This window comes from Pipistrellus hanaki (assembly GCF_964339955.1).
Source record: "Pipistrellus hanaki genome assembly, chromosome: 1".
In the NCBI taxonomy this organism is placed as follows: domain Eukaryota; kingdom Metazoa; phylum Chordata; class Mammalia; order Chiroptera; family Vespertilionidae; genus Pipistrellus; species Pipistrellus hanaki.
The window spans coordinates 118260155-118503947 of NC_140503.1; the positions used below are offsets into that span (position 1 = coordinate 118260155).

Genomic DNA, 243793 nt, shown 5'->3' on the forward strand with positions numbered 1-243793 from the left:
AGAAATGTCAATGTTCATCTTAGTGTAGGAGTACCGAGTAGAGTGTATGTTCATAATTTGGATGGTAGAAACAAAGCTTATTAATGGAAGCTAAAGCTAAAGGGTCAGACTTAATGCAAAGGTAATCAAATGGATAATAAGTATTATAGACTTATACAAAACTGGGGGGAAAAAACACAAAGTTTTTCAGGAGAGTTGCCGATAATATGAAACAAAGGCAGACAAAACTAAAAACAAGGACCACTTTGCCATCCTCTAAAATAGTAATATACATTTTCAAAGCAAGGTTGTTTCAACTTGCTGCAGTTTTCAGATTTACAACCTAATAAGAAGCATTAGAGCTTGCTTTCTGTCTTTGGGAAAGTTCCCCAAGTTAACAAGTTGCAAGTGCATTTAAAAATTACTGAAGTGGTCATTAAGAAACACTCCTGTGGATGATGACTTTCAACAAAGCAAACACACCAGGGAGGACTCTTTGCATAGTCAGTCAGAAGAACAAGGGCTCTGAAGGAGACCTAAGTCACAACCACACTCCGCAGGGAATTTTCAACACAGCCCTCACCATAGAAGACAGTGAGTTAGAAGGCTAACGTGGCTGGTCTGTTGTCAGAAAATTATCAAATTAGCCAGATGGAGATGGTAATTAGTACATTACATAAGACTCGGTTACAATATGTGGATTTAAGTTGGTCTCAAATTCTTACTAGTATGGATATGATATTAGATATTTGCTTGAGTGTTTGGTCCTTTGACCTTGCAAGTCCTCCAAGCTACAGTAGTCCCCCTTCACCCAAGGTTTCCCTTTCTGCAGTTGCACTTATCTGAACATATTAAAGAGGAAATTCCAGAATCAACACATTAAGTTTTAAATCACACACCATTCTGGGTAGCACCATGGCATCTCATACCAACCTGCTCTGACCCACCAGGACATGAATCATCCCTTTGTCCAGAATATCCATGCTGTACACACTCGCTGCTCATTAATCACTCAGCAGCGTCTGTCTCAGTTATCAGATTAACGGTCCTGCTACCCCAGCGCTGGTGTTCGAGTAACCCTGAAAGTAGCCTAACACTATTATGTCACAAGGCCAACATCATTCGCCTCGCTTCATCTCATCATGTAGGCATTGCATTGTCTCACATCATCACAAGGAGAGAACAGTATAATAAGATAGTTTGAGAGCGAGAGAGAGACCACATTCCCATAAATTTTACTACAGCACTAGAGGTCCCTGTGTACGAAATTCGTGCAAGGGAGGAGTCTCTCAGCCCGGCCTGTGCCCTCTCGCAGTCCAGGACCCTGCAGGGGATGTTTACCTGCTGGCTTAGGCCCACTCCCAGTGAGGACCAGGCCTAAGTTGGCAGTCGGACATCCCTCTCACAGTTCAGGACCCCCTCACTCCTCACAGCTCCTTAGTACTGCTGCGTAAGTAGGAGAAGCTCCCGCCACTGGCACTACTCTTGCCAGCTATGAGCCCAGCTTTTGGCTGAGCGGCCCTCCCCCTGTAGGAGCACACTGACTACCAAGGGGCAGCTCCTGCATTGAGCATCTGTCCCCTGGTGGTCAGTGAGTATCATAGCAACTGGTCGTTCTGGTTGTTCCACCATTAATAGTTGCTTAGGCTTTTATTATATAGACTAGAGGCCCAGTACAAAAAATTCATGCACTGGGGGTGTCCCTCATCCCAGCCTACACCCTCTCCAATCAGGGACTCCTTGGTGGATGTCCAACTGCCCATTTAGGGATCAGGCCTAAACCTGCATTTGGACATCCCTCTCACAATCTGGGGCTGCTGGCTCCTAACCACTCCCACTGGCCTGCCTGCCAGCCTGATTGCTCCTAACCACTTCTGCCTGTCAGCCTTATCACCTCCTAACTGCTTCCCTGCTGGACGGATTGCCCCCAACTGCCCTCCTCTGCTGGCCTGATCACCCCCCCCACTCTCAACTGTCTTCCCATTCTGGCCTGGTCACATCACAGCAGCAGCCAGGAACCACACCCCGGCAGGGCTGAAGGAACTCGGGGGAAGCCGCCAGGCCCTGCCTCCTGGCATGGCTGCAGGAACACCAGCAGCAGACTCCTATAGCAGCCCCTGGGCCTCCCAACCTCCCCACCTGCGGGCCGCAGGAACTGTGGCATCAGGCATGAGGAGCAGCCAGCCCCATCCCCGCTGTGTGCCATCGTGTGAAGGCATAACAGCGTGAGGGTGAGGGCTAATTTGCATATTACCTCTTTATTATATAGGATATTGTTATAATTATTGTTTTGTGATGAGTTATTGTGGTTAATTTTTTACTGTGCTTAATATATCAACATTATCATATGTGTGTATGTATAGGAAAAAACATAGTATATATAGAGTTTGCTACTATCTATAGTTTCAGACATCCACTGGGGGTCTGGGAATGTATTCCATGCAGACTACTGGGTGGACTATAGTGTGGTCATGATAACTCAGTAATACAAGGTAGATCGGGGAATCCTAAAAACTAAAAGCAGCCACCATTAGACTATTGTGAACTTTCAAGCAGAAATATATGATGGGAACACAGCTGAGAAGCTGTGCAACAGACTGATCTGCTGGGTAGGCAGTGATAAGGACTGTAATAGTCTTAACGTTTTGTCTGATTTGTTTTGTATTAAATATTTGAATCATCATGTGTCTAACAGGAGATGTTACAGAAAGCCACCAACAGAGCCAGACCCTGGCAAGAGCAGCCAATATTTCAGAATCTGGCTCTAGGAATAATTTAGCTGGAGTAGGCATGAACAAACAGCACTCCTGTGTGAGTGTAATCCCAGTGCAACTCACCTTCAAATATGAGGAATATGTCCTGTGAATAAATATTATTTCCTTTGGGGTTTTGTATGTGGGCAGGCATATCAGCTTTTCCATAATACATGCAATCTCTCAGGAATAGTCTTAAACTATGTAAAATTAGATAGAATTTGAAGCCATAATACTAAAAATAAGTTGTGGGGATAGTTTAGATTTGTAATAGGGTGGGGAGGAGGGGGTGGGACGACAATTAACCAGGTGTAGGTAGTTGTAATGTTCAATATAAGTCATTGTATACATTAATGTTTCCCATTGAACATAGTTGTAACAATTTATAAGTTAATTAATTATTCTATTTTTGGCTCAGGGAAGTGGAAAAAAGTAAACTTGGTCCCACTTAGATCAATCATGTTTTTTTTTTTTTTTTTTGGTTGTTGTTTGTTTTTGTATTTTTTTTTTTAATTTCCTTTCCCCAATATAGCTCCAGATATAAGTGATCCTCCTTTCACTCATCAATACCAGCAAGGTTCTATGTTTTCACTCGGGCACTTCTAACACTCACAACAGACAGGAAGCCTCTGAGTGTGAGCCACTGCACAGATGGCAATCATTCTGGGGGTTTTCACCTTTTATCTGCTGCTGCTACCTTGTTTGGACCATTCTAGCAACCCAGCAATTTCACAGGGGCCGGGAAAGCATTGTTTGTTTTATTAGCAATGGCTGTGAATTTTTGCTAAGTTTTCATGAAAGAAATGGCTGTTAGAGGGTTACCTTTCTATTATCCAATAGCTGTATTTATATTTATAATCTATCTATCTATCTATCTATCTATCTATCTATCTATCTATCTATCTTTCTCTGAGATTTCATTTACATTTTATCTTAAGTATTTGTTTGTTTTTGTGGGTAGGCAGAAGGTCTTAATAGCCAGATAATGAGAGCCAGATATGGACAATCCATGATGGTTTTTCTTTGTTGAAGGCCGCAGAAATGATGTTGGCATTCCAGGGCACATGAGCATTTGTTCTAGAATTACACAGACCACTGATTGGCCCCCTTTGCCCGTCTCACCCAGGACTGAGAGTGGCATCCATATGGTTTTTTTTAAGAGGCCTTGAACAGAAAAGAGGAAAAAAATAGGAACTAATTAAAAGGAGTTTTAGAAGTATGATGTTTCTCAGAGAAAATCATGCATCAGGTCTAAATTACATAATTCCCCCCCCCCCCCGAAATTCAGAACAAGCAGAGAAAGCCCTAATCTGGTGATTTATCTACTATTTGACTGACTTCGTTAGAATGAATTTTCTAGATAACTCACTTCTATTACCTTCTCATTAATGTGTTCAATTTTTTAGTTAAACTTAATTTAATTTAAAACACGCAAGAAGAGAAGTGGATTTGCTGTCCATTTCCTCTTCCTGCAGTCCCTCCCATCTCTAAAGGATCTCACTCATGACATTTAAACCATCTTTCTTCAGCCCCTGATCTGAGCGTGTCACACTCTGTCTAGAAACAATACCTTTCCCATTGTCCACATGAACAGAAAGTACAATCACATAAACATGGGATGCCAGGTGTTGCTACAACTTGCTACAAGGCCTCTTTAACTTCCCAGCCTTAATTTTCACAAATGATCACCTATTTACTCCATTGTCCTGTTATTAATGAACCATGCCTGAAATGGCATAGTCATAGTCATGTCCCATTTTCCTCTTGCCTACCCTCTACCCTTTCAACCTACCCTTTTCCTCTCTTCTCTCCTAATCTCCATACATAACCCTCTTTCAAAGACCCATGCTGAAGCTATCTTCTTCATCCCTCCTCCCCAGGGCTCCCTCCCTCCTCCTGCTGCATCTTCTCAAACACAAGGCGTTCCACTTCTCTGACAGTCCTCACCTTCCTCGGCTTTGTCAGAGGCCCTTGTCCTTCTGCCCATTATTGAGAGGAATACCTGCTCTTTTCATCTGTGGCCTCCCACCGCCTCTCTCCCACTCAGAGGTACTAAAGACATGTTTACTAGGAGCTAAATACAAGTTTCTTGATTGAATTGTTGAATTGGGAATAAACAGCATCATTAAAAACAAACAAACAAAAAAAAAAACAACTCTAAAAGGTATACAACATCTAGATGTAGTGAACAAGCCTGGGTTGGAAGATAGAGATTTCCAAGGACTAAACACTCTTTATGCTGCCTAAAATGTTAGGTGAAGACCAGATTAGCATAGATTTCTCATAAAAGAAGTAAAGATGAGAACAGAGGAAGACCCTGTATAAGAGACAGAGTTTGAAATGTATTAGGGACTTAGATGTTATGCTTAGTATGTGCTTACTATGCAGGAAGGGATGCCTGGAGACTCGATATTTAGGATCAGTTCCAATGGTTTGAAAATATTATTAGACTTGTCTAACCTCTGCCTTTTCTAAATGTGTATGGTGGAGAGCAGAAATTTCCTGTGATTACTGAAGGGGAATGTGAGTTCTTCAGAGACTGTGCCCAAGAAGATGGCCACGTAAACAGACTACACCCGTGGTTGGCAAACTGTGGCTCAAGAGCCACATACGGCTCTTTGGCCCCTTGAGTGTGACTCTTCCACAAAATACCACGGCCTGGGCGAGTCTGTTTTGATGAAGTGATGTTAGAAGAAGTTTAAGTTTTAAAAATTTGTCTCTCAAAAGAAATTTCAATAGTTGTACTATTGATATTTGGCTCTGTTGACTAATGAGTTTGCCGACCACTGGCCTACACCATATGCCACAATGGATCTCCAATGGATCTCAGAGGGCATTGTTCCTCCATTTCTTTAAGGTTTGAGGAAAAGTATTCTCTATATCTATTTTTTTCTAAAGTACAGAATGATTATATTAATTCTTTTAAACTTCCCCTCTTCCCAAATAAGTGGTTGAAGTTTTTTACAAGAAAGAAAAAAAAAAGACATACAAAATAGTTTCCTTTAAAATAAAAATAAGAGAACTAGATTTTTGACTGAAAGAAAGCCTGGAGACAAGGGTAAAAGAACTGTGGCAGAAATGTTCCATCAAGGATGGGAGCTGCCATATAGAAAATAAAGTGCTTTTTTGTTCCCCAACAGCCAAGGATACTTTATCTCATATCAGCAGCTAGGTATCTGGCACAGAGCTCCTAAACCATTGGAATTTCCTAAGTGATGGGAGCAATATAGATAGAAAAGGGAGAAAGGAAGGAAGGAAGGAAGGAAGGAAGGAAGGAAGGAAGGAAGGAAGGAAGGAAGGAAGAAAGAAAGAAAGAAAGAAAGAAAGAAAGAAAGAAAGAAAGAAAGAAAGAAAGAAAGAGACAGACATGTCACCCTGGCTGATTTGGCTCAATTGGTTGAGCAAAGTCCCACACACTCAGAGGAGGGAGGTTAGATTCCTGGTCAGGCCACATGCTTGAGTTGGAGGCTTGATCCCCAGTAGGGGGGCGTGCAAGGAGGCAGCCTATAGATCTATGTTGCTTTCTCACATCAATGTCTCTCTCTCCCTCTCCATTCCTCTCTCTATCTAAAATCAATGAAAATATATAAAAAATACAAACACATACTTAAAAAAAGGAAGAAAGAAACATGCTAGTCTTTCAGGAGAAAGAATTTCCCCTATCACAGAATTCTAAGAAGAGCTTATCATGTGAGGGGTATTAACCAATGTCATGGCTAAGAGTCAAAGGCAACTTTAAGAAAATTAAGAAAATTTCCCCAATGAGGAGCTAAAGTGACCCAAATCTAATTCAGCTTACAAATGAGTACACCTTGAAATTCATTAAAGAAAGTAGGTGTATTGGATAAGAGGCAAGCACTACTCCTAGAAAATACACAATGAGCAAGAACAAAAGGAATGAGATAAAACACACACACACACACACACACACACACACACAAAAAAAAAAAAAAAAAAAAAAACACAGAGAGTAGAGTTTAAACCAGAAGAGGTGATAACTGACTTTCAAGTCAAAATCAGAAGTTCAGTAATTGGTATCACTGGAGAGACCAAGCTCAGCAAAAACAGATGCAAATAAATTCCACGTTTCTGCTGCTTTTTAGTATGTAATTTTCAGTCCAATGTGACTAGCTACAGACAAAGAAAGTAAAACCATTTGGTAGATTTGTTTCCAAGTCAAAATCCTACTACATTTTGACCAGTGAATCACTATAGATATAAAAGTATTACTGCTGGTATTATAAAAACATAATCTTGAACAACTAGGAAGTTAACTATAATAAGTCACACATAAATCTCCAATTTTGAAAATAGAAAGTGATTGTATATACTAATTAATAATAATATTCACAAATACCAGAAACTACTCCTATATATTAAAAAAAATAACAACTATCTGTGCCCCTGTGAATTGCAAGCACTGATTTACTTACTATAAATATAAAAATCACTTTTCTCCCTTCACATTTAATTGGTTACTTGTAAGTAAGAGTATTTATTTCAACTCCAGTAACTCCTTCATTTAGCCTATAGTAGGTCATTGGATATTGACTCACAATCTCTAAAATATAGACAAGTATGTGCGTGGTGAAAGAATCCAGTACTCATAGACAATCAATAAATTTTCTGAAGATCTTAAGCATTCAGTAGAGAATAAATTTTAATGATTTTTCAACTCATTTTAGATCTGCACACCAATGTAGCAAGAAATATGGTGCAATGCAAATGAACTTGAAGTGGTTTCAGAGGATGGTAATACATCCCTGTGATGGGTACATTAACACTGGGGACCAGAAACCATTCAAAAGCTAACACTCTCCCACCAGCAAAAAATAAAAGGCAAACTGCTTTTACAAAGTGACCAACAGGACATAATACAAAAGTGGAAAAATGAATACTCCTTCAGGACACAAAAGGGAATGGAGCCAGGGAGATAAAAATGCAAGAATAAATATAGGGGGTTTAAACTAGGAAAGGAGATTCTGAAGGAGAGAAAAATGACTTGCTGATGTTCTTCCTCTGCGGGCTTCTGCATACCAGCTTTCTTAGAATAACTCAAGTTTTGAGTAGGGCAGACATTGAAGCTTGTAGTTTAAATTTCATCATGGTCACAGAAAGACTTCGGAGCAATGTGAGCATATCGAAAGAATTGGAATCCCTTTGAAACAACAATTACAATATTTATAGGGTGCTATTGAAAATAAGCAATAAGGAGGAATGTGAGGATGCCAGAAAATTCACCATACAGGTGCCTGGCTTTCCTTTGACCAACTCAGACTTTATTGATACCCTAGGCCAGTGCTCTGGTGGCATGATAAATCGTGGTCCTTCACAGTCGTCAGAGCTTGAGGAATGTGTGTGTGAATGGATAGCTGGGAGTGGGGCCATTCCAAATTAAAAGCTCCATTGTTTTACTGATCTGAAGATTCATTTTTGCTGCCATATACTCAGTATACTCCCCCTAGTATTGTTTCCTGATTATTAATTGTGGAATCATTCGTGATTTAATTTTTAACCACAAATGAAATTATTTTAATGATCCATTTGTGTACCATTTTCTTAATTTATAGTAGGAGAGAATTCTGCACTGAGTTCTCTGCAATGGAATGGCCTCTTCATGGCAGAGAGCATACCTTAAAGGGCCCTAAGCCTGAGTGGCCGTGAGCTGCAATCACAGAGCCCGGTGTTGCAGAATGGCTGGGCTCTCTGCACACTGACTTAAATAAGATGCACAAAATTTCATTTGGAAAACTTTTGGGGGAAACTATTCATGAAAGTGGAAATTTATAGGATTTTTCTCACTGACATAAATTGTGGGGTTCGGCAAGATGTCATTATAGCTGACCTTGGCAATAAGAACTCCTTAAAGCAAATGAGACTGGACCTTAGGTTTAAGGACTATTTACTCCTTTGTTTTGTGTAGTTTTTTTTTTTTTCATAGTAATCATAGAGCATCTGCCTGCAGACTGAAATGTCACAGGTTTGATTCCAGTCAAGGGCATGTACTTTGGTTGCGGGCACGTCCCCGATAGGTGTTGTGCAAGAGGCAGCTGATCGATGTTTCTTTCTCATCGATGTTTCTAATTCTCTATCCCACTCTCTTCCTCTCTGTAAAAGATAATAACATATATTTAAAAAATCAAAATATTTATTAATGTTGTGAGGTTAAAGGGCAAAGAATCGAATGAAACCAGCCTCCTGGTTTCATTCTGAAATGATTCTGTTCTGCATAGACAAATTTCTATTAAGGGGCTAGATAGATTTTTAACAAAACACACCTTATCCTTTTTTAACATCTCCCATAGTATCTGTACAAGCACCTGGGCTCCAAACAAATCCTCAATGTTTGTCAAAATAAGTAAAGGGAACAATCAAGTTTGCTGCTTCCGCACTACTGGATGGAAAGATCAAAGTATATGCAATGCTTAATGTGCAATGATATGTCTGGATAACAGATACACTGTAATCCAGAGCAGTGGACTCTGACTGAAATGGCAACCCCACCCACAATGACTCCTTTTTCTCTGGATCTTTGTGAAGACACTGGGGAGACATCCTATGGTCATTTTATCCTCTTGGACCCTAATGCCATCTCTGTACCTTTGTCTCAAACGGGCCAGATTCTTTTTCGTGCTGTAGGTGGATATGTAGAATAGAAAGGTGTGAAAATTCAGGACTCCACATAGGAAAGTCCCAGAAAAGCCAGCATCCTTGGAATTGCTCATGGTTCTTTCAACTGTCCTTCTGATCATGTTGAGATATTTTATATCCCCAACAAGGCCCAGCTCAACCTTGCTACATCCACCTCCCCCATGCTTTTTAAACTTATTCTATCTAGAGTGGGTTTATGTTGCTACTGCTGAGAAAACCTCAATCAGTACAACCTGGTTGGAGCTTTAAGCTCTCTCCTATACCAGCCCTGTCCAGAGGAACTTTCTATGATGATGGAAATGCCCTGTCCTCGTGCTGCCCAATAAGGCAGCCACAAGTCTCATGTAGTGCTGAGACTTGAAATGTGGCAGGTGCAAAAGAGAAATTGATTTTTTAGTATCATTTAATTTTATTAAGTTAGATTTAAACAACTACAAGTGACCGGTGGCTATGTATTGCATAGGGTGGTATGATGAGGATGTCCAGAGCTCTTTTACTCTATCAAGGGCAGAACAAAGATAATGGAAGCAACAGATGCAATGAGGTCACACATTAACGGTGAGCAAAACCTGAGAACTAGATGATCAAGGAAGGTTCCTGGAACTCTCTGGCATGCTCTGGCATCAGAACAGAATGGTATAGTAGTTTCCTAGGTGCCATAACGAACTCCCACAGACTGGTGGCTCAAATGACAGAAATTTATCTCCTCATAGTTCCGAGGCTGGAAGTCCAAGATAAGGTAATAAGGTGTTGGCAATGCTGGTTGTTCTGAAGTCTCTCTCCTCGGTTTATGCATGGCTGTCCTCTCCCGGGGTCTTCACAGGGTCTTCCCTCCATGTGTGCCTGTGTCCTAATCTCCTCTTCTTATAAGGATGCCAGTCACTTTGGATTAGGCCCACCCATATGGCTTCATTTTCTCTTACCTCTTTCAATTACTTCTTTAAAGGTCCTGTCTCCAAATACAGTCACATTCGGAGGTACTTGGGGTTAAGGCTGCAACATATGGATTTTGGGAGGGAACATCATTCAGCCCATATCTAGTGGTCGTGATGTGGACATGGCTGAGAAGCAGAAGAACAAAGAAAATTCTAATCGTTAGCTGAGCCAGGAACTTGCCATCTCCTGAGACTGGACACCTGCTCAGCATTTGCAACTCAAGTTTGGTTTTCTGCATTTTCAATGAAGCAACAGATGAATTACAGACATGGGCATAGCTCTCCTCTGGGTTACCATTTTCAAGGAGTTTAATGAGCCCCCCGTATTTCATGTTAGTGGATTCTTCCTTTAAAATTATCTCTAATTTTGAATCTTTCTTCCTGAAATTGCTATCTACAACAGGTCAGTTTGACCACATACTGGGATCCTCATAATAGCTTCATGCATGATCTCCTGGCCTTAAACCTGTCCCTGTCCCCATTCATTCTATATTCATTGTCATTCATTTTTCTTCCCAAGAGACCATGTTCCACTATTCCTCCCATTTCCTGGAATCTTCAAAGGATTCTCAGCCCAATTGTCTCAAGATAAATCCCCACATCTTAATTTCACACTAAGTGTATTTATCACCCCCCTACACACTGCTTATGACTTTAATTTCTATTACTACTGAATAAAGATCCTCTGACCACCTAGGTTATTTCCTCACCTTCTGCTCATATATCTTTCACCCTTTCCCAGGACCAGGTCCTTGCTTATGTTACCCCATTAGGGATATCTTCAAAGGCTCTAGCTCTTATGGAACATACTATTCATTAAAAGAAAACTTTCATTCAAACTTTACTTCCTCAGAAATGTCTTCCCTGAACATTCTATCTAAATACTGTTCCATTTGCCATTGAAATCCTATTACCCCGCTTTTTGTTGTTGTTTGTTTTATTGTGCTTTGTGATGCTGTTAAGGGTTGACTTTTCTCCTATATGAAGAGTGGGTCTTTGGAGATATAAGCGCAAATGAGGTCATGAGGGTGGGTCCTAATCCACTGTGACTGGTGACCTCATAGGAAGAGATGAGGACACAGACACACAGAGGGAAGACCAGTGAGGACAGAGAGAAGATGGCCATCTACAAACCAAGGAGAGAAGCCGGAACAAACTCTCCCCTCGGGGCTCTCAGAAGAAAACAACCCTCTCACACTTGATCTCAGACTTGCAGCCTCCAAAACTGTGAGAAAATAATTTGTTTCTGTTATTGAAGCCACCCAGCCCATGGTGCTATAATGGCAGCCCCAGCAAACTAACACCAGTGTATATATTACTATTGACTTGGTTTGGTCTCTTCCCCCCACTGAACAGTCAAGTAAATAAGGGCAGAAACTTAATTTTGCTCCCCTCTATCTCCATATCTACAGTAGTGCTTGGCATATAGTTGCTGTTCAGTAAATGGAGTTTGGGATATCATTCCACATGCCTGGCCCCAATTTGGGGGTTTAGCAAAGGGTGTCCATTTGTCTGCCGATAGAAACTACATCCCCAACCAAGCCTTAATGGGTAACAAATGCTGTACTTCGGTTTCTGTTTGCTTTATATTGTTTCCCAGTTGGTTTAGAACTTGGGCCAGGAGGAATGCCAGTAATCAGTGCCCTTGCTCCCAAACATTCTGCAGCATCTTGCAAATGGCAGGTACCCAATGAATACCCCAAACTACCCTGTTTGCATATTTCCTGACAATTTCCACACATGTGTATTTTGATTCCCAGCTTCTAGAGGGTAGATATTGTCCTCAGTGCTCACCTTTCTGCCCTCTTGTAGTAGCAGTTAATTAAATCCTTAATTATTGAAAGACCAGTATATGCATTCACGGGAGCCCTGGGGGAATATTAGCTCTGCTCCCAAAGAGTCCCCTTCCCCGAGAGTTTTCTCACTTCCCTACACCTCATCTCTCGTCCACAGTATACAGAGCACAGAAGTGAAATAGGAGAGTTTTTACTTTGAGTCTCTCTCTGTCCCATTCCCCCTGGCCACAGACACTGGACCAGAAATGGTCACTGTGCCAGTAAGATGACTTTTCCCAGGAACTTGGATTGAGACCAAGAGGTTCATCATGGCCTCTTCTGGCTGCATGACTTAATTTTTATATTCTCATACAATGGAAGGAGGGCAGTGGATGCCCACTGTAAGTACAGGGAAGAGAAGGCAATTCACAGAGAAAGCAAAGGAGTACATAGTCAGGCAGAGAGCAGCATGACAGGAGCCATGAGAGCTTGCCAGGCGTTTCCTGGAGCCACTTCTATTTCTGCCCATCATTTCCACCAGACACCCCTCTGCTCTGTCATCAGTCCCCCCATCTTTGCTTCAGTTTGTGTGAGTTTGTTTCTGTTGTTTATAAAAACAAAACAAAATACACCCACAAAGATAAACCAAAAAAGGACAACAACAAAAAAACCCAAAAAAACTATTAACTCACTCACCCTGTGATACATAATTTTTTTAAAATATGGGTCATTTCTTTCTGAAAACGAGGCAAGAAAATCCTTGCCCCCCTCCCCTACCTCTCAAACCACACATTACAGCCATGTCCTTTGAGGTAACGGAGGAGCATTGGCAAGCATCGGCCAATGTCAGGATTGGACGGCATTTCTTTGCAATTCTTTCCAAATAGGATGAAGTACACCTGTGCTCCCAGATCTACCAGGAGCACTCAATGTTTTTAAATCTATCTTTTCCTAAATTGCCTCATAAGTTTTCACCATTCTCAGGCTCACCTTTCTCAACAACACCAGCTGAGATCAACTCAGGTGGTTGCCCTGACAGTTCCAAATCTGAAATGCTAAACAAAGATCTTTATAGGAAGAAAGTCATTTGTCTTCCCTCCCTTATGTTTACAGCTACACCGTTCAAGAGAAAATGGCCGGGGAGGTGGGTGAGGGGATCCTTGTGTACAAAGTTAAATCCAGGTGGACTGAAAGAACCAATTGTGGGAATCGTCTTCAAGGATTCCCACCCATCTTCATTTGTATCCTATTGATAACCAATTAGGAGGTTGTTGCAATAGATCAGGGCAGATGGCAGCCTAGACCCGGTCTCAGAGGAAATGGTGATAAGTGGTCCGTAAGGGCTCAGTGAGCAAAGAAACAGGGGCCAGGGAAGGAAGTCGATCATAGGCCCAGAAACAAAGCATACCCAGCAATGAGGAGTTCTAGGAAGAAAATAAAAGCGGGTGATGGGACAAGGCCCTGAGTGCTTCCGTAGGTTAAGGGAGCAGGGAGCCAGGACCTCTCTGAGGAAGTAAAATGTAAGCTGCGGCCTGGAAACTCTGGGGAAGAAAAAAGAATTCAGGTTGAGGAAACATCTAGCAAAAGACCCCACCTTATGAACAAGCCTTACATGGTGGTGAGCCAGAAGGGTGGCTGGGCCAGAGTGAAGCGAGGGGAGAACAGGTCAGGAAGGGGAAGGGGACCACTTCTCCAGGTCCCTGGTAATGAAACATCTCTGGTGATTCAAGGGGTCATTTTTCTTCCTGTTTATACAGGATTTGTCCTTTTTTGAAAGAAAACCAATACCCTTTATTTTTTAGAATAGGTTTGGGTATCCAGAAAACAGAGTGGAAAGTACCGAGTTCCTATATAGCCTCTTTGCCTTCCACACAGTTTTCCCTATTATCAATGTCTTTGCTTTAGTGTGAGGTATTTGTTACAAAAGATGGATCAATATTGGTCTATGATTATTAAAGTCCATAGTTTATATTAGGGTTCACTCTTTCATTAAAGGAGCCTTTACATAGACAGGGGAATGGAATGGTTGTGGTCTGATGTACAATTTTGGAAGACTCAGGTTCACAAGCTACTGTTATTGAATTGTTTCTCCTCCCAAAATTGATATGTCAAAGCCCCAACCCCAAGTACCTCAGAATGTGGCTGAGTTTGGATATAGAAATTTTGCAAAGATAAGTAAGGTAAAATGAAGTCTTTGGGCATGGGCCCCCATCCAATATAACTAGTGTCCTTCTCAGAAGTCATTAGGACACAGACACACATACAGGGAAGACCCCGTGAGGATACAGGAAAGCTGGTCATCTACAAGCCAAGGAGAGAGGCCTCAGAAGAACCAATCCTGCCAACACCTTGATCTTGGACTTCTAGCCTCCAGAGAATAAATGTCTATTGCTTAAGCCCTCCCAGTCTACGGTACTTTGTTATGGAAGACATAGCAAACTAATATGGCTATGAAGATGTGCTATTTAAAAACCTGTTTAATTTCACTCAAGATTTAAAATTAGAGGGCTCCCTTTTTGGCTATTACTGACCCTGCACAGGGTAGCACTGGAGGTCACACTGTGGGACACCCTGAGTTAGAATGGAAGCTTTGGGAAGGAGGGGACTTCATTCTTGTCGCTGCTATAACCTCAGTCCCTGAAGTTGTGCTTGTAATTCAATATTTGATAAATAAATGAAATAGGCATGTGGCTTTACACCGTTCCATGTACACAAATCTTACTCCAGGTTCTTACTCCATGTTCCCTTTCCAAAATTCGCTGCCACTTGACCTCAGTTAAAGGAAAGCATGACCTTATAGCTTTCTCTTATCTTTTATAAACAAGTCACAGGGAATGGGCATCCACACCATCCCAAATCTGTCCTGTGTTCATGCCCACATCTTCCATGGGATTGAAAAATTCCACATGCTTCCCAGTGTTTTCTTTTAATCTAATATTTAACAATTATAGTTTCTTCGGTTACATATATATAAACACCTAAACAAAAGGAACAGTCATAAGAAAATAGATGTCAGATTTTTCTCATCACTCTGTCCAGGGAAGTCTCCCGGGCACTGGTTCTCTAGGTGGTGTGCACCAGATCCGGCCTTCCCTGGAGAACTCTTTCATCACCTCAGAGTGCAAGTGTGGCAGAAATACTCTAGTCCTAGAGACTGAATGTAAAAGGCACTGAGTGAGAAAGGAAAGTGGCTATCTTTATTTTTCATAGGTGTAAGAGAACATTTGTGAGCTATTCAAGAATGACAAGAATGGATAATTAGGTATAACAATAATTTCCATGGATTAATTGAGGCTTTTATAGTAGCCCATCATAGTCATATCTAAAGGCTCCAGGGTCATTCTTAAAGAAGAAACAGAGGCTCACTTCACAACTAAAGAAAAGGGTATGTATCATAATCATATACATGGGCTGAAGCAACATCAAGGAGTAAGGTATCTTTAAGGACGGGCTTGATTTTCTTGCGTCTGTATTTCCTGTGAAGTATTCCTTCTTGTTTCCCTGACTTTCTGTGTGTGTGGGCACAGCTCTCCTCTCGGTCCTATTGGTCATTCCTTTATGTAATCTCGGATTCTAGAGGAACCTTGTCTTCTTTGCTTAGTTCATTGATATAGTTAACTCTGGGAGGAGTCCTTTGTATGAGGCCATGTCAGCTCATTGCATGGACTAAAGGCCTGGCTACCCAGGGCCATGTCACAAGGCTCGACAGGCTGTGCACAGTGACTCCAGGGCTACCGTGGGCCACTTGCACACACTGGTCCCGTCTGAGCCCACTCTCTTGGAAGAAATAGTTGGAGTTTCTGGGATATGACAGGCATGTCTGGGACACCTTGCTTTTGCATCCCATTCATTTGACTCTCAGTTGCACTTAAGTTCACAGTCTGAAATGGCACATATGGGTTGGAAATAAGCTTTAGATAACAATGAAGACCTCTATTAGTTATTTTCCTATCTATTAACTTGATTTAACTTACTTTGCAAATTATAGTTCATTTGCACATATTAGTAAGAAAGTATATGCAAAACCCAGTCTTGTGTAAAAACTTCAAATATATCTTAAGTTGAATGCAACATCTTGATAGCAATTTTTTAACATATATCGTCACTGGTAAACAAAAGCCAGATAGCAAATATTAAATGTTATAGTAAATACATGGTGAAAACAGTGTCAGGCAAATGGTGTTTAAAAAACTTACAAGGAAGAGTGAGGTCTCTATTTCTCTCACCACATAAGCAAGAGCACGGTGTTGGCTTGAGGGACTTGGAGAAAATGGAAAGTTCCCAGCAACAGCCAGTGTAACTGCCCACCACAGCCTCTGGCCTGAAGAAGGACACACCTTCATTACAGCTACTTTACTACACCTGCCCCGGTCCCTGGCCTCACCTGAAGGGAGGCAAGGAGGAAAAAGTTTACCTCCTGAAAAACAAGTTCTGAAGGTCCCAAAGGTCCTCTCAAAGAACCCAATTCATTTCCCAGCAGCCACCCACACACCCAAGGGCTACGTGGAGCCCAGTGTGAAAGGACAGTCATTGCACAAGCTGAAGCATTGGGATTAGAAAAACCATAGGGACATTTAGTCATTAGAAACACATTGAGCTGGTACTTTATAGATTATGTATATCTTATATAAAATGTGCTTGATGATGGGAAAGAAAAGAGGTGCCAAATCTGAGAAATGGCCACTTCCACCAAATGTGTGAACAGAAAGAAAAGTCGATTTGTTCCCCACTGTCTGCAGAATTCCTGCTTTAGCGGGGATATGGCAGTCCTGTTTCCTTTCCACTTCCACTTGGCAGCTCCACAGGCGATCTTCTTTCCAGGAATGAGGGAGATGGTGAGAGGTAAAGTGGGAGTTTTCCAGCCATTTGGTTGACACCCTGCTTTTGAAAATAGGTTATGTCACTTCACAGTTCCTGAGAGAAAAAGAAAGACAGAAATCAAGTGCTTTATTTTTTTCAAAATGGATAACAATAACAAGCAGTTGCTTTACATTTTATCTTGATCTTTGATAGCTAAATTTTGATCTTTGATGTCGAGTTTTATTTTTTTTAAACACCCGATATAAACTAAGAGTCATGTTTCTGCCGCCTCCTTTCTTTCCTGTTCAACCTGGATCCCTCTGCAAGCATTTTTCTATGCCCTTGGCTTGGGTGACAACATGTGCCAGCTAGGGGCTTTGTCCACACTCCCTGGTTCTCAAGAGCTTTGATGGTAGACTGCATCTTCCAGCATCAGAGTTGAGCTAAGGGAAAGGATTGTTGATGTAAAAATTAAGCTCCCTCTGCCGGCTGTGGGCTCCCTCTGCAGAAACAAATGCCTGAATATTCATTTAGAGGCTGGATTCTCCCATCCTCCTGCCCAGCCATAAGGCCTTTTTCACAATGGCGGTGAGGAGGGTCAATGTACCTGAGACTTTGGACAGCCAGACAGGCAAATGCTGGAGTGGATCCAGCTGAGGATGCTCTCTGAGGTTTTACGTGCACAACCTGGGATTCTGGACAGAGTTAATTGATAAGGTTTATAACTGAAAGGGACAGATGGCAGACCTACCCTGAAATAGCTTCTCTGGAAGAGCAACACATGGTAGATTGCATTAATTGTAATAATCGCTTTTCATGCTTTGATAGAAACTGGCAAAGACCTTCAAAGATCTTCTAATCATGGCAAATTAGCACGGGTCCCCTCAGCAGTGACAGAGCTGCAGTGCCTTGGCTCTGGCTTTTGCTAAGAGGCTGAGGGATCGTAGAGCCTGGGAAGCACTAGCTCGGGAAGAGGTGGCTGGGAAGCCCTGGATGTTCACAAGCTAGAGGAGGACCTTGCCACATCTGGGGCCAGAGGGAGATAAGATGTAGATATAGATATAGATATAGATATAGATATAGATATAGATATAGATATAGATACAGATACAGATACAGATACAGATACAGATATAGATATAGATATAGATATAGATATAGATATAGATATAGATAGATATAGATATAGATATAGACACAGACATAGACATAGACATATAGATTGATTTCAGAGAGGAAGCGAGGAGTATTAAACCGTGATTGGAATTGAACTATGGCTTCCTGGTTCATAGGTCAATGGTGATGATATAAGCTGACTTTCCTCTTATTTAATGATTGGGTCTTTGGAAATATAAGCTCAAATGAGGTCATGAGAGTGGGTCCTAATTCACTGTGACTGGTGACCTCATAGGAAGAGATGAGGACACAGACACACAGAGGGAAGACCAGTGAGGACAGAGAAAAGATGGCCATCTACAAGCCAAGGAGAGAGGCCAGAACAAACTCTCCCCTTGGGGCTCTCAGAAGAAAACAACTCTCTCACACCTTCATCTCAATCACTGAGCCAGTGGGCGGGTGAAGGTATTTCTTGCAAGTACATATGGGTTCATTAAATAGCCATGGGGATCAGGATTTCCAGAAGCTCCTCTCTCAGCGCACACTGCAGGCGAAGATCATGTTGGTGTCAGGTCCTTCCTTTCCACTCAAAGGAATATGGGAGGGTGCCTTCCTATAACATTGCTCTCTTTTTCTTCTGTGTGTTTTTGTTTAATTAACCATGTAACTGGAGGATAATTTCTACTATTTCACAAAAACTTTCCTATCTGTCCTTTTCTTTCTTCTATGAAGACTTCCTTGTCCTGTATTTACTGTCCCTCCTTTAAGTGTGTTGAGTCAAACATCTTCTTTGGGCATGGAATTATTCTACAACATTGGTAGCTTCCCATTATTTTAATCTCTCAGGAATATCCATGTCTTTTTCTCTTCATTCACCCTGTCAAGTGCCAGAAAGCTTCATGGAGAACGCACTGGATTCCAGGCCCTCTCACAGCAAGGAGCATGTGAATGGCACCTGGGATACCAAGATTCTTTATAGCTGACATATTTCTCCATTATTTGAAGCACTTTTGTAATATCTCATTTAATTCTCAAAGCAACCCTGTGAGGTTATTATTATCACCCTTGTTTTCCCAATTAGAAACTCGAGACCCAGACAGATGAAGCAATTTTCTCAAGGTCACACAGATCACAGGAGGCAGAGCTACAGCTGGAAACGAGGCGGTCTGCCTCCAGAGCCCCTGTTCTTCAAGGTTTGTATCTTGAAGAGCTAAGGCTGATGATGTGTGTGGGCAAAATAGTAACTAAGCAAACAGTTTCAGCCCAAGATGTCAAAGACCCTATTATACATATACAGATTGGGGGAGGGGTAAAAAAAGTTTTCCCATCAAGGGCCAGATAATGAATATTTAGGCTTTGTGGGTCACAATGTTCCTGTGGCAACTACTCAGCTCCATCTTAGGAGCAAGAATAGCCATAGGCAATATGTAAACAGATGAGGTGTCTGTATTCCAATAGAACTTTAATGATTAGAACAGGGGATGGGCTGGGTCTGACCAACAGGACTATAGTTTGCTTACCTCCATGCTCTGTATTAGGCGATAACAAGAAATTGAGCATCAGTTAAGAGGTAGCTGTTTGAATTAAGCCTTGACTATAAGGCATCAGAAAAGGAGAAAGATGTTCTGGGTAGACAGAAACATGTTTGAAAACTGGGACATCTGATAGAAATGGATATTTGGAAACATGTGAAATTGTGAGTGACAAGAGATGCATAAGACAAAGGCAGAAAATGGGTTTGGAAAGGAGGATTTGTTAACAGTTTACTGTGAAATGTCTGCTTTCAACGTGTGGAGATATATATATATATATATATATATATATATATATATATATATATATATATAATAGTTTTGTAGGCTTGTTTTCCTGCACAAACAACTTGTTTGTCTTCCCCTGATACAACTTTGATATTTTTCTCTTAATTTCTAGCATGGAAAATGTCTCCATGTGCTATTTTATCAGTAAAACAGGGAGAAGAAAAATCATAGTGTGTCTACCATCTACACATGGATAAACATGGTCAAAGAAACATGGTATTTCAGAGATGCCAGACTGTAGCATTCTAAGAGATACTCAGGTAAAGATGAGGACAAATTTTTGTCTTTTGTGAAACCCCATGGGTGTAATTTCGCCATTAGTCAAGATGGATGTTTCAATGCCGAGACATGAGAAATCTCTGAAACACCAGCGGCATTACAAGAATGCTGCAGGGAAACAACATTGATTCCATTCTTTTTCTTGGGCTGTAAGTCAACTCAAGTTGCTTATGACAGCTTGCTGATGAAACATGATTTATAATGTTCACAGACACATGTCCAAGCTATTAACTTTATTAAAAATGACTGCATAGGTCTGAAAGCTACTGAATATTGTGTTGGATTCCAGTTTCTAAAATCAAATGATCTTCCTGGGAGTATATGTGGGACAGCTTCTCAGAACAGTTTGAGTCTCTCTATGGGAGAAAGGAATGGGGCTGAAAAATAAATCAGCTTTCTTCAAAACAAGGGTATGTCTTTTCTTGATTTTAAGATTCTCCATCTGAAAAAAATTAAGTTATGTTTTTGTTTTTTATAACTGAGACATCAAGTTAATTAGATGATATTCCTAAGTCAGGTGCCAGACAAAGGTACAAGTTTTCTCAAAAAGAAAATCTAAAGGTATAATGGATTCTTAAGCCCTTACCCACATCTAAGGAATAAACAGGTATAAATATGAGCTATTAGGTTACATTGAGCCCTATTTCTCCACACCCACCCAAGGGAGCTGGGTGGAGAGACTGTACCCTGTACTTCCAACTTACTGGGGTCCACCAGGAACTCCACAGTTAGAATGACATGGTGGGCTTAGTAGGCTGGCTGGTTCCTAACTCCCATCCTAAAGGGTGGAGAGCAGGCCAGCTCCTCTAAGAAGGATGGTTTAGGTGGGCCTGTCTATGAAAGTTTATCAGAGTAAAAGGATTTGCTAGTGTCACTTGTAGACTGGAGCTGGGTCATGTGGTAGAGAGCTGAGCAGCAACAGTCTGAATGAAGTCTAAGATGGCCACACAGCAGATGAAGGGGCATTGGTTGAAAGAGGATGAGGGTGAATCCAGTTTCACACAGGTTGAGGAAACCCTAGGGAAAGAGAGATTCATTTTCCTGCATTCAGGGAACTGTAGGTGAGACAGCCATGAAGATGTCACCAAAGAACAGAAGCATGCACAAGAGAAAGCACTCAACATCTGCCAGGCTAGAGATCATTTAACAGTCCCATCCCATCTTCCACCCTCACTATGAAACCCACCCTCCTCTCTGCTCCAATGGTGGGGGTGTTAGAATCTCCACTTAGCAGCAGCGGGGAGGAGGAGGAGAAGAGCAAAGTAAGGAAACAGAGCAGAAACTAATCACACCACCTTCCCAGACGACAGCATCTGGACTCCAGATGGAAGGAGGAAAAGCATCAACTTTGATCATCTTTAAAGTATTGACTCTTCCACACAACTGGACATTCACACCACTAACTGACTCAGTGTCTTATGGCCTAAGAATGATCAGAGAGGTGATGGGTCTGCTACCATCTTCATCAAAGGTAAACAATTAAGGATCCTCACTAATGGTATTTCAGCAAACGGGAAATAAAGTTGCTTTGATAATGCATTTGTACTAGTCCTGAATCTAGTTGCCCCCACACCCATGTTTTGCCTCATCTGCTGTCTTCAGTATCGCAGAGCTGTGGTAGCAGAATTTGGACTGGCCTCCAAATCTCCAACTGCTGGAATATACACTCATGGGGAAGGACTTGTGAAAATGATGGGATAGTTACTCCTTGATTAGGTTGTGTTGTATAAGACTCTGACTTAGCAGACTGGAGAGGGGGAATTTCCTGCTGGCTTAAAAGAAGAAAGCTGCCATGGTGTGAGAGAGCCTAATTGCTAGGACATGAGCACCACCTCCAGGAACTTCTCAAGATTGCACAGCCAACCAGAAAACAGTCCTACAACCAAAAGAAGTTTAATCCTGTGGACAGCCTGCATGAGTGTGGAGGAGGACCAGAGTCTTATATAAGACCACAACCTTAGCCAACACCTTGATTTCAACATGTGTGACTCTAAGTAAAAGACCTTCCTAACCCATGTCTGAACTCTGATCCAGGAAAAGTATTAAATAATAAATATGTGTTCTTATTTTTAAATAGAATTTCTCTCTTTTAAAAAAATATATTTTTTTATTGATTTCCAAGAGGAAGAGAAAGATAGAAACATCAATGATGAGAGAGAATCATTGATTGGCTGCCTCCTGCATGACCTGTACTGGGGATCAAGCTCTCAACTTGAGGATGTGTCCTGACCGGAAACAAACCGTGACTTCCTGGTTCATAGATCAATGCTCAACCACTGAGCCACACCAGCTGGGAGATACGTGTGGTTTTAAGCATCTAAGTTTGTGATATCCAGTTATACAGGTATAGAAAACTAATACTGGAGAGTTAATTCTGGAATCTGCTTTCCAGGCTCCTGTGTAAGCTGGGCTCTATCGGGGTTCAATCAGTAAGAGGTATTGTATGAAATGGAGGTGTTAGGAGAAAACAGGATATTTTCCCTGCTTCGCTGATGCAAATAGCTTTTGGGAAAATCACTGTGTTCCCATGGTGGTACCAGCTGCCATGAGGTGAGAACTGTCCTCCACTGCCTCTCCTCTTGTTCCCCCTTCTAGGGGTTGGAGATATCAAAAACTGCTATAGTCCTTATGGAGAAGGGAAGCAGACAAGTAAGGGAGGGGGGGATAGAGAAGAAGTGCATCACACTTCACCTTGCCTGCAGTCTCCAGTGATTCCACCTCTTCTCACTGTCCTTGCTCCACGATGTTGGCAATTTTAGGCTCACCTTACTGCCCCACCTTTAGCTTCTCGCTTGTTCTATACTTGAGTAACCCAATCCCATTAAAGCCCCTATAAAAAACAAACAAACAAACAAAAAAACTCTACTGCTTTCTGATTCCTGATTAGACCCTGACTGATAAAATATTCCATGAGTCATATGTGTCCATATGTCTATCTATCATCTATCTATCATCTATCTATCTATCTATCTATCTATCTATCTATCTATCTATCTATCTATCTGAAAATTTTAAGTAAAAGAATCAACCAAGCAGACTCAGTGGATGGACTATCACCACTCCTAGAATGCTTTCAGGTTGGTAATAAACTTCTAAAAGAACACTGCTGTTTGCATTTAGCAAAACAACATGTTGAAGGCTTTCATAAATAGATCTTTGAGTTAATTAGAAAGCCCATCTAATCTGTGGAATCACCAATCTTTGGGTGTCCTTAGCCTTCCCTACTAGAAACTGAGTCTAGAAAGGGAGTCTGAAGAAACTTCTGCCCCCTCCTTCTTCCCTGTCATCTTCTCATGTCTTCAATATTGACTTGTATCACTGGCCTAAATCCACAAAGTCCAGAATTAGCAAGTATCAGAAGCAAATATATACAAGGTATTCCAGTTTTTTAACAACATATTTTATCTATAGTAAAATGAGACATTTCAGAATCCTACTTATTTGATCATGCTGGCAAATTCCCCTAAATAGAAACACTTCCTCAAAAAGGTGAATTCCAGACTGTTATAAAATTTCAAATTTCTTTACCCCTTTATGACATGCTAGATATGACTAAAATTTACAAAAAGAAAATGTTCAGAGGAAGAGACACTCAGATGCAAAGTCTCAGTAAACCAACAGAAGTGTCAGTGCTGTACCACTCTTTTATTTAACATGAGTTATGCATTAAAAGCCAGTCCACAGCCTGGACTGTGGATGGGTGTCCATACAGCTCTCAGTGTCTCACAGAGGTAAAGCTGTTTGTGAATGCTGACCTAATTATTAGACTTTCCAATCCCATCAATAGCCCAATGAAAGCATTAGGCAGACAAAAGGAAAGAACTATTCAATGTGATCCAACTCCTAGTGGAAGATCAGTACAATCAACTCCTCATATGAAAGTTTGCCAGGGAGAAGTATTACCACTATGGTGTCAATCAGCCTCTGCCAGGTCCCCCGTGGGCCATGAGAGAGCAGCCCCTACAGGAGATGTTTGTTTATAATCAACAGGCAATACAGAGCATTTGCCCTCTGACCTTTGATTTTGAACTCACAATGATGCTATGGACAGAAACAAATGACAAGAATGGATTTAAACATGAGCAGGTTGATTCTACAGCATGTTTTTTTTTTTTTTTTACTTTTGATGTATTCTTGTATCTGTAGGCAATCCATGGCTGCAAATGATAAATGAATTTAGTTCTGACATGAAACTGGTTGATATTTTCATTTACATTAATGAGTAAGAGGAAAATGAAACAACAAAGAAGACATATGTTGGATTTTCACTCATTTATCAATGACATGAGTAACTTCTCTGCTGAATCAGGTAATAATTTTAAATACTAGAATCCCACTTCATTTTTGTGCTACTCAATATATTAGCTACAAATATGACACAATTTTAAATTTCATTTGCATAGTAAACATTTTATCCATCAATTAATCTTTTGAAATAGTAATTAACATTAATTGAGCAGTTATTATAAGCCAGAAAGTATTCTAAAAACTTCATAGATATTAAAACATTGATTTTTCATAATAACATTATGAACTTGGTGCTATTATTATTTCAATTTTAGAGATGAAGAGATTGAATGATAGACCCCTTGCATGGCTCAGGGGTTGAGCATCGACTTAAGAACCAGGAGGTCAGAGTTCAATTCCTAGTCAGGGTGCATGCCTGGTTTGGGAGCTCAATTTCCAATCAGGGGCATGCAGGAGACAGTCATTTAATGATTCAATCTTTTCTTCTCCTTTCCTCTCTGAAATCAATAAAAATACATTAAAAATAAAGAAATTGAGTGACAAAGGGGTTTCCTGGTCCACCTACCCACAGTTCAATTCCCACAATGCTTTCTCAAACTTTTCTCTTTAATATTCTTTACTTAATCTTAAATCCAGATAATAAAACAACCTCAGATGTGTGTGCTTGCCAATTTCTCTGGTGTAAATCTTAATGTAATCCTCAAATGTTAATCACTAAGCTAGAAGCTCAATGAAGGCAATGAAGAGCCTGCTGACTTAATGTTGCACATCAGAAATTAGTACAGCTCATGGCACATGCATGGTAGATGCTCAAAATACACTTAGAGGATGAATAAGTCCTCTCTATCTTCCCTATTCTTAAATAAATAGAAAAGAGAAGTTCCTAACCTTTCAGTCATTTCTTTATTAAAATTCCTTGTTTTAGAGTTTTTTGTTATGGTTTGTTCCCAATTTGTTATTGAGATAAGGTAAGTCCAACAGAGGCCTAAGGCTGCCTTCCAACACTTTCCCCTTCCTCGGTCAAGAACAGGGATGGTTGAAGGAAAAAAGTGAATCAGAAAATCCAAATTACATGTCTGCTCCTTAGTTCACCATAAATTCCTGGTTGAACGTGGGTGATGAGAAAGGGATTACTAATCCCTCTAAACTTGTCTTCTTCCTCTTCATATTTATATCATTTACAGATTTTTCTCTCCCTTTGCCATCCTTATTCTGGTCCTAAGTGAATGCTTCCTCCATCAGATCTTTCCTTAAATATCACTTTGCTGTAATATAGGCCTTCCTTGGCCACCAACAGTCCTTATCTCAAATCACCATGATCTCTACCATTTTTAAAATGTTCTCTAAAACTTTCTACATATTATATATAAATTATTTCTATAAAATTTATGTATTTTTCTCTAAAATATTCCATTTGGCTTAAAAAATATAAGCCATATATACATATAAGCATGCTTATATGTTCATTTGCTGCCTCCTCTGCCATCCGCCCTTCCTCCCCCAATGTAAGCTATATGAGCTATGTGAGGGTAGGGATTTTTTTGAGGGGAGAGGTGAGTCTATTCCACTTACAGTTATATCTCTAGCTCCTCAAACAATAAATACTTGTCAGAAAATGAGCAAATGATTCAAGTACCTATTTTGAGCCATATATTGTGCTAGGAATGTGTAATTATCATAAAACAGACATGATTTTTAGCTTTAAAATTGATATAATCTAGGAAAGACATTAAACAAAAAATATACAACTAATTAATTAATTATAATTCTGTTCAGTTGGAAGGAAAAGTACAGGGGTATTAGCTTTAAAGTCATGGAAGACACTGATTTTTAGGCTGAGTGGTAAGTGGACACAAAAATGATCAAGAACAATGGCAACAGAGCTATAGTCAGGCATGCAGGGAGCACAGGAGCTCTTTCAGAACACGGTCGCTTGCTGACAAGATCCAGCCAGTCGTAAGTGAATAAAATTAAACCTTTAGGAATAAAGCAGATATGGTGAAGAGCTTGCTGTAAGCATTGAATCTATTTAGATAAAGAACTAAGGATAAATATAGTGGCAATTATGGTTATAGACCACATTGAACATGTTATAAACCTTGACAATATAAAAACAGTAAGATAACCATAAAAATAGGAAGGAAAGGGGGAAATTGTAGGAGGACGTGTGAGTTCTAATTTCATCATTGTTGTAGCAAGGAGTTAGCAGATCATGTTAAAATCAAAATATGTAGTTAAAATTTTATAATGGGTTGTTTATTTTCTTGAGGATTGAGAGGTCTGTCTATATTCTGGACACAAATTCTTTATCAGATACATGATTTGCAAATAGCTAGTCCAAGTCTATAGCTTGTCTTTTTATACTTTCAACAATTTCTTTTTACATTTTGATGAAGTCCAATTCATCACTGTAGTAGCTTCAAGTTGTAAACAACCCGAATAACCATCAACAGGGTGTGAAAAATAAATTGTTGCATATACATACAATGGAATACTATCTTCCTTTTGAATAAAAGAGTAATATGCAAATTGACCATGATTCCAACACACAAGATGGCTGCCCCATGTGGTCAAAGATTGCTGCCCCCATGTGGACAAAGGATGGCCGCCACAAGATGGCCAGCATTGGAGGACAGTTGGGAGGGACCAGGCCTGCAAGGGAGGGCAATTGGGGGTGATCAAGCCTGCAGGGGAAGGCAGTTAGGGGTGACCAGGCCAGCAGAGGAGGAAAGTTAGGAGAAAACAGGCTGGCAGGAGAGCAGTTAGGCATTAATCAGGTTGGCAAGGGAACAGTTAGGCATCAATCAGGCTGGCAAGGGATTGGTTAGGGGTGATCAAGCTGTCAGGAAGAAGCAATTAGGGGCAATCAGGAAGCCAGGCAGGTGAGCAGTTGGGAGCCAGCAGTCCTGGATTGTGAAAAAGATATCCCAGATTGGAGAGGGTGCAGGCTGGGCTGAGGGACACACAACCCCATGCATGAATTTTGTGCACCGGGCCTCTAGTTATATATAAAAGCCTAGGCCATCAGAATGACTGAACAATCGAAATGACTGGAATAACCAGTCACTATGATGTGCACTGACTGCCAGGGGGCAGATGCTCAACACAAGAGCTGCCCCCTGGTGGTCAGTGTGCTCCCACAGTCAACCTCCCTCAGCCAGCCAACTTCCCGTGGTTCCTTACCCTAGCTGGCAGGGCCCTGGGCTGGGATGGTGAACTGGGGGTGGGTGGTAGAGAACATGGCTCCTTTCCAGGGGGGTCGAGAGCTGGCTCCCTTCTGGGGCCAGTGGCCAACCACTTGTGGTCCATTCCCCTCCAGCTGGCAGGCCCTGATCGGCCCGGCCCCAATCAGCTTGATCACTGGCCAGGCCTAGGGATGCCATCTGTGCACGAATTTCATGCAGGGAGCCTCTAGTGTAGCAATAAAAAGGAATGAATCACTGATGTATACACCAATACAGAGAAATCACAAAATAATTATGCTGAGTGAAAAATGTCAGGCAAACCCAGCTGGTGTGGCTCAGTGGTTGAACATCAATCCATGAACAAAAAGGTTCATGGTAAGGGCACATGCCCAAACTGAGGGCTGGATCCCTGGTGGGGGTTGTGCTGGAAGCAACTGATTAATGATTCTTTCTTATCAATGTTTCTATCTCTCCCTTTCTCTCTAAAATCAATAAAAAATATATTTAAAAAGAAAAGAAAGAAAAATGCCAGGCAAAGAAGAGTACATACTGCATGATTCCATCTATATAAACTCTAGAAAATTCAAACTTATCTGTGATAAAAAGCACATCCATTTGATGGGGCAAGGTTGGCAGGGAGGGGTGAAAGAGAGGATTTGCAAAGGGGCATGAAGAAACTTCTGTGGATGAAGGTATGTTTACTATCTTGAGTGTCATAATTTCGTGGGTGTGTATACATGCAAACCTTACCAAATCAGACATTATTGTATAATTAGTACAGTTTGTATACCATGGTACATTTTACGTGTAGCTAACTGCATGCCAATTATATTTTAATAAGTGTTTATAAAACAGAATGGTTCTATTAATAACTTGAGTTTTTATTAACTTTAGAAGAATTTTCTAAGAAGTAATGTTACTTATGATTAAGTTCAAATAAATGTAAAACTTTTAACTTAAAAGAAAAGAAAGATATATATATCCCGATACAAGAAATTTATGCATGGGAAGAGGGGTCTCCTCGGCCCAGCCTGCACCCTCTCTAATTCGGGACACCCCTCTCACAATCCTGGACTGCTGGCTCCTAATTGCTCACCTGCTTGCCTGCCTGATCGCCCCTAACTGACCACCCCCCCCCGCCCCCCGCCCTGTCAGCCTGGTTACCTCTAAGTACCTCCTGCTGCCAGCCAGGTCATCCCCATTCCTGCCAGCCTTTTCACTCTTAACTGCCCCCGCCCCTAGCTGGCCTGGTCACCCCTTACTGCCCCCATGCTGGCCTGATCACCCCACACAGCCTGTTGTTTTTCAGTCATTTGGTCGTCCCTCACTAACCCCCCTGCTGGCCTGGTCATAGGCAGCCATCTTGTGAGGGTGTGATGGACAATTTGCATATTACCTCTTTATTATATAGGATATATATATATATATAAAATAAATTATATATATATATATATATTGAACAACTACCCTGTATTGGCTGGGTTTATTTCAAGCATGCATGGTTTTCAATAAATAAACCTAGTTATTATGTTATTATGAAGAAAAAGGAGGGTGAGGAGAGGGATAGGAGGAGGGTCATCTGGACGGGAACGAAGAGGGTTTGACGCAAGGAGAGGCCTACAGGGAACAGCCTGCAGTAGGAGGGGCTTGGAGTGAAAACAAACACACACACAACTAACCAAATAAATAAGTGCATAGGTACAAACACCACACACACACACACACACACACACACACACACACACACACATTCTCTCTCCCTGGAATATGAGGGAGTAGCCAGAGATGAGGTGAGGACAGAGAGAGATTCTAATTATGTGGGACCTTGCAGGTTGTTCATTAGGATTGAGGACTTTATCCAAGTTTGAAAAGGGAAATATTATAAGATTTGTATGATACAAAGATACGCCTTTAAAAAAGTACCTAGATGACTGCGGTTGTACAGAGGCTTAATAATAGTGAAACAATTATTTCTAATGGAGTTAATTTTTAAAAAAAAATTAGGGCTTGCTCCTGAAATGAGGTGAATTTGTTCAGTATTACTTGACTCACCCATGCAGCCAGCACTTCCGCCATAGCTGGCATGTAGCTCTGGAGGGGAGTATGGTCTTCGCATTTGGTTCTACCACAATCAGGAGGGTATATAGACAAATGGGTGTTCTCCTGCTCACTGTGAAATCAGGGTTTGCTTAGCTCTGAAAAGTGAGTTCTGCCAGGTCTATCCATGTCTCAAAGGCTGAGATCCTTTGTTAAGTCTCTGAGGCATGAGCAGACTGGCATATCTCAGGGGAAGAGAGGGAAGGGGAGATGAGAAGAAAAAAACAAGAAAGACATACACTTATATGCATAGCCCATGGACATAGACAATAGAGTAGTGAAGGCCTAAGTGAGGGTAGAGGCTGGGTGGAGGGGGGGAAATTGGGAACATCTGTCACACTATCAATTATAAAAATATATATTTTTAAAATATATTGTATTGATTTTGTACAGAGAGGAAGGGAGAGAGATAGAGAGTTAGAAACATCAATGAGAGAGAGTCATCGATCAGCTGCCTCTTGCACACCCCCTACTGGGGATATGCCCGCAACCAAGGTACATGCCCTTGACCGGAATTGAATCCGGGTCCCTTCAGTCCCCAAGCCAATGCTCTATCCATTGAGCCAAACCGGTTTTGGCTTTTTTTTTTTTTTTTTTTAATATATATTTTATTGATTTTGTACAGAGAGGAAGGGAGAGAGATAGTTAGAAACATCAATGAGAGAGATATTTTTAAAAAGTGAGTTTTTCACTTAAGACTGGCAGAGAGAGAAAGGGAGGGAGGGAGAAGAGAGGAAGAAAGAAAGGGAGACAGAAGGAACAGCAAAACTAAGCATAGTTGAATGAAGCACACAATGGCGCTGAGAACAGAAATGAAAGAAAGAAAGAAAAAGAAAAAAAAAGGAAAGAAGGAAGGGATTGAGGGTAGGAAAAGAAAAGAAACAAAATAAAATGAGGCCGAAACCAGTTTGGCTCAGTGGATAGAGCGTTGGCCTGCGGACTGAAGGGTCCAGGGGATTCTGGTCAAGGGCATGTACCTTGGTTGCGGGCACATCTCCAGTAGGGGGCGTGCAAGAGGCAGCTGATCGATGACTCTTTCTCATCAATGTTTCTAATTCTCTATCTCTCTCCCTTCCTCTCTGTAAAAAAAAATCAATAAAATATATTTTAAAAAAATAAATAAAAATGAGAAGAATCAGTACCAGCAGAAGTGGTTGATCCCTTCAGGCCCTCGCCTTGCTGTAATTATTTAGCTCAATGGGTTTGGGCATCAAGCGAGTCACCCTAAAGGGCTTGGCTTAGAATCGTCACTGTGACCAATTAGCTGTCCTGCATTCCCTGATTTCTCAGCCACTCCCATCACCTCGGGTCAGGTACTCCAGCTGTCAGTTTGTCACCCTGAAATAATTTTCCCATAAAATGGGAGCATAGGTCTTATTTCTACCTCACAAGGCTGATTTTAAAAATCTGTATAGGTAATTTACTTGCAGGAAGCCAGAATGTTAACATTTAAAACAGAATTCTCAATTCAGAGGTAATGATTTTGCTTTTCTTAGTTTGTAAATAAACAAAGATTCACTAAGGGTCTACTTTTGTGTTCAAAGAGCTCTATTCAAAGTTCAAAGTTGTGGAGGAGACACGAAGCAGGTATTAAAAAGAGTCCCTTTACATCAAAATTCCCAACTTCTGGTCTTCAAGTGACCACGTGAAAACAATAAAAAGGCCCCATTGACCCTTTCTAGCCACCCCACTCCCCCACCCCAAGCTTTCACCACACTGTTGTCTGTGTCCATGGGTCTGTATATCTATGCATACAAGTTCTTTGGTTAATCTCTTGCCACCCAAAAAAGGGGACATGCATAATACTTTCAACAATAAATATTTGAAAGAAAGAAAGAAAGAAAGAAAGAAAGAAAGAAAGAAAGAAAGAAAGAAAGAAAGGGCAATAAGTCAATTGGAGAAAATATTATTTAGAGGGTCCTCAAATAATATAATTTCATTCAGTATCATTTTGTTTTAACATTGATGAGATGCAGTAGGAATTTAATTCTTATTTATGTCAATTAGCTTATAGTAAAATTGGTTTTATTATGTGTTGTTTTACTTCAAGTCACAGAACCTATCAATGATATTATGTGAGGACTGAAAGTATATATACTAGAGGCCCGGTACACAAAATTTGTGCACTCAGGGGAGAGGGTTCCTCAGCCTGACCTGCACCCTCTCACAGCCTGGGAGCCCTCGAGGGATATCCAACTGATGGCTTAGGCCCACTCTCTGGCGAGTGAGCCTCAGCCGACAGTCAGACATCCTTAGTGCTGCCATAGAGGCAGAAGAGGCTCCTGCCACCACCGCTGCACTTGCCAGCCATGAGCCCAACTTCTGGCTGAGCAGCACTCTCCCTAAGGGAGTGTTATGACCACCAGGGAGCAGCTCCTGCCATTGAGTGGGATTGGGCTGAAACTGGCTCTCCAACATCCCCTGAGAGGTCCCGGATTGTGAGAGGGTGCAGGCCAGGCCGAGGGACCCCACCAGTGCACAGTTGGGTTCTGGGAGGGACACGGGAGGTTGGCCAGCTGGAGAGGGACCATGAGAGAGCTCCAGGGTGTGTCTGGCCTGTCTCACTCAATCCTAATTGGCTGGACCCCAGCAGCAAGCTAACCTACTGGTCGGAGTATTTTCTCCCTGGTGGTCAGTGCATGTTATAGTGATTGGTCAACTATCTTCCCCTTGGTGGTTAGTACACATCATAGTGAATGGTTGAGTGGCCTTAGCATATAATTAGCATATTAAGCTTTGATTGGTAGAACAGATGACGGGACTACTGGACACTTAGCATATTATGCTTTTATTATATAAGATATAGTCATGTGCCACTTAACAATGGGGATACATACATTCTAAGAAATGTGTCATTATGTGATTTTTGTCATTGTGTGAACATCATAGAGTGACTTACAGACCCCTAGATGGAATAGCCTACTACACACTGAGGCCATATCATATAGCCTAGTGATCCTAGGCTACAGACCTGTGCTTCATGTAACTATACAAAACAATACAAGATTAAATCAAGCACAAGAAAAAGTGAGGTAACCAGGAGACACAGTAAACAGGAGATGTGTAATGTTGCTGCTGTTTCAGCATACTATGTTATAGAAAACTTATTTTTATAAGTAGAAAGGGTACACTTTAAAATAATAATAACATGTATAGTAAATACATAAGCTATTAACATAGGTTGTCATTATAATCAAGTATTACATATTATCATTACCAAGTATTATGTAGGGTACATATTTACATGTGCTACATTTTTATGCACCTGGCAGCAAGGGCTTGCTTACACCAGCATCTCCACACACACGTGAGTAATCAATCAGCTATAGCGTTGCAACAGATTTGGGTTATTGGCCAGGAGCTGGGTTCTTCTCATGGACGCAAAAAGATTTTAATGTCAACAAAAATGAAAAGTAAAGCAAAATGTGGTTTATTGAAGATATACTCCAAATGAGGAGTAGGGGAGAGAGAGAGAGAGAGAGAGAGAGAGAGAGAGAGAGAGAGAGAGAGAGAGAGGGAGAGAATATGAATGGCTGGCTGCTTTAGCTCACTGAGAAGTTAGAAAAAAGGGGGCTTTGTAGACAGGTTTAGGGGGTGAGCCCAGAAAGAGTTGCCACTGCCCATTGCTCCCCTGATTACAGTCTCTGGGGGGATATGTGTCTGTGGGGGAATGGCATACTCCTTAGACTCGAATGCACCCTGTGTCCTTTGTCCTGAGTATATTTCTCTCTCTCTCTCTCTCTCTCTCTCTCTCTCTCTCTCTCTCTCTCTCTCTCTCTCTCTCTCTCTCATAAAAAATACATTTTTTTTATTGGTTTCAGAGTGGAAGGAAGAGGGAGAGATAGAAACATCAATGATGAGAATCATTGATCAGCTGCCTCCTGCACGTCCCATACTGGGTATCAGGGCTGCAACCCAGGCACATGCCCTGACCAGAAATCAAACCTTGACCTCCTGGTTCATAGGTCAACACTCAACCACTAAGTCACACCAGCCTGGCTATTTATCTCTCTTTTGCAAGTGGAGATCTTAGGGGAGGTATCAGGGGAAGGTCTCAATAGAATATTCATCAGCTTTCCAGGTGTGCTCTTTCAGGTTGTGGTCTCCACTGATGAGTTAGTGCCAGGGCAGGGACTCATTAGTCGATGTAGCTGGTCCTGAGGCAGCCATGGTGTCATCTGTTTGGTTTTGGTGCTTTTCTGGGCCTGGAGATGAATACAACTGAAGCCTGGATGTTATCTTTAGGGAAGAAAAGGTCTGGGGCGTCTAAACTGCCTGATCTGCGATATGAAAGATTAGGAGTCCAAACCAAGGACCAGTGTTGCTGGCTTGTTCCAAACCTGCTCGCTGTCAGTCTATTGGCTGCTGGGCCACCCACACAGAGGCAGTCTAAGGCAGTGTTGGTCTGACCCCTGTTCGGGACCCCAGGGAAGGCCCCACCCCAGCCACTCAGGTCTAACTTCCTACCTAACAATGTTATATATAGCTATGATGTCACTAGGCAATAACACTTTTTTATTATTGATTAAGGTATTATACATGTGTCCTTATCCACCCATTGCCCCCCACCCCACTCCCAATCATGCCCTCACCCCCCCCTGGCGTCTATGTCCATTAGTTATATGCATGCATACAAGTCTTTGGTTAACCTCTAGCCTTTACCCCTACCTTCCACTACCTTCCCTCTGAGGTTTGAACATCTGATTGATGATTCTCTGTCTCTGGATCTGTTTTTGTTAATAAGTTTATGTTGTTCATTATAATCTGCAAATAAAACATTTTTAGCTCTATTATAATCTTGTGAGATCACTGTTTTATATAGTCTGTCATTGACAGAAACATTGTTATGAGGTGCAAGACTTTATCATCTATCTATCCATCCATCCATCCATCCAATTAAGAAATATACCTAGAAAATATAAAGAACTTTTACAACTACATAACAAGATGAACAACCCAATTGTATAACACTAGATAAAGAGATGAAGGAACACCTTACCAGAGAAGACCTGTGCATGGCTAACAAGCATATGAAATGATGCTCAACATCAGCCATCATCATCCACTTAGATATCACTCACCCCATTAGAATGACCAAAATTAAAAAGATGTGACAATACCAAGTGTTGGCAAATATAGGGAATAACTGGTGGTGGGGATATAAAATTGTTCAACCTCTTTCAAAAACAGTTGGAAAGTTTCTTATAAATATACACTTACCACGTGCCTTACCGTACTACTAATGCATATTTACCCAAGAGAAATACACTGAGTGGCCAGATTATTATGATCTCTGAACACATAATAATCTGGCCACTCAGTGTATATCCTATATAATAAAAGGCTAATATGCAAATTGTCTCCTTGACAAGGAGCTCGACCAGCAGGCAGGCCTGCCAACCGCCCATGTCCCCTCCCCTTGGCCAGGCTGGCTGGATCCACCCATGCACGAATTCATGCACCAGGCCTCTAATATATATATATATATATATATATATATATATATATATATATATATATATATATATTGAGTGGCCAGGTTATTTTATTATGCATTCAGAGATCATAATAATCTGACCACTCAGTGTAAAAACATATATTCACAGAAAGACTAACGCATGCATGCATAAAGCAGTTTCATTTATGGAAGCCAAAAAGAGGAAACAAACTAAATGACCATCATCAAGTGCATGAATACACACATGCACTATCTTCACATACTGCAGAACTAACAAGCCAAAAAAAAAGGAGGTGGGGGATAAACTACTGATACATGCAACAAGGTAGATGGATTTCAAAAGCATTATGCTGCATGAAAGAAGTCAGACACAATATACCATAATGCATAAGATTCATTTTACATAAAACTCTAGAAATGACAAAATAACAATTGTGACAGAAAATAGTTTAGCGAGTGCCTATGTTGGAGGAGGGGGGGTTGACTAGGAAAAGACAAAAAAGAAAAGAGGACTTTTGGGGAGATGAAAAGGTCCCATATACCTTGATTGTGGTGGTGATTACATTTGTGTATAAATTTGTCAAAATGTATTGAAATGCATGCTTTAAATTGGTACATTTTATTGTTTATAACATATACCTCAATAAAACTGATTTAACTTACAAAAATGAAAGAATTCTTACACCAAAATCTTGCAGTCTAAGAAGAATTGTATCCTTAGGGCACTTTATTCCAAATTACATCAGCTTGAGGACAGGGAGAGTTTTTTAGTTAGGGGAATCTTGAAGCCTGTTCTAATATTAACATACTTTCTATATTAATGTTACCATCAATCACATCTCAATCTATAAAGTGACAAAGATTCTAAGTAAATCAAGTAGCATATCAACTCCTTCACCTGACATCTTGACTATCCTTTATAATGTCATCTGCCTTCAAACAAATCAAATTTTGTCCTAAGAGATACTATTCATAATATTTGTGCCATCAGTTTTACATTTATCGTGCACACTGGCTAACATCGAGGTTCTTTAAGTTTAAGAGACTTAAGTGACATTTGAAAAATATCTGAGATAAAAAATATAGTAGATGAATAGTTTCCTTAATCGGTATAATCTCCAAGAAACTGATTATCACAGTTTATAACTGATTCCTGAGAATATTTTTAAAGTCTTGGAGTACTGTTGAAATAAATGTATTACAAATGATCATTTATATTATAAAAAGATAATTAATAATAAAAAGCAGCTTTTTTTTTATGTCCCTTCTACTCAAATTATTTCCAAGTACCATCATCGATTCCTTTGCGGAATTTCTTGCCATTACTTTTCATGACAAGTTTGAGCTCTGGGTGCTCTGGGGGAGCAAGAATTGTGCTACTTGCAGAGTGTTTGGTTACAGCACGTCAGTCACCCACGGAAGACCACATTTCCTTATAGAATGTTCCTTGCATGGTTTATCCTAAAGGTGCTGACTCTCACTCTATCAACCAACATGTGATGCAAAGGTCCCCGTTGGCCCCAGGATCCGGCAGGTTGCAGCGCCAAGAATACAGGTCTTTCTTTCCCCTTTGTTTTTATTTGCAGCTGTTAAGGAAACCGAAGGATAGGGATGACTTGAGATTCTTCTAGAGCCAACCACCAGCAACACCCTCTCTGAGGTGGGAAACAGGGTTGCTGGTCTGGCATCTCCACTGGATCGTATTCATTAACAGGCTTCATGCTTGCTTGAGCCACATCCATCACTTCCCTAAAAGGAACCAAGTGCCTTCTGTTTGCAGAAATGGCCTCAAAATGGTGAGACAGGTTTTGTAGGTAGCCATGAATTTCTTCTATATAATTGCAACTTGTACAAAGAAACTGAATTCACAAACATAAAAACAAAACAAAAAACACCAGGTATGAAAAGTTTCCAATCCTATTAATTTCTCATTTAGACATTCCCTCCTAAAGCACATATGGGACATAGGCTGAGAAGAGAGGATTATGCCTCTGAGGAGTTCATTTTATATTTTCAGATATCATCATTATCTAGAAGGATTTAGTTATTGCCAAATTAAGCTTGAGCTGTATCAGGTATTGCACAAAGATGTGGTCCCTGGCTACTAGACTCTTACTTTACAAACAGGTAAAGTATTTACAGACCGAATCAAAACTTCTAAACAGTGCAGAAATAGGAAATGTGCACATTGTATACAAGTTGAGAGCATTGAGGAAGAGAATTGTATTGGGTAGAGAATTCTGTAATCATATCAGATGGCACCAAAAGCAAAGGAAGACACCCCCTTCCCCCCTCCTAGCCCAGTGAATCATGGGATCATGCCCATGATCTTCAGAAAAGCAGTTCAATTCATGGAGTTTTCATCTCTCCATCTGTTAAATGATACTATCTGTTTAAGGACAGTATCATTCTATTTGCTTATTCAACAAACTGATTGACTTTTACCTCCGCATGTTGACCCCTGAGAGTAGATCTTCAAACATAAAAATAAAAGCATTATAACCCTTACCTTCAGAAGCAGTTGGTAAAATGACATGTAATGGGAGAAAACTGTATAGTTAGGATGCTCTTGACTACATGTAACAAAAGGTCTAAAAAGTTGTGCCTTAAATAATAAAAATATTATCTCACATAAAAAGTCTCAAGATAGAAGGTTTTAGGATCGGTTAATTCCATGGCCCAGTTTCATCATGAAGGACCCAGGTGCTTTCTGTCTTTCCCCTCTGACACCCTCAGAACACTGGCTTCAGTCTACTGACTTGCCCATATTCACCTGCACAAATGGCGGCCACAGCTCCGGGCAGCACATCCCAAGGCAACTGAGATAGAGACTTTGAGGACTAAGTACATAAAGCATAGGTCCTGGTATATAGCGATTTCTTTCTTTTTTAAAATACATTTTATTTATTTTTTACAGAGAGGAAGATAAAGTGATAGAGAGTTAGGAACACCAATGAGAGAGAATTATCGATCAGCTGCCTCTTGCAAACCCCCTACTGGGGATGTGCTCACAACATGCCCTTGACCGGAATCGAACCTGGGACCTTTCAGTCTGCAGGCCGACGCTCTATCCACTGAGCCAGACCGGTTTAGGCATATATAGTGATTCCTTGATGGATGTTAGCTTTTATTATTTTTGGTAATATGTTATACTATTTTGCTCCACAGAAAACTGCTTATATTAGTCTGCTACCATAACAAAGTATCATAGATGAGGTGGCTTAAATAAACAGAACTTGCTGTATCATGGTTCTGGAGGATAAAGTTTGAAATCATATGTTAGCAGGATTGGTTCCTTAGGAAGGCAGGCTCTGCTCTAACCTGTCTACTTGGTTTGTAGACATCCATCCTTTCATTGAATATTTTCACATTGTCCTCTTTGTTCATGTGCCTTTCTCTTCAATGGCATTCTTTGCATAGACACCAGTCATATGGGACTAGGGGCACATCCTATTGCAGTATAACCTCATCTTAAAGAACTATACCTTCAGGGACTGTATTTCCAAATAAGTTTACATTTGGAGGTATTGGAGGAAGTCAGAACTTCAACATATGAATATGGGGGGAAAGAAATTCAACCCATCAATGTGCATAAGTCCAGGTGTCTTTATCTACTAATACTTTTAAAAAGATCTTTCCTTTTAAGAGAGAGAAAATAAGTAAGAAATGAGCCAACTGTTGAGAGGACTAGATCTCCCTTCTAAGTAGCAAACTCCTTTTATCTTACTATGGGTGACTTTAAGATCCACTAGGAGGTGAAAGCCACTGTGGGAAAGTGTGCGTATACCTGGCTCTTGAGGCCCGGTGCATGAAATTCGTGCACTCAGGAGGGAAGCAGGGAGTCCCTCAGCCTGGCCTGTGCCTTCTCACAGTCCAGGAGCCCTGCAATCAATTGCCCTAAAGAGGTAGGCCCTGCCAAAACCGGTTTGGCTCAGTGGATAGAGTATCGGCTGTGGACTGAAAGGTCCCAGGTTCAATTCCAGTCAAGGTCCTTGGTTGTAAGCACATCCCCAGTGGGGGGTGTGCAAGGAGGCAGCTGACCAATGATTCTCTCTCATCAATGTTTCTGGCTCTCTCTCTCCCTTCCTATCTGTAAAAAGTCAAATATATATATATATATATATATATTTTTTTTTTAAAGGGGTAGGCCCTATCCACCCAGCTGGGACTCTGCAATGGATCGCCCCCTCCCCAGAGGAAAGCCCCACCCTGCACCCTCTCAAAATCTGGGACCCCTCAGGAGATGTCTGACTGCCAGTTTAGGCCTGATCAGTCCTAAACCGGCAGTCAGACATCCCTCTCACAATCTGGGACCACTGGCCCCTAATTGCTCACCTGTCTGCCTGATCACCCCTAACCACTCACCTGCCTGCCTAATTGCCCCTAACTGCCTTTACCTGCCTGATTACCCCTAACCACTTACCTGCATGCCTGATCACCTTTAACAACTTGCCTGCATGCTTGATCGCCCCCAACCACTCGCTGGGGGGCAGCTAGCTCAGGTGAGGGGCTGTGATAGTTTTGGTCTCTCGTCATTCTGGTGGTTCTGCCATTTTGGTCACTGGGCTTTTATTATATAGGATTATATTGTCTTCCCTGGTTTCATTCCTTTACTCTGTTCTCCTTCAACGGCATCTCACTTATTTCCTTGTCCTTTTTAAGAAAAGAAAAGAAATCCCATTATAATAATTTGCATTTCTTCCCAACATGGGGGAGAAAACCAATGACCAAGAGCCTGTGAAAGTGCTATTTGTTGCCCCCTTGTTTCCTGCTGTCCCTGGAATGTGGTTACGTAGACCACAGAGTAAACAAAGCGTAATATTTGTTACAGCTTACACATTCTCCCAGGTGCAGGGAGTTTGTAAGTTATTAAACGTTCAGCGAGCGCTCTCAGCTGCTTGTGGGGAACACCAAGGCCCTCGGCACCTGCTCTCACCTAGGGCCGTGGTTCATTTATGGAAACAGGTGGAAGACGAGAGGGGACTAATCGGGCCTCTCCATCCTGCTCCACGGCAGGGCATCAGTCTCATTCGTTATGCCAACCTGAGCAACAGTCTGGTCTCAGCACCCTCACCCCCTCCGCTCCTGCTCGTGCCCACCTCCCTCTTCCTTCGTCATTCTTTTCCACCAGATCTACTAGCTTTGGGGAACCAGAGCTTTAAATGCTGTACATTTGAACCATCCAAGCCAGGGTGCACCCGGGCACCCGGGCACATTCTCTGCACCCCCGCTGGACGGAGAACCTGGTGCTTGTCTTGCTGATGAAAATGATCAGGTTTGATAATTGCGATTACTCACAAATGCTTTATTCACGGTTAGCTGTACAGTTTTTAACTCCAAACTTAGCTTTCAGAAAACCAAATTAAATACTTTTCCTTTTTTTTTTTTTTAATGCTTGCCATTAATATTTTTAAAGAAGAAATGAACAAAGTTTTAGCATCTCCAACAGTGTGTTCCATGAGTTTCCTGGTGGGAGGTGATAAAGGCATTTTTTTAACTGACTAAAAATGGTTAGCCACAACACCATGGAAAATATCTCAGAATGTTTTAAAATGAAAAATCTCTGTGACATGGAAATAGCAGTTTAGAGGGGGGTCCAGCGGTGGCTGGCAGCTGTGAATGGCTGGTTTTAGTCTCCCCTGGGCCTCCTTCATGATTTCCACACCAATTTCCATCTACTTCAAAAAAGCAAGCCTCCTGAGGCACAGAAGGGAAAAGTATGGGACCATTTATTATTTTGGACACAGATACTTCCGACTGAGGGAGGACATTAAAATGTTTCAAGAAACACAGCCTTTGAAATACAGCAATAGATTCACATCTATTATAGACTCTTCCGTAATACGAACCCTCCACCAGCACAGAACCCTTTTGTGACTGGGACGCTTCAGATCCCAGCCCCTGGGCACCTTTATAAACAGTGGAATTTCGCCACAGCCTTTGCTGATCTTAACAACTGCTTGCCCCACACACAGATCTAAGCCAAAATTATGGTTGACAACATCATTCTATAAACGTCTACATTTTAAACTTTTCTGTGGAAAAGAGGTTGGAAGAATATTGCTTTGCTATGTATTCCTGAAAGACAATTAATGCTACACTTGTAAAGAGCTTTGTGTCCCTTAACAGGAGGGTTTCAGTTGATATAGATGGAAATGAACCAGTGATTTAGGCTAATTAGCATGTTGAAAATAGAGGTATGATGAAGGATACTTAGTTATTATTGTTACTTCAAATAATGCTGAATAAAGATGTGAATCTCATCATTCCAGTTGCTAATGGTGAATTGTTTTATTGTGGATTTTTCATGACCATCTTTCTGCTATGCTTCTGTTTCTCCTTAATGTTATTGTACTACATTCTAGGCTTTGTTGCTCAAGGGTTTTCACTGGAACAAACTTCTAGATGCTCATTTATTCTGGTCACCCCTGATTTTTTCTTTACTCAAGCTCCTCCTTACTTAGGGGGAGCTGCTTAGGGCTTGTTGTAATTTCTTGGAGGAGACAGGGTGCAAAGGGCTGGAAGAGAGAGAGAAAACATAGGGGTAAAGCTACAATAAGATGCTTCTGTGAATGTCAACCAGGTTTAATGTGAAAGCCATCTTGGAACAATGAAAACGAGCAACAACCGGAGGTATGCAAAGCTAATATTTAGCACTAATGCATGATGCTGGGATTATTGAAATTTAGGTGAAACAACTTACACATTTCCAGGCACACATTATGGTCCAGGTAAAATGAGCGTTTTCATTAAAAAGAAGAGATGGTCTTCTACCTCTGTTACTTTTGAGGGAAATCTAGTCCCAACTTGAACAGATTGGCCCAAAGAGACCTGTGGATGGTATATGTCTCTGGTAAGTTAGGTTAGATGGATGTTTACTCAAATAGTTTTCCGTTTCAGGCAGTTTTCAAAATGTATATGAAACCACCAGTCTCATTCTACTATACCTTGGCTGTATTTAGATCTTTCTGTAAATTTTTTTTTCCCCCTAACAAAATGATCATTTTTGAAAGCGTGTTGCTCTATTTTGCTCAGATAACTAATGAAGAGGGTTTGTTTTTGCTTTTGGGGGTTGGGATCCCCACCCCCCAAACAAATCTCTGGGGTTATACATATAAATACCTCGTTATGTTCTATTCCAGGCAAAAGGCTTCGCCATGTGGCCTTCCAGGAAGCTGTACTTGGATCCGAGTAGATCCAGGTTTGGCTCATGTGTGCTGGTGGGGCTAAGGGTTTTGCTCCAGGGCAAAATGCTTCCCATGTTCTCAGGCCACAGATGCTGTTGACCTTTGGTAACTCCAAGCACTCCTGGATCATCAGAGCCTCTAAGTAACTCAACTCCTCAGAAAAGAGAGAAGAGGCAGGCGTTACTCTCACTTTTCAGGTGCACAAGTGTGGGGATTACAGTGTTAGCATACCTTCTGTTGCTTTTCTTCTCCTCTTCCCCTTTAGCATTTTTTAAACGATCTCCAAATTATATCTGGACATCCTGATTCTTGTCTTGATTTTGCTGCTAGTTGACCTTGATCTTCTTGAATTTCTGGGATCACCTGACTTCTCTGGGCATCAAGGTTCTCATATGTCCAATGCAGGGGTTTGGGTAAGATGATCTCCAAAACTGTGCCTGCACGAATCTCCAGGGTTCTCTTACATCCTGTTTTCATGCTATGATCTATTTTTTTTAAGGGGTTGGGGGTTATAGGTAAGATGGCAATATTTTCTTTCCCAAACCTTTGATTAAACTAAATTAGCTGAATAGGAAACTGGTATCTCTCTACTCCAGATATAACAGATTAAGTGGCTAACTATATGCAAGAAAGCATTTTTTGGAAGGAAAACATGAAAAATATAAATATGCTAAGAACTGTTTTATATTGCAGACATATGATTTCTATAAAGTTGGTGTTCTCTGTTCTCCTGCAGTGATAAATCATAAAGAAAAAAAAAATCAATGAGCTGCTTGCTAGGAGGGTTGTGGTAGTGTCCTTGAAGAGTAAAATAGCAAAATAAAAGTTATAACAGAAATATCATTAATTGATCCAGTGTGATGATTTGGTGCCTCGTCTTGTTCTGGCTTCATTACACAGCCCTGCGCTGATGACAGGTTGTTAAATGATGGTGCAATGGGGAACTTGTGCTAATTGATCTTCTCGGAGAAATAAAGTTTATTAGCGCCTTTGAAAGTTAGTCATCAAAACAACCAGATTAAATGCCATCTTCTGAGTTTTTCGTTTCCTAGAGAAACTTTCTCAGAATGGACACACCAAGACTGTTGGCCATTTTGCGAAAGCTGGTGAAATAAATACTGGTTTTGTTCACTTTGGAATCCACATAGCGAAGTGGCCTGACCAAGCTCACTGCCCAGATGCTGCTAAAGCAGTCTGTTTACTTGTTCTCTCTTCCCCAAAGAAGAATATGTGTGGAATATGTGCTGAGGAGTTGAGTTACTTAGAGGCTCTGATGATCCATGGTCTTTTAAATGTCTATATCAGATCACATACGTCTAATTCAAATCCTTCAATGGATTCCATCTGAGCTTTTATGAAATCCAGACTCCACAGATGGCTTATAGAGCCAAGTGTTTACTGCTGTGGTTCCAGTCCTGGGACCATGCAAGGCTTTGTCATGTGTTGGATGGATGATAACCTTGTGGGATCTGGTCCCTGCTAACCTCTCCTGCCCCTCTTTACTCATCTCTAGCCACTCTGGTCTATTCTAATAGTTTGGGAAATGCCCCCAATTCCTGATCTGCTCAAGGCTTCAGCCTGAACTCCATTTCCCTTCTTCCTTCAGACAAAACACCACTCTCTCAGGCTTGCAGCGAGGCCCTTATCTTTTGTCCCTTATATTATTCTTTCTTGTAGCACCCAATTCTTCTGACAGAGGTTTGTGAAATTTGTAATTATATAATTATTCGTGTGACTATTAATGCATAGATGGTTTTTTCCATTAGACTAGACCCGTGACTTTCAACTCGTGTTTTGAGAGAATTTTTAAAACATGCAATACCTGACTATTTAGTCAGGGGCACTGGTCTCTTTTCCCTTAGATTGTCAAGACAAAAATGGCAATAGGCAACACAACAATCACTGTCTGGTGTGAAAAATTGAAATTATACCTATTTTTTTGCCAAGTCTGCAAAAAACGTATTTTTTGGTGTCTTCAGAATTTTAGTGATTAGTTTATGTGTGCTATGAGATGAAAAAGGTTGAAAATCGCTGGACTAGACTATAAAATTCCCTGGGACAGGGACTGTATCTGCTTTATTTAAAACTGCATACTCTGTAATTAGTATAGTGTCCTTATATACTGCATGCTCAACAGATATTTTAGAGAAGCCATTGGCATTCTAAAATTAAATATATTTATTTATTCTAAATATTTAATCCATGTAGATACTTTCTAAAAAGGGCAGACAGTGAAAAATGTGTCCCCGATTTGCATCCCCAGAGGCAACCTCTGCTTCATTACTATGTGTCCTGCCAGAGATGCTGTGAAAATTAGCACATATTCCACACATACCCAAAAGTGTTCTCTGGTGAATGAGTTAATGAATCACCTCTATTAGCACAAAGCCATTGTGAAAGTTTTCCAGAGGAGCACAAAACTGTATAAATCAAGTCCTAGCTGGGCAACAAAGAAAAAAATAATTTGGCAGCACAGAAAAGCCCCTTTTCATATTGATTCTTATTGTCTTTGTTTACAGTTCTGGGCTGGAAAATAAGCATGAATACAGACTGTCAAACAACACCTATAAAGAAATGAGAATTCTTTAATGAGGTAACCAAAAAGGTCTCTTTCCTCAAAAGAGATAATTCCATTTTTAGACATTTCTGCAGGCAGAGAAGCTACCTGATGAAACAGGAATCACTCGGGTTCTTAATTGGGGAACTGGGTGCACAGCCGGGAATGGGATGCATCTCCCGAAGGCAATCCTGGGGTCCCAGTCCAGGCTCACATGCAGGAGCCTAGAAAGTGGACCACACCTCCTCTGGGTCAGCCCTCAGCACAGTGAAAAGCGCAGTTGCCCTGCTTGCTTTGGCTTCCATCTGATGAGAGGGGCAATCAAGGTTGTCCTCTTCCAGGGAGCAGCCATGTCAGTTCTGTGCTGGTTCTAGTGCCTGCATTCCTTTAGTGGCTTAAACTAACAGACATATGTTATCTCACAGTTCCGTAGGTGAGAGGCCCAGAACCAAGTTGTCAGCAGGGCCGTGCTTCCTCTGAAGGCTTCCTTGCCTTTTCCAACTTTGATGTTGCTGGCAATCCTTGCACCTGTATCACTCCAGCTTCTGCCTCTGGTCACCTGGCCATGTTTCCCAAGTATGCCCCCACCCCGTGTCATCACATGACCTTTAGGGACAACAGTTATTGGATCTAGCCCATCTTATCCAGTATGTCCTCATCTTAACTGATGTATCTGCAAAGACCCTATTTCCAAATAAGGTCACATTCTGAAGATCCAGGGGGACATAAATCTTTGAAGGGACACTATTCAACCGAGCCTAGTACCAAAGGCAGGCAACCTGTGACCAAGACAAGCCAAAGCCAGGGCCCCTCTGAACGCCTCCACTAACACAGATGGCTCCTCCGACTGCAGCTTCCTCCCAGCCCTTGGGACCCCAGACATCTTCACGGCTTTCACGCACCTGCAATTCAAACCACCTCTCTCAACTGTTTACTTTTATTTTTATTTTTTTTATATATTTTATTGATTTTGTATAGAGAGGAAGAGAGAGAGATAGTTAGAAACATCGATGAAAGAGAGTCATCGATCAGCTGTCTCTTGCACACCCCCTACTGGGGATATGCCCACAACCAAGGTACACGCCCTTGACCGGAATCGAACCCGGGACCCTTCAGTCCCCAAGCCGATGCTCTATCCATTGAGCCAAACTGGTCCCGGCACAACTGTTTACTTTTAGATTAAGAGTGGTTTCTATTGCCTTTCACCGAAACCCTCTCCATTGCTGATGCTAACCACACAACCACCACAAAGCTGCAGCCCACACAAGTTTAAATTGGTTAGACAATCTGGATCCCAGACAGCGCCTCTGGGCAGGGCCTTCTGTAATGGGAGCCTCTGTCTTATGGCTGCAGAGTGATTGAAGAAGTGGCTGCACAGTGACAAATACAGCAGCCCACACAGCCAGCAAGACCGGCAGGCCGCCTGGCGTGGCAGGGATATTTTGGATGGTGCTCAGGGGGAGTTATGAATGGATGGACTGTCTCCTGCTTTTCTCCTGGGCAGGAACCAGCCAGGTATGCTGACCACAACTTTTCACAGAAAATGCCAACTTCAGAGCATGCAGGGTGGAAGCATCAAGAACCGGTGACTCGAGACGGACCAGACTGGTTCTGTGAATGTGGAGACTGGGATGCTCTCTGGTGTGGGAGAACATAAAAAACAACCCAAGAGATATTAATGCTGGTGAGGATGTGGAATTTAACTAAAAAGATGATAGATTGAAAAACAAAAGACAATAAAGAAAAAAACTAAACAAGATACAAAAAAATGCTCATAGATTAAAGATAAAATGTCTACACCTAAGATAACATACAGATTCAATCCAATTAATTTCTAAAATACCAATATCATTCTTTTTAGATTTAGACCAAATCCGAAAATTTATATAGACCACCAAAGGCCTAGGGTAGCCAAAGAAATATTGAGGAAGAATAAAGTTGAAGGTAGCACGCTCCCTAATATCAAACTACACTACAAAGCTAGAGTAATAATAGAGTATGGTATGGTACTGGCATATAAACACACACACACACACACACACACATGCACGCACATGCGAATGAAATAAAGAACCCAGAAATAAAGCCACTCTATGTCAATTTGTCTATGACAAAGGAGGTAAAGATACACCATGGAGTAAAGATGGTCTCTTCAATTTGTGTTGGCAAAACTAGACAAGTACACAAGAAATGAAATTGGACCACTTTCTTACACAAAAATATACCAAAAAAAAAAAAAAATGGGTAAGAGACTTAAATTAAGACCCAAAACCATAAACTACCATCCAAAAACATAGGCCGTAAATTCTTCGACATTGATCTTAGTAATATCTTTTTGGATATATCTCCTTGGGCAAGAGAAACAAAAGAAAAAAATAAACAAATAGGACTACATCAAACTAAAAAAAATTGTATAGCAAAGGAATCCATCAACAAAATGAAAGATAACCTACTGAATGGGAGAAGATATTTGCAAATGATACATCTGATAAAAGGTTAACATACAAAATACATAAGAAACTCATACAGGTTAACACCAAAATAATCTGATTATAAATGGACAGAGGACCTGAATAGACATTTCTCTAAAGAGGACATATAGATGGCTAATAGACCTATATAAAAGGTGCTCAAGCCGAAACCGGTTTGGCTCAGTGGATAGAACGTTGGCCTGTAGACTGAAGGGTCCTAGGTTCGATTCCGGTCAAGGGCACGTATCTTGGTTGTGGGCATATCCCCAGTAGGGGGTGTGCAGGAGGCAGCTGATTGCTGTTTCTCTCTTATCAGTGTTTCTATATCTCTCCCTTCCTCTCTGTAAAAAATCAATAAAATACATTAAAAAAAAAGATGCTCAACTTCACTAATCATCATGGAAATGCAAACTGGAACCATAATGAGCTATCAAATTACACCTATCAGAATGGTTATCATCAATAAATCAAATAAAAAGTGCTGACAAGGAACAAGAAGAGATAAACCGAAGAACTTATACACTTATATTTATAGCCCATGGATACAGACAATAGGTTAGTGAAGACCTGAGGGGATGAGTATGGGCTGGGAGGAGGAGGGGCAAATTGGAAATTTCTGTAATACTGTCAACAATAAAAAATATATATTAAAAAAAAAAAGACTGACAAGGATGTGAAGGGAATCTTCATACACTGTTGGTGGGATTGTAAACTCGTACAGCCTCTATGGAAAGCAGTATGAAGGATTCTCAAAAATTTAAAAATACAGCTACTATACAATCTACTAATTCCACTTTTGAGCATTTATCTAAAGAAAACAAAAACACTAATTAAAAAAAATATTGTATCATTCCACTTGAAAGTCAAATCTAAAAATAAATTAACAAAATAAGTGAATAAACAAAACTAAACAGACCCACAGAACGTGCTGATTGATGGATGCCAAGGGGGAGGGAATTTTAAAGAAATAGTCACACCCCTATGTTCCATTCCTTTATTCTTCCCAGTTATCAAAACTAATATTTCCAAATAGAAATGTCCCACCTTTTTCCAGAAAAAAGTTTTGCTACTTATTGCCAAATTGCTACCATTTATCTGGAAATTTCTATTCCCAATAGCAATGTATAAAAATGTTTATCTCATGTTAGTCCTCTATCAATACTATCTTTAAAATGACTGCATATATTCCATTGTTACACATTGTTTGATTTAGCTTTATTTATTTTTTTTATTACTAGTGAGTCTGGGCTTTTTTTGCACATTTTTTGGAGTTATATATATTACCCATATTTCTACCTAGAGTGTTCATGCTTTAAAAAAATTATTCATAAGAGTATACTGATATTTTTGTTAAACATCATATTAAACTAAGTATCATATATTTTATTTTGTTTTGTTGTTAATTTAATTTTAGATGTCTTTCCAATCAACAAGTGAAGCACCGTTCTTCCTCTTACAATTTCATGAGCTAAAAAATCAATTTAAAAAATTAGGCTGAGGCAAAGACTGCACCTAGAAAAATTACATCAACCGGACTCTCAAACAGGTGGTGGCAACTGGGGACTGCTCTTCCCACAGCCAATGTTCCACCAGGGACTGATCCAGAAATAAGATCTTGATTGGCGGCCTCCCTCATTCATACATTTCCTAAGTAACAGGATTTTTTGTTGTATTTTGAGTTTGGCTTTTTACATGTTCCAGTGGTCCTGGCCTTGGGGATTCCACTGCGAAAAGTGATGGTGCTGGTGTAGATCCACAGCCATTCTGGAGTACGTTACATCTTCACACACCTTTTGTTTCCAGGCATTCCGGTGTTGGCAGCCCTCTTAAGCACAAAAATGCTGCTGGGATATATTTTCACTTACACATGTGTTACTGTTGATAAGAACAAAGCTGCCTGTCACAGCTGTTAGACAATCAGTGCTGGGTGACTCTGCGAGTGCAGTTTCTACCCGGGTGTGGGGTAGAGTGTGTGCATTTACACTTCTCTGGCATCACTAAATCCCCTTTGATATGAGTGGATTTTCTGCAGTGACAAGAAACATACTTGAGCTTTTTTCTCTCTCCGTTTCACAGCTCTTAACTGCCAGCCATGGGGAGAAGTCACCATTTGTCACCATTTCTTTAGCTAAGAAATGCTCCTTTCCAAAATCCTTTGGCAGAATCTCCCCGAGATCTGTTTTTCTGCTTCTTCCTAAATTAGCAACAGTCAAAAACAAAACAACTGACAAGTCAATGTGAGAAGAAACTAGCTCTAATTTTGTATTTTTTTCATGGAAAGTTTCAGAATTTATTAGCTATAACCAATAAAAGTGGACGAGAAAATTTGCAGTAAAAAGTAAAAAATGTGTATATACTAAGAGCAGATTGTTCTTTATTCAAGAAAAAACACAGGATACAAATTCAAGATTTTATTAAAATCATTTGTAAGTTAACATAATATCTCAGTGGTGAAGGAACATTTTTAATAACGCAAAAGAATGAGTTATGTGAATAAACAGAGAGTGAACTGTGTTAATTGTGACATTAAATGATTACATGATTTAATTATTCTTTGGATAACAAGCAGCTTTGTGAACACCTATTCAAGGAACTGAGACGTGTGCCTGCTCTGGAATTCGCAGTTGAATTAGTGCTTTCTTTCCCACCTTTGGTAATTTTAAGAAAAAAAAAAAATGGAAATGGTTTTAAGAACTTACAAAAATCTACCACCTACCACCTACCAAAAGAAATTAAAAGGTAAGGTGGTAAACGTTAGGAAGAAAAATGTCAACCCCTCGCAACCCCCATGCAGCTAAAAACCCACATATAACTTTTGTTGTTGTTAATCCTCACCTGAAGATATTAATTTTAGAGAGAGTGGAAGGGAAGCGGAGAGACACAGAGAGAGAGAGAAACATCAGTGTCAGAGAGACACACTGATTGGTTGCCTCCCGCACACACCCCAACCAGGGCTGGGGATCGAACCTGCAACAAAGGTTGCAGGAATCGAACCCAGGACCCTTCAGTCTGCAGGCTGATGCTCTATCTACTGAGCCAAAATGGCTAGAACCACATATAACTTTTGACTCCCCAAAAACTTAATACTAATAGCCTACTTTTGACCAGAAACCTTACCAATAACATAAACAGTTTAACAAATATTCCATATGTTATATGTATTACATACTGTATTGTTATAATAAAGTTAGAGAAAAAGTCTCTTAAGAAAAACCATAAGAAGAAATATATTTATAGTATTTATTGAAGAAATTCCATGAATAAGTGGACCCATTCAGTTCAAACCAGTGTTGTTCAGGGGTTAACTGTATTTGCTTGTGGGACAGAGCAAGAGAGAACAGAAGCAATAACGAAAAAAGAGACCAGAAGTCCAAAGTCCAGGCCACGCGAACCCCTTACTTATTCTTGGCCGTCAGGGGTTTCCGGCTGATCTTTTTCGATTTGTCATTATTTTTCTTCGGTGGTTCTGGATTTGCCTGCATGTGTCTGCCGTAGAGACTGTAAAGAGAGAGAGAAACAGTGAGCTCTCCCTTCCTAACACAAGACATGCTTGTACCGGTAGAGCTTTAAACAACAGATTCCTCTCCAGGAATGCTCACTAAGTCAAAAACAAACAAACAAACAAAAAAACCCAAAAGATCAACTGCTTTTCTCTGGGTCATACACTGTATTTAAGAATTAAAAATTCCATTTCTCTCTCTCTCTCTCTCTCTCTCTCTCTCTCTCTCTCTCTCTCTCTCTCACACACACACACACACACACACACACACACTCACAGATAACACTCCAGGAGGTCCAGTTCTGGAATTTCACAGTCATTGGGCGGGGTGCAAAAACACTGAAGGAAGAGAGACAGGGCTGTGAGAACTGATAATGCTTAGCCCAGACATCCCAGAGAGAAGCTCCAAGGGCTGTAAGTGTTTAAGTAGACAATGACAAAAATTGGGTAGAACAGGAGAGACAGAGTATCCATTTAGTGAAGTGAGCATCCTGCCTGGCCCAAAAGCTCGGGGGCTGGATAATGTGACAGAGAGCAATGGTGTCCGAGCCCGCGCTGGCTGCTCAGGCCTGATGGATAGTGCTGTGGTGGCGACCACACATCAGTGTCGCGTTAATAAGTACCGCTGATTAAATGTTGACAGAGAACCCTGCAATTACAGCGATGGCATCCGTCGCAGAGCAAGCTAGCTCTGAGGCTGAGAGGATTGAAATGAACAGCAGATAGTAATTAATCGATAATTTATGAGTAATTCTGATTAAATTGAATTAATAGCCACCCTAAAATAAATACAGCCCAACCTCAATTCTCCTTACTGATATAACTGTGTCCCCAGGAGCCCGGCAGGTGCCCAGTGTCTATGGGAAAGATACTGCCTGACTCTGCTTGTTGCAACTGACTTGTGCCAACCGAGGAGGGCTGGCGCACAGTCTGCCCTCCATATTCAAGTTCTCCCTGGTTCTAAGGCCCACTCAAGGAAGCGACTCCCTCCCTGGCGCTCACATTTCACCAGCGACAGTGCAGCACTACCTGGCATGTACAATGACACTGGTGGGCCAGCTGAGGGGTGGACCTGGCACAACTGACCCAGTGCTTGGGGAAAGCTGGACATTAGGGTTTTGATAGGTGATCCTGTATTCTGCCTTTTCAGAAGCTTCCAAGCATCTTCTTAAAAGTGGTCTAAAGACCAATAGTGATCTGAAGACAGGTCTCTGCTCCAGGAGCTCAGAACCTGGATATGGCTGGGGACAGACCAGAGGCTGGAGCTCGTACACCCAGCCAGGTGCAGCAGAGGGCCATCTGTTGGGTAAAAGAGGTACCACATGTCCTGGACAGGTAACATTTGAGCCTGCAAATTAGCGTTCAACTTCTGTAAGTGCTTAGACTTTTTGCTAAATCTAGTGGAGAGGCCCAGACCTACCCAGGCCAACAGGGGGCCACCCTGTGCTTCTATAGGAAAAACTCCTCCTTCCTCAAGAGGCTCTGCTACCAAGAAAAAGATCCTTAAACCCATGTTTGCCCCTCTCCCTCATACTTTACAAATGCCCTGGTTTCCCTGAAGTCTACATCATGGACACCAGGGACCACTGGTTTAGGCGAAGGGGCAAGTCCAGCCAGTTCAGCTTTACTGGCATGGCCACCTCAACCCTAGGGATGTCCTTGTCCCAATCCCTGGAACCTATGATTGCCACCTTACTGGCAAAAGGGATTCTGCAGAGGTGATTAAATAAAGATCTTAAGATAGGAATATTATCCTGCATTACTGGGGCGGGGAGGACCTACGCCCCACCCCCCACCCCCTTCTCTCATTCCTCCTAGATCCCTCCCAGGTGCATCTAACAGGGAGAGGAAACTCTGAGCCAAAGTAGACTTGTTGATCATAGTCCTTGATCACACGCTCTCTGAAGCATTCTTATGGACGATCAGCCTGACCTCCCCAAGCTCAGGGGCTTTGTGCCCAGTGTGATGTGCCAGGAGGGAGGCCTCTGGTCTCTAGTCTCCTCTCATTGGGCACAAAGCAGAGATCTGAGTCTACTCAGTGCATTCACATGGCCCCAGATTCGTTGCTTTTCCAGCTTTCTTATAGCTTCATGTAGCTCTCCTCTACTGAGTCCTTATCCCCATAAGGGAAAAAAGGATACATGTTCTTACTCACAGACAACATCAAACTTTAAAAGTTATAAAAATCTGCATGAATGCAATGCCATGGTACCTCACCTGGAAATGCAGGAGCACTAAGGCGCTAGAAAGTGGTAATGACAAAAAAGAGGCGGGAGGAAGAAGCAAGATTTGCTGAGGCCTGCTGTACCATGTCCTCCCTGGAGGCCTGAAGCTTCCCAGAAGGGATGGGGGTTACCTGGACCCTGACAGCGGTCATCTAGCAAAGTCATTTCAGAAGAGGGTGCAAAAGCTCTCGGGACTCAGCAAGGCTCCTCTTATTAGAGAGGAACTGGAATATTTCAAAGTTTCCATTTCCGCCTTTTTCTATGCAGACCCCACTTTGTGTCTGAACTTCCTGGGGCTGCACACTATGAAGAGCCAGATGCACAGCAGTGCTGAACCGGATGTATTTAAATCTGTGCTGTGTCACCCCCTGGTTGTTGACTCTGGTCAAATGATCAGCATCTCTCACTCTCCCCATGCCTTGGTTTCTCCATTTGTAAAAACCAAATGATGTGGTTTTCCTTGCAGGGTGTCACCATGACAAGCCTATTGCAAGGGGCCAGCAAATGCCTGTTGAAAAATAGGGCCCACATGGGGTTATAGTCAGAGAGATTAAATACAGATAATTATATGATTACTTTACTTCTTTAGGGATTTTTCCTCTGGAGGAAAAAAATAACAAGGTGTTTTCAATCAACACAAACCCCCAAGCATCTCTGGAAGAAAGGTCTTAATCCCCTTTGAAGCAAGCAACTATGGCAGAGCTAAATGCAGCGCCCCACTTCCTGGGTGAGTCACCGCAGAGCTGGCATGACACTGCCCTCCCTTCTCTGTGTGATCCTTTCACTCCCCCAGCTCTGTGGGCAGATGCAAGTCACCGCTTTACTAAGCGGCCAGTCCCACGTGGAGACGTCACTGTGGCAGAGCAGCAAGGACAAGTGTCTCAGGATCCAGAGCGTCAGACTCCATTCTTGGCCCTACCAGTGATTAGTCATGGGGCCTCCATTTGAGAAGTGCGGTAGTCAGAATAATGGCCCCCAAATGTCCACCTTTTAGTCCCTGAAGCTTGTGAATATATTACATTGCAAAAGAGACTTTGCAGAGGTGATGAAGTTAAGGACCTGGAGCTGGAAAAATTAACCTGGATTTTCCAGGTGGGCCCAAGGGAATGGCAAGAGTCCTAGAGGGAGGCAGGAGGGTCAAGGTTAGAGAGATATTTGAGCCTGTGACCTTCCTGGTTTTGAGGATGAAGGAAGGGGCCCCTACCAATGAATGCAGGTGGCTTCCAGAAGCTAGAAAGGGAAGAAAATGTTTTCTCCCCTAGAGCCTCCAGAGGAAGCAACATTGTGGACCCCTTGATTTCAGACTCTGACCTCTAGAACTATAAGATGATACATTTGTTTTCAGATGCCACGTTCATGGTCACTTGTTTCAGCAGCAATAGGGAACTCATACACAGGGCAGCCTACCAGGAAGATGCTGCTTAATTTAAGCAGAAAAAAAATAGAAAAAGTCTGGGGTAGCACTGAAAAGAAGGGAAAGTGAAAAACTACTTTCAGAAAAGACTCAAAGTGTACCCAAAGGAATGATGGGGACTGTTTCTACCAGGAGAAGGGGACTAGGCTGGCAAACTGTCCCCTCTTCACTGTGTTTAGACTGGATGGTCCCGGCCCCCTCCACTCTCTGAAGCTAACATGCCCAGCTCGTGTTTTGAATGTATCTGGGATTAATTTATAGAGGGTCATGGAGGGTCACTGAGCAATGACAGAGAGGTCATTGCCCTGGAAGAAGGTTTACTATGGGCAGTTCCTGACAGGAGGGGGATACATCACACCATGCAGGCCACGTGGGGAAGTACGAGGGTGGGCCAGGAGACGGAAGGAGTGTAGCAGAGAGCAGGGCCTGGAGAGGAGTGGGTGAGGCAGAGCAGGCAGGTTGGGGAGAGTCTGGAGCTGGACAGTTGGGATAGTGTCAGTGTCTCTGGGCCACAGGGCTGGTCTACTTGTCCAGTGCAGGGAGGAGGGAAGTGTTCTCTTGGTCTGTGAGCGTTAGATAAAGGGGGGGGGGGGAGGGGGGAGCTAGGGGTACGGTCTGTGGAGTGGTTGGTTTGTATGTGGAAGGCACTTTCAGGCATACTGCCCCTAGGAATTACCTAGCCCTGGGAAAGGCAGCCTCTCCCTAGCCAGCAAGACCTCCATATGTCAAAGCTTCCTAAAATATAGAAAAGACACAGTTAATAGAGCCCAGAGCCTATGGGGTGGATTTCTGTCCTCCTGACTACCCATACCCTCCCTCTTGTGAAGTACGTTTCCCCTTAGGGCCTTGGTGACTACAGGTGCTGGACCTGCTCCACCTCCTCCCCCTGGGAAATGCCAACCATCCTGAGACCCTGGCACAAGGCCCTTCCCAGACCAGCACAACCCCTCCGCACTCTGCTCAGGTGGACTGCCCCGCCTGCCCTGAGGATCTCCGGAGACAGGCCCAGCCTTCGCTTACCTCTCCTCCCGAAACCCTGTCTGGCTCTGAACCAAGAGACTAACTTGCCACAGTCTGATGTTCTCATTTGCAAAACGAGGATAAAAATTTGCAGCTATCTCACAAAGCTTCGGAGAAGATTAACTCAGACATGGACAAGGTCTTATCTATTCAGGCACATAACAGGTGTTCCAGGTTGCTACACCACTTTAACCTCTCATGAAGGCCCATGACTCAGGCCAAGATGGCCAGTTCCTTCCACTCCTCAGCCGCTGCCTCATGCACAGAGCACAGACAGGCATGCTGTTTGCTCTGCCATCTATCCCTTCTCAGTGGGGATTCTGGTGGGCAATGAAATCGGCCATGCCAACTTGAGAATGTTGGCAAAGGGAGCCTGGCTCAAGGTCACTAATAGGGCAGCCACTGTCAGTGGGCAAAGTCTTTAACCAAGAAAATGAAGGGAACCTATGGCACAGAGTCCTAGAAAATCTCTCCCCTGAAATCTGAGGTTTCTAGATGATCAGTGAGAGATGATAGAGGAGAAAAAAAAAACCCAAAAAAGAACAATCTAAAACAACAGGAAAGGGTCCATTTCACTTCGGGGCCCGATGAACAGGCTCCTGTGGCTGAAGAGAATACGGAAGGCAAGATGTGTGTGTGCATGCCCTTGCGGTGGGTCATGAGCGAGCCAATACCACTAGGCCCCGAGGGCTCTCCATTTGTCCCTTTGGGAATGGGCCCTGCCCTGAGCAGTCACCCCAAGACTCCTTGCCACTAGAGGAATCATCCTGAAATGATTCAGGGACTGCTGGGGTCACCAGCCTGACCCCTCCTGAGGCATCCTGTGCCAGCAGCCTGCACACTGGCCACTTTAAGCTCCATGCAGCTGAACACTCTGCCTGTGTACATCTAAGTCTGCTCAGTAGGACATTCCAGCATGCCAAAATCAGAATACGTTTTACAAAGAATTAGCATATTAAGCAGGACTGTAAGCATGCTTTTCTATTATTGATAGGTACATTTTATTTACTACATGTATCTTCATTTTTAGAAAAAAATCTGTATGTCTTATCATTTCTCTTACAGACCCTCAATCCCTTCTTGGCTGTAGCAGTAAGGACCAGCATGGACCACCCCATTCCTTCTTCAAAATTGCCTCCTTGGTTACAATGCACTATCCTGGCTGCACTTCTTTGATTTTTGGGTTTCCTCATTTATATCTTTTTGTGTTCTCTTCCCTGGAACAACCATCTAATTTTATAGCTTCAACTATTATTTCTGAGCAGCAGCCCTCTGAGTCACCGCCACCTTCAACCCCTGCTGTGCCTTGTTTCCCACCTGGACACGTTGCTCTAAAACGCAAACAAAGCACAGAATAGGTCTCTTCCCCGACTCCTAGTCTGTCCCTCTATGTCTCCAGATCTTCAGGGTCAAAACTGCAGTCACTGAAGTCATTTTGACAACTGCTTCTTTTTCCTGTCACCACATGAGTCAAGTCTGACCGCCACTTCCTCTACAAAAGACATTCGTAGCCTGGGACCAGGAAAGTATCTGAAACTCCAAGCAAAGCTGAATTTTTCAGCAGAAGGGGAACATTTCATTAGCTTCTCAAAAGATTCATAACTCAGTTGATTTAGTTGCTTTATGGTGGATATTGATATTTTCATCACCAAATGATCTTATCCATTCTTTTCCTCTATGGCAGGGGTCCTCAAACTTTTTAAAGTGGGGGCCAGATCACGGTCCCTCAGAGAGCTGGAGGGCCGGTCTATATGAACTACTAATCCCTACTGTAACACCTTGGCTGCGCTCACTGCCCAAAAAACCTGGCGGGCAGGATCAGACTCCCCTGGGGGCTGCATGTGGCCCGCGGGCCGTAGTTTGAAGACCCCTGCTCTATGGCATAGAGTCTATGCTAATCCAGACCCTTATCACATGGCCATTAGATTATTATAATGGATCTCATTTTTGTCTCCCTTATGCTGTACCATTCCCTCCTCTAATGTGTCCTACACACAAGTGACCGAATAATCTCTCCTTGATTTATTCATGAAAATCAGCAGCCCCTGCCCATGGGATCAAGTACCCAGCCTGGTATATAGCATACAGTCGCCACAGAACATGCCATATCACACTTAACTTACCCAACCTCACCTCTGTTCACTAACACACCTGAGTAGAGTAAGGCTGGTCTGGAGGCAGGCAGTGTGGAGTACAGGAGAGAGGGACTGAGTGCGAGTTCCGCCAGGCATTAGTTGAGTAACCTAGGCTTGCATCTCTTTCCAGAATATCTATTATGCTAGCTGGCAAATGTGAGTACCTGCATGCCTGCTTTTCAGGTGTATCTGACCATCAGCCTTGCTTCAGTTCACTGAAGTGCTGTGAAAAATACAAAAGTGCTGAATCACCCCGAGGCCTGGGACTGGCCTTCCTGCCGCCTGCACTTTTGGTCCATTTTTGCTGATCTGCGTCACTATTTCTTGGAATGCCTGTCTGAGTCCTTTCTGTAATTCAGATCTCATTCATATTTTTAGGCATTCTACAGCCTCCGCCACTTCCCTGTACCTTCGATTTCTGTGGGATTTATCAGGTTTTCACCATTAAGTCCTTGATGATCCATAAAGTGATTCCAGCTCCTGGCTTGTTATTTCGAAGTATCAGAAGAGTTTATTTCGAAGTATCAGGGACACATTAAAATGTGGCTACTGTTTGTTCAACATTCACTGTCACAGCAATCCAACGAAGTGGAGGCTTTATTGCCTTCATTTTTCAAATGAGGAACCCGAGGTTTAGTAAGTTTAGGCCCTGATCAAACCCAGGCAATCACTCCCAAAGATCAAACTCTTGATTCACCAAATTATCTTGTTTCCCAACTTTGTGGATTTCTGTTTTGTCTTCCTAATAGGCTGTCCACTTTCATGAAAACTGACTTCACTGCTACTGGATTCTGTATACTCAGGGACTGCTAGAAGCACATGTGTGCTAGGTAAATATTGTGTTCCAGGATGCCAGGTATGTGAGAGGTACAATATGCTGTTCTTAAGTCATGTGCTCAAATCATCGGCCTCCCTCATGTTGTTTTAGGAGTTTCCATGGAAAGTCCTTACACAGATCAGGGAAAGAACCAATTTAAAAGTCTGAGTGTATGGCCAGTGACAATGATGAAGAGAAATAATTTTGTTTATAGTCTGTAATCTTATGGTAGGGTGCTAAATTTAGAATCTCCACAAATAAATCTGTGGACAGAGTGGGAAGCTGAGATTATTAATAAGCATTTGGAATAACTTTATTCCATCTAGAAGCTTTGAGGGGCTGGTGACATAAACTGCTGAGTCTTAAAGAAAAAAAATTAACAGCATATTCTCATGAGAAGTCTCATTAATTCAAAAAGCAATGGTTTTTGGAGACCAAACCAAGTGAGGTTCCATGTAATTCACTAACAGTAATATGTGTCTTTCACATTCACATTATAACCAACACACAGTATAAAAAAAAGTATAACCATACGTTTGTCAATGGCATCCACATAAATAGCCACACACACACACACACACACACACACACACACACACACAACCGCTTGTTTGGAACAGATGTTAACCTACACAAAAAGATAAAATATAAAGCAGATTTTAAAATATGCCGTATATTCTAGACTCGCTCTCTGCCCCCATGAAGGACAGAAACAAGGATTCTGGCAGACCAAAACTAACAATCTCATGCACAAAAGATGCTCATTAAACTTCATCATCCTGTCTACTTTAATGACGCTTTCACTTAATAAAAATTCCCTGAGCAGTTGCAAGGATATTAGGCAAGGTCTTTGGTTATGTATCAGAGGTCTGAGCTGTCACCAGCATGCATGCAGTTCAGAGGTATAGTCCCTGGGGAAGGAGCAAATACAGCTTTCACAGAATACATGCAGAGAAAAATCAATAACTGCAACTTGCTTCCCTGCTTAAGCGTTTAAGAAAATAGGTAATCCTTTTAAATTAAACTGCAAAATGCGAAATGTTGCAATTTCCAGAATAAACTAAAAGGAAAAAAAGAACAAGTCTAATGGATTGTTTAAGTTCCCAAGTAAGTTACTTCCTTAATAGATTTTATATCTGAAGGTTAAATAATATTATTTATAAAAAGAATTACTAAGTAATCGAGTACTTGCAACTGTAAATATTTTTATTAAAAGATCCAACCGCATATGTTTCTATGTGTTTATAATACACAGATATACAAACCTATTCATAAATATGAGAAAGAAAAACAATTTTATATTTGCATACATCCTTCAAAATGATTCCTAAAACAAAATAAAAAACCCTACTACTTTAAAATTCACTAACTTAAATCTGTCCTCCAAAAGCTAAATAATAATTACCTAATAGGTCCTTAAATGTGGATAGCTGATGTCCATATCACATAACCCACTTTAAATTTCACATTCTACCAATACATACTTGGCTGGAGAGATCACAACAGTCAGGGCAAGTATGAGGCACTACTCAAAATTTCAATATATTAATTTATTCTTTTTATTTTTTATTTATTGTGACAGTATTGCAGATGTCCCCATTTCCCCCCCCCTTTCTTGCCCTCCATCCAGCCCCCACCCTACCACAGGCCTTCACCTACTGTCTGTGTCCATGGTTATGAATTTATGCATATTGCACATAACTTCATTGGTTAATCTCCTCCCACATCCCCCCACGCCCTTTCCCTCTGACATCTGCCAGATTTTTTCCATGCATCTATGCCTCTGGACCTATTCTGTTCATCAGTTTATTTTGTTTATTAGATTCCACATATAAGTGAGATTGTGTGATATTTGTCTTTCTCTCACTGGCTTATTTTGCTTAATATAATGATCTCCTGATCTATCTATGCTGTTGAAAGGGTAAGACCTCTTTCTTTTTCACAGTCATATACTTTTTATTGTGTAAATGTACCAGGGCTTTTTATCCACTCATCTGCTGATGGGCACTTGGGCTGCTTCCAGATCTTAGTTATTGTAAAATAACACTGCTCTGAACATAGGGGTGCATACATTCTTTCTGACTGGCGTTTCAAGATTCTTAGGTTATATTCTCAGAAGAAGGATCATTGGGTCAAAAGGCAGTTCCATTTTTAATTTTTTGAGGAAACACCATATCACTTTCCACAGTGATTGCCCCAATCTACATTCCCACCAGCACTGTACTAGGGTACCCTTTTCTCCACATCCTTGCCATTAGTTATTATTTGTAGATTTATTAACCGTAGCCATTCTGACAGATATAAGGTAATGACTCATTATGGTTTTAATTTGTATATCTAAGATGAACAGTGATTTTGAACAATTTTTCATATGCTATTGGCCATAAGTATGTCCACTTCGAAGAAGTGTCTATTCAGATCTTTTGCCCATATTGTAATTGGAGTGTTTGTTTTCCTAGTGTTGAGTTGTATGAGTTCTTTGTATGTTATGGAAATTAACCCTTTATTAGATGTATCATTGGCCAATATGTTCTTCCATATATTGGGTTTCCTTTTTATTTTGATAATGGTTTCCTTTGCTATGCAGATCATTTTAGTTTGATGTAGTCCCATTTGTTTATTCTTTTCCTTGTTTCTCTTGCCCTAGCAGATGTATCAGTGAAAATCCTGCTACATGAGATGTCTGAGATTGTACTGCCTGTGTTTGCTTCTAGGATTTTTATGGTTTCATGACTTACATTTAAGTCTTTTATCCATTTTGAGTTTATTCTTGTGTATGCTATAAGTTGATGGTCTGGTTTCAACTTTTTGCATATATCTGTCCAATTTTACCATTATTATTTGTTGAAGAAACTGTCTTTACTACACTGTATGTTCTTGCCTCCTTTGTAAAATATTGACCATAATGGTGTGGGCCAATTTCTGGGTTCTCTGTTCTGTTCCACTGATCTATATATACCTGTTCTTATGCTATTACCAGGCTGTTTTGATTACAATGGTATTGTAGTATAGTTTGACATTTGGTATTGAGATTCCTCCAACTTTGTTCTTCTTTCTCAAGATTTCTGTGTCTATTCAGGCATTTTTGGCTCCATATAAACTTTTGGAATATTTGTCCTAAATCTGTGAAGTATGCCATTGGTATTTTAATAGGAAATGCATTGAATATATAGATTGCTTTGGGTAGTATGGACATTTTAATGATGTTAATTTTTCTAATCCATGAACATGCTATATGCTTCCACTTGTTTGTATCCTCCTGTTTCCTTTTTCAATGTCCTATAGGTTTCTAAGTGCAGGTCTTTTACCTCCTTGGCTAAGCTTATTAACAGGTATCTTATCATTTTTGTTGCAAGGGTAAATTGAATTTTTTTTAGTTTCTCTTTCTGAGAATTCATTATCGTTATATAAAAATGCCACCAATTTCCAGATGCTAATTTTGTATCCCACTACATTGCTAAATTCATTTATTAAATCTAGCAAGTTTTTAGTGGAATCTTTAAGGTTTTTCTCTGCACAATATTATGTCATCAGTAAATAATGACAAGTTTATTCCTTCTTTCCAATTCATATGCCTTTTTTCTTCTTGTCTAATCGCTGTGGCTAAGACTTCCAGTATGAGGTTGAACAAGAGTGGTGAATGTGACCATCCCTGTCTTGTTCCTGATCTTAAGGGGAACACTTGTAGTTTTTGCCCATTGATTATGATGTTGGCCATAGGTTTGTCATATATGGCCTTTATTACATTCAGGTATGGTCCCTATTCTCACTTTGCTGAGTTTTCATCATAATTGGATGCTGGATTTTATTGAATGCTTTTTCTGTCTATTGATATGATCATGTGATTTTTATCCTTTATTTTGTTTATGTGATGTATCATGATTATTGATTTGCAAATATCAAATCAACATGGCATCCCAGGAATAAATCCCATTTGGTTGTAGTGTATGGTCATTTTAATGTTTTGCTGGATCCAATTTGCTAATATAATGTTCATCAGGGATATTGGCCTGTAATTCTCTTTCTTTGTAGTGTCTTTATCTAGTTTTGGAATTAGGACAATGCAGGCCTCATAAAAAGAGGTTGGAAGTCTTCCCCCTTTTTGAATTTTTTGCAATAATTTGAGGACAGGTTATTAGTTTTTCTTTAAATGTTTGGTTAAATTTTGCTGTGAAGCCCTCTGTATTAGCACTTTTGTTTACTGGGAGATTCTTTAATTATTATTACATTAATTTCATTATTTGTTAATAGCTTATTCAGGTTTTCTGATTCTTCCTGATTGAGTTTTGAAATATTGTTTGTTTCTAGGAATTTGTCCATTCTATCCAGCTTGTACAGCTTGTTGGAATATAGTTGTTCATAATACTTTTTTTCACAATTCTTACGTGACGTCAGTTTTTACTTCACTGCTTTCACTTCTGATTTTATTTGGGTCCTTTCTCTGTTTCTTGACGAGTCTGGGTAAATGTTCATCAATCTTATTTATCTTTTCAAAGAACCAGTTCTTGGTTTCATTGATCTTTTGTATTGTTTTTTAGTCTCTAGGCCATTCATTTCCACTCTGATCTTTATTATTTCCTTCCTTCTACTTACTATGGATTTTCTTGTCATTCTCTTTCTTTTTTAATTTTTATTGTTTTTGGAGAGGAAGGGAGAGAGAATAATTAATCAGCTGCCACCTGAACAGTCCCCACTGGGAATCGAGCCCGCAATCTGGACATGTGTTCCTGTCTGAGAATCAAACTGGGACCTCCTGGGTTATAGGTTGATGCTCAACCACTGAGCCATGCTGGCCAGGCTCTTTCTAATTCTTTTAGATGTAGAGTTAGATTGTTTATTTGAGATTTTTCTTGTTTCTCTACGTAGGCCTGTAATGTTATGAACTTCCCTTTCAGGAATACTTTTGTTTCATGGATTTTGGTTTGTTATATGTTCATTTTCAATTGTTTTCTGGAAGTTTTTGATTTCTTCCTTGATCTCATTGGAAATCCATTTATTATTTAATAACATGTTATTTAGCCTCCATGTGTTTGAATGTTTTTTGTTGTAGTTGATTTCTAGTTTCATGTCATTGAGATACAAGAAGATGCTTGATGTGATTTCAATCTCCTTGACTTGCCCTAACATATAGTCTATCTTTGAGAATGTTCTATATGCACTTGAGGAGAATGTATATTCTGCTCCTCTGGGATGAAAATGTACTGTAAATATCAATTAAATCCAGCTGATCTAGTGTGTCATTTAGGGTCACTGTTTGCTTACTGATTTCCGCCCCCGCCCTCAAGACATATCGAGTGATGTCGGTGGGATGCAATGTCCCCTACTATGAGTGTAATGCTATCAATTTTCCACTTAAAGTCTCCCAAGAGTTTATAAAATGTATTTCTGCATCCAATACGAATTTCTAAGAGAGGTCTTTTTTTTTTTTTTTTTTTTTGCCCACATTATCTATCTTTAACAATATACATTTCCTTCACACAGTAGTCACAATAGTAGTCACAATATAATTATTTTGTTTATGTGATTGTTTCTTGTATCACAAGAGAGTAGGAACTTTGCCTGCCTTATTTAGTATCCTTTGTGACTGCTATGCCATAGGCACACAATAAATATGTGTTGACTGAATGGATGACTATATGATGTATTGGAAATATCCAACTATATGAGTGTCAGATAGTCCCTCTGAAATAGGGACTATCTTAATCATTTTGTTTCCCCAGTACCTGCCACACACTAGCCCACCTAATAAATATTTACTGGTAAATCGAGAGACTATCTTAGCCAAGGAACCTTTCCCAATATCCCAGTTCCCTGCTCATCAGCTGATTATATATCTCTTTCACATTTACAGCTGTCTACTGAAAGAATGTGTGCCATGCAGGCCAAGGGGCTGCTCTAGTCTGGTTCCTATATCAGTTTCTGAAGTTTTTTTTTGTTTTTTTTTTTGTTTTTTTTTTTCCCCAGTTACTGCAGGGCTCTGACTCTGAAAGGCTAAAGGTAGGATTGAGAATGGAGTAAATGCATCTTGGCACCATTTAGTGAGGCACTGGGAGCCCTGTCAGTCATCCTCTCATAGAGGTTCTCTTTCACAGCACTGTGACCAGGGTTCCCATTACATTCCTTTAAGGTACAATGGGCTTTTGTTAAGTGTTCATCATATCTGCTATTAGTAAGAACTAGCTGAAGATAGTAATTGCTTATAACAGAGAATTACGTTAAAATGAACATCATAAAACCAGTGGGTGTTTTCTTTTCCTTTGGACAAGTTAAAAATCAGAACCAATTTTTATTATGGATATATGAGTCTTTCTGGTCACACATGGTTCCTTCATGAATGGCTCCAGGTTGTTCACAACCTCTAACATTTTTAAGCTAGTGATCACAATAGCAAAACTCTCGCAGCACTGACTATACTGTAGCATTTCCACATGAAGGCTCTGTGGAGTTTTCTATATGTTAATGCATTTAAACCTTACACAATGTCACATGAATCAAAGGAATCCTGTGGGGTGCATATTTGTCCTGTGGCTCTAGATATAAATGATGTCACAAATATAGAGTTAGTGTCACTGAGCTAGAAATGACCTTGACTAAACAGAGAAGGCTCTTCCTTTTCTTTTCTTTCCTTTTCTTTTGCAGATAAGGACAAATGGTAAAATATAGAGGTGTTACTCCTCCTCGTCTTCCTCCTGTGTGTGGCTAACAATTTAGACTCTGTTCCTGGGACCGGCCATAGTTCCCTCATAGTCTCTCTCAGTCCAGGGGACCTGATGATTTGACCATAGCAGGTGACTCATGGGTTAGGTTAGTGGGAAGTTAAACATCTCTTTAAGTACAAACCTACAAGTTCCGGAGTGCAGGGCAAATAACATGAATGAAGCTCTTTGGAATTAATCCACAATCTGTATTTCCCTAGTCAGAAAATGGGGCATGTAGCCTTATGCAGGTGGTAACCCTCTAGTACGCATACCTCCATTTGCCCTCACACACTGACTGGGTGCTGTATCAGACTGCACCCACTTTGACAGAGCATCAACCTGGTCAGGGCTGGGCATCTGAGTGGAACTGGAAGACTTTACATACAAAAATTATACAACACTATGTTTATCAGCTCATTTAACCTTAAACAAAATCATGTTAACTGAAATCTTCAGGGCTCACATCTCTAAGGTTCTTTGTATGCTCGGTCAGATTATGGCGTGATGACTGAGATTTTAGACAGAACTGTGTCATTTGCCCCTCCCCCTTCTCCACTGGTTTTCTATGAGGTGAGTCACATTTCACGCACAAGCAGAGGAAAGAGATTTAAAAAATAAAATAAACTTAGTAAACAAAACCAAGAAAGCATCTGTCTACCTACAGATGGACTTCTCTGGTGCTCTGACCCTGTGAATGTCAGGAAGAAGCAGCTACAGGTAAAATCCATGCATGACCTCTTATCATTTTCTGGCAAAGCAAACTCCCTCATGTAAGTTGGGCTCTCTCTCTGAAGTGCCCGAACCCCACACCTGGGATGAAGTTGATTTGTGCCATGCCTCCATTCCTGATTCTAATCATTGAACTACTGGCCAATGGTAAGCAGAGGCTGGCAGAATGGGAGGAATGAGGTTCTCATGGGCAAAGTGGTATTTGGCAACAAGCCAACAGTTGTCAAAAGAATCATGGAGAAGACATCTGTGAGAGCTCAAGTCTTTGGATCCCATCCTTCCTTTAGTTCCACTTTCATGTTTTTTAATTTTGTGGAAAAATATATTCCAAAAGGAATTAAGGATTAAAAAAATACTTTTAACCCTGATTCATTCAGCAAATGTTTAGCTATGCCATCCATTTCCGCCTAGTTAACAATATTCTAGAAGAGTCAGCAGTAAATCAGGGTGAGGATCCTGGGAATGCATCAAGTGGAGGGTCTGTCTCTTTCTCAAGACTCAAGCCTTAGTTATTTGATACCTCCCAGAGACCTTGTCAACTCAGAGCACAACTGTAGCTGTGGGTGGGGAGAGAAGAGCTAAAGCTTGTCACAACAGACATTTTCATCCAAGAATCTCAAGTGTTTCATCTAGGAATCTCACCCACAAAACACTCCTGGAAGGTGTGAGAGCACATAAATACAGATGGTGAGAGTCAGGTGAAAGTCAGAGCATGAGGTGGAGGTGCCAGAGGACCAGAGGACCCATGGAATGCTGCCTGGGCCTGCCCCTTGGTATGGTTTCCAGTCCATCCAGTGGGTGTGGTCATGAGGTGGCTGACACAACAACGCCTGGGTGAAAAGTCACAGAGGAAACGCATGCACAGTAATTCCTTCTAATAGTAACAAACCATGTTGTGCAATAATGGACTCAAGCTCACCTATTATTCTCATGGAAAATATTCTCCCTGAATGGCTATTAATAACCATGAAGATCTCTGCCTAACATATTTCCCAGCAAATAGTAAAACAAGCCCTCTTATTGGTGAGCAATTCCTGCTATATTGAATATTTACAGCAAGTTAATTTCCTCCTCATAAATATTTCAAGTTATTTTTTGAAATCTTATTTTAATACACATTAATAGTACTTCTAATTTGTGAAAACACAGTCCACATTTTCACATATTTATACAATAGCTCTGTCCAAAATATGAGATCTATACATATAGCTTTACATTTTACAGTAGCCACATTTAAAAAGTAAAAAGGGACAGATAAAATGAACTTGAATAATATATTTTATTTAACCAAGTATATCAAAATATGATCATTTCAACCTATAATCAATATAAACAATTAATTATCAATTGTATCCTCAATTTAAAGATAAATGATTTGTCAAGTATGTCATATACATGTAATGATATTTTGGTACTAAGTATCTTTGAAATCTAGTAAGTATTTTACTCTTAAGGCTCATCCCAATCAGATAAGTAGAATTCAGGAGCCACAAGCCTTCACGGTCACCGTTCTGCACAACACAGACCGAGAACATGGGAGTCTGGTGGCATCGAGTCACCTTCTTGTACTTTTTGAAAGCTGAGGGATGTTTTTTGGCACACAGTTACTTTATATATATATATATATATATATATATATATATATATATATATATGTGTGTGTGTGTGTGTGTGTGTGTGTGTAAAATTGATTTTTTTACAGAGAGGAAGAGAGAGGGATAGAAAGTTAAAAACATCAATGAGAGAGAAACATCGATCAGCTGCCTCTTGCACACCCCTTACTAGGGATGTGCCAGCAGCCAAGATACATGCCCTTGATTGGAATCGAACCCAGGACCCTTCAGTCCACAGGCCAACATTCTATCCATTGAGCCAAACTGGTTTTGGCGGCACATGGTTACTTTTAGTGCCTTAGGGAAAGGAAGGATGAATATATATATCACATAATTTTTTAAAAAAGTAATCTTACTTATCTGAGGTCCTTCCAATATCTTTAATTGTTTATAATAGTTCTGAGTATGAACCTGGGAAGGTCTTTAGGCCAATACAAATGAATCCTAAAGCCCATGAACGCTGCTTGGTTGGAGGAAAGTATAGTCAGTCCCTCTCTTTCCCCAAAGCAAGAAAACATAAAAATACCCACAAAAGCCAAAAATGCTCAGCTTGACATTGGCCAGAGCATACAATCCAGAGGCTTATGCTAGGAGGGATCCAAGAAGCATCAGCTATAAGCTGAGCACATTAATAAGATTTGCCATTTCTCAGGCAAGCCAGACACTGTCACTCAGCTCTGCTCCTTCTGAAAAGGCAAATCCTAAATCTGGACTCTGGGTACTACACCCTCTCCTGCTCCATCCCCTGTCCATCTCCAACTGAAAGGTCAGAGTATGAGTGCTGGGATGCAGGGAGATCTATAGAATCTCACTGCAGGTGGACACAGGCTTTTAATATATATATTAATTTCAGAGATAGAAACATCGATGGTGAGAGAGAATCATTGATTGGCTGCCTCCTGCAACCTGGGTATGTGCCCTTGACGGGAATCGAATCTGGGACCCTTCAGTCTGCAGGCTGATGTTCTATCCACTGAGCCAAACTGGCTAGGGTAGCCACGAGGCTTTTACAAAGGAGAGAACAAGGTGCGCAGAAGAGATAGGGGACATATACTAAGCCTGTTGGCTATACTGAGGTAACATTATTTTTAAATTCCCCATTCCTTCTCAAGATATTCCCCCCCCCCCATAAAACTCAGAAATATGAAACTGAAAACTAAAGAAAGGGAAGACCCAAAGACCCATTCACTGTTGAACTCCCATAATGCCTTCATTATTCTTCTGACAAATGCTGACCTGTTCCCAAATGCCACTGCTCCTTTCCCTGCAACAACACAGCCCCTCACCCATTAGCCTCATCGGGGTCCCCTGTGCTTGCATCTCCCCCATCACTGAAGGCCTCCGCCCTCACCTGTGGCTAATATTACTGGCGGGGGGCCTCTCTTCTGAAGGCCATTTGCAGAGCTGACTTACAAATTGCCCACGGAGAGCCAGGCTTGTCTGAACACTGGCTGTGCAGCCTGGGCTCCTCTAAGCCTCAGTTTTTCAACCTGTGAAACAGGTATAATAATGAGGCCTACATTGCTTACAGTTGGGAGGACTGAATGAGGAAATCAGGTAAAGAACTCAGCACTGTGTCTAGCCACACATTAAACATAAACTTTCTTTTTCATTACAACCACTGTTAAGAGAGGTCAAATCATTCAGCCATTTTGCAGTATCTCACCTGAAATTGAGAGAGACAGACAGAGAGAGAGAGAGAGAACGAACGAACATAAATCTCTATGTGGAATGTCTGGCAGACTGCTGGAGAGACCTTGTTTGGAGTTCATCTATGATAATTTGCACCTGAGTAAACCTGGTGAACTAAACCTCTCTGAGCATACTTTTTCATCTATATAATGGGACTGTTAGTAATAGTACATACTTCACAGAGTCATTAGCAGGATGAAATCATATAAATGACAGTTTCTTTCCAAAGAGATATTTTTTAAATGCTGCAACATGTATACTTGAGAAAAACAAACAAACAAACAAACAAAAATGGTAGAGAACATAAGATGGATATAAAACTTGGATATAAAGCTATCAACAAGTTTAATCACTTTCTGCATCTAGTTGACCACTTCGTAAAGTATGTAAAAATGTCTGATCACTGGTTGTATGCCTAAACCAATATCATACTGAATGTCAACTATAATTGCAAAATAATTTTGAAAATGTTTGGTCACTGTCTGAGCCTGGTCTTCATATCACATGCTGGTCAATGCCCACAAGGACCACGCAGTCCCTGGGGAAGCAGGGCCAGCCTTGGCTCTGTCCAGGGTTCTGAATGGGCGGCTCACTAGTACTAATTGAACAAACGATTAAGGGCACTGAGTGCATCTTCCATCCTCCTCTTGCTTCAGCTCTCCCATTCTCAGGCTAAGCTGTTCCCGAATCTATTCAGATGGGAACCACATTACGTAAGAGTCAATAATCTTTATGGTAACTCTGCAGTGAGTGTCATTTGTTGTAATGAACACTGATCATAAGTTAAGCCCCTAGCTACTCTCTCTGTTATTTTTCATTATACTGTTGCTTGCTCTGTTATATTTCAGGAGTACTGAGGGAATTCAACCAACTATGTTCACTAGTCAGCTCTTCGTTGCTCAGATTAGATTCTGTAAGATGCAACGGAGCAATTTGCAAACACACTGAATCTTAAGGAAATGCGTCAGAGCTGGTTATATGTTCTCTGCCAATGCCAGTGGGCACCCTCCTCCCCCCAGGTTCTTTGTCCTCTTAATTTGCTGTTTTCCTCTTTATGTATCTTCCCCTCATTTCACAGTATGGCTCTCCAGCCCCAACTCCGAGAGAGTATTAACAATGTGTTTCTGGTTATTTTTCCCTCAGTAATGACTCTTTGTCCAATTCGACACCCAAGCTGTGTTTCCAAAATCATCCTCTCACACAGCTCTCACTTGCAAACGCCACTCTGCTTACATTACAGTCAGTCCCTCTCCAGCTGCTCTGAAGGGCGCTAACTCCAAAAGGCACACCAGTGAGGGAAAGCTGGAACTTTCCCAATTTTTAAAAACCCAATGTGAAAAATTCATTTTGCATGTTGCATATTAAGCTGAGTGAAATGTCCATATGCTCCACGCACTTGGAATTACTTATAAGTAGGCTGTGAGTCCCTGGAGAGACCACATCACTGCTCCGCCTCAGGCCACCCGCACAAAGGCACGGAGACCAACGTTAGACTCTCACTGGGCCTGAGGTTTCAGTCCACACCCACCAGATACTGGGCAGTGCTCCTTTTCATTAAAGCCATGAGCTCTGGTCCTGTTTGCCATGGAGCTGGAGAATAATTTTAAATAGTGAGAATAAAAAAATGATACCTGCAGACGCCAAAAGTCTGGGCTTATCACCCTGGGTGTCTTTTTAGTGGGTACATGGCTAGGAATGCTCCCTTTTCAGGGAAATCTAGCTCGATGAGCTGAAGTCTATTCAGATAGGCATGCTGCAGTAATGCCACATTCTGTTACTGTACGTTTCTTCTGAGACACATCAGAGAAAAGCTGAGAAGAAACTGTTATTAAAATGCCTACAGCTCTTTAGAAACAACATTTTAAAACTTTTCCCAGTCAGGACACAATGCTTTGGTGAATGCAGAAGAATATCCAACTATGGGTGTGAGGACCGCATGTACTGGTATGCAAACACATATAAAACAACCTCACACCAGGTGATAGTTCTTGGAAACTGAGTGGTTATGGGGAGGGTAGGCATAGAATCAAGTCCAGAAAAAGAAAAAAAAAGAAAAAAAAAGGAGTTCCAACTATGGCTAAGAGTTCCTTTAAAGTTGAGATGAGCTGTATGCACCCTCCCATTACAATAGGGACAAGATTAATAAACCATGTCCTCATGTACTCAAGGGAAATAATCCTGCTGAGCAATTATTTTTAAAAATATATTTTTATTGATTTCAGAGAGGAAGGGAGGAGAGAGAAATAGAAACATCAATGATGAGAGAATCATTCATCAGCTGCCTCCTGCACGCCCCTTACTGGGGGATCGAGCCCACAAGCCAGGCATGTGAACCTGGCCAGAATTGAACCTGGGACCCTTCAGTCTGCAGTCTGACACTATCCACTGGGCCAAACTGGCTAAGGCAATTATTTAACCAAAATCTCAATTTCTATTTAGATGTAACACATGGAAACAGTCAATAAGCAAAAAGCATTACAAATTTTTAGCAGATATTAAATGAAGAAACTGATAGCATTTAACAAGAACTATACACACCTAAAAGAAAGCTCCCTAAAATGGAACTGACTTACCCCATATTCAGAAGAAATCACTGTGGGATATACCACCATATAGAGCCACAGAGGTGGGGACTGTTACACGGTCTGAGACTCACCTTACATATGAAATGGGCTTTCTCCCTATCACTAACACAATGGTTATGAGGACTAAAGGTAAGATACTTAGCAAATCTTGAAAACAAAGTTCATGATTGTTACCCAAACACTCCACTTAAAGCACATGTGTCAATAATGAAGTATTAAGAAATTAAAAATGAATGGAAAGACATTGAGGGAAGAAGTTTTTAAAAAAAGTATCATGTGCAATAACACCCATGCAGTTTTTAAAACATGTACAGTAGGTCCTTGGGTTCTGCCGGAGATCCGTTCCTACAGCACAATGTAATGTGATTTCGCCATAAGTTGAACCCACCTACAGAAGCACTTACGTAACTCACATGGAGCACGTAGACAGCAATGAAGTGAAACAGTAAAAACAATTTAAAAGAAAGATAACTATTCCTGACCTTTACTTGTAGTAAATAAATAATAAAAAAAAAATAAAGCACATATGTACAGACATTAAAATAATGGAACTTTTATATATATATATATATATATATATATATATATATATATAAACTAGTAGCCCAGTGCACAAAATTCCTGCACGGGGAGGAGTGGGGTGTCCCTCAGCCCGGTCTGCACCCTCTCCAATCTGGGACCCCTTGGGGGCAGTCGGACATTCCTCTCACAATCCAGGACTGCTGGTTCCTAACTGCTCACCTGACTGCCTGCCTGTCTGATAGCCCTAACTACTCTGCCTGCCGGCCTGCTCACCCCAACTGCCCGTCCTTGCTGGCCTGATTGCCCCCAACTGCCCCCCTCCTGGCCTGATCGCCCCTAACTGCCTATGCCTCAGCCCCTCCTACATGGCTTTGTCTGGAAGGACATCCGGAAGGTCTCCCGGTCTAATTAGCATATTACCCTTTTACTAGTATAGATGGGAGATGGCAACGTAATCACAAAATGACGTACATCGAGTCCAATGCAACCCGAGGACTGCCTGTATTATGAATCCTGCAGGACAACAAGTGTCTATTTGGCTGACATAACAGAGCATGCCATGTGTGCACTTCAGTCTCATCAATTTGATGACAACATGGCCTACAATCACTACCCCTCTATGATAGCAACATGAGCAATGGCTGTCACTAGGAGTGAACAAAACTTGCCCTGTCTTTCAGGAGGTAAGGCTTAGTCTCACCCCAGAGGAAACAAACAGCACTGGCCTATCTGGATCAGTAGTTAGATCACTGGGTCTCAGGTTGATTCCTGGTCAACGGCATGCACTGAGGGTGCAGGTTCAATTCCTGGCCCTGTCATGGCTCATGTGGTAGGCAATCGATCCATGTGTCACATGTTAATGTCCATCTCTGTCTCTATCTCTGTCTCTGTCTCTCTCCCGCTCCTTTCTACTCTTTTTAGAAATCAATGGGAAAAATATCCTTGGGTGAGGATTAACGAAACAAAATAAAAAAACGAACCACCCAAGACAGAGGGAGCAGACCCACTGCCCCTTCCATCATTGCATATTATTTTGGCTGGGCACCGCATCGAAATACCTCGAGTTTCTTTTTGTCAATAAAAGGTAGCTGGCCAGAGAGAAAGCAAAAATTAAATCAACTGTGAAAGAATGCTGACCCCAGACATATGGACACATGAACATTTGTACATGTGCAGAAAATACATATTTCTTAGCTAGAATCATAAGAAAAGGAAACTTTGGCAGTAATTTTAACTATATCTTCCTTTGTTTTTAACTTAAAAATTTCATTTTTTAAAGAAATAAAACATACTTCAACCCATTTAGAAAGTCAGATGCCTTCTGCCTTTCACTATTATCTTGGTAAATTTCTTTCAATTTACATCTAAAGTATTTTTTAAGCAGTAATTACTATAGTTTATCATTTTATAATAGGTTTATGATTTTAAACAAAAGTCCAGCATCGGTATTTATCACATAATCATAAACAAAATTACTGAATTTTGTTTATGATTATGTGATACCTGTGAATCCATGCTGTATTTCATCATTAATGTAAACATTTCTCTGTTGGGGAGACATAGTTTCCAGTATTCCCCTTTAATAGGAAAGTAACTTCGGCACTGTGGCTTTGGGCAAGCCACTTAACCTATCTAAGCTTAGTTTTTTCACAGGAAATAAAAAACGACCTCTGTAAAAGTAAAAAAGACAATACATTTACAGTAGTATCTCACGAGAATGCAGGCCTTCATTGATGTAAAAAGTTAATAAAGTCATTTGTCATTGAATTTTCTTAAAATGAAGCATATCTGCACATAAGCTAGAAAAACGCCTAGTGAATGGACTTCATTCACCAAGAAGTCCTTTGGGAACCGACAAATGGTGGGCAGGGGCAGCTCACCTCAATAGAGAAGTGTGCCCAAGGCATTCTCAGGAGAGAGAGGCCACGGCCATTTCCATTTTCCTATAACAGGGGAGCTACACGCATAGTCACCAGAATGCTATAAAACAAGGTCTCCGAAGCTGCAGTGTATTTTAAATATACACACATACTAAAGCACAACCACCACAGTAGTAAAAGTAACATAATGACTTATGTGTTACTCAGTGGCTGTCAACCAGGCAGATCTGCCCTCCACCAGGGGTCAGCTGGCAATGTGTAGACACACCTGTGGCTGTCACACTGGGGGCGTGCTACAGGCCAAGGATGCTGCTAAACATCCTACGGACACACAGGACAGTCTCCAACAAAGAACTGTCTGCTCCAAAAGGTCAACAGTGCCGAGGCTGAAACATCCTGGAGTAAACAAAACTAGCAAGTGAAATTAAACTTGAATATTAAAGCAAGGGATAAATGGCTGCGTCCCTCACCCCACCCAGCCCCCTTTGATATACCATCCCCCTCAGCATGTTTCTCAGAGATGTTCAGTGAGATCAGTGATGCAAGCTTTACATTTTGATTTCTTGTGTGTATTTTTCTCAGTAGCAGTATAGTTCCTTTTAAAAATTAATTTAAGAATGTGAATTGATTTCAGGAAAAACATTAAACCTTATAACACAGGGCTATGTGGACATGGCAACATCGCTCTCCACAAACAGTGTTTCTGTACTTATTTTGTTTTCTGTATAGATCCTGCTCATATGCAGCTATTTTAACAGATCCAATAGGAGGAAGAAGGTGACACGAAGTTAGTGAAATTCTCCAAGTTAAAAAATAAAGAGAAAAGCAGAGGTCCACTAGTTCTAAGGCTGCTTCTCCTGGGAAGGAAACTGTCTGTTATAACAAGATTTCAGAGCCACAGAATGAGGGCCGCAATCCAAGCAAGGCAGCTGATCCGGACTTCACCAAAGCAGCAGCAGGTAGGGTTCCAGAAAACCCTCAGTGAGAACTGTTTTATTTGGGGAAAAAGCTTGTTCTGGATGTGGGGGTTTAGTGAAAATGGCTGTTTATAAACTAAGGATAGAGGCTGTCCACACACACACACACACACACACACACACACACACCATGCAACCTGGAGGAAAATTAGCACTAGCAGAACAGATGGGAGAAGAAGGAGGTCAGCAAGCAGTTTACAGAGAGGCGCACGTTAAACTGCTCCCTAAGCTGAGTCCGAGTCTACAGAGAACACACGTGTGAATAAGCACGGCTGGGCTCGCACTTAGGGGGTCTTGACCTGCAGCTCTCCTAGGCCACCTGAAGGAAAGCTGCCCCGAGAGTGTGAGGGAGCGTGGAGGGCTGCAGATTTCTGGGGTCAGGACCCCTGCAGGAGACCCACAGACTCACTCCCAGATACAGCTCAGCTATCTGAGCTTCTGAGGATGTAAGGAAGAGAGAATTACAAATTTCAGAGGGAGGGAAAGGGGGTTAATTGGGAAATTTATATGCACATATGCCTAGCCTATGGACACAGACTTGGGTGAAGAGGCTCGGGAGGGGCGGGGATGGGTTGGAGAGTTTCAGTGGGGGAAAAAAAAAAAAAAGACATCTGCAATACTTTCAACAATAAAGATAAATTAAAAAAAATAAATGTGTACATATTAGATTAAAAAGTAAAAGAGAGAATTACAATTTGAGTTGGAAATAAACAAAAAAACAAATCCTGCTAAAATTTACGCTCGCCAGGCAAAGTCAAAAGTAAGTATATTACAACTTCATCTTCAGATAATCCATCTTCAATTGCTAGGGGTTCAAGAAACTAGAATTCGATGGACATTAACATATCAATGTCAAGAGACTTAGAACACAGGGATGTGGACAGAGAGATTGAAGTGCTTCATATAAAGCCCCTCCTTCTAAGACCTGAGAGTCCCCCACCCTCCAGCTCAGGGGGCTAAATAAATCCCTGCAGGAGGCCACATTGGAGGATTAAAAAAAAAATCACATTTTAAATGCGTTCAGATTATTTTGAATCAATTTATACATACATTAACCTGTCTCAAAAAGCAAAAACTTCTCACTTTCCTATGCTTATCCATTTTATTCTTTTCTATGCTCTTGGAGTTATTTGCAGCTACTGGATCAATGTACCAGATATAGAATAAATGGATGTATGTACCACTATTCCCAACTCCACGCCCAATGCCATCATATTGGCAGCTTGAGATTGGCCATGGTAGGAAACTGGGAAACACTACAAATCATGGGTTTCATATATGGTATTGCTAAACATCTAGACTAAAGAAAGTGGTTGAAAATGTGCTAATAATGCAGATGGAATTTAAAAGTATATTAGTACATAGCCACTGCACTGTGTCCAGCATGACAACATTTTGGAAATATTGCCATATTGGAAAGTACGTGTGTGGAGGCATGAACAGCACAACAGAACCATCACCCAGCAGCTGGGAAGAGGCTGGGCTCTGAAGAGCTGGGGCGAGTCCCAGTACTGCCCATTCCTTCCCTTCCTGGCCCTCTGGCTTGCTCCCTTTCCATCCACCTCTGGGGGCTGCCCAGGGCTCATTATCCATTGAAAATCTTGTTCCTCTCTCTTCGCAGCCCATTCTAGACATCCCCACTATTTCATCCCACAATCTTTATTCCTTCTTTTGAACTCCAACTTTCCAGTCTGTTGGGTGGCCCTCAGCCTTTGTGCACCCACCACACTCGTGTTACAGACCTTCCCATGACCGGCAGCCCCTGCGACCCTGGCAGAGAGAGGGCTCCCGTGAAGTGTGAGAGCTCCCTCCCACTGCACCGCCACGCTCCTTAGCCAGCCCCTATGACACAGCCGGCTGACACCTCTCTGTCCTGAAGCACTGCTCTGCTGGTGCACACTCCTCTGAAGGCAGAGACTGTACCTTATAAATCTCTGTCCGCATGGCTTGGGCCCACAGACAGAGTATACTTAATAGATTACTGCTCCCGGGCTGATTGATTAAAAGAGGCTCAGAATTACTCCCTTCAAAGGTTCCTAAGAAGAAATATACCGCAGAACTGAAGGATACAGCTGGCTTCCTAATTAATATTAGTCACTTGGCAATTCTTAATTAAGAACTTTAAAATAAAGACCCACCTTTCTCCCATGCCAAGTGGATATCACCTTCATTAGTATTTAGGAGCAATAACCACTACTTCATTTTGATGACCCTCTCTGTGCGCTGCCAGATGGGAACATTAGTTGCACCGTATTTATTAATAAACAAAGACAAGTGGAGGAGCTTGGGGAAATCCAGGCAGAACCAGTCACTGTTCTCCTTCACTATAAGCCTTCCACACATGCTGAAGGAAGCCTTCTCTTGCCTGCTTCCCGGAGGATAGGAACCAGGTTCGAGCAGGAAGCAGGCTTCCTCTCTCACTGTCCACCTGTGAAGAGCTCTGCCCCCTGGGTCTGGGGTGTCCCCCACCAGGGCCGCCGCCTGTCTACTCTCACAATGCCTGGTGATACAGGCAGAGAAATACACCACTGCTCAATATTAATAAACCTAATATTGCATTTTCCAGGTCTGCCTGTCTGGGCCTATGAGCTCTTGGGATAGGTGGAGTTGGAAATTTTAAACTGGAAAAGATCTCAAGGCAGAAGTTACTGCCCTTCCAAGGTGGTCAGCGCTGGTAAGGGCAGAGGCCCAGTGTGCTCTGATGGAGGCGGCGGCACTTCCCTGGCTCTGCATGTGAGCAGCACTGATACACTGGAGACGTTTCCTTCTTCAAAGATAGGAAAAACGGAATGACAATGACATTTTAAAAACAATGTCACGTGGAACGCAATCTGTTTCGGGACTGCAGCGGGCTGACAAAAACGTTGATTACAAAAAAGGGTCTGAGAGGTCTGAGACATTGCCCCTCCTCACAGGGCTGCTGCTAAGGCTGAATGATTGAGGTGACTGAAGCCGGAGTACTGAGCACAGTGCCTTGCATGCAACGACTGCTCAGGGAATGTTACTATTAAAATCATTTGTCTCACCAGTGACCACCCTTGCATTGCTTGACTAACCACTGGCAAAAAAGTGAAGCTCAGGTGGTTGGGCATCAACCCATGAACCAGGAGGTCATGGTTCGATTCCCAGTCAGGGTGGCACGTGCAGGAGGCAGCCGATCAGTGATTCCCTCTCATCATTGATGTTTCTCTCTTTCTCCTGCTCCCTTCCTTTTAGAAATCAATAAAGATACATTTAAAAAATGAAGCTCACTTTCTGGTTCTCCAGATACCCCCTCCCTGGGTCAGACAGCGATGCGGAAGGACATTCTTCCCATGCGTGGGAGGGAGACAGACAACGCGTGCAGGACGCTCAGGAGGAGGGGAGGTGTTCCCAATAGCTCTGACACGCACAGAGGACTTCATTAGCCTGTCTATCACAAACCACTTAAGAGGCATATTTATTGACAGGAGCCTGCCAATCGATTAAACATCTCAATATCTGAAGCGGACTTCACATTAATTAGCAGTTTGGAGGACATGCGCCTCGGCGCTGGGAGGGAGCGCTCTGGGAACCCTGGCCACGCTGGGGTAACATATCCGTAACATATCCGTACGTCACAGGGGCAAAGAGTCTGTAATGCTCTTCCTCCGCATCAGAGCACGTGTTTTAACACACTTACATTCGCACAGTTCACAACAGATTTGATTTACACTATAATCCATTCATGTTATGTACACAATTCTTAGTTTTTTCAATGCAAACCTAAAAACGTCACTGAACACATAATTTACCTTCTCTAAATAAGCTAAGCTTCAATTTTGACTTGTAGGTTAGAATAAACTGATTGCAAGAAATCTTATATATTTTCTTCTATGTTATAATATAAAATGTTGTGTATGAGACAGGTAGGAAAGGCATTTGGGGCTGCATGCTGTGCATTTCCTTTTAACAACAAATATGGTAGTTATTTCATACGACACGTATGATTTTTCACTCTGGAGTTGTTTTATAGGAAATGTAAATTTTTAGGGGAGAAAAAAACCCCCACCCAAAACAAAAGGGGCTAGAAATCCTGCAGTGAGCTTAAAATGAGAGCCTTAAGTTTTTTATAACTAAGTTTTCATCTTCTCTTTCTATTAATTCTTACTTTTCATTAATTAGACTTTATTTTTTGAACTTACAAACATACTAGAATGATTCTTTCCAAAAGAATAAAGAATATTTCTTCCTCAACTATGTAAAAAGGCCCATGGAAATGGATTTTTATCTGACAGCTTTTCTTGTGCTTAGGCCACCACTCTTCCTGGCTGCCCTGCTCTCCACACCTTCACCCTTGGTCACAGTGCCACTAGCACTGCGATCGCAAGCAGTGGTGTGTTTCTCTGCCTTCAGCACAGGGCTCTCTTGGGACCTGCTAGACAGGAAGAGCTCCCCAACCCCTGCACATGGAGGGAACCTGTGCACGTGCGAAGTCTAATCTGGTGGCCCTGAGGAGTTACTGGGTGATACCAATGCCGCTGGTTCAAGAGACTACACTTAAGTATCGTGCTGCCAGAGGATTAATTACTAGAGGCCCGGTGCACAAAATTTTTGCATGAGGAGATCCCCTCAGCCCAGCCTGCCTCCTCTCCAATCTAGGACCCATGGGGGGTGGGGGGGGGGACGACACATCCCTCCCACAATCTGGGACTCACATACCTGCCTGCCTGATTGCACCTAACTGCGCCCCCTGCTGGCCTGGTCACTCCCAATTGCCTCCCCCCTCACCAGTCTGGTCACTCCCAACTGCCCCCTCTCCTGTGTCTGCAGACCTGGTAGCCCCATGCAGCCTGCTGCTAGTTGTTTGGTCACCCCTCACTAACTCACCTGCCAGCCTTGTTGCCCTACACAGCCTGTTCAGTTGTTTTGGATGCGATGGTTGCTTAGCCTTTTATATATATAGATTTTAATTAATGAAGTTTATCACTAGAATCACTGTCAATAAAATTAAAACACTGGAAACACTTATTCCTCTGTGCCTTGTGACACAAAATAGTCAATAACAGGAAATACACAGAAAGGCTACATAAGTATGTCTGCAGTGATCTCATTAAATCCTTTCAATCTCATTCTACCCACCCCCAGGCAGACACTGGAGCTCTCCTCTGTGATGGCACTGTGGCTAGAAAGCTGATTAGACTATGAGTGGACAGGTTCTTTAAGGCACATAGAAGGTCTGGATTCAAACCCCATCTTAATATTCATTGATCTCTGATAAGTTACTTAATCTCTGAGCCTCGATTTCCTCATCTGTACATTGGGGACAGTATGAACACTCTGATGGTACAAAGGTAATCACAGAACCTCCCTCCTAAGTTGTTGTATTAAGTGAGATCATGTCTCTTAGGTCAACACATTTTAATTGTTCAATAGATGGCAGGTGTTATGACTAAAATACTGCTTCTCAGGCAGCTCAAATGACTTTTGAAATATATCTTGTCCTAAATGGGGGAAAAGGGGTTTGGCTGGGTTTTCTTCCCCATTATGGTAACATAATCGTTGGGTTAAACTTTAAAATCACTGGGATGATATTACCCATTAAAGTAAAAAGCATAGATTTTTAAAATTAGGACCTTAAATTTACTTCATTTAAAAGTCTTATTTTACAAACTAGTGGCCCAGTGCAAGAAATTCATGCACATAAAAGGGGATTAATTAGAGGAAATATTTTAATATTGCCATTTGCCCTTTATAACAGAAGTGTCAGAGATGAAAGAAAATTAGTAAAATGTATAGGAAAATCTTCCTCCTGTCAGAGTCTGGAGTGCACCACGGGACCCAGAATCAAGTCCCCGCCCACCCGTGGCACCTCAAAAATGCTCAAGACCTGGCCCCAGCCAGACCCACCCCCATTGGGAGCGATCCAGACCCACCTTGTCAAGCCCTGCTGGGTGGGGTTCTAGCCTCAGGTACCCATCAAGACCCACCAGGTGGGCAGAGGGCGCGTGCAGCCTCAGGATACATGTAAAGCTGTGCCAGGCAGGCGTCCCTGCCTCAGGTCACTGCTGATTACTCATTAAGGCTCATTACGGGAACTCGGCCTCTGCTGTGGATGCAGCCATCTTGTGTTATGGAAACCCCGCCTTCACTGTGGGTGCTGCCATCTTTGTGATGGTAAATTTGCACATTCCCTCTATATTAGATAGGATGAAAACTTGGGCCTTGGCAGGGGCACCAGTAAGCTAAGGTGACAGGGATGGGCCGGGGCAAAAACATGTTCAAAACTACTAGAAGTGCCATAGCTGGGAGCTCATCTGGTTGGAGTGTTATCCTGTGCACCAACAGAATGCGGGTTCGATTCCCAGTCAGGGCCTATATGGGAACAGGAGGCAACTGATCGATGTCTCTGTCTCTCTCTCTGTCTCTCTCTCTCACCCTCCATCCCCAAAAAGTACAATTTAAAAGAAAACATTCTCATGTGGGAATTCAAAACAAAATAAAACAAAGCAAAAAACTACTGGAAGCCTGATCCAGAATATTTTCAGACTGACTACATCACTCTGCCCAAAGTCTCACATAAAAGCTGACAGTGTCCAGACACAATGATTAAACCACTGGTGCTAGTTGTAGTTTTCTAATATTAAAAAACTGGGGAGTGTAAAGTTGTAATTCCTGTGTTCATTCATAAAAGGGTGTGCCCAGCTCTTGGGCTGTATTAACCCAGTTCCCACGTGCTTCACGTCTATGGAAGTTGCTGGTGTGAGGTCATAAGGCCACAAGGTTGCTGCAATGCTTGGTGGGGAGTTGCAACCAATGGGTGGGGCCCATGTCTTCTTCACAAAGACGAATGTACAGTTTCTGGCACTCAATTCACACTCAGCAAGTTACTGTGAGCCCGTAAGTGAGTGAACAAGCGTGTGACTAAATGAACGAGGAAACGTGAACAAATCCAGGTGTCGATGCTGCTGGCTTGGCCCTTACCTTCCTCACCCTTCCCAACAGAGCCAAGCACCCAATCTCTACCTGTGCCAGGTGCCGCTCTGCTACAGCACAGCTTCCTTGGAGCAGAAGTAGGGCAGACTGGGGGCACTGAGTCTCTTTAAACACAGAGCGCTTTGCCCTCCAGCTCGTGTGAGGGAAAACTGGGGTCCTGAATTGCTGCATGGTAAGATTAAAATGATCAAGAAGAAGTTGGAAGAGAAAAAGAGAAATGAGATTTAATAAGTACAATTCTCTAAACTTCCATTTATCTTATCTTGCAGTCATATGTTGGAAGCAGGAAAAAGTATCAGGAAATTCAACCAATCTGTAATTGGAAGAAAACTTCAGAGCCTTTAAAATAGCCCCTTATACAGAAATGTGTCCCCCACGACAGCCTGTTCTGCATGCAACACTGCCATTTACTTTATCTTCCTGTCTTTACCTCTGTTAATTTCCCCAAGAAATGATTCTGCACTGACAGTGGTTCATGAGTGGGGACCTAACGCTCTGCCATGTCCATAAGTAAGACCTAAAGGGCAGTGCATGTTTCTGCCAGACAGTCATTCTGACAAGTAATGTCTCAGACGCAACATACGATACATGTACTTTTCGTATTTTTACCTTATATTAGCCACCTGATTTAACAAAAAACAATGAATCACTGAACATTTTTTTTTTTTTTTTTTAGAAAAAACACACCCTATTTGTAAAAAAACACTATGGAATCTCCCAAAAGTATTCATTTTCTGGGTGCCTTTTGTTTACATATTTATTCAAGATTTTTCTAGATTTATGCTTGGAACATTGCCTGTATCACATTGCAAGCCTTGCAGCCTTGCAAAAGAAAACCAGCCCAGCCCTGGCCGGCTTGGCTCAGTGGATAGAACATTGGCCTGTAGATTGAAGGGTTCTGGGTTCAATTCCAGTCAAGGACATGTACCTTGTTGCGGGAGGCAACCAACTGATGTGAGAGTTTCTCTCTCACATCAATGTTTCTCTTTCTTCCTCTCTCTCTCTCTCTCTCTCTCTCTCTTCCACTCTCTCTAAAAATATCCTCTGGTGAGGATTTACAAAAAAATAAAAATAAAAAAATACCTATGTGAATTGACTAGGAAGTTTCCTATTCTTATTTTCCCTACTTTTCTCCTTTCCCATTAATACTTGGTCCTCTTCCTACTTTTTGAACAGTATCCAATAGATATCATCCCTTCTAATGATCAAGGGTCTGGGGCCCCTTTGTTCCCCCCAGTGAGATCCAGGGAAAGCATCCACAGAGCTCCAGGAAGGACCCACCCACCTTCCTCTCTCTACCTCATTAACGAAGCTGTTGATGGGAAGAATGGAATGATTTCCAAGGCCAGTATTAGCACAGGCCCACCCCTCAACCGTGGCTTTGTGAGCTGGGCAGTTTTGTTCTCACCATGACCCCACACCACAGGTGCGTTTCATGATTCTTTCTCCAGTGGTCATGATCCATTTAATTGAAAACAGTTCTTCCCAGGCAGAACTGGCTACAAAGAGTTCACAAACCTGGGACAAAGCATGCAATCAAATCAGGTAATCAAACTTAGAAATTCTGAGAACACCTCCCCAAATGTCACCTCCATTTTAATCAATATCAGTTTTGCTTTTTTTGCTTTGCAATGAAATATTCAAACTCAATCCCTTCTTTACCAGAAAGTAGCAATTAATCAACTACTTCTTAAATCCCTTCCCCCACAATCAAAGATTAAATAGCTTTAATGGAGCTCACAGTTTAGCACAAAGTTTCCTGGCCTAATCTGCATCACTTTCAGTTGTTAAAAACAAAACAAAACACCAAGACGATTCTATTAATATGTTATGGTCTTTCATTTTTAACAACAACAAACAACAGATTTGGGCTTAAGAGCCTCCAAGGTCCCAATCATAATTAGCACCCAACTATCTGCAGGAAACCGTTTCCGATCATTAATTCGGCCATCACAGAGAAACTGTCATGTTCCATGGGAGGATCAGAAGACAAGCTTTAGCATGAGAGGCACAATGCCATCCTGGGTGGGGGCTGGCTCAGAGCACAGCTCCAGAAGGAGGGATTCAGAGCGCCGAGATGATTTAAGCCAGGAACAAGCCTGGCACATGGGGCTGGTGCGGCTAGCACAGCAGGGAGCAGTCACTCTTCAGAGAGCACACTGGCCCAGTGGCGCCCACCACTGTGTGTTTCTGTGAGCCTCACAATAAAAGAAAATGGAGAAGGGTGTGTGTGTGTGTGTGTGTGTGTGTGTGTGTGTGTGTGTCCCCACCACTAAAGGAGGATTTCTAGAACACCTTCAAATTCCAATGGGTCCACCACTACTTAACACAGTTCACTAACTTTAGTTTTGCCAATTTTCATTTAAAAGTAAAAACAGTCATTCAATAATTGTGCTTACAAGCCAGGAAAAGGGGGGGAAAAAAAAAAGAAAAAAAAAAGGACCTCACTTGATGGAGCAATTAATTTCTTTGTTTATACTGTGTCAATTCATAGTTACATCCATTGTGAATCAGGGGCCCCCTTCTTGCACCTGCTTTTATGGCCCCAAAGAATGTGTTTCCTGTTTCCCATTCTAATACTAACACCCAGCACGGAGTCCAGCACAGAGTGGGGAGCCTGTAAATGTTTACCCCGTTCAGCTCCAGGTGAGGACTGGTTTGAGTCAAACGAGCTGGGGAAGAGGGGGCCTGAGCTGACACTCGTGGCACATGTGACAGGGCGTGTGTCTGAAAGCTGCCGGGGAAGCACTGGAGCTCATCTAATTGGCTGCTGCCTTGGCTGACAAGCTCCTTTGAGGCCCCTCTCAGCAGGGGTTCTACCCAAAAAGGGTGGCGGTGGGAAATGATCCAATGTTTATGTCTGTTATGCTGTTATATCAAAGTAATTTTGCCTTCTTAAGACAATGTGAAGAAAATAAAAACCTCACAAGATTCTATTCAAAATTTTTTCTTTTGTCTTCCCTCATACACAGATAAAAACACTGAAATAAAACCCCCACCAACAATCAATGATACAACAGATTTAGAATTCTATGTAATTAATAAAAAACAAATGCTCTCTGAAAGCTGGCACCTAAACTATTAGAAAAGCAAAGCCCTTTACAACTCTGCTCTTGACTGCCCACTCTTCTCTGATTGGGCTTGGCCTATATGAGATGAATTGATTCCAAAAGAGAGCCATAGGCAGGGGCCTGCAGGAGCCAAACAGGGTTGCTGAGTCCAGGATGCAGTGAACAGCAGGCAGGCACAGGCTCACCAGGAGTTGGAGCTGACGAGGTAACGACAAACAACCTGTACTAACTTGGTTTATTAGCAGTAAATAGGAAAGGTCTTTAGAAACCGAGAGGCCTTTAAAAAATAAATCCCCATTTAAGATTCAAAGATGCCCATGCCTCCATGAGGACAGTTATGGACTAAAGCAAGCAAAGCGAATTGCCATTAACATATTACAACCACATCCCCAACAAGTGATTCTTAATGAATCTTTTCTGTGGCAAGCTGCTTGAGTCTACTCTAACTCTTCTCTAAGAAGCATGAACACAAATACAAATGCAAAAGCTCTTCTGCTTATGAATTAAAACTCTTGAATCTTCCTAGGTCCTCATAAAGCTTTGTGCCAGGGGCGGGGGATGGAGGGGGGCAGGAGTCAACGATGCTGGCCACCACTGGACTGTACTTCTGGTTGTTGCCTGGTCTAATTCCTTCAGACCAGTGGTCGGCAAACTGTGGCTTGTGAGCCACATGAGGCTCTTTGGCCCCTAGAGTGTGGCTCTTCCACAAAGGCCTGGGTGAGTCTATTTTGAAGAAGTGGCGTTAGAAGAAGCTTAAATTTAAAATATTTGGCTCTCCAAAGAAATTTCAATCATTGTACTGTTGATATTTGGCTCTGCTGACTAACGAGTTTGCCAACCACTGTTTAGACCAGCGTCTCTAACCCAGTGCGAAGACATTTTGGGTCAGATAATTGTCTGGGGTGGGGCCTGGTGGGGGGAGCTGTCCTGTGCACTGTAGGACTTTAGCAGCATCCCTGACCTCAAACCATCAGATACCAGCAGCACCCCTACAACAGATGTGGCAACTGAAACATCTAAAGACTGCCAAACGTCCCCCAATAAACAAGGTTGCTCTGGTGGAGAATCACTGCTTTAGAATTACAATAGATAGATTTTTGAACAGATAAGAAAAAATACAATCCCAATGTGAGAAAGGAGTCATCTTTCTAGATCAATGGAAGGATATATCAGGGCCACTTAGGATACAATGGTCCCCGACTGGGGGACTGAGCGGGGTGGGGGGGGGGGGGATGACCTTACTTGTGCTTCTTCAGACCACCAAGAAAGATCAGAAATAAAATGCTTATGGTGCCCACGATCCATCTCCATCTCCACCTGAGGAGAGAAACAAAATCAACCAGAACTGCCACCCATAGAGCTGTGGGTTGATTTTGTATTTAGATTCTCTGATCACATCATGGAGAAAGGTTTCATGGCACTGGCTTGGTGAGGCTGCTCATGAGAGAACGTCTGAGTAGCACATGTGTGTGTCCTACAGTGACTGTGCTGGGGCAGGGAGTTCCGGTCACTGTAGGCATTCCAGTGGAGGCCAGAAGGCAATGAGGCCAGAGAGGCTGTGGAAGGGAATCCGCATGTGACAAGAGGTTGGCGTAACTGACCTTTCTCACACTTAAATCCAACTCTCCATGGGCCTGCGTCTGCCTGGCAATGCTCGGACTCTTCAGAGACCCTTCTGAGAGAGGACATTTGCCTGCCCTGTGGGGGCAGGATTTCATAACCCCAGGACCTGGGAGGGTGAGGGACATCAACTGGGCATTTATCTTCCCCACCAATCACAGCTGAGTCAAGATTCCCCACCTGGCTCAGAGTTATCTCCAACTGGTTCTCCCCCTCCCACCCCAAATTCTCATTAACTCCAAAGACAAATTACAGAAGTACGTGATCTCACACTGATGCTCAATCTGTCTTTTCTAGCTTCCTCTATTTATCAGTCGGCTTCAACCAAGTGAACCGTGACTCGTCAGTCTTTACCGTGAGTGCTGAGGAGCAGGGACAGGCAGCCAAGAAGTGGCAGACAAAGACCTGCCGGCGTGCATTTAGATCTGTTTATACACAAGATGTAGGGAAAGGTGGCCATGGGCCATCACTCCTGGAGCTGGAAGGACAGACATTCACTTTGTTCTTGGCTGGAGGGAGCACAGATGACTAGAACTCTTACCCAGTAGTACTGCAAAAGTGAGAGAAGCCAATGTTTTATTTCTCTAGTTTCAAAGCAAGGCACACAATCTAAGCACTGGATGTGTAAGCAGTTGTGTGTGTGTGTGTGTGTGTGTGTTTCCTTGAACGTCTAATTGCATCTCCTGGTATATGTTCTAATAAAAACAGAGTGGGAGCTATTCATAGCTATTACAACTCTTTATATCAAATTTTGAGTTGAATCCTCTATCACCTTATGATGTTTTCTTTAAAAGAATATGTGATTTTCACAGGCAACTGCGCGCTTCATATAAGCCTAATCATTTTGCCTCTGCACCTTATGTTCTAAGATTTTCTTCCTGTGTCCAGTACATTAAATGTTGCTGAACTCCCACAGAATAAAAATGTGCACAGATATGGCTTTCTGTTTACTTATTACCATGTAGTTGAATTTCACCAAAATGCAGAATTTGGGATCTGAACTGGACCTAGTAGATTACCTAGCTTGTGTCCTTCATGTAGCTTTTGGGGAATTGGGTCCATAGACATTCAGCGACTTTCCTAAGATTAACTAATGACCAAGCTGTGACTGAATTCCTACTACCTTGCACTTTCCATTTCCTAGAGCTTATTTCCACCCAAGGGTGAAGCATTTGCCTGGTTACTTTTGCAGAACCACTTGAGACAACTGGCAGTTTCTTATGAAGTTACATATCTATCTATGCTACAACCCAGTGGTTCTGCTTCTAGAACATTACCCAGGGGAAATGAAAACACATGTCCACAAAATGACTTGTGTAAGGATATTCATATCAGCTGTATTCTTAATAGCCCAAAATTGGAGACAACATTAATATCCAATAGTAGGCAAATGGAGGAACAAATTGTGGTATATTTCTACAATGGAACACTTCTGTAGATATCCCGGGCAAGGAAAGGAAAAATTTCAAAAATTTCAATTCTCTTGGGTTTTACCAGGAGTCCTTTGTACCCCTGGCCATCCAACCTTACTTCTTTAGGCCAGTCTTTCCTTCCTAGCCAACTATTGTATAGTATACTTCTCTCTCTCTCTCTCTCTCTCTCTCTCTCTCTCTCTCCCTCCCTCCCTCCCTCCCTCCCTCCCTCCCTCCCTCCCTCCCTCCCTCCCTCCCTCTCTTTCTCTCGACCTCTATCTTCCTTCTTATCCTTGCTCACCATTTCACTGAAAAAACAAATACTCCAAAGAGAAGCCCATCACTTCCAGCACCAATTCCCAACCCACCTGTGTCTGTGCACACTCTGCCTTCTCCCCCTCACTCTGCATGAACTGCCTGGACCCCTAAACAAGGCCAACCCTTCACTTCCATTCCAATACCAATGCCCTTTACCTACACAATGACATGGCTCCAGCAACTGTCCCCTTATCCTACAACATCTAATTCTGCCAGCCATTCACAGTACCATAAGACATTGTGTTAATGCCCATCTAAACACACCATCCCGCAGCCCAACATCCCCCTCCACTATGGCCTACCTTCCTGCCTTTACTTGGAGCAAATCCTCAAGATTTATCTATGTTGAGCCCATTCCAACTTCGCTTTGTCACAAAAGCAAGTGCTGAGCCTTGATAAGACCTCTACACTAACTCCCAAAGGCCCATCTCAATCTTACCTTTCTCTGGTTACCAATGACATTGGCAGAGCTGATATTTTCCACCTTCTAGAGACCCTTTCATTCACATGGTTCCTGGTACACTATACTCTCTTCCTTCACTGCATGACTCAGTTTCCTGTGTTGCCACCCCTCACTGTCCCCCCACTGACTCTTAAACATTGGGGGGCCTTGAGCTCTTCTCTTTATGCTCCCTCCCAGATGATCTCCTCCAGATTCATGACCACCAGTCATTCTATACACCATGAACACTCACCTTTGCACTCCAGCCAAGATCCCAATCCTCCCTCCGACTCAGAGAGCCACCTGCCAACTGAATATCCCCCTGTGGCTATCTGAATGCACCTTCCCTTAACTATTCCCAAACCGCCCCCTCTCTCAAATCTACCCCATATGAGGATCCTCCATTTGAGTAACGCCGACTTCATACTTGGAGGTGCTCAGCTATTAAGGTAAAGTCAAACTTGGCTCCTTTCTTTCTTTTCCATCCCACATCTAATTCATCAGCAAATTCTGTCAGCCTCTCCCCTTGAAGTAAATAACTAGTGTTGAACCACTTCTTATCATTTCACCACTGCCATCTGGGCCAGGCTACCATCATCTGCTGCCTAGGTCACTGCAATTGCCTCCAAATTGTTTGCTCTATTCCCCTCCTTAACCTTCAAGTAACAGTGGTCCTTCTAAATGGATAACCTATATTGTCCCTCTTCTGCTCAAAATACATCACTAGCTTCCTAGCTCATTGAGAACAAAATCAAACTCTGATTCCTGTCACTTCTTGACCCCAAATGGCCTCACTCCTGTGCACCTCCAGCCCTCCTCTGGAGCCCTCTTCCCCTAAATTTCTGCACATCCTTCAGGTCTCTGAGCCTCCATGACACTCCCTCCTCCTCTCTATCACCACCAACTACCACATACCCTGGAGTTTATTCACTGTCTCTCCCCACTAGCATGCAGACTTCAGGAGGGCAGGGGTTGTATTTTCTTCCCTGCTGTATCCAGGCCAGTAGTAAGAGCTATAAATACTGGTTAAGTGAATAAATAAACAGCAAAAGAATACTATGCATTGGATTGGTGGAACTTGTCCCTTCTACTTCCTGCAACCAAAGCACTATAAATAACTTACATTGTCAACAAATTAGCTCAATGAAACCACTGTGGAAAAGCTGTATGTTCTCCAACTCACATAAAAAAATCAACAGCATCGAATTGAACCATGAAGAAATTAAATCTTGCCTCCACATGAAATCAAAAGAGCATTTATGGCACGTAAAGTTACCTATTAATTCAATAAGCATTTACAAATATGCTACGGTGAGCATAAACTACAGAGGAAAAATCAGGCAGCTGGAACTAGAAGGAGATTTCTTATAAGGCTGGCAGTCACATATCTGTGTAGCTGGAATTTGTTGTGAGCCTCACTTCCCCGATTCCCCTTTTTAAAGTTTAAACAAACCTGGAAAAGCTGACTGCAGAAAACTGAGGCAACATGCAGATAATTGCAGGGCTGCATTAATATAAAGTAAAGCCACTTTAGGCTTTTGGAACTGACAGAAAACATGTAGAAGGCAGCGGAAACACAACTAGAAAATCCACTTAAAATGAATGCTCAGATCAACCGCAGACTAATGATCATTTTCTGTAATTAATAACATAAACCCTCAAACTAAGAAGTGATTTGCCAGTGCGGAGGGCAGACGCACAAACGGCAGTCTCCACATCAATGGACTCTGAACAAGTGAAGAATGTGGTACATGCTTTTTTGACACTATTCCCAACAAGATCAAAGGAGAAAAATAACCATAATCTCTTACATTTTTATGGCACTTTACAGCTTGAAAATCATATGAACATACAATATATCCTCTACCCTGACAAAATCTGTTGTGGACTACACAATGTAACTGTATTCTTTTTATACATTTACATATTTATATACTTTATAGAGGTTAAAACCCAGGGTAAGGCACTCTCCCCAAAAGGGTTCTATGTCAATAACATTTGGAAAATATTGCCCTTTGCCCCGGCTGGATACCGAACCTGAGCACTCACATATGAGAAAAGTTTCCTCAAGATTCTGCCAGCTTATTTAAATGTAACACCCTCTTCAGCTCAGAACCTATTCCTATCTTTGCATCTTATGCAGATTGCTCTAGCCTGGAGATTCTCCAATATCACTTGGTGGCCTCAAAAGAATTTCCAGAACTAAAGCCCCATTGGGCCTATGATTTTAAATAAAACCTTTATGAAATGACAAGTGTAAATGAGCCCCGTGCCTGCTGTAAAGCTGTCAGCCACCTAGTGCGTTCCTTGGCTTCTGCGCCAGGACAGGGCCCTGAGGTATTCCCACAGGGGCCCTTAAAGAGGCTAGTTTAGGATGAGGGTGGGCTGTCCCCGAGGGTGGCAGTAGACACCCAGAAGTGAGGATGCATGGAGGCTTTGCCAAACCTAAGCTGAAGTCTGGCACACATGCCATTAAAATATAGACAGCTCAATCGAGTGCACAGAATAGCTTCTGACACACGCCAAGGCCTGACGGGGCTGGGGGCGGGGTGGTGTCGGACAAGGAACCGCTCCAGTACAGCAGAAATTCTAAACCTGCATAGTTTTCACAACGGAAACAATGGATGTTTACCTCACTGGATAATTCATGCTCATTAAATACGTGTGAAATGATTGTGATTCCTCTTCCCTCCACTTTCCTAAATGACTTTGTGAAACCAGACTTGGCATCCACAGAATTAAGTGTAAAATGACCTCATTATGGGAAGTATTGCATATGGGAAGTCTGCTGGATTCTGCTCCTTTGCTGAGTGGTAATGTATGGGGTAAATTATTTCTTTGATATCACGCAAATACAACTTCTGAACTCATTAGGTATAAATTACTATAAGTTATAAAACACCACTGCTAATGAAACCAGCTACAATCAGAAGTGTGGTCACATGACTGTGACCTATTAAACAACAATGTATTAATTCATAAAGCTGTAAACAGCTATTCCAATAACTATAATTAAAATATGCTTCACACTTAATCGCTTTTCCAATCCTTAAATCTCCCTGAAACTATTTGAAAATGATGGCGAAACAGCAGTTCTTCCCATTGTAAGTCTTCTCATCCTGGTATCCAAGAAAACCCTTTTAATAAAAATCTTCCCATCCCTGTTTTAATGCAAATCCTATTGATTAGTCCTAGATTTATAGCTGATAAATGTTTTGGTAAATTAATGTAGGTTCAAACACAGACAAAAATCATGCACAGAAATTCAGGGGCACAGCAACGTTTCACATATTTCTGCCAGCATATTAACTAATGCCGCCAAGAAGATCCTTGATATGTCATTTGCTGACTGATGAGTGCACAGAGCAGCGGCGCAAGCACGGAGCTTTATTGCTGAAGACATTTTCATCTGCAGCCAAATCACCAGGGAAACACTTTGTCAAATAACGTCATTCTGCATGGAGACTCTGTGACAATATTGGCATCTTCAGAATTTGTTCGGGCTTTTCCTATTGCATCTTCCTGTCTGTGCCCGGAAATATTTACAGCAACACTGCAACTCATGCAGACATTCAGTTCACCAGCCAGAAACCACCCAGCCAGCTCATGTTTTATCTCGCCAGCAATTTTAAAGTGTTCAAAAGTTGTATGCTTTTAACATGAATGAGACAATACATTTTAGAATGATTTCATATCAAACCTCCATTTCATAGTAATAGAAACTGAGCAAGATTTGGTCATTTCCAAATTACTGCCCAAAGTTTCTTTACCAGTGCCCAATCTTTTTTCTTTCTGATTTGAGCTAAACGTTAAGAAAGTTATAAAGAAAGGGAAAAGGGAGAGAGAGAAGGAGACAAAGAGATGGAGATGGAGTGAAAGAGGAAAGGGTAAAGGAGAGGATGGAAAAGTAAGGGAGGAGAAAGGAGAAAGGGAGAGAGAGAGAGAAGAGAAGGGTGGGGGAAGGGAGGAAACAAAATACATGGCTTGTTGGATTCTGGTTATTTTGAATTCTTGACCTGTACTTATTTTGCCTGCCGTGGGAACAGAACAATCTTTGCCTCTCCTTTATCCAATCATCACAAAAGTGCTACCAACTTCTCAACCTTCAATAATGTTCTCAACCTCTTCATCAAACTCTAGTCCAAGCTACCGTGTCTCTCATGTAGGCCTCCCACATGGCCCAGCAATGGGTATTCAATTCTATTGGCCCTTTTACTCCATTCTATCTGTGTAGTCTAAAGTGATCATGTCAAAGAGCAAGTTTCCACATTTCCACACTTCCCACTTCCCTTTGCCCTGGGATAAAAACCCTTAACATGGGCACAGCCAGTACAAGGTGGCTCCTGCCCAGACAAAATTCGGACTTCACCTGGTATGTCAGCACTGTCATGTCCTCAAATAAGCCTGGCCTCTGTTGCCACAGGGTACTTGCTTCATGCTGATATCCACCCACCTACAGGCTTCATGCTGGTATCCACTCACCCTTCTTCTTTTACCTGGTTAGCTGCTGCCACACTTCAGAGCTTCGTTCAGCGGGCAAATCCCCTGGTACAAGCTCTCAGAGCTCAGTGCACTTTTCCATTTCCATACTGACTACTTTTTATAACACACATCGATCAACCTATGAGATATTTGATTAGGTGCACCCAGCTCTTATGTGCAGGGGACACATGTATCTTCACCTATGAACCCCTTAGCAGAAGGCCCAATGAACACAAGATGACTGAAGGAATGGAGCTGATCAATGGGTCTCATCACATTAATATTAGATGAAGAACATCCTTCCCACTATCCCCACCAGTAAATTCAAGGCTCTCAGAACCACACACATCAGACAGGATGACCTTTCACTCAAATATTTTTTTCCTCAAAGAATTAAAAAAGGTTAAAACTCTCTCTCTCTCTCTCTCTCTCTCTCTCTCTCTCTCTCTCTCTCTCTCTCTCTCTCTTTCTCTAATATATGGTAGGAATTGAGGTAAACACATCTCTTTTAGAACAACCATAGAGCAAGGACTTGGGTCTTCCTGTTCATGGACCTGGCTCTCCAGGGGGGTGGTCAGAAACCTGCGGGCATTTCTAGGCCCTGCCCAAGGACTCCTGACTGCTTTCAGTTTAAAAAGTGTACTAGGTGATTCCTTTCTATGCTAAGAGCCTATATAAAGCTCATTGTTGCAAACTTGGCATTCTATGTTCACAAAAACTCCTGCTCTTGACTTTTCAGGGGCACGGTAACAGATGGAAGAGATCTGGATATCAGTCTGATTTTAGTCTACTTTTTATTTCCTCTGCCATCTAACATACATAGCCACTCTCTGATACTCACTTTCTCTTTAGTAAAGGGACTAAAAAAGCAATCAAATGTGCAAAGACGGGTAGGTAGGGAAGGAGCAAAAGAAGCAAAGAGCATGGTATTCAATGGTCTGGAAAACCACACCCTGAGTAACACAGAGGATCTGCTACAGAAGAATGAAGTGCTGTTCCACACAGAGATCCACACAGTGCACGTGAAAGGCAGAAACTGCACCATCGCCAGCCTCTGACTTTGCACTCTGCTCAGCAATAAAATCTACTACCAGCAATAGAATTGGCTCTCTAACTTTTCCCATGAGTGATTTTTCACAGACTGTCTGCTGCTGTGTGCTGGGGAAGAGCCACTTCCTTTTGTCTAAAATTTTTCTGGCCATTAATTATACCCCAGATGACACGTTTTCATATGGTACATAAACAAAGAAACATCATTCTTGGCTTTGGAGGAATAATAGTGTTATGTAAAATTAGACCATTATTCTTGAAACCCTATCTATAACATTCTTTTCTATTCATCTAGATAGATATTCTCCAAATGGCCCAGAAATAACAATTTATTTTATAAAGGCACTAGACTTAAAACTATTTCCGAAAGACTAACCTCTATAGAGAACAAAATCCTCGTAAATTTCCTATTTTGAATTTATATATGCTTCTTTGCTGCTAGCCTCAAGATTTCAAATATTTATGCCTTACTTTTTAAAAGCCAGGTTTCCTGAGATATAATTTATGTACAGTAAAATCTCATGTTTCTTTTTTAAATAACATGCCAGAATACAGATTATGGGGTGCTTTAAAATTAAAAGAATAATCCTAAGAAAAGAAAAGATAAAAAGGTTTTTTTGATCAGTTCATGGGTTTACTGCTTCATTTACTTTGGAGACAAAAAAAAAAGTGATAAAAAATTCAAAAGAAAGGAAGAAATTTTTATAACAGAATGGCTACCAAAGGTACTACCATGAAGGATAGTTAAGGATGAGTACAGAACTTCTTTGTTTAAGAATCAGAATACAGTCAGAGTATCAGTCCAACAGCACCTGGCCATGTGGATCATTCAGAGTTTTCTGGACAACATCAAACACACGAAGGAGAACAGATGTCATCTGCTACTGAGACACAATATACCATCAACACCTTAAAAGTGATGACTATCCATTTCAGAGTGGATTTTAGTGGACACTCAGAGAGATAACGATTATTTTCAGTATATGAATCATGCTCAGACATGAAAGAAGTCATTAGATTAGTTAGCTTAGCACTTTATGAGGTAATGTTTCACTTATGATAATGAATTACTTAAATATATTACATGAATTATTTATCATACAAAAAATTTGGTTAGATACAAGTATATGGTGAACTCTTGTTCCCTTACTCTGCCTCCTTCCAAGAATTAAAATAGCCTTTGTATCATCATTCATTCACATAAAAAAAAAAAGTGATATACAAAATGATTTGTATAGTTATCAACCTGGTGCATCTATATTAATGATGTGACTTTGGGAAAGTTATCTAATTTCTCTGTGCCTCAGTCTCCAAATCTATACAATGAAGATACTAAGAACACCTGCCTTACAGGGCCATTGTTAAACTAAATTACAAAAATACAAGTACAGTTCTCTATGTCCCCCTGTGTCCCTGAGATGTGCCTGACCCAGCCCAGCTCTCAATAAATACACTGAGTGGCCAGATTATTATGGGTTCAAAGATCATAATAATCTGGCCACTCAGTGCATATCCTATATAATAAAAGGCTAATATGCAAATTGTCCCCTCAACCAGGAGTTTGACCCCCTGGTCAGGCTGGCCAGACCCCACCCATGCATGAAATCATGCACTTGGCCTCTAATACCCCCCCCCCACACACACACACACACACAGAGTGGCCAGATTATTATGTGTTCAGAGATCATAGTAATATGGCCAGGCAGTGTATATGCTGTGGTGATTATTATCAACAACTTATCACTACATAACCAGATAGAGATAGCCTACAAATTAGACAGGAAGTTCATGCTTTCATGTGACTTACCACCACCACAAAAATGTTTCTTGATGGTCTAAGCCTTAGACTCTAAGGGATAAATTGTAAACACTCCTTTCCCACTAAGCAGATTTCTCTAAAAAGACAGTGGTGGTAGGTCACACAGTGGTTATGTGCCATGTGCCAGGGGCTCTGCCCTGAGCTGCTCATGTGCTACCAGGATGTGGACAACTACAGATTTTACATGTTACAAAAGAGAAAACTGAAATGTAATAGAAGTTAAATGACTAGCTCAAGGTCAAGAGCTACACAGTGGTGATACCAGGCTCTGACCAGACCCCGTGGATCTCGGAGGCGTAAGGAATGAATGGCGGGGCAGGGGCGGGGTTCTGAGTATGTGCACTAAATGGTCTGCAGAAAGAAAAGGCATATGGATGGTGAGCCAGAGTAATACTCACAGCAGAGGGACTAGAAATAAAATTGCCATACTGCTATTAATAAAAGTGATTTTTAAGCAAAAACATATATATGTTAAATTACTATACTTATAAAAACCCCACTAGTGATAGAGCTTTAATTATTTCCTGGCACTTCCGCGATAGCTTATTTTTTCATAAAAGCATCACAGAAAACCCTTTGTTCCTCATCTAATTTTATCTACAGGAAAATAAAAGAAAAGAAATTGTGCATATTTAATAGTTCTGTTTCTCTGAAACCTTTTTAAGGGGGCGGAAGCATCAATGTTGGAAAGGTCCCAGAAGACTCAAGATACAAATCTTATTTTTCCTTAAGCCACCAAACATACTAACCAATGGGTACAGGCATTTTATATGGCTTCCTAAAATGTCACATCAGAGCCGCCAATTTTGTAAGCATAAAGGAGGACTGACTTGGGCTGGTCAAGAGCACCACAAGTCAGCCTGTGTGTGTTCTGAAGACCATCAGGAGAGTTTAAGGAGAAGTGCTCCTTGTGAGTCTTAGTACATTAAGTGGTTCTATCTGCACGCTTCACAAAAGCTGATATTTTTCTCCAAAACCATCATAAAAGCTATCAGGAAGAGAAGGAATAATAATAAAAGCACAAGAAAAAAATTCATAAATGCAAAAGCCGTAGGGAGGTCATTTCATAAACTGAAGGTTACCAATCACTTTTTTTTTTTCCTAAGAGGATTTCTCCCTCCAGATATCAATTGGGCACTAAAAGGAATCCGCATGTGCATTAAAGAACAATAACAAAAACAGTTTCCGGACCAAACAGACATAGCTCTTATTTGGCTTTGTGATATCTGGCCCTGTTCTTACCTGATCCGGTCTCTCTCCAGTCAGGGAGGGTCAGGAGAAACAAGCCAGCTCAGAAGAGCTGTTACATGTTACACTGTACTCTAAAACATCTCCATGGTGAAAAGTCCAGACTACAATGGCCATTGATAGCTCTTAACACAGGCAGGGACCATGTCTCTCACGCCCTCCTTAGTTCCATGGCTGAGACATAATTGTTCACAGGAAAACCACTAGCACCTCTGTGATTTTTTTCTCTTGACCAATGCCCCTATTTTCCTCTAGCAGAAGTCAACCTTTCCACTCTTGCATTCCCATTGTTCTCTGCCCATGCTTCCTTTCACCATAGCTCCCCAAAGTCTATTTCAGATATTAATTAACATGGCTTTTCTTTCCTTCTACCCTGTACCTCACTGAGACATAGATACTTCTGAGCAGTAGGTCATCAGAGACCATGGCAGTAAGCATCAGTTTGTAAGATACAGTAACTGACAATATTAAAACATGACATGCACACAAAAAGATGCTCAATATCATAGCCATAAGAGAAATGCAAATTAAAACCACAAGGAGATATCACTTTACATCCACTAGGATGGCTGTCATCAGAAAGACAAATAACCAATGTAATGGCAGGGCTTGGAGACACTGGAACCATCATACATAGTTGATGGGAATGTGAACAGTGCCCACGCTTTGAAGAACAGTCTGGCAGTTCCTCAATTGGTTAAAAACAGAGTTACCATAAGGCCCAGAAATTCCACTCCTAGGTATATACCTAAGAGAAATAAAGACATGTGTCCACAATAACTTGTGCACAAATGCTCAGAATATACTACAAGTCACTGAACTGTACCCTCTGATGGAGTGTATGGTTTGTGAGTTGTATTTCAAGAAACCCATTAAAATCCCAACAATTGGTGAGCTCTATGGCATCTGGCTGTTCTTTGATTGGCACATAAGCAGGAATTGAGTGGTCACTAAGTTTATTGCTTACCTCAGAATGAGGTCTCTCTGAATCACTTTTTTCTTCAGTTTCTCAAAGACTGATCACTTCCGGGAAACTAAAGCAGTTCAAAGATAGTTAAAACTATCAAGGTCAGCTAATGTGATTTCTCTGATGCTCACTAAGGTGCTGCCTCTCTGGATATAATGCTGATTGGTTTTCTCCCGCATATGCCTATAAAGATATGTCAAAGCTTGTTAGGAGCTTCTGAATGTAGCTCCTTTCAGGAGAAGCTGCAATCCAATTAGTCAAGTTTAGAACTTGCTGGAGGAAGCTGAAAGGAGAAAATAGTGGGGGGGCGGGGGGGGGGGAAGAGACAGCTAAAACAACAAATATTCATTTTTTATTAAATTAAATAGAAAATCCAATGATTCACCTAATGCTTTAAAGCAATGGTTTACAGAGAATTAAATGTACCTGAAATATGTACAGAAGATTTACAAGAAGAGTATCCGTAATTACTTCAAAAGGCAAAATACTGTTTTTTAATTATTAACCTATCAAAAATAGGAAATAGTGGGGCAACAGATGTTAAATTTGCCCAAGTCATAAAGTTTAAAAGCGTTAGTTAAGGCAGGTGACTTCTAGATTTTATTTATTTACAGAGAAAGACTTTTCTGTAGTATATTCCTCTTTTTCTTTCTACTAAGTGTCCTGTAAAATGAGGTTTTGTTGAGACTTTTAAATAGTTAAGAAAAATCCATTTAAATATTTCTTTAAAATATGCCATGAGAACCATATAAACTTGCTCAAAGATTTAAACCATCTCATCTTCATTTTTAATTTATTTTTGAACCATCAATGCAAATTTTTACTTCAAAAGATTTTAACTCCCATTTACTCATAAACAAGCCAAACACCTTAACAAAACGAAGATTAAAGGTGGCCCTTGTGAATCACCAAGACACAATATTCAGCATGTGTGGAAACCGAGGATTAAATTACTTTCCTTCTGCAAGATATGCATCTTATTTCTTCAATACCCAAACAAATGGAATAACTTATTTATCCAAATCAATTAACAAAATTAAAAAGAAAAAGCACACTCAAAGGGGACAAGAATCTTATCAGAATTAAAAAGAAAAGTACCAGAAAGAATCCAAGACACAGCTTTGTAAATCCCAAGAGGTATTTAAAATCAGAGCTAATAAGGAGACAAAACAAACAACAAATTTAACTTTCCTATACAGAAGAAGCACAAAAAGAAAACTAAAACTAAATCAAAGGCTTTGTTACCAGTATCTTGAAAATGACAAAGTGAGATTACAGTCTCCTGTTTTCCCTATTAAGTTCTCTATAGGCAAGTGGTTTTTATAGGGAAGTAGACAACAACAACTGAATTCTTCATTGAACTCAGTATGAAAATCTTCTGCAAAAAAGAATACCACTATCTTCACAAATCATCAATGTTGGACTCACATCCCCATCTCACTGGAAATCACTCCTAATCTTGGTTGAAGGTTTATAAGAGACATAAGGACATTTATTGGGAATTATGAACAAGCACAAACATAAAGATAAGTTCCCAACTTGCCATTGTCAAAAACTTTTATAGCATTTAACTCTATTCTAGGACTTAGGTTTAAAACATACACACACCAAATACACATCTTGCCATTTCAAATTCTTTTCAAATTTCATTCCCTTCAAACGATAAATTAGGATAAGACAAGACATTTTTCACTAGGTATTTGCAGAGTGCTCTGCAAAATTACATGTACGCAATTATCTGATTAATTTTGACAATAATTAATTTACTTTTTCCATCATGCTCAGTATGTAGTAATGAAAAATGCTAATATGAAACTAAAGTAAAATATACAGACATGTCCATTCTGTAAAAGCAGAAACCTCCTTAGCTCACTGAGGTTATTTTTTAAATTCCTCATATTTGCAGGCCTATCACAAGGCTGACAGGAACACACAGGCTCATAGAGTCTCATTAATCACCTTTCTGTACAATAGAGGTTTATATGAAGATGTACAGTAGTACAGCTAGGCATGATTTTAACAACACTTTTCTTCCTACTCAAGATAGGAATACCTATTGTCAATGTCTATCAAATATGGCACATAGTAGGGGCTGCATAAATGTTATTATTAATAAAGATAATGATAAAGGTATCTTTTGGGAAGAGACTCTTTTATAAGTAGATAGGTACAGAAAAGAAAGGCATAATAATAAGAACTGACTTCAACTTAGCAATCTAGAAATCAGTAACAATAAGGAATCATAAAAAACTTTTTCTTTTTATCTAAACAGAGAAAGCAGTGGATTTTTCACAATATATATATTTCATTCACATTTTTAATATTTATAACTGACATATGCAATTTATGAACAAAAATGTAGGCTATGGAATTTATTTAGATTTGATTTATTCAAATCATCTTTATTAGGTAAATTAATTTTTTATTATAACATATCCAAGATAATCCTCTGCACATGAATTTTTACTACAAAATAGTTTAAAAATTTAAATGCTATATGTATCAAAGCTTTTACTACTGAGCTATCACGTTTCTTTTTATGCATTTATAAAACCTGTTTTTCAAGCTTGTGTCAAACAAGGCATATATGATTGAATCAATGATGTAAAATAACTTCTTTATTCTCTTCTTTCTGGTTAAAAGATGTTCTGGTATGTTTTCCCCCAGGTTAAAAAAAAAATGTTTAGTGTTAATGATGAAACTTATTCATTTATTTTGCTAACTTTTCATCTAAAATTTATTAGAGGAAGAGCCAGTTCTAATTTGCATTATTTGAAGGGAAAATGCCAAATACTCACTCTTCAAGATTATATTTTTTTTACCTTCCTGTAGCATAAGCAAATAAATTCTCAGTGTCAATGCCACTGAGTTTCCCTGCTATTTTTATATGCTACTGACAAAATACTAAAAGCTGAAAAATGTTGTAGAACAGGCATAGTTATTAAAAGCTTCAATTTACAGCAAATAGTGACAAGTATGCGTCTGCTGCTCATAAAGTAGAATTGGGGAGGTGTAAATATACAGGGAAGGTGGGAAAACACACTTTTCTGTACAAAACAGTTTCAAATAAGCCAGGCTTATTTGAAATATTACTGTAAAGGTATTAGGTTAGCTATTAAGTCAAAGAATAAAAATAGAATGATGACTGGCAACTTTTAGTAGTACTTATAAAACTTTATTTATGGATATCATTTTTATCTAAGGAAGGCATTTTTCTAAATCATAAATAATTGATTGAAAATAAAAATGAAGAATTTTGAACTAATCAAGAATCACATATTAGCAAGAGGGAAAAAGAAATGAAGCCAATAATAAAAATAAAACAGGAATGGTTTGCTATTGAGTTAAGTTTCCAAAAATTAATGGTAACCCACACTTTTACTGTTACCAAACTTTTTAAGGGTATAAAGCATTTATGAACCCCCACAATATATAAATTCTGAGTAACAGCAGGGGTTAGATGATGTAAGACACATTTCAGAGATGATACTAAAACATTTCTTATATGGAACCCTTCATGGCCTTCCATGACCTCTTGGGAAGCTGGCTCTCAGTGGTGCTAAACCACAAAATATATTGCCAGCAGCAGTTACGGGTGGGGAAGAGAGACAGGCAAAATGACAGGAAAATTCATACAGAAAAAGACAAGCAAACTTCCTCCCATTCAAAAAGCATGTCAGCAGCAAAAGGGGCTACTTCGGACATGTCTGTTCTGAAGCTATGGAGGGGCACTGACATTGTGAAGAGGTAGGTGATTCGTCTGCCCCAAAGCAATACAATCAAGTAAGAATCTGGAGAAATAAACATACCCAAACAGAGACAAACTTTCGGGGATGGTGTAAATGTTTCATAGCATTATACCCCCTTAGCCACAGAAGTTGCGTTCCAAGACCCATCGGTGGGTCTCAGGTAGTACCGAACCCTAGTATGTTGTTCCCCATACATGCACACCCTTTCACTTTGATGGAAAAGTTTACAGCTTCTTTGTGATATATCCAAATTGCCAGCATCACTACTCTTGGGCTTTGAGGCATTATTAAGTAAATACCGATTACCTGAACACAAGCACTGTGATACTGTGACCTCTGACGTGACAACCAACTGCTACTGAGTGTCTAATGAGGGGACATATACATTGTGGATGCTGGACAGAAATGAGTCATATATTCTTGAATGGGATAAAGTGAAAAGGAGCCAGATTTTATCATATTACTTAGAACTGCATGCAATTTAAAACTTATAATCTGTTTATTTCTATTTCTTTAAAGATTTTTCATTGATTTTTAAAGAGAGATAAACATCGAAGTGAGAGTGGAACATTAGCCTTCCGCCGCCTGCATACCTCCCACTGGGGTTCAAGCCAGTAACCTGGGCATGTGCCTTGGCCTGAAATCAAACTGGCAACCTTTCAGTACACAAACAACGCCCAACCAATTGAGACACACATTTTCAGACCACAGGTGGCCATGGGTAACTGAAACCACAGAAAGCAAAACCACAGAAAGTGGAACTGAAGATGAGGACACTACTTTGACCAGTGTGCTGTTTATCCTGTATTTTAAAAGCCTAAAAATGAAATGTTCCACCGAGAGTTCCACCGCTCGCTATGATGTGCATTGACCACTGAGGGGGAGGGGGACATGGTGGGTGCCAGCGATGCGGTACTGGCAGCAGGCGGCAGTGGAGGCACTGCCTGCCCCAATGGGCCCGACGAGAACAAGACCACGGCAGGATGTGGAGGTGAGCAGACAGCGCCAGGCCAAGATGGGTGTGAGCGGGGGCCTATCGCCCTGCAGATCATCCCGCAGACGGTGACCAACAGCAAATATGAATTACAAATTCCATCCCCTTCAATGTAATGGCAGGGGTTGGAGACACTGGCACCATCATACATAGCTAGTGGGAATGTAAACTGTGCCCATGCTTTGAGGAGCATTCTGGCAGTTCCTCAATTGGTTAAAAACAGAGTTACCATAAGACCCAGCAATTCCACTCCTAGGAATATACCAGCACCCGACAGGCAGGATGATGGAGTAGATGGGGGGTGAGGGGGGGACCAGGCCACAGGTGATGCCAGGCAAGGCTGCAAGGCTAAGGGCATGAGCTAGGGCCCAGTCCCCACAGGCCACCCAAGGGACCCCACCCATGCATGAATTCGTGCACCAGGCCTCTACTACAAATATATTCATTTGTCAAAACTCAGGAAATTATATACCTATGGTGTGTACAGTATATATGCAGTTACATTTTACATGTTTAAAAACACAAAAAAATATGTGCTAATTTTAATGCATTAGATGCAAAATTAAGAATCTGTTCATTTTTTAAAATATATTTTATTGATTTTTACAGAGAATAAGGGAGAAGAATAGAGAGTTAGAAACATTGATGAGAGAGAAACATTGATCAGTTGCCTCCTGCACACTCCCTACTGGGGATATGCCTGCAACCAAGGTACATGCCCTTGACCGGAATCAAACCTGGGACCCTTCAGTCCGCAGGCCTACGCTCTATCCACTGAGCCAAACCGGTTATGGCTCTGTTAATTTTTTTATATAACATTTTTTAAAATAGGAAAATGTAAAAGGGAAAAGGGAGCACATCTAGGGAAAAAATCAGGAGCAGAGCAGAGAAAAATCATTAAACTTTGATTTAATGGAAAAAACATATTTAGTGCTCATGGGGGCAAGTGAGAAAAGAAAAGGAATAATGGCTCAGATTTGAACACCTCTGACGTATATTAGCTATTTTTCATAAACAAACATCTGCTTTTTAGTAGGCTATTCACAGTATCCCCATTTAAAGGTTGTGAAATACTATACAGAATAGTTCAGAGACGTGACTAAGGACACAAAATTAGGAAAAGGCCAGGATGCAAACAGACTGACTCATAATTATTCTCACAAAATAATATTGTGTGCATAACTGTGTGTGTGTGTGACGTATAAAATCCAAACCACTAAGAGCTTCCCACTGTGGTGATGAAGCTTCCCCGCCTCACCTCCACGCAGGACTGGTGGGTGTTAAAGTTCCGGAAACTGAGTGGATGAACCGAAGCAGTCAAGAATTTCTTTTTCTGAAATATTCATCCATGCACTGGTTTAAAAACTGCCACATGGTGTACTTGGGGCATGCAAATGTGTGTCAGCTAAATACTTATAGCCCAAAGGGCTCTTTGACTAAAAATATTAAGTATAATTTTATTATTTCAGTACAATTTCTATTATGATATGATTGAAGTTCATTGTAATAGATTTCAGAAGAGCAGAAAGAAGATAATACCACAAGATAGCATTTTCTGTGAATTACCTACTGGGCTGTACTTTTTGAAAGTTTTATAAAAAGTGGGAGAAATGGTACGCCCAAACAAATTTCACAGAAGTTGACCAAGGCCCAAATGTGACAACAGAGGTAATGGGTACCTTGGCTGGTCCTGGAAGACATGTTCTCACTTAGACCGCTCGGCTTCCTAAACAAAGAAGCAAGATTATGTATTAATATGTTCTTTCCATACAGCTTCCAGGCACGCCCAACTGTGCAGCATAGGAAGGTCAGGGAGACCTCAAAACATAAAGAGTTCGCATATTTGACTCACTGAGCTTCCTCCTCATTTAAAACACATACATAATGAAGGAAATCCATTAGTGTGGATTTCATAATAACAATCATTGACACAACCCACATTGGCCTTTCCTTACTCAACAGAAAAATGCATTTGACCAACTATAAATAAGTATATATTTTATAAAGCTAGAATATCAAAAATACATTTTATATTACTTGATAAAATGTGCAAAATTCAACCCAAAGCTTGGGAAATTCTAGAGGACATAATATATATGTGAATCAATTGTTTCAATTCAATTCAATTGTGACAATAAAAAAATTCCCTCGTAAATGAAATTTGTAGCTTTTCCCACAATGAGGAATGAAAAACAAGATGACCAAGGCCAAATCACTGCTAATACATAATAACACAAAAAGTGTAAGAAAAGTGTGGTGATTGAAAGCATGGACTTGTGCCCTGGCCCATGTGGCTCAGTTGGTTGGAGTGTTGTGCTGTGCACCAGAAGGTTTCAGGTTCAATTCCCAGTTGGGGCACATGCCTTGGTCATGGGTTTGATCCCATGATGGGGTGTATACAGAAAGCAATCAATCTCTCACATCAATGTCTCTTCCTCCTCCCCCTACAACCCTTTTCCTCTCCCTCCCCCTCTCCCTCTTCCTTTCCCTTTCCTTTCTTCTCTCTTAAAAAGATAATAAAAAGCACAGACTTGTGACTTGGACTTGTTTAAAGGAGCTACATTACTGAGGTCAAAGAACTTAGTCAAAGCCTTGGTTTGCTGATCTATAAAGTGGAGATGATTATATTTTCTTTCAGATTCAGATTATATTGAGGAATCAATAAAATAAAAATGGGCAAAGGAACTAAATAGACACTTTTCAAAAGAGGAGACATATGAAACATGCTCAAAGTCACTAAATAGACACTTTTCAAAAGCCAAGAGACATATGAAAACATGCTCAAAGTCACTAACCATCTGAGAGATGCAAATTAAAGCAACAATGAGGTACCACTTCACACCTATCAGAATGGCAATCATCAACAAATCAACAAGTGCTGGTGAGGAGGTGGAGAAAAAAGAACCCTCTTCACTGCTGGTGGGAATGCAGACTGGTGCAGCCACTGTGGAGAACAGTATGGGTTTCCTCAAAAATTTAAAAATGGAACCCCCATTTGACCCAGTAATCCCACTTTTAGGAATATATCCCAAGAAAACAGAAACACTAATCAGAAAGGACATATGCACCCTATGTTCATAGCAGCATAATTTACCATAGCTAAGATTTGGAAACAGTCTAAATGCTCATCAGCAGATGAGTGGATTAGAAAATGATGGTACATCTACACAATGGAATACTATGCTGCTATTAAAAAAAAGAAGGGATGCTTACTATTTGCAGCAGCATGGATGGAATTGGAGAACATTATGCTAAGTGAAATAAGCCAGTCAGTGAAAGAAAAAAAAACACATGATCTCACTCATTTATGGATAATAAAGAACATTATAACCTAATGAACAAAAAGATAGATACAGAGGCAGAGAAGCATCAAACAGGCTGTCAAATTACAATGGGAAGTCTGGGGAAGGAGAGGTAAGAGTTCAACCGAAGGACTTGTATACATGCATGTAAGCATAACCAATGGGCGCAAGATACTCGGGGAGGAGGGAAGTGAGGGCATGTGTAAGGGGGTAGAGGAGGCCAGGAAAGGTCAACAGGGAAAAAAGGAGACATATGTACTACTATTTGTAATTCTTTAAACAATAAAATGAAATTTTAAAAAAAAACTTATATAAAGGCTTAGCAGAATATGTGGTATATGTATTCAATAGTTACATAATTATATTATGTGTAATTTTGCATATATGTATATATAATAATATATAATTGAGAATTCTATAATTACTTTCAATACTGCTGTGACAATAAAAATAGAGTATGAGGTTATTTTTTTCCCTTAGTACATTTTTAATCATGAAGTTTTTACAAATATATACAGATTGTTAGTGAAAATAATTATAAAATTGCATATAATTAGAGAAAAATTAGAAATAGAAAGTATAAAGAATAGAATAAAAATGACACACAATCCTGACAGTTGAGAACATTTCTATTAATATTTAAGGTGTATCACTTAAAACTATTTTAAAAATACAAATTTGCTAAGAGGTACTGGAATATAGTCTGCTTTTTAAATTTGTAATGTGTTACAAAAATTCTTCAAATCATTAGACACAAAAGGACTTGTGTCTTACACAAAACAATTTTAAATGCCTGATTGCTTTTGATCATACTGTTGAACAATTATTTACTCAGTTATATATTGTGGAGGATCCTGCTATTCCCAATGTTGTTATTATAAATGATGTTAATTTTTTGTTTGCTTATTTACTTGTTAAGAAAATTATTACTTCAAATGCAAAATAAAATGAACACCAGCTAAAGAATTCTACTTCTGCACAGCTTTTAGCTTGTGGTTGTAGGGGGTTGTTTTATAAAAAACAATATATTTAAATAAGTGATTTTAGGTATTTTCAGAATTCCTTCCCATCATGCAACCTTGACCAACCAAGTGTACACCAGGAGATGCCTAGTCAAGTATTTGCATTTATAAATGGAGGTAAAACTGGAATGACTTATCTCACCTAACATAATTGACTTGCAAAGTAGTCCTATGAATTCATTATGTAATTCAAAGAGAAAAATAGCTTTAACAAGTCACACATTTTACTGAAAATTATTTGGAAATATGTCATATAATTAAAGAATTCCCTTTATTTCCGGCACTTTTTAATCAACAAAATTCACTATCACCAGGGAAAAAGAAGGAAAGTCAGATATATAAGTAGCTGTCAATAATGTTTTTTAGTATCATATAAGCAGAAGAACTAAATAAATAATGTTTCAAGGAAAAGCACCTTTCCCTTTAAATCTTAGAAATACGCGTATATAATATAGCTTGGCATGCTCAGAAAAATATCTTCTTTATTCTGAAGAGTTTTTCTGTTAGTGTAAAAGCCAAAAACAAAGTATGCATGACAAGTGCACATACTTAGCTGATGGAGAACACAGAGTTCAACAGCAACCACATTAATCTCTCATGGAGGTTATGTGGCTTCCAGGCAGAAATATTTATTGATTCAGAACTAGTCTACTGTCACAGTTTGATAAGTATTCGAATCCACGCTGGGATATCCCCACCACCCCTGCCCGAAATGTTAATTTCTAGTACTTCTTGTGGTTTATCTGCCTAATCTGGTAACTAACTTGATTATCTAGTTTAATTAAAACATTAAGAACTGTTAATAAATAGGCTATTAAATACAAAGAGTATATATACATATACCTCAATAGATAACAAAAGTTATTTTAAAACTAAAAATGTGAAGAATTAGGCAATAGTCAATGTCATTATTCTAGGTTAGATTTTTAGCTTTGTGGGGAGTTTGGGGTCATTTTAAAATATTAGCATAAAATCTTTATCATGCCTCAAAAATAACAAACAATTCCAGACTAGATTTTATAAATGTATATTAAAATGGTGTGTTTGCACCCAGCCAGTGTGGCTCAATGGTTGAACATCAACTCATAAACCAAGAAGTTACTAGTTCAATTCTTATTCAGGGCACATTCCCAGATTGTGGGTAGGGGGCATGCAGGAAGCAGCCAATTGCTGGTGTTTTTCTCTCATTAATGTTTCTATCTCTCTACCCACTCCCTTCCTCTCTCTTTAAAAATCAATAAAAACTTATTTTTTAAAAAATTTATGTTTGTATAAACTAGGAGTTCAGGAAATTCTCTGTTTCCCTTCTCCCACAATAGTCTTCAGCCGCCAAGAGGCCATCCTACAGACAGCTCTTGTACCATCGTCATCAGGGCCTGTAACCTTTCCCCGTTACTCAGGACGAGACCCAACTTGATCCTATTCTTCTGGTTAGTTTTGTGGCATAATTTCTCTTCACCTCAAACACAAGGAATTTTAGTGCTTTTTCCATTATATGAACCACTGTATAGCTTGCATTTTCATTTGGTTTGCCAAGTTATCAGATTTAATTACACTAGAAATAAAACCACAACATATTTTAGAAGATTATTCTTTAACTAGAAGCCCAGTGCATGAACGGGGTCCAGCCGACCTGGCCTGATGGGGATGGGGAGGGATGGAGGAAGGTTGTCCAGCCAGCCCCGCTCTGATCAGGGTGTTGGGGGCTAATTGGGGGCTGGGCCAGCTGGGGCGGAGGGGGAGGGGAAGGCCAACCCAGGCCCAGATCAGGCTGGTTGGCTGCCACAGTGCATGTAACACCATAGGTCATTCTGGTCATTCAGGTTGCTGGGCTTTAATATATATAGATGTTCTCTTTTGAATTATCTAACCTTGGGGTTTGATATTTAAAAAACATCAAACAAACTGGTGTCATCAGGTCTGTTGTGGATCTTTCTCTAAAGATATTTCCTTCCCCTTGAAATTATAAATCAAGTTTATCTAAAGGTTTACATTTTGATCAGAGAACATTCTAGTTTCAAAGATAACTTGGTGGTGGCTAAAACAAACAGAATAACAATATGTTAAATTATTTTTTTCATTATGTATGACACAACAAAACATAAGGCAGACTCTATTTGTCTACTTGGGTTTTTAAATGAACTCGATTACGAGAACATGAGAATTCCTATGGCCCCACATCCTTGCCCACAAATAGTAGTATTCCAAATTTCAATTTTACCAACCTGCTGTAAAATGGCATCATTGTGGTTTTAATTTGCAGTCTCTCGTTAATAATGAGGTTGGTCATTTTTCATGAATAATAGCCATTCATGTTTTTTCTTTGAATTGCTTGTTCATAGCATTTACCTTTTATTTTAGTCATATAATTTCTTTACCTTTGTTAAATCCGTTGTCAGATATAACTGTTGCAGATAATTTCACCCATTCATATCGAAGAATCACATTAACAAATTAAAATTGTCTTTTTAATTTGTTGTGATTCTTCGATAAATCAAAATTTTATTTTAATGTAGTAGAATTTATCAAATTTTTTCCTTCATTGTTTGTGACTTTTTTGTGTTTGGAGTTAAAAAAAAAAATCCCTATTCATTTATTCTATTGTTTTACATTCTGAGTAGCTTTTATTTTATAAAAAAAAAAAAAAAAAAAAAAAAAAAAAAAAAAAAAAAAACTTATTTCAAGCCCTAGCTGGTTTGGCTCAGTGGATGGAGTGTCAGCCAGCCGACTGAAGGGTTCCAGGTTCAATTTTGGTCAAGGGCACATGCCCGGGTTGCAGGCTCAATCCCCAGTAGGGGGAGTGCAAGAGCCTGCCAATTAATGATTCTCATCATTGAAGCTTCTATTTTCTCTCCCTCTCCCTTCCTCTCTGAAATAAATAAAAATATATTTTTACATTATACATTATACATCAAATCTACATTAAACTAAACTGAATGCAAAGTCTTATCAAAAGAGGCCTGATGGTTTCTCATTTACAAAAATGTCTGAACACTGCCTTTAGACTTCAAATTGCAGGAAGGACCCTTCACATGGCTTTGTGTTTGCCTGTTTCCATGCCAGAGCACAGGAATAGACTCTCGTGTTCACAGGAAGGTGTTCTTCATCTACCAGAGCATCAGATCTCTTCAGCAGGTCATTCTGTGGTAAATAAACTACTATGACAAATTCTCCGTGCCCTGGCTTTGGCTTAGGTCTTACATTTTCAGCCTCATCCTCATTAGTAGTTACTGTTAGGATATGTGTGGTACAGTTTGACAGACCTGGATCCACACATACAGCTGGAGATGATTCAGCAACATCACCTTTACAGTCAGTGCTTCCTCCAGCTCCCGAAGAGCTTGGGGTCATAAAGATATCCTCTTACTTTTTCTTTTTTGATGTTGTACTTGTTCATTAAAAGATCTATAGTTTTCCTTTCTTTTTGAAACTTCCTGCTGGTAATTTAAAGATTCAAATATTTAATCTACCTGGAAATGATTATTTATATATGTCACAATCTGGTTGCATGTCTTTCCTCCACAGTTATCCTATATATTAAGAGAAACATATAAATTGACCATACCTCCATGACGCCCATCAGCCCATCAGGAGTATGCAAATTAACCTGACAGAGGGGCTAAAAAACACAGTTTGCATACACAGGCACCACGTGGGGCGGAGAGCAGAGTGGGAGAGTCAGCTGCTTGGGTAGAGAGCAGAATGGGAGAGCAGGGGGAGAGTGGAACGGCTTGGGGAACTTGATTCCCCAAACCACCAGAAGAAGAGCAGAGAGGGAGAGCTGGTGGCTTGGAGGATTTGGCAGAGCAGGAGGCCATGGGATGAAGACAGAGCAGGAAGGGAAAACCAAGAGCTCAGGGAGCATCAGGAATTCTGGGAATAGTAGTTCTGGTGGCAGCCTCAGGACAGGAAGTGGAAGTCCAGGTGTTGAGAGAGCCAGATGGGGGGCAACACCCCAATTAATGGCCCTGCAGGCAGAATGGTGGAGCAGGTGAGGGTGTAGTGCCAGGCCATGGCGACCCAGAGGCTTCAAGGCTGGAGTGAGCTGGGGCTGTGAGTCTGGGTGTGCAAGCTGGGGCCAGATCCCCGCAGGTCACCCCAAGGGACCCTACCCATGCATGATTTCGTGCACCAGGCCTCTGGTGTAAAAAAAGTTTATGTTGCTTAGTGTAGATTGTGCTCCTACTAAAGAGAATTCCAATCTTTCAACATTTGGGGGAAATTCTATCTACACTTTAAACAAATTGCCTTGGCAGTACCGATTTCCCACAGGACTCTCATACTTCTGCATATTTTGTAAGCAGAGGTACCAAAAGCTTTAGTTCTGGGATAACTACTCAAAGATAACTATACAGAGAAGAGCCTTAGAAGACAGAGGTGGAGGTTCTGCGAACAGAGGGAAGATTTGTTTACTGTCCTAGAGAATAAAGATGATGCCTCTCTCCAAGAAAAGAGCATATCTGCTTATAGTCTCTTCTCAAAGACTGTTTGCCCAAGCTCAGATGCCTTCAGATGTGACTGCAAATGTGCACCATGTACTCTGCAACACCCGTGGGGCTTGGAGTTCAGGAGAAACTGGCTTCGACATAAAGCTTATGCTGCCCACTGTGCTGAGTACTGAGTCCATCGCATCTGACCCAGGAGTCTCATCAAGCAGCAGTCACAAACTTGAAACAAGCTAATTCATTAAGATAAAAAATTTAAAACTATATTTTATTTATAAAAATTAGACCTTTCATTTAATCACCGCTATGTCTTACTCTCTCTTTACTATTTTTCATCTCCTCTGTTCCTGTGTGTTTCATTTTGGGTTTTTCTTGATCTTCAAGTCCATTAATTTTGTCTTCAGTTGTGTGTAATCCTCCATTTAACTTATCTATTGAATGTTTAATTGTAACATTGTATTTTTCATTTCTTATAATTCTATCTGGTTCTTTTTCATATCTTTCTGATCACTTCTGATCACTTTTCATGGTGTTTTATTCCTTGTTCAATTTTTTCTTTATGTATTTCACATGCATTTGTTTTATACTCAGTACTCAGCATCCCAGTGCCATTAAGGCTTAGAAGATCCAAATATTTATTGTTTCTATTGATGCTTGTAAAGTATCAATACTCTGAATCTGTAGGAATCTAAGGGAACTGGATGCTGATGTGTTCCTTAAAACAGGATTCATGCTTATCTCTCCACCAAATGACAGGTGGTCCCACAGATCTGGATCCACTTATTTAAACGTTTTTAGGGTAGGGTTTACATGGCTCTCCAAGAATTATAAATTTATGCCATACATCCATCCAAAAGTAAACTCAAACAGTAGCAAATTCTCAGGATATATGATTATTATTCTTCCTCCTTTAGAAGAATAGCAAATACAGACTTTCTCCTCATCTGCTCCTTTGCTTGGAGAGCTAACTCTTTTCCAGTTCTGACTTTCACTGAGGGTGCAGCCTCTGTGAATATTCCGGCTTTGTGAGAGTGTTTCATGTCTGGCCATCCAACCTGCCCCAGAGCCCAGGGCAAGTCATGGCTGTGAAGCGCTGACTCCTTACACAGGTGTGCACTGTGGCAATCTTGGTCTCTACCATACCCTTTGGTTTCATATCATTGTCGACGTTTTGTCCCTTGGGGATTCGCCTTCCTCTCCTATAAGTTCAACCATGTTTATAATACATATGTTCCTTTGATTTATTCTACACCTATCGTCCATGTTGAAAAAAACCATAAACTATAATTTCTTTGTTGTTGTTTTGTCCATACACCCCACTTCATGGGTGTTTGTTTGTTTTCTTTTCTTCTTTATTAAAGTGCCTTTTAGAGATGGTTAAAATTTGTTAACCATGCAAACTGGCAGGAAAGACTTTGAAATAATAGTTTTTCTATAAATTACAAAATTTAGACTAAAATCATTCTGCAACACCCATAAATCTGGTATAATCTAACAAATTTATCACATTGACATTCCAATTTTCACAAGTTTAGGACAAAGCATTTTCACTGACCATTTTACCCAATGTGCCTTTGGTATCTATAACACCTCTCTTGAGAAACATCAGAGACTTTTTTGAATGAATTTCTTATGAAATGAAAGACTAAAAATTCTTATGGAACAATATTTATTTGAGACATCAAAAACTATTATATATTTGAAAGAGATGTTACCTTATATTTTTGTTAAATATACAATGTAGCTTCTTATTGATCCCACAAAGATGTTTGTATGTTCACTTTCCTAATAAAATTACAATGCCAATTTTTTACTGTCCTTCATGTACATAATCTAACCCATTTTAACTCTTAGTAGTCTGATAGGTATTTTAATTGTGGCAAATTTTAGTTACAGCTTGAGAAATGTATTTTTGGTGACTTGATATACATTTTTTAAAATCCCAGAATATAGGAATCCATCAATGAAAATGCTGTTAAAATGCTATGCATTTAGATCAAAGGAGCTTCCAAATTTCAATTAATTAGACATTCTCTGATAGTTCATAAACTAACTCATAAGGATTTATTTTATTTTATTTAAAGAAAAAATTGGAAACTATATTTTAAGACTACAAGACAAAATAATCAAGAAGTCAAGCAAAAAAAAAAAATGCTCTGAAGTTCAAGGTACTATTAAATTTGTCTATAATCCATGATTGACAAGTTGTCTACGTTGATGACAATGATTTTGGGGACATCTCTCAGCAACCCCTCAAGAAAATCCTTAAGTTTGAAAGGATGAAAACATATTTGTTCAGTATAAAAAGAGAAAAGAGACAGAAATAATGACGTAAAGAAAAGTCCATTCATGTTCCTCAGACTGTTGCTTCCACTCCACGTGGCCTGTATACCTTTAAATATCTTCCAGCCAGATCTGTGTCATGGCCAGCCTGTCAGACATGCTCACTGCGGTTCCGAAAATATGTTCAGGATGGTCCAAAGTCATTCTGTTTTATACGTGGGTGGGCTCAGGCTACGTGTGCAATGTACGCAGGGAGGAAGAATCTAACATTCTCCTTCGTTCTGCTCCTTTTCATGCTTCAGACGGAAGACTATTTATTTTGCAAAGATGAATGAATTGAAAATAAAGATGGGTTACTATTTAAGGCTGTAATTTGCTTGTTTGGATATATCTACTTTCTTAAATGGAAAGAGCTGTAACCAGAGTCTTTGAACATTTCCTCCTAATGCTCTTGATAATGGGTTAAAAATACTCTCCAACTAAGCCTCCATGCAGCTCTGTGGAGCAGGGCAGGCCCTTTATCAGCTCTGCCATTGTACGGTGCATGAGGCTGGCCGGCTGGAGGCTGTGCTGACAACTGGAAAGGTCATAAAAATTGCCACTCGCTGAGCAGAACAACTACTTGTGTTGTCCCTTTGCAAAGGTCACCCCTTAGTCTTTCTTATTTTCACACATGGTCTCTATCAAAATACAGGAGTCCACCCACAAATTGGTGTGACGACAATCTTTTCACTTCAACAACACATATAAAATGTAGTCCAGCCCGAAGGGAGGCTCCTAAGCCCATGCTGTTAACAAGATGAAACCACCTTGCTTTCATTTTCCCCTTTGGCAAAAGGCTGGCCCCAGAGACAGGGGTTAGTAACACGTGTCCAGGTGGCAGTTGGGTCATTTAAGGAGGGGATGGGTCAGGGCCACTTTCAAAGAAGAGTTCAATTATTATACACTCTGCAAACCACAGAGACAGGGGTTAAATATACCTCCATGAACACTATTTATGGTACAAACTATGACCTTTACTGAGTATTTTATAGAACCCATTAAACTATAGCTCAGAAACATCTAATGCATCTCTTTGAACACATGACTCCATTTTAGAAGGAAGAAATGACTCATTTTAACTTCAGGAGTTTATGAGATCTCAAGGGAAATCTAGACTTCAAAAATGTTCCCCTCTCTGTACCCTCCCCAGAGCCACAGCTGCAGTCCCACTGAGGCATCCGGATGGAGCTGCTCATACTCACTGACTGAACTGTTTTCTGCATGAAATACTCCTAGAGGATTAATAGTCACTAGGGCACCAAACCAAGAAGAGCAGGGAAGTGCTATATAATGAAGGTGTCATACACTTTGTTCTTCAAACAATGACCACATCCGATAGGGGTTCAGTGAATCTTTTAAAATAGACGGAGAACTAGATTTTGAGTGAGGAGTGGTGAGTCTGTGGTCCTGGCTACTGGCTGAGTAATCCTGGGAGGTCACTTACAGTAAATTTTCTGGAGCTGCACTTCCCACCCCACTTCCCACCCGTGCAAAGAGGGCATTAATCTAGATTATCTAAGATTTATTTGAAAGCTATATTATTATTATTATTATTATTATTATTATTATTATTATTATTTTGAGGGGATTAATCCTTTGGTTTTTTTTAGAGAGAGTAGAAGAGGGGGAGAGATAGAGAGAAATAGCGATGTGAAAGAGACACATCAATGGTTTGCCTTCCACACACACACCCCAACTGGGGCTGGGGAAAAAGCCTGCAATTGAGGTATATGCCCTTGACCTGAATCAAACCCAGGACCCGTCAGTCCAAGGGCCAATAGTAACCACTGAGTAACCAGCCAGGACTGAATTCTACTATTTATAATTAATATTCTATATTTAAAAGTTGCATCTAATCTTCTTTCTTAACATAACCTAAGTTTTTACCAGTTAAAGACATGCTACTGGAGATAAACATCTCTTTACTGTGTATTCTTGCTAAAACCCCAACCCACACCTTCTGTGGCATTTTATGACATACTAGTCGCCCAGTGCACATTGAAAGGAAATTAATTAGAATAAATATTTTAATATCGCTATTCACCCTTCCTCTATAACAGAAGTGTCAACCAAATTCACGGTTGACAATGACAGATCTAAACACATGCTGTGATTGACACCAGCGAGAGCTTTATATGTATCGCACATGCACAATCAACCTAGCCTTTTATAGATACAGAATAAACTTGCTTAATTAGACCTGCTTTCTGATTTAGCTAAACTTTTCCAGCCCAGTGAAACACCCCAACTTCTCTTTCAGGTAATTGTGAGCAACACAGCAGTAAATATCAACATCAAGCAGATTATTATTTTAGATCATGCAGGGAGAACAAAGGGTAAAATATTGAACTGCAGCAGTGATATAGACTATATTCTGTGCAGTGAGAAAGCCTGAAGTCATTTTCATTTCTTAACTTCTTTTCAGCCAGGTCAAGTTTCTAAGATTTCTAAATCTCCATTTTCCAGCTAATGAAAAGAAAACAGGATTCCACCAAGTCTCCTATCTACCTACCCCAGGACTTCTGTGAGGATCAAATGAGATGAGGCACAGGAAAGTGCTTCAGACATTTGGTTAAAGTGTAAATGTCTCCACTTGGCTATAAAGCAAGTCATGTTACTGGGCTGAAGAAACTGCAAAGAGGTTAGTTGCTAGGGAGAGGAAGCCAGACTATGACAACATTACCCAGCACCTACAGCAACTGTCTGCGGGCTGGGCTGTGGGCAGCATTTTGTGCCATGGGGGTCTTGGAAGCATTGGCTGTGATTTGGTGGGGGTGGCTCTGGGGTTGTGTCCCACTTGGGGGAAGCCAAGTATTGCTTTGTGGGCACGAGGTCCATAGTGCAATTTCTTTATAAATGGCCAGAGCGCATCACAGTAGCTCCTGCATAGAGTGTCTGCCCTCTGGTGGTCAGTGTGCATCATAGCAACTGGTTGGGTGGGTATAGGGACACTTAGCTTTTTAGACCTTTATATATAGGGATTAATGTCTAGAGCACCTAACTGATATTCATTCAGTTCTTACTGTGTTCCTGACCCAGTTCTAAGTACTCCATTGCTTTTTATCATAGAGTCTTCTCTACTTGCCATCTACGGCAGGCATTGTCATTCAATTTTACAGATGAGATCATTGATCATCAAAAGTTAAATAAAATCAATGGCAAGTGGTAAATTTAAGGTATCACCTAAAGGCAGTCTGGCTCTTGAACTCACCATGCCAACTACACTGTTATACTGATCACAGCAACATGCCAAATACTCAATGAATAATACCAAAAGCAATCAGTTCTTCATAAAATCCACATAAAGATCATGAACTCCCACTATTTCTTTACTATTCCAGAGAATTCATGTTTTGTCCAAATTTTTAGTTAACAGGAATATTTTCCTTCCTAAATATTAATGATTTATAATAAATGTTAAATAAAGATTTTTTTTCCGAATTTATTCTTTAAAGAAAAAGAACCTTTACTTTTTCTATAGAGATAGATGACTTCTTATAAACCTATGTAAAAGGTCTTATTAGGCAAAGTGAAAATGATAAAATATGTTTTTAGGAGATGCTGATACTGAAAATATTCCATGGATCACTCTAAAATTTAGACAAATTTCTATTACAGGGCCATGATAAAATGGGAAATATAATATACTGGAATCATAGAATAAGAACTCAACAGTTCATCTAGGCAGCTATGCAGTTATGAATAATTTTAATAAATATGCAAAGCTGGTAGTCTTCCATATAAAACAGCTAGTCAGTATGAAACTGAAATATATATTTTTAGCTATAATGTGTCTGTCCTTGGAATTAAATAATTAATCATCATGAATACTATTGTACTATTATGGATTCTAAGATATCTACATTTTGTCTTGTGTTTTAAGATTAATTTTGATCTAACAACCATTTATCTGTGACTACTGTATAGATTAATTTATAGCTCCATTTTTATTCTAGAGCTAGGTCCTACACACTAGAATGCATTGCTAACTACTTGCCAAATGCATCTCTCGCCCCTTCAGATAACATTGCTGAACTAACTGCAAGGAAATGACCTGAAATATTAAATCCTATCCGCACCACCCAAAATACATACAGAAAGACATGCAATATATGGATAAACAAATGAGGACATGACACCTACTCCCAAATAATGTGTTGATTTGAGAACTGACTTTAGCCTTTCCTAATGGTGCAGGCTCAAGAGACTGGTGCAGAAAGTTACTTGTAACCAGCACCAGATCATAAAGACTTGGGATCTGGTTTAGACTCAAGGATGAAACCAGCAGTCGCCAAGAATTAAACTTGTACTTTGTCTAATTAAGAAATCAGCTCTGGAAAAGAATCTGTTTTCTAAGATTCACTTTTCTAACTATGCTTGTTATAAAAAGGAGTAAGGTAAAAAAGTTAAGAGCACTAAGCACTTGAGTAGAGATTCTGTCTTATGTCTTACATTGCCGCTAGCCTGTTACAATCATTGCCCTGCAGTTACTGAGCGCTTACCAGGTGACTGTGTGTGCATTTTCTCCCTTAGTTCTCACAACAGTGCAACTGTATTATAGTACTCCATGCAGTGGCACTACAGTACAATGCAATTATAACCAATAGCACCATAAAACATTATCATTAACTCAGTTTCACATATAAAAAATGTATGTAATGAGCCAGCTAGGCGTTAGGTACTTGTGAGCTAAGCAAAAATGATAAATCAAACAATACATGATCTGAGACCTCCTGAAGATTACAATCTAGTAGGAAGAAAAGTATTATATAACCTCACAAATAAATACAACATTAAGAGCAAAAATTGCTAAGAGAAATACAAGGTATGCAGACTGTAGATAAGTGGTAGAATACTGTGGTTAGTTGACTCAGATTTTGCAGCTTGAATCCTGGCTCTACCACATATTAACTGTAACCATGAGCAAGTTATTTAACCCCCTTGTATTTCAGTTTCTCTTTCTATAAAATGGTGATATGATAGGACCCACTACCCCAGAGCTGTTATGATGATTAAATAAGTGTTGAATGAACAACTGTGGCTGATTTCTGCTAACATTTTACCTTGATGAGGTATGGGGACAGTGGTTAGGGAGAAAGTGAGAAATGACCTAAAATCTGCAGGACAGTGGGAATTAACCAAGCAATGGGGGAGGACAGAAGTTGGGTAGGATAAGTGTTTCAGACAGCGGACATGCGTTTGTACCATCATCTGAATAGGTTCTGTGAGCACAATATGAAATTAACTAGCTAGGTTATCTTAGATCACTTAACCATTTTGGGATTCAACTTCATCATCAGAAAAATTAAGAAAAAATTAGATTTCTATGGTTTTATGATATTTGGAATTCTATAAAATTTGAGCATTTTACTCATTTTCATGGTTCTAAATGCAGCCAAAAAAGGTCATTAGAGGTAAATTTTAAGAACATTCCCATTTTATCTCTTTTCTACTCCTCTTGCTCTGATCTCCTTCATTATTAACTTTCTTACACCCATAAATAAAAGAAATCACACTGCAGTGACCTCATTTTCTGCCTTTGAAGGTGGTTTACACTATTCCAACTTTAATTTTCTGTTTGAGGAGTATCGTCTATTGGCATGATTCCAGGCAACTGTATCCTATCCAATGGCCTGTTGTATACAAAGATACAAAAATACATGTTTAAATTAAGCAAACTGTTCAACATTTCATATATTTATGGCTATAAGATATTGTCAACTCATTGAGAGGCATACACTTTTCCTTCCACACAGCTGTGTATTGCTTTCTGTAGGAATTCAAGCCTCACTACTTCACCTCTAGTCAACTAGAAGTATTTTGAAATTTCTACTGTTTAAGATGAACAGAGACACAAAATTCATAATTAAGAGGTGCTAGTGCTATCAGAGCCTATTTTTACTAACCAAATTTTAGACCAAGGTTGTTCAGAGTGTGGCCCATAATCCTGCAGACTTTCAAGTGTCAAAGATGGGCAGAGTAAGAGCACTTAAATATTGTGGCCACCCAGAAAGTGGAGCTGTGATGCAAATCCAGGTCTCCCCACTCTGAAACAGCACTGCAAGTTCCCTTGTAGTGTTTCCTTCTTGAAATCCGGGACCCCTCAGAGGATGTCAGAATGCCAGTTTCAGCCATATCCCTGCAGGCCAGGCTGAGGTATTCCACCAGTGCATTAATCTGTGCACCAGGCCTCTAGTATATAAATAGATAGATGACAGATAGATAGATAGATAGATAGATAGATAGATAGAGTCCAGAGAGGGACTGAGGGATAGAAACATCAAAGATGAGAGAGAATCTTTGATCAGCTGCCTCCTACATACCCCACACTGGCAATTGAGCACTCAACTTGGGCATGTGTCCTTAACCAGAATCAAACCTGGGACCCTTCAGTTTGCACGCCAATGCTCTATCCACTGAGCCAAACAGGCTAGGGCTTTGTGATATATTGTAAAAAGGAAAGCACAAGGGCTATATTTGACGTGGTACCTAAAAGGAGAAGACATAGAGTCTACCCAATCTTCCCCATGCTTGGTATATAACTGGACTCCTTTTCATTCACTGGTAAGATCCAAAATATAGGCACCTAATCTCTGTCAAACAACTTCCTCAGCTCAGTTAGTGGTGCATATATATAGATATGAATTGATCAGATGATATCTTGCTTCTTCAAAGCAAAAATCCAAGCAGTAAAATAGTGTGTTCTACCTATCTTGGTCTACACATCAATGAGGAGCTGGCAGGCTGGTGACTTGTCAAAGCACTGGGAGAACTTATGAATCTCAAGAATCCTAGGCCTGTAAAACCTCTTCTCTACTAGATATCTATCAATGTAGGGGTATTCAGAAACTTCAAATTCATTGTATATAAGACCAAACTTATCGTTCATCCCAACCTGTCCTTTCTTCTAGTGTGTCCTTGGTCAATACAGGTCAGCACCATGGATAGCTCCGCAGGGCCTTTCAGCTCCATGCAGGACTGAAATGAAAGAATCTTTTGAAGCCTGGGGCAGGGAAGGGACACTGGGGTGCAGTGCATGGGATCTGAGCTATTTTTATTTTCTTTTTAATAATAATGTGATGACTTTTCAGACATTTTCCTCACAATTCCATGGTAGACATGCTATTAATTTTCTCTTTATATTGAAAATATTCTAAAACTTTATTTTGTAAAACTTCACCCATACACAAATCAAAAGAGTAATATAACTCCTCATGTCCCATCATCAGCTCCCCAAATTATCTATCCAGGGCATGTCTTATTTCATTTATTTTCACATCAACCTGCCTCTCCCAACCCAACTAGTTTGTTCTGAAGCAAATCCCAGAAATTGTATTAATTCATCCATAAACATTTAAGTATATAGCCACAAACTTTATCGCTTGTAAAGAATTAATGATTCCTTATGTCTTCAAATATTCAGAATTCAAATTTCATTATTTGAAAAAAAATTACACCTTTTTTCTTTGAATGAAATTTTCTGAAAGCACATTGGAAGTGTTTTAACATTTTAGTTATTATTTTTTATTATTATTAGTTTTAACATATTAGTTATTACTAATAACCACCAAATTGTCCCATTTTTTGCCAATGAAATTTGTTTAAAGTTGGCATCCTGAGTTCTCTGACAGTCTTTGGTAGCTTTCTTGTTTTCTGAATTGACAAGGTACTTCAGGCTCCTGATAAGAGACCTGGAATTAGTCATTTTCCTAATGATTTCAAAGACCTCATGGTGGGAAATGATATTTACAAAAATGATCCAGTATACATGGGTGTTCATTGCTACTGTGCTGGTCATTCTTTTTCAAGGCGTCTTTAGTGCAGAACAGAAATAACATTTTTTTTTTTTTAAAAAAGGAAAAACATCATGAATTCTTACTGCTTTTCAAATTCAAATTAAAACTTTAGATTTAATTAATTTCTCTAATTTTTATTTCCTCTCTCTTTTGCTGAAAATCTTAGTCTCTAGTGGCGTTAACATAATTACCTATTTGCTCTATGTTATTACATGCAATTATTTTTAGAACAATAGAAAAATATTATTAATAATGTTATCTAAAAAGTTAACTTTTGCAATTCTTTTGTCACTGGAGTTTAATTCAATAGAATATACTACCAAATCTCTGTATTTTCAAGTCACTTAAAACACTTTTTAAATTATGAAAATACAACCATTACCAAAAGGTGCATTAAAAACACTTGTTCATTTAACTGACAAGAGTTTAAAAATGAATGACCATGTAACCATCACCTAGGGCACCTAGAATAAGGTGGAGCCCCTCTCCTGAAATCTCCCTTTCCTCTGGAGTTTATCAGTAATCTGTTAGATGATATAAAAGAGACCCAAAATAATAACGAGACAAAGATGTTTGAGATAAAAAAGATTAGTGAATTTCAAAACAAAGTAGCAGAAATGATCTAAAATAAAACTCAAGAGTGAAAAAAGGATTCAACAAATAAATAGGACACAAGTAAGTTGTGGAACAACTGCAAGGGGATGAAACATGCATAAAGGGAAAAGAGAGGTGGGATATGGGGTTGGGAGGCTAGAAAAAAATATCTGGAGGAATGTTTGAAGATTTTCAGATTTAATGAAAACTTAGAACTCACAGATGAAGAAGCTCAAAAACTCCAAACATACACACACACACAAAATAAAATAATAAAAAAATAATAAAAAATAATAAATAAAAAGGAAAACTATACCAAGACACAGTACATCAAATGCTCAAACTTGAGGTAAAGAGAAAATCTTTGAAGCAGCTATGGCGGGGAAAGGGTTGTAGACAGAGGAACAAAGACAGAGGAACAAAGACAAATTTCTTGTCAGAAACAATGCAAGTGAGAAACAGTGGTAAAAAATATTTAAAGTATGGAAAGATAAAAACTCTCTCCAAGAGTCTATGTCCAGTGAAAATATCTTTTAAAAACAGAGGTGGATAAAGAGCTTTGCACATATATAAAATCAGAAGAATTGATACATGGCAGAGCTACATGGCAAGGAAGCCCTTCTGCTACAAGAAAAGGTATGCTAGACTGAAATATGCATCTACCCAAAGAAATGACGAACACTAAAAGTAGTAGATACATAACAAAATATAAAAGATGCTTTATTTGTATTTACATTTCTAGTGACGATATTTCACTGTTAAAACAGAAAAGGTAAAAATGTGATGTGGAGTTTATAACATTAGTAGAAATAAGTGTTTGGCAGTAGAAGTGTCAAACCATGGAGATGACAATCCATCACTTTAAGGTTGCTATATTACATGTGAGTTGATATAGCATCACTGTGAAATATCAAAGATGTAAACTACAAACCCCAGTGCATACACTAAAATTAGAGAATGAAGAACTATAGCTATCAAACCAACAAATGAGACAAAATGATATATTAAATGAGTACATAATCTAAAAGGCACAAAAGAAAAAAAAACACAGATGCAATGAATGCAAAAATAAAGTAAGTGAATAGATTAAAATCTGCCCATATCACTAAGAGCCGTAAATGTAAATGGTCGAAATACTGCAATTAAAAGACAAAAGTTGTCAGATAAGATGAAAAAGCAAGGCCAAACTATGCAATCTATAAGAAACACTCTTTAAATATAAAGGCACAAATACATTAAAAGCAAAAGAATGGAAAATAATACGTATCACGTTAACATTAATCCAAATAAAGATGAGGTGACTATATTAATATTTGATAAAGTAGATTTCTGGCAAAAAACTAGGGTTTAGGGAATTTCACTTCATAATGAAAAAAGTCAATTAATAAATAAGGCATAAGCAAGCTTCAATATTTCTGGATATAACTACAGAACTTCAAAATATGAAGCAAAAACTGATAGAATAAAAAAGAGAAATAGATAGAACTGCGAAATGCGACAACAAAATAGATCACAAACGAAAGAAATGGAGGACAAAAAGCGTCTGGATATAGAGTTCAAATCTACGCTTATAAGGTTTTTCAAGAATTTCCTAGAAAAGATGGATAAGGCCTATGAGGATATGAAAAGAGATCAACTAGAATTAATAAGGAGTCAACAAGAAATGATAAGGGATCAACAAGAAATAAAGAATACATTGTCTGAAATAAAAAATATTCTACAGAGTCCTAAAAACAGAAGGGAAGATCGCAAGAATCAAGTCAAAGATTTGGAACATAAAGAGCCAGAAGACACTCCTCCACAGAAGCTAGAAGGCAAGAGAATCCAGAAAATTGAAGATAATGTAAGAAACCTCTGGGACAACTTCAAGCGAACCAACATCAGAATTATGGGGGTTCCAGAAGATGAGAGAGAGCAAGATATCGAAAACATACTGAAAGAAATAGTGACAGAAAACTTCCCCCACCTGGTGAAAGAATTTGACTTACAAGTCCAGGAAGCGCACCGAACTCCAAACAAAAGGAATCCAAAGAGGCCCACACCGAGACACATCATTATTAAAATTCCAAGAGCAAAAGATAAAGAGAGAATATTAAAAGAAGCAAGAGCAAAGAAGGTAGTAACTTATAAAGGAGCACCTATACGATTGTCAGCTGACTTCTCAACAGAAACCATGCAGGCCAGAAGGGAATGGCAAGAAATATTCAAGGTGATGAATAACAAGAACCTACAGCCAAAAATAAGCTACCCAGCAAAGCTATCACTCAGAATCGAAGGCCAGATAAAGAGCTTCACCAATAAAAAAAAGCTAAAGGAGTTCATCACCACCAAACCAGAATTATATGAATTGCTGAAGGGGGTTCTTTCAGAAGAGAAAGTAAACAAAGATAAAAATTATGAACAACAAATACGTAATTATCAACAAGTGAATCTAAAAACCAAGGAAATTAAAAAAATCTGATGAACAATATTAACTGTTGAGTATAATAGAATCAGAGGTATGGAAGGGGAGTGAACTGACGATTCTTGGGGAAAAGGGGAGAGGGGGGCGTGGGAAGAGACTGAACATAAACTGTGCACCTATGGATGAGGACAATGGGGAGAGGGGAAAGGGCAGAGGGTGGGGTGGGAACCTGGTGGAGGAGAGCAATGGTGGGGGGGGGGGAAGGAACATTTGTAATAATATGAAAAATAAAAACTTATTAAAGTTAAAAAATAAATAAAAAAAAAAAAAGAGAAATAGATAAATCCATAATTATAGTCTGAGACTGCAATATAGTATCTCTTTCTCAATAACCAATAAAACAAGTAGACAGAAAATCAGTATTGATATAGAAAATTTAAGCAACAATATCAACCAACCTGCAGTTAAATGGTACAAAAATAATTGTATATCTATAAGCAAAAAAATATAAATTTTGATCTATACCTTACACCACATATAAAAATTAACTCAAAATGCATCACAGAGCTAAATGCAAATGCAAACCCCAAAACTAAACAGCTTCTGGACAAAAAACACGAGAGAAATTCTTAAAAACGTGGATTATGCAAACAATACTTAGAAATGGCATCAAAAGCATAATCCATAAAAGAACAAACTGATAAAATGAACTTACGCAAAATTAAAAACTTTTATTCTCAAAAGACACTGGTAGGAGAATGAAAAGACAAATCACACAGAGAGATAAGCTTTGCAAAGCATACACCTGATAAAGAATTGTATATAGAACATTTAAAAATCTCAAGACAATAAAAGAATAATAAATTATTCAATAAAATAGATTTGAACAAAAATGTTGCTAAAGAAGTTATGAGTGGTAAAAGCTCAACATCATTATCAGCAAAATGTAAATTAAAACTATTTGCGAACGTATTATAACAAATAAAATTTAACAAAATTAAGAATGTGGAACAACTATATCTCCTATATGATTCACCATTCCATTCCTAGGTATTTATAGTGACAATGCATGTTCAAAGACTTCACACAAAAGTTCATAGAAGTTTAATTTATAATAGCCCTAAATACAACTAGCCTGTGGACAGGCAACTGGATAAACAAATTGTGGTATACCCACTCAATGGACTATTAATTAGTCATTAACAATGACTCTCAAAATAATTATGCGTATCTCTCTATAAAAAACACTCTACAGAATGGGATTCAAATCAGGCAGAACAAGGAACACCCAATCCTTTACATTGTGAATGGGAAACACTGCCTGCTTTCTGGAGCTAGCTTATTCTCCAAGGAGAAGGCCTTCCCTTCCTGGAGATATGTACAATGTGTTTCATTGCCCAGGGGTATTCAGCAGTCCTCTGGCCCCAGGGAAGTGCTTCTCTAGGGTCCCCAAGTTCCTTTGGCAGTTTTGCCCTCCAGGTGTTGGCAAGGCTCTGAGACTAGAGTTGGGTGACACTGGCTGCGGCAGAAGTCTCTGGTCTCTTATAAAGGAATAAAGGAGGCAGCTGAACTCATTTTCAAAAGCAGGAATTTTAGCATAATGTAAATAAAGCAGATGTCCATTCCCCCTCCCCTTTGTCTCTCTCTCTCGCTCTCGCTCTCGCTCTCGCTCTCGCTCTGTCTCTCTGATAAACATAACTACTAATAAAGCTAATTCACAATATTTCCACTCTTAGGAAAAATACATAAAATGCCATCTTTTTATCCTCAACACAATTAACAATGAAAATTTGACTAGGATAACTTTTGTTTGAAATATAGAAAATTAATGCAACCTCTGAGGAATTTAGTAAAATTATTGCAGTGGTGCTATTGACAGGACCCTTCTGGGTGGCTAAGCCACACACTTCTTTAAGCACGCCATCACTCCGTCACTCCTCACCTTTGCTGGGCATCTCCCTAGTCAACCCGACAGATTGCACATCACATGCCAGAGGTGAGTGAGATAAGTAATGACACTCCACCTGCTGCAGGTGAAGGCTCCTCAACACAGCTGGCCAGGAGTCCTGTGGTTCCCCGGGACTGAGCTGGTACAAAATATACCGTAAGTGTCCTTTCACATTTAGCATCTTGGGTTGAGAGATCAGTTTTTCCGACTTGCCAACAAAACACATTTTGAGGGTTGGGAGAAAGAGCTGCCTCCCCTCCCCATTCTTCTCCTTTGCTATTTACTGCTAAGAAATTGTTATAGCCTATAGCCTGTCAATTCACCTTTTACAGACTTATTCTCACCATAAGGGAGGACAAAAGCTACACCTGTATCCTGAGGTACTCAGCAGTGAGTGCTGGGCTCCACACACACACAGAGGTATCTGCTAGACTTTAGCAGCTAGAGGATGGAGGCCTGGCTGATTAAAAAATCAAACCCAAACGGGCAGCTAGGCTGAGTCCAGGTCAGATACCCTCCCACAGCGCTGTTATTTTTTCCACATCACCCTCTAAAATTCCATGGGTGCAGCTTCTCTCAAAGTCTAGCTCCACGGAGCTACTAGATTGGATGGGAAATAGCTGGCTGGCGAAGGCTGAAGCCTTGGAAACATCACAGAAACATTCAAGGTGATGGGAGCAGCTAATAATATTGTGAAGTCTCAGCAACTCAAGGCACAAGCAGAAAAAAGGGAAACACTAAAAATGTGTAATGAATGTGTGATGAAAAGTTTTTTAAAAATTTCCTCTTGCAGAAATGTCTAAATTGCAGGCTACAATGTGGTTGAAAGAATCACTCTCATTCATCAAGTATTTTGGGAACCCACGTATTTTGTGGCTCTTGGGGTCACAGCAGTGCATGCAGCAAAGTCCCTGCTCCTGGAGGAACCTCCATTCTAATAGGGGGCCTAGAAGTGTGAGGAGAAAGTGAGGTTAGGGGCAGGTGGGTGGTGGGCTGTTTCAGACAGAGTGATATGGGAGTATTTTGTGAAGATAACATCTGAGCAAATACTTGAATGAAATGGAGGAACAAACCAAAATCCAATCAACCATTCAATAACTTGAATGCAAGAGTAAAGCTACCCGTGTTAAAAGACTCACATTAGTGCCCAAGAAAATGATCAGGAAATGCACAAAGCTTCCAAAGGCTGTATGGGTATGTTTTCCAGCTTCGCTATCATTGTCTCTTAATATAATAGGACTCTATCTAGATATTAGGTGATCTACACCTTTATATACTGAGTGGCCCACACTTGTGGTTTCTTTAATGTAAAACCTGGAAGGGGATTACTATTTATTTTTAAGTACTCTGGAGACAGTAAAAAGATTTCTTAACATATCCACTTGCCAATTCTAGAACACATGAGTCTAGGGTCAAGTAAGGAAGAAAATGAAGACATGAAAATGTGGGGCTGTTTTGTCATGTAAACACTTGCATGATTTAGTATGTGCAGACTGGTAAAGGAAGAACTGGATTAATAAATTCCAGTAAGAGAGCAAGGGTAAAACAAACTTACCAAAGATATGAAGAAATGGGAAGCATCAAAATGCATGCATGCTCCTTTGGACATAGCTAATTTTTCTGCTCTCACTCAAGTGGTTGGCATACCCAAATTGGCATACCTTTGGTACTCTTTTGAAAAACATACACTTCTAGGCTTCAGATTTTGGATTCTAAAGCTATTGCTGCTTAAAATAAGTAAAGCTCCTTGGAAAATAGTTTTTGCTGAAGCAAATAAATTATACCCTCAGTCTGAAGCTAAAAAAAACAAAAATACAAAGAAGAGACCACAGAGAAAGACTGATACTGGTCATTGGAACAAGATGAGCTGAGAGAGATCAGGAGACCAAAAGTGATAAATAATATAAAGTATGGTAGAAAAAGGTTACACCATGGAATATGCATTAATTGCTTGAATTCCAACTATAAAACAATATAAATATGTAGCCCTACATGGATGAATACACAAATGTTGAACCAGAGTGTATATGTAGCTGGCAAGTAGATGAATTTGTATTGGCTGGAGCAGGCCACCCCATAAAGGCTGTTAAGTCAGAATCAGGTTAGATGCGGGAAGACAGACTTGTAGGAATGAAAAGCTGGTAACAAGAATATTGTTCAGGACCCCTGAATGCTGCCTGTGTCTTCAATTCTAGGATATGGATATAACCTAGCTGGAGGTTGAGTTTAGTTCAAGAATCAGACAAGTGAAATGATTACATGTAGGCACCCCTAAGTCTCATACACCAACTTCCTGTGGAGGACACCATCATTAACTCAGCATTTCCTCATTTTCCTCCTAGATACTGTCTAAAAGCAACAAGGAAAGTTAGAAGCAGGACTGATGACTCTGATTTCTGGCTCTATCGTTAGGCTAACCCACTGGTCATTTTACTTGTTCCAGGACTGGTTTTCTCATCTGAAAGCTGGGTGAACACCTCTGTCTCATGGAGTCATGAGCCTGTGGGAGCCAAAGCATGTCAGGAACCCATTGGGGCCTGGGACACAGCAAGAAGTCAGTGGCTGTCAAGTCTCTCCTTGGTGTGACAGAGGGAACTGTGACACAGACAAACCCACCTGGACCTTAGCACATGAACAGAGGAAACTGAGGGAGGGAAGGTGGGGAGTAGCTGATTGTATCATGTATGCTCTGAAGTTTTCTAATAACAGCCGCTCTGGACCCTCAGTAACGTACGAAGCAGGCACATGGTGGTCTTGAAGCAGCACTTTCCCACCTGCCATTATTTTGTTACCTAACCACATTTCAGTTTAAATTCATAAAGGCTATTTTTACTCCATCAGCTTGATGATCAGTATTTTTCTTATTGACCTATCTTGTTAATTAAACTTAAAAAAAAAAAAAAGCAGAAGCCATCTTCAAAAAAACCTTTAAAAATTACAGTTCCAAAATTAAGTACTTCAAAACAAAAATTTTTATTGATAAAATTTACATTCCTTAGGAATTATCTAGAATTTAGTACCAAAATAAATTGGCTAGTTACAAGACACATACTATTAAAAGATCACCACTCATGTTATTAAACTATAAAAAAATCACCACTCATGCAGTTTCTATTGAGTATGCACAAAACAGATTAAAAATGCTCATAATCTCACATAGACAGTCTAAACAGCAAATACAGCTAAAAAATAAAGAAATAAATGAGAGAAAATAATTAAAACAAATATCATGTCTTCTAAATGGGAAGTTGAAGCCCAGTCTCACCCTCTAATATACAATTAATTCTTTCAAGATTAGTTCTTCCTTATTTCAACCATCACGACCTCTCAAATGCAGAAAACCTTACCTTTCAATCACTTAAAGAAACTCAATGAAGAAGTATTTCTTGTTTATGTTTCCTATTCTCTTTCTTAGGTCTTTGTGAATGACGACCTTTTCCTATTTCACGTAGGATTCCGAAGAAAAAGCAATTACTATAGATTTGTCCAAGAATATAGGAAAGCCTGAGAAGTCTTACAAATGATGTACGATTTCACAATGCTTAAGCCAAGAATAGGAAAGATCCATGCATCCCGTGAGAAAACTCTGAAGCTCTCATTCAGACAGGACACATTTTAACAGGCAACATCACTTAGAAGGTGTTTGGTGCACCTGGCTAAAGAAAGACCATTAAGAATGGATTCCACTAGGCCAGAGGTAGGGAACCATTTTTTCTGCCAACGGCCATTTGGATATTTGTAACATCATTCTCAGGCCATACAAAATTATCAACTTAAAAATTAGCTGGAATTTGGTCAAACGCTTATTAATTCACCCCTAATGCCTTGGCAGGGCCAGACCAAATGCTTTTGCAGCCCTTAGCTCTCCGCCGGACATTCCCCACCCCATACATTAGGCAAACAAATGGAAAGGGGACATAATAGGAGCCAAAACCAACAAAACCAATTATATAGCTACATTCTTTGTGGTTCTTCCTTCTTAACTTCATAGGCCCTACTGGTTACAATTTTTTTTTTCTTTTTAAATAATCTCTCAGAGCAGTGGTCACCAACTGGTGGTCCGCAGACCACTGGTGGTCTGTGAGGTCCGAAAGGTTAGGGACCACTGTCTTAGAGAATACATGTACAAAATAGAATGTTAAATAGATACAAAGGATAAAAGAGAATGTGCCCTACCCTTCATGCCTCTAGACATCCAATTCCCTTCCAAAACATAACCACCAGTACTAGCTTATTGTGTCTTCTTCAGAAATATACCAATCATTACAAACACAACCACACAGTCCACATGCCCAAGCAACACTCCCTGCACGGACAAAGGAGAGGCACACAAAATGACCACAGAGCCTGCATATTCTTAAGAAGTCTCATTTTTACACATAACTCCTTTCTTTGTGAAGTTAAGGAACTATTTCATTTCTAATATCAGAGTAGTGTGGTAAACAGAGATCTATACAAGCAATAAAAGACTGTTGTGAAGACAAAATCTTCACTTCATACAATCTATTGAGAGCACATTTTAATGTTTCGAGTATTGTTTATTATGTACCAGCTAACACAGAGAACTATATTGTGGTCCATTCTGGATGTCAGATGGTTTTCTTTCAGAAATCAGGGCAACCTGCCAGAGGCTCCTCTGTATGAGACAGGTCATTTACATACGCCACGAGGGCATCCCCCATGCTAAGCCCACGAGGGCCTTGCTTTCAAAAGATTCCAGTTTCCTAAAGGAAAGAAAACATGTATTTGAATACCACCCTCCAAAAAGAAGTAGTATTCACAGAAATAAACACTGAGTTACAAACTGATGAACAGCACATACTAGTTTAGCACAATGTAAGTCACTGACAGCCATTATTATTATTAAAACTACTACTACAAAAAAAAAAAAAAAGTAAAGGCTCTGCAGAAAGAAGGGAAAAGGGACCTAGAGTACATGGAGACCCAAGGAACAAGGTTTCTGAGAATGCAATCTTTACCTTGACACTTGGTGAATACCTGGACACTCAATAGGTAAATGTGGGAAGAAGGAACATACCAGATAGAAAACATAGCACTTATGGAGATCTTTGGAAAATAGGCTGCAACTTTGTGTCCTGGAAGATAGTGAGATCCCAGTACTATCAGGACAGGGACAGGGAGATGGAAAAACTTCCCTCAAGTAAATAATCTCATACAATGAAGATATACTTGTCTTTATTATACTTTCAGAAAGTTGTAAAAACTGCGACAGGAATATGGTAGACATAAGCCTGTCCTTACATTTGTTAGAAGGTCCATATGGAACATGTCCACAAGAAAGGGGATTTGCATATTGTTATTCTCCAAGCCATAGCAAAGAGTTCAAGTTTAGCAATCTTGTCTGAAAGGAAAGGACTGAGTTTGATAATTCTTAACTTTGGATGACTACTATAATAAAATTCTGAAAAACATGTAGACACTGTTTTAAAATAAATACTCTAAGTTTAACATTAAAACATGATGTTTCCTACCGTCTGTATATTTAGCATTCACAGTCTACACTATTCCACTGAAGAAAACAGGAGGTTTTACATAAGAAGATAACTATCACACTTCTGACTCTTTGCACGATATTATGAGTAAGTTCTCTGACACTACTTGTAAATATAACACACAACTGACAAAAAGCATGGTCTTAAATGATCCTTTACATGCCACTTTCTCTAACCTATTAAGATGCTCATTGTTTCTTTGATTTATCTTATAATAAATTTTTGATGACTGGAAAGTCTCATAAAATTGCTCTGGTGCTGACTACTCTGATTAATAAGTCTGAAGAATCGAAAGTGTCAGGAATTCATGTGTACTATTAAGTTACTGCCTAACATATATTAGGTATTCCATAAAATATAGAATAAAAAGGTTGATCTGATCATTTTATCTTGTGATCATTTTCCTGTAACAATTTATATTCAGGGTCATCATCATCTTCCATTCCCTTTAAAAGAAAAAAAATCAATAAAGTAAATCCAGATGGGGAAAAATTCAAGAATTAAACTAAATTTAAAAAATAATGAGTGGATACACACCATAAACCATGTCTGCCAGAAAAATAAAGAATTCAGAATTAGAAACCATTTTGGGGGCGACTCTGAGATGATCTAGCTTGACCCTCCTGCCCTCAAGCTGGAGAAGCTGAGCATAGGTGAGGTGAGGTCACTTGGCACTGATGGACTGGGACGGGAAGCTATCTCTAAGAACAGCCTTGCTTCCCCTCTTCTCCCGCAGTTTCAAAGCAGAGCACATCGCTGTGTCTTTGTGCCATGTACACCACATGAAAATACACACCACATTTCCGATGTCCCTCTCTCCTCTGGGGAAGCAAACAGCTTTAATTACATGAGAAGAGATCTCTGTGCCCTATTATTAGTAGTCTTGAGTTCTCCTGACTCAAGGTAGAAAAATTAAACAAGTGATAAAGGGCTCCAGATGTGGTTATTAGAACTCCAAGATGAGACAGGAAGTCCTGACTCCACATTTTACAAGGCAAGGCGGCAGCAGCTACCACTAAGGACACCAAGTCAGAGGGACAGTCCATGCCTCCCAGTGGGGATCCCGTCACAAGATCCTCCACACAGCTGATTCCCTCCATAAGGATCTCGTGAAAGAAATAAAGTCGGTCCCTGGGGGGTGACCCTCCCTTCTTTAATTCTCTAGCTAAATAGGACCAAGCAGGGAATTTTATTAGGTATTTCCATTCCCAAAGGGCCTTCAAATTCTAACCAGCTCATTTTAACATGGTCCATTCTTAAAAGATTTGAAGTAAAATTACCTACCTCTCTCCCAAGAACAACAGCCCAGCCAGTGTGTTCCTAAAATGAAACACTGGTGAACTGCATGTTTTGGAAAAACATGCAACTCAGAAAGCCAAGCATATGCTGGGGGATCAAGCCTTAGAGAGTATTTGAGCACATTTACTAATAAACAGAATTTGCCTACCCAACAACAATGCCTGACTGGAATAAGAGACCAGAGCTCAATAAAAAGTCAGCATAATAAAACAAGATATTACTTTGTAGAGAATAGAAATAACAGACAGTTTTGATTATAAAAGCGCCAGTTGTTAATTTATCTCTCAAATAAAAGAATCAAATGTTGGCAATAATTCATGTTAGCTGGAGAGAAAGCATCAAGCATTGAATTTTTGGAGATTACTAGGAGTTAATAAAGGTTATCAATATGTATGGCTAAACAATTTCATCTCATTGAATAGGTCAATATTAAATAGTTCAATATAATTACATCAAATGAGTAGCATCTAAAAATGGAACTCAAAACAGCTTCTCTGGAAGAGGAAGTAACCCAACACTTTTCCTTTTGGTAAGTGGGACAAATGATATTTTATTTACCCTAAAGTGATACTGCAATGTGTCACACTGTACCACAGGGCTGTACACAACATGCGGAAGCTTGACAATCAACAGACAAGGGAGGTGGAGAGAAGGTCGGAGGGAGACAGAGAGACACCGTGCTCTTTGAAGCCCTAAGTGAAAGCCTTTTGTGGTGCAAGGTTCAGAGTAAACTCTTCTCCCCCTGCTGCAGCTACTGGTCTGTCTCCCTTTTGCCCTCCGAACTTATTCAGAACTCTAATGATACGTGCACTAGTCAGTGAAGTAGGATGCAGAAAGACTGACATGGCTCTTGCTCATTGGTCCAGCCTGATCCTCCAGGTCCCTGCAGAGCTCACAGGCCAGCACAGAGCCTGAGGCGTGACCACATTAGAGGGCCAGAGAATGCACACAGACATGTGAGGGAACCTTGTCCAAGTCTGGGTTTATATCTAATGTACATCAGAGCAGAAAAACATTCCAGCATACACATAAGATGAGGTTTCTGAGATGAGGTTCCTAAAGTTTCTTCAGGAATAACAAGCTAGCCTCCTGAAATTGATTTTTAAACCCTAACAGGGTTCACCTTTGACCTTCAGAGTGATATCATTGTAATTAGCTAGTTATTACTTAAATGAAAGGAACAAAGGGGGACTTTATAGGTATGCCATTTGGGCAGCTTCACCGGGGAGCTGCAACTTTACATTCCCCAGGGAACCACTGGCCTATTCCCTGCAAAACACTGGGAAAAGAGGACTGGACAGAGGGGAGATAGATGCATGCCTGTCAATCACACCTGGAAACAAAAATAATGGCCAGAATGGGCATGGCCACTGCAAGTGCATAAAAATTTGGGAAGATATAAGCCCCTAAACAAAGGAATGAACTCTCTTGGCACCCCTGGCTCACGATTCTGGTGACTCTTGAGTTTGTGGCTCACTTCTGGCTTCCCTGCCTCTGTCCCTGGGTTCTTCCACAGCCATGAGGCCCTGTGGACAACACATGCAATGGGCAAATGAACTGAATCTGGAAACACAAGCTAAGTTAGCCTGACACTGGACTGGACCCAGCTCCAACATGTAAAAGAAATGCTGGACACTGACTGATTTTAGCTCTGCTGAGGCCCCTGCTGCACTTCTATCGCTGGACTGGAGGAAACAAAACCTTGGAAACTCGGGGATTTAATTCACTTGTTTTCCCATGTGATGTCAGAAAATTATTTTTCTTGTGATACTGCAAGCAATCGTCACCGCTAAGCCAGCAGAGAGATGAGGACCATCCCCTCCATTAACAACAGGTTTGGTGCAGGGGTAGGTGGGTGGGAGAGTGGGTGGAGGTTCCCCACTGAAACTCCCCCGGAATCCAAGTGTACTGGGAATGCCAAATGGGAAGAGCACCTTCCCTTTAAAAACCGAAGCATTCTGAATGAGCTACACAATTATAGAAAGTAAAGCTTTGAAAGCTTGCAAAATATTTATGTATCAAAACAAAATTGTGAAAATGCACACAGAAAAAAGAAAAATATGAATTATCTCTGAATAATAGTGCTAAACAAGTTAAAAAGCAGAAATCCTTTTAAATCTAAAAAAAAACTTGAAAGAGGTAGAAAATTGTTATGAACTCTTCCTCAAATAGTCTGGCTTTTTTTTTCCTGTTACCTGAAAAGGAGAGATATTAATTTACCAGGGCAATTAATAGCTCCTGGTGTCACTGGGGAAGAGTTGGGTTACTGCGTCAAAGGTCAACAGTTGCTATTACACCCTGACTTACATCTATTCAGTAGCGAAATAAGCATTCTTCAACTCTGTGTACCGGTAATATACTATCTGGAGAAAAGGAATGCTATGTAATTTTACCATTTAAGTAAGCATGAAATAAGGAATATGACACAATACTACCCAAAATATAACATTTCATGGGTTTACTTTTTCTCTTAGACATTTCTTAGCAATGTTAGTTATATGCAAAATATTTGCATAAAAATAGGTCCAGAGATATCAAGTTTTAACCACAATTTGTATTATAGAAAAAATATAATAAACATTTGTTAACATAAAAAAGAAACCAAAATATATGTGAGGAAATATAAATTACCAGGAATAAATACATAGTCACTTGTAAATATAAAAACAATTTCTATGTCAAAAGCTTTAGGAACAAAATTGGTTCTTCATTTTTATGTCTACTATAAAGAAATATTGTTTTTCTCTGGCTTAATTTGAACTATTTTCAGATGTAGTGCAGATAAAGAAAAGTCTACATTGTTCTGCTTACCGACTGTCACTACATAAAATTCCCTCTCTGCTAGAAAGGCCTGGCAGTTTAACCCTCTCCTCCATCTTTCTGTGATATTTATAAAAACCATCTGCTAGCTCTGTGCAGCCCTTCATACTTCACCAGAAGATAATAAGGTTTACACGGTTTTGTTAGACAAAATCTCTTCTGCAAAGGGCTGTCGTAAAATTAATGGGATCAGCAATTAGGTTGAAATGCTCCAGCCTTTTGGTAGACCAGATAAATCTGTTATTTTAAGGATCTTCTAGGCCACTGTCTCATAAGCCATTAGAGGGTACAGCAGCTATTTAATATAGCCCATTTATGTCCATAATAACCTCTAACAGGTTTGCACACAATACAGAGAAAAAGAGAAAACATTAGTTTTAATACTACAAGTAAAACAATTTGAGAAACAATAACCAAAAAGTATCCTTCCTTATAAATCAAACAGGATGATTTATTTTGCTAGATTTCTAGTGAAGAGAAATTGCCAGCATTTTCCTCATCATTGCTCACCATTCACCAAACATTGCTTTGTTAAAATGTTTCTATTAATTAACATGAATAATAGAATAGCCAGTCTTCATTAAAGAGTAAAAATCAAAACAAAACAAGGAGGGAGCGTGGCCCCTCTCTTGGGAGAAGGGAAGGCACAGACAGGAAGAATGACAGAGAGGCCTGCTGAGTTAGGCCGCCCTGGAAATAGGACTGCCATGCTTCACAAATTGCAGCCTTCATGAGGATTCCTGTTTTCAAAATGCCTCATCCACCGACACGTTTTCAGCCTAACATTTGTCAAACCTCTCCTTTTGTTAAGAGTTAACCTGTCAGCTTGCACAATGGCTTGTGGCTTGTATCCACCTTCCTTGACAGAAATGGGAAAAGTGTGAGTTACTCCCTTTCACAAAGAATCTTGTCAAGAATCCTGACTCCAATCTGACTTCTCCTCCTAGGGGGGGAAAATCTACCTTCTGAAAACTTAACATGCGGTGACTATTCTATTATAATTGTGCTTCACAGGAATAAAAGAGGTCATACAGAGAGGAGGACTATCAAATAAGGAGTTAAGAGGTCTGTATCTCTCCCCAACAGCCTGAAAAAAGTAATGTGCTTGTAGAGCTTGACCCTCAACCACCCAACCAAGCAAGTTATTTTGCTTTAACAGAGGGAGTAACTTGTAATGAATGGGCAATGCTGTGACTCCAGCCAGTATGTTCCCTTGGCTGATAGTACAATAAATGAGCAGAGTAATCTCCACTTGAGAAATGATGAGGAAATTATGATGAATGCCCAAAATGTACTCCAAAGAGCCAACTCCTGAGGAACTATAACCCAGCATGGTCCCAGCCACTCCCACCCACATCTCCTAGAGCTTAACTGCACAAGTGCATCTCCACATTAAGTTCAATCCCCTCACAGTGTTTAAATTTTTCCTCAGCACTAACTTCATTGTTTTGTTTCAAATGTCCACGTCTTCTCCTGGAGTCCATTAGAGCCTGGAAATCACATAATCCATCTTCTCTGACTGTTGCTACTCTAGACTCAGACGGCCTCTGAGGATCTACTTAGAACACGAAGGTCACTGTGAAAGTCGACTACAGACATGAATGAAAATGAAACATGCTAGTAAGTTCTTTACTACTTTTATTTAACTAATGGGTCAGGAAAAAAAAAAATGTTTTCTAAAGAAAGGAGATTCACTAGTATTTTCAGTGCAAAGACAAAATTTAAAATATGCTATCATGATAATCTGAAGATCTACATAATACAAAAAGGAAATTTTATTGGATGGAGGTGTTTATGGTTTTATAAAAAGACATAGAAGTGAAGACTGGAAACCAGAAGGTTTAGAGTAGAGTATGACTAAGGTATTGAATGTAAAATTTGCTTTAAAAAATTATGAGTATAATGAATACATTGCCTTTTTGAAGGTCACTATAGGTATAACTTTTTAAAAGTAGCCAAGTACCTGATAATTAAATAATTTTTTTTTCAGATAATAGAAAAGGATACAAAAATCCTCTAATTTTGAAGTGGCTGCTTAACAACATTAAAAAGTTCAGTTGGGTTCCAGTTACATGACAATACACTTTTTTATGTATTTAAAAAAAAAAAAAAAAACAGACCTTGAATTTTAAAAACCAGTGTAGTTAATATGCATTAATAGGTATATACATACTATCCTACCTAATAAAACAGTAATCTGCACATTAACCGCCACTCTGCTACATCCACAAGTCATGCCCACCAGCCAATCAGAGTGAGTATGCAAATAAACCCAACCAAGATGGCTACAGCCACAGAGAGCAGGCTTGGGTTTCCCAGGCAATGGAAAAAGCCAAGCTTTCTGTCTGCCTTTGCAGGCCTAGGCCTCCACTCAAGGCTACAAAGTTTCAATTATAGAAGGTAAACAAATCCAAACAGAAATAGCTGCTGGCCATGGAGTGAGCAGGAGGCTTGGCTCCTCTCCAGGCTACAAAGTTTCAATTGTAGAAGGTAAATAAATTCCAGATACCAGGGCCTCCACTTGGATCACCAGGGGGCGTGGCTGACCTGCAAACCACCACAGGACTCTAGCCTAGGTCGCCTCACACCCCAAAGGAACCCCCACCCTGATCTGGGACATCCTTCAGCGCAAACCAGCTGGCCCCCACCCATTCACCAGGCCTCTATCCTATCTAAAAAAAAAAGAGTAATATGCAGATTGACCATCACTCCAACACACAAGATGGCTGTCCCCATGTGGTCAAAGATCCTGCCCCCATGTGGATACAAGATGACCACACAAGATGGCCAGCAGGGGAGGGCAGTTGGGAGGCACCAGATATGTAAGGTAGGGCAATTGAGAGGGACCAGGCCTCAAAGGAAGGGCAGTTAAGAGGGACCAGGCCTGCAAGGGAGGGCAGTTGGAAGCGATCAACCCTACAGGGGAGGGCACTTAGGGGTGACCAGGCTGGAAGAGGAGGGAAGTTGGGGGCAAACAGGCTGGCAGAGGAGGGAAGTTGGGGACAAACAGGCTGGCAGGGGAGCAGTCAGACATCAATCAGGCTAGCATGGGAGTGGTTAGGGGGTGATCAGGCTGGCAGGAAGAAGCAGTTAGGGGCAATCAGGAAGGCAGGCAGGCGAGCAATTGGGACCCAGCAGTCCTGGATTGTGAAAGGGATGTCTGACTGTCCGCTTAGGCCCAATCCCACCGGGATGGGAGAGGGTGCAGGCTGGGCTGAGGGACACCCTCCCCCCCCTTGCCCCTGTGCACGAATTTCGTGCACTGAGCCTCTAGTATTCATATAAAAGATGACCTTAAAATTTAAAAATCAGGGAAACATAATGATGGCATTTTTATACAAGTATTTTTAAAAGACTAAGATTCTGATTAGTGTCTTACTTAGTTACTAGTCCACGAGTACATTTGATAAAGGAGTGAAAATAACTATGATAGAATGGGTGAAGAAGAGAAGGGCTGAAATGCAGGAAGTGGTCAACATTCTCCTTCCCCAGGAGAGAAGAGATGATCTCTTGGGCTCCAAAGACTGGCCCTTGAGTTCACCGCAAGTGCTTACTCCCAGCAGAGGCTCACAGACTCCTCTAAAAGCAGTGAGCAGGGGTACAACTGGTCCTCCTAAAAATGGGATAATGACTCTCCTAAGCTTATTTAAGCTTTTTAATACATGTTTAACTGTATAAGAGCTAATATAATTCTTGATGAGGAAATCAAATACAGAAAGGCCTGCTAATAGGCAAATTGCTTAGATTACTCCAATTCCCAAATATAGGATATCAGTAATAAAGATAAGAATATACATACATCAAACTGGTTATTGATTAAAATACAGTGTCATACAGTCCCTTTCAAATAACATACTAATTAACTCAATCAAAGAAACATGCCTCTCATTCATCCAGAATCCTAACCATCATCAATGAATAGAAATCGTCTATAATAGCCTCTAATAGTGACTAATTGTCCAATAATGACTGAGGTAACATAAAATTAACAAATTCACAACTTAATCTTTTAAAATGAAGAAATTAGAAGCATTTTATATGCAATATATTTTAATTCTCTGTAAATTATAAAGTATGATAAAATAAAAATAAAAATAAAAATGGTTAACCAGAATAATAAACAGTATTCCCCCCAATTCTGGATTAACAGGAGCTCATTGTGTAATTTGTTATAAGTTAAAATATATAAAATGATTTTTTAAAATGACTCCCTACAAACCAATCTATAAATAGACTCCCCTTTACTAACAAAAATAAAACCTCTACCTCAAACCAACGATGGTAATGATTAACAATTTAAGAGGAACAAAATGAACAATAATCTTCTACTTTGCAATTACATTTTCACACATTTTCATAACTAATTAAACCAATTTCTAAGAATGAGCTATATTCATGCTTAAATAAACTATAAATCTATATATTGCAAATAACTTGTGGCTTGTGAAACATAACACACATCCTATACTTCTCTCATTTTACTCTAATGGTAAGTCTAAAGATATATTGTCAATGTCATAAAAAATCTAAACCATGACGTAAGCTTTTCCATATAAGAAGGTATGTTATCATTTTGGCAATTTTAGTCTATTTAGTTTTAATGTCATCATTCTTCAGAGCTCATCTTCTCTGTGATTCTGTCATACGGGAAATATGAGCGAGCTAAGCCCTAGCTTGTGTGACCAGCAGCATGGTGTCCGGGGAAGAGGCTACAGGGCCACACTGGCCATTTATAAATAGGGAGCCTGCCCTGTCAGTCAGCACTACCCCACGGTCCACACTGAGTGTGGGGCATTTTTCTAATATGAGAGAGAGAGAGAGACAGAAAGACTGACTCCCACCTGAACGTGACCTTCACTGATTCTCTAATTTTTCTCTAATATTTGGAATGTTAAATTCTCTAATGTTGGTAACAAACACAAAAACAGATTAAATTTGACTGTGGATTTTTATGTCTTTTGCATTTGCTTGAAACTAGAGGTGACTAGATTTCAGCATTAGGGTGCCACTGAAGCATAAGATAAATGATTATCTCAATATGGAGTGGAAGTGGGATGAAGGGAAATAATGACAGAAGATTAACAAAGCAGATGGGGCCAAGAGAGTTCCTTCCAACCAGGACACGCTGGGGAAGAAAGGTAAAACCAGCCAGGTTTTAGGGTGGGCTCCTTTGATCTGAGGTGAAGAGTTGAGGGATACTGATGCTGTGACTTAAACTAGCTGACTCCTCCTCTTTTTCTGCCCTTCCTTCCATTTTCTCTTAGAAATAATTCCATATCCCCAGAGTAAAAACTGCTCTAGAATAGAATGGTGTGTTCTAGTATTCTCTATTCATTTATAACTGTTTAACAATTTTGTTCAGAACAGCTGTTATATTTGCATTCAAAGGAGAAAAAAAGTATGTTCTGATCTTAATGTGTCTGACCAATTTTCTTAGTGTCATGAATATTCAACTAATATAACAACTTAAATTTTCTAAACAAACTTGGTATAAATTCCCTTTGATAATATCAATTAAAATACTCTATCACTACAAGACAATTACTACATGAGGTTATTAATAAAACATGTAAGAATACTATGAATTAACTGCCACCAAGGCAACAACGTCACATGATAGTTTTAAAATGGCATAATTACAAATACTATAAAGCCACAGTGTACTACTTTGGAAAACAACTAGTCTACTTACTACTTATACGTCTCTGAACGGATATATTCAAAAACGTGGGACACGCCAAGTTGGAACTGGTCAGCAATCGGGGTAACCCAAGGATTGTTCTCTGCTTTGAATACTTGTTTCTGACCAGTCAGATCCAGGTTTCCTGAAAAAGATGGAGAAGAAAAAGATGAAGGCCCTTTCACCCTACACAGATCAGGACTAAGAAGTCCTGAGTAGTAACTACAGCACAAGCCTAAGTACCTTTTGGTTCACTTGATTTGTTTTTAAAAATTGCTTACCCCAAGTCATTACTGATAAACAAGTAATTAGTACCATAGACCAAGAAATGAAGAACAAGGGAAAGAAGGAGGGAGAGAGGGAGTAGAGGGAAGGAAGTAGGAAGAAGGTAAACCTGGAAGGAATTCTTACATAGGTAGTATATGCTTTATTTTTCCTAGTTATTTGCTACAGAGACTAACTAAAATGACCCCATCCAAAATGAAGTGTTATTAGAAGCTCCTGAAATTCTGTATTGACAATGTGAATCACTGCTTGTTCAACCTGATCTAGATCCATCCGATCAACATCACCGTTTTTTATCAGCCAAAGAACAATATGAATGAAGATAAAAATACTGCCCAAATAAAATTATTTTATTTTATAATAAGAACATCTCAGAATCAGCACCAAATGGATTTAATTAACATGGTTATCACAGAAACTCACATTTGTATAGTCCTCATCAGTTTACACATTCAAAGCATCTCTACATTTGATTCTCCAGCAATCCCGAATCCACTTATTAACATCACTTTACAGGTGAGTAAATAGAAATGTGTGGAAATTGTTAACAAGATCAGAAAATGACAGTGGGGCTATGAACCTGACTCCTAACTCCAAATCTCATATTCTTTCTATAAAGTCTGGTGATATTATCAAGTTACATCAGTCTAGATCAGGGGTCCTCAAACTTTTTAAAGTGGGGGCCAGATCACGGTCCCTCAGAGAGCTGGAGGGCCGGACTATATGAACTACTAATTCCTACTGTAACACCTCGGCTGCGCTCACTGCCCAAAAAACCTGGCGGGCCGGATCAGACTCCTCTGCGGGCCGCATGTGGCCCGCGGGCCGTAGTTTGAAGACCCCTGGTCTAGATCAACTGAAGATGAGTTAATGAAGTAGCATCAAAAAGCCAGTAAGTGCCATCATCTGTTGATGATCAGTCGACTATTTTATTTATTTATTGGTATACTGAAACATGGCAGTGTGTGAAAGAGCTTCCTATAACTTGTCTGCTTATGAAGGGACAAGGACAGAGAAGCTAGTGGTTTACTTGATACCAGCCTCATCAAAGGTCTTTCCCTAAAAGTCCTACTGAGGAAGTCCTTTTCGGACTCCTGATCCACAATCTAAGGTTTTTTTAAACACAGACATCCAGCAACTATTCTTCCCAAGACGCAACCAGAGTAAGATGATTTGTCCTATTCTGGGGTATTACTGCAAATTCTGTCAAACTGATAATTCAGGCTAATGAAAACACATTCTAAGATGTAAGTATATACCATGAAGCACAAAATTTCCTAGGTGATCTGACTTTTAAAAATGAAAACAAATTAATATTTTTATGAGGATGATGAAATATTTCTCCTTAAAACAAAAGAACTGATTCTTTGAATTCATATTCTTTTTGTTATATGAACCTGTAACTATTTAAAAAATGGAGAAAGAAAAGACAAATATAAAAGTGATTACAATTTCATAAAATGCTTTTAAAGAAAACAGATACTACTAAATATCAAGAGGGAGCAATTCATGGTGGTGTTTCCAAAGCTACTTAAAATCTGTTGGTGTTAAGAACAAAAATAAGCAGATACATTTCTCTCCAAGATTATCAATAATGTCAGTTTCCTCATCTTAATGGTTAAACATCATTAGTCAGATATTTAATCATTTGGGAGATCAATGGGCTTTATTCTCTAAACTAGGGGTGTCGAACTCAATCAGAGAAGAGGCCAAAATCTAAAATCCAGCCTAAATTGAGGGCCGAATGGTTTACTGAACAGTCATAAACTGACAATGTCATAAACTGACAGCGGAGTGCAGTGATGACAGCGCGGTGCGGGCCACATTGCAAGGCCTGGCGGCTGGATTTGGCCCGCGGGCCTTGTGTTTGACACATGTGCTCTAAACCATGAATCAGAAAACTGCCTAGTGCAAATGAAAATCCAAGAGTTGCACCAAGTCTGCTTAGTTGGCTATCTTACCTGGGTGTGACCTTGCCTTTTATCTTTACTTAAAGAGGGAGTTTTTAGAATAAAACCGATCTGCTTAAATTTCTGTATAATTCTTATTTTCTCTTGGATCTCAACTGCTATAGTATATGTCCTCTCTTCCATATCATTCATTCTCCTATTACTTCTTTTTTTCCCCATTTCCACTTTTCCTAAAAATGAATATAATAGAAATTACTGGCAAAGTCTTCCATTTAAGAAACAAGTCTCTTTCTAAAGTGTCCTGTTTCACATGCACAGTGTCTATATGGCCCGCTCTCTAGGAAGCGTGGTCACTGAGAAGGGCTGTGTACCAGGTGACAGTAAGCAGGAAGCGCGCTGCAGCAATTCACTAATCAGTTGGGCGTGGAGGCTCTAGAGATGAGCACATCATCTCTCTTAAAACCTTCATCTAATTAACAACATATGCTTACATATGATCATCTTTCCGCTTCTAAACCCTGCCCACCAACATCAGCATGGAATCAGCTATGAAAACTTACTAAGACCTTTGGAAAAATATATGCAATTTAAAGTGGAAAAGAAATTAATTACTTCCTAAGCAAAAAGGATCTCCTTGTTGGTGGCTACATGTGACCTAAACACCTTTGCTCCTTACTCCCCAAAGTAAGTCATCCTAATGAGAAACACAGTCTAAATTCCTAATGGGTAGAATCTCATCAGCTGCACATGCTTCTGGGACTCGCATCATTCACACATTACGATGAATTAACCGAAATGGATGGCTTTCTTCTTAACATCTGTTTCAGATGGGGACACGAGAATCTGATTGTTTTACTCTGGGGAAGAAGAGAGGAAAGAGCGATGACAGCTACATTTGGAACACAGAGCATTCCTCACCATGCTGCATATTCAGGGTACTGGCTCCGCTAAGAGCAACGGGGATCAGGGAAACACTCGGGGAAAGACCTTACAGACAAGCCTCAGCTAGTCCACATCTGTCCAGGGATGACTTCCAGGGGACAGTGAGAGAGAGAAAGAGAACTCTCTTCCCTCCCAGTCAGGCCCAATAATCCAAAAGTTCAGCCATGTTACAAGTGATGCAGGTTGTAATTATCCTTGAATTTAAGGTACAGGTGCACATTCCTATGGAAAAGAAGAGTCTGTACTCTACCAACTGCCTGCATACCCACTTTGGAATGTGCACGGCCTCTTGTTAACGTATTAACAGCGTCTTACTAAGCCTGCAGCCTTTTGGGTAATAATGCTCTAAAAATTATGTACTCAATTCTACGCTCCCTGATTGTAACACATGGAAGACAGAGCTAGGGGAGTAATGCCAAGAAAGGTCAGCCACGTTCTCGGGGGCCCTTTTGTCTGAAGCCTCCAACCCCCGGAGATCTGTCAATCCCTAGCAATGTCTCTATTAAAGACCTGTCAATGGAGACAGAGGCAGCATAGGGGATTGCTAATGACTCCTGCTAACTGGAGCAGGCAGGAAACGCTAGATGCGAGCTGGACACGCTCCCTTCAGGCAAAAGGAGTCTTATACTGATGTCTGAAAAGTCAGAGCACACAGAGAGGCCCACAGGCTCTTCATGAGCATTTTCAATGACATCACTTCAAACACATCTATAACTCCAGCTGTTTAGTTTAGTCTCAAACAATGCTACATAATCACATTCACAGGGATGTCTCACAGTGACCAGAAATAGGGAGCCTAATGGAAAAGAATGATTCAGGTTCACTGGGAGAAGAAGAAAAAAAACCCAAACAATAGCTTTGTCGTTGACAGTGAGTGTTTTTTAACAAAGAGCAATGAAAACCGTGTTTAATGTCCATAGCAAACATTGAAGCAGGCGACTATTCCAGATGACAGAGATGGAAACCGTGCAAGCCAAACCAAGCGCTGCCTCTTCAGAGTTATCACTGGCTTGCCGTAATAGGGCATGCTTATTTTGTTTTTCAACTTAATGTCACTGGTGGAGAACACAATACCTGCTTCTGTGCAGCCGTAATCCTCCAGCCAGCTATTTGTCTCTGGCTTTCCTGCCTCACTCAGCACCAGCCTGGAATGCAGCCTTTTCAGAAGAGGGTTAATATAATTAGAGTAAAGCTAGGCCATTATACTGTGTGAAAAGATGACACCCGTCTCATATTGGCCTAGCAACAAGTTACCCTTGCCTCAGCAAAGCTCATCTGTCAGCTGTCAGAGGTAAGTTCCCTTTCAAGTAATAACATGCAGGAAGCATCTCACCCCACCGTCAGTCGGGCTGCAATCGCCAGAACTGCTGCATGCTTCAGTGCCTCTAGTTAGGAGCCCTCACCCATCTCCTTTATTAGAAGCCTGAGCAGCGCTCCGGTGCTGTTCTAACAAGGATCAGGCAGCAGGATTAAGCACTGTGACAAAGAGGATCTAATAAGCTAGAAAGTGGTGCCCCTACAGCCACGCTGGCTGCCTCCCAGACAGAGATTCCCTCTGCGCACTCTTCAGCGGGATGGCCCGGCCACAGGGGAAGCAAGCCAGCGCCGTGATTAGCGATGACCCTCTGACCGATGCTACTATGAAGATCATATATCACTCAGAGGCTTATTCTGCAATTGCAAATTGGATTTTCCATTTTATTACCTGCAAAAGGACCACATATGCTTCAAATACAGTAAGCTTTGCCGAGCGACTGTAATTTTGTAAACACTAAATCATGCAAAACAATCAGTCTCCTTGGGAGTTATAAATGTGACTGAATGCAATAGGCAATTGCATTAATAAGCATGCTCATTTTCACTTATAGAAACTGGTTGTTTTCATAACTACATGATTAAGAATTCTACCTGAATGTTCAAAAATCCTGAAACATATGGCCAGTAACATTACTGATCACATATTAAGCAATTAAGGGTGTCTGGGCAAATTTTTTCACATCATCAAAGCAGGAGTTCCTTCCCTCCTAATTCTAAAATATCACAGAGCTCTTTTAAAATTAATTCTCTCTATAAGCCCGGCTCTCTCACTCATAAAAATGTAAGGCCACGGCCTGAGAAGGTAAAACCAGCAAACCCTGGCTGAGTGGGCAGTCTATCATTAGATTACTAGATTTGCCCCAACCCAGGAATCATTCACCCTTGAAGGCATCTAGATGGGACGTGCTGACAGCTGAAAGATCACCCCTGCTCTGCAGTGAGTCCACACAGAAGCTAACCACTAATGACTCCCACACAAAATAAAAGCTATGTCGGCAGCTGCTCCAGATATAAAGAGAAGCTCTATAATTCTTATTACTAGGTAACAGGTTATTAATTATGGAAGTGCATGATTATAGAAAATAGCTGAAGATGGGAGGTTTCTACTTTTTCATTTCTTTAGCAACATATTTTACTGAGTAGAAAATGACCATAAGGCTTACAAAATGATACTAATAATAGTAAATGTTTGCAATAATAAAACAGTGGGAACAACCAGAATGTTGAACAGGTGAGACGCTGAATTGTATCTGCTACAGCCTTACAACAAAATGTTATTCAGTAATCAAAATGAATGAAATAAATTTGTTTGCATATACAGCCTTAAAAAGAGAGCTATAATTTAATTTAAAAAAACACACAAAGATTTGTTTTTTTTAAACTAAGTTTGCTATGATTTAATTTTGGGGGAAAAAATAGAGAAGAAAGAAATCCCATATATGTGTTTGAAGAAATACCCTTGTGAAAAAGAGAAAGACAGTAAGGATACATATCTAATTGTAAATGTTGGTTTCTTCAAAGAGGGGAAATTTGGGTGGAAAAGGAATTTGAACCAGCAGAATGAGAGGTAAACATAATTTCTCTTTTGAAAACTCCATGTGATTACAAATATGGGTTATTTTTTATAATTAAAAAAAAAAAAAAGAATAAAGTACACTGAAAGGAAACATACAACAACAACAACAAAAAAACACACAAATTCAAGACCTGGCCAGTGTGGCTCCGTTGGTTGGAATGTTGTCCCATGAACTTCAAAAGGTTATGGGTTCAATCTCCAGACTGGATGCTTCCAAGAGACAACAGATCGATGTTTCTTTCTGTCTGTCGTCTCCCTCTCTCCTTTCCCCTCTCTCTAAAATCAGTAAAACATATCCCCTGGTGAGGATTAAAAAACATATCCGAGATACATGGCACACACTAATTAATTAGTACAAAAGAGTGTGTTATTTACAGCGGCATCATCCTGCTGCAGTGAAAGCCATGCTTTATGGAAGACAGTCTCTGAGGCCCTAACAGGACTGAAAGCCTAGGTCTGAGGCTGCTTCTGTCCGCACATCATCAATGCAACCACAGTGAGCTGGGAGTCTCATGACAGCTCTCAAACTTACTCTGTGGGGAATTCGAGTCCACATTGTCATTCTGGCAAGTGTCTGCTTAGCCTTTCTGGCATCACATTTTTTTAAATGGGCATTTTGTTCATTTAACAATTACAGTGCATTGCTGCTTTATGAAACATACCTAAATGAAGTGTTACTCTTCTGATTTAGGCAGGGAGAACACGAGTTCAATAAAAAAAAATTAAAAAACAACAACAAAAAAACCACCCTGCCAAATTGCTCAAAAAAAAAAAAAAAATAGCATATGACTTAATGTACATGTTGATATGAAAGGGACCAGAAATATATTTACCAATGAGGAAAAAATAGTGTTTTATATAGTTTCCCTGGGACGTTCTTCCTGGCCATTTAGTATCTGTGTTCCATAATGGAATAGAAGGGACTCTTCATCAATTATAACAAAGCAGTGGGCACCCCCAACGCACATGCATACCACCTCAGTTACTTTATCTTGCAAGTCTCTTTCTATGGATATTAAATAATTCCTGTTTTAAATCTGATATTCATGTAGGATTTCCCAACCATTCTTCTAAATATGGGATGTCATCTTATTTTTGCTTGCCAGATTTTCTTTATTTATGTAATGCTATCAAGTAAGGAGAAATCCCAGTGGATCTGGCCAGGGGCCTGGTTCCTGATCCCAAGTACCTTCATGGACTTAAGACCAAGAGACTTTGGGTGAACACCTGAGCTTCCATTTCCTCGCTGGCCAAAGTTGTGAGGACGAACTACCCCTAAGCTCCCTGCTTGGACATGTTTTCTGAAATATATATTGTTATAAGCTTTTCCCTTAGCTTGGGACAGACAGCCAAAATAAGAACTCCCCTCCCCCCTGACCCGTGCATCCACACACTGACCCTCTATTGCATACTTTTACTCTATGTAAGAGACATAACCGCCCCATTGGCTGACACCACCACACTGGTCTCAGCCTGCTGTGAGAGAATGCAATCCATTTCTTAAACTCTCTCAGTGTCTCTTGGGCTGGCTCCTTTGGGTGTGGACCTAACAAGGATAATAGTACTAACTGACAGGATGGTGGACAAAAGCATATATACTGGTTTTGTAATCCATAAATCACTATAAATATACTATTCTTTATATTATTCATTATCCTTTGAAATGAGATATGCAAAGGAGAGATAATATATATATGAAAACAAGTTGCCTGAAACAGGGGTTGCTCAATAAATTTATAATCTCCTGAAACGGAATGCAAAGTATTTTGTAAGGTGGCACTCTTCTGTGGAAAGTCTCCCTCTCCCTCTTCCACCTCCCTACACCTTCATAAGCTTCTCAAAGTTCCATAATCAAAAGCAGAACTAGGAATTAATTTCATTTTTTAGAAGACTGAAAGATTTATGGGCAGCAGCAGTCCAGAGTATCCCTTATGGTTGGTCCCCAGAGTACACTTCCTCACCCTAACCCCCACTCCTCTCAAGTTCACAGTCCACAGGGACTGAGTTCAGGACATCTTTCTGACCACCTGCGATGCTGGAAATATCAGCACCGAGAAGATATCAGTCACCCAGTAAACAGGAGACCCAAAGGAGAAGTCACCGATGAAGAAAACATAAAAAGATGTTCAAAGTGTATCACTTCCTACAGGATCCAAGCAGCCTTCACCATAGCTGTTTAAGTTCAATACGTACAGGAATACCTCCTTCTATTCTGCTTTACAGATGTTGCATTTTTTTACAAACTGAAGGCCAAAAATATCTGAATTTTTCAATAATACTAGCAATTCTATTAAAGGTATCAAGAATAAACCCACAAACCAATGAATACTTACCATCGTTGTCATAAATACTATTATTTGTAGAACATGTATTAAGTACAGATGTCGTTTAGGAGCTTTACATTATTCCAAGAAGCCACAACTATCTTGCATGGGAAGGATTATTAATATCTCATTAAAAAAATAAAACACAACAATTAACATTCAGGGATGTTAAAACCCACACACAAGGTCACAAAAGTAGCATATGGCAGAGCTTGGATTTAAAGGATAATTAATCTGGCTCATCCAAAGCTCTGGGTCTTTCAGGTACATGACACTTACATAGTTCTTCGAATGTGAACAGGTACTGGAATAGTGCTGAAATAGTCAATAATATGCCATGGTGTAAAGAGCACTGTTGAAGCATTTCCCCCTTCCTTACCTCTCAACAGAGCCCAGAATTCTAGCATCAGAATCACTTTCTTAGAGCCCAAAGCCTCAGTTGCCTCCAGGAATTTTCTTTTTAAATTAAAATGCCCTGGCAGAAAAGCAAGTTATGGTGATAACACTGTCACTGTCGTGACTGTGAATATTTTTAACAGGGGTTTAGAGTGAGGAAGTGTTAAAAATTTTGAATATATATTTAAAATATTTTTGCAGCAATATAGAATATGCACTTCCCTATTAAAGTCAAAACACCACCCAGTCAAGAAATTATTTTGTTTAAATTAAAACTAATTAAATTTAAAATATATAAATTTTATAGTTTTTTAAAAAGAATAAAATATCATGTAATTATACATTCAACAAATGGTTATTTTGAAAAGAATAAAACTTCATTTAGTCAGAACTGTTTAGGAAAATCACTACATGATTATGGGAACTGATTACCCAGTGGGGAATCTGATCACGGGAAAAGGCAGGATTGGTTTGAGCCTGGGCAGGGCACTACAGATAAGCTGTCAGGGACAGGTTAAGGGCAATGCCGGGGCCAGGATATTAATGTTGGGGGCAGGAGTGGTTTATTTTTAAAAATGGGAACCTCTACATTATTGCAGAGAAACAGCTATGATTCCTGTTTCAAACTATTTGTGGCTAATTATAAGCACTTCTGAAAGGTCTCACATGTTTCTGACAGTTTTCAAATGCTGCTTTTGGGGAACGCTAGAAATGCGAGGTAATGGGATAATGCCCCACTTCACTCCCATCTTCTGTCACCTCCCATCACACCACGTGAAGACCTGTCTAACCAAGCACTCCTGAGACTGAGACTCCTCCCTTTTCACCCAAATATACACTTTGAGATTCCACAGATAAAGGTAGCTAGTTATCGATATAAGGAAGATAACTAGTCCTATGTAACAATCCTATATAATAAAGAAGTAATATGCAAATCGACCCTCATGCCCTCACACAAGATGGCCACCCTCATGTGGTCAAAGATGGCTACCTCAAGATGGGCAGCAGGGGAGGGTAGTTGTGGGCGATCAGGCCAGCAGGGAAGGGCAGTTGGGGTGACCAGGCCAACAAGGGAGGGCAGTTAGGGGCAACCAGGCCAGCAGGGAAGAGCAGCTGAGGGTTACTGGGCTGGCAGGGGAGCAGTTAGGTGTCAATCAGGCTGGCAGGGGAGTGGTTAGGGGTGATCAGGCTGGCTGGCAGAAGCGCTTAGGAGCCAGCAGTCCCAGATTGTATGAGGGATGTCCAACTCCGATTTAGGCCCCATCCCACAGGAAATTTGTCTGAGGGGCTCTTGGGCAATAGAGACTCAATGAAAAATAGAACTTTTGGACAGGAGCAAAAAAACAGAGGGGCAGGGCCAGCCGGGAACAATTGGAAAAGTAACTAGATTGGGTAGAGGACATGAAAGGCCAACAGAAATAATTGGGAAGAGGGTCCAATCCAGGCAGGAAAAAGTTAGGAATTTGGGTTGTATAATTTGAATGGTTCTTTATCCTTTACCTTTACAAGAAGATAAATGGAGGATTAACAAGAGTCTCGGGGCAGTGCTTTTAGAGCCTGCCCACCCTCTAGGTCCTAGAGAATGTATAATTCCCCTTAATTCACAATAAAATCTTACCATCTCATCTAAAGTTATCCATACAAGCTTTTGGAATTCTTTTCTCAAGTCACTACAAAAGTACCTATCACATTCATCTGCAACAGACAGGTGAGCCAGCCAGGAGGGAGAAGCAGCTGGAGTGGTAAGATCTGGGCCTGGAGACCCATCCCCTGCATCCCTGTCCCCACCTCCATTTACCTCTGCCTCTCAGTCTCCTTTTTCCACATTTAGCCTCAGGTAATTTCAAGCCACAAATTGATGGTGGGCATGGTCAGGCATTTAAATGCCCTTAAGGCACCTGCCACCAAATAAAGAAGTCTCTTTGTGAGAGGATAACTGGTCAGGAGACAGGCCAGATGCACAAGGATGCCTGCCAGGATCAAGACAAACTCATTCACTGTTCACCAAAGAACATAGTTCACTGGCAAAACTCAGAACCCAAACCTCGAGTCAATCCCTGATAGGATTACTTGGAGGCACTGGGAAGTTCTAACCAATTTCTTTCTAATGTCATCTCACTCTCCTTGCTTCACCTCTGCTGCCCTGGCTGACTGGTATTTTAGTTCAATTTAACCCTTTATGTGGGGGTCCCACATTCCTAATTTTTGCAGGAGGTCATGACAAAGTTGCAGTTTATATCCTTTTTGTTGTATATGCCCCTCCCAGCAGTTCCCTCCAGTGGCTGAGAGGAGCAGAAGGGTCACCTCAGGACTACCCTCAGGTCTCTCTCCCCAGAAGTCCCTAGGAAAGGGCATATGTTACACCTGTGGGAGCCCAGACCGCTGGAGCCAAGAGTGTCCTGAAAAGGGCCACCAGAGCAAAAGCCCAAAAGACACCTTGTCCCATGCAAGGAAAAGGGCGCCTAAAGAGGAACCGTCTCCTGTCCCCAAGGAGGAGGGGAGGGCCCCGCTCCACAAATGGTGCCAGGGAGCTGAAGAGGCTCAGGGTCCTCAGAGATTCCCAGAAGAAACATCAACATCAAAGGGAGGAGCCATGGTCATCCTGAAAGTATCAGGTAAGCCTGTTCTATGTTTAATTGATACGGAAGATGATTACTGTCTTAACCTCTTATTTTGGTTGTCTTAAAAAACTTGCTCCATTGTGGGGATGGAGGGAATAAAGTGTTCAACATATCCAGATTTTTATTTCCAAATTATGTCAAAAAAAAAACAACAACAACTTCTTAGCTAAGTTCATAGGAGATAAAAATGCCAGACAAGCCAAAACCTGTTTGGCTCAGTGGATAGAGCATCGGCCTGTGGACTGAAAGGTCCCAGGTTTGATTCCGGTCAAAGGCATGTACCTTAGTTACTGGAACATCCCCAGTAGGGGATGTGCAAGAGGCAGCTGATCAATGATTCTCTTATCTAACTCTCTATCCCTCTCTCTTCCTGTAAAAAATCAATAAAATGTATTTTTTTAAAAAATGCCAAATGCAGACTGATTCAATCAGAGTGAATATGAGTACATAAACTTAATAATCATCTTAATAACCTCCCCAAATGACAACTTACCTTTTTAATGCCTATCATTCAAAAAAAGTATGCCAATTTTTCAACCAATAGGAGTAATACTGAAGTTTAAATGGCATTGTAATGCATTAGTAGCACTTGCTCACATGGAAGTACGAAACAAAATTAACTTTATTTTTTATTTATATATAAATACCCTTGAATCCAATTTTATTAAAGTTTAAGTAAGGGATCAACCTACTACACAGAACCTAAACTTAAGTTATATGTAAAGATGGCTTGTTTCGGCTTTGCTTCCCACTCTAGAGCTTATATTTTTATTACTTTGGTGCCATGTGTTACACTCTCTGAAGAGGCTGTAGATGGTAAGAGTGCAGATATTATGTTACATAAAATATGTACTGAGATAATTAAGAATTCTGAGTGACACAAATGCTAAGTCTCCATGAAAAAACTGCAAAAATGGTAACTTAATTTCCAGTAAATTCAAAATTATAAACATTAAAAAGTGCCAAATGTTTTTTTTAAGTTAGGTATTAGCAAGCTATTTTAATATATTTTCATAAAACTTATTTTCATTTATTTTCAAGTTTAACAGCAAGAGCTGAGAAGAGACAATGGAAAGAAAGAAACATTTATCTGAAAGTAGTATCTTCATGTGTGTAAATACACATATATTCACCCACATCCACACAGCCTAGTGGATGTGTGGATGTGGGTGTATATTGCAGAAATACAATAAAAGCAAACACTACATATTATTGCAGAAAGAATGTAGTGGGAAAAATGTAGAAAAAAAGTTGATGTTCCTACTTTTGTAGAAAACTATGTACTTTTTTTGGTATAAGGGATAAAAGGCCAATAAGTATCCCAAACTAATATAGACAATAATATCTTATTCTCTGTGCTAATCCAGAGTTAAGAAAAGCCCAGAGACATAAATGAATATGTTTAAAAACATTAACAATAAGGCTTAAGAAAAACCAAAGCAAAATAACTATGTTGCTCAGAGAAACAAGTCTACCCCGCTTCCCGAGACAATTCACCAGTCCTCACATATGAAACAGCCTTGCCTATAAATAACAGAGAGAAAATGGAGCTTTACCACGCTCTGGGATTCGGGTGAGGAGGATTACATCATAAATTTGTTCCCAGTATTTTTGGAAAGCCAACTATCTTGGGTTAAAAATATAATATACTGTCACAGTTAACACACAATAAAAAAAGGAAAGTACTATGATATTCTACTCAAGAGAAAAACAATCAACAAATACAAAATCATCTTCAATATGTAAAGTTGTTTCAGAAGCTCAATTTATTTACTTTAAAAAAAAAAAAAATAGAGCTCAAATTATTAGCCAAGCCCTGGTGTGGCTCCAGGCACTGGCACTTCTAAACAACTCTTCTTATTGCTACTACTTTAAGTATTATCAGTCCCCAAATTTCAGACTATCCTGATATTCCTTATTATCATAAACACTGTTATCAGAATTAGTGAATTTTCAATTGCAATTTACAAAATAACAATATTTAGTAAATAAATTGTTTATATATATCACTTTATTTAACTTTTGTAATCTGGAGAACTAGAGAGATCTTCACAAGAGACAATTTGGGGGTAGTAACTGAACATCAACAAATATAAACAAACTAGAGGCCCAGTGCACGAAATTGGTACACAGGTAGCGCCCCTGGACCTGGCCAGCCATTAGGGCAGATTGAGGCCTTCTGCCAGCCGGGGCCTTTCTTCATTCCATGCCACCCCCTGGTGTTCAACACACATCATAGCAAGCAGTCGAACTCCCAGTCAGTCAACTCCCAAGGGGACAATTTGCATACTAGCCTTTTATTATATAGAATGGTGTCCTATATGACTTCGTCAAAAGCCAGGTACCCTAGTCAATGATGTAAATGTAAAATAATAAATGAAGTCTACGATAAACAAACTAAGCTTTTCACAGTGGTCAGAGCCATGGCTTCAATATTTAAACATTTATACTTCATAAACTATCATGCACAGGGCAACCAAACTCACTTTCCCAGACAATGTGTGACTTACTTGTGATGACCCAAACTCACCAGGGCCTTTCTTGCTTCTGAACTTACCCAAATGCCCACTCCTCTGCACAAGGTAACTTTATTCTATGTCACCTCTTCAGAGAAGCCTGCCCTGACTTCCCCACTGAAGCCTGATCCCTCTTATCTTGGAATATCACAGCACATGTATATTTTGTAGTACTTACTACATTTTACAATTATTTTGTTGGCTTTCTTTTTTCTTTGGTTTCTATAACTTTTCCGTAAGCTCCACGGACACAGAGGCCATGCGGTCGTGTTCTGTGCTTGGCACCACTTCAAATGCCCTTCTCTGGTGTTCCCCATGCTCCCCAGGGCAGCACTCACTGTGCTGTCTGTCCTCCATCAACAACCAAGCTTCCGCTTAGTAAGGAGGATGGGCATTTTCTCTTACTCTCCCATTTTCCCTGGTGTCTTTCACACAATAGGGATGCACTTCTCAACTGGGATGGAAGTTGATCCCTCTAAAGGCGTCTTTCACATGATCCCAAGGGAAAGGGCTTTAAAAACAACTATACACTAGTTCAGTGGTCAGCAAACCGCAGCTTGCAAGCCACATGTGGCTCTTGACCCCTTGAGCGTGGCTCTTCCACAAAATACCATGGCCTGGGCGAGTCTATCTTGATGAAGTGGCATTAGAAGAAGTTTAAAAAATTTGGCTCTCAAAATAAATTTCAATTGTTGTACTGTTGATATTTGGCTCTGTTGACTAATGAGTTGGCCAACCACTGCATTAGTTTACCTAACCTTACCCAGACCCTACAACAAATTCTGAAATGCCCCCTTTGCCGCCTCAACTGACAGCTGTGACACAACAGAGATGTGAGTGAACTGGCTTGGAAGGACACAGAATCAAGCCTGAAAGCTCTGTCACAGCACTATCATGTCATCAAACTAGATGACTATTAGTGTTTGTTTATAAGTGCAACTCCACCTCACCCAAACAAAAAAGAAAAAAAAAAATTTTTTTGGCTTAAGTGATAATCTAATCATTCCAAAATGGCAAAAATTATTTTTTTGCATTTATGTATCAGAGATCAGACTAGATGCTTTACTGTATACATATAAATTCAAGCTGCAAAGGAACCTGCCTCACAGTTAAGGAAAATAGGTTCAGAGAGAATTCCAAAGGCCACAGAACCACGGAATGATAGTGCTGAGATTCACACTAAGGCATCCCCCTTTCTACAGGACATGGTCAATTGTCAGAAAGGACCAATTTGACTGCTCATTCTCATCCCTCCTCCCAACTCTGGCCCATTTTTGACTCTTTCCCGGTTCTTCCCTTCTAAATAAGTAAAGAAATAAATAAATAGGACTGATAATGGCATAGACCTTGATGTATGCTGGAGTCAGGACACCTGGCTCAATAGTGCACAATCCTATTATAACAAAGTATATAATGCAGCATGTAAAATATCCCAAATAGCAACTAAACATATATTTTAGATAGATATCTACAAATAGAAATAAAGTTTTAATAGAAATGCAGAAAATCATCAAATCACTATGGATAGTTATCAAATTACATAAATCACCTTTGACTATTTTACAAACAATCTGCATAATTAAAAAGCCCTATTAATTTTATAGATAATTCAGCATAAGCAGAAAGTTATCTTTATTCTTTCTAAACATTTTCTCACATACTGGAGGAGTTTCTCATACTAGTAGATAGAAAATAAATTATTTCAAGGACTGACACTCTCTTTCATGCCTGTACTTTCACACACACACATACATGCACATACATATTCAAATATCACATTGGTTTGTAGAATTTGTTTCTATGCCCCTGATTTACTTTGCTAGAACTACCATAGGCCTGTAATGGGAGGGAGCCACGTGGAGGGGGGCAAAGAGGGGAAATATAGGGGACATCTATAATACTCTCAACAAGAAAAAAAATTTTTAAGTCAGAGACTAGGTGGCTTAAACCAGCGGTCACCAACCTTTTGGATCTCACAGACCACCAGTGGTTTGCGGATGACCAGTTGATGGATGCTGGCTTAAACAACAGAAATTTATTATCTCACAGTTCTAGAGGCTAGAAGTCTAAGAGCAAGGTACCAGCAGATCTGGTTTCTCCCTCCATGGTTTCTCCCTCTCATGCTTTTCCCTATGGAAGCGCAGGCCTGGTATCTCTCGGAATGTCCAAATTTGCTCTTTCTGTAAGGACACCAGGCAAACTAAGTCAGGACCCACATTAAGGGCCTGATTTTAGTTTAATCGCCTCTCTAAAAAGAGCTACTATTTATATTTTCTTTCTTCCTTCCTTCCTTCCCTTCCTTCCCTTCCTTCCCTTCCTTCTCTTCCTTCCTTCCTTTCTTCCTTCCTTCCTTCCTTCCTTTCTTTTTTTTCTTTTAAATCCTCACCCGAGGACATACTTATTAATTTTAGAGAGGGGAAGAAAGGTAGAGGGGGGAGAGAAAATCTATGTGAAAGATAACATGGATTGGTTGCCTTCTATAAGTGTTCCGACAGGAGATCGAAACTGCACCCTAGGTATGTGCTCTGACCGGAAATTGAATCCACAACCCTTTGGAATACAGGACAATGCTCCAACTGAGCCACACCAGCCAGGGCTCTTTTATTTTCTCCATAGCTGAGTAACTGGAGAAGCAAAAAGGCTGCCCTGCATATCTGGTTCTAATTAATCGAGGTACTCCTTCATTCATAAACATTTGTTTAGTACAGTTTGTGTCACAAAGACCAAGAAGAAACTGTCTCTAAGGTGCTCGTGGCTTAGTGGTTCAAGTGGATAAGTGATCAGAACACAACAGGCACTGGATCCAGAATGGAGGTGGCTGCAGAAGTTAGGAATGGCTGCCTAGGGGAGGTGATATTTAACCCCAGCCTTAGTGGCATCTCTAGAAAGGGAGACAGTTATACAGGCAAAAAGCAAATGACAGTGAGAACTGGGAAGCATGGGAGATGAGCCCAGGTTGGCAGGCAAGGGCTAGATCATAAGCAGCCCCAGCAGCCGCACTAAGGAGCCTGGGCTTTACACATGCTATGAAGCCAGGAAAGGGGCAAAGCCTGGCCATCAGCAGGTCTGACGCTGCTTTCTGATAGAGCACTTCAGTCAGCCTGCACAGAGGGGCAGTCTTTGCTACACAGGCACACTCACATTTGGGCTCAAGCTGCTTCCCAAGCAATTTGTTCCTAAAGGTAGCTGAATGATTTACAAAATGTGTTTTATAAATCAGGCTAGATCCAGGACTAACTCTTTAATGTCAGCATGCTCACACACTTTTTGAGAAATGGGTGGGAAACAGCTAGCATGCCTGTAATTGCAATGGGGAAACAATGCTCTGGTGTTCCTTACCCATTTCTATACATTTCCACTCACATCCCAGATGCAACATTTACTAACACAGACTTTGTACAAGTCATGGATCCTCTGTGTGTGTCAGCTGTGTGTGTTGTCTGCAAGATGATGGTTGTGTTTACCTCACAGTGCTTTTAAATAAGAGTAATATGCAAATTAACCATCACTACACTACACCCAAAACCACACCCACCAGCCACATGCACCAGCCAATCAGAGCGAGTATGCAAATAAACCCAACCAAGATGGCTACCAGAGTGAGGCTTGGGCTTGCCTGGCAACTGAGGAAGCCAAGCTTTCCACACACTTTGGCGGGCCCAGGCCTCCACTCAAGGCTACGAAGTTTCAATTATAGAATATACATAAAACCAAATAGAAATGGCGGCAGCCACAGATGGAGCAGAAGGCTTGGCTCCGCTCCAGGCTACAAAGTTTCAATTGTAGAAGGTAAATAAATTCCAAATACCAGGGCCTCCAATTGGGTCGCTGGGGGGCATGGCTGGCCTGCAAACCACCACACGCCCCAAGGGAAGCCCACTTTGATCCGGGACATCCTTCAGGGCAAACCAGCTGGCCCCCACCCATGTACCAGGCCTCTGTCCTATCTAAAAAAAAGAGTAATATGCAGATTGACCATCACTCCAACACACAAGATCAAGATAGCTGCCCCTATGTGGTCAAAGATCCTGCCCCCATGTGGACACAATATGGCCACCATAAGGTGGCCAGCAGGGGAGGGCAGTTGGGAGGCACCAGGCCTGCAAGGGAGGGCAGTTGTAGGTGATCAAGCCTGCAGGGGAGGGCAATTAGGGGTGACCAGGCCGGCAGAGGAGGGAAGTTGGGGGCAAACAGGCTGGCAGGGGAGCAATTAGACATCAATCAGGCTGGCATAGGAGTGGTTAGGGGGTGATCAGGCTGGCAGGCAGAAGCAGTTAGAGGCAATCAGGAAGGCAGGCAGGCAAGCAGTTAGGGGCCAGCAGTCCTGGATTGTTAGAGGGATGTCCGACTGCCCGTTTAGGCCTGATCCCACTGGACACTCCAGCCCCTGCCCCCGTGCATGAATTTTGTGCACCAGGCCTCTAGTGTTTAATAAATGTAAGACTTTTAGAACAATGCCTAGAACAAAGCAAGTACACAAGAAAAACATTTTATTACTGCTACCACTTCTATTATAACGAAAAAGATAAAGATGAGAATAACTGATTTGAAAAAATATAAAAACTGATTTTGGGGCTTTTACCTAGCAAATGTATGAATGGTGGTGTCACCAACTTCAACCCAGAAATCAGGAAGAACAGCAAAGAGCACAATGACAGGTATGTTCAATGGAATGTTACTGTGGAATGCCAAAGTGGAGAGAGCCACCAGGCAGCCAGACATACAGCCTGAACAGCAGTCACGAGGGGTAGTTAGGTTGAGGATATGGAGTTAAATGATTCACAACTAAAATTAAGCATCTTTAAGAAATGTGCCCATATAACATTTACAGATGGGCCAAACACACAAATATCCTAGACAAGAGAGGTTAGAGAAAATCAAGCTTTCCAAAGAGCCCACTATTTGTATATATCTCAAACTATTATATCTTTATTGGCCTTTTCAACTAGGGGTACTGTTTTGGTGGACTGGAAAAAGGATACAATCAGATATAAAGGTTAAACTTCTCTTATATAATATGCACTATTTTTTCATCCTTTAAATAAAATATTTCCTCAAAAATCTCGCTGTCACTTTAAATCTTTAAGCTGTGTATATTCTTGAAAGAAGGACTTCTCCTTTGTAAAAGTTACGGCTCCATCTCAAGGGGCTGCCATGTTGGCACCAAATTATACACAACAGAACAAAAAGCACCTCAATACAATCCAAGGACGCACAGGCACAGGAGCTCCAATGGCAGTTTTCAGATGCTTCCCGATGATGAATGACAATATTAAGCTCCTACTCAAAGGCAGCCTACAATAATTCTCCATTCCCTGATATTAAAAACCTATCAAGGAACATAAAGCTTAACTCTAACTATAATTTACCCACTCTGGTTAAAGCATGCTTCTGAGATCACCAGCCTCAAAGAAGAATCGGAAGCTTCAGACAGGATGTCAGGTGTCAGGGCTGACACAGGACGGAAGAGAGACAGACCTGTAAAGAGATGGACACAGAAGGGTGCAGGTGCCATGCTGGGGTGAGTAATAGGAAAGAATGCAGACCAAGATGGCACCGAAAGGAACCTGAATGTTGGTCCACTGGTCTTCCATATTGGTAAATCTGTACTACTGAGGTTAGATTTTTAAAAATACTTACTCCTAAGGTAACTTAAGAGTCATAGTTAAATAAGATGGAATAAAGGCATTTTTCCCCCTATATTTCTCCTGCCTTAAAACCCAATGGGAGAAGGAAGAGAATGATTTCTTAAATGAAACAAGTAAAAATTCACTGCTTCATATCATAAATAATAATGAACAGTAGCTGAATTCAGAGAAATATAGACTAAAAAGAGGGAAAAAATTTGTATAATAAATGGCATATAGTTCCTTAGAATTCAGACACGATGTCAATTTTTAGAACAGTCCTAGAGAACCGATCATCAGGCAAATGCAAATCAAAACCACAATGAGGTATCACCTCATACCTGTTAGAATGTCTCTATTCCAAAGACATTAAAGACAGTAATTACAGAATGGAGAATATAGTAAATGATACTGTACTGTATATTTGAGAGTTGCTAAGAGTATAAATGTTAAATGTCCTCATCACAAGAAAAAATGTTTTTAAGTGTAGTGAAGGCTGTTAGCTAGACTTATTGTGGTGATCATTTCACAATCTATACAAATATCAAATCATTGTGCTGAAGCTAATGGTATATGTCAATTATACCTCAATTTTTAAACAACCCAATCAAATGAGTCTTTGGTTAAAGCACTGATGATTAAGGGTGCAGGCTTACCAGAAGAAAACAGAAGCAGTGACTATCCCCAGAGAAACCCTGTCCCCCAACAAACAAGAGAAGAGGAGCTTAGGGTAAGCTACAGGGTAAGTCACTGCCTGAGGGAAAGTGATGGTGCCGCATCAGCACCCTGAGAGCTTACCTTCCACTGATGGCCCCAATGGGGAAGGACTGAAAAGTGAGAGCGATGTTGAGCAAATACATAGCTCAAATGAGAAATGGGGCTAATGCATAGCTAAGTCATATCATAGAAGCAATGACAATGAATGAAATACAGCTAAAGACAAATATATAGATAAATCTCAAAACATAATGTCAAGAGAAAAAAGATAGAATACTTACTAAATGGTTTCATTACATAAATTAAAAAAAAATAAAAACTAAGTAATCATATTAGAAGTTAAGAGAATAGTTACCTTGGGGCAGAAAGAGAGGCCTACTGATTAGTGGGGAGGAGCCCTGAGACTGGTGTATTCTATTTTTGACCTATGCAGCTGTAGCTTGAGTTTTTTTCAGGCTGATAATTCATTAAGCTATAAGCTTATGTTGTATGAATTTTTATGTCTGTGTATTATGGTTTAATAACTATAGTGGAGGAAGAGAGAGGAAAAGAAAAAAGAAGAGGGTGAGAGGAAATAAATTAAGTAATCCTATAGGCATCCTAATAGAAAAAAACAAGTCACCCAGTAAGTAGAAAAATTAAGCTGACCTCTGATGTCTCCCTAGCAAGATTCAATGTCAAAAGACAATGTTTATAAAGTTCTAGAAAAGAAAAGTTCATTTAAGACTTTTATACCCAGACAAATTATCTATCAAATAAGAAAGGGTGCATATTCTCAAATATATAAAAACTTAGGACATAAAATAACCTCTTTGAAAAACAATTTGATGATTAAATCCAGCTAATTAAACAACAAATAAAAAAGCCATCAAACTATTTTGAAAAATGTAGTTTCAAAATTTGGTTACATATATTTACGTATAAAGCATATACATAATGTATACCTATGTATAAAATAACTCAGTGTTGTCAATAATTTTTATTTTTAGAGTGATTGTTTAGAGAATATTAAATACTCATATATTTATTTATATATTAAATATAAAATACAATATTAGTAAACATTAAGAAATTAATACCTTAATATTCTTGGTTTCAAGTAGTAAAACTTTAGTAATTTCATTTCACTTTTATTTCTTGAATTTAAATACAACAATATTTTTAAAAGTATATTTTCTATTTATCAATATTTGCTTTTCTGCCTTTTGACTTACCATTCTGTTGTGTCACATATCATGAATAATGGCCACCAAAACATAGTAATTGTAATTTCAAGATGGTGGACTTTGAGTGAAGTTTTTAAGCTTTATGAAAGTTTTAGTTCTTTAAAATAATGAATATAAATTACTATATGACAGCAATCCTATATAATAAAAGAGTAATATGCAAATTGAGCATCACTCCAACACAAGATGGCCGCCACAAGATGGCCGGCAGGGGAGGACATTTGTGGGTGATCAGGCCAACAGGAGAGGGCAGTTGGGAGGAACCAGCCCTGCAGAGGAGGGCAGCTGGTGTGACCAGCCCTGCAGGGGAGGGCAGTTAGGGGCAATCGGGCCAGCAAAGGAGCAGTCAGGCGTTGATCAGGCTGGCTGGGGTGTGGTTAGGGGTGATCAGGCTGGCAGGCAGAAGCAATTAGGGGCAATCAGGCAGGAAAGCAGATGAGCAGTTGGGAGCCAGTAGTCCTAGATTGTGATAGGGATGTCTGATTGCCTGTTTAAGCCCGATCCCAGTGGCCTAAATGGGCAGTCAGACATCCCTCAAGGGGTCCCAAATTGGAGAGGGTGCAGGCTGGGCTGAGGGTTGTTTAAATAGCACAACTAATTTCGTGTAATTTAAATAGCACAACAAATTTTGTGCACTGGGCCTCTAGTACAATATATTTTTCCAAACTAAAATGTGGTATCCCTTCTCCTTTACCCACCACCCATCATTCCCCACAAGTTTTAATGTGCCTAAAACACAGACCTTGTTCTCTATAATCTGTACCCAAGATGTGAACTCCAAGGTTCAAGAAAGATCAGAACCCTAATGACAAAATGGTATCTCCCTAAGGAAAGAAACTGTATATAATGTGACTATTTTACAAAAAATAAAATAAAAAAATTACATACTCTGGTAACAACTTTTTTCATGTTATCAAAACCAACAATCCAAACTTCAGAATATTTTCTCTAACAATTTACCTAGAGTTAATGAGGGAAGACTTTCAAGCAACTAATTAATGCACATCCCTCTCAACACAGGCTGCTGTTGGGTGGTTTCCGTCAAGATGTCCACCAATTAAGGAGTAGGTTGCTACCCTCTCACCTGCAGTGGCGGTAGCCGTCCACGCAAAGTTGATCACCTGGATGGGAAGAATAAAGATGTTCCGCCTGGCTGCATCTTTTGTAATAATTATGTGGATTAAATAACTGGAATGAAGACAAGTCCTCCCACAGCATCCAATTCAATTTTTATATTAAACAAAAACAAGCATTATCTTTACTGAGATAAATATGTGTTTCTGGCAAATTCACAATCACAATGAAGGCCAATTAAATTCAAACAGAAGTTAGCAACAACTTTAGAAATCATTTTTAAACAGCAGAAGGCTGTTCAATTGTGGATTATAGCTACAAACATCTAAGTATTACTGATCACACAAAATAAAAATGGAGCTGAAGTTTCAAAATCTGAATCTCAAAATACACAAAACATCTAATACAAGCACTATTTTGGCAAAAATTTCATGAGACTCATAAGGAGAACTTTTGCATTCTTCACTCCAGATCCATATTGTGAGCTGGGCCCTGAAATTACCAGCAGTGGTATGAGTAAACATTAAAGTGAAATGATAAAATAAGAAAAAATGTAAAACAGTGTTCAAAACACCACTAGCCAAACGATGTCGTGCTAATGACTTCTACTTTTAGCTGACAAGTTGTGCTATTTAAACAACCCAATTTCACTGCAGACATCCTTCAGGAACAGGTACCAAGGCAACCACGCTGGTGCCAGGCTGTGGGAGCTGTGGGGGACTGGAGGAGGAGCACACTCGATATACTGATAACGATCCAAAACACCACCACACACTTAAAAAATTATCTGAAGAAAAATCTAAAAACTGGACCTAATTCAACATCCATCTGGCATCTCTGAAAAAGAAAGAAATAACTTAGGGCTCCCTGTCTTTAACACATTTGATATTTCAAAACTGCAAGTAAAGAAGATTCAAGTCCTCTGAATGAGATTATTTTAGAGGATTTGTGCTTGACATTTTAGTGATATTTCCAGCCATGCCATCTTTGGTTGATTACTCAGGTAGGAAATATTAACCTAGGAGTCCCCATAATTCACTCTTGTTAGAAAAGCTAAAAGCATGACATTACTGCTGTCAAAATACGTCATAAAAGATTCCTATTTAAAACAGTTCTAGGTCAAAATCTATTAATCATAACATCAATATATAGAATGAAGGAAGTAGGCAATATAGGCTTTATTTCTCCATGTGAATCATGAGAATCAGTCACACATACACCTACGCTCTTCATCAAACCCAGAACCAAATCTGAGTGGAATTAGCATCCGAAGTCAAGAGGAACCACAAAACCAGCCAGTTTACATGATCCTGGAGTATGAGATGTGGGACCATCAAGATTTTAAGGTGGCTTTAAAATAAATTATTTTCACAAATGCGACCACATTATCCAGCTCATGTGTGCACCACTATGTGTGATAGGCTGGTGCTCCCCCTACTCCCCAATATGTTCATATCCCAATCTCTGGAACCTGTGAATATCAGCTTACGTGGCAAAAGGAACTTTGCAAATGTGATTAAGGATCCTCAGAAGGGAGACTACCTGGGTGGGCTTGATCTCATCAAAGTTGTTCTTCTATGAGGGAGGTGGGAGGAACTAGTGTGAGAGAAGGAACTAGTATGAGAGAAGGAACTAGTATGAGAGAAGGAACTAGTGTGAAAGAAGGAACTAGTGTGAGGACAGAAACAAAGGAGGAGCAAGGCCAAGGTATGCAGATAATCACTAGAGCTGAAAAGGGCAAGAAACAGATTCTTCCCTAGAGCCTCCTGAAGGAACCAACTCTGCCAATACTTTGATTTTAATCTAGTGACTTCTGATCCCAGAACAGTCAGAGAACAAATTGGTGCTGTTTTAAGATACTAAGCTATACTAACCTGTAACAGCAGCAATGGGAAACTACGAAACAAGAGCACTCTGGGTGCTTAACTACATTCTCTCTTTCAGCTATTCACAAGGTCACCTTCTTCAACGTAGGAAACGTTTCAAGTTCTCAATGCACAATTCATAAATGTCTATGAAAATTGTTGCCTTCTGTTACATAGTTATATATATATATATATTTTTATCTCAGCACAAAAATTTTCAAATACACTTTTTTTTTCATAGAAGGCTATAAAACATTATTGGCCACATTATAAAAATATACTTCCATATTAAACCCATCAAATGGGCATTCTTCTGTTAAATTTCCATTAACCTTCATGTCATTCTTGCTATTGATTCTTCTTCTGTGCATGGTAGGAAGTTTCAGTTAAAGTGAAAGAAAAATTGCCCAGCTGGTGTGACTCAGTTGGTTGAATGTCCTCCCATGCACCGAGAGAAAGCCAGTTCAATCCCCAGCCAGGGTACATGCCCAGATTGTGAGTTTGATCCCCAATAGGGGGTGTGCAGAGGCAGCCAATCAATGATTCCCGCTCATTAATGCTTTTCTCTCCCTTTCCTTTCCTTTCTCTATAAAATCAATAAAAACCTATTTTATTTATTTTAAAGAGAAAAACAAAAATTAATGGATAAGTCAGAGTTCCTGGCTACTCAGGCTGGGGAATGGAGTGGTAGGGAGATGAAGGCAAAAAGACTAGAGGGAAATTAAGTATATCTCAGTTACTTGCTCACTAAACTCTTCCTTGGTCATCATAACCACAGAAAAGGAAAGATAAGGACATAGTCAATGTCTCTAAATCAACGGTTCTTAAACTTTTTAATGCTGTGACCCTTTAATACAGTTCCTCATGTTGTGGTGACCCCCAACCATTACATTATTTTCGTTGCTACTTCATAACTGTAATTTTGCTACTGTTAATAAATCATAAAGTAAATATCAGGTCTTTCAATGGTCTCTATAGCAGTGGTTCTCAACCTGTGGGTCGCGACAGTTATGAAGTAGCAATGAAAATAATTTTATGGTTGGGGGTCACTACAACATGAGGAACTGTATCAAAGGGTCTCGGCATTAAAAAGGTTGAGAACCACTGCTCTAAATGATAAAGACTCTTGAAGTTGTAAAGTCAGGACTTCAGGGGTTTCTTTAAAAAAAATTTTTATGGCATTTATTTCACTGTTTATGTCAAAGATCGCTTGCAAAGATGGCAGCCATCTCCCTTCAACCAGTCATTACTCCCTTTCACATGGACTCTAGGCTTAGTCATATGACTTGTAGACCTTAGCAAATGTGAACAAGTGGAGACTTACAAAGTACTTGTGCACCTGGGCTCATACCATGTGAATAAACCCAAACTAACCTTCCAGAAGATGAAAGTCACATGGAAACGCACTGGTGAGCCCTGGCTGAGAGCTGCCAGCCACAAGACATGTGAGTGATGGAAGTGACCTGGGTCATCAGCCACCATCCAGCCCCCAGCTTACTCCAAACTCATGGCAGAGTCAATAAATTTCAGGTGAGACAGTTCTGACCAACAGAATTGTGAACAAATAAGATGGCTTTATTTTAGGCCGCTAGGTGTTGGGGTAGTTTGTTATGCAAAAAGAGATAACTTGATAGACTATATAAAACTAATAACAAAAATACATCATAGAAATTTGGAGGGGGAAAAAAACACACAAGTAGATAAAAGATCACCTGGAATCCCAACATACAAAAACATTAAAAAAAAAAAATACTGTTTTAACTCATTTTATGTAGCTGTGTAAATATTCTCTATAATTAGACTCACACTGTAAATTCAATTTTATAACATGATAAGTATTTCCATGTAATTTTATATTTCACTAGAAGCCCAGTGCACAAAATTCATGCAAGGGGGGGAGGGTTCTCAGCCCAACCTGCATCCTCTCCAATCTGGGACCCCTTGAGGGAGGTCCCACTGCCCTCTCATAATCCAGGACTGCTGGCTCCCAACCGCTCATCTGCCAGCCTTCCTGATTGCCCCTAATTGCTTCTGCCTGCCAGCCTGATCACCACCTAACCACTCTCCTGCCAGCCTGATTGATGCCTAACTGCTCCCCTGCGAGCCTGATTGCCCCTAACTACTCTCCCCTGCAGGCCTGGTCACTCCTAACTGCCCTCCCTGCAGGCTTGCTTGCCGCCAACTGCCCTCCTTTGCAGACCTGCTCCCTCCTAATTGCCCACCCCTGCTGGCCATCTTGTGATGGCCATCTTTTGTCCACATGGGGGCAGTCATCTTGTGTGATGGAGTGGAGGTCAATTCACATATTATTCTTTTATTAGATAGACTTAGATAGGATAGAGGCTTGGTGTACCAGTGGGGGCTGGCTGGTTTGCCCTGAGGTTGTCCCAGGTCAGAGGGGGGATTACCTTGGGATGTGGGGTAGCCTGGATGAGGAGCCCTTGGTGGTTTGCAGGCTGACCATGCCCCTTGGTGACCCAATCAAAGGCTCTGGTATCTAGGATTTATCTTCTATAATTGAAATTTTGTAGCCTTCAGGGGAGCCAAGCCTCCTGCTTGCTCAGTAGCCACAGCCATTTATGTTGGGATTTATTTATCTTCTATAATTGAAACTTTGTAGCCTCAAGCAGAGGCCAAGGCAGGCCAGGGATGTGGAAATTTGGCTTCCTCCACCGCCAGGGGCAACTCAAGCCTCCTGCTCTCTTCAGCTCTGTGGCTGCTGCCATTTTTGTTGTCATTTATCTTCTATAATTGAAACTTTGTAGCCTTAAGCAGAGGCCAGGGCAGGCCAGGGCAGGTGAAAAGCTTGGCTTCCTCCATTGCCTGGGAAACCCAAGCCTCCTGCTCTGTCTGTGGCTGCAGCCATCTTGGTTGGGTTAATTTGCATATTCACTGCTGACTGGCTGATGGGTATGGCTTGTGGTTGTAGTGGAGGTATGGTCAATTTACATATTATTCTTTTATTAGATAGGATAATTTACCACAGTTCATTTATCCATTCTTGTATCATTGGACTTAAAGGTGGTTTTAAAATGTCACTATTATAAATATTGCTGGGGAGAAAACAAAACAAAACATAGTCATAGAAACTTTTGTCAGAGTTCTTGATGACTTCTTGAGGTCAGATTCCCAGAAAAGAACATGCCATAAAAGGGGGAAAGTTTTCACAGAACTGGATATATATGATTCAAATACAGACTAAGTCAACCACTAATTTGTAACCCAACAGCATTGTATAAAAATGTCAATTTCATTAAACCCTCACATCATTTGGATAACTTTATAAAATATTTGTTAATTGTTACACTATAAAATGGCATCTTGTTTTAATTTTCATTTGCTTGATTGTTAATCAAGTTGACCCATACCCATTTTCCATATGGTTGGCCATCAATATTCTCTGGTAGAACATCTTTTCTTGCTAATTTTTTCACAATGAGGTATGTAAAGTAGCTCTGCCAACACCTTTAAGGTCAGTTAAGATAAATTGATATTATGGAGCCAAGGCAGAGATTTTTAACCCCAGGTCCAAAGATCATGCATATACATTCTTTTCAAGAGAGGACCCATAGCTTTCATCAGCTTCCTTACGTGTTCTATGATCTCATAAACACTGAAAAAAAAAAAAACAACAACTGGGCTAAATGAGGAAGAACAGTAGGAGCAGGTTTCATCATTGAGATACTCAAATGTGCCCAACCAGTCACAGACTACCTAAGTGAATAAAAGGCAGACATTTTGATGAGTGCCAAAGGAAAGTTTACAAGGAAATGGGGATGATGGCATAATATATAAATTTAATTGTATTTAAGTCATGAAATTTAATATATACTATTGCCTTCCCTTTCCTTCTTCTTGTTGTTGACTTGCTGAAGGCCAGCCAAAGTATCAGTTCTGCTTGCTATACTAATAAATAGACTGTTTGTAACTGAAGCCCTACCTACCAATGTCATGGTATTAGGAGATGGGCTTTGAGAGTTGAATAACTCATGGGATAGAGCCCTCATGAGTGGGATTAGTGTCCTTAGAAAAATAGACTGGGGAGTGATGACCTCTCTGCCACGAGGACACAGCAAGAAGGCATATGCCTATAAACTAGGAAGAGGGTCCTCACCAGGAACTGAATTAACTGACACCTTGATCTTGGACTTCCCAACCTTCAGAACTTTGAAAAAAAAAAAAAAAAGTGTTATGTAAGCCACTTAGTATGAGACATTTCTATCAAAGCAGCCCTAACTGAAGCCTTTTCTGACTATCTGAAGCCATGATAAATTTTGCACAGCCTGCAATCCTACTGCAATTACAGTTGGTGTCCCAACTATACAGTTCCTCATTGTTCTTCAGATTTCATTTTGGTTAATAGCTCTGTTACAAGAGAACTTTGTGTCTTTCACAAGGCCTGCAATGATATTAGATACTATTCATTTTATAAACATTTAATAGATTCCTAACCTGTACCAGAACATGAGTAATGGTTAAAAGCATGGAATCTGACAGATAAAGATTCTGCCTGTATAACTTTAGCAAGTTACCTTCACTAAGCTTCACTTTCCTCATCTATAAGATGGATAAAATTGCAACACTTCAATATTTGTATACCTGTGAAGTGGTGTTATTTGAAACAAATATCTTAGAAGAGATAAACACTCATAAATGGTAATTATCATTATTACTGAGATTTTAAAATTTATTCATTTATAAAAACTGATCAATTCAAGACAATGAAAGCAAAATTATTTTAAAAAATCTTATCAACACACAAAACTCAATGTTATTCAGTGGTGTTTGCTGCAGTCCATGTACTCATCTTGAGGTTATCATTTGACAGTGCAAAATCTGCTAATCTGAAGGGAAAAAAAAGTGATTAAGTTGAGGTTCAAATAATTGTTGTGAAGGATGCAAACACAGACCACAAGATTTTTGTGAAATAACTATGTAAACAGCTGAAGTTAAAAAAAAAATCAATTAAAAAGAAAGGATGACGAGTAAGCAGTTCTGCATTATCAATTAAAAGAATGAATCAAAAGAACAAGGCTGATCTTTTGGTCACTGTCCTAGGAATATGGTAAGCTGAGAAATAACATTCTCCAAGATGTTGTAAAGTTGAGCAATTCACTTTTCTGCATTGTTTTACAGAAAATTATAGCTAGGAAAGGCTGTGGTTAGCAATTGCTTTCACTTGGGTCACCCGAAATGACCAAACAATGAACCTTTAACACCAACCATTGATCTTGCTAATTGCATCTGCCACTATATTTGCTTCTTTTGTTCTCAGTCAGCCCTCCTTTCCAACACTATCCCAATTGTTAAATGGTCAGAACACACACAAGTGACAGATTTAGTGTTTCACTGGCAATTTATATAGCTGAATGCAATGCTGTTGTTGTACTGAATCATGATTTATTTGTCTCACACTGTAGCATATAACATCTTAGATGAAAGGGGAGAAAAGCTAACACCTCTTTAAAGTTTATATATGACCATCTACCACTATATCCTATGAATTAGATTCAAAAGAGAACCAATCAAATGAGTTGATGGATTTCTCTTTGGATAGCTAGAACTTAATGAATAATCCCTTCCCGTGTCCTAGGCTCACACTGCTCTTTATTTGCATGTAATTCAGAAAATAATTTAGGAGGTACATATAAATGATGATTGTGATACTCAGCTAGTAGAATCTAGAACAAAGGGTTTAAAACTAAGTGTAGTTGGGGTGGAAATTTCATATTGAAGCATCTATGAATAAACTTGAGGATAACTTAAAAGTAGCCAAATTATAAGCAAAACTTGACATGTAAAAATATGTATTTTAGAGAATATAGCTCTAGAGATTTCTTTGGTTTCTCAAAGGGATCAGTAATTCTTGGAAAGATTAAAAATAATGGTGGAAAATAAAAACCTACTGTTGCAAAATAAAAAGGATTAAAGGCATAAATTAGGATCTAAACAATGAAACAATATCAAGAAACATCAAACTCTACATCAAGGTTTAAAAATAAAAAGAGATAAGAGAAATGGTTAGTATTGTGGGCTGAACTGTGTCCTTTCCCAAAATATTCATGTTGAAGTTCTAACCCCCAGTGGCTCAATGTGACTGTATTTGGAGGTAGGTTTTTATAAAGGTGAGTTAGTCAAAATGAGGTTATTAGAGTGGACACTATTCCACTATGACCAGCATCCTATGAAGAGAAAATGAAGACACAGACACCCACAGAGGGAAGATGATGTGAAGACAAAAAGAGAAAACGGCCCTGTACAAGCCAAGGAAAATGGATCCTTTCCTCAGAGCCCTTAGAAAGCACCAGTTCTACTGACACTATGATCTGGAACTTCCAGCCTGCACAACTGTAAGGAAATAAATGTTTGTTGTTTAAACCACACAGTCTGAGATATTTATACAGGTGATCTTAGCTGCAACAGTGGATTAAGAGATAATTTAAAAAGCAACAAACACGAAGAGATAATTTTGAGGGTTAAAATGTGGTAATACCAAGAATGAGAGTGGCAATGGTCTAAATGAGCATGGTAAGTAAACATGGAGATTGATATGCATGATAACATGTCCCTGTCTGCCATCGCACCAACCACTAAATAAGGATGAAAGGAAAAACAGTAAAAATAATTTCTTGAGGCTATGTAAATAAATGGCCAAGGCCCTACCCGGTTTGGCTCAGGGGATAGAGCATCAGCTTTCAGATCAAAAGGTCCCAGGTTTGATTCTGGTCAAGGACATGTACTTTGGTTGCAGGCTCCTCCCCGGCCAAGGCCCTGGTCATGGTGTGAGTAGGAGACAACCAATCAAAGTGTTTCTCTCACATGGATGTTTTCCTCTGTCTTTCCCTCTCTCTTCCACTCTCCTTAAAAATCAATGGAAAAATATCCTCAAGTGAGGATTAACAAAAATAAAAACAAACAAACAAACAAATAAATAAATAGTCAAGGAAGAGGCAGAAAAATAATTATATTACACTTGCCCACACTGCAAGTTTTCAAAAATTAATCCAGAAGTCTGCTTCTAGCAATAATGAAGTAACTGGACAAAGTAATTAATGATATAACTGCTTGTAGCTATGGGGCAATCGGCAGCATGGGATGATGATCCCTGAGAGAAGGGAACTGAGTAAGTAGAACCCCACGATCACCCTATTTCTCCTGGAAGCCTTTCCAGACATTCATGCAGGAAGTGTGAGATGTAGCAACACAGTGGCATTACTGAGCTGAAAGGAGAGAGGTCAGAGTTGGAGGCTACTGAGGGAGTAGGGTGTGTGGGGAAGGTAGTAGGAAAAGTGAGGAAGCAAGAGACCCAGAAAACGGCATAGGGGTCTCATGAGTCTGGCTGAGTAACTGCAAGTGTCTAGGGCAAGGTTCCTCGAAGCTGTCAGTGCTGTCAAATCCCAATCATCATCCCGCAGGCTAATTCTAAAACGTATAAGCATGTCCACGAATAAGGAATAGCTGAAGTAATTTTGAAAAAGTTCGAAGACATACACTATGTGATTTCAAGACTTCTTATAGAGCTGCAGTCACCAAGACAGTGTGGTCCTGCTATAAAGGTTTAAAAATGGAACATAGTCCAGAAATATTCCCACACATATAGTAAATTGGTTTCATACCCACACATATGTAAATGAGTTTTTATACCCACACTTATATAGTAAATTGGTTTTTGACTATGCACTAAAGCAATTCAATAGAAAAAGGAAATTATTTTCTATAAATGGTGCCGAAGCAATTATTTATATAGAAAAAATCGATCTCATATCTTATAAAATTTTTTATCTGATATGATTATAGATCTAAACCTGCAACAGGGCAGGGATCTTTCTTTCTACCCTACCCACAACACACACTGATATCTCACAATGGACTTAGAATAGTACATGACATACACAGCTGGTAATGAACAAGTATTTGTTAAATAAAAGAGCTATCCCTTTTTTTAAAAAATGCCCCCAGGGGACAGACGCTCAACACAGGAGCCATAGTAGAAAATAACAGAAAGGGACTCTTGAGAATGGCAAAGAAAGGGCTCATGGAGGAAAAAAAAAAAACATGTAAGTTGGTATCTGGCCAGCTCTGCAAATATTCAGTAGATAAGAATTCTAAGCAGAAAGCAAAGATCATAAGGAACTGAGAGGAGGCCACCGGGAGTTGCCCATGAGCAATTGAGGAGGAAGATTAGCAAAAAACAACAATAAAAACAACACATGAAGACCTGGTCATAAGGGCTCTTACAGCTCAAAAAGAGTACATTAAAGAATTCTAAGCACAGCCCTGACCAGGTGGCTCAGTTGGTTGGAGCGTCATCCCACACACTGAAACGCTGTGGGTTTGACTCCCAGGAAGGAGCATTATGGGAAGGCAACTAATTGATGTTTTGAACTCCATTCAATTTGTGATTTTATAAAATCACCTTGCTGGCTATGTGAAGAATGGATTGGAAAGGACAGACATTCTAAAGATTTGTTTCTTTCCAAGATTTTCTTTATGAGGGCAGAGATTATGTCTATTTCATTTACCCCTGTTCCCCAAACCCAACAGAGTATAGGAACACTGCATATGGGGCCACAGGTCAGAATCAGACATGGTCAGTCTTGTCCAAGGAGAAGAGCCTTTCTTTATAAAACAGCAAATATAAAGTAACAGCGAGGGTACTGAGGCCCGTTAAAATCATTAAACATATGTTGAGAATGAGCAAGGGCCTGTTTACTAATATTAGAATGTGGCTACTATCTAATACTTTATAGAAGCACAAATGGCACCATTTAGATGCTTTTGTGCAGTAAGTGATCAGCTTATGGAACTGAAAATGTGAACAATTCTGGAAAGGTCAAAATAAAGATGAGCAGGATGACTGATCCATGATGAGTTATGATAAGGCATAACCGTCATGAGTCTCTTCCTAAGTTTTGGTGTTGATAAATCATCCCCTAAAGCCACCCTTTCCTCAGCCCCAGCCCCCAAAAGAAACCCACATTCACACATGCAATTCCACTTGAGTCTAGCTCAGAATAATATTGCTTATCTTTTATAGAGGCATAATATATTGGAGATGCTTTGAGGGAGATGCTACATAAATGTAAGATATTATATATCTATGCAAGTGATAGAAACTGTATTTACAGATATACCTCTGGAATAAAAAATAAAATTTAATCTAGAATCTCATATCACCAGCATTTCTCCCAGGGCAAGAATACATTTAGTGTTCTATTAAATCAAAGGAGGGTCCACTGTCAATGGAGGCATGCTTTACCAGCAGGTGTTAACACAGATTGATGCGCATGTTCAATCACACTTATCCCGACACTGAGCTTCCTGAAATCCATCACGCCGAATGGAAACGTTTTATGTGCTGCATCTTCCTTCCCTCTTTAAGGCAATAACTCACCAGGTAGAAATATAATTCACTTAGCATTTTTAAAATCCACACTTAAAGCATTGTCTGGGGCTAAAAATTCACAGAAATGAATATATAGAAAATGGAACTTGTTAAAAAAGATCATGTAGGAGACCTGACAGGAGTCGTTTTTGATTATCAACTAAAAGAATGGGGACAAAGAATCTATATATACAAAAGCCCAAGGGACTGAACGACTGAACAATTGGTCACTATGACATACACTGACCACCAGGGGACAGACGCTCAACATCGGAGCTGGGCCCTGGTTGTCAGTGTGCACCCATGGCAGAAGCACCGCTCAGCTGACCAACGGGCACCAGACACCAGGTTCACAGCTGGCATCAGCAGCCCGACACCCCCTGAGGGGTCCCGGATTGCGAGAGAGCACAGGCCGGGTTGAGAGACCCCACTGGTGCACAAATCCAAGCAGCAGGCCTCTAGTCATATATAGTTTTGTGTGAAGTATGGCAAAAGGAATGTTAACACAAAAATAAAATGTAACAGCATGTCATATAATTCAAGTCAAAATTTAAAGTTGGGTAAAGACTTCCTATCCCTCATTTTTATTTTATTTTTTAAAGAAAAAACACACAAGACAGATATTTGAAAACACTGCAATCTGTCACTTAAAGATAAACGATGCCTTTTTACTGGCTCAGTATTGATACATTTATGGATATCCTACTAAGAGGAATAATTATTTTTGAAATTAAAAGATCAGAATTAAAATTTGATTCTGTTATTAACAAGCCATGTCAATACTGTAGCTCTGGGCAAGTCACAATCTCCCCTAAACACTGGTTTCGCCATCTCTAAAAAGTGGCCAAAGAACTCTCCTTCCCCACATTGATAGAACTGAGATAAAGTCTATGAATCCGTTTTATAAATTATCATCTTTTGTATACAAATTGAGATACTTATAATTCTATCTAGCTTAAAAGTGACTTCAAAAAGATTTATTATCAATTGACAAACTCAATTCTGTACAATCCAAGTGGCAGGGTTTATAATCCCATATCACTTACTGCTCCCTTAACCTAAAATATCACAGTTACGTCTTTGGAATATGCATCTTCATTAATTTCTAATTCAGAGAGCCTTTTTTCCATAAAATACTATTTCTTTATATAGACTAATTTATATTTTACTTTGACCTGGCATAAAACAAAAACAGCAAATGGTGCTTCCCTGGGTTAACCCGGCACAGTTATTACAGATCGTGACATGAGTTCTATGCCCAGCTCCCAATCTAACCAGCGTGGGACCTCAGCAGGCTACTCAACCTCTCAGAATCTCATGCTCCCTGCATAGAAAATGAGAAGCCCCTCCCCTCCCCAGCTACTGAGATTGAAGTGATAAGACATATATAAAAATGCCTAATGGGACAATTTATGGGCTCCATAAATATTAGCCTTTCCCCCTTATATCCTTTTGGCTTCTTCATATCATTGCAGAAAAACTAAAATAATAAAAACAAAATCATAGAACTTCTAACTCATAAACAATGTCAACTTACAAATAGGTGCTCTGTCATTCTCTAGCTTCCACTGCAGGACTCCTGTCTCCTCTCCTCCTCCTCCCTGGGCTCCTCTCAGAGGACCTGCACCCACTTCTCCCTGTGGACCACAAGCCCTTGTGCAGGCGCCCCCGCCACACCCAAGCCTGACCGCAGTTTTCTCTGAAGGCTCCAACAGGTGCATCTCAGCCAGAGTCAGTCCCTACTTCTCACAGGCAGAGACAGAGATGAGGAATATGCTGATATAACAGGGAGGTGAGTACTGGGAGAGCAACTGTTATGGAGCAAACACGCACTCAATGCTTCCTGCCAGCTGGCCACTGGGCTCCTGGGTCAAGAAATAAAATCAGGGTTTTCAAACTCAACTGTACACAGTGGCCAGTGAAATTAATGCAGTAAGAGGAGCAAAAGGAACAATGATGTTAGGAAGGGGTCTAGACTATTAGCATTTTCAGAAGAGTCTCAAGGCGACATTTTTTTGTTTGTTTAATACATTTTTATTGATTTCAGAGAGGAAGGGAGAGGGGGAGAGAGAAAGAAACATCAATGATTAGAGAGAATCATTGACCGCTGCCTCCTGCACACCACTTACTGTGAATCGAGCCCGCAACCCAGACATATGCCTTGAATGGAATCGAACCATGACTTTCTGGTTCACAAGTTGACATTCAACCCTGAGCTACTCTGGCCAACCTTTAAGAGACATTCTTGACATTTGCTAGAAGAGAGCTTGAAATGAGACTATATTTACCCTATAATCATACACCTGTGTACCACTATTTAGACATGGCCAGTAGCACTCAAAACTGAATTTTATAAATCCTACAATTGTCCAGTGAATAAGAGGATGTCATGCCATATTTTTATATATTAAAACTTTGACTTTTAAATTTTAAAAATATACACAAAACACTATATAACCCTGTTACATAATTTCTTCATTTTCATTTTACCAGGAATTGTAAACAATCAAAGTGACTCAGTTGAGGTTCTGGAGACCTAGAAATTGTACCCCAGTTGGGAAGAGGCCAGCTGCTATCAGCTACAGCCAGGGATTAACATGTGAGCAAGCGATTTGCTCAAGGTCATCCATTCTTCAATACATAAAGGATGCCACATACTTCATTCAACTATGCTGCCCACATCTCGACTTCATTCACAAGACTCAGAGGGACACATCAACAAAATTAAGGAGGCTCTGGCCGGTCATGGGTTTGACTCCCAGGCTAGGGCAAGAACCAGGGTTGCAGGTTCGATTCCCAGCCTAGGTCAGGGCACATGCAGGAGGCAACCAGTCCATGTATGTCTCTCCCACATTGATGCTTCTGTCTTTCTCTCACCCTTCCACGTAAAAAAAAAAATCAGTGGAAAAAATATCCTCCAGTGAAGACTAACAACAACAACAAAAAGGAATAGAAAAGATGGCCAATTCAGTAGTGCTACTTCTAAACCTAATTAGACAAACATGATCCAGCTCTACCTTTCACAAGTAGCTAGATTTAGGCAGAGAAAACCAATCCTGGAATTAAAGATGGCTTTAGGTTGTACACCTGAGACCAATATAAAATAATATTGAATGTAAACTGTGATTAAAAAATAAAATTATAAATAAATAAATATGCCTTGGATAATGGCAGGTAATTGTCTAAAATGGAGAATCTAGACTAAAAAAAAAAAGACCTCTTTTTAAACTTCTTATTATGCCTGATTATTCTGGAGGCAGTTAATAACTGCCATTACCTTTTTTTTTCTTAAGACTTAAGAGATTCCAGGTGGTAGCTAAACTTGCCCAACTCCAGAACAGTCAGACTTCACAGTGAATCTTTAGTGGTTTTAATTTATAACAAAATAAGACAGATTTAGAAAAATGGATTCATATGGTATGCTTTAAACATGAAGTAAATTACTAGTATGCAGACAAAGGACTATGTGTATGCACACATCAGTTATATTAAAAAATGAAAATAATTAGTTCAGAACAGTGATTATCCTGAGAAATTCTGGGAGAACAAAACTGTCAATGAAATGAGCACTGTCACACAAGGTAACATAAGACAGTGACAGATTAAACAACTAGAAAACAAAGCTGCCACTTGTAGAGATATGAACATGTTTTAACAAGTGAGTCTAATCAGTGTAAGCAAGACATATTCCATACTTAGGGACAAGTTAATGGTCACACAAAGGATGTCAAAAAGTAAAAAAGGAAACCAATAAATGAAGCAAGCAACCAATGGTCGGATCAGAAAGTAACTATAGAACTTTCTAGGTAGAAGAACCAGCTGACCTTCTCCCAGCCTCAATCTAAAACTCATAGACCAGTGGTCGGAAAACTCATTAGTCAACAGAGCCAAATATCAACAGTACAATGAAATTTCTTTTGAGAGCCAAATTTTGTAAACTTAAACTTCTTCTAATGCCACTTCTTCTAAATAGACTCGCCCAGGCCGTGGTATTTTGTGGAAGAGCCACACTCAAGGGGCCAAAGAGCCCCATGTGGCTCACGAGCTGCATTTTGCTGACCATGGGCATAGACTAGAAAAGTCATTTATGAAATTAAAATAGCGACATTAAATTTGTGATGATGGAATTGAAAGGATGACAGTGAAACCCATCTTTTAGGACCTCATGTCCGCCCTGAGCATTCCCCATGTGGAGCTGTCCCCATCTGACTTTCACTCTCTTCTTGCCCCCTTCCTTCGCATTTCTAGCTCTTCTGTCACCTCCAATGAGTCTTCTCAGCTTTCACACAAGAAGCTAATTCACAGCTTCTCTTTTATCTGTGTGATAAACCGACAAAAATGTGTGACAGAGACTGGCTCTTGGGCCTTCTAGGACAATCTTTCTCTCTCCAGGTGCTCAGCCACTAACTGCTCTTCTTTCTTGTCAAATGTGTGAGACTCTGAGCAACCTCTAGGCTTAGACTGTTTTAGAAGAGCCCAAGAGTCTCAGAAAGCCAGCCTCTAAATACAGCCTAATAGTATAAAATCCTGTATGTATTTACCTACACACACACACACACACACAACCAGTGTACACATTCATTTACTTAACATTTTACTGAGCATTTTTATTTAATCTTGGCATGAGGCAAAGTTCTTTACATAGGTTATTCTATTAAATCTAAAAAAAAAAAAAAACTAAAAAAAAAAAACCTAGGAGAAGGGGCTATTATTACCCTCATTCTATCTACATGAGACAACTATGAGAGGGTAAAATAACTTATCCACAGTCTCAGAGCATGAACTTTGGGAAAAGAGTAAGATTTGAGCCCAAACCTCTATGATGAATCAAACCTGTACAATCTACTGTATACATTAAAATGTGTTAAAACATTTGGATATACAGATCTTATAACACAGAAACTCACACATGAAACCTATATATTCATGTTGACCAATGTCATCCCAATCCATTTAATTTAACAAAACACCTGTGGCCGAAACCGGTTTGGTTCAGTGGAGAGAGCATTGGCCTGGGGACTGAAGGGTCCCAGGTTCAATTCCGGTCAAGGGCAGGTACCTTGGTTGCGGGCACATACCCAGTAGAGGGTGTGTAAGAGGCAGCTGATCAGTGTTCCTCTCTCATCAATGTTTCTAACTCTCTATCCCGTTCCCTTCCTTCCTCTCTGTAAAAGAATCAATAAAAATATATTTAAAAAAACAAAACAAACAAACAAACAAAACAAAAACCTGTGTTTAAACACCTGGATAAGATAACTGGGAATCAATTGACAGAATGACAGTAACACAAGAGACAGTAAGACATTTTAAATCAGAAATTTGAAGACCAAAAAGCGAATACTCATTTTCTTCTTGCTCGCCTCCAAGAGAAAGTATTTTTCTTTAGCTTCTTAAAAACCATAAAGAAAAAGATTAAGAAGTATAATAGGAAAAAATCTAGACTGGTATATCTACTCTTTGTTAATTCTGTTCATTCTACAGAATACAATTGGAGGGAAATTCTCGATTCGTGACATCACTTACTCTCTGAATGTGATTAATATTTGTTTCAAAACATATGCTCCTCATATTTCTGTAACAAAAGCTGCCATTGACTACTGGCACCGTGGATGGGACACTAGGCCGGCTGGCCCCAGATGCCTGTAGCATTGCACTGCTCCTACCCATGTAGATAAGGCTGATATTTAAAACACGTGCTTCATTGCATGCCTAGCCAACCTATGCCATTTCCTCCTCCAAGGGCAAACACCTGCAGAAGAAGAGGTCCCGTGACTATGCAGAAGCCACAAAACTAGTGATGATTAAATCCAGAACAAGCAGCTGAACCCTGGAGAAGTTAAGGAAGAGACCAAGCAAACACATTTCACATCTTCATCTCATAGGATAACTGTCTCATGTGTAAGAAAATACAGAAGTGGAACAGAGCAATGCCCACAGAGCTTCCAGCTCTGACATCACTGGTAGTCTGTCTATTCTGGGGCTTCATCTTCTCTGAGGCTAGGTGGGGATGCCTGCCTTTCCTTCCTGCCTACCAATGCCTTTTCTCCATTCAGCTAATTAAAAGTGGGTGAAACTCCAGTTAGGCGTGTTGCTGCTTTTCCAGAGGAAGAGACTGGCTGTGAGCTGAGAATACTGGTCCCAAAAGAGACATTGGATTTAGGCAGATTCAGGAAATGTCACTTGTGTGTATTTCACTCCTTCGCTGGCACAGTTATCTACACACGTTGGGAAAAGCAGTTTTCCTATGAAGCATAAGCGCCCCACTGCACTAGCACTGGAGCCGTCGTGGGGCCTCCAGGGGAAGCCACAGTCCCTGGCCTGGCACAGATGCCTGCCTGGGAGCCAGCCTGGCCCAGTCAGGTACCCAGCCCTTCTGGATTCAGTGCTAAGGAAGCACAGTTCTGCACAGACCAATCCTCCAACCTCTACAGTCACATCTGAGCAATCACATCCAATCTGGGGCATTGCAGTCTGCTGATACTGCCCCAAATTACCTATGCAGCCAGACCTCTCCTATGAACTCCAGATTCTAATGCCCAATTGCCTTCTCGATTAAAAATCCAAAAGGCATCTCAGACTTAAGACACCCAAAATCTGCCCATGTCTAACTCCTCTCCTCTCCCCATCTCCTAATCTACCTTTCCCATGATGTTTTCCATCCTTTCCATTGCCCAGGTCCAATTCCTCACTCTTACACCCCTCACCTAAATTGTCACCATTTCCTGTCAGTCCTGCCTTAAAGACAGGTCCAGAATCTGACCATTACTATCAGCTGGATGAATGCAGAGGGTGGTATTCCTCTGGATGCTTCAGGGGGAAATCCATTCTCGTGGCTTCTTCAGCTTCTGAGGGCTGCCTGCATTTCTTGGCTCATGGCCCCTTCCATGCATGACTCCACTCTCATAATTCTGTCATCACATCTACTTTGTACTCTCTCTTACCCTCCTGCTTCCCTCCCCTAAGGACTCTATTACTATACTGGGCTTACTGGGGTAATGCAGAATAATATCCCCATCTCAAGATTCTAAATCACATCTGTACAGTCCTTTTACCATGTGAGGTAACATATCCCTGGGTGCTGGTGATTAGGACGAGGGCATCTTTGGGCCATTATTCATGCTCCTGCGCTATCTCACCCTGAGTAAAGGCCAAAGACCTTACAATGCACAGAAGTTCCCACAAGATGTAGTCCCCACTTCCTATCTAAGCTCATCTCTCCCAACTCTCCCCTCTGCTCACTCAGTCCCAGCTACACTAATCTTGCTGTTATCCCTCAACATGGTAAAGGGATACCTCATTCCCTGGCACTTGCTATTCCCTCAGCCAGAGAAGCTCCCTCCCTAAGGTCTCTGCTTAAATGACACCATCATAGTAGTGAAGCTTTCCCTGCTGACTCTGTAATAGAGCAACACCGCCTTACGCCCAATATAAACATTCCCTTCCATGCTGGTTTTTCTTCCTAGAGCACTTATATCTAATACGGTATCCATCCATCATCCATTCATCCTCTCCAACTAGAATGCCACAAGGTATGCTTCATCTCTTGTTGTATCTCCAGAAAATAAAACATGAAACTAGGGCTCAATAAACAGTTGTTGAATATGTGAATTTTACTTTATTCAAAAAGTAAGTTCCTTGGAGACAAGACCTGGCCTAAAGAAGGAACTCAGTAAATGTATGAATGAATGAATGGATAAATGGATGTGTAAATGATAGATCCAATTTAAATCTAATTTTCAATGGATAAACTGGACTAACATCAAATCAAGTGAGTTACTGTGTAGGAATCGGACATAACAGTTAAAGTAGCTTATTCAGGGTTACACAACAAAAGGGACGTAATAAAATTACATGTGAAACTCCATTCAAGCCCCTGACTTTATTTTGCTGTATCCGTGAATATTCTTATATCTGACAGGTCAGAACCCAACTGGATTCCCTTGTTTGGCCCCAATACTCTAACCAACAAGGTTTCCAGTTAATAAACTCTCAACTTATTTTTAAAGGAAATTTCACAGAAATCTCTAAAGCACTTAACTTGCTTTTCAGATACATAAAAAATATACAGGGAAAAGACCATTATCCACACTTTAAAATGCACCCAGAGCAAACCTGCAGCCAGTGGATGCTGGTGGGACAGATACAGGAAGGTGCAAGGACAGCAGGTCCCTTACCGGCCCTGAGCCATATGAGCACCTTGTGCATCCAACACACAGACAGGCACTCCTGCTGGGGCTGGGTGTTCTCTGGGGAAAGAAGGACAGCGACAGTGCAGCTGGCACTGAGTGGAAAAGGGGAACAGCAGTCTGTTTCCCAGAGGCCATCTCATCAGCATTTTGCAGGTTTACCCTAGCCCCGCTGCTCAGCCACGTGACTGGCCATATTGTGTCATCTGTCCCCCTGCCACGGCCTGGGGCAGAGAGCAGTGCCACATAGTATTCACACTCAGAAACCGTTTTCTAGGAATCCCTCTACTGGCACAAATGGGATTGTGGACCCCACACAGATTAGGAATGTGGACCTGGAGGACAGTCCGTCAGAGTTCAGATCACACCTGTGACTCACTGTGTCCCTAAGAACGTGCCACCTCTCCTCACCTCTAAAAAGTCAGCTTAATGTGCTCTTATGACGATGACAGGAGAGAACATGCTGGCTAGTAATATTATTATATCACTATTTATAACACTTGATTTTTTTTTTAAATCAGTGTTTAAAAATAAGTAATACATCTGTTTTCATCTTGAGGCTATATTTATAATAGAAACTCCCAGGGGTTTATCATTTATTTCCAGTTAAGTGTTTACCTATAATTAGGAAAAACTACTACCAAGCAGATATTAAGATTAAGCTTTCCTAGATATGGTTCACACAAAAAAATAAAGTTATTTACAGACCGTCTCCTTAATTTCACTGCTGTATAAAAAACATGTAAGTTGTTATCAGAGAGTTTAACAGAAATGTTAAGACAAATATGATAACATGCAGTATTTAAATAGGATAAGCAATGTAAGATTTTAAGATATAAATACATAGATATGTGTAGGTTCAACTAGATTTTTTTCTAAAATATTATTGATATAAATAATTGATTAATCTAACAGCCTACACTGCCTCACTTCTTGACAAATGAAGGTAAAACAACAAAATGCACTTTATTTTTCATTTCTCCTAATAGACAAGGTAAGAGGCCACAAGGGCCACTTGAGTGACGAGGCAGAGTAGTAAGATTAATCGAGGATGCACCAAGTGAGCTTTACCAAATTAGACAAGAACTAGTCTCCTGCAGGGAAATCTTATTTCACAGGTTGGAAGGTACTCCTATTGTGCAAAAGCTGGCCTGGTATTACCAAGGCTAACACCTGTGGTTACCAATCGCTGTATAGAATCTTTCTTTTGAAAGAAGTTTTCTGCCTTAAAACATTTGTGTTCAGGCCAATGTGGCTCAGTGGTTGAACTTTGACCCATGAACCAGGAGATCAAAGTTCAATTCCAGTCAAGGGCATATGCCCAGGTTGTGGGCTCACTCCCAAGTATGGGGTGTGCAGGAGGCAGCTGATCAATGATTCTTTCATCATTGATGTTTCTTTCTCTCTCCCACTCCCTTCCTCTCTCCAAAATCAATAAAAATATGTATTTTTAAAAAAGTTTGCAAGGATATTTTCTGGATCCTGTAGCCTGATCCTAAAGTGAGATTGGGCTACTTGTAACTCAGAGAAGGGGAGATGCTGAAAAGCAGCACAACTCTCTCTAGATCTTTTACACTGACAAAGGAGCTCAAGGATATGGGAAAAGTGGTGATATAACTTTCCATCTGTTCCATGGAAGCATATGAATGCTTTTCCTTTAGAACAGAGCTGCCCAACAGAACTTCCTGTGCTGATGGAAGTGTCCTCTATCTGCATTTTCCCCACGTGGCTACTGAACACTTGGTATGTGGCTCGTGGCTTGCATGTTGAACATTAAATTATGTTCACAGCTCTGAACAGAAGTCAGACTGCCTGCTCGTAGCCTTTCCAAAACCTTGCTAGCTTATCCGAGGGTCTCACTTCACTAATCATTCAGGACATATTCCTTGAGCACATGCCCCATGTACACAGTAAGCAGGGGAGAACAAATATAGAAGCCCTGCTCTCAGTGAGCTTACATTGGGTAAGTGTGTTTTTTAAAATGATGGTATTTTGGAGCAGAAAAGCAAAGTCTTAGTTTGAGAAACAAAGCAGTTCGATGTATAGAAGAAATGAGATGATGCCGAGGGTGTGGATAAACAAAGTGAACTCATGAGCCTTTTCTGAAAGAGTAGCATAGCCTAGTAACAGAAGAACAGCTTTGGATGTTATTTCCGAGGAAGGTAAGAAGCCACAGGGGCCACTTGAGTTACCAGGCAGAGTAGTAAGATTCAGCTGCCAATGGGAAACAGGATAGGACAGAGGAATTCCCAGCTATAACACATTTCAAATTCCCACTGGAGGTGGAATCAGGAGAAAAACAAATTCATGAATGGAAAAGGTATTTAAGCAGCTGTAAGAAACACAACTATTTGGTAAGTTTTCAAGAAATTAAATTTAAAAAATACAGCATTAAAAAAAGTAAGAGTGTTGGTTTGATTAAAACCCCACCCCAGCTAGTAAAGGAGGAGCCATAGATAAGAGAATTGCCACGATCTGGGCTCTTTTCACTGCAGGGGCAGGCAGCTGGGCTGGGTCATCTCTCATCAGCCATTTCTGAGACAATGCAGCAGCAGCCACTGAATGCAGAGCCAGGGCAGGTCAAACCCGGCACAGCTAAATGCTGGTCAATGACCAACGCTAGTAAATGATCGAAACTGGGTGCCTCGGTGGAGGGTATTGCCAACAAGAGGAGAGAGGGTTGTTCAGAATTGCTGCATTTGGATAATCAGTATTAATTAAATCCGGAAGTAAGCTCTTTCATCAGCAACCTTACCTAGTTCTGGGGGCAGAACGGTCAGGCGGTTCCCCTGAATGTGAAGCTCCTTAAGCTGAGTAAGCTCCCCGATTTCCTTAGGCAGCGAGATCAGGTCGTTATCCCTAAGGCTGAGCTAAATACAAGAAAACAAGGAGTTGTCAAAACGATTTCACATAAATTCCCTTAAAGAGGCGTTCAACATAAACTCTGTCCTCTTTCATGCCCTCTCTTCTTTAAACCTCAATCCTTTCAATTTATTTACAAGTGACTACAGATGAACAAGCAACAGCACCGAGAGGAGTGGTTTATTCCTGTAGAACAAACCCTACTCCTGCTCAAATTGACTTGATTCTACTCCAACAGAGGCTGCAGAAGTGAATTGATTTTCTCAGAATTTAGATAAATTACTTACTATCTGCAACTTTGTGAGCTTCCCAATATCTGGCGGCAGGATTTCAAAATCGTTGTCACTTAGATAGAGTGCACGCAGGGTGGCTGCAAATTAAACAGCAATATATAAACAGGGTGACATGGAACCCAACCATTTGAAGTCTGATCAATACAAGGGAGTCAGCTTTGATTAATAACCCTGGCTTGGTGAGAAGCCTGTGACATACCTAGGGCTCACAATAATAACAAGCAGGTCAAACTTAGATTTACTGGCTTATTGTGGGGCTGGTGTGTTCAGGAAAACATCTATATCCAAGAGGACTGACACAATTAACAATTGTGGGCACCAGTAGTTTTTGGCACAAAATGTCAATATACCATCAGAAAAGATAGCTATTTTTCTCCTATTACTTCCAATTCACATTTCTTACCCCATTTGCATCCAAAGTAAAACAAAGAAAGCCACTGTCACTTTTATCAATACTTAAGGCAAAAGGGTTCTTTCATGTAAAGAGAACTATCTTATATAATAAAAGAGTAATATGCAAATTAACCATCGCATCGCTAGACCCATGAGCCACGCCCACCAGCAAGTATGCAAATTAACCCCAATCAAGATGGCTGCAGCCACAGAGCAAGCAGGAGGGAGGCTTGGGTTTCCCTAGCGATGAAGGAAGCCAAGCTTTCCACACACCCTGGTGGGCCCAAGCCTCCACTCAAGGCTACAAAGCTTCAATTATAGAAGATAAATAAATCCCAACATAAATGGTGGCAGCCACGGAGCTGGAGAGAGCAGGAAGCTAGGGTTGCCCCCGGCAATGGAGGAAGCCAAGCTTTCCACCTGTCCTTGCCTGCCTTGGCCTCCTCGTAAGGCTACAAAGTTTCAATTGTAGAAGATAAAGATCCTGCTCCTATTTGGACACAAGATGGCCACCACAAGATGGCCAGCAGGGGAGAGCAGTTGGGAGGGACCAGGTCTGCAAGGAGCGTGGTTAGGGGTGATCAAGCCTGCGAGGGAGGGCAGTTAGGGATGACCAGGCTGGCAGGGGAGCAGTTAGGTATCAATTATGCTGGCAGGGGAGTAATTAGGGTGTGATCAGGCTGGCAGGCAGAAGCCGTTAGGAGCAATCAGGAAGGCAGGCAGGCGAGCAGTTGGGATTGTGAGACAGATCCCAAACTGGAGAGGGTGTAGTTGTGCTGATGGAATGCCCCATGTACATAGTAAGTGAATTTCATGTACTGGGCCTCTAATCTATATATATAAAAGCCTAAGCGACCATTACAACCAAGTCAACTGAATGACCGGTCTTTATGATGACACACTGACCACCAGAAGGCAGATAGTCAATACAGGAGCTGCCCCTCTGGGGTCAGTGCACTCTCACAGTCAACCTCCCACAGCCAGCCAATTCTCACAGTCCCTCCCCCTGGCCGGCTGGCCCTGATCGGGGCTAGACGAGACAGCCCCAATTTGTCCCAATTGCCGGCCAGGCCGAGGGACCCCACCTGTGCATGAATTCGTGCACCGGGTCTGTAGTGTTAAAAATAAATCCATTACTAAAGGCTTTCTGGTGGTGAAAGCCATAATCACTGTTTATTGTTTCCATAATCAGACTCATTACAGTTGACCCCTGACCCATGAGGATTTAAGAAGCAAGGATTCCCTATACAGTCAAAGATCACTACATAACTTCTGACTCCCTAAAAACTTTACTAATAGCCTCCTGTTGACCGGAAGCTTTACTGAAAACATAGCCGATTAACACATATTTTATATGTCATGTGTAGTATATAGCATACCAGTATTCTTACAATAACGTAAGCAAGAGAAAAAAATGTTATTACAAAAATCATAAGAGAAAATATATTTACTGTATTTATTTTTAAAATCTACATATAAGTAGACCTGCCTTTGAAGTTCAAGTGTGTATGTTCAAGGATCAATTATATTATTATTTGTTTCTATGGCCTTAACAACAAATATAAATGAAGATAAAGGGGCTAAAATAATGACCTGGAGTCTAAAAATAGAGAAAACACTAACTTGGCAGAATACCAATAATCAGGAATTTGTTCACAGTATTACACAATGGAAACATGATCCAAACTACAAAAACCCCAATGAATCTTTTTATCCTCAACCAAAAAAAAAGTATAAGCAGAAGTATGTTTTCTTGTTGCAATCATTTACATTCTAATGTTTTAAAATTTGACAGAATTGTATATTAATTTACATAATAAAAACAATTTATCCCACCGCCCAAGAAAATATTTTAGAGTTGTTTTCACATACTTGAGGAAGTCTGAGAGAAGGTATAGATAAGGTAAAAAAAAATGTAACTTTAGAAACTAGCTCAGAATATTCAGTATTTCTGGGTGCCACACATGTCATTATTTGGACAAACAGAACACTCATTGAAGGAAAGTAACTCTTTCCTAAATATTTCTCAAGTTCTTGAGAAAATAAGTTTTTCCTAATATTTACAAGCATTTGCAACAAGAATCTGTTTGCAATATAAAAAGTCAAAGAGTGTTTAATTACATACTATCAACAAAATAGAATACATCAATAAGAACACTTTTTAAAAATAAATCAAAATATTTATTGATTTCAGAGAGGAAGGGAGAGGAAGAGAAAGACAGAAACATCAATGATGAGAGGGGATTATTGACTGGCTCCCTCCTGCATGTTGGATTGAGCCCTCAACCCAGGCATGTGCCCTTGACAGGAATCGAACCTGGGACCCTTCAGTCTGCAAGCCAATGCTCTGTCCACTGAGCTAAAGTGACTAGGGCTGTGGTCAGCAAACTGAGGCTCTTTGGCCTCTTGAGTGTGGCTCTTCCACAAAATACCATGGCCTGGGTGAGTCGAAATATTTTGAAGAAGTGGCATTAGAAGAATTTTAAGTTTAAAAAAATTTGGCTCTCAAAAAAAATTTTCCAATAGTTGTACTGTTGATATTTGGCTCTGTTAACCAATGAGTTTGCTGACCACTAGGTTAGGGCATTAAGAGCACTTTTTAAAAGGATTAAAACAATAATCATGGCTGGACATTTTAAAAATTATGTCAGTGGTTTATTGATAGATATTTTTATAAGTAAGTGATTGAAACATCTTTGGGCAAATATCCTATAAAAAGTTACCTGCAACACATATATTATTACATTTTTGCATGTTCTTTAAAAAAAGAAACTCAAACTCCTTAGCTCAATATCTCATTTAGATACATAATATCTATTAGAAAGTTAGTATGACATTATTCAAGACCACTTCAGTGCAATGGTGTCAGATAACTATATATCAAGTACACATACTGCTGAGCTACAAAAGAAAATTCAAAAGGAATGTGTAAAGAAAAAAATCTATATGCCTAATTTCTCTTGGAGTTTGGACCTTGGCAAATAAATACCTCATTTAGAACGCAAAGTACCATTTTAAGGAGAATTATAGAAGTTTCTTACTCAGGTAGAAGAAGTTTCCAGGAAGGGAATTTTCATTCAAGTTGTTGTAAGTCAAATCAAGGACCTCAAGAGCTGGGAGAGAGCCAAATCCTCGAGGCAAAGTGTTTAGTCTATTCATCCTGTGGGTCGAGAAAAAAACAGGACAACACATACAAAACATATGTTCAGACAGAATACTCAGATCACCTATGTCACAAGTCTAAGAGCCCTATGTGAGAGGCTGAAAGCTTAAAAGAGGTCCTAGTTCTATGATCACTACGTTATTTAACGAACCTAGTATTATATAGTCCAGGCCATGAAATATTTGAAAGTGTCTTCATTGTCATTTTCTCCAATGGTGATGCTTAATCATTGTTTTACACAGAAAATTAAATCCTCACAAAAATATCTGTCTTCTAGAGAAAACTTCCTTATGGATGTAGCAATAACACCCCAAAAGATACACAGAAAGCTTAGTGGTTTCCAGACTTGACTTTATTTCACTTATTCCTCCCAAGCGGAGGGGTGGGAAGGAGGAGGAATCTCTTTTTTGTTCTGCAGCTTCTAACATTCAAAGGGATGTCCAATTAGAATGGTGGTTACAAGGGACTGAGGGAGGGGAAATGGGGAGTTGTTTCATGGGTGTAGCGTTTCAGCTTTGGATGATGAGAAACTTCTGGAGATTGACTACACAACAGTGTGAATAGACTTAACACAACTGAATCATACACTTAAAATGGCTAAATTTATGGTATGTGTATTTTAATACAATTGATATATATATATATATTATATATATATATATATAATATATATATATATATAGTCTCCAATAAAATGTAAGGAAATTTTTTTCTATTACTTTCTTTTTTCATTTTTTTAAGAACCTATTTTTCTTAACACAGTTCTGAACTTTGTGCATAGTTATAAATGATTTTTAATTCTTTTTTTTTTTAATCTAATACAGACTGGCAGATGTGGAAAAGTGGGAGGAACTGTGACACTACAAATAATCCTAGACATCCATCCTTCTCATATGAGCTACAATCTTGACCACACCCACCAGCCAGGCCTTGAAAGAAGGAGTGACCACCTCTGAATGCGTAGAGAAGGTTAACTTTACATTTAGCAAAATATCCTCCATGAATTCACAATTTGCGAAGCACATTTATACCATGTATTTCACCTGAATCACCAAAACTATCGTGTAATATAGGCAGGACAGCACTTATAATCATCTCTGAAATGTTGAGATGGGGAAATAGGCTGAGAGAGGACCAAGGACTTTTGACTCAGCTGATGAGGTGACAGGTGTCTGAGAGCACCCAGCACCTCCTGGAAGGCAAGGCACTCCTAATCATTAGACGCCAATGCAACTGAAGAAAAGGCCCGAAATAATGGGAAGTGCACAGAAGTATACCTAAAGTCGGCGATTTTCAAACTTTTTCCTCTTACGGCACACAAACTAATTACTACCAAAATTATGCAGCCCACCAGAAGAAATATTTTTTGTCAATCCAACAAAAAAAGAATAGTCATAAATTTTATTCATTCACACCTGCTGGCTATTGTTGTGTTATTGTTGGTTGTTGTTATTTTTTTATTTGACAATCTAGGGCCATGGTCAGCAAACTGTGGCTATTGTTGTGTTATTGTAACTGGTTGTTGTTATTTTTTTATTTGACAATCTAGGGCCGTGGTCGGCAAACTGTGGCTATTGTTGTGTTATTGTAACTGGTTGTTGTTATTTTTTTATTTGACAATCTAGGGCCGTGGTCGGCAAACTGTGGCTCATGAGCCACATGAGGCTCTTTGGCCACTTGAGTGTGGCTCTTCCACAAAATACCACGGCCTGGTATTTTGAAGAAGTGGCATTCGAAGAAGTTTAAGTTTAAAAACTTTGGCTCTCAAAAGAAATGTCAATCACTGTACTGTTGATATTTGGCTCTGTTGACTAATGAGTTTGCTGACCACTGATCTAGGGGAAAGAGCTCAGTGCCCTGACTAGCAGGCTTTGCATGTTTTAAAAATTCTTGTGGCACACCACGCAAAAATTGCTACCTTGGAAGCCAGGGGCATCTCACTGAAGAGAGTCCCATCCCATCTCCTCATATAGTGAACCTGAACCTACTAAACTGCAGGTTTTCTTTCTCTTCGAGCAGTAAACCAATCCCCCCCAAAAGGTGAGGAGATGTACACAGCAGGGCCCTGTACAACTGACAGCAGTACATGGCAGGAGCAGGCCCACTGACCTGGTAGGCGGAAAGCGAGCCCTGACTGAAATGACTCTGAAGGTCCAGAAGTGGTGCTGCCAATAGCCCCAGCTACAAGCAATGCAAGAAGCCGTAAGGATCCTGGCTGCTTCCCTGGACACAAGCACATCCATAAGAATCAGAGAAAGTCTCTCTCTCTCTGCAGAATGTGCAGGAGGCTTCCCCCACACTGGGCGCTAGTATCTACCTCCATCTACATGGGTGGGATGTGTGTCCTCAGGGTGCCCTCCGAGCACTGCCACTCAAGATGTCCAGGAGAGAGAGATTACAGTAGGGGCAGCGGAAGAACAGATCTAGATTTGAAATCCAGATCTAGCACCTGCTTCAATAACTTGGAAAAGTTATTCAGCTTCTCTGAGACCCAATTCCTCTTCATCTGTAAAATAAGGCTAGTAATACCTTCCTGGCAGGATCGCCAGGAGGATGAGAGAAAACACATGAAGCATTTAATACAATCCGTGGCTCCTAAGTGCGTTCTTGAGAAATGACAGCTATATCTATTGATACAACTGTACTTCAGGAGGTTTTGAGAGGAATTATGACTCAGCTCCAAAAGGCAAGCTCACCGTAGAAAATCACGGTAGAAACCTCAACTATCAAGGGTGGTTTTTCTATTTGCACCAAACCAGCTTACCCAAGTCACTTCAAGGTTGTGGCTCAACCATGCCAAGTGGCATCGATTCTGTTTGCATGTGAACATTTTCCAAATGCAAACATGGGATGTACTGGAAAGGGGGAATGCCTGCATGTGAAGGAGAAACTTAAAAATCAGATTTTTTTTCTCTTCCTCAAAAGCCACAGGAAAGCCCATACTAACGCTTCCCTTTTGGAACACTTGGCTCTCTAGAGGTTCTCCTGAGCTCCTCTTAATTCAATAAAACCTTCCTAGCTAAAGGCAAGACTCTCACCTCCACAGTGACCTGGTCATACGCTTAGCAGGAAATATAAACATCAAAAACCCAAATCCATGAACACTCAGCACTGTGCTTGGTGAGAATGCCTAACTGTTCATGAGATGAGCTCCAGCCTCTCATAGTGGAAAGTTATACCAGAACAGCTGGCCCCGGTTCTCTTGAAATGAGATTATCCTTGAAATAATTACTAACATGTACCCTCTGGTGCCTTTACAATTTTTGGGAAATAACTCATAAAATGAGATACATTTAAAGAATTAAGAGCATAACTCAACTTTCCTTTACTTATTCAGATGGCCTAAACATCCTTTCACTGGAAAAAACAGCAAATACTATATACACTTAAAAAGCAGAGTCTGGTTGAGTGTGCCATTCAGATTAGGCACGCTTGTGGCTTAACTGTAGCATCTCAGTATGTACATTTCATTCAGGCTGCTTAGTCTAAGGAGTGTGCTCTATATAGCTTGCCATAAACAGACCTGTGCAAGTGTAATACAGTATGCCATTGAAGACAGGAGTATCCTTTCTTGAAACTCATCTTAATTCCTTTCCCAGAGAACTAAGAATTTAGTTCAAACTTTGACAACCCTATCTATATAGCTAGATAATTAAATACAGAAAACTTTACACAATCAATAAAGCACTGAGAGCTGGAAATATGCAAACAACTCCTAGGACAATAAAGAGGTGACTAAGATACATTCAATAAAAAAGAACTTTTACAACTCCATTCTAAGGCACCTGGAACCCAGCCAAACAAATTCTGAGCTCAGGATCTTCCAGAGCCTGGCTCCACCTGTGTTTCTATTTCAGCTGCCCACAGCAGATATCTAAGTATTATCCCAATTCATTCATAACGGTCTTGCCACTTTTAGCTCCTCTGTATTTCACATACCATCATCCCTCTCCAGCCTCCATTCACACTGTCCAAGTTCTCCAGGAATGTTAATCTAGCATTCTCACGAGTCTCCTGACCTCCAGCAATTCCTCCCTGCAGCCTCTCTTCACACATCCTTCATACAAAAATCTGAACCCATATCTTTCCTGCCACTCTGCTGTGCAAAGTCCTCAATGGTCAGCATGATAAAATTGAAGCACCTTTATTTGACACACAGGCCCTTCATTAGCACATTGACTGCTTGCTGATGACTTATCTGTTTACCTTCATTAGCACATTGACTCCTTGCTGATGATTTATTTGTTTACAGCCTACTTTCCCAACTGTGATGGATGCCCTACATGGGCTGGATGGCCACTACCTACAACACAGCCTGGTATGGAAGCTCAAGAAATACCCATTAAATGAAGAGCAGAGATTCATGCTTCTCTTCCCACCTCTTTCCATACCACAACTTCCCTCACATTTCTTACTCCGCAACACCAAACTGCCTGCAATGCCCAGAACATGCAGGGCTCTGAGCTTTCAAACATGTCATTCTCACAATCGGAGATGTCTTCTCACTGCTGGGAGTCTGAGAAATTCCTTCTGATGCATCAAGTCTGGGCTCAAATACTATCCCTACAGGATCTCTTCCCCTGAGAACCTTCCCTGTAGACTGCTGTGCCCCCTGCTCCCTCTCCCACTGCACTTCTAGAATCTGCCACACACCGGTGACCCAGCTGTACCCTGTCACTGTTCGCTAACAGCCAGCTCTGCCTCTATTCTTACCGCCAGGGACTGTGATTTTCACCACTGGCTCCCAACACTAGCAAAGTTCTTGATGCAGAACAGGCACTTACATAGTCACAAAATAAATGAATAAAAAAAAATGGTGATGATAATAATTATCACTTATGTACTGTTTACTATGTGTCATGTACTGTTCCTAGCACTGATATGTAAATAACAACTAACTTAATACATGAAAAAATTAATAAGAATACATATAATTTTATATATCTAGTATATGTATCGAGTTTTAGACTCTTTACAGATGCAAATTAAATAGTATGACATTAATTTTCAAAACAAAGACCTAAAGGGAAGATCTTTTCTTTGGGTATTTAGTCTCATCGATGGGGGAAATCCCATCTGACCGAAAGTGTTCTTTCCCCTTCTTTAAACACTACTTCCCCTCTGACATTAGGGGAAAAATGATCATGGATCTTAAAAAGATAATCTCTCAACCAGAATGAATATCAAAATAGTATCTAACCAAAAACTCCCCGTGGAAAGAATGAACTAAAACTCATTCTATGAATGAGATTTTTCCCCATGATTGATTCTTATTAAATTGATAAATACCTGGCCAGCTTCTATTACCACTCCATGTAAATCACTACCTTACTAGAGCATTTAATGGCTATAATTTCATGAATATATTATTTGGCCCAGTGAATAAAGCATGAGTGGGCAGTTTTATCTGAGAGCGGTAACAATGAAGCTGGCATTAAGAAGCCCACGCTCTGGGTGGTATCTATGATGTCTGATGGACGGGGTCCTCTGCCCGGCAAGGCCCCTAACGTGGGGGCCATCGGGAGTAAGTCCATTCACCTCTCTCGGAAAGGGCTTGGCTTCCTCTCCTGGACATGAAAGCAGGAGTACCTGCCTGCCCTCCCTTGTCATGGCTGAGAGGGCCAAATGCTGGCATGAGGACTTTGAAAACTATAAAGTAATATATGGAGCAAGGGATTATTCTTCATTGATACCTGCCTTTGCAACCTCAACTGAACCAAACTTCCCCCCTTCATCTTTGTATTAAGAGAGACATAAGATTAGAACCTCTTGACTAAATAATAGAATTGCAAGAATCAAGAAAGCCATGTTAAGAAATGTATCCTCTCCTCAGAGAAGGAAGGTGCTTTGTGACTACCTCTACATGACACAGAGAGCAGAGTCAACCACATTACAACTGGCCTGGACAGTTAAAGCTAAGCAAATAAGTCCCTTCAGGATCAATAGCACCGAAATAAAATTTTATTGGAAACAAAGTACAGTAAAATAAAAAAATAAAAACACAACCCTTATTGCACCAACAATTAGCTTCTCAATTAGTTCTCAAAGAGATCTGCACTAATGTAGGCCATTGCAGGGATGTATTAAAACAATAAAACTTAGAAAAAACCTAAAACATAAAAGGAAATGAGGAATCAGCTCCTCCCATGCGGGAATATAGATGCCCCCACCCCTGCCCACGCCACAGTCCCTCCACCTCCTCCTCACTTCCTTCGCCCGAGATACTCACCCGAGGTTCAGGTGCTTCAGTTTCTGAAGGCTGCTGATCTGTGTGGGCAGCTCCTCAATCTGGTTATTAAAAAAGTTAAGCACTTCCAAATTCTTCAGCTCTGCTATGTTTGCAGGCACAGCTATGGAGACAAAAATGCTGATTGTGAACTCAGAACCTTCACCCCTCATAGGAATTCCAGCAACAAACTGCATTTTTCTTCACGTGAAAAGAGAATTATCCAGTATGATCATCTAATTCACATATACTTACATTTTGTATATTTGTAACTCTTAGATTGCAATTCACCACTGAGTAGAAAGGGAAACATTTCTTCAAAAGGCAAAGAGAATGTCTGTGCCACAAACATTCTATATTATGAAGCATATAAACTTTTAATCGTCATGCAATGTCTGATACGTGCACTTTTCCTTCCTTTTGGTTTCCTTGCAGCAAGCTAGCTCCAAGTCCCATTCTTAATGATATGTTCATCAAGCTGTTTCAATAATCTGGTGTCTGACGAGCTGTTCTCTTCACATTGCACTAAACCACCACAACTTAAGTCCGACCTTAAATGATAAAATATTCAACCTACCCAGTCTCTTATTTTGGCCCTGACCTTTGCACCTTGATCAACACACACACACACAGACACACACACACACACTACTTGAGCTTAGCAACAGATCAATGCACTGCTATTATACAGAAATAGGAAAAACCAACTCAGTAGCATGATATGAATAGTAATAGGCAGGTCAAAGGTTAAATATAACATTCAAGGCTTGACAGGTTCTTCCTTCCTTACAGTATACCTGCAAATACAAATTTAAAAGCAAAGGCTTCTTTCTCTCAAAAGTACTAACTCTCAATTGATAGCAGAAATACTTCCCATAGATTGTATTGCATGTATCCATTTGCTGATTCAAGTTTCCTATAAATATTTTATTGGCCATGAACTTATTGTCCATGGTTCATGCAAGCACCAATCCCAAGTCTATGGAGGTAACTGAAGCCATTGACATGGGCCTTGGGCACTACGCAAGAATTCTGTCTAGTGTCAGTACATGTACCTCGCATCCCACCAGTTCCCTCCAGGGAATGCTCCAGACTGCTGAGAAGCACTACAGAGGTGTGTGGGAAATTCCAAACAGACATCTAAAATACTTACAGAGAGCGCCATTCCAAGAACTCCAGTGTGTAACTCTGGGGGAATATGTTCAATCTAGTTTGAGGTCATCATTTCAACTTTATATAATGTCTAAGGTATCGATGCCATGATTTCTTTTAGAGGGAGGAGGCTTGGTAAGAGACAAGGGAAATGCTTTCCTTGGAGGAAGGGACTGTAAAGAATACAAATCATTCCAGACTAAGGGACTAGGAAACAGTGATCCAGATGGAAAATGAGCAAGACATGTGGATTTGTTTCTGAAGTGGCTGATGGTAGGGATGGGACAAGAGGACAGATTTTAAGGGGATAATCGAGGCAGCTGGAAAACCACACTTGGACACCAATATGAATGCACGTGAGCCCTGCCTATACAATTTTACTACAAAAGCACATTTTTAGATGTGTAGTCAAAAATGCACTTTTATGCAAATGAATGGCATTCGCTTTATGTAAATGATCATGAACAAAATCAGGCTGAGCCTGCTGAGTCGCCAGGTGTCAGCTTACCTGTTCTAAACCTGGACCATGAAGTGTGTGAGCTCCACAGATGACAACACTGCTCAGAGATCTCCCCGTTCTCCTGTTCCCCCTCCAGCTACCACAAAGTTTCTCTCCTGCCTTCATCTGATTAGTTTGAAGAGCAATAAAGAAACTTAGTGCAACCAGGAGAAAATGATGATCCCAATTTAGCCACAAACCAAGAATAATGCAGCCAGAATTACTGCTGCCTTTCCAAAGTTACTTTGCCAATGCAATTAAATGTTGGTCTGAAGGTATCGCCTTTTTGACAGGATGAGAGATTATTTCACTCTCCTTGCTAAATCAGTCCAATTTAAAGCCACAAATTATGTGAAATGTGATTCAGGGCTCTGTTTTGTGGACATAAACAATAACCCCACATTCAATTTACTAAACCTCTCCCAGCCTTTTGGTGTGCATGTGAATTGTGTGTTTAAGACTCCATTCAAGCTAGACAGGGGGAAAAAATTACACAGCTAATATTCTCCCTAAACCATAGGGTTTTTCCCATGACCAAAGTAAAAAGCAAAAAAATTAACATTCAAACCTGTGTAGATAGGATAACATTTGCTCTTTCAACCAATATTTAGCGAATGCTTATTATGTGCACAGCACCACACCTGTAGCACCTAGCATTTCAATACTTTGAGAATAAAGTAAGAGGGGCATACTATTTAAAGAAAGTAATCTACAAAAGGAGTAACAGAGTCAATAAATGGAAATAGGCCTAGTGCTTCAAGAACAAACTACAGCAAAACTGCCCATAAAAAAATAACCAACTAACATAAAAACTTGGTGCAATAACTGAACCATGCACATACACGGCAGGAACAATTTATGAAATTGTTCATGAAAAGGTGGCAGCAATATGTCACTGGTCAGAATATTTTGGTGGAATTTTTCAAGATACCTATGTGACACATTAGCAAGAGTAGTATTTTAAACTATTAACTAAACAACGAGTACCCATTTATTTCTAATTATGGGTTTGTAATGTTCCTTTCTTATCAATCTGTCCAGATTCTGACCGTGACCCCAGCAGTACACACACAGCCTGTAGACAACATGGAGCTTAGCACATCAATGAGAGGCAGCACAGCGTAGGAACACAGGAGGCCCTCCTGCACCTGCGGCTGGCTTTGGCATCCCCTTTACCAGCCCTAAAATCTCCTGTGTCCTCACTCAACTCAACCTCTCTGGGCCTCTGCTTCCATCAGGCTGAGGTGAGGAGGCCGCACTGTGACCATTTCTAAATTCTCTACCTCCTGGCTTAGACATTCTATGATTCTAAGAAGAGCTAGACTATGAAAATCAAGGATATAGATTTATATAATGCAACAAACAGGGCCCTCAATCAGGAAGCTCAGTCATGTAGAACTTTGCTTATGACAAAGAATTTATTTTTTTAGTATCATTTTCTGCCTAACAATGATGGCTGCTTTGATTTCAGTTGCTAGATTTGGGAGAAAAATCCCTGACTACTTGCAGGTGTCCTCTAGCTTATAAATGCCTCCTTTTCTGGTCACAGAAGCACTCCACTATGTTTTAAAAAGGTGACAAAGATGTGATGATGTCACCCCCAAAACTATGCCCAAAGATGGGTCTCAAAGTATCTTAGGGCAATCTAAGAATATGAAGGCTACTCAAGATAGAGTCCCATCTCGTGCAGGCCCAGACTCAGCAGTCAGCCCTCCAACGGTTTTTGAATGGTTCCTCAAGAAGCCCAATGTGCCTACCAGGACTCAGAAGTGGGGGGCACAAAGGGGACTCACCTAATCTCCTACATTAAAGTCTCTTTAAAAAGCTCCCCCAGGCAGAAAACAGTCGCTGGACACAGAGGATAGACTTGAGCTCCACCTGAAAGAAAACTCTGACCCAGCTCTATACCTGAGGAAGAGCATGACTTCTAGAAGCATAGAGATCTGTCCTACATTTACAGCAGGCACTGCTCCCAGGCCCTGTGCAGCCGAAGAAGAGGCCTGAGTCAGTGTTACACGCTAGAACACACTCCCCCTGCAGCCTGCAACAGTGAAGCACCTCCTCCAACAGAAGAACCTAATAAACTATTCTTAATAACAACTGCAGATCACTCTAGGAGCATTTAATTCTGAAATATAAATGTAATAATTCCACAACCAATAATTTATTTGTAAAACAATTTAGGAGTTTACCCACACAATAATAAATAGCAAGGTATGCCCTGGGGTGGGTTGTCCAATATGCAACCACTAGTTGAATTTAAATCTGGATTGGGAATGCAAATTGGTCTAGTCACTATAGAAACAGATGGAGGTTCCTCAAAAAGTTAAAAATAGAACTACCATATGATCCAGCAAAATTTACTCCTAGGTATTTAGCCAAATAACCTAAATGTCCATCAACAGATGAATGAATATATATATATATATATATATATATATATATATATAGTCAAAACAAAAAGAAGAGGAAAAAAAATCCTGCCATTTGTGACATAGATGAACCTTGAAGGCATTATGCTAAGAGAAATAAGTCAGACAGAGAAAGACAAATACTGTATAATGTCACTTATATGTGGAATTTAAAACAACAAAAACAATTCATAGAAAAAGAAAGCAGATTTGTAGTTATGAGAAGCAGAGCTTGGGGGGGATGAAGGAACTGGACAAAGGTATTTAAAAAGAAATAGAAAATTTTAATAAATTTAAATCTAGATTAGTTTAAATTAAATAAAATTAATTAATATAACTCCTTGGTAACACTAGCCACATTTCAAGAGTTGGTAGCCACATTTGGCTACTGACGACCATCCAAGGCAGTATGTATATGAAACACTGCCATCACAGATACTTAGGAATAAAGTTAACTAAGGAGATAAAGAACCTGTCCTCAGAAAACTACAGGACATTGAAAAAAAAGCTAGAGGAAGACATAAACAAATGGAAGAACATGCCATGTACATGGATTGGTAGAATCAACATCATTTAAATGTCCATACCACCCAAAGCAATTTATAGATTCAATGCAATCCCCATTAAAATGACAATGGCATATTTTACAGATCTAGAACTAACTCTCCAAAAATTCATATGGAATAAAAAAAAGATCCTGAATAGCCATAGCAATCCTGATAAAGAAGAACAAAGTTGGAGGGATCACAATATACTAGATATCAAGCCACTGTTCTCAAAACTGCCTGGTACTGGCACAAGAACAGACATATAGATCAATGGAACAGGACAGAGAACCCAGAAATTGACCCAAGCCCTTAAGCTCAATTAATATTTTACAAAGGAGGCAAAAGCATACAATGGAGTCAAGACAGTCTCTTCAATAAATGGTGCTGGGAAATTTGGTCAGATACATGCAAAAAAAAAAAAAGAAAAGAAAAGAAACTAGATCACCAACTTACATACACAAAAACAAACTCCAAATGGATAAAGGACTTAAATGTAAAACAGGAAACCATAAAAGTCCTACAAGACTCTATAGGCAGCAAAATACAGACATTTATCGTAGCAATATCTTTACCAACATAACTCCTAGGGCAATGGAGACTAAGGAGAAAATAAACAAATGGGACTATATGAAAATAAAAAAGCTTCTGTACAGCAAAGGAAACCATCAACAAAACAACAAGAAAGCCCACTGTGTGGGAGAACATATTTGCCAATGATATCACCAATAAGGGTTTAATCCCAGGGAACTCATACAACTTAACAAAAGGAAGAGAAACGATTCAATCAACAAATGGGCAAAGGACCTAAATAAACACTTTTTGAAAGAGGACATACAGAAGGCCAAGAGATTTATGAAAACATGCTCAAAGTCACTAATCATCCAAGAGATGCAAATCAAAACAATAATGAGGTACCATCTCACATTTGTCATAAGGGCTATCATCAATAAATCAACAAACAACAAGTGCTGGCGAGGATTCAGAGAAAAAGGAACCCTCGAGCACTTTGGTGAGAATGCAGATTAGTGCACCACTGTGGAAGACAGTAATGGAGATTCACAAAAATTTAAAAATGGAACTCCCACTTTTTTTTGAACCAGTGATCCCACTTCTGGGAATATATCCCAAGAAACCAGAAATACCGATCAGAAAAGACATATGCACTCCTATGTTTATAGCAGCACAATTTATAATAGCTAACATTTGGAAACAGCCTAAGTGTCCATCAGCAGATGAGTAGATTAGAAAACTGTGGTACATCTACACAGTTTTACACTGCTATAAAAAAAGAAGGAACTTTTACCATTTACAACAGCATGGATGGACCTGGAGAGTATTATGCTAAGCAAGATAAGCCGGGTGGAGAAAGATAAATATCACATGATCTCACTCATATGTGGGATATAATGAACAACATAAACTGATGGACAAAAATAGATCCTGAGACAAAGAAACAATGAACAGACTGTCCAACCTCAGCAAGAAGGCAGGGGGGTAAGAGATCAACCAAGGACTTGTATGCAAACGTATTAGCATAACTAATGGACAGAGACACTGGGGTAGTGGGGGCTTGTCCTGGGGGTGGGTGTGGCTGGGGAGGGTTTCAATTGGGGAAAAGGAGACACATATAATAATCTACACTAATAAAAGAGAAATATTCAAACTAGCTGTACCTCCGTGACACCCATAAGCAAATCAAGAGTGAGTATGCAAATTAACCCAACAAAGATGGAGGGTTAATTTGCATGTGCAGGTGCTGAGCTCCAAGCGGGGCAGGGCACCTCCTATGAGGGGGAGGGCAGGGGGCTGAGGAAGCTACAGGAGCAGTGCTCTGCCCGGAACAAAGACCTGCATGCTCCCCGGCAGCCAGGAGCGAGGACTTGCAGGCTCCCAGGCGGCCAGGAACAAAGCCAGGGGAAAGAAGGCCTATTCTTGCATTAATCTTCGTGCAATGGGCCTCTGGTTTCAACAATAAAAAATAAAAAATACCTCTTAACACGTAAAAAACAACAGAACACTACCATCGTTACAGAAATATCTAGAGTGCTGCTCTAAAGCAGTGTACAAACTTCAAGTACATCACAGTTACCAGAGGGTTTGTTCAAACACAGACTGGCATAGGAGGTACTACACAGTTTCTGATTGAGTTCGTTTGGGGTGGGGCCTGAGAATCTGAATTTCCAACAAGTATCCAGGGCATACTGATGACAATATTTGGGTTCGGAAAACTTAATTCATTAGTGACATCAATTAATACCTAATACATATGTCCCTTACTGTACACAATAATGCTGAATGAGATTATAACAATCTTATCCAAATTAAGACTCCTCTGTCACTTCAGTGAGCTACTGAACCCGCAGGATGATAGTAAAACACAAAATGGACACGCTCATGATGACCCCACCTACAGGCTGTCACTGAACCATTCCCAATGGACTCACTTCCCCACATACATCTCTGTGGCGAATCACTATGGAGGAGCATGGACAACATTCAAGGGGAAAAACAAAACTGAATTCCCTCGTCCACTGCATTAAGTCGCTCTGCAGCAACTTCATCATGCCCAAGGGTGGCCACACGGTGAGGTGCCCCTGGTTGTACTTCTGGCCTTTGAAACATGAGCCCTAACTGTAGAATCCTAGGAGGCAGCGACAGCAGGCAGGCCAGCTGGGTGCAGCCGATCCGGGGGCTTTTGGAGCAAAAGCATCTTGTGGCCCCTGAGGCAAAGAAACAAAACTGTGAAGAGTGACTGGCTCTGGTAGCAGCAGGCACTACGCAAGACAGAAGGACAGGAGCTGGCCAGCGTGCAGCCCACAGAAGGGCCGGAGGGGCACGCATGGGTCTTGAGAGCCATATGGTCGGCACCAGCAGTCAGGTCCCCTTCAGCTACAAAAGGGTGGTAACAGACCAGGCACCATGTTACCACCCACGGCTCCTGCAGAGCCGGAAGCTGCTCAGAACACATGTAAACTTTCATCATAAGCATGGGCATGAAATCTGGAAGTGAACTCCATCATCACCTCCAGCAGCCTTCTGAGCAGTTAGAAGTATTCTCTGCCCTGCCCAACTATTTCTGCAGAAGCACCCAGACTGTTGTTAGCTCTGGTGATTCCTGTAAAGGAGAGGTGATAGGCTGGGACATGAGGACCAGGGAATGCTACCCACATGCCTCTTTGAATTCATGCTTCAGCCATTGCTCCCTTCAGGACACCCAGGAGAAAAGGAAAGCCTGGGAAGCACCCTGTGAAGAAGAGGGACACTTAGGGAAGCAAAGGCTGAGAGGAGCACACAACCGGCGGGGGACTTGCTCCCCAGGCTACGATGGTGAAACACTGCTAACATGGGCCCATTTCCAGGAACACCAGGGTTACACCCCCCAGGGCCAAACAAGGCCTACAGATGCCATCTACGGGATAAGGTAAAGCGAAATGCAGTGAATAGCACAGCTGCCCCAAATCTGGCATGACTTCTGTGAATGGGTCATTCAACACATCTAACTTACTGCAGAATGCTAGCTCTTTGCACATAAAAATGTTTTTAAAACACTTCAATTATATAAACACCCTAAAAAACATGAAGTGGAGACAGACTCATGGATACAGAGAACAGACTGACAGCTGTCAGAGGAAAGAGTTGGGGGCTTGGTGAGAAGGCTAAAGAAATTAAATAAATAAAAAAACTCATAGAAAACTAAAATCGAAGAGGTAAGATGGCGGAAGAATAGATGGGCGGATTCTGAGCCCTCTCCCGAAGCAGAAAGAGAGAGCAACTGAGGGTCTTGTGCTGTGAGTGTTTATTGGCAAGCTGGGAGACAGCGAACACCAGAAGAAACTGCTGGGGGGCTGCTGACAGAGGTGCCCCTCACAGGGAAGCACCCACGCGGGCTGTGTCCCTGCCCGGAGCTACCTACCGGCTTGGACGGGGAAACCTCGCCATCTTGAGAGGAAGATAGGATCGTGTCAGAGGCCTGAATATCCACAGCCGCAGCGACCACCAAGCATCTGTGACCCCCAGAACGCGGATCCCAAGCGGCGCGAACACTTGCCCTCACAGGATTGCCCCACTGCTCAGCGAAAAGGTCAGATTTCGCGGGGAGAGGGTGGAGAGCGCTCGCGGCGAAAACAAAAAGCCTGTGCACACAGAGCGCGCTCCCGGAAGCTGGAGGACAGGGGTGGTGATTACAAGTAGAAGCCCCCGCTGTTGGGCGGTTGTCACCCTTGAAAGTGGACGGGGCTCCTAACAGGGGAGATATCTAAAGAGCAACACATTTGGATCCGGCTCGGAGGGATATCGGAGAGTTGCGGGAGATTGCAGTTGCTCGGACCTGCCCCCTCCCCCCCTCCATAGTTCCAGCTTCAGAGAGGGCGGAAAAAAAAAAAAAAAGCTGGAGAGGCTTTAGAGTCTGGGAAGTCAACCTAGAAACACTGCCCCCAGAGGCTAATTCACAAATTGACTCTAGTGTAATAAAAACAAAGCAAAACCTGCCTAAAAATCAGGACTGGATCATAACAATAGAGGAAGCGAATGACCTTCATTACTGCTAATTTTAATTAAATTTTTAAAATTTTATTATTATTTTTTTTTAATTTTTAAATTTTTGTTTTTTACTTTTGTTTTCATTATTTGCAACGTTTACTCAAGAAACTATTTTTTTTCTTTTTCCTCACTGATTTTATCTTGATAATTATTACATTGTATATGTAATCAACATTATTACTACTACTAACTTACCTTTTTCATCTTATTTTCTTTTGTTTATTTTTATTATTTTTACATCTTCAGAACATTCCACCCCAAAGCCACAGAATATACATTCTTCTCAAATGCACATGGGACATTCTCAAAGATAGACCATATTTTGGGACATAGGCAAAGTCTCTTCAAATTCAAGAAGATAGAAATCATATCAAGCATCTTCTCAGACCATAATGGCATAAAACTGGAAATTAACTACAATAAAAATAATCCAAAGAAATCAAACACATGGAGACTAAACAGCATGCTATTAAACAAGGACTGGGTTACCAGAGAAATCAAGGAAGAAATTAAAAACATCCTGGAAACAAATGACAATGAAAACACAACAATCCAAAATCTATGGGACACAGCAAAAGCAGTTTTGAGAGGGAAGTTCATATCCTTACAAGCCTATTGCAAAAAACTAGAAAAAAGTGTAACAAATGATCTAACTCTACAACTCAAAGAGTTAGAAAAAGAGCAACAAGAAAAGCCCAGTGTAAGTAGAAGGAAGGAAATAACAAAAATCAGAGCACAGATAAACGACATAGAGACCAAAGAAACAATACATAAGATCAACAAAACCAAGAGCTGGTTCTTTGAAAGGATAAACAAGATAGATGGACCTCTAGCCAGACTAACCAAGAAACAAAGAGAGAAGACCCAAATAAACAAAATCAGAAATGAAAGAGGTGAAATAACAACAGACCCCACCGAAATACAACGGATTGTTACAAAATACTATGAACAACTCTACTCCAACAAACTGAACAACCTGGAGGAAATGGACATATTCCTAGAAAAATATAATCTTCCAAAACTCAATCAGGAAGAATCTAAAAATCTCAATAAACCGGTGACTTGGGAAGAAATTGAAACAGTCATCAAAAAGCTTCCAGCAAACAAAAGCCCAGGGCCAGATGGCTTCACAGGAGAGTTTTACCAAACATTCAAGGAAGAACTAAAAACTATCCTCCTCAGACTATTCCAAAAAATCCAAGAGGAAGGAACACTTCCAAATTCCTTCTATGAAGCCAGCATCACCCTAATACCAAAACCAGATAAAGACAACTCAATGAAAGAGAATTACAGACCAATATCCCTCATGAACATAGATGCTAAAATCCTCAACAAAATTCTAGCAAATCGACTCCAGAAGAGCATCACAAAGATCATACACCATGACCAAGTAGGATTTATTCCAGGAATGCAAGGATGGTACAATATCCGCAAATCAATAAACGTGATACATCACATAAACAAATTGAAAGATAAAAATCATATAGTCATATCAATTGATGCAGAAAAAGCATTCGATAAAATCCAACACCCTTTTCTGATAAAAACTCTTAACAAGGTGGGAGTACAAGGATCATACCTCAACATAATAAAAGCTATATATGATAAACCCACAGCCAACATTATACTCAATGGGCAAAAACTAAAACCATTCCCTCTAAGAACAGGAACAAGACAGGGATGCCCACTCTCGCCACTCCTGTTTGACATAGTACTGGAAGTACTAGCCATTGCAATTAGACAAGAGGAGGAAATAAAAGGCATCCAAATTGGAAAAGAAGAAGTAAAGTTATCCTTATTTGCCGATGACATGATATTGTACATAAAAAACCCAAAAGACTCCATTAAAAAACTAATTGACTTAATAAATGAATTTGGTAATGTAGCAGGATACAAAATTAATGCCAAGAAATCCATGGCTTTTCTATACACCAACAGAGAAACTGCAGAAACAGAGACTAAAAAAGCAATTCCATTTACCATCGCACCAAAAAAATTAAGATACCTAGGAATAACTTTAACTAAGGAAGTAAAGGACCTATATGGGGAAAACTACACGACACTGAAAAAAGAGATAGAGGAAGATGTAAGGAGATGGAAGAACATACCATGTTCATGGATTGGTAGGATCAACATCATCAAAATGTCCATACTTCCTAAAGCAATCTATAGGTTCAATGCACTCCCCATTAAAATACCAACGACATATTTCACCGACCTAGAAAGAACTCTCCAAAAGTTCATTTGGAACAATAAAAGACCCCGAATAGCCACAGCAATCCTGAGAAAGAAGAGTAAAGTAGGAGGGATCTCAATACCAGACTTCAAACTATATTACAAAGCCACTGTTCTCAAAACAGCCTGGTACTGGCACAAGAACAGACATATAGATCAATGGAATCGAATTGAGAACCCAGATATCAACCCAAATCACTATGCTCAACTAATATTTGACAAAGGAGGCACGAATATACAATGGAGTCAAGACAGTTTCTTCAATAAATGGTGTTGGGAAAATTGGACAGACACATGCAAAAGAATGAAACTAGATCACCAACTTACACCATTCACAAAAATAAACTCAAAATGGATACAGGACTTAAACATCAGACGGGAAACCATAAAAATACTAGAAGCATCCACAGGCAACAAAATCTCAGACGTATGCCAAAAGAACTTCTTCACTGATACTACCCCTAGGGCAATGGAAGCTAAAGAGAAAATAAACAAATGGGACTACATCAAAATAAAAAGCTTTTTTACAGCAAAAGAAACCATCAACAAAACAACAAGAAAGCCCACAGTGTGGGAGAACATATTTGCAAATGATACCACTGATAAAGGTTTAATCTCCAACATCTACAAACAGCTTATACAACTAAATAAAAGGAAGATAAATAATCCAATTAAAAAATGGGCAATGGACCTAAATAGAACATTTTCAAAAGAAGACAGAAGGAAGGCCAAAAGGCACATGAAAACATGCTCAAAGTCACTAATTGTCCGAGAGATGCAAATCAAAACAACAATGCGGTACCATCTCACACCTGTCAGAATGGCCAACATCAACAAATCAACAAACGACAAGTGTTGGCGAGGTTGCGGAGAAAAAGGAACCCTCGTGCACTGCTGGTGGGAATGTAGACTGGTGCAACCACTGTGGAGAACAGTGTGGAGTTTCCTCAAAAAACTGAAAATGGAACTCCCATTTGACCCAGTAATCCCACTTCTAGGAATATATCCCAAGAAACTAGAAACACCAATCAGAAAGGATATATGCACCCCTATGTTCATAGCAGCACAATCTACAATAGCCAGAATTTGGAAACAGCCTAAGTGTCCGTCAGCAGATGATTGGATCCAAAAACTTTGGTACATCTACACAATGGAATACTATGCGGCCATAAAAAATAAGGAATTCTCATCATTTGCAGCAAACTGGATGGAACTGGAGAACATCATGCTGAGTGAAATAAGCCAATCAATGAAAGAGAAACACCACATGACCTCACTCATTTGTGGATAACAAAGAGCATTATAAACTGATGAACCAAAAGATAGATATAGAGACAGTAAATCAACAAGTAGACTGTCAAATTACAGCGGGGAGGGGAGGAAGATCTGGGGGAGATAATAGATCAACCGAAGGACTTTTATACATGCATATAAGTATAACCAATGGACACAAAACTCTGGGGAGGGAGGGGATGTGTGGGAGGGAGGGTGGGGGGCAAAAAAAAAAAAATCAATAAAATATATTAAAAAAAAAACAAAAAAAACTCATAGACACAGACAACAATAAGGTGATTACCAGAGGGAAAGAGGGTGGTGGTGGGAGGTAAAAGAGGGTAAAGGGGGTGGGGGATAGTGATGAAAGGATAACTGACTTGGGGTGGTGAGCATACAACACACTATAGAGGTGATGTTTTGTAGAATTATATACCTGAAACCTATCTAATTTTATTAACCAATGTCACCCCAATAAATTAAATCAAAAAAATTTGTGTGTTTTCACAAATACGTCTGGTCAGATTTTCACATGCTTTTGCTGACTTAAAAAATATTTTTTAACTTAAAAAGCTTTAAAATTTTTCTTTTAACAGAAAAGAATAAAGTAACAGAGAGGGCCTATAAAGGATATTAAAATGAGACTGCGTGTTAGATTCCCCTAAGTTGCACTGTTAACAACAAAGTGTTAGAAAAACCATGAGAACACGTGGAAATGAGAGATCATCCATCACACACTCAGTGGGGAGGAAGGCCTTTTCAGAGGAAATGGTGAAAGCAAACATTGCTTCCCTCAATGTTCGATGAACGGGACATTGGACAGCAACTGCCCCCCTCTGCCCGGAATGAGGCGAGGTAGGAAGCAGCCAAATAAGCGAAACCACATAAAACATGACTTGAGACATTGTCAAGAGTGAAAGGACAGTCCTTTGGCTCCTCAGACACAATAGCTAGCAGACACAGTCTATTCACACCACAGGGCTAATGTCTAGACTAATTATACAGATGCCAATCCTTCCAGCCAATTAGGATCATAGTCTTGGATGCCATTTCAGTGATAACATGCAAAAGAAAAACTTCTTCATGCTCACATACAAATAATTATGCTCTTCAGAATTTTATATGCAAATAAATTCATTTATACTTACAGTGACTAATGGCTTTTGTTGTCTGGCCAAAAATACACAAGGCAAATAGTGAACTAATGATATCTTAGCATAAGAATTTGAAGTTCAAAAGTATATACTAATGATAACTTTGCAAATTTTATGGGATTTTCCCCAAAGCAGGTATTAAAACAGTGAATTACATTAGTTATGGGTCATTTAAAAACAAAGTTTATGAGACAATAAAGCATATTCCCATTTAAAATGATTTGCATGGTCCTCAAGGTAAAAATAAAGTAGCAAAATATTTAAACATCCACCCAGCAAGGCCCAGCACCCCCCCTAAATATTTATTAAATTTATAAATAACAATAGCAATGCTACTTTCCTTTACTCGGCAGTGCTTACGAGTACTCACACCTACAAGTGCATACTTATTGCAGTCCATCATGAGACTCCTAAGATTCTGCAGCTTAAGTAATTTTAACCAAAAATATCCATGACTTAATTCACTACAGAAAAAAAAAAAATGATCCTACTCTTTCAGTAACAATGAGAATAATCAATTATACAAAAATTAGGCAGAAAATTTACAAGTTAGCAGTAGGCAGATTTTTAGTCAAACATGCAAAAATATATGTTCCTGGGCTATAAAAAGTATACACACAGAGTCAAACAAATCTAAAAAGCTGAGGAATCTCAGAGGGAAGGGTAGGGGAAGAGATTAACCAAAGAACTTATATGCATAACACATGGACACAGACAGGCAGCGAAGGCCTGGGGAGGGGGGGAAGTGGGGGGAAGGGGCCAATGAAAGGGTGGGGGGAAGGGGACATTTGTAATAACTTTCAACAATAAAGATAAATTTATTTGAAATTACACTGCCAGCAAGACCATGCAGCAATACAACACTCAATAATTTGGGAGCAGGTTTGAAGAAGCAGCCCTAAGAAGAAGCAATGACATTCGATGACCTGGAAGGAAGTGAGATCTGGTGAAGGGCAAGAAATTGACAGGAGCTCCTCTAGGAAACATTCCTAAGAAGCTCTAAAACACGGGAAAGTGTGAGAAGTAAATGGAGAACATGGAAAACTTCCACTCCACCAATAGGGGTGCAAGCTCAGTCATAAAAAATGGCTCTGAAGGTAAATAAATAAATAAATAAATAAATAAATAAATACAATTAAAATATATTATTTTATACATACAATTTCTCAATTCTTAATTATTATCACCAGTAAGAGGAAGACAGTAAACAAGTCGAATTCTCACACACCCACACGCTATGCCAATAGTATCTGCCTTCTTTTACAGCTAAGAGTTATTTCAGCTTGAGGCCACAGTGGGTTGCTGAGCTTCCTTCCTGGCCTTATGTTGGATGCTCAGGCAGGAAGTAATTACATGAGGAAGGAATGAAGGGTGGGGGTGGAGCGAGATGCCCACTGCTGGGAAAATCCACTCAGTAGCTTTGCTAACTCCTTCTCTGAACCTCAGGAATCCTCCCTGCTCTTCTGGTTGGACAAGTGAAGACCCAGGGCCAAGGCTTCACTCAAGGTTTGCCTCAGTGGGCCTGGAAAGGCACACCTACCGCACTGGCAGAGGTGGAGGGGAATGGCAGGCAGAGCCATACAAAGCCACCGCCCCCCCCCCCCCGCCCCTCTTTATAGAACCATTTTAAGCCTTTTGTTCCCATGGATACAGAGGAGGTGTTAATAAACACTAATTATTTTCTCCCCATCCTTTCACCTAAAATCATGATATGCTGAAGAGTGGTCCTTCGGAGTCTATACACTGTGGGGTGCCTTAAGGACACCCTCCAGTGCTGGCTCCCATGTTTCCTGGAGAAAGGTGAGGATGCATCTCAATTTCTTGATGGGAAGAGCAGGATTAAGAGAGAGGGGCGGGCACTTCTGATCAGAGAAGAATCAGGTGATTACACCAAAGAATATATAGGCAGGATAAAAGAGTAAAGAAACAGCAAAACACTAGACAAAAGAGGATTCACTGAAAATAGCTGGAAAAAAAGGTCAAAGAGTTATACTAGTGGCCAACCATATCAGAGTGGTGTTCTGTTCCATTAAGTTAAGTAGCAAAGAGAAAAAAAAAATGAAATGGGAAAGATTCTCAAGGTTTTATTGGAAGATACACACACACACACTCTACTTAAGGTTACCAATTCTTATTTAAACTCTTATTTAAATTTAAAAATTTTAATTGAAGCAGACAAGGGGTGCTTATGAACATTTTTAAAACACTATCAACAATGAACTTCACATTACATTAAATATCATCATTTTAAAGATTGTACAAATTTCCAGGAAACACTCCTCTAGGAAATAGCATTAGTGTATCTACACTACAAATACAGAGTTGGGCAAAAGTAAGTTTATAGTTGTTCATTTGGAAAATAATACAGTAATTTATAGGTAAGACAAAGACAATAGGTACTCACAACTGTAAAATTACTTTTGCCCCCCCCCCCCTATACTAATGTTATCTTTCCCCTAGCCTAGGGTTTCTAAGTTGGAGCTACATGCACCCCTAAAGAATTCATGGATAATTTTAGCAGGATCTACAAACTGGTTGAAATTATAACCATTATGTGCACATTTCTAAGAATCATGAACACAGCTTTCACCCTATTCTTTATAAAGGTCAGTGAGTTATGAAATGTTAAAAAGAGTGAGCTGCCCTAAAAGAATGTTGTATATAGGCAAGAAGGGCACCTTTTAGAATCCTCTCCCAGCCTCCTCAACACTACACACTTGTGTACACACACACACACACACACACACACACACTCTATATAGGACCAAGAGATGACTGAACATACATTTTTGCTATTAAATCAATTCTCTTTGAGAGTTCTATTGTAAATAGTAAGAGAAACTCTCTTCAGCATCAGCTCCCCAAAGGACCTAGTTATGATTTGGAAAGGCACAGGTTCAACCCGCTCCCACGTTATTTTCCCCACAGCCTACCAGCATTCTGAAATTATCTGTCTTCCACTTAAAAATACACAGTGTAAGGATAACACACCACAGCTAGCTAGCTTCCTCTTAGTGCAGAGCAGGATTCCAAGAAAGGGATTCCAGAAGAGGTCCACTGTGGCTGGTGGGGCTGGCAAGAAACACGTCAGCTGTGAGCCGAGGACACTATACCATTGAGAGCCTGTTTCTCCAATGTCACCCACTGACTTGGCTGTGCTGGCCAACCCAACAGATTCCTTCACAGGATGACTTTATATGCTTTCTTACTAAAACCAAAAACACCAAACTGCCAACTATAGGCAACATTTTATGATAACCTAACCACTGGTACCATCCAATAGTGTATAAGTCAAAGCTGTCTGACTTGAAAATGCTAGGTATGTATTTTTTTCAAATCCAGTCTTTCAAATAATGGCATGATATCAAACTGATAAATGTACACTAATTTAAAAAATAAGCTATTGATCAAGCCTCTGTATTATAAATACAGTAATACTTTGTTAAAATGCAAACAGCAAGTTGTTTTGACATTGTCCCAAGATAAATTCATGACAGAGAAATGATTTATTTTGCAAATTCCCCTTCACAGTTTAATTTCATACTAGCCATGCACAAGAACTTTTGCATAAGGGCATGACAAATAATCTGTGAGAGAGGAAATAACTAGAGACTTCAGAACAGGAAGGTGTTGAAAGACTGGTGAAGGTCATCCTTATGAATTGGAATAGTTAAGTTTTCTCATTCATCTCAACAATCAATTATGTCTGTAGGAAAGTGTTTCAATTTATTATACTTTTAAAAAAAACTGCTTAATTTTCTTCATTATAATTGGATCTGCATATTGGGAGAATACATTATTTTATATAGATCATGGTGCTTAATTCATTTATAGTAACACTTATGAAAATCCCATCAATATGCATCTGCATAAAATTTCAAAACATTTCATTAGCTTCTATGTACTTAGAACATTATCTTTGATAAAGAAATTATTGAAATCACAAAAAAAAAACACCTAGCATTTCTTGTTCGCTATAATTTCAAATTCATACACGAGCTGAGTAATAGGAAATAATCTGCTTTAAAAACACACGTTTCGCCATAAAACCTGTTTACTGCCTGTCTAGCCATTTCCGATACATTAAATGACAAGATATGGTCCCATTAAGGCCTGAAACTGCAGGCAAAACTGCTAATACCTCAAGAAAAGGTTTTACATGGCAGTTAAAAGTTCAAAGTATAAAACCACACAATTACATTCAGAGACTAACACTTAGAAAAGGTTTACACAGAGTGAACTGCTAACAGTTTGCACAGAGCAAAAAATATATCCTTTGTATTTCTTGCCCAAAATGAGTGATTCCTCCTTAATACATGGGTCACAAAACGAAAAAAATATTGTTGTCATATTTAAGGTTCTAGCAATATCTATATATGGATTTTGCTATAAGAATAAAATAATCTTTAATACTAAGTAAAGCATCATGTTAGAAAATTAATGCTCAGCCGAAACCGGTTTGGCTCAGCAGTAGAGCGTCAGTCTGTGGACTGAAAGGTCCCAGGTTCTATTCCGGTCAAGGGCATGTACATTGATTGCAGGCACATTTCCGGTAGGGGGTGTGCAAGAGGCAGCTGGTCGATGTTTCTCTCTCATTGACGTTCTAGCTCTCTATCTCTCTCCCTTCCTCTCTGTAAAAAAAATAAATAAATAAAAAACAAAATCAATAAAGTATATATTTTTTTAAATTAAAAAAAAGAAAATTAATGCTCAGGGATTATTTTATTACTGATGCAGAATATAATTCATTTCATAATGTACAGTATTTTTTCTTAGATAATGATTGATATAAGAATCAATATAAATATGCACATTTTCCTGATTTTCACATGGTTATTTTTTTAATTCAATCTGATTACATACATGTATACATATTTTAAACTTTCTTCTACAGGGGGAAAAAAATCACATATACTCAACAAAAATATTGCAGAAGGCAAAATCCTTCCAATGAAAAAATATTGGAAAAAAAGTTTTTAACTTGAGAGAGTAGCCATTATAACACTAAAAAATGATGTGTGAAAATGAATGTACAAATTTAGTAGCAAAACAGAAAAATAACATCGTTCAGTCTACTTTAATTATGGTAAACTATAATGTAAATGGAAAGAGCAACATGCCCTGTTGAACAGAGCTGAAAAGCTTGCAAAAAATTTCATCTGATACCATTTTGGTTTTTAATCTTTAGTTAGGCCCAAGACCAGAAAGGGGGAAAAATACCTATCTCAACAGTGACCTCTAGTGGACAAGTGTTGAAATGATAGTTTCAAAAATTTTTCTAAGCCTGAAAAGGAGCAGGAAAACATTTACAAAACTAACACTTCCAAACACTGTAAGAAGAAGCAAGGATAAGATTAAAGAGTGCACTGAAAAGACTTCGATAGCACTGGCTTACAAGAGAGGGTCATCACAAAAGCAGCAGGGCAGAGACTGAGGAAGACAGCTGGAATAGCTGCTATGTTCCCTTCTTTAGAAGCCCAAAGCTGCCCTGGGGCATCATCTCAGTCTGCTGGGACTTGGCACTACCCATCAGCTACCAATCTAATGCTCCATCAGTATGAACTGAGAACCTACCCTGTTTCCCCGAAAATAAGACAGTGTCTTATATTAATTTTTGCTCCCAAAGATGCGCTAGGTCTTATTTTCAGGGGATGTCTTATTTTTCCATGAAGAAGAATACGGTACACATTTATTGTTAAATGAAAATAATGGAAATTTATTACCTGTATACGATATGGTAGTACGGTAGTTGTCAACACAAACCAGACAAACTGAATCCTACAGTATCAAGAATTTACTCATTTATTCAATGAAAATCATGTCATCATCTTCTGGAACATCATCATAACAATCCAATTCCTGAATTCCCTGGTGAATTTCTTGTGACTCCATTTCTTTCAGAATCAGTGGACCAAATCTCTCATGTTTAGCCGGGGGGGGGGGGGGGGGGGGGCCTTATTTTCGGGGGGATGCCTTATATTTCACTCAGAAGGAAACCTGTAAGTAGGTCTTATTTTTGGAGGATGTTTTATTTTCAGGGAAACACGGTATTTCATGCTCACCATGCTTTGGGCACTTTTGTGGGGGGTAGGATACATAGCATCAGACAGGGCTCCTCACCTCAAGAAACATCTAAAATAGTTAATTCTATGAAGAAATTAGCAACTAACTTGGGACCTTAAATACAGAATATGAAACTAACTTTACGTGAGAGTCCTGGGCCCAGAAGAAGCGAGACCTAGGGTGGTAAAAGCAGACCCACGAGGCCGCTGCGGGGGGAGAACCATGAGCGGCACAGCACGGTGCCAGCCTGCCCTCCCGGATCCTAAGATGTCTGTGAGGAACGCCATCCCACACATCATTCCTCAGGACTGAAAGGGCCCCAGTGACTACAAGGATGATGCGATGATGGGACACCAATTTCCAGGACATAAGGTAAAGTTTCTTTACAGCTCTCACAGTCTAGCACAGGGGTCTTCAAACTACGGCCGCGGGCCACATGCGGCCCCCAGGGGAGTCTGATCCTGCCCGCCAGGTTTTTTGGGCAGTGAGCGCAGCCGAGGTGTTACAGTAGGAATTAGTAGTTCATATAGTCCGGCCCTCCAGCTCTCTGAGGGACCGTGATCTGGCCCCCACTTTAAAAAGTTTGAGGACCCCTGGAGCATGTTTGAAATGGGCCCATGGCTTAGGAATAGAAGTTTGTGGTGACAACACTTCCTGGGAAAGCCTGAAAACGTCCAGTTCTTACACTGACCATTCACCTCAGGCCAGCTTTCCTCCCCGTCACGGACTGCCACCATCCATCAGCTGTTCTGCACAGGTAATTACTGGGAGGCCACTGTGTGCTCAGCAAGAACAAGACATGAAAGAAGTTGAGGACACAGTCCTGCTTTCAATAAAGCCTAAGATTTTTGGAAAGAGAGAAGGAACATGAAACACTCAGCCGGGATGTTCGACATTGGCTTAAAGAATCTATGAGGAGTAGGTAGGAGCTCGGGGAAGAAAGATTTCCAGTTGGCCAGGGTAGTCGGGGAGCCTGGAGAGGAGGGTGGCGGCAAGGCCACTGCAGAATAGAGAGGAAAGGGCAAGCTGGCCTAGAACAGAGCAGGGCTAGGCACCTGAAGGGGAGAGGAATCTTCCTGTGGCAGCACATAGTGAGGAAAGGCTGGCTAGGATGGGGGCCAGAGCAGAACTGGTTTGGAAAGGCAAGCAGCGCCTTTTACAGGATATGTGTGGTATCACAGGGAAAGGGGAGTTCTGAAGGGCTGGTCTGTGGTGAACCTCATCTTTACTCTGAAACCATTCCCCTTGGGCCAGAAAGGAAACTGTGGGGTTCTGAGATTGTACCTGTCCAGTCATAGCAGAAGGAAATGGTCCTTGGCTATTCTGCCTCCGCCCTCCTAGTCATGTATGCATCAAGGAGAGTGGCTGCAGGCAGGGCCATTTGCCACTGACTTCCCTGTTTCCAAAACTCATCAGCATTGCCCCCTGCCCCAGGTTTAAATTTCAGTAGTGTCACTGTAGTAATGATGAAACTCTCTCAGTGATTACCTTGACAATTTTGAAATATTTCTATGAATTGTAATTTAGAAAGCATCAAGAATTTATGCTCATAAAATCTTGAGGAATTTAAAGACTATCAGCCCACTTTCACCTTCCTCACGGCCTCACTGGTACTGTGTCAAGTGGGCCTGTCAATATCAAAACTAGCAGCAGGGAAAGAAAGTTAACTAACGCAGCATCACAGTGTCCCCACAGATACTAACTCAAATGCGTGGAGTGAATCGGTGGCCCGGCCCAGGGCCCCAGTTTGAGTAAGCCAGTCAGTCATCCCATAAGTCCACAGTGGGAATTTTAGAGTTCAGTGCAACTGGCATGCAAAGAGATAAACACAAATACTTTTGCAAGATAAAAGCACTACTGAGGCCCCTATTAAAAACCACAGAAAGTGAAAGACACTGATTACAATAAAACATGACAGGAGGATGTGCTCGGCCACATACACATAATGCATATTTATATTGCCATCAAATGGACATATTTACTATAAACACTTGGAAAGCCATTCTGAAGTCATTCATTTAAATGCCAGAAAAACAGTAAAAGATGCTAATTTGACCTTAGTGGGACAGACCGGGTGTCACTGACAATACTCGCAATGGCATGAAACAGAATTTACCAAGATGATTAATTAGAGTTTACTGGATAAGAGTGTCTCAAATGAGGAAAGAAGAAGGGGGGGGGGGGGGACAGGAAGGAAGAAATATGAAGTTTGGATCCATTTAAAGTCAACCTTTTAAGTCCATATTTTTATGTCTCTAAGTTAATCTCCTATCAAATGCCTAGAGAAAAGACTGATCCATGGACACATGAGATTTCTATCTCTGTGGAAGTATATAAGAAATAAACTACAACCATCTGAAAGATATTTTAAAAGAATACATCAATTAATTAAATAATATGAATAAAGCAAGTTTTGCTTTCTTGTTTAAATGTAAAGTGTTTCATTCTAATGATGATGCATAAGATAAGAGTGGCAATTAAGAAATATTTTTATGAACTACGGAGTATAAAGCTTTAGGACTTCTGCTCACAAAATCTTGGGGAAATCAGGGATCATGCCGTCCACCCTTCTAAACAAACAGCAACACCCTCTGACTGGGATTAGATTCTCAGTGGACAGCAGGACCATTTGCTACAAAAACAATAAAGACAGCTGCATGTCACCTGTTACAAAAACGACCCCAAGGGACTTGTCGCCCTCACTTTCAGCTTCTGTGGCCCCTACTACTAAAATGTGACAATTGTGCCACTCTGCCTTTGCCTTACAAATATGCACGTTTTGCTAAAAATGAACTAATCTGCCTGTCTCCTGCACATGAGGGGCCCTGCCACTCCTGATTCTCAATAATCAACAGCTCTGTGACATTGCTTCAAGCTGTACATAATGCCCATAAATTCATGACACAAATCCCTCAGGATGACATTCTGCTCAATTTCATCGGACTCAGAAAGCTCCCGAACAAATTCTTGCCACATGATTAGAAAATCACTCAAGGCTGCAGGAAATATGGCAAGCACAAAGAAGTGACAGTCAATTAGGAATGAGAAAGGAGAGTGGGGCGCTGTCATTAAAAAATCTTTAAAGCCACAGCTAAAAATAAAATGGCCCATATCATTCATGCAAGGTATTCTTATAAGAACCGGTATTAAACCTACCATATGTTAACTATACCATGATACTACTGATGTCCAATAGAAACCAGACTCCAGAATTGTTTAAAATGCAGATTCAAATATATATAATTCATGCAACTCTGTGGTTTCCCCCACACACACGCCCCCCCACCCCCCCCCCCCAAACACACACATTAAGCTGGGAAGGAAAGTATATCAACAGGTAAATTTTTCCCCTTTGAAGAGGAAATATAGATGAAAGCAAAAAACTCTTATTCTAATTATGTTTTTACACTTTTTTTTCATGAAATATTAATGAATGGCTCAGCAGTTCAGGTCACTGCAGCATTTATCATCTCTAAATGGGACTAATTCCACAGAAACAAAATGTCACTTTCTTTCTTCAGTTTATACACTCAATAGGAAAGAATCCTCAAAATAGAGCAATGTACAAAATATGGGAAGACAATATGCTCTTGTATCTTAGTGTCACCAAAATAAACTTTAGAATTCCCCAAATAAACATGTGTCTTTAAAGGAAACAAGAGAATCAGCAGTATCACCACATTTCCTACAAGGCAGACACTGAGAAACAAATGGGAAAGTCAACTCACTTATTAGCTTGTTGTGGCTGAGGACCAGTTGTGTGATGTGGGATAAGGAGACTGTAAAAGAAAAGAAAAAATCACACAATTAGTTAATGTACCCAAATTATAGTTACACTCCTACAATGAAAAGTGCTAAATTATTTTCACAGGTTGAAGTGTTACCTCTCACAAAAATGACTCAACGATTCATATAACACTGTCGGTAAATGTTAAATCAAATTAAGAAAAGTCATGCAATTAGCAGTGCAATCAGCACAGCAAGTTGGAGCTAATGAGATTAATGAGCGGGATCAGACATTCCAAGGGCCAGTCAGCTTTGCTTGCAGAGCTGGTTTCTGCTGGCCCAGCCTCAGTGATCCATCTCAGTAACTGTGCCAGTCAGAGAACCGGCCAAGAGTGTGGAAGGCACAAAGCCCTCACCCAAGCTAACAAACCATCACACCAAGACAAAAAGATCACACAACAGGCTCATCCAATCCAAACTGTCAATGGTGTGGCTGTTGAAAATCATGATTTACTTACTTATTCTTGTATGGCTTTGACCTACCTCAGTCAGTGGGTTATAATCTAAAATTACTACTAGCAGTATGTATGTTGTTTGAACTGTCCCAGTTGGCCAGTGTGTGCCCCTCTAACCTGGTTGCTAAGCCCCTTTGGCAAGTCCCATCCCTCTGAGCACACCCTTGCATTCTGCACAAGATATTCAAGTTCTTCTGATACTTTTCTGCCAAAGCCCCGGAATTAGCCATTTCTAGAATGAGTTCTAGTTCCTTTTTGTGGAAAATGCATACATAAGCCATAATCTGGGCTCTAGATGTGTTCATTGTCATCTAGGAGCTCAATGTTCTCAGCCCCTCTCAGTGGACAGAACTGGAGAACATATGAATGAACACACACACACACACACACACACCTGTGTTCGCTTCACTATTTATAGTATTGAAAACTATGAATTCACACCAACAAATCTGATTTCAATACAGGACACAGTTCATTCAAGTTTTCTTCCTTTCCTTGTTTGTAATCCCCTTCCCTAATAGTGAGACCTCTGACTTACATTACCTTTAACCTACTTGCTTACTTCATTGATACTTCTACACATAACTGCATCAAATTATCTTATAGCTTATGCTTATCTGCAGGGAATCCAAAAGTCTGGTAAATTCTTGGTCACAAGCAGGACAATAGGTTGGCTAGAGATGTGTACCTTTGCATTTAAAGCTGAAATTGCCTCCGAAGTCCCCAGAGCCAGCTTCTACATGTTGACTGATGGCTTACACCTGGCTACAGGTACATGACCAGTCGGGCATAACGACACTGCTGGACATTTTTGGCTGGGCTTCCCTGAAACCCTGATTCTTCCACATGTCTTGATGGTTCATATCTTGAGACAAAAGATGTTCTGAGCACCTTAAAAAAAAAACATCCTAGGGAATCACTAGTGAGCCTCCCAGACCCCTGAGGCTCACCATGTTTTATTACTCCTGCTAAACCATGTATGTTGTGGATTCTTCTGTTCCACCATCACACTGTCTGTGCTCAGACTCACCCTCCTCATCTGCCCTCACCCTCCTCACCCTGCCTCGCTTTAAACCACTCAAGCCAGGTTTGCCACCCCGCACAGATGCCCCCCTCATCCCACTCAGGTTCCCACACCTGCTGTGGGCCATCATGCCCCCAAATCTGAACACCTCTCTTTTTCTGTCCCACCTACTGGCTTTAGGACTGAACAACTACAGAAGGGGGAAGAAAAAGGCAAAGAGGAAGGAGAAAAGCATGTTTGTGATGTGTAATTGTCACATGACACTGCAGAGGATCTCATACATTTTTTGCTTATGAAAGTTAAGATTTTCTTGTCCACCAAACATAGCATTCCTTTATCTCTATGTTATATAGTCTGATAAAAAAAAAAAAACAATCAAAGAGCTGCCCTCCGAACAAACAAGATAAAATGGATTCACAGACAGATCAGTTGAGACTACGATCAACCGCATGTGAGATCAAACCACAAATAACAAAGGTTACACATAACAGAAGTTTCTCCCTTATTTATACACAGGCAATCCAGAGATTCCTGGTATCTATCATCCTCAATGCATGGATCCCATCTCATGGTCCACAATGGCTGCCTAAGCTTAGCCATCATGTCTGCATTCCCTTCAGAAGGACAGAAAGGAAGGGGGGGAAAAAAAGCCTTCCTCCTTTAGAAAATTTCCAAGAAATTGCACATGGCACTTCTACTTATAAGCAATTAATCAAAATGTTGTAATACAGTCATGCCTAGCTGCAAGAGAGGCAGGGAAATGCAGTCTGTATTCCAGGTGACCATCGGCCAGCTAAAATTAGGGGTTTTATTATCAAGAAAGATGGGGCAAACTGAAACTAGCAGACAACAACCTCTTCCCAATAGCAAACTACTCCAATTAACTGTCACAGAAATCAACTATTATTATAAAGAAAACTAACAATCCTATCTCCTCCTGCCTTAATTTTTCCTAAAATGACACAACTAGCTAATTAAAAACAAAGAAATTTTGCTCTCCTCCCAACTAACATTTACCATGAAAGATTTAAATTAGTAAAAGCTGGTACTCTTCAACCACTTTATTGTGTCATTTCAATAAGCATTTAGCAAGAAATAAACTGGTGAAATTTGTAAGTTTCTTTTTTTTTAAAATAGAGAACATAAGTCCAGTTGTTGCTTCAGCTAATCATATTAGAATGTGTTTTTTTTTTTTTTTCTCTCTCTCTCACTATTGTTATAGGGCTACCTGCTAAAGTAGGTAAGAGGGAGAAAAATTAGAGCAGAAAAGAAAAGTTAATAAAAGACCTTACAGGAAATATTTAGGACAACAAAGGACTCTGGGCTGGGAGAGCAGTAAGATTGGTCAGAGTTAATCACAAAGCCTGGTACAGGCAAAGACCAAGTAGGGACAGGAATATTCATAAAAGCCACGATACCCTCCCACTTGGCAATGTCGAGTTCATTGTGAGTCTCCTAAGGAAACTGCACAGTTAAAAAAGAAGGAAGGAGCATTTTCTCAGTCCTTTGAGATTTTGCTTCCTGGCAATTGTCATCACCTTGGCTCAAATAAACTCATAAAAATTCTTTAAAAAGGGGAGGAGGGAAGAAACGGTCTACCAATATAGAATGGATTATTTAAAAGTACAAAAGCCACTCTAGTCAAACACGTTGGGGAAATGGGAGCAGGCTGTACCCTGACCTGGATCACACACTGGGAGACCTTCCACTGTGTGAATAACACACTTTAATGGTCCTGCTAGCCATTAACTGTCAAGAATGAGCACTGCCAGAACACTGAGGACTGTTATTGAAATGCCTACAACAATATTAAACTATGCTTTGCCCAGTCATTTTCAAAGATGAGTATATTTCAAAAGTCAACTAAATAACTAAGAAGTATGGTTGAAAGTAGAATATTTTCAAAATCAACTAAATAACTAAGCATTGTATTGGCATACACAGTTAAGTGCTAGCATGCCTTGACTACCATTTTGTCTCAAGCCTTTAGAAATGGGATTTGAGTGAACACTGTTTAAGGCCAAAATGAACAGTGGAAAACAAAACCATTGGGAGGGATGTGTTTCTGAAGGGAAGGGTGGTGGGGTGAGGTTGCTGGCACTGTACAGGTGATTTATGGTCATTGATTGTCGGCAGGAAAATGCTCAAAGAGGACCTGGTTGCTTCAGAAATTTCACAAGTCAAGGCCTCACTTATTGGATATTTACTGAGCACACTGAATGTCCTGAGTGTCCAGGTGTCTCTGTCTTGGAGATCCCTGTAGAAGTAATGTTGACCAGACATTCTGGTTAGCCTGGGACAGTCTGAGACTGTCTGCTGTTTCTCTCAGAACTGTACTGGTTAGGATGCCAAATTACTTAGTCACTCAATTTAGTGAGCATGCCCCAAAATCTTAAAACGTAAGGTAAACCCTACAATGAGAGGTATGGAAGGATTGATGAGGAAAGAAATCTATCTGCAGGGATAATGGCAGTTTAGAAGGAAATGTTGCTTATTGTGGGGTGAATGACACAGCCAAAAGGCTACCGGACCGAGGTGCACCAGGCACTGAAGCTGGACGTGGAAGACATATGGAAACTGGGGGTATGGAAGCCATCCCAGCTTCCACATCTGAGACAGAAAACAGGGAAGGTACAGAACAGGAGGGAGCAGCCAATATCTTAATGAAATAAACTCAGAAAAATAAAAGGACGAACTACACACTACTAGAAAAAGAATTGCCTTTTCTAGATAACACAACGGAAGCAGATGTTATGTAAAATAGGTTCAGTTTTTTACCCTTCTTCTGCAGCACAAAGTAGGTAGCATGAGATGAGAAAAATAAGCATGATAAAATCCACAGCCCCCTAAGATGAAATTATCGACTTGCTTTCAAAATAACCTAACATATCACCAAGATGTGGCACACTGGAAATTGTCTCTAATTTCATTTTGGTAAATTAGAAAGCAAATGATCCCTTTGGTAGTACTTCAGAGAAGGTAGAAAGTTCTGGCTTTACAGCATGACATTTACATCCAGAAAAAACACGGCCAGGATGGCACTAGGGGAATGAGACTTGAAAATACACAAAGTGGTATGAGGCCTGAAAGTGTCTGCAATCTTGTCACGGGTCAGAACAGCCATCTTTGGGTTACAAAGGAAAGGTTCTATAACATTGGTCACAAAAACTGGACTGCACTCTGAATGGAAGCAATCAGAAAAACACTGCTTTCACCAGAAGGCCAATGGTCACTCCTTCTTGACAGCTCCTGTGTGTGTCAAATATTGCAGTGTTGGGAAAACCACCATACCTCCTGGATATTCAAAGAGGGCCACCTTGTTTGACAACCACAGGTGGCACTCTTCAAATTCTGTACTGCACCCGGCTGGTATGGCTCAGTGGTTGAGCATTGACCTATGAATCAGGAGGTTACAATTTGATTCCTGGTCAGAGTACATTTCTGGGTTGCAGGCTCCATCCCCAGTGTGGGGCTTGCAGAAGGCAGCCAATCAATGATTCCTTCTCCATCACTGATGTTTCTCTCTCTTTGTCCCTCTCTTCCTCTCTGAAATAAATACATAAATTCTGTGCTGCCCCTCAAATTACACTGCATACAGTATCCTATGTTGTTTCCTCCCAAGTTGCAGACCAAAAAGAATTAATTTGAACTTTATTCTTTATGTTGAAAAATGGTCCAAATGGCTATTCCATTTTGGCTCCCCAGTAGGCTAGACACAGCAACAGCCTTACACGATGCTGATTCAGAGACCCCATGGGCATGTGGGAGTGGCCAGATTTCAGCACCAGGAAGCAACGCTGACCAAGTTGGGTTCTGCATCTCCAGGTTGCATGATTAAAATGCCTGCCATGTTGCATGGCTGAAGTTATTTCACCCATGGTAGTAAGCTAAAGATTCAGATCTTCTTAAATATGCAGCTTCTCACAATATATTAAAGTGAAGAGAGACAATAAAATGTTTGGTACTAAGATATAATACAAATATCATATTCATCAATACACTCAGAATCAGAAAAACATTTTTTTACATTTCATTCATAACTTAAAACTTAAAAAAAAAAATCACGATGGTACAAAAACCTTCCTTTACTTCATATCTAATTACTTTGAAGAGTTGGAAATTCTTTAGTAGCAAGTGTTTAAAACTGATTACTTGACTGAATTCTATTTACAGATAAAAGGGCCATCAACCATAATTAATTGCTTTCACTCAACAGAAAGCAATTTATCATATGTGATCACTGAAAAAAAGCGATACTTTTGATACATAAATAAGAGCAGAGATTCACAAGTGAGAACATCCGTGAGCTAGTCATTGAAGGGGGGATTGCATCAATTGGGACATTAAGTACTGTCCGTGGTTTCAGGCACCCACTGGGGGTTCTTGGCCTGTATCCCTTGCATATAAGAAGTGACTACTGCCTATGACAGGCAAAGGATTACCATTCTTAATACATAATGAATTTTTTCATTAGTAAAATGAAAAAACTATGCTGCTCCTTAAATAAAGAATGATGTCAGTAGTATCTGGTACAGAGTAGGTTCTCAAAAAATGGTGGTTATGTTTATTAATAATTAGGAAATTCTGCATTGGTTCAGCTGACGCACAGACTGCTGTGATCTTCTTGTTGGAGCTCTGCCGGGCAGAAGGCTGGCGGTGATAAGTTTAATGGTCTCTGGAGTGAGGTGTGGGTTTGTGGGGCCATCGGGGACACATCAGTGTATGCGAGAGGAGAGGGTGGGGGAACAAGCTGGAGCTGGACTGTGGGGACAGACATCATGCCAGAAGATCTAAGGACCCTGTAGCTGTTCAGAAAAATAATGCATACCAGGTCTGAGCTGGGAACAGCGGGGTGTCCATCCGGGGAAACTAGTTATCGGAGGCTGGGGAAGGAAGCAGCTGGAGGTCAGGATAAGGCATGTCATAGGGAGAAGCTGAAAGCCGAGGGTAAAAACAACCATGAACTGCCCGTGAGGACCAAACCATGGGTGCGGGTGAGAACAGGTGGCACAGGGGCTCTCAAGCATCGAGGCTCGATGTTTCTAGCTCTCTATCCCTCTCCCTTCCTCTCTGTAAAAAATCAATAAAACCTATTTTTAAAAAATTGGTAAACATTAGTTATTAATGGTATTACCGTATTTTACTTTAACATTTTTTTTATTCCAGTGAGTGTCAATAAAGTGCTTATTACTTTATTGCCACTCTGATGTAGCAGACATCACAAAAATATTAGTTATTTCTTATCTCGTTTTTAAAATTTGTTTCACAGAATCAAATAATGGAATTCAGGTTTTCATCTTCAAAATGGGGAAGGTGTGCTCTAGAGAAATGAGGGATTTTTATAAGGGTCTCATGGGACTACAATCTGGGTCTTAGGCTACTTCAGTTACTTTACGTGACTGTCATAATTCATTCAAAATATAAATGAATTTTCCCACTCAGGTTCATCCTCATTTTGGTAAAACAGGAATTTCCACCATCTTGAAGAGAATACTCCATCCCGATGTAGACAGTATTTTCCCATATTGGAAAGAAGCTGAAGATCTGGAATCTGGACACCTAGGCTGCAGTTCATTCTGACTCTGGTGCCTGTGGAACCTGAGAAAACTCACTTTACCTTTCTGTAAAATCCCAGTTACCTTACCTGTAAATGGGGAGCTTAACTTTTTGATTTCTGGGATTCTAGAACTGGTTCCTAAAAATACACCTATTTTACGTTACACAGATAAAATAGTTCAAGCAAGAAAAATTAGTCAATATAGACAACCCACAGAAGGAGGGGAAAGCAGAGAGGAAGATAGATATAGACTAAAACTAACTCTGGCCCTGGCTGGTTTGGCTCAATGGATAGAGAATCTGCCTGCCGCCTGAAAGGTCCCAGGTTTGTTCTGGTCAAGGGCACATGCCTGGGTGCACGCTTGATCCCCAGTAGGGGGCATGCAGGAGGCAGCCAGTCAATGATTATCTCTCATCATTGATATTTCTATCTCTCTCCCTTACCCTTCCTCTCTGAAATCAATAAAAATATTTATTTTTTTAAAAAACTGACTCTGGATTTTAAAGATTTTACTAACCTTGAAAAAACTTACAAGTATTTCCATATATATATATATATATATATATATATATATATATATATATACACATACATATATATATATATAAATATTTATTTTAGAGGCCCGGTGCATGAAATTCGTGCACGAGTGGGGGGTATCCCTAAGCCCAGCCTGCACCCTCTCCAATCTGGGACCCCTCGAGGGATGTAAAACTGCCCAGTGGGATCGGGTCTAAATGGGCAGTTGGATATCCCTCTCACAATCCAGGACTGCTGGCTCCCAACTGCTCGCCTGCCTGCTTTCCTGATTGCCCCTAACTGCTTCTTCCTGCCAGCCTGATCACCATCTAACCACTCCCATGCCAGCCTGATTGATGTCTAACTGCTCCTCTCCCAGCCTGTTTGCCCCCAACTTCCTTCCTCTGCTGGCCTGGTCACCCCTAACTGCCCTCCCCTGCAGGCTTGATCACCTACAACTGCCCTCCCTTGCAGGCCTGGTGACTCTCAACTGCCCTCCCCTGCTGGCCATCTTGTGGTGGCCATCTTGTGTCCACTTGGGGGCAGGATCTTTGACCACATGGGGGCAGCATTCTTGTGTGTCGAGTGATGGTCAATCTGCATATTACTCTTTTATTAGATAGGATAGAGGCCTGGTGCACGGGTGGGGCCCAGCTGATTTGTCCTGAAGGGTATCCCGGATCAGGGTGGGGGTTCCCTTGGGGTGTGGGGCAGCCTGGGTGAGGGGCTTGTGGTAGTTTGCAGGCTGGCCATCCCTCCCACCCCCACCCTGCCGGGCCCAAGCAGAGGCCCTGGTATCTGGAATTTATTTACCTTCTACTATTGAAACTTTGTAGCCTGGAGCAGAGTCAAGCCTCCTGCTTGCTTTTAGCCATTTCTGTTTGGTTTTATGTATCTTCTATAATATAATTGAAACTTTGTAGCCTTGTGTGGAGGGCTAGGCTGGCCAGAGCAGGTGGAAAGCTTTGCTTCCTCCGTTGCCGGGGGCAACCCTGTCCTGCTCTCTCCAGCTCAGTGTACACTTACTGAATTAGCCGTTTTACCTTTACATGTGCATGTGCCTGTCAAAAATGTCAGTGACATAAATAAGGTGAGATAGAGTAAGTTAAGAGCACAGCTTCTGAAGTCTGACTGCCTGGGTTGCAAGCCTGGCTCCACTAGTGATTAGCTGTGTGACTCAGAGCTGGTCACTTAAGTTCTAGAAATCCCTTTCCTCAGGTATAACCTGGAAGATGATGAGGATAGGATGATAATAATCATAATGAAATTGTGAGGTTCAAAAGAAATAAGCCATAATGAGAGTACAAAGTCTGGCAAATGGCACGTATGTGTGTTTGTGCATGTGTGTTAATATACTCCATTATACATGGCATTTTAATTATACAATATTATCTGTTTCTTACACTTCTAATAAAGAAGGCACACCTTAAAGAATACAAATATGTAACAGGTTAAATAAGTAACTTTTACATAGCCTGAAAACTTAAAAAACCAACTTACATATGAACATCGGCAAAACAGTCTTTTGTATACTGAGATTGCAAACCAGGTTACCAATCTGATCTGTACTATGCCTTAAAAAAACAAGAGGCCAAGACTTTATTAACTAGGTGGTCTGATGTGTGTCTATTGTGTGGCCCAATTTGGACTTAAAACTGAGATCTATTCTGGACCTAGAAGAATAATTAGCAGATGTACAGAAAAATATATTAAATGAAAGATTCTCTACGAAACACAGGTAAATGATAGCTAACAGTACCATTTGATGTAATTCAGGTTTATTCTGTTATGATATATAAGAAGTCCAATGCATGAATTCCTGCATGGGTGGGGTCCAGCCGGCCTGCCCCAATGGGGACCCATCGGTCTGTGCTGGTGAGGGGGAGGGGCCTCGGGGAATTGGCAGGCTGGCCAATTCCAAGGTATTGGGGGCCGATCAGGGGCAGGGCCAGCTGGGGTGAGGAGTCATAGGTGGCTGGCTGCTGGCCCCACCCCTCATCAGGGTGTTGGGGGTCGATCTGGGCCTGGATCAGGCTGGTTGGCAGTGGCAGTGTGTGTCATAGCCACCAATCATTCTGGTTCTCTTGCCTTTCCGGTCGCTGGGCTTTTGTATATATATATATATATAGATGAACCAATATTTCCCAAACACAATCTTCTGTAGCACCAGACTTCATAAAGTGTTCTAAACTAATGTTCTAAGTTTGAAGACAGAAAAAATGAATTAATATGCAGTGCAAAGTCATCTCACATCTGATCACTAAATTCAGTTAAGATTAATAGTTTTTTTGAAAACTGTAAGGAAAAAGAAGGGTTCACGGCTAATACTGACCAGATAGAGAATAAGTTGCTTCTAGTGTTTTCCTCCACAGTTAAAGCTCTGCCACAATATATATGGTAAGACAGACTCACAGACAGAGAGCAGGCAGACAGTTCTGGGAGTAAAGATGGAGGAGTAGTGGGATTGAGCAAAAAAAAAAAAAAAGAGAGAGAGAGAGAGAGAGAGAAGAGAGAGAGAAGAGAGAGAGAGAGAGAAAGAGAGAGAGAGAGAGAGAGAGAGAGAGAGAGAGGGAAAACTCATGGACGTGGACAACACGGGTGATTCTGGGAGGGTAGACAGAGATGGAGGAGGGTATAAGGGGAAATAAATGGGGATGACAAAAGTAAAATAAAGAAAAAAATATGATAAACTTAAGTTTCCAGGCTGCAGGCTACCCAAATGATGCTTCTTTTTTTTGTTTTGTTTTTTTTGTTTGTTTGTTTGTCCAGAGTTTTCAAGAATTCTGAACATGAATGCTTTGTAGCAAGGCCTGTTGTCCCAGGCACTCCAGAAATCCTACTCCTTAACATTGAGCCAGGCCTTTGTTACACTTCAGGGATGGGAAACAACACAGCCCAGTTATTATAGAGCAAAAGTGTTAGATACACTTAAGTGTGAACTCTGATTCTGTCACTAACTGTGTGATGCTGGGACTTACAGCCTCTAGATCACCTTCTGCTTGCTCATCTGTAAACGTTGCAGCAAGGGGTGATATTGTAAGTGAGAAGTATTTGTCCCAGTGTAAGTAGACACGCATGAACCATTCAGAACCTCTAATATAGATATGATGGGGTGAACTATGGCTCCTAAGATTCCCCTGTAGAAGCCCTAACCCCCAGTATCTCAGAATGTCACTGTATTTGGAGACATGACCTTTAAACGAGTTAAAATGCAGCCATTAAGGTGAGCCGTAATGAAAATTGACTGTATCTGTATGAGACAAGGAAAGTGGACTCACAGAGACACACCAGGGACAGGCATGCTCAGAGGGAACACCATGTGAGGACACAGCAAGAAAGCGTCCATCACAAGCCAAAGAAAGATGCCTCAAGAGAAACCTGCCCTGCCTACACCTTGATCTTGGAGTCCCAGCCTTTCAAACTGTAAGAAAATGTCTTTTGTTTAAGTCCCCTGTCCTCCCCCGCTCCCATCCCATCTGTGGCATTGTGCATGGTAGCCCCAGCACTGTTAAACATCACACACTGATGAAATATGCCCCAAGGGGCGATGGCAAGTTCCATTCGCCCTGTCACTAGGAAACTCACGATTAGTGCCTCTCAATCCTCTCTATTGGGAAGCCCCTGTGCCTCCAGCAGAGGCTTCAGGCCGAACTGCAGTTATGAAATGCCCCAATCATAAAGATGCTTTGGAGCAGACAGACCATGGCAAGGGGAGGTTCTTTTGGCTATAAGCTTCTAGGATGAAGTACCATAGAAGAGGATGTCCTTTCACCTGAAGAAAGAGGCATGATGGGGCAAGAGGAGGCAACTGCGCAAGCAGGAGTGAACGATGAAGAGAGTGAGCTGAGGAGGCCTGAGGAAACCGCAGAGGCTCCACACTGACCCATGCTGGTCAGGCACTTGGCCTACATGGACTGTTCCTAGGCCACATTTTTATGCTTTTGCCTTAAAAAGTAAAAAAGTAAATAAATAAATCAACCTGTACGAACTTGCTATTCAATGAAGCAAGAGACCTTTATATAATGGACAGACATCAATTCTAGTTTTTGCTTTGTACTAATGTATCTCATTTATCTAGATCGAATTCTTTAAACCAGGTTCTTGTAAATTCATGAAGAGGATCTAGGATCTGGTTTGCAATTATTATCCATATCAACTCTAGCACTTTTTATCACAATTAAAGCTGGCTATAATGGCAAAGCAATGGGTGTTATAGTTTCTTATAAGAATCTAGCTACTTCTAATCCATTAACCAGCTTACAGTTTTCTTAACTTAGCAAATATTAATCATTGGGTAATTTAAAGATTCAACAGGGAAGAAGCACCCAAAGACTCAGCTTACATCGTGCCCATCACAAAAATAAATACATTCAATAAATAGCTATAGGGTGACATACTGTATCTTAGCTATTATTTGAAATCTGCCAACAGTTTTAATGCCTGCCATCCTCAACAGACAGGAGCACACTACAACTAAAATCCTGTGAAACACCCAGCTGCCCAGCCACCTCCCACCCTGTCCCTGGCTCCTGACCCCATCACACTGGCATGCCCACTTAATGTCTCCCAGGAAACCTCAGTCAGATGAGGAAGGAGGCACTAGGTGCCCAGACTCCATGAACCAGTGAGACAAGAAGTGAAGATCACTGGAGAAGTGCCATGACCGAGAATTCAAAACACAAAACAGACACTGTTTTGCATATTTTACATAATCAGATAAAAGTTTGAAATATTAATAATATTGAATATTAAGAATAATATGTGCCATGAGATAGACTGAATGTTTAGGTTTCCCCTAAAAGTCATATACTGAAAACTAACCCCCATTTTGTGATGGTATTAGGAGAGGGGGACCTTTGGGAGGTGATGAGGTCTTCATGCATTAAGTATTAGTGCCCTTTATAAAGAGACTTCTTGTCCTTTTCACCATGTGAGGACACAGTGAGGCGGCCATCTATGTAACAGGAAGTGGGTCCACACCAGACAGGGAATCTGCCCATTCCTTGATCTTAGACTTCCAACCTCTAGAACCATGAGAAATAAATTTCTGTCACTTATAAGCCACCCAGCCTGAATGAATGGACCAAGACATGCTAGATGGTATTCAAGGCATTTCACAGATAATGACTCAGCAATTCTATCAAGTAGCTACTCTTACTATTTTCATCTCACAGATGCAAAATCAGAGAGGTTAAGTGACTTTCCCAAGGTTAAACTGCTGGTGACATAAAGCTGCTCACCAAAAAGAAGCTAAGGCTGACAGGAACCAAAATGCCCAATGATTGAAAAATTGTAAAAGGTCATTCATTGTTAGTTCAGTTATATCAAAGGGGTGACAATTTTTTCCTTTAATTTCCTACCTGGATGAAACATTTTGCTTCTACTCTGTCCTAAAATAAAAAATTGAGCACTAAACAGTTCTATCATGTTCCTGATGGTTGCAAACTGTTCCCTCTGGAGAGTTGGGGAGAAGTCTGTGGCAGGGACACAGAGGCAACATCCCCTCCGCTGTGCTGTGCTCTCCACCCTAGCGCATCTGAACTCTTAGTTAATGCAATAGCCTCCTTCTTCAAGCAACTTTCCCCAAGCACAATGCCAAGTACAGAGATAACAGAAGCAAGCACACTAGGCCCAAAAGAGCCACTGAACTGGGATGGTGGGGAAGCCTCTCAATGGAGTTATGTAGATAGATAAATCATTCTTTCTTTTATAAGCACTAAGTGACAAGGGAGGGATTAGTTAGCTGGGGTGAGAAAAGGGCCGCCCAGGCCAAGATACTGCAGGGTGGAGAGGGTCAATGTGGAAAAGAGAGGGGACATCTGTAATACTTACAACAATAAAGATGAACATTTAAAACACACACACAAAAAGGAAACCACAAAGAAACACAAAGGTGGGCATATACAGGCAACTTAGAGGAGTCGAAATACAAAAGGTCTTAATAAAAGATCACAACTAACAAGACATGGTCTTCCCAGATCTTTAACTTTCCCCTCAAAGACAACCTACAGGCACACTCAGAGATACTGCCGGTTCAGTCCCAGACTACCTCCATAAGCCAGTATATCGCAATAAATAGTCATAATCCCTTTGTGCTGGAGGGTCTTTGACTTCAATTTGTAAAAATTAGCAATATCTGTGAAGTACAATAATAAAAGATATGTCTGTAACTGATAATTCCTAACAGCTTTTGAAACCAGAGAATTTATGAGTACTTTTGTGGATTATTTTATAGGCTCCTTTAGAAAGACCTCTGAGGCAGGTTATTTTTTTAAAGATAGATCTGAAAGATATTTCAGACTAACCTGAAAATAAAAACTGATAAAGGCCTGAACACCCAGAGGGTAATAAACTTAAAGAGATTAAAACGACACAAAAGACTTAAGTAAAAGAAATGGGGCAAGTCTTGCAGAATCCTGACGGGATTCTCGCTCCCGGAAGCGGATTACAGGACCCTTCAAAAGCATCCAGTGAAGACAGCTGCTGTGTGGGAGAGTTTCTGCAGTGAAAGTTCTTCAATAAAAAGAACAAAATCGGTGCCGTTACACTTGGAAGCTTTAAAGAGAACATGTGTGCAGATTACAGATCACATAGGAAAACTATGAAGAAAAAGAAAAAATGAAGGGTAATTAAAAAAATAACAGCAATTATTTTAACAACTAAATTTATAAGAACTCTAGGCAAAAGTACCATACCCTCCAGATTCTAATAAGCCATGTAAAAAATATCCACAAAGGCCCTAGCCGGTTTGGCTCAGTGGAGAGAGTTGTTAGCCTGTGGATTGAAGGGTCCCAGGTTCAATTCCAGTCAAGGGCACATGCTTGGGTTGTGTAGGGGGGCCGCGTAGGAGGCAGCGATCAATCGATGATTCTCTCTCATCATTGATGTTTCTTTCTCTCCCTCTCCCTTCCTCTCTGAAATCAATTTTTAAAAAAGATTTAAACAAAAATCCCCACAAGGCGCAAATCCCTCACTGTCTAATTAACCATGCTCTTCTTGGTTCAGGCCAATATGGTAGAACTGGTGATAGCTGAGGCTTACCAAGTTCCATCTGGAACTTCCCATTAACCTGTTAACCGGGGAGTTCCCTTTTTAATGACACAACCTGTAACAGGTGCGTACTCTTTCACTAGGACGTGTCAGTACGTCACGCCCAGAGGACGTAATTTCATATTATTTTTTTTATTTATACTTAATGAAAATAAATGAAATATATATATATATATATATATATATATATATATTCGTTTATTTATATATATAAAGCACAAAGGAAAATACAAAATTACAAAAAAAATAGAAAAGAATACCGACAAAAAAAAAAATGTACACGTCTAATTAAAAAATTATAAATTTTACAAACAATGATAAAGAGATTACAAAAAATAGCCGAAGCCGGTTTGGCTCAGTGGATAGAGCGTCAGCCTTCGGACCTAAAGGTCCCGGGTTCGAGTCCGGTCAAGGGCATGTACCTTGGTTGCCGGCACATCCCCAGTGGAGGGTGTGCAAGAGGCAGCTGATCGATGTTTCTCTCTCATCTCATCGATATTTCTAACTCTCTATCCCTCCCCTTTCCTTCCTCTCTGTAAAGAATCAATAAAATATTTAAAAAAACAAACAAAAAAAGATTACAAAAAATATACACCGTCCCTCTCGGGGCGCAACATAGATTTCAAGGATGTATTCATACGTCCTACCGGTTCCTGATATTGTTTATGTTTGACATATTTATAGGTCCCGCTCAGTTAACAGGTTAATAGTTAACATTTCATGTACAGGCATAATGCTCAGCAGCTGACATACATCAGTGCACTTAACACTTAACCCAGGGTTGGCAAACTGCGGCTCTCGAGCCACATGCGGCTCTTTGGCCACTTGAGATTGGCTCTTCCACAAAATATCACAGCCTGGGCCAGTCTATTTTGAAGAAGTGGCGTAAGAAGAAGTTTAAGTTTAAATAAGTTGGCTCTCAAAAGAGATTTCAATAGTCGTACTGTTGATATTTGGCTCTGTTGACTAATGAGTTTGCCAACCACTACATTAAACTAATCCAACCAAATGGCTACTTACATCTCCATTTGACAATGAGGAAGCTGAGGCACAGAAAGGTTAAGCAGCTTCTCTACAGTAGTAAATAGAAGATGGAGAATCTGAAGCCACTCAGTTCCACTCCAAGGCCCCACTTCTGAGAGTCCAGCATCAGACAGGAAACTCTAGAACCTGTCTGCTGGCTGTCTCTGGCCTAGGAAGTTTTCTCCGTCAGAAAGCTTTTGGTCTCTAAGTTCCTGAAAACATTTTTTAAAGCCAGGTACTATCTCAGAGGAAGTCCTGCCCTTCTAAGACACAACTCTCCCAGGCTGGCAGACAGATGGACAGCTCAAAAGAGAATAAGTACAAATATCCATTCTTATCTGTGGAGATAAGAATGAACATACTTCCTGGGGAGTTCAGTGGAAGAGAATGGTTATTGTGTCTCATAATTTCCCTTTAATGTCCTTACACTTTTTTCAGTTTCTCCAAAGATAAGAGGCTTATCTTAGCACTAAACCAATAAAACTATTCATAAAACTACATGATAAGAAGCTAAAAAATGTTACAAGTAAAAGGCTATGACTTCTCATGTTGCAATTAACATAATCTCATCCAATATTTTAATAAGATGTGCAGTACTGACACAGGGATCCCAGGAGGAGTTGGCTTTGGAAGGCATTCAGGACCCTCCCGGCGCCAGAAGTCAGGGAGCTATCGCAGAAAGCAGCCACTCCTTGGGTCTACACACACTCCAGCGGCCAAACTCACTTCCACTGAACTCGCCAGGAAGTACATTCTTCCTTTAGTATGCTCTCCAGGAAAAATTAAGAATGATCTTACTTTCCACCACCTCATAGGATGACGGAAACATCTTTTTCAGGAAGCAAGTGGCTCTTTTTTCTTCGGTAAAAGTCAAGGCCTCAAGAGAGATAACACAATTGAACCAATATAGCTACACCACTCTCCTTACTTATCATATAAATATTACAGAAAAAAAAAATCCTCTTGAAAGCTGAGCAATATGTTTTTTTTGCTGAAAGCAACCTCTTTCTTCCAGCCCATGAGAAAATGCATGCCGCTCCCCACCTCCTCCCTCCACTGCGGCGGTGTCCCCAGTGATCAGCAGGACCAGCTCGGGGACACATCCAGGCCTACAAGTGCCAATTCAGCACTAGAGACATCTGCTCCGTTGCTGCCCCTGGGAAGCCATCACCACTGAGAGAGGCCAACACATAGCAGGAGGCTGAGATGCTAATTAGTACAAAAGCTAAGGGTAATGGCAGGTATCTTCCTAAGAGTTTACAAATTTCATCAACTTTTCAGAGATGTATCAATGGCACCACGCCCCACGTCTGTCCCAGGCACAAACCACAGTCACAGTAAATCTGACTCTGCTCTCTCCAGGCCTAAGAAGCAATCCATTATATTCTGGGGTCTCCTGGACCACCCCCCTTATTCTCCACTGACACAAACTAGTGTGGATCTCATGAACTCACGGGCCTAATCCAGCCTTCTTTCTTTCATCCATCAACCATTATGAGTATCTACTGTGTTCCAGGCAATATTAGAAAGAAGGCAAATATGAATTTTGCACAGCACTAAGCCCCTCCAGGCTCCCAGTGGGGAAGAGAAACAGCATGTTACAATCCTGTGTAACAAGGGTCATGAAACCAGGTATGTCTAACTCCATAGAAGAGAGGGTTAACTAACTACCCTGTTTCCCCAAAAATAAGACAGTGTCTTATATTAATTTCTGCTCCCAAAGATGCGCTAGGTCTTATTTTCAGGGGATGTCTTATTTTTCCATGAAGAAGGAAATTTATTACCTGTATATGATGGCACGGTAGTACGGTAGTTGTCAACACAAACCAGACAAACTGTGAATCCTACAGTACCAAGAATTTACTCATTTATTCAATGACAATCATGTCATCATCTTCTGGAACATCATCATAACAATCCAATTCCTAAATTTCCTGGTGAATTTCTTGTGACTCCATTTCTTTCAGAATCAGTGGACCAAATCTCTCCTGTTGAGCAATAGTATTCTGAGACAGAGCCTAGGGGGGGCCTTATTTTCGGGGGGATGCCTTATATTTCACTCAGAAGGAAACCTGTAAGTAGGTCTTATTTTCGGAGGATGTCTTATTTTCGGGGAAACACGGTATGTCAGCTTGGTACAGACAGAGGCTTTCCCTAGGCTGGGACGTCTGTGCTGACTCTTGATAAACATTTTGGGTAAAAAAGAGTAAAGAGGGAGGAAACAATACTTGTAAAGGGACACAAACCTGAAAGCGTGTGCCCTGGCTCAGGAAGGGCAGTGAGGAAGAATGGCTGGGACACCAAACACATGGAGGGGACGGACCTAAGGTAGGCTGTGGTCAGATGCAGGAAGGCCCTGCATGTCACGCCAAGGAAACTGGAGCATTACTGCTGGCAATGAGCAACCAGAGGTGTTTAAGAGAGAAGGTCCAAACTGAGGCTACATTCAGCCTGAAGAGTATTTTATTTCACCTTTGTAAAGTATTTTTCAAATACTGAAATTAATCACTAACTTTGGAAATTTGGTAAATATCACCTGGATACTTGGTTTCTTAAAAGACAAAACAAACAAACAAAAACATTCTGGCAACACTGACCAAACTTCTGCAGGTGGTAACAACTGTTTGGATCTGAGCAGTAGGTGGGATCCTATTAAGGAGGTCATGATTAACACCCCCCACCCCCCCCAGACCTTTGAGTTTGCATTCCTTGATTCCCTGGTTTAAAGGACAAAATAACACAAGAGACCTGTGTTACAGGAAAAAATAGCACTACGAGCAATAGAGACTAGACCACAGGGTCCGTAAACCTGGAGGCAAGTGGTAAAGTTAGGAAGACATCACAATATAATAGCACAAGCTGGAAGTAACGAAAAAGTTTAAACTAAAGAGAGCAAACCCACAAAATGGTAATGAGCCAAGAAATGTTTAACACACTCCAGGCACAAGAAGAACACTTATCATGTAACGTTTGTGTAGCATTTGTTCAAGGGCCAAAGACTATATTAGGAGAAAAGAAGAAGAGTTTAAAAAAAAATGATTTTCAATTAAAAAATAAAGTGGCTACTCAGTAAACCGTTTGGACAGCCCACCCAGATGCCATACATCCGCACAGACAACTGCTGGGGTACAGCAGCAGCCCTCTGTGTGACTCCTGCCCTGGCCCCCACGCGCGTTTTCCAGATATCAAGTTTCCATTCTGATTGCAAACTTTCTGAGCTAAGGTCTTGACAAGTGATGTTTACAAGCAGAGGGTGGACCATAAGCCATTCCAACCTCGCACACCGTGGCCGGCAGTGACTTGGGAAACTTGCAGCCCTTCCAGCCCCTCCCAGGGCCGGCCGGCCCGGCACTCACACAGGCCGTGGACGTCCAGCATGTTGGAGATGCCGCGGTCACTCATGTCCACTTCCGGCTGGTTCTTCTCCCGGCTCTCCTCCACCAACTTCTTCAGAGACTTGGACATGGTCTGCACCGAACGACAACAACACAGCACGTGGGTGAAGGCAGGAGGGTGCCGAACCAGAAAGGAGAGAACTCTGCTGGGCACCCTCGGCTCCCCCACTGGCCCTGGAAAGTGGGCGTCCACCGGGCGAGGAACGGGAGCAAGCTCAAGGATGGGCGGGGCGGGGAAGTGGAAAGGGTCCAGCACCCCCTCCACCCGCGCGGAGACGGGCAAAGCCAAGTGCAACGCCGCACACACTCACCTCAGAGGGCAGCCCCTAACTAACGGGCTGCTCCTGGAAACTTGCAGGCTCCCGCAGGGCGCGTTTTGCGGGCGAGGGATGCACTCCACCCGAGCTAAGGCAATCCCCAAACACAGAACACGCCCCGGCGGGCGGCGGGCGCTCTGCGCAGGCGCGCTCGGCGCCACCCCGCCCAGGCCCGGCTGGCGGCTTCCCAAATTAGGAGAACAGTTTACTCCACTCGGCCGGCGGGCGAGGCTTCGCCTAAATGAGAACCCGTGTCCTCCTCCACCGGCCAATCACGTCCGCGTTTCGGCCTGAAGATCCCGCCCCGCCCCGCCCCGTCCCGCGATTAGACCTTCCACCTGGAATTTGGGTTTGCGATTCTGATTGGGCCGGAGTTGGCGCGTGCGCGTTCGGGCTGGCGCAGGCTCAGTGGGTGGGAGCGCGGCGGATGAACGCGGCGAAGCTCAGGAAGCGCCTGTGAGTTTGGTCCTGGGGAAGCTGGACCTGAACCTTTTCTCCTCAGGTCCCGCTTCTGTGGCTGTGCGGCCACTCACCGGAAGTAGCCACCTCGAGTCCCTGACCCATGACTGAGCTCGTGGGAGACGGACTGCCTCGGCGCCCAACCGAGGACCTCTGTGTCACAGGAAGAGGGAAAGACCAAGATCAACAAACGACCACTCTTTTTCTATTACTACTCTCGGAATTGTTTCATGTTTTATTTTGCTTTGTATTGAATGGTGATTTCACTATACAGTTTTCATTCCTTTGACTAGTGTTTCTAACTGGTGTTCTTTTCCTTGTAACCTTCAAGATACCTCCACGATCTTGCAGCTTTGCATTCATCTTTATGGCTTGAAATCCAATGAATTATTCTTGAAGGTTAGGAACCCACTCACTTGCTGCTCTAACTTTGACTGATTCTGCCTTTCCTGCAGAGGGGTTATCTGATTTCACTTGTTTTCTGGGTTTCCACCGACATTTCTTTGTATCCATCTTGCCGGGGTACCTCTTTTTTAGTAAATTATGACCCCTCAAGTGTCCCTTTTTATGCGTGTTTAATCTATTTCTTTCCCATTCTTTCTTTCCCATTCTCAGGAGAGATCAGATGGTAGACTGGCTTACCCGCACCACACATACATGCCCATTTCTGTGCTCTCAGACTATGAGTATGTAATTCTCTGTCTGATGGTTCTTGGTTATTATTTCATATTCAAACATGCAGGTCTGAGCAGGTTTTTCTAGATACCTGGTGTGGTAGCTCTTCTGTTGTAGATGTGTGTTTGTTTCCCTCCTCCATCAGCATTAATTTTCCCTGGGCTGCTTGTCTTTAGAAGAGAGAACCCAGTGTTATGCCTCTATGTAATCATAAGACTTGCCTTTGCTGATAGAGATAAATGAATTATGAGCACCAGCTATGGCTATTCTATTGCTTCTGGTTTCACCTTCTCAAACTGTACCTACCAACCCCACATTTACATAGCACCCGGAAAATCAATTCCCAATTCCGCTGCATTTCTCTCGAAATTATTTTGGGCTGCAATGTCTTTCTGTGTCATTTGTCAGCGTGCTTCCATTCACATCATGTTTTCCAGAAATTCTTTTCACTCCCTGTAACTCTCCTCTCATTTTCCTTCACTTTACCAGTGCAAAATATAATAATAAAAGGGTAATATACTAATTAGACCTGATGTTCTTCCAGATGTTCTTCCAGATGTCCTTTCTTCGGAACAAACCCACAGTGTGCCCAGGCTGAGGCAGAGGTGGCGGAGGGTGGGGGCTGGGGCCAAGGCCCTTGTATGAATTTCATGCACCAGCCCCCTAGTTCTTTATGAAATGTGTCCCTAAGTTCCAGATTTTTATAATATGGAAAAAACCAGCTTCCTGGGTATGCTACCTATGCAGTTACCCAAAGCTCCATGCCTACATGGGCCCCACATTTGGTTTAAGGCTCTGCTGTCACCATCTTGAAATATTTAATAATTTTTAATGTTTAATAATTTAAAAAACATTTTCTTTTGCACTGAGCCTTGCAAATTATGTAGCCAGTTCTGCATGGATAAGTCAATACTCACCAGAATTTAAATTGCTTCCTCAGTATCACTTCCAAGTTCTCTGCTTGCATACAGGCTATGTACTTCCAATCAGGAGAAATATACTACTGTTCCCCCCTTACCCCCAAACCCCTGGGCACTCTCTCTCTCCCACTCTCTAAAAAAATCAGTAAAATCATGTCCTCAGATGAGCTGTAGGTCATTAACAGTGTCACCTCTGCATTTCTCTAGAAATTATTGTGGACTACAATGTCTTTCTGTTTCATTTCCTTGACGACCAAAAGGCATTCTCTCTGTTCTTCATGCTTAGGGCCAGTTGTTTCAGGAGACCGGAAATCAGAGCCAGGAGAGATCAGATAGTAGACTGGCTTACCCGCACCACACATACATGCCCATTTCTGTGCTCTCAAACTATGAGTATGTAGGGTTGGGTGTTACCAGGAAAATTGAATCAGAATGGCCCCAGGTAATGTGTGACAGGTCCTAAAGCCTTCTTCTATGCTGGCATTAGTCCTTTAGTTGCTGGATCATGGGGTTTGGCTATTGTCACCTGCCCTGTGCCTTCTCAAACTGGGTTTCTAAAGTTCCTATTCTCACCTGGAGCAGAATGTGGTTAGAAGGTGACTGTAAGACTTTCTTAGTTTAGTATGTGATTGGTTGCAAACAGTAGAGATTTCTTTTTTTAATTTGTGTTTGTTTTGTTTTCTTCAGATCCAGGCAGAATATCATTTTTCATTAAAGTTTAACTAATGAGCTCATTTTTGGGGATTCTAATATAGCTTGAAACCAGCATTTTGGTGTATCCAGAATGCAAACAAATGTGAAGTGCTTGTTAGCTTTCTCGAGGGCTCCCATACCTAACAATGGAGTTTCATGGAGATGCATCTCAGGAACAAAAAAGTTATCACTTAGCCACTGGATCTAGGAAGCTGATGTACTGTAAAATTTAATCAGTTAAGGAAAGTGAGGATTTGCCTCAGGACTGACTCAGGAAACCAGGCAAGATGGAGCTGAGAAGTAGGCTTTTTGAAGTAGGGAGAGTTTATGGAGTTACATGGCAATTTTGTTCACCACTTTATCCTCACGGTGCCTAATACATGTCACATTGTAAATGCTCAAAAACATTTATAAATGAGTGAGCTGAATGTAAAGCAGAAGTAGAAGAAATGAAATAGGTCTGACTAATGAGAGATGACATAAGCTTATATATAAAAAACCTTAAAGACTGTACTAAAAAACTGTTAAAATTAATAAATGAGCTCAATAAAGTAGCAGGATGCAAAGTCATTATATAAAAACTAAAGGCCTGGTGCATGAAATTCATGCACAGGAGAGGGGGGATGTCCCTCACCCCAGCCTGCACCCTCTCCAATCTGGGACCCCTCGAGGGATGTCCCTCTCACAATCCAGGACTACTGGCTCCCAATCGCTTGCATGCCTGCCTGCCTGATTGCTCCTAACCGCTTCTG

The 243793-nt window shown here is 40.5% G+C and overlaps 1 protein-coding gene across 4 annotated transcripts; it reads right to left on the bottom strand.

Moving 5' to 3' along the window:
- Positions 1–16827: 16827 nt before the first annotated feature.
- On the bottom strand, positions 16828–240501 carry RSU1 (Ras suppressor protein 1). Of its 4 annotated transcripts, none has more exons than XM_084871373.1 (9): positions 240289–240447; positions 239939–240050; positions 220897–220947; positions 197299–197419; positions 190948–191066; positions 187508–187590; positions 187114–187228; positions 142404–142536; positions 16828–16996 (listed from the first exon to the last, which is right to left on the bottom strand). In XM_084871373.1, exons 2-9 carry the CDS (start codon positions 240045–240047, stop codon positions 16843–16845), a joined length of 885 nt encoding a protein of 294 aa, XP_084727499.1. In that variant the 5' UTR covers positions 240048–240050; positions 240289–240447; the 3' UTR covers positions 16828–16842. The 4 variants fall into 4 exon arrangements, with proteins under 4 accessions (XP_084727499.1, XP_084727500.1, XP_084727502.1 ...); XM_084871374.1 differs by lacking the exon at positions 16828–16996 and adding an exon at positions 49669–50809 and having other exon boundaries at positions 240289–240501; XM_084871375.1 differs by lacking the exon at positions 16828–16996 and adding an exon at positions 57797–57827.
- Positions 240502–243793: the final 3292 nt, after the last annotated feature.

Bases quoted from the DNA above. Each gene is read 5' to 3' on its own strand.
- RSU1 (XM_084871373.1), bottom strand. From the start codon at position 240,047: ATGTCCAAGTCTCTGAAGAAGTTGGTGGAGGAGAGCCGGGAGAAGAAC. The intron at 197,420-220,896 runs GTGAGTTGACTT...TTGTCTCCATAG, and splicing joins CAGCCACAACAAGCTAATAA to CTGTGCCTGCAAACATAGCA. The intron at 187,229-187,507 runs GTAAGTAATTTA...TCTTGTATTTAG, and splicing joins AGCTCACAAAGTTGCAGATA to CTCAGCCTTAGGGATAACGA.